Here is a 288,358-nt window from a genome sequence, read left to right on the forward strand (position 1 = left end):
ATTGGGCCCACCTGGATCCAGGAGTCTCTCCCATCTCATATCCTTCACTTAATCACATTTGCAAAGTCCCTTTTGTCACATGAGGTAACGTATTCACAGGTTCTGGAGATTTGGGTAGCCATCTCTTTGGGAGGCCAAGATTCTGTCTACCACAGAAGTGCACAGAAATACATTTGATTTTTGTATATTGATCATGTATCCTGCAACCTTGGTGAACTCATTAATTAGTTCTAAAAGATTTTTAGTGGATGAAGCCTCAGGATTTTCTACATACAAGATCGTGTCATCTATGAATGGAGACAGTTTTACTTTCTCCTTTCCAATCTGAATGCCTTTTATTTCATTTTCTCACCTAATTGGCTAGGACCTCTAGTACAATATTAAATAGAAGTGGCAAGAGTGGACATCCTTATCTTGTTCCTAATCTTGGGAGAAAGCTTTCAGCGTTTCACCATTAAGCATGATGTTAGCTGTGGGGTTTTTGTAGATGCTCTTTATCAGATTGAGGAAGTTTCCCTTCTATTCCTAGAATAGTTTCTTAAGTGTTTTCATCACAAAGAGGTGTTGAATTGTGTCAAATGATTTTCTCTGCAACTATTAGGTGACCATGTGGGTTTTGGCCTTTATTCTATTGATATGAGGTATGACCTTGATTTTCAGATATTAAATTAATGTTACATTCCTGGGATAAATCTCACTTGGTCATGGTGTAAAATTCTGTTTATATGTTGCTGGATTTGGTTTGCTAGTACTTTGTTGAGCACTTTTGCATGTGTATTCACAAGAGATATTGGTCTCTAGTGTTTTTTTTTCCTTACAACATCTGTGTCTGGTTTTGGGATTAGGGTAACGTTGGCCTCATATAATGAGCTGGGAAGTGTTCCCTGCTCTTCTATTTTTTGAAAGAATTTGTGAAGAATTTGCTATTGGTTCTTCTTTAAATGTTTGGTGTTCATTTTTATATAGTTGTATATCTCAATCATTTCCTTTTTGACTTTTGTGTTTGGTTAATATATTTCCTATGTTACTTCCCATTATTTAAAATAGCTTTTTAAAATTATTACATTTAGGGGCCAGCCCCGTGGCCAAGTGGTTAAGTTCGCATACTCCACTTCGGCGGCCCAGGGTTTCGTTGGTTTGGATCCTGGGCACAGACATGGCACCGCTCATTAGGCCACGCTGAGGCACGTCCCACATGCCACAACTAGAAGGACCCACAACTAAAATATACAATTATGTACTGGGGGGCTTTGGGGAGAAAAAGCAGAAAAAATAAAAAGACTGGCAACAGTTGTTAGCTCAGGTGCCAATCTTAAAAAAATAAATAAAATAATTACATTTAGTTCTTCAGTCTAACTGGTATGATGATGTGAAGTATGGATCTCAATGTATATTTTCAAAAATAATTGACACAACACCATTTATTGAGTGAGGCTCCATTCCTAACTACTCTGAAAAGCTTCCTTTATAATCAATTTCATGTACACAGGGGTATGTTTCTGACCTCTCTTTTATTTCATTGATTTATGCATCTATTCCAGGTTCAATACCACATTATTTTAATTTCTACATTTTATAGTGTGTTTTGATAAAAATTTCCTTGGCTCTTCTCGAACATTTTCTCTTCTAGATGAATTTTTAAATCATCTTGTCAAATTCCATAAAACATTCTATTAGGAATTTTTGTTGGCATTGCCTTGAATTTATTGATTCAGTTTGGAAGAATCAACATTTTTACAGTATTGAATCTTTCTATCCAAGGATAAGATATATTTTCCCCCTTATTTTGGCGTCATATGAAACTTTAGAGTTTTCTTCATTTAGATCTTATACGTCTAGTTTGGTTTATTCCTGGCTTTAACAGTTTCTGTTGTGAATGGGATCTTTTCTAATTGGCTATTGATGATACATGGAAAAGTTATTGGTTTCTGTATGTTATCTTTCATCCAGCAATCTTGCTAAACTCAGTTTTTAGTTAGGCTGTCCATTGATTGTCTTGAATTTTCTAGGTACCCTTGCAAATAGTTTTACCAAATTTTCCCCAATATTTTAAATCCATTTCCTTTATCATGCCTCATTGCATTGTCTCTTAAAGAATATTCAACATGTGTGGGGTAATAATTATTCTTTTCATGGTCCTCACTTAGGTGGGAATGCTTCTGACGTTTCTTCATTAAGTACGATGATTGCTGTAGGTTTCTGGGAGATATTCTTTATTGAATGAAGGAAGTTTCCTTCTATTTCTTGTTTGCTTCTAATGTTTTTGTTACTTTTCATAGGAGTAGATGCTAAGTTTCATTGCATACCCTTTTTGGGGAGCATCTACTGAGAAAGATTTTTTTTATTAACTCTCTTAATGAAGAGAACTAAATAGTGGTTTTTTCTAATACTCAACCAATCTTGCATCCCTAGGATAAGCCCTCCTTTGTCACGATCTATTAATATTTTTACTGTATTGCTGCACTCAACCTGCTCAGATTTTCCTTTTTCTTTTTTTTAAATATGTTTTACTTTTCCTTTTTCTCCCCAAAGCCCCCTGGTACACAGCTGTATATTTTCAGTTGTGGATCCTTCTAGTTGTGGCATGTGGGACGCCACCTCAGCATGGCTTGATGCGCGGTGCCGTGTCTGCGCCCAGGATCGGAACCGGCAAAACCCTGGGCCGCCAAAGCGGAGCGTGTGAACTTAACCACTCGGCCACGGGGCGGCCCCTCATGTTTTCTTTGTGAAAGTTGCATCTGTGTTCAGTAAGATTGACTTAGGGTTGTTTCTATTTGTATTGTTCTTAGTCGTTTTGGTCTCAGGGTTATAATAGCTTATATGATGGATTGGGGAGCTTTCTAACGCTGCTCTGGAAGAGTGTTGATTTTGAAGGCTTGATAGAATACACTCCTTCCAAATGGACCTTATGTCTTCTTAAGGGTAGATGTCTGCTGTCTTTTTATTTCCCCCATTATGTGTTTGTTTAGCTGCTTTACTACTTGAATCAATTCCAGTAATTTGTGTTTTCCTTAAAAGTATTCATTTCAATTAGATTTTAATTTTCTTGATAAATTATATGCCAAGTTTTGCTTATAATTTAAAATTTTTCTTATTTGTAGTTTTGTTTCCTTTTTCATTCCTAATGGGATGTACTTAAGTCTTCTCTTTTTTATCTTGATACTAAAGTTCTGACTGCTTTATTCATCTTTTCAAATAACAGGCTTTCAGCAATGAGTTCTACTGGGTTTTGTTGTTAACAACTAGAAATGTATTGATTTGTGTGTGTGTGTGCGCGTTTGTGTGTGGTTTAAAGCTTCTTAAATTGAATGCTTCATTCATTTACTTTTAATCTGTCTTTTTTCCCTGAGAAATGGTTTTGCGGTTATAAAATCTCCTCTGTGCACTGTTGGCTGCGTCCCACAGATTTTGATATGCACTGTTTTCACATTGTCATTAATTTCTGAATAGGCTAAAATTTATATTGTGATTTACTCTTTAACCCAAGTGCTACTTAGAAGGGCATGCATTTGGGGCTGTGGTTTTATCCATCAATTAGATCTCATTTGCCTTTCATCTTTCAAGTGATTCTTCATCATTTTAGGCCCACCAATTGATCCCATCTTGTTTTCCAGGGCTGTTTTGGACTTACGTGTGTGTATGTATCTTTCCTATTATTTCCAGGAGTCAAGAGCAGGAGGGGAAAGCAGGCACATGGGTGCAGTGTACCAGCAGCAAGATCTCATCTCCCTCAGTTGTTTTTTTTTTTAAGGTGAGAGATTCTGGATCATGTTTGTATCTAATGAGAAGGATCCAGAAGAGAGAGAGACTGACACTGTCAGAAAACAGATACCCTAAAATGAAAGTCCTTGAAAAGGAGACAAATAATGCGATGATGAGCCTGAGTGGAGGCAAATGGCCCATGATAAAGAAGGGACGCCTCCTTCATGGTAAGAAAAGAAAGAAGGAAACTGATGGTGGGTCTACATGCACCCTCATTTTCTCTTTTCCAAACCAGACAGTCTCAGCTTTAACAGTTGTTTTTCATAACTTCTTCGTGGATTTTTCCTCTGTTACTTGGGCCTTCCTAAAAAAAAAGGTTACTCTAAAAACATAACGTTGATGAAGTTGAAACAGTTCAGAATAGCAGGACTATTAACTTCCTTGTTCTGGACACTGTGCTCATTTTCAGTCCAAAACTGCTTTACACTTAGTAGCCATTGCCTGTCTGTGGGCTTTGTGTGTGAACTGTTGTGAGCTAGGTCTCCTCTAATTTGTACTTTCACATAGAACAGCACGGGGAAACACAGTCAGCAAGACTCAGTTCAGTTATCCTCCGAGTCCTATTAGTTCTGTCTCTGGAGAGTTTTCTCAAATCAGCTCTGCCAGCCCTCGGTCCGACTTTCATCCCCTGCTGCCAGGGCTGCTGCTGTGACCTCCCTGCTGGCCGCTTTGCTCTTTCTCTCATTTCTGGTCCTTCCTCCCTGTTGCCCTCAGAACTGTCTGTCGACATATACAGACCTAATCATGCCATGATTCCTACACAAGAAATGAATTTCTTGAGGATGAAGTCCAAACTTCTCAACATTCAAGATCCTTTATGACCAGGTCCTCACCTCCATTTCTAGAACCCATCATGTCCATTGAATAAAATGGGCCATGGAGTTTAAATTGACCACAGGCTAAATGAAATGATGTAGTTCCGTGAATTAAATAAGGATATCTTTACCTAAAAAGTCTAATTCTATGGTACTGATTTCATTATGTTCTTAGACTAGTCACTTCTTCCTTGTGTTTCATTTCCTCATTTATAATATAAGGGCTTGTGACTTTGTGCAGATTAACCAATAATTCATTAAGGTATTTAGCTAGTAAGTCATCTCTCTTTCTAAACTTGTCTTCTGCCCCCATCCTAATCATGAAACTCATCATCCCCCTAAACATGCCATGCCATGTACAATCATACTGTGCTACATTTTGCTCATATTCTTTCCTTTGCCTGGGATCCATTTCTGCCCTATCCCCCTCACCCAGCTCCTATTTCTCCTAAGTAATTAGCCCTGGAGAGCCCTTTGAGATCATATACAATGTTTAATACTATACTCCTGGGCAGAGGGGTGAGGATATCATTTGAAAAAGCAGATTCAATATAATAATTCATTTTAAAGACGTGCTTTCCAAATATACTATATATAAAGTAAAATTCCACAAAATTATGACTGCTGGAGATGTTTAAATGGCAGTAATTCCAAAAAGGTCGGGACTTCTCTCTGTTCCTTAAAGAAGCTGAGCTCCTTTCTAATTCAGGGATTACTGTTGTGCCTTTCTCTCTGCAACTGGACGGTCCTTCCCCAATAACCTCCTCCCTAACACCCATTCTTCCTTCTAGATGCCAGGTTAAATGTTGCTTCTTCAGGAAGGCAAGTGTAAAGCTTCCCTTCTCTATGGTCTCATAGCCCCTTACACTTAGCCGACCTCTGACAATCGTAATTACGTGAGTATGTGCGCATTGGGTTGGTTTTCTTTGAGTCGTTCTTCACTGGACTAGACTTTGAGGACGGAGGTTGTGCCTGTTTTGTTCACTACCATGGTGCTTGGCACATGGATGAACTTTAGTTGACAAAAGGGACAAACCACTTAACAAGAGTTAAGAACCATGGCCCTAATAACCCAAAGTGCTCGTTTAACTGACGAGGCAACCGGAGCCAAGAGGTGAAAAGACATTCGCTCAAAGTCTCAGAGGCAATCTGAAGTAGAGACGGGCACCGGACTGCCGGCCTCTGAGTCCGCTTCTTTGCTCCCTCATGGCCCAGGCCTTCGCCAAGTCCTCTAACCTTGCCCTTCAGGCTGCGCCGCTCAAGCGCCCCTACGGAGCCTCTCCCGACCCCACTCCTCCCGGAGGCCCGGTTCAGCCCCTTGATGGACGGCTAGCGACGCCCTTTTCGGCGTCCTCTGTCCTGTCATCAGCCTCACAGGATGCAGGTGACCACTCTCTGCCTTTTGGACACGCGGGCAATGCTTCCAGCGCATGGGTGACTGGGTGGCGCTGGCGCTCTCCTCTGTCGCCGTGCCCCGGGCAGGTGGCCACGGTCCGCAGGTGAGAGGTGCGAGGCGCGAGGCGCGACGCGCGAGGTACAAGGCGCGAGGCCCCGACCTGCACTGGTCTCGGCCGCGGCCCCGCCCCCTCCGGGCCCCCGCGGCGCTGATTGGCCGGCGGGGCGCGGGGGCTGTGGCAGAGGGGCGTTTGCCCGCGCGCCCGCCTCGACTCCGCGGGGGCGCGCCCGTGGCACGCGGCCGGGCGGGGCCGGGGCGAGTGACGGCCGCACGGGCCAATGGGGAGGCCGCGCGCCGCCGCCGCCGCCCGCGCGGCCCCTGACGCCGGCCAAGGCGCCGCGCGCTGCGGCTGCGGGCGGCGACGGCTGCACCATGGGCCGGCTGTTGCGGGCCGCCCTGCTGCCGCCGCTGCTGCCGCCGCTGCTGCTGCTGCTGGCCGGGGGTGAGTGCGGCCGCGCGGGCGGCGGGGGGCCGCGGCGGGGGCGGGCCGCGGCGCTGGACAGCTCCCGGCGCCAACAAAGGGGTCGGCGCGCTGCGCGGGAGCGCGGTCGGGCTGGGCGGCCGCGCGCCCCCACGCGCGCGCTCACGGGGCCTGGGGGCGTGGGGCGCCGCTTGTGCCTCGGTGTGAGCGGTCCCCGGCGCGGGGGCGTGCGTGTGAGCGCGACACACACACCCTGGAGAGTGAGCCCGGAGCATGGCCGTGGCGCCTGCACAACGCTCCTGGGGCTCTGCACGGGGGGCATCGGGGAGGGCAGGAGCGCGGGTGGGAGAGGGACCGACCTGCCCGCCAGCCTCCGTGACAGCACGCAGGGCTGGGGACACAGCTTTTAAAGGTCCCGTGGGGCCACTACGTGAGCGTGGGGCGTCTGCGGCTGCCAGGGGCAAACTGCCAGGGAGCGTCTACACACGGCTGCGGCGGCAGTGGGGGTGTGTTTACGTGTGTGGGGTGCTGCTGGACAGGAGGGGGGTGTGTGTCATTGTGAGTGCGTGTACTAGACTGTGCTGGGCAACTTTATTAGGAGCTGACAAAAAAGAGGTTTGATGGCAACCAAAAGGTCTCTGTGACAGTGACACTGCTGGATAGCTCCTGCCCAGCCGACATGCAGGGATGTGTGTGAGAGACCCTCTGAGATGTGGTTTCCATTCTGCAGCGACACAAGGGCATTGCGATGTGTGTGGATGATGACAGGTTGTGGGGTGGGGAGCATTGTGAAATGGATATGCTTGTGAGAAGAAAGAGACAGACCTGCCGAACAGCTGCCGAGTGGCAGACACAGGATTTAGGTGTGTACGTGGGGGCTGGCGCGAGGTCTGTGACAGCCTGTGAGAGAGGCCACCACCGCAGAATGGGGGTAGGGAGAAGGGCCATTTGCAAGGGTCAAATGAGGACATGACTAAACAGCTTCTTCAGGCGGCCGACACAGTGGAGGAGAGAGGAAGACATGAGTACGTGTGTTAAGGTGTGATTAATGTTGGTGGAGAGGAGTACTGGGACGAGTGTGTGTGTGTGCATGTATACATGTGGGCACATCAGATAACCTTAAGTGACTCTATTTCCAGGGGACACCCAGGAGGATGACGTGTGTGCGTGTGTATGTAGGAGTGTGCATGGGACACTGGCTACCAGGCACTTCCCAGGTGGTTAACCCGCAAAGACGTGGGCACATGGTATGCATATGTTTGTGAGTGAAGGAGAAACTTGTGAAGGGTCCCTACTTGAGGGGAGGAGCAATCTTTGCTTGATGGTGGCAATGAGATGGGCCGTTGCCATGGGGTGACAGTGACAGAATCCCAGGGAAAATGGCTGGGAGGGAAAAGGGGCCACTCACTTGCATGCATTCCCAAGAAGGCTCAGGTCAGTGAGGGTACGTTTTCTCCACCGTCACCAGGAATGGATAAGGACCTAAGTGGTATGCACAGAAAAAATGTCCCTCAGTGCTTATCTGAGACACTCACACACACCTGCCTCTATCCTTGCACACCTTAAACCATCTTTGGGAGAAGGTGGATTAAATTAAATATTGGTGGGGCTGGCCCCATGGCCCAGTGGTTGAGTTCGCGTGCTCCACTTTGGCGGCCCGGGATTTCGCCAGTTTGGATCCTGGGCACGGACATGGCACCACTCGTCGGGCCACGCTGAGGCGGCGTCCCACATGCCACAGCTAGAAGGACCCACAACTAAAATGTGCAACTATGTACTGGGGGGCTTTGGGGAGAAGAAAAAAAAAATTAAATATTGGTTAGTCTGCTATTTCTTTGTGTGACAGCCACACCAGAACTGGCCAGCAGAATCTGTCAGGACCCGTGCGTGGCTGTAACTGCCTATGCCCTTAGGTGGCTAGCAATGGATTACTGTCGGCAGCTTCGTTCCTTCCACTCTCTCCCCCTCCTCCTTCTCCCCACAGGCTCTTCACGGTGCACGTTATCACCCCTGAGCTTGGGTAACTTGTGTGTGTCTAGCACCGTGTCTCTTTTTCACACATCTTTGTATGGAACCTCTACAAGGACCCTTCAGCATTGTTTCTCAGGCAGGCACACAAGCGTAAGTGTGTGTGTGTGGTAGCATGACAGTGCTAGACAGTTTCTGTTGTATCTGACACTCAAGGGTGTGGGGGCTGTGTGACAGATGCTGCTGGCCAGCTCCCGGATTGGTGTCTGGCAAGGGCTTAGGGAGATCTGGACTTCAAAGCTGCTGATGAGGGGAAGGGTGGGGGTGTGGCTGATGGTGGAAATCAGAAAAAGATGTTTGGATCAGGAGCAGATTGCAGGGGAGATAAAACATGGGGATTACTAGGGCCTTGTTTTTTCCAAACCCCTCCCCTGAGATATAAGCCTGCTTCTTTTGCTTCTTTTTCTGAGTTTGTTTGTGTCAGATTTTCAATTCTTTCAGGCTGATCCCTGAATGCTTTTCACGTGGCTTCTTTTTCTCTCCCCTTCTCTGTTGGGAGTGATGAAGTAAATTAGAGGTGCTGGAGAAAAAAAAAGAAAATCAATCACAAAGAGTGTAATTCTGAAATTTTACATCAGGTGGGGTCTCAATTAAGGCAGATTAATTATTAAGTGCAAGAGTAATTATACACAGAATGGCTATGTCTCAGCTACTATTTTGGTGGGCAAGTTTGAAAATAAGTAACCTCTTGTAATTTCTAAATAATTACCCATTGCCAAGGCTTTTGAAAATATCAAGGTCTATATAAAGAAAAAATAATCATCATAGGGAAAAATAATTTCAATAAAATGGAACCGTTTACTGGAGAAGGAATGAAAACCAGGTTCCTTTTTTCACACACAGCTTTTCAGCAAGGTTATCAGGATCTCTGTTAATTCTTTTCAGACTGTTGGGAAAGGAAGACAAGGAGGGAGAGGAGGAGGAGGGAGAATGTGGCTTCTCCACTTGGCTGGTGGAGGAGAGAGGTTCAGAGGATGGAGGAACTCGCCTGAGTCATGGAAATGGCAGGGAATAGACCCTGCGACCTACTCAGACCATGGCGCTCTGCACAGAGAGCTTCACTGACTAACAGGTGTTTTATCCCCGGACGTGGGGCATCGATGGGACTGCTGGTCAGACTTTTCTCCCGAAGGCGGACGTGGTTTTCCCAAGATCCAGGCTGCTCCAGAGATGCTGGACCAAGGCATGGATGGCAGTGACTGCTCTCCCACTGCGCCACAGTTCAGCTCTGACAGGCAGCTCGCAGGTTTTGAAGAGGCAATGCATGTTTGACCGTCCAGTGTTTTTGTGGAGGGTAAAACTCCAAGAATTCTTAAAGAAAATCAGTTTGTACTTTTCTAACAAGGCTGAAGTAACGTCTTTCCCAGCCTACCTGCTGGACTGGAGTATGGAGATAAAGCGTGTCACCTCATGGCCCTCTCAAGGTCGGCTGCTCAGGTGCCCTGGGAAGCTGTAAAATTTTTGTTATTTAATTATTACAAACATTTCTCATCAATTGACTCTTCTTCTTCCTGGACTGCGAGAGTTTTTCCAGATTAGTTTCTCGTGTTTGGTTCCCCCAACCCTGGGGATGCCACTGCTGCAAAGTAGGGCTCTAGTATCGGCTGGTATCTTATTTAAAACTTAGATTACGTTTCCCGATCAAGGGTCGTTTCCTGGAGGGCAGAAGCTGTCTCCTGTTCGTCTTTGCATCTCCAGAGAGGGCCTGGCACAATACATGGCCCAGAACAGGAGCTCCGGGGGCCGTATTCTTGTGTGTGACTGAAAGCCTAATGCGGATTTTACCTCCACGAGGACGCTGCAGCCTGCCTAAAGCCCAAGCTCGATTCTAATTGGCGGCGTAGCTGCTTGGCAGTGCGTATGATATGATTCTGACTAACTTTTTAAAAATTAGGAAATAACTATTAAATGAGTGCAGTTTATAGGTGAAATATTTCTAAATATGGGGTCCATGCAGAAATATGAATAAAGGGGATTCTTGGTGAAAATGTAGGGAGCCACTTTACTGATTGAGGTCTTTTGCAAGAGGAGGAGTCATTTCTGCACTCGAGCTGCCATGTGGTTTGGGTTTGCCCTGGTGGCCCTGAGCAGGGTGCTAGAAGCGAAGGGGTGTCTCTTAGTCTTCAACTCTAGCTTCTTTCCTTGCTCCTTAAATCCCAGGAAGTATTAGGCTATCTTGGATATTCTCCTCCTTTATGTATCCTTTGGGGGAAGGGTACCCAGCCCAGCAAGTAATAGCTTTCCAGTCTTTCTTCACGGAGCATCTGCGAGACCTTTTCGTGGGGAGAAACCAGCTAATTATAGCTCTTCTATTAACGGTCTCTTTGACTGTCATCTCACGAAGCCTTAGTTATTTCATCTGTAAAACAAGAGGGTTATTTATTTGTTCATTAATTTATTCAAACATTTATTGAGCCCCTGTCATATTTCAGAGACTGTCTAGGCAGTGGAATGACAAGGTGGAATCAGACACACGGGACACACTGGCTTCGTGCTCACTGTCCAGTGAGGGAGGTAGTAAGATGGTCTGTTACAGTTCACCAAGAAGAAGGCAGTAATTTGTTCAGAGGCCACAGTCACAGGAGTGGTACCTCACCCAGACTAAGAGCAGCCTGGGGATGCTTCTCAGAGGCTGAGGCTGGAAGCAGGAGTAGGGCTCAGGATGGTGGGTGCAGGTGACCGTGGGCATTACCAGCTTTTGGGTGAGGGCTTTTTGAGGCTCTGATGCCATCCCTTGTTTCCCCCTTTAGGCCTAGTTTTTTCTTTGAAGCCACGTGGAATAACTCTGATCTTTATTATTCATATCAACCTTTTATTTATTTTAATATATTTGAAGATACTGACCATGCTTTCTCTTAAATGTTCTCTTTTCCTGGCTAAGAACGTCCCAGTTCTCTGTTCTTTCTCCAGGACAATGGTACTTACATTTGTAGAATAGTCTGCTCTTCATAGTGTGGTTTACACGCACCACCTGGAGCTTACCTCACCTGATGTCCATGCCTCTGTGAGGGCTGTAGGAAGCATTGTCCTTGCTTAACAGACAAGGAAACCGGGGTCACTGGTGGTGAAGTGGCTTCCCCAGAACCACTCAGCTGCGGAAGCCAGAGCATAAGGCTACTTCCTGGGAGCTGGGTTCTGTCTGTTAGGGCATCCCTCTGGGTCTGATTTCAAGCCTCTTTCTCCCTCTCCTGCACACTTTTTACTTTGTTAGCGCCTTTCGCTCTGCCCCAGGGTACTTTCCTCACAACTAAATCTTTGTACTCATGTCCGACTGGTGCAGTGTGCAGAGACTCCACCACCCTCTGGATGCTCCCTCTGTTTCTGATAGAACTCATTTCTGAGTCTGGAATGCCCCTGTTTTCTTCAGGGGCCGGTCACTGTGCTGGCACTGCCAAGCTGATGGCCTGATACTTCACGAGGTGGTTGTAAGGATTAACATTCATATGATGCTGGCAAAGCATTTAGCACACTGCTCCAATACTGTTAGCTCTTACTTTTATTATAAGCATCACTCAAGGTTTTCATGAACTACTGTCATGCCAGGTCACAGTGCACAGCAGGGTAGAGCAGGAAATAACTCCTGAAATTCCATCTTTCCTGCCTCCCTGAATGTTTGTCTTGGAAAAGAAAATTTGGAGGTCATTTCGTCCACCTTCCTCGTGCTTCAGATGAGGAGACTGAGACCCAGAGGCAACTTTCCAGAGGACATACAGCAAGTTGATAATATTTGTAATTAAGTTAGTAACTAAGTTGTGAAACTGGCAAATAGGGCTGCATTCCTATTCTTAGTGAATGGGAGTGGGAGAGAGGACGAAAAGATGCCCTTTAGTTTATTGTTTTTTTGTTGTTCTTTTGTTTGTTTTGTAAATTAGGAGAGAGGGATCCAAGATTCTAAACAAACATGTTGTTACCAACTCTGGATGAGTTTGACCTGTAACCTCACCTGGTTTTTTAAAGACTGTGTTTAGGATACTGAATTGCTCAAATAGAAAATCACATTCTGCAGTTTGGGGAAATTTTCAGTGTAGGATAGAAGCCTGGGAAACAGTGTCCACACAAGGTCCTTAAAAACAGGGACCTTGTCTTCACTACATTTGTGCCCCCAGCACCTAACATAGTCGTGGGGAAGAAGAGGATACTCAGTAGACGTTACTGAGTGGACAAATGCCCAGCGGATGCTGAGTTAGTCAGTTCCTCCAAAGCTCCCACCCCACCCCTGGGTTCCTTGTTGTAGGAGATGTGTCTTTACTCCGTGCCATTCTGTCCTCTCCAGCTCTCCTAACTGTCTGGCTTTCGTGTCTGTGCAGGAGCATCCCTGGGCACGTGCACAGCTGGGTCTGATGAGCCTGGCCCAGAGGGCCTCACCTCCACCTCCCTGCTGGACCTCCTGCTGCCCACTGGGCTGGAGCCGCTGGACTCAGAGGAGCCCAGTGAGGCCATGGGGCTGGGAGCTGGCCTGGGAGCCCCTGGCTCGGGCTTCCCCAGTGAAGAGAGCGAAGAGTCTCGCATTCTCCAGCCACCACAGTACTTCTGGGAGGAGGAGGAGGAGCTGAATGACTCAAGTCTGGACCTGGGCCCCACTGCAGGTAGCTCTTCTTGCCTGGGAGTAGGTGCTGATCACAGCTGGGTGTCTCGAGTCACGTCTCTCCTCTCTCCCCACTGGCTTTGCCTGTGCCGCTGCCCACGCACAGCAGAGCCAGGTTGCTGGGATTCCCAGTGTCTTATTGGCCAAGGAGGCCCTTTTCTCTTTAGTATTCACTGCTGTTTACTGAGTATTCTGTGCTCATATAGTTCAATATAGTACTAATAGCCTGCGAGATAAATAATATTATCCCCCTCTTAAACATGAGAAAACAGAGCCATGGAAGGTTAAAGGACGCCTAAGGTCCCACAGCTGTTCAGATGTTCAGTCACGATTCAAGCCTGGATCATTCCGAGGCCTAGGGTTTTATTTGGTGGTTTTCCCCGCCTACTGGGCTGTATTGTCTCTGTTGAAGGTTCCCAGAAGTCAGCAGATCCTATGTCCCTCCGTAGGTCTCTCTGACACCCATCAAGGCATTCTAATTACCCTTCCCTCAGTCATACAGCAGAGCTGGTTTCTGGGTTTGCAGAGTGTGGCTCACGAACTTGTGGGGCCCAAAGCCAGCCTGAAGCTGAGGCTCAGCCAGAATGCGGCAGCCACGGGCTGATTACAGATGCGGCAGAGCGCGCTCGCAGCGTTTCTCGCTTCAGCAGCTGTGTCAGTGTTCTTGGCCGGCAGGAGCCCATTTTTAGATGTTGGGCTGTCACATTGTGTGCATGCACATGCACATGGGGAGGGCGTTACAGAATTTAGCCCTAATTTTTCTTTTTAAAATATAGAATGTTTTGTATTTATGTTCTCTGATTATAAAAATAGTACATGAAAATTGTAGAAAATATGAAAAATACAGAAACAATACAAAGAAGAAAATAGAATCCACCCATGATCTCACTACTGAGAGATAATTACTGCTAATAGCTTGGGATACGTCCCTCAGGTCACTTTTATATGCAAAATTGGAATCAGGGGACATAATGTTTTCACTTAAAACATTTCAGAAATATATTTCTGCATCATTAAATGTTCTTTTATAACCTGATTTTTAATGACTACATAGTATCAAACCAGTTCCCTATTGTTGCATATTTAGGTTGTTTCCAGTTTTAATGCTGCTACAAATATCCTTATATATTTTTTGCACTTTTCTGATTGTTTCCTTAGGATAAATTTCTAGAATAAAGTTGCTGGGTCTAAAGATGTGTCTGTCAATATCCCACTCAGAAACAGAAGACAATCAAATTAAGATAATCCAAGGAGGGTTTATTTGTAAAGCTATGGGCGGGGGACAGGCAAACCACAGAGGAATCCAGGGCCAGCGGCAGCAGAGCGTTCAGTGCCCCTACACCCAGAGGGACACAGGGTAGGGTCAGTGAAAGGAGCCTGCAGGGATGGAGTGGTGGAGGGCGGGCGGCCCTGACGAGAGCAGTGACCCCACAGGGAAGAAACCAGGAGCGTAAATCCTCGACCCCCTCTCCTCCCATCTCCTGTGGGAGTCCCTCCCATTCTCCTGCCCCTGCCTCTGCCAAGGAGTCCCGTCAGGAAGCAGGGACGTGACCTCTTGGTGTAATTCACAGGGTTAGTCTCCTGGGGAGGAGGGCAGGGTAGACAAGGGAGAGTGGATCTGGAGGGGTGGAGCATGTCTGAGGCAAAGGGTGTGAATCTTTGCAGAGGCTTTTGTTAAATGTTTCCAAATTAGCACCCGGAAAGGTTGTCCCAGTTTGCATACCCACCACAGGTGGGATAAATGCCAGTTTTTTTGTCACTTCCCACCAGTGAAGTTGTGTCATTTAAAAATCTTTCTCGGTTTGATAGGCAAAATTATGATGATCTTTGATTATTAGTAAATTTTAAGTTATATATGTGCATATACGTGTGTATACTGAGTATATAGACTCTGACCGTTACAGTGCTGCTTTTCCATTTGCAGCAGAGTGTGACTGAGAGCAGTTGTATATGTGCATATACGTGTGTATACTGAGTATACAGACTCTGACCGTTACAGTGCTGCTTTTCCATTTGCAGAGTGTGATTAAGAGCAGGCTTTGGAGTTGGGCAGATTCCAAAGTTCCAGCGCTGCCGTTGAACAGCTGTGGGGTTTTTGGCGAGTGACAGGCTCAGTTTTCTCGTGTAGGAAATGGTATCCTAGGGTCGTGAGGTTTAAATGCAATAGTACATTTAAAGTGCTTAGCACGGTGTTGGTGCATCAGAAGGACTCTGTCAATATTAGCTGTTATTATTACTTTTCCATTTTTTTCTATTGAGGCTTTAATTATTTTTACCATTGCACAAGTCTTCATATAAAAAGGATACTAACCTTTTCTCTGCCATATAGAAAACATTTTTCCAGTTTATCAATTACTTTTATTTTTATAGTAATTTTTGACATAAATAAATTTTTTATGGGCTTGGACAGTCTTTCTTTTGAAATGTTTTTAAGTATTTCTATGTGTTTTTCTTGCTTTATATTTAGAAAAGCCTTCCTTCCCTGAGATATAGACATCTTTATTTTTTTCCACTGTTTTCTGCTTAAATTTTTATGTGTAACTGCTTATTCTCGCTTTGATTTATTTTGGTGTGTGGTGTGAGGTCAGGCTCTGATTCCCTTCCCCAATCCAGATAATCTGTTGCTGCAACAGCGTACATTGAGAAATCTGTCTTCTCATCATTGAAAAGAAATCCGTTTCTACCTTGTGCTGGACAGTTTGAAGTCCTGGGATCTGTCTCTGGGCTTTTCCTTTGCTCAGACTCGAGAGAGTCTAGTATGACAAGCGGGCACGCAGGGAGCCTTGGTCAGAAAGCATCAGGGTCACCTGGGACCCCCTCAGGCCCGGGGGGCATCCTTAGGCTTTGAGAAACTCAGATTTGCTCCCTGCCCACGCCAGTTGTTTCGTTTCCCTTCTCTCATTTCATCTCTTCTTTTCCCATTGGCTTCTCTAGGTCTCTTAATAATAAAAATAGCCATCATTTGTTGAATACAAGCTACATAATGGGCACTTGCATATGTTCTTTCTCCTCACCCAGCCCCACAACACGGCTGTTTCCTCATCTCTGCTTTACACACCTGATGGACTGAGGCGGGACCGAGTGTCCTACAAGGGGAATGGCAAGGGGTGCGGAGGGGGAGGTGGAGGGAGAGCTGCTTCTGTCCAGGCTCCCTCGTTGCTCCTCTTCGGACTGATCTGCTCGCCCACAGCCCTTACCTTCCCTCAGGCCAGTCTGTTCTCCAGCACCCCCACGGTGATTTGTGAAAAAGCAGTACCCACAGAATGAAGGCTAAAGGCCTTAGTATTGCAGAAAATGCTCTTGACAGTCTGGCCCCAGTGTCTCCTCTGGCCTCATCTCCTCCTCTTCTCCAACCTATGTCATTTAATTAGCCTGTCATCCTTCCTGCTTGGCACCCATGGAGCTGATGCACAGGGAAGTTAAGTGCTTTGCCCAAGGTCACACCTGGTGTGGGATGGAGCTGGGTGGAGAATCATGTCTTCTTGACAGTGGCATGGGCTGGTTCCCGAAGCTGTGATGCCCACACTTCTGTCCCGTCTGCTTGGGGTGCTCTTCTGCATCCCAACTGCCTACTCACTTGTAGTCATCCTTCAACACCCAGCTCAAAAGACATAGCCTGTGAGAGGCCCTTTCAGCTCTGCTTGGTGAGCAGGACCACTGCAGACGGTTGTGCTGGTGGTGCCCCGTCCAGGGGTGCCTCGCTGAGCGTGTGAGCTGGGGCTGAAGTCCAGCCTGGGCACCACTCACCAGGCAGTGGGCTGGATGGAAGGAGCACCTTTTTCTGATTCATCTGCCCAGAGGGGACGTCTCTGTGTGCTGACAGTGACCCTGAAGTTAAGCTAGTCGTTCCTGCTTCTGTTTTCTCACAGCATCTTGATAATACGCTCTTAGGACATGACAGAGACAGAAGGTGTTCAGGGTGTCAGGCTGATTTGTGTGGGGAGGCAGCCCAGAGAGGACGGTGTGTGCCGTTCCCCACTGCACTCTTCTGCTCCTGACCCTAAAGTCAGAGACCTCCTTCTAGGAGTTCTCTGGAAGGAAGGAGGGCATCGCCTCTTGGGGTTTTCTCCTCATGTCAGAGGGGACCGAAAGAACCTTCAGAGGGCTCGCCTGGGTGAGGAGTCTGTCCAGAGTTCAGGGTGACCATGCTAAGTGCCATGCTAACGTGGCCCTGGGGACCTGGATGACGCCCTGCAGCAGTGCAGTGACTGCTGAGAGCCATGCTGCAGAGGGGCTGGTCTCTGAGCAGGTGCCCTTTTGGTAACCGTGATATCTGCCCATGTATTGGACACTGGTGTATGCCAGGCGCTGTGTTGGGTGTTTTAGTTTACTGTCTCATTGAATCTTCACAGAAACCTTTAAGTATGTATTGTTATTCCCATTTGACCAGCTGACAAACTGAGGCTTAGAGAGTTTGGGTAGCAGCCCAGCTGATAAGTCTAAGAACCAGGATTCGAACCCAAGTTGTCAGCCTCCAAAGCCGGGGCTCTTTCTGTTCTGTTGCCTCTCAGCTCAGTGACTTTACTAGAGACTAGCAGTAGTGTCTAATGTTTTGTATAGTACTTATCACCATTTGTTATAGGATTTTCTCTTTGGTTAGCTCATTTGAGCTTTACAACCACTCTGTGAGGTCATCAAGGCAGCGGGTATTGTCTTTGCTTCACAAATGATGAAACTGAGGCCAAGAGAGGTTAAGAGCTTGACCCAAGGTCACATGGCTTGTGTGCAGAGAGCTGAGTGAGGAATCAGTGTTTCCTGAGCAGTGGTGCCCTGGGCTCTTGCCATGGGAGCACACAGGTGGACGTGTCAGAGAGGAAGCCAATGCGTTTTATTGTTATCAGTGCCTTGTAATACGTCTCATGTCTGGTTTGTTGGGCCCACAAAAACCAGAGCTGGTGCCTTCCTTCTCCTTCTGTAGCTGTGATCCTCAGGGGTCCGCTGGTAAGAACAGCTGGTGGGCTTTCTGCCTGGCCAGTGACAAGTAGTGTGGCTTGAGTAGATTCCTTTTCTAATCATGGCTTCAGTCTCTTCATCTGTAAGTGAGGCCTTGGGGATGATAGATTGAAGTCTTTTCCAGCTTTAAAATAATATGAGGGGCTGGCCCTGTGGCCAGGTGGTTAAGTTCACACACACTGCTTCGGCGGCCCAGGGTTCACCAGTTTAGATCCTGGGTGCAGACCTAGCACCACTCATCAGCCATGCTGTGGCAGTGTCCCACATTAGAAGAACTAGAAGGACCTGCAACTAGGATGTACAACTGTGTGCTGGGGCTTTGAGAAGGAAAAAAAGAAAAGAGGAAGATTCGCAACAGATGTTACCTCAGGGTGAATCTTTCCCAGCAAATGAAGAAAGAAAAATTTACTGAAAAATAAAAATAAAAAATAGTAATATGATTCTCTGACATTTCGGGTGAAAAGAGTGGTCTCAACAAAGTAGGGAGAAAGAAGTGGAATGTAAATCAATACTCCACCAGCTGGCATCAAGCCAACTTAAAGCCCGGTCAGTTAATTCACGCAAAATTGTTCCTGATTGGGGGCCAGCCCAGTGGTGTAGTGGTTAAGTTTGCAGACTCTGCTTTGGCGGCCTGGGGTTCGTGGGTTCAGATCCTGGGCGGGGACCTACGCACTGCTCATCAAAGCATGCTGTAGCGGCCTCCCACATACAAAACAGAGGAAGGTTGGCACAGATGTTAGCTCAGCAACAATCTTCCTCAAGTAAAAAGAGGAAGATTGGCAACAGATGTTAGCTCAGGGCCAGCCTTCCTAACACACAAAAAAATTGTTAATGGATAAGAATAGTTTCCTGGGTTACCTGTTCATCCCAAGACTGTCCCTGCTGTCACCCTCCTTCCCTTTCATTTTCCAATCTCCTTAATAAAAATCTCTGCATGCAGTTTTAATTTTCCTAGTGAACAAGCTAATTAGTGTTCTACAAGAAAAGGGATAAGTTTTGGGGGTTGGCAAATTGTAGAATCCCAACTCATACAGGCTCACAGGCCTGTGAGGAAAGGGGGCATTTATTGGTTGGTAACCGCAGGGTCCAGGGATAGGTTTCTGGCTCCCGGCAGGTGGGTCCAGGTGTTGAAACCGGGCATCAGAGCCTGCCTTGCTCCACTGTGCCTTGCCTTCCCTCGTTGGCTTCACTCCTGGGCAGGCTGTTCCTATGGGTATGCTTAGAGAGACCCCGGTAAGTCCAGTCTCATTCGTCTTTCACTTCACAACCCCAGCAGAGAGAGAACTCTGCTTCCCCAGCACTTCCGGAAAAGTCTCACGTGGTGGCTCATTAGTCTCGTCTGGGTCCTGAGCCCATCTCTGAATGAATCCTAAGGCCACGGGGATGGTATTCTCTGACTGGGCCAGAGTGGGTCTGGAGCCCCCCAAAGCCAGGGGGCAGGGCCCCACACTCCTGCACCAAGAAGAGGGGAGGAGTTCCCCCCAAAGGAGAATTGGGATGCCATTAACAGAAAGAGGGGATGAAATGATGGTTGGGCATTTCTACTTGAGTAAGGAATGTTCCTAAAGTGCTTGTATTTTATAAATTATTTTCACATGATTTTTTTTTTCTCAAAGCATCCAGTGAAATCTATAAAAGCAGGCATGATTAGTATCTCTGTTTTATAGCTAAGGAAGCTCACTTAGAGAGGTTTAGAAGTGGCACTAAATTACATAGGTAGTAAGTGGCAGAGCTGAATCTCGATTCTGAGTCTGCTTCCAGATCTGCTCCTTCCGTAGAGAGGAGATTTCTAATGAAATCATCCATTAGACTACTTTTATTACTGCGGCCTGTAATGAATTTGGAGAAACCACATCTTCAAAGCAGCTGCCTGCCGGGGCCTGACATGGTTTCCATGCAGTGAATCCTTGTGGAGCTTGCATCTGCTAGCATGATTGGACCTTGTGGGTCTGCTCACATGTTAGGCACGTTTCCTAAGAGGAGGGCCAGCTGACGGAAGCACTTTCACCTAGACACCAAGAAAAAAAAGCCCTGTATTTTTATTTTAAGCTAGTAATAAATGTCATCATAGGAAAATTAGAAAATGAAAACAAGTTAAAAGATGAATATAAAAACCATTTATAATCCCATAACCCAGAGTTAGCAAATGTTAACATTTTGGTGTATAATATCTTTCTGGACTTTTTTCCCATACGGGAAATACATAAAATATGCTTTTATAAAAATGTAATTACAGTATACAGATCTTGCTGTTTCACTCACCAACATCTTTCCAAGCCAGCAGATGCACCTCTTCACCCTCCATTAAGGCTGAAATAGCGTCCCAGGTATGGACCAGCTGCCATTCCTTCAGTCCCTGCTGTGTGAAAGCTGGGTCGTTCCCAGTCTTTCGTTATGTGAACTGTGCTGTGATGGGAATGCTTAAAACCAAATCTTTATGAGCATCCTTAATTGCTTCCTTAGGATGCATTTCCAGAAGTGAAATTGTAGATCCAGAACGTTTGTTTTCAAAGCTTTTCATTCATCCCCTCCCCCCACAATGTGGCCCAATTTCCATTCTCATCAGCACAGATTGAGTGCCTGTTTCCTGCACTGATCCAACACCAGGTTTTATCCTTAAATATAAACATATACTGTCAAGTCGGCAGTCCAAAAAATTTATCATTTTCTTTAATTTGCATTTCTTTGATGACTACTGAGGTTGACCATTAAAAAGTTATTTTAGGGGCTGGCCCAGTGGTGTAGTGGTTAAATTCATTACTCTGCTTCTGTGGCCGGGGGTTCACAGGTTTGGATCTCAGGGTCAGGCCACGCTGTGGGGGCATCCCACATAAAATGGAGGAAGATGGGCACAGATGTTAGCTTGGGGACAGTCTTCCTCACACACACACACACATACACATGTCGTTTTAAATTACACCAAAAGCTTGCCTTGCACCTCTGTTTCATACAGATGTATTATGAATTTAGTGAGTGTTTCGTATTCACTCGGCTGAGTAAGTGTCTGTAGGACAGCACTCAGGGGACAGCTTTCAGTGATTTGACATTAACCTAAAGGGACATTTACAGTGATCTTTCAAGGCCACTGGCCCTGATGCCTGTTTTAATTCCATATCTTAACAGAGGAATCAGTTCATTAATATTTCAGCTGAGGGGCTGGCCCCGTGGCCAAGCGGTTAAATTCACGTGTTCTGCTTCGGTGGCCCAGGGTTTTGCTGGTTCGGATCCTGGGCGCGGACACGGCACTGCTCATCAGGCCACGCTGAGGCAGCGTCCCACATAGCAGAACCAGAAGGACCTGCAACTAGAATATACAACTGTGTACTGTGGGGCTTCGGGGAGAAGGAGAATTAAAACGACGACAGCAGCAAAGATCGGCAACAGATGTTAGCTCAGGGCCAAGCTTAAAAAGAAAAGTTCAGCTGATGCTGAAGGTCATCCACGAGATTATGGCTACCTTGGAAGGCAGAAATAAAGTCCAGTGTGACCTTGATAAATTCGGGGAAGAGACCTAGAAAACTGTGATGAAATATAAGAGGGAAAAAAATGCAACATGATCTATTTAGGGAACAGAGGCCAGCACCACAGTGAGATTAAAAGGAAAAAAAAAGCTTGGCGAATCCAAGTTGTCCAGAGACCTGGGACTTCACAGTGACCCCCAGCTGCCTCTGAGCTGCCACCTCAGGTCACAGGGGCAGAACGCAGCTCAGTGCTGTGACCCATTGAAATGATGTGGCGTGAGTCGAGAAACCTGACTTTGCATTTTGCTTCAGTTAGCCTCTAGTTGGTGAATCTTGCTCAGCTTTCAGCAAATATTTATTGTGTACCTACTCTCTTGATTTTGTAACCACTCTTAAAACTGGCGATCTAGAGTTTTTGCAAGAGAAGAAGAAGAATGACAGTGGGGTTGAGAACAAGGAATAATTATGGTCATTTAGCCCAGAAGAAGAGGCTGAATTGGGACACCTAAGAGAACATGTAGGATTGTTTCCTGAGGGAGCTGCTTTCCAGTGTTCCTCATTTAGTAGATAAAGCAGAAACGGGCTTCAGTTGTAACCAAACCATCACAATTGGGTTTAAGGAAATTAGGGAGAAAAAAAGCCAACAACACAGAAATGCCTTTCTAAGGAGGCCAAGACATGCCCCTGAAGAGGATTGCCAGTCCATCTGTCCAAGACTCACCAGTCACCTGCCAGAGTGCAGAGGCCATCAGGTCACCTCCCAGGTCCCTTTGATCTCAGGACCCTCGACTCCTGGAGTCCTGTTACAGTAACACCTGCCCACAGGTGCTCCTGCTGGGAGCCAGGTTGTGTGGAAAGCTCAAAGGAGTGTGAGACATGTGGTGTGACTTTAAGAGGTTGCCCTGGGGAGAAGAGAGTGCCTCCCTTAGGCGACTGTTTTGCATTCATCTTAGTCTCAGTCTCAGAAGAGTGGGTTTGCCCAGCCTATAGGCCAGTGGCCCTTTGCCAAGGCAAGGGGCACCCAGAGTTCCTTCCCCTGCCTGCAGAACTCTGGAGCTTGGCCCTGGCTCTTTAGTGTCCGCCGGTCTGGTGATTCAAGGCCAGCTTTAAAGAGACTGGGCAGATGGATGGGAGAGGCGAAGCGCCTGCCGTCGGGGTGCTCCTCTCCGCGTCTGAAGCCAAGCCCGGGTGCTGGCCTGACACGTGAGCCTGAGTCTGACAGCTTTACAACTAGGACAAGCCTAGCTTCACAGAGCGAGCATCCTTCCCTCTCCAAGCTTTTGTTTCCTCATCTGTGAAAGGAGGGCAGTGGGCCCTTTGATCTCACAGGGCCCCTGTTTACCAATAAAATACCGCGTCTGGGATTTGGAGACTGGATTTTCCCCGAGGCTCTGAGGAAGGTGTAGTTTCCAATGACAGCCACCAGGGGGCACTGCAACTTCACAGCGCTGTTGCTGGGGGTTTCAGGGAGGAGGGTTGATGAGCCTAAGGGGCAAGGTGCTGGCCAAGGGTGGTCCTCTGGTGTCTCCCGGACAGTCAGGGGACAGCACTACCTGTCTTCTGAGTCCCATTGCACTTCAGCCTCTCCTTGACCTTCCATACTTTGAGACCAAGCTGGAGCCTCCCCCAGAGGGCCTGAGCTGTGGGGGACCCTTCTCATCTCTTTGGTGCCCCAGCTGTTGCTACCCTCCTGGGGACAGGGACGGGCCTGGACCGACTTTGATGCATCTCTAACATGTCTCCTGGGCATCTCTGCTGGTTCACACCTGTGTCCAGGTATGGGGCTTGTGGTAAGTGCTCTGTAGGCTCTTCTTTGCCCTAGACAGGCTTTTGGGCTTTGTGGGACTCTACTGTCGCGACTCCGGATGCCTGAAGTAGAGGAATAGGAGGGCAGGAGCTCGGCACTAAGCAGGACGGCTCCCCCTGTGTGGAGTCGCACCTCTCCGTGGCAGCAGCCTGGGAGCGGGCCTGCCTTACCTAGAGAGGCGACCGTCCCTCCTCCTGCCCCTCGTTGGTGCTGTCCTCTCCTCCCTTTCTTTAGTCTCTCATCTCCACCCGACTCCTTCTCCTGCTCTAGCTCACTTCTTATTTTCTCTTCCTCCGTTGCCAATTTACTCCTTTTTCCCCTCCAAAGTGTGCCGAGACTTCTCCTCCACTCTCCATGTCGCAAGTCCCTTGTGGCCTGGTCTTCCCTCCCAGGACCCCAGAGTGGGAGCAGCACTCTCCTCCCCGTCCACCAGGACTGTTCACTGTGTTCTGGAGCTCTTCGTCTGGGACGGCCTGCCCTGTCCCCGCCTCGACTCTCGGCTCTCCTGGTGGCTCAAGCATGTTCCCTAGGCAGCAGTTAAAGTGATTCTCTCTAACTGCTTGTTGAAAAATAATTCCAAATTGATGGAAAGAATAATTCCCATGTACTCTTCACTCAGTTTCCCCTATTGTTAACATTTTGCCACATTTGCTTTATTATTCTGTGTATGTGTTTCTGAACGTTTAGACATATAATTTTTTTCTAAACTATTTGACAGTAAGTTGCAGACATGATGCTCCTTTACCCATAAATACTTCAGTGTGTATTTCTTAAGAACAAAGACATTCTCTTACAAACCATAGTACAATGATCAAAATCAGGAAATTGACATTGATAGCGATACTATTATATAATTAATTTTTTTTTTTTTTGAGGAAGATTAGCCCTGAGCTAACTGCTGCCAATCCTCCTCTTTTTGCTGAGGGAGACTGGCCCTGAGCTAACATCCATGCCCATCTTCCTCTACTTTATGTGTGGGATGCCTGCCACAGCATGGCTTGCCAAGCAGTGCCATGTCTGCACCAGGAATCCGAACTGGTGAATCCCGGGCCGCCGAAGCGGAACGTGGGAGCTTAACTGCTATGCCACCGGGCCGGCCCCTATGATTAAAAATTTTATTCAAGCTTTGCCAGTTTCCCCAGTACTGTCCTCCATAGCAAAAGAGAAAACATTATTTTTTCCAGTCCAGGATCACGTACTGCATTTAGTTGTCATGTCTCTTTTGTCTTTTTTATTCTGGAAAATTCTCCGGTCTTTCTTTGCCTTTGATGACCTTGACATTTTTGAAGCAGGTGGGTCCGTTATTTTGTAGAGTACCTGTCAATTTCAGTTGTCTGGTGTGTCCCCATGATTAGATTCAGGTTCTGTGCTTTGGCAGGAAGCGTCATAGAAGTGCTGTTGTCTGTCTCAGTCCATCATAGCATGGTTCTGCTCTTGGATAAAACTTGGTTTCTTTACTCATTAGTCTACATTCGTATGTGAGTCCAGTCCCACTACCCACTGCCTGGGACCCCCATTTTCATCCCATTGACTCTGTCCCACAGGTGCTCATGGCCGGGTTCCTGTCACACCTCTGGTTCATAGTCTGTGCCCCCATTGGGTCTTGTTTCTGGCGTTTCTGATGTTCGGATCATGTCTAGACTCGTCAGTAGACGATCAGTGCTTTCCCACCCTGCCCTCTCCTGGATTCTCTCTGACTTATCACTCCTGTGCTTATCCTGCCCCTCGTCCTGGGGAGCCGTCTTCCAGAAGAGTGCTGCTTTTCCTCTTATGGTTTTACAATGTAAAAATTCCTTTAATGACAATAATGGGTGGAGGATTTGGAGGAATATGCTCTGTACCATGGGCTGTGTCCAGGTTTAATCTCATTGCATCCTGACCACAGCCCTGTGTGCCAGGTGCTGTTACTATTTTATGTATAAGGAAAAGGAAACACACAGGGGTTAAGTAACGTGTCCAAGGCCATACGGTTGATAAACTGAGGTCACGCAGAAAAAGGAAAAGGAATAATTTTGGATGCTGAGAGGTGGTAAAGAAGTAGGAAAAACCCTGCTGATTCCAAGCACCAGTGAGCATTGTTTAGTGGCCTGTCCAGTCCCTGGAGATGGGAGGCTGGACAGGGGAGGCTCGGTGGGAGACGGGCGTTCGGGAGCTTTTAGCACGGAGATAGTAGATGGTCTTTGGAATCGGTGAGCTCGTGAAGAAAGAAGTGTCGAAAGGCTGCGTCAAGGGCCTACTCTGGCAGTGATCATACACAGGGGGGCGGGAGAGGCGCTGATGGAGATGATGCAGGAGTCTGCACTGTGATTGGGAGCTTTTCTTTCCCTAGGACAGAAGGAGGCAGAAGATGGGAGGCAGGAGCTCAACACCACGCATTGCTCTCCTTTCTGCTCTGGACCAGGCACTGTGTCAGGTGCTGGGAATATAGACATGAAGAAAATCACCTTACTGTCAAAAGGAGCTTGTAATCTAGTGAATTACATTTAATTCCTATTTAGGACAGTAGAGGAATTGCCATTTTTAATGCCATTAGTGTATAAGATATATAAAGCCTTAGAATATCAGTGCTAGAAAGGACCTTAGAAATCATATGTACCAGCATCCTTTTTGTCATATGAAAAACTGAAGCCCAGGGAAGCCCAGGGACTGACCGTTGCTTAGACGAGTCAGAGGGTGACTAAGTCTTCTGGCTCCCAGATCATGTCACCAAGAGCATGGCTGCTGTTATTGGCCATCTTAGAGGAGGACATACACATTTTAGGGAATTCTGTTGGGAGCCAGGCTCTCTCTGGAGGTATAGAGACTCAGACTTGTGAGAAAACAGCATCGAACTGAGTGGAGGAATTGTCTTGGTCAGCTTGCCCTCTTGGGAACTCCCCGACCCCAGCGGGGTTCTGCCCGTGAGTGCATCACCATCCACCATATTGCTGCCACATTCAGGTCTGTTGGCTATTTCAAGTGCTTGTTGTGGGTTTCCGTGCACGTTTCCTCTAGACTTCACCATTTCTGTTACTGGCATGGCTTTTCTCACAGTCGGCCAGAGTGCTAACGTCTTCCTGTCAGCCAGCTAACTGATGCATTCTGTCAGCTCCCCCTCAGGCCGTCTCTTGAGTCTGCTCTTCTCTTATTGTCCCTAATGTCTTCGCCTTCGTTTCTCTCTCTTCCCCTTCAGCAGGCCCCTCACTGTTTTCTCTGCTTTGGTTCATCGTCTCCTTCATCCCATTCTTGCACATTGCTGTCAGGTTAATCTTCTCGTCCTGAAATCTTATGATTGTAAGAGATTTTATATGTTGTAATTCCCAAGCACCCATCTGACATTCTGTTATGTAGTATTCCTGTCAAGTGGTCATTTAGTCCATTTCAATTATGTTTGAATACATTGCATATTAATTTTAAACAGATCTATCTGTTGTAAAGTTCTGTTGAAGTAAAGTATTTTTATTCTTCTATATATTCTATTCTTCTGTACTTGTTTCATGGGTATAATTTCTTCTTGACTCTCTCTGAAGGTGTTAATAGGACTTTTTCTGAGTTCTCTTTTGTTTGCTAGAGGAACTCTTTTCTGAGGTGGCCCTCCCGCCTCCCCCTCGTGCTTCCTCCTGAGGCTGGCTCTCCTCAGATGTCCTGTGAGTCTTGCTCGTTATTTCACGTTTGTGAAGGTGGTGCTGGATTGCTCAGGGTGAGAGGCCGGTGCGGGTTCCTCACCTGTTCTGCGGTCGCTGTCCTGCCAGCAGGCGTCGCCAGAGCTCACAGGGCTGGCCAGCGTGGGGAACGGTGAGCTTCCCGCGGGCAGGCGTGTGCAGGGGCGGGCAGGCAGGAGCATCCGTTACTAAGTCTCTGCCCCTCAGCAGGAGTCTAGTTAACAACAGGGGGGCGGCTAGAATATTCTGATGGTTCATTCAGATATTAGAGTGGACTTTCAATTATCACTAAGATTATTCAGCTTCTAAAAATCATACTTTTTCTCCTAGGGAATCAGTTTTTCTCTTTGTAATAACTCTTCTCAGAGCCCTCTGCATCCTTGTTCTGATTTGAACTGATTGCTCTCGAGGCTGCTGCACAGCTTCCACCGAGATGTATTTTCATGATGTTGCTCTCATGTTTCTTGATTTCCCATGTCTTCTTTTTTTGGATTTCTTGGAGAACTTCTTTGAGTAATTCTCTCAGAATCTGCAGATAGTAAAACCTTTAAGTCCTTGCATATATGAAAATGTCTTTATCTTGTAATCATACTTGAATGATAGTTTAGTTGGATGTAAAATTCCAGGTTCAAAATAATCTTCCCTCAGAATTTTGAATACATTTTCAGTTTCCTCCCTGCAGTGTACTGTTATTGATTAGAAGCTTGGTGATAATTTGATATACTTTGCGGGTAACCTGCTCTTTCTCTGAGAGCTTTTAGGATCTTCTCTTGCTCCATAGCATGCTGAAATGTCACGGCAATGAGGCTGGGTGTGAGTTTTCTATCATCCGCCTCGATTGTGTACCCTTCCGATATGAAGCCTCGTGTTGCCAGGCCTTGGGGGTTTTCTTCTTTGTGCAGCGGTTTCCTCTCTCCATTTTGTTGGTTCTGTCTTTCTGGAAATCATATTAGCTAGATATGAGGCCTCCTCCTGCTTTGGTCATCTGTATCTTTTAACTTTTCTCTCTTGTCTTTTTGCTTTTGCTCTGGAGACTTTTCCTTGACTTTTTCTTCCCGCCGTTCTACTGAATTTTTACATTTCGACAACTGAATTTCAATTCCAAGAACTTTTTCTTTTTTAAAGATTACTTGATTTTCTTATAACCTGTTCTTATTTAGAGATGCAATAACTTTGAGTCTTTCTGAGGACACTAAGTGCAATTTCAAAAATCATCTTCTAACTAGAATGACTTACAACTAGGATATACAACTATGTACTGGGACTTTGGGGAGAAAAAAAATGAGGAAAATTGGCAATGGGTGTTAGCTCAGGGCCAGTCTTCTAAAAAAACAATTATCTTGTTTTCCCTGAATTTTCTGTTCTATGTCTTTGAACCCCATAGTCGCTCTCTCTCCTCCTCTCTCGGTAAGAGGGCGTCCCTCCTCCACTGCTGTCTTTTCCTATGCTTATATTGGCTGAGGGGTTATCTGCTCCTGTGTTCTCGTCTGCTTTCCATATTCCCAGAAATTTTATGTAAACTTTTAAACTTTCATTTGGCGGTTAAAAAGAAATCTGTCCTTTGAATGAGTTTCTAACAAAACAGGTCTATGATTTTCGTATGTCATTATCCTGAAGAGGCCTAGGGTTCACTGAAAAGCCAGAAAACATCCTGGTCTCCAGGAGTTCTCTAGGTTCTCTCCTTTCAAATGTAATTCCTCAGAATAGCAGGGAGAATAAAAATACCCTCTCCCACTGCCAGCAGGGACCTTGGAAATTCTGGAAGGCTCTGGAAACCTCTGGCCCCAGCCCCTGGCCTCTCTCTAGCTCTCCTTGCATCTTTTTCATTTCCCAGACAGGGTCTAAATTATAGCAAAAGAGCACAGTTTAGGAACAATGGTCATAATCTGTGGGTCTCCTCTGTTCCTGTTGTAAGAGGGTTTGCAGACCTCATCTGGGATTTCTGACCCCGTAACAACCCATTAGAAAAGGGACTAAAGGGTCTTCTTGGTCAAATCTCCAGATGAGGAAACACAATAGGGAAGATAGACATCAAACTAACCATGGCTGCCTTTGAGCGGGGCAGTCATACAGACTTTTACTTTCTACTGGGTGCATTCCTGTATTCATGGAATTTTAGTGGCAGACTTGTGTCATTTTTATTATCATGAAGGAAACGAGGACCAGCCTGACCCATGTTTCCCCCCAGTCTGCTCTCCCTTCTCCAGCCTGCTTCCCACTCCTTTCCAGCACGACCGCCTCACTGTCCCGAGGGTCTCCTGCTTCTGTTATATCATCTTCCCAGTGAATCCTGAGCTAGTAACGAATGAGCGGACTAGTGAACGAGCCTTCTGTCTCTGTCCTTAGATTATGTGTTTCCAGACTTGACTGAGAAGGCAGGTCCCGTCGAAGACTCCAGCCAGGGTCAAGAGGTGCCTCGCCTCGCCTCTCCCTTGCCCAAGATGAACCTGGTGGAGCCACCCTGGCACATGGCTCCTGGAGAGGAGGAGGAAGAGGAGGAGGAGGAGGAGAGGGAGAAGGAGGAGGTAGAGAAGGAGGAGGAGGAGGAGGAGGAAGAGGAGGAGCTGCTGCCTGTGAATGGATCCCAAGAAGAAGCCCGAACCCAGGTCCATGACTTTTCTCCCACCAGCAGGAGCCAGACCCCAGGGTCTGCCAAACACAGGCATGAAGATTCTGGGGACCAGGCCTCCTCGGATGTGGAGGTGGGGAACAGCATGGAGCCCAGCCTGCCACCACCCTCGGTCACCCCAAGTACAGTGACCCTGGGGGGTCAGGACTTCACCAGCCAGGAGGCAGGGAGCACAGTACTGCCAGCCGCAGGGCGTGGGGTAGAGTTTGAGGCCCCGCAGGAGGCAAGTGAGGAGGCCACTGTGGGAGCAGCTGGGTTGGCTGGCAGGCAAGGAGAGGTGCCGTCCTTGGCTTCATTCCCTCAAACAGAAGCTCCCAGCGGGGCTGAGACTGCAGATGAAGACCCCCTTTACCCTGGAGCCTCAGCCTCTTTCCCACTGGCCCCCCAAGATGTGGAACTGACACCTTCCTCTGCGACCTTGGGGCAGGAAGACCTCAGCCAGCAGCCCCAGGAAGGGCAGGCCCTCGAAGCTCAGTCCAGGATGCCCTGGGATTCGACTCAGGTAAAGTGAAGGTGCTCCATCCAGCCGTCCCCGGGCTGCGCGGCACGGTGCAGGGGTCCACCAGGCTGAAGATGGAGGCCCCTCTGTAGCAGTAGAACCCCAGCAGCACTTTTGGGGATGCAGACCTTGTGGCCCAGTAATGGGGTCCTCACCACACTGACATGCAAAACGAAAGCCTCGGAAAAGCTTGGTGCCCTGGCCTGGTTTCCACTAGTCCAGGTGCTACAGCTGCTGCCCTGGGCCTCCCCACGGCTTATGACACTGGCCCAGAGTGGGGACCTGACCTGTGCTCTCCCTGCGCCATCTCCACGCCCCCCACCATGTGTACAGTCGCCCTCTGCTCCCCTCATAAGCCCCTGCTCAGCACAGACACATACACACACACACGTCCAAGTCAGTGCCACACCCCCGACAGCAGGAGGAAAGGAAAGGGGCACCAGGTTATCAGCCTGTGCGTCTGGCCCACAGGCACGTTTCTGTTTAGCCTACAGAACATCACAGACAAGTTTGCCATTGAAAGCCTCCGGCTGGGGCAAGCCCTGTGCAGTCCCACCCCTTTGATACAAGCCCCCACTAGTCGTGTGTCACGCCTGGCTTCCTCCTCTCCCTGAAGACGTCTTCTGCTTGGCCCCTGAAGACATCTGGGTTTGTGAACCTTGGGCTGGATCATGGGCTGTCGTCTTGCCGAGGCTGTCAGCTCCCACCTAGCTCTCACAACCTACCCCTGGCCCTCACCTCCAGCTGCTCAGAGGGTTTCCACCCACCGTCTCTCCCAGTGCCTTTCCCAATGCCTGTGTAACGGCTGCCCTTCTTTTTGTTTCATCCTCCAGGTGATCTGCAAAGACTGGAGCAACCTGGCCGGGAAGAACTACATCGTTCTGAACATGACGGAGAACGTAGACTGTGTGAGTGCCGCGGTAGGCTGGGCCGCGGGGGAGCATGAGGTGGGGGCAGCGTGGGCGCCGAGGGAGTGGGTGGGCTGGAAAGCTTAGACGTTGAGTCAGAGGGGCCAGCCTAACCCAGGGCATGAACCAGCACCACCAATGTCCAAGAAAAGAGTGCTTTCGTATTTTTAAATTTCTAAAGGCTCTTTCATTCTTGGCCCCTCTGTTTTTAATTTAAAGGAATGGTTTTGTTCGTGTGTGCAATGTCTTCTCTCTCTGGGCTTTGAAATAGTTTTTATAGTTGTTTTCTCCCTGGATAGGTTGCTTGCCCCATTCGTTAGTTTCTGTCTCAGTTTTCTCACATGTGTACTTGCCTCACATGTCTGGTGGCATTTGTTCAGAGCTATTTAAGGAGAACCATCAAGAAGCTGGTTGGAAGCTTTGAGCTTTGTTAACGGTAGCTTCTTGGGAAGGTGGTCAGGCTGGGCCATTTCATTTGAAAATTTTTTTTTTTTTAATTTTTATTTGTTTCGGATGTACATCATATTTCAAATTCTGGATACATTACATCATGTTCACCCCCCGAACACTAATTATAGTGCATCCCCTCACATGTCGTGACCCTAATCACCCCTTTTGCCCTCGCCTGTCCCCCCTTCCCCAGTGGTAACCACCAGTCCAATCTCCAATGCTATGTGTTTTTTTTCTTTTTTTGTCGTTTTTGTCTTCTACTTATGAGTGAGATCATACGGTATTTGACTTTCTCCCTCTGACTTATTTCACTCAGCATAATACCCTCAAGGTCCAACCATGTTGTCACAAATGGCCGGATTTTGTCATTTCTTATGGCTGAGTAGTAGTCCATCGTGTATAAATACTACATCTTCTTTATCCATTCGTCCCTTGATGGGCACCTAGGTTGCTTCCATGTCTTGGCTATTGTGTATAATGCTGCAATGAACATAGGGGTGCAAGTATCTTTATGCCTTTGTGTTTTCAAGTTCTTTGGATAAATACCCAGTGGGATAGCTGGATCATATGGTAGACCTATCCTTAATTTTCTGAGGATACTCCAAACTGCTTTCCATAGTGGCTGCACCAGTTTGCACTGCCACCAGCAGTGAACAAGGGTTCCCTTCTCTCCACACCCTCTCCAACATTTGTTGTTTCCTGTCTTGTTAATTATAGCCATTCTGACTGGAGTGAGGTGATACCTCATTGTAGTTTTGATTTGCATTTCCCTGATAGCTAATGATGTTGAGCATCTTTTCATATACCTGTTTGGCCATCTGTATTTCTTCTTTGGAGAAATCTCTGTTCAGATCTTCTGCCCATTTTCTAATTGGATTGTTGGTTTTTTTGTTGTTGAGCTGTATGAGTTCTCTGTATATTTTGGATATTAACCCTTATCTGACATGTGGTTTGCAAATATCTTCTCCCAATTGTTAGGTTGTCTTTTCGTTTTGTTGATGGCTTTCTTTGCTGTGCAGAAACTTTTTAGTTTGATGTAGTCCCATTTGTTCATTTTTTCTTTTGTTTCCCTTGCCCGGTCAGACATGGGACTCGAAAATATGCTGCTCAGACCAATGTCATAGAGCGTACTGCCTGTGTTTTCTAGAAGAGACTTCTGGAAGAAAACATCATTTGAAAATTTTTAATGTCAGCATCTTTAGGTCCTTCCTCCTGGGTGATCAGATTCTTTGAAAAAGGAACTTCTGTCCTGCTGGGAGCATAAATGGCTGGTTGCCCCTGTTCTTGGGGCCAAGGTGTGGAGAGGGCTGGGCGTGTCAGTGTCAGAAATATGTGTGCATAGATCCATTCATTTTCACCCTTCCCCAGCTGTGTCCGGTGTCCAGTAGGTCAGAGACCCTCTATTTTACCCTTGTTAAAGAATAACCTTTCAGTCTTCAGCCAGGGACAAGGCACATTTGTCAGCTGTGCAGTGTTGGGGAGAGGAATGAGGGATCCAGCTGCTTCTTAAACAGACTTTCAAACAGTTTTCCTATTTTTAGCATCATTTCCATCCCCGCTTCCAAAGGTAGCCAGTGCTGTTTATTCCGGAGCATCTTGGGAGGTTGACAGCTTGAGTCTGCTTCTTCTCAACTCTCCCCATTTTGGCGTAGGATCTGGCTCTTTGGGGCTTGCTAAATCAGGAAGTTCTAACTCATCCATCTGCTTCCAGGGTCCAGATTTTCTTGCTTTTGTCTCCTCTTCTGTTTTGTTTTGTTTTTGTCTTTGTGGTTTTAGATCTTAAAAAATTCTTTGCTCTTGTTTCGTGTGTTTGAGGGAAAGTGAAAGTACGTGCATGTATTTAATCCAAAAGTGACCAAGGAGATTTTATGTTTCCCAGCATCATTATACACAGGTAGATTTTAACATGATTGATGTGTTTTCCTTTTTTTAATTGATGCTCATATACCCATCTTTGGCTGGTGAAAGCCTCTTGGAGTTGGCTTCTGAGTCCTTTTGGCCGACCTATTAGTGTTTGATGGTTTCCTCGCTTTCTGGTGCAGTGAGATGTTCCAGGCTCATCTTGTATGTTCCCTCCTCCAGAAACGGAATCAACATTTCTCAAATAAAAGGGTACCAGGGACCCCTCCATGTTTGGCGTGCACACTTGAACCATAAATCTAAAGTAATGTCTCTCTTCTCTTTCCAAACAACACATAGACCTTAAAATGCTGTTATTCTTCTCTCCCTGTTTTGTCTTGTATGTTATTCTCATTTAATATTTGATAGCCACCTAATTAATCATTATTATTTTTTATGGTAGATTTTCTTAGTGTGGAAAAAAACATTTGACATAAAATTTACGATCTTAACCTTTTTTTTTTGGTGAGGAAGATTGGCCCTGAGCTAACACCTATTGCCAGTCCTCCTCTATTTTGTATGTGGGATGCTGCCACAGCTTGGCTTGATGAGTAATATAGGTCTGTGCTCAGGATCCGAACCCACAAATCCCAGGCCGCAGAAGTGGAGCACGGGAACTTAACCACTATGCCACTGGGCTGGCCCCCTTAACCATCTTTAAGTGTATGGTTATGTTAAGTACATTTACATTGTTGTGAAATACCACTTTAGAACTTTTCAACTTGTAAAACTGAAGCCCTGTCCCCATTAGACACTAACTCTCCATTCCCCTATCCTCCAGCCCCTGGCAGCCCCCATTCTGCTTTGTGTCTCTGTGAATTTGACTTCTCTAGGGACCTCATAGAAGTGGAATCATACAGTATTTGTCCTTTTATGCCTGGCTTTTTTCATTTAGCATAATGTTCTCAAAGTTCATCCATGTTGTAGCATATGGCTGAATAATTTCCTTTTAAGGCTGAATAATATTCCATTATATGTATAGACCACATTTTGTTTATCCATTCATCCGTCAGTGGACACTTGAGTTGCTTCCACCTTTTGGCTATTGTGAATAATGCAGCTATTAATGTGGGTGTATAAATATCTCTTTGAAACTCTGCTTTCAGTTCTTTTGGCTCTGTATCCAGAAGTGGAATTGTTGGATCATATGTTAGTTCTATTTTTAATTTTTTGAGGAACTGCCATACTGCTTTCCACAGTGGCTGCCCCATTTTACACTCCCACCAACAGTGGACAAGGGTTCCAGTTTCTGCATATCCTCACCAATGTTTGTTGTTTTCTGGTTTTTCGACAGTGGCCATCCCGATGTGTGTGAGGTGGAATCTCATTATCGATTTGATTTGCATTTCTCTAATGATTAGTGATGGTGAGCACTAGTCATTATTATTCACAGTCAGTGCTTATGTTGTTTTATCAATATTTTTATTAGTTACTTTGCTCACATCCCCACTCCTTTTTCTGCGTTTAACTTCCTCTTCCTGAAATAGATCCTTCAGTAGCTTTTTCTGCAAGGATATCTCAGTCTTTATATATGTAAAAATGTCTTCAATTTTCTCATGTTCTTTCTTGGTAACTTTTTGTTTTGATATAATTTCAAACTTACAGAAAGAATAGTCAAAGAAATCCCATGTATCCTTGATCTAGATTCACGACTTGTTAGCATCTTTTCACACCATTTGAGCGTAAGTTGTAGGCTCCTACCCGTGAATACATTAGTGTGTATCTCCTCAGAACAAGGACATTCTTTTGGATAACCAGAGTACGATGATCGAAATCAGGACATTAACGCTGATGCAAAACTGTAATCTATGGACCTTATTTAGATTTCACCAGTGGTCCAATCATGTCCTTTAGAGCTTTTTTCCTCCTGGTTCAGTATCTAATCCAGGATCATGCATTACATTTAGTTGTCATGTCTCTTTAGTCTCTAAATCTGGAACAGTTCCTCAGTCTTTCTTCGTCTTTAATGACCTTGATATTGTTGAAGAATAATAGGAGTAATGTCTGTAAAAAATGATGGGCTATACAGAGAATGCACCTTCAGAAAAAGGAGAAAGTGCTGACAGCCTCGCAGGGAAAGTCTTGCAAAGTAGATCCAGGAATTCAGTCCTCAAGACCTAGAAAAAGCATTGCAGACTCATTGCTTCTCCTGTTTTGCCCAAGATGTCATGGGTAATACAAGCAGAGGAAATGGGAAATAAGCCAAAGAAGATCCAGGAGAAGAAGCAGAAAGATAAATCAGTGGATCAAAGGTGTTGTCTTTGAGTTCCAGAAGGCAAAAGAAAGTCCTTGTAATAGAGATGCAAGGATCTGATCTCTGCTTGGCACAACAGGGAGAAGCACCACTGCACAAGGACGAGCAGGAGGAACAGGTTGACCTCCTGTAGTGAGGATCCTAGAAGAGTGTTCCAGCACGGAGGACTGGATCACCAAGATCTAGAAACAGAGACAGAGCTGAACAAGCAGTCAGTCCTTCGTCTGAGCCTGCTGAGTTGTCCAGCGCACGTTACACACATACTTACAAGAAGATGTTCCAGGACATCTTGTGCTCTCCCAGCCCTATCCTGGAATTAGCCCTTTCTCCAAGGAGCCCTGGTTCTTTTCCATGTGGAAAGGTGTTTAGAAACCAAGATCTTGGCTCTGGGTGTGCTTGTGGCTGCTGGGGTGTCATTGCTTCCAGACTCTTTTAGAGGAAGAGCTGAGAGATAGGCATGTGTATTTCTTTCATCTATAGACACAGATATACGTGTATAATACATGTGTACCTGTACATATGTTTATATATGCACACACTATACACGTGCACTATACATATATGTACATACGCGTATAATACATATGCATTTATACACATATGTTTATGTATGTACACACATGTGTAAAATGGGGAGTTCAGTACTGCCAATTCCAGCCCATCACTGTTGGACTCTTCCTAGCCTCCTTCTGTACCATATTTGTGTCTTCCTTCACTGACAGAGACCTGACTCTCAACATCCTCAATATATTTACTCATTTCTTCAGTTCTAGAATATACAAGTAGTTGCAGAATTTTTAACCCATAACATTGCAGAAACAAACCTGTTAAATAAACTTCAGTATTTATTTGCAGTTTCTTTTATCTTCTTATCTTTAAATGACTCTGCAGTTACTTGAGTTAGTTCTCTTTTTCCCTTTTAGTGTAGTTGTACATTTGAATATAGTTTATTTGTTTCTGTCTGTGTTCAATTTTAGGGTCTTTTTCTCATCTGTGTTGATTTAATTATATTTTCTGAATGTGTAAGACATTAATGTGGTTCTAAATATATAAATGATGCAAAAATGTATACTTAGAGAAACACCACTCTCTCCACCATCTCTCTCACTCCATTCCCACCCTACTTCGTCTCGGTAGCCAATCTCATTAATTTCTGGGTATCCTTCCTGGGTTTCCTTTTATAGAAATAAGCAGATAGATGTATAATTTCTTCTTCACAAGTAGTGTGCTATTTGTATTTGTGTAGTTTCCTAGGGCTGTCGTAACAGAGTACCACAGGCCGGGCAGTTAGACGGACATTTACCTTCTCACAGTTCTGGAGGCTGGAAGTCCACAATAAGGGTGTGAGAAGGTTTGGTTTTTCTGAGGCCTCTCGTTGGCTGTGTAGACAGCCATTTTCTCCCTGAGTCTTCACGTGATCTGCTCTGTGTGTGTGTCTGTGTCCTGATCGCCTCCTCTTGTAAGAACACCAGTCATATTGGAATAGGGCCCACCCTAAGGACCTCATTTTGACTTAATTACCTCTTTAAAAGTTCTGTCTCCAAGTACAGTCACATTCTGAGGTCCTGGGTGTTAGCACTTCAACATAGGAATTTTGGAGGGACATGACTCAGTCCAGAACAATACTTTTTTGCATTTTGCTTTTTTACCTTAACAGTATATTCTGGAAATCACTTTATATCAGTTTGTGGACATCATTCTCAATCATTTTATTTTTACAACTGAATAATACTCCCTTATGTGTGTGTACCATCGTTATTCATCAGATTTCCTTTGTATGGGCATTTGGGTGGTTTCTCATGTTCTGCGGTTACTTACAGTGCTCCAGTGAAGAATGTTGTGCATGCGTATTTTTGTGTTGTTGGGATGTATCTTCAGAGTAAGTTGCTACAAGTGGGATTGCATATACAGTTTGTTAGATATTGCCAAATTCCCATTTCTGTCTCATTCTTATCAGAGGTTTTTTGGGCCTTATTTTTCTGTCTACAGTGTCTCTTAACAATGCTTTTATGTTTTCTCTCTCTTTAAGATCTCTCTGACACATTCTGAGTGATTTCCTAGCCCTGTCTTCCAAATTAATAACTCTCTTTAGCTGTGTCTAATCTCCTGTTTGACCCTCTTGAGTCTTTAATATAGAGAATAACTGTTTTATATTTTTAGAATTTCTACTTGGTTACAAATCTCTCCCTTATTTTTTCATTTTGTTCTCTTCTTTCATTATTTCTATTTCTTTATCTTTTCAGTTATTTTAAACATACTTATTTTATGATCTCTTTCATATTGTTTTGGTAACACCACATCTTGGGATGTCAGTTCTTCGATTTGTTGCTTTTGTACCTTAGTTCCTCGTATGGCTTATAATTTATTATTGTGATCTCATCATAACTCCAGGTTGTGAGAGAATTCCACCAGAGTGGTTTCAGGGAGCCTTCAGGAGTTCCGAGTGAGCTAGATCAGCTTGAGTCTTAATTTCCTGGCTTAGATTTCTGTACCACAAAGGATTGCCCATTTGGACTCCACACCCAGGTGAAGTGCAAGCCTGGGTGTTTAGGTGATCTTAGGTAACTTTTGTTTTCTCCTGTCCGTGGACATGGGCAGATGGTGTACTGTACCCTGACAGCTCCTCCAGGGGAGGGGGAAGTTTCCTGAGTCCTCATTTCACTTAAAAGGCTGCTCTTCGAGGTTTCAGGCACTATCTTGGATGCTGTACTTCAGTGCTCCACCTTGTGTGGGCTAAGAGCACGTTTACTATCTCCATGTGAGCATTGAAAGCCACGTCTGCAGCTCCTGGATCCTGTATCTGGGTCTTGACCCCCAGGAATTGCTACGGCTTGTGCTTTCTCTTCTGGCTTTAGGTTTCCTCTGTTTCTGTCTCCTTTGAGCTTGAGCTTAGACATGCTTTTAGAACATGTTTATTGTTTTGCTGTATTTTATCCAGTATTTCTATGTGTTTGTAGCAAGCTGGGAACATGGGACTTTCATCAACTCCATCTGCTGTGTTGCCAAAAGTCAGAAGGATCTGCTGGGTAATGACATGTGTCCCTCCCTGTTCACCATAAGGACCACACCCGTAGAGCTGGAGCCCTTGCAGTGGGAGAACCAGGGATGTGCGAGGAGGACCACCTGCCCCGGCCTCAGAGGGGAGACAGTTTACACCCACGAGTGTACTGCACTTGAGGAAAGTCCTACTGACTTACAACATACGTCCAGAAAGGCACACAGATCATAAGTGTACAGCTTGATGGATTGTCACCAGGGACCACACCCACGTAATCAGCACCCACATCAAGATACAGAACATGGTCACACTCGTTGAGCCCTTCTCATTCTCCCTGCCGGACACTGCTCCCACAAGGGGAACCATTTTGTTGACTTTTAACACCATAAATTAATGTTGCATGCTTTTGAACATTATATAAGTAGAATCATTCAGTATGTGATATTTTGTGTCTGGCTTTGCACTCAACATTCTGTTTTGAGATTTCATCTATATTGTTAGGTGCAGTCGAAGTTCGTTCATTCTCATTCTGTATAGCATTTCATTTATTTCTCCATTCTACTGTTGGGGGCACTTGAGTAGTGTCCAGTTTCAGGCTGTTGTGAAGATGCTGCTCTGGAGATTCTTGGACATATATTTTGGTGAGCATATGGATGCGTTTCTAATGGGCACATGCCTTAGAGTGGCCTTGCGGGGTCACAGTATATGCAAATGTCCAACCTTAATAAATACTGTCCGAAGTGGTTGTATAGCAGGTTATACGTCCATCAGCAGTGCCTGAGAGTTCTGATTCTTCTTGTCTTTCCCAACTCTTGGTATTGTCTTTTTCATTTTAGCCATTTTGCCAGATGTATAGTATAGTAGTATTACCTTGTGGTTTTAATGTGCATTTCTCTGGTGATTAATGAAGCTGAGCAACTTCTCAGATGTGTTTTGGCCAATTGGATAGCCTCTTTTTTTGTGAGGGCCCATTTAACTATTGGGTTATCTGCCTTTTTAAATTGATTTCTATCAATTATTTATATATCCTGGATATGAGATCTCTGTCAAGTATATACATTGTAAATATCTTCTATGGAACTTCTTGATTTTTTTTAACTTGATCATAAAATGGTCCCACTTACCCGTTTTTTCCTTCATGGTTAGTGTTTACGGGTCCTACTTAGAAACGTTTGCCTACTCCAAGGTCATGAAGAGAGCCTTCTGTGCTTGCTTCTAAAAGCTTTAGATCTGAAATGCATCTGGAATTGATTTTGGTGTGTGGTGTGAAGTATGAGTCAAGGTATGTTTTTTCTTTTCCATTGGGGTATCCAATTGTCCAGCACCTGTGATTGAATAAGTCCTTTTCTTTTAATCCTCACAGTTAGCCCAGGGTGTTAGGACCAATGCCCACATTTTTAGATGGGGAAACTAAGGCTCAGAGGGGTGCAGTATTTTGCTAAAGATCACAGAGCTGATAAATGTCAGAACCTGGATTGAACCCAGATTTATTTGATTTCAAAGCCAGGGCTTTTCTCCCATGCCACTGACACTCAGTTCCCACCTATAAAATAACTAGTATAAAACATATGGTCATCAGACTCTCCCAGAACTGACATTGTAGGTCTGTGGGCTTAAGCCAGGCAGACATCTGGACCCAGGAAAACGTGGCACGCACACGTGGTGGAGCACAGGGCTGTGGCTTGCAGAGAGGTACTGCCTGAGGCAGGAGGGGTTTCTTTTGCAAGAAGTAGGGCTGCTGGGTCACAGTATATGCACCATGCTTAGGCAGGTGCAGGTGTGCAACCCTTCCCTACACACATGCACACACATACGCACGTGTGTATGCACGCATGCATGTGAAGACGGTAAGAACCATTTCAGGAAGCAGGGCTTTCCTAGCTGCATGTAGCTATCTCCCGGTCCCAGTCTTCCAGATTTAGAACTGAGTTGGCTTTCTGTTAGGCCAGTGAGTGCCAAGGCTTGAGCCTGTGCCTGGCACTTGCCATGGTAACCAGGAACAGAGACTCAGCACTTCAGTCACCCTGGTGGCCTTTAGCTTGGCATGACAACCAGGGAAAGCTCATTAGCTTGGGCTCTAGCAGAAAAGAGACTAGGAGTGTCAGGGATCCCCCTGGGGCAGCCTGGTGATCCTCTGCCTCGCCAGCAGCCCTGGCTTGCAACTCCACAGAGAGAGCTGAGCAGCTGGGAGGGCAGTGTCCAGCTGGGAGCTGTGGAGGCTGGGAGCAGGGCTTTGGTGATTTCCCCGGTACAGGAGGGAGAGGGCTGCTGCAGAGGAGCAGGGGATCAGAGGTGGATGGGATGGGGATCAGCGACAGGGCCAGGGGAGCATCTCTTCCCAGAAGGGGCTAGCTAGGGACAATGGTAGGCTGTGAGCCAGAGGCAGGGTCCTGGCCCCCACCTAGGCTCCTGCCACTCACTGAGCTCCTGTCCAGTGCTAGCTTCTTGTTTTTGTTTTTATATAATTACACATACACAAGGTCACGAAAATCTAACCAGTACAAGAGAGTGTCAGATGAGAAAGACGCCCCCTTCCACCCCTTCTCCTGCTCCCAGCCCTGCTTCCGGGGTCACCATTTTAACCTTCTGTGTTTTAATCTTTCTGGTCACCACTACCACCATTGGAGTATAGGATGTCTTTCTTGCCTCCCCAGCTTTGTGCCGTGTCTCTGCAATGACAGGCAAGAGAGGAGCACGGTTAGACTGCTTCCCACCCCTCCTCCTGGTTTCGCTGGCTATATGGCTGTGTACTTCTTTTGGTCCGTTACCCCCACACACACACGCATTCCTCCCGTGCACTATACACTTGAACACTCAGGCGTGAAGACCAGTCTTCAGTAGTCCTCCACACTCTACATACTCACTTCTTGGACTTGCCATTGTGTATGGGGAGATCCGTCCCCCGGCTCAACTGTGAGGACCCCTGGGCAGGCCCCATGCCCTCCTCATGGTGAGAGGCCAAGCGGGGAGGAGTGCCTGGATGCTCGCAGGGAACAAGTGCGCGTGTATCTTGGCATTCCCACAGCTGCCCAAGGCCACGCTGACAGCCTCTTGAGCGGTCCTCAGAGCTATCAGAGCAGCCCCCCTGGACTAACCAGATGGCCTCGCCCAGCGTTTGGCCGCTGGGCGGAGGTTGAAATGGGGGCTAGGTCTAGAGGCGGGGGTCAGCAGACCTCTCTCCTTCGCTGAGCATGAGGCTCTCTTTCTGCCTTGCAGGAGGTGTTCCGGCAGCACCGGGGGCTGCAGCTGCTAGCCCTGGTGGAGGAGGTGCTGCCCCGCCATGGCAGTGGCCGCCACGGGGACTGGCACATCTCCCTGAGCAAGCCCAGCGAGAAGGAGCAGCACCTTCTCATGACCTTAGTGGGCGAGCAGGGTGAGCAAGGACCACGCACCGGAGGGACAGTGTTGGCGTGTCTGGAGAGAGGGCCCAGGAGGGCAGCAAGTGGGAGGCAGTGCTGAACCAGCAGCTTTCCTGAAGGCCATGGGGAGGCTCCCTCGGAGCCATGGGCAAGGGCACAGACAGGGCTTCGGAACGTGGGGCTCTAGGATGGCAGGGTGAGGTATTGGTCGGAGGCCCTCGTCTAGGGTCAGGGGTTACAGGCAAGCTTGGGTTTTGGAGAAGGGGAGGAGGGTATGAACAGCGGGAACAGGAGGGGGAAGAGGTGTGGTTTCAGCGCAGGTTCTAGAGAACCTGCACACTGTGTGGTGGGATGATGTGGGGGCATTCAGAATGCAGTGGTGTGGGGCTGAGGGAGTGACCACGGGTGTCACACCTGTCACATAGTGGGCATTCACTAAATCCTTTTTAAATAGTCAGTGGGAAGCAGGTCTAGGAGGGAGTGGGAGTTTTTGTAGCACGAGGTCCGTGTGTGGTCAGGAGATGGGGTACAAGGCTCTGGAAGCTCAGGCGGAAGCTGTCTGAGGGGCTGGGGCCTGCAGAGGGAGTGCTTCAGTGGCCAAGGCTTTGCTGACATGGTTCTCCCCCCAGGGGTGGTGCCCACTCAAGATGTCCTTTCCATGCTGGGCGACATCCGCAGGAGTCTGGTGGAGGTAAGAGCACCGGGACATGCTCCCCTCCCGTGCCTTCAAGCTTTGGGAGCAGGGCTGCCTTCCCTGAGGGCAGGAGGCAGCCTGTACCCTGGGCTCATGGAGCAAAAGACAGACTGTTACTCTGGGCAGCTCTTCCTTTCGGGTCTCCTAAGACACAGTACCCGTGGGAGAGACCGAGTGTATGAGCACCAAACTTCCAACTGGACGGTGCACACCACGGCCGGGCCAGAAAGCCGCACAGGGGGCGGTGGTCAGGGGAGGACTTCGGGGAGGGATCTCTGAGGGGGATCTCCATGGGTAGGTGGGAATTTTCTGGGCAGATAATGGGAGAAACACCATGTCTGGCCAAGGAATTGTGCAGAAGCCTGGTGGAATGGGAGAGCGCGATGCAGTTCCAGAAGCCAGAGGAGGAAGCACGCGATGCATGGGCATGCTTTGGGAACCAGCAGATAGATGCTCCTGATGGGGGTGGGTCAGTGTTTGGCCAGCCAGCTGGGGGCCTGCTGCGGGGTGGAAGATGGGACTCAGGGAACAGGAGATAGCCCTGCCATCTTGAGAGGTACCCCTGACCCCGTGCAGTCAGCTGGCTGCCCCACTGGTCCTGGAGACCTGGGCTGAGGACACAGGCTGGCCAGCCTCTCTTCCTGCACAGCCTGCCGTACCTGTGCCCCTTGGTCCTCCCACTCCTCATTCCACCTTCCTGAAGAGGGGCCCCTAGAGTTCCTCACCTCCCTTCTTGAGGACAGCCACCAAAACCACTTTCACTCACTGTGAAACCCAGTGACCTGTCATCAGTCCTCTTCCCTCTCAAGGGCTCTGCGATAGTTGACAGCAGAGATGAGCTGTGCATGACTGTGGGCCCTGCCTCCTTATCTACTACATGCAAGGCGGAGAGGTGGTTTTTGTTTTTGTTTTTTTTGATAAGCACATTGAGGGCCTACTGAGTGCCAGACTGTGCTGGGTTTTCTCCCTGGGCCCTCACTGACACCCGAGGGCTTGTGAGCATAAGAGAAGGCACTCTATTGAGTCCTGTCGGTACCCCATTTAAGATGAGCTGAAGCCTAGAGAAGGGAGGTGACTTGCCTGAGCTTGCACAGCTAGTAGCGGGGGAGCCAGGCTTCAGACTAGGCCTGAGGGGTTCAAGGGCCTGGGCCTTTCACCATGGTGTGGCCGTGACACTGCCCAGATGGCCAGAGGGCCGTTCCACTTGTGGAATTCTGGGTTCATGAACGCGGGGGGACTAGTGGAAACTTGGGCTGGCTATGACCTTTTTTTTAACACATCCTCCTGCCTCTTCTCCTGGCCCTGTGTTCTGATTTTACTGGACACTTCATTCAGACTGACTTGGTGAAAAGGCATGCTGGGCCTTTGGAAGTACATTAGTGGGCAAATTTAGCAAGTTCATTGATGGGTGAACCTAGCAAGAAAAACTGCTCCTTGATAACTTAAAAAGTCAATAGAGAAAGGTATTGGAAACATACAGGCAATATGAAGCCAAGAAGAGCTGTATACCTGGCCTTAGGAAGGGGCCCAAGCCAGGAAGGCGGCTGCCAGGTCTCTGCTCCGGGAGCCAGGAGACAGCACCTTCGCTCTGGCACCTGTCCTCTGATGAGGATGGCACCTCACCTTACTTACTGCCCTCTGCCTGAGATGCTGATTTGTGGGGAGAGCATCTGCCAGGCCCATTAGGGGCACAGCAGCCTCTTGGCCAGAGAAGGCAGACCCACAAGACAGCCTGCAGTGTGGAAGGGTGCTGGGCCGCGAAACACCATTGGTAACCACTCCAGTGGGAAAAGGGAAGAAGCTGGGAGGCTGGGGGTGGCCTATGATGTGGGCTTTCCCCAGCACCCCCTGCACTGTCTCTGGCCCACAATGGCCAGAATGATACCAGAATAATAGCCAGCCCCGGTGGCCTAGTGGTTAAGTTCAGCACACTCCACTTTGGTAGCCTGGGTTTGGATCATGGGCACGGACCTACACCACTACTGGCTGTGATGTGGTGGTGACCCACATACAAAATAGAGGAAGACTGGCAACAGATGTTAGCTCGGGGTGAATCTTCCTCAGCAAAAAAAAAAAAAAAAAAAAGAAAGGAAAAAAAAAGAAAGTGATATCACAATAGCACCACTCCTGAAGTGGAAGCTGTGTTTCCAGAGCCTGATTCAGTGTGATGTGTGGGGGAAGATGTGTGGAGAGGGTATCACAGCTGTCCTTGTCTTCTTTTTTTAACGAGTAGGACTCTATATAGTTGGATTGTGACTGACAGCAGGGGGGCCAGCCTCACTGGGGAGTTAGGGCCACAACCAGGTATATTTAGAGCCAGACTTCTGCCCCAGTAGGGGCAGGGGCAGGGCAGAGCCACAGGAGGGATGTGAGGGGAGGCTGGGAATGGAGGCGTTGCGTGGAGAGGCTTGGAACTGCCCTCAGGTGAACAGGATGATGGTAGGGCAGAGAGAGTCCCTGATGAGCATGGGTCCAGGCCTCTGGGAGAGCTTCAGGTGCCAGGAGAGTGCCAGCTCCTTCTCAAAGCCTGTCCTTGTCCTTGAGCCCCAACCCCATAGGCTCTGTTGGGAGCCATGGCACCCCAGGACCTCAGCTGAGGAGCCTGGCCCCTCCCGCCCCCCTAGATCGGCATCCAGAACTACTCCACAACAAGCAGCTGCCAAGCACGAGCAAGCCAGGTGCGCAGCGACTATGGGACGCTCTTTGTGGTGCTAGTGGTCATCGGCGCCATCTGTGTCATCATCATTGTGCTGGGCCTGCTCTATAACTGCTGGCAGCGCCGGCTGCCCAAGCTCAAACACGTGGTGAGTGTGGGGTAGGCCAGGCAAGGGGTCCTGGGCTGGGGTGCTGCCAATGGAAAAGGCAGTGCCTAGCAAGCTTAGTCATCTGGAGACTCTGTCCTCATCTGCAGGTGGGGTGGCAGTAATTGTCCTGGGATGGGGTACTGCACAGGAAGCCACTTGTCCAGGGCTTGCACAGGATTGCCCATCTCTGCGGGGTGCTGGCCCCATGCTAGGTGCTGGAGGTGGGGGAGTGGGATGCGTGCCCCACCCACAGGGGCCCTCCATGACACTAGCTCCTCCTGGGGCAGGGTGGCCCTGCTATGCCTGGACTCATCTGGATGTCTCACCAGACAGGCCCTGGGTCCATGGTCCCCAGGGGTTAAGGAGAGGCTCCAGCAGCCTGGGGGCTCCTCCCGAAGGAGGGGACAGGGCACAACTCCCACTTTTCCTTGGAGTCTCCTGGAGTCTCTTTATAAGGGGCTGTTGGGAGGGGTCAGATGGTGTCAGCAAGGCCACAGGGTGGTTTAGTGCAAAAGAATCAACAGAAATATTTTAAGAAAGGAGTTGAGGTGTGGGACCAGAACAGAAGGGAACTGCCATCTGTCAAGGGTCCCCTGGGGATTCCCTGTGTAGGGTTTTACAGACTAGGGAAGGAACAATGAAGTGACTCGTTCAAGGTAAAGGTCTCAAGCCCGTCAAGCGGGCGCGTGCCTGCCGCTCTTGGGGCTGGCGGGGGCCGGGCCGGCGGCACTCGCCCAGCAGCCCTCTCCCACCGCTGCAGTCGCACGGCGAGGAGCTGCGCTTCGTGGAGAACGGCTGCCACGACAACCCCACGCTGGACGTGGCCAGCGACAGCCAGTCGGAGATGCAGGAGAAGCAGCCCAGCCTGAACGGAGGCGGGGCCGTCAACGGCCCTGGGGGCTGGAGCGCGCTCATGGGAGGCAAGCGGGACCCCGAGGACTCGGACGTGTTCGAGGAGGACACGCACCTGTGAGGGCGCCCGGCCGCCGCTGCGACCCTGCGGCCTCGCCCTGGCCCCCCGGGGCTGCGCCGGGAGGGGCAGGGCTGGCCCGGAGCGGACTGCCGCCTCCTTCCCGCGCGGCCCCGCCCGCTCCCCCGCAGTCCAGCCCTCGGTGCGGGGTAACCCCGCTTCTCACCGACTCACAGAGCAGTCTGGCACAGCCCTCCCCTGTCCCACCCGAAGCCCCGAGGGGCCAGTGCTCCCGTGCCCCGGGATCCCCATTAAAGCCGCCCGGAGCCACGCCGGGCCCAGCCGGTCCGCCTGCCCGACTCGTTCTTGCTCCGGGGGCGCGGGGCGTGGGGGGTGGGGCGTTGGCCGGCGGGAGGCTGCGCGGCCGCTCGGTCCTCCGGGCGCCAGGCGCCGCTGCCGAGCGGGGCGGGGCCGCGCGTGTTTACATCCGGCACGGGCGCGCCGCCGCCGCCGCTGCCTGGGTCGTTCGGCCCGGGTCCGAGCTGTCCGCGCCATGGACACCAGCGATCTCTTCGCCAGCTGCAGGAAGGGGGATGTGGGCCGAGTGCGGTGAGGACCCCGCAGCTCCGGGAGGGCGCGGACGGGGGTCCCTGGGAGCGCTGCGGCCCCGGGGCGTGCAGTGGACGGCGGCGGGACGCGCGGGCGCCGCGGCCCCGGTGCAGCCCTCGGCCCGGCGCCCGACCCACCGCGGACGCCCGTCTGCAGGCGTCTGGGCGCCGAAGGGGGCGGCCACGACAGCCTTCCGAACGGGGGCGGCGGGGAAGGGATCCTGGCGATGATTTACTCCTGGGGTCCGGAGGGCTTTCTGGAGGAGAGGGCTGCTACGCGGAGGACCCCAGGAGAATGGGGCGGAGAGAAGAGAAAGGTCTTCCTGAGGACTGAGTGCTCAGGGCCGAGAGGCCAGACTCGCGACCTGGCCTCTTTCTGATGCGCTCTGGGGCTAGCTTTGGGAACACTTAGAGCCCAGAATCGTCTCTGGTCCCTGGGGATTCGCAAACTCCTAAATGCAGCTAAAGCAAACCTTGTGCTGAAATCGCCACCTCCGTGGGCCAGACGGGAAGGGAGGGGATGCCCTTTTGGGTTGTGGGGCGCTTTTCTTCCTTGGCCCTTCCTTCCCCATTGCCTGGTCTTGACCCGCCGCTTCGACCTCTCCTGGGCTGGTCCCGGGTTTCCTTACTCCCGCAGCTTCCCTGGTCGTGCCCCACGTCCCACCCCGCCTCCACATCAGGTGCCACCTAGGAGTTAGTTGATAACCGCGGAAGTGGAATGCAACTTAGCACTCCCGGGTCGGACCTGGATGTCTCCCGCAGGCTGCCTCCTCAGTGGTGGCTCCATCGCCATCCATGATGACCCCCCCCCCCGCTCATCAGCTACCGTCTCCTGACTTCCGCTTTCTAGAATCTGTCCACTTCTCTTCATGCTTCCACGCCACCAGGACGTCTGCAGCAGCCTCCTCCTTGGTCTCCCTGCCTCCAGTCTCCCTAGCCAACCTGCTGTCCCAAGCAGCCAGGGGACTCTGGCATAAGCAGAGTCGTTCCCGCCACCCCCCCGCCCCGCCCCAGTGCTGTCAGGCCAGAGTCTCAGCCTCCTCAGCTCAGCTCTGGGCCTGACCTCTGACGCTCACGCCTGCCTTAGGTGCCCCCCCCACACACCCTGTCTGTGCTGTGCCTCTGCGTGGATGCCTTTCCTGCTCTGGGCTGCCTGTCACCTGCCCTCACCTTCTTCAGCCAAAAGGGATGTCTTTTTTCCTTCCCCTTCCACGAGCCTGCTGTCCTAGACCATGACCCTCTCCTGACCCAGGCTCTGACCTCCTCCCTGCTCAGGTACCTGCTGGAGCAGCGAGACGTGGAGGTGAATGTACGGGACAAGTGGGACAGCACCCCCTTGTGAGTGCCAGGTGGGTGGGTGGTCAGGGGGGCTGGGCTGGACCATTCAGTCCTGACCACTGCCTCCCAGTACTCCTTTTCTCCCTCCCTCAGGTACTACGCCTGCCTTTGTGGGCATGAGGAGCTGGTGCTCTACCTTCTGGCCAATGGTGAGAGGAGGGGCGGGGTGTGTACACATGTGTGCAGGCAAAGGCGTGTCCACATTTGCAGATGCCCTTGAGCCCTCTCCTTCCCTCGCCCTGCACCCGATCAGCAGGTGCCGTTAGCTCTGCTTTCAGAACTGGCTCTAGGCTCTGCCCACTGCCCCATCTCCACTGTTGCCCCCCAGCCTAGCTGCAGCGTCTCTCTGGACGCAGTGCCAGGCTCTCCTCTGGGCCCGCAGCTGCCCCTGTGCCCACTGCAGTCTCTTCTCCAATTGCAGCCAGGTGGATCTCACAGCGAGTCTGATCTGCTGAAACTCCTCCACTGACTTCCCACTGCGGGGGGCGTAGAGCTGGAGTGCCTTGCCATGCCTGTGAGCTTCCGCATGACCTGCTCCTCCCCCTCTGGCCTCGCCTCCTTTGGCTGTCCCATGTGCTCAGCCACTCTGGGCTCTTCTCTGGCACTCCAGCACTCCAAGCTTGCTCCTGCCTCAGGGCCTTTGCACTCGCTGTTCTTCCTGCTTAGACTGGCCTCTCCCAGCTCTTTGCTTGGCAGACCCCCTCACTTCATTTAGGTCTTTGCACATTGTCACCGCCACACTGACTTCCTGTGGTCTCCCTGTGTGGCAGCCATGACCATTGTCACTCTGTCTGCTTTGTTCTCCTTCCTACCATCTGACATCGTTTGTTAACCTGTTTATTGTTCCTCTGCCTCCCTGGAGTTTCAGTTCAGTGAGGATAGGGGCTTGTCTCTTTGTTTGTGGCTGTGTTCCCAATACACAGAACAGGGCCTGCCTCCGAGCCTGCTGTTTTGTGTAGTCGGGTCTGTGTGAGTGAGTGTGTGCGTGTGTGAGTGTACACAGATGGGCCTAGTCCCCGGCAGTGAGGACACTGGGGTCAGAGTAGGCACAGGGGCATTTGGGAAGGGGTCTCCAGGGCTTATGGGCCCCGTGTGTGGGGAGGGGGAGGGAGATTAGGGTTTCCACCAGGTCCCTCCTGAGCTGCAGCATCCAGCCCTGTGGCCCTGCTGCCCCCAGGAGCCCGCTGCGAAGCCAACACCTTCGATGGCGAGCGCTGCCTCTATGGGGCTCTGAGTGACGCCATCCGCCGGGCCTTGCGAGACTACAAGCAAGTGACAGCCTCCTGCAGGAGGCGGGACTACTATGATGACTTCCTGCAGCGGTGAGACAAAGCACAGGGTGCCAGGGTTGGGACAGCCTGGTGCCCAGTGGGTCTGTGGTGGGTGTGGTCTGCATGGGACCGAGGCTCTCCTGCGGGATGGGATGGGGGACCAGAGTGGTGAGACTGAGGGGAGGCGCTCTGCTGAGCACTCCCTCCACCTGCCCGTCGCCAGGCTTCTGGAGCAGGGCATCCATAGCGACGTGGTCTTCGTGGTGCACGGAAAGCCCTTCCGGGCACATCGCTGCATCCTAGGTGCACGAAGTGCCTACTTTGCTAACATGCTGGACACCAAGTGGAAGGGCAAGAGCGTCGTGGTCCTCAGGCACCCTCTGGTCTGTCGTTGCCTGGGGGTGGGGGTGGAGGAGCAGCAGGGGCTTGTGCTGGGCCTCTGCCTCTGATCTTCCCTCCCTGCTGTCTCTGCCCACAGATAAACCCCGTGGCCTTTGGGGCCTTGCTGCAGTACCTGTACACAGGTGACCCCCCCAGGCCCAGGTGGGGTGGACAGGGAGGGGCCTGCGGGTCTGTCCATCAGAAGACCTTGCTGTAGCCTTGGGCCTTTCACCTCCTGGTACTTTGTCCCCTGGGCGGTTCCAGCTGCCTCCTAGAGCAGGTTGTGAGACAGTGAACTGGTGTGTCTGCTGAGGAAGAGCTTTCCCCACCCACAGACTGAGGCCCTTCTCTTCTATCCTGGGGCCTGTAGAATTCAGGCGGTGGCTCCTGATGGGGAAACCAAGGCAGCAAGCAGGCCCAGGAGTCCCAGCCCTGCAGCCAAGTGGCTGGGTGGGAAGGACCACCTCCTAGGAAACTCAGCTGTAGAGGACAGCTGAGGTCCCCTCTCAGACCCTGGACCTCCCATGCTGTTCCCAGGCCGTCTGGACATTGGCGTGGAGCACGTTAGTGACTGTGAGCGCCTGGCCAAGCAGTGCCAGCTGGGGGACCTGCTCAGTGACTTGGAGGCCAAGTGTGAGAAGGTGTCCGAGTTCGGTGCGTCCAGGCTTCGGGGTTCAGGGCCTTGGATGGGAACTGGCAGGGCCCACCTGACTCCCTGAAGCTACGTTCTCTCGTTTGCAGTGGCGTCCAAGCCAGGCACATGTGTGAAGGTGCTGACCATCGAGCCCCTGCCGGCAGACCCTCGGCTCCGGGAGGACATGGCCCTGCTGGCCGACTGTGCCCTGCCCCCTGAGCTCCGTGTAAGTGCCCGGCTGCCTGGGGCTGGGCCAGGTGGGCAGGAGGGGTGTCTGGGGATGGACTGTGGTAGGCAAGCCCTGTGCACTTGCATTCAGTTCTTCGTGTGACCTTGAGCCCGTCACCTCTGTTTCCTGAGCTTGGTGGCTTTTGTTGTCTGTCTCGTATTGAAATCTGTAAATGGGGCAGTAGTCCATCCTCCAGGATCAAGCTAGAACTGACTTTTGGTGGGGCCAGCCCCTGTTCCTCTGCTTCCTGCCCTCATGGCCCCTCCTCTCCCATCCCCCAGGGTGACCTCGGGGAGCTGCCCTTCCCTTGCCCCGATGGCTTCAACAGCTGTCCTGACGTCTGCTTCCGGGTGGATGGCTGCAGCTTTCTCTGCCACAAGGTGCCGTCCCCTCCCCTGGTCCCCAGCTCCTCCCGTAAGTCCCAGGCCGGCTCCTCCAGGCACAAGCCCTGGACCTTGCCCTTCCTGAGCCCAGCCTCCCCCAGGCCTTCTTCTGCGGCCGCAGCGACTACTTCCGGGCCCTGCTGGATGACCACTTCCGGGAGAACGAGCAGCTGGAGGCCTCAGGTGGCCTCCCAGCCATCACCCTGCACGGCATCTCGCCCGATGTCTTCACCCACGTGCTCTACTACATATACAGTGACCACACGGAGGTGCGGGACTCAGGCGGGCTGCGTGCACTTGGGGGCGGTGTGGGCACGGCAGTCAGCACAGGTGCGCATGGGTGCTCCTGGAGGTTTAGGGGTGCCAGGTCATGATTGGCTCCGTACACAGGCTTTCCATGAGGCTGAGAGGGAGTATGGCACTCATCTGGATTTTTCTTTCAGGCAGAGGGGGCCTTGGTAGGTTCCAGAGCAGGAATGAGTGACTGATGTCATGAGCACATGACACAGGGACATAGTGTCAGCCACCCTAAGTTCTCCAGCCAGAGGGTGGTTGGGGACAGTAACCCTGAATCCCCACAACAGCGAAGAGCCCTGAGCCTCCCCTCTGGATTGCTGCGGATCGCTGGGGTTCTGGATTCTCCTGTCCCTGTCCTCCCTTTGCCTCCCTCTGTCTCCAGCTGCCCCGAGGCATCCCTAACACGGGGCGCTATGGGCAGCAGCAGGTAGGGCCAAAGGTGCGCTCTGTCGGCGGTGTGTGTGTGCGTAAAGGCCACACTGCTGTAATAGACCCCCAAAATGCAGGGGCTTGAAGAGAGAAGTTAGCTTCTCCTTTGTGTCTGAGGTGAGTGCCCAGGGCAGGTGGCTAGCTGGCACCCAGGTTCTCCTCTCTGTCTTGTCACCCTGGCATGCGCTAGGGTGGGGGTCGGCAAACCTGTTCTCTGAAGGGCTAGGTGGTAAACATTGCATGCCACAGGTTCTCTGTCACAGCTGCTCAGCTCTGCCATTGTGCAAAAGCAGCCATAGATAGTACAGAGATGATGGGTGTGGCTGTGTTCCAGTAAAACTTCATTTACGAAAACAGAGGCCAGATATGGGTCACAGCCCCAAGCTTACCCACCCTCCTTGGGCATTGTTCTCCTCTGCACAGGGAGGTTGGGGTACAGGCTGACTCATGCTTCAGGAGGAAGAGGAAGACAGGGCAAGCAGCTTCCTTTGCATTAGGCCAGGTGGAAATTGCACACACCAGTTCTCAGGTCACGCTGGAGAGAACTTAACGGCCATACTTGCCTAAAAGGCAGGCTGGGAACCATGGTTTCTGATTGGGCCCCTCTTCCTGTGAGAGAAGGCATGGGAGACAAGGGGGCTGGGACATCAGCTCCTTGCTTGCCTCCTGTAGCCCCCGTTCCTAGCAGTCTCCACTGGCCTGCCAGCCGCTCTGCGTGGGCTCCCTCCCCAGGCCTCGCCGCCTGCGGGCTCCTCAGGCCGCCATCCCTCCCGCCTCCTTTCTTCATTTCTCCTGCGACCAGTCCGGCTCTCTGGCCCCTGCCACCTAGTGTCCCCCTTGGCCCATCCTTACCCCTCAGGAAGGAGCTTTGCCACCCTAAGGGCTGTTTCTTAAGGCTCAGAGCGTGGACTTTGGCTCCAAACCTGGTTTTAGACTAGGTTAGCCCCTCTGTGTGATCTTGGGTTAGTTACACAATTGCTCCATGCCTCAGTTTCCTGCTCGAGAAAATGGGATCCATAGTCATTTCCTCGTAAGGTCTCGGGCCGATGACTGTGTGTCGCAGGTGGAGCGCCTGCTGCAAGTCAGTGTGGTGGGTGAACTGTGATGTGCTCCAAAGGTCCTGCCCACTCTGCCTCCAGCCTGTGCCCTGGGGCTGTCCCGAGTCTGGACGCGGCTGCTCATGTGGTCTCTCCCAGCACAGGCGACAGTGTGGGTGTGCCCTGGATCCCACAGCCTCTGTGGGCGGGGAGCAGTAAATAGTGAACTCCCCCTTTGTGGGGTCCCGGCCTTGGTTTTGGATGGCAACTTCAATTCTACTTTCCTGACAGCCTTTCAAGGCAGGTGTGGTTGTGTGCGCCTCACAGAGGGAGCTGGGCCCAGAGGTGGAGTGGCTGGGCAGAGTCCCCCAGCTGGAATTTCAAAGCCCAGGGCGGTGTGCTTAGAGCTCAGGCTCTTTCCTCTGCTGAGGCCCTGCCTGAGGCATGCGAACCCCAGTTTCCCCAGCCCCTCCCGGTCCCATGGACGCCTGCAGGGGCAGGGAGTTCCGCCTGGAGCCTCCACCCTCTCCCAGTGGATCCCAGCCTTGCTGCCAGGTCCCTGAGAGGCCTTGGTGACACACCCTCCCTCACCCCTTCTTTCACTGCAGCTGCCTCCTGAGGCGGCCTACGATGTGCTGAGTGTGGCTGACATGTACCTGCTGCCAGGCCTGAAACGGCTGTGCGGCCGCAGCCTGGCCCAGCTGCTGGACGAGGATAGCGTGGTGGGAGTGTGGCGTGTGGCCAAGCTGTTCCGCCTGGCGCGCCTCGAGGACCAGTGCACTGAGTACATGGCCAAGGTCATTGAGAAGGTGGGCGAGGGGAGCCTCGGTGGGCGGGGGCGAGCTGAGGGCCGGTGACAGGCATGCCCTGAGCCGGCCCGTCCACAGCTGGTGGAGCGAGAGGATTTCGCGGAGGCGGTGAAGGAGGAGGCAGCAGCCGTGGCGGCCCGACAGGAGACAGACTCCATCCCCCTGGTGGATGACATCCGCTTCCACGTGGCCAGCACGGTGCAGACCTACAGTGCCATCGAGGAGGCACAGCAGCGGCTCCGGGCCCTCGAGGACCTGCTGGTGTCCATCGGCCTGGACTGCTGACCACCGCCAGGCCAGGGGCTCCCTGTGGATGGCACATGTGGTCGATTGTGTGCCCAGCTGTTCTCTTTGCTCCTTGTACCCATGAGGAGGGGCTCATGGGGCTCCCCTCCCCTGGTGTGCCTGGGGGCCCTGGGGAGGGTTACCTTGGGGTGAGCCACCTTCCCCAGGGCACAAACCAGCCCCCAAGGCTCTGGGGCTGGGCACCACTCAGGGAAACCTGGGGCAGGGGTCTCTTAGGGCCTCCCTCCCCCAGCACCCCTCCCCACCCTGTCTCCTGGCCCCAGCTTGCCTTGCCTCCCGGAGCTGAGCCGACCAGGAGGGAGCAGGAGGGTCTGCATGTGGCAATAAAGCTTGAGTTTACTGTGGAGCCTGAGCCTGTGTCGGCACAGGAGCAGGAGCTGGGGAGGGGCGGGCAGGGCCTCTGGCCTGGGGCCCCTCGTCCAGGGCGGGGTTGGGTGCCCAGCAGGGCCTCCTTCGGGGTTGGGGAGCCCTGTGACTGTGGGTCTGAGTAGGCAGCTGCTCTCTGTAGGAGCCCTGAAACCTCCCAGCTGGGCTCAGCCCCTCTGATGGCGGTGGTGGGCCTCCCCTTGGGCACAGCTCCCTTCACGGGCTCCTCTGGGTGAAGCCAGACTAACCCACCTGCCCCCTTGGTGGCCCTGGGGGTGTCAGTGGGGTAGGGCTGACTGAGCAACCACAGAAGCTGCTCCCCTCTCACACCAGGGAAGGACTGGCTTCTGAGTCATAAATACTTCTGGCGCGCACTCACTGAGCACCCGCTGTATACCAAAGGCTGTTCATACAGTCGTGGTGTCTAATTCCACCGTCCTGCATTTTGCAGGTGCCAGGACAGGCTGGGCCGTGGGCAGCCTGGCAGCAGCTTGCCCTGCAGCCTCAGGACCAGGACCAGGCCCAGGGAGGAGTGGGTGCAGAGAAGTGGAAGGGCTGGAAAGGGGCCCAGTGACCCCAGCCCCACCCTGGCTCCCTCCACTCCCCACGCCACTGGCTGCTGGCTGTGGTGGGCCTCGTTCCAGGAGGGGACTGACAACTGAACCTCCATCTCCTCTCAGCCCAGGGTCAGCCTCCTCCTGGCCTCTCCTGCAGGGGCTGCGACATTATTAGGGGAGGTCAGAGGTGGCTTTCTCAGGATGCTCTTTAGGCCTGCCGCCACCCTTCTTGGGCACCGAGGCCCTCTTGGCTGCCCTCTGCCCTGGGAGCAGCACTGTTGCAATCAGAGGTGCACACAGCACCGGGGAGGGGGGCTCACTGCCCTTCACAGGCTTTCCTATGGGGGGCTGGGTCTCCCTGCAGCTGTTCCACAGCCCTCCATGCCTTTTTGCTCTTGTCATTTTCCAGAACTTTGGGGACCTACCCCCCACCCCTGTGTGTTTCATCTGCATTGGGCTAGCATGTTGGCCAGGACGGGTGATCTGTTGAGCAGTGGTCCTGCTCAGTGTTGGTCAGGACGAGTGGTCTGTTGAACAAGTTGGTGGCATGCAGGGAGGAGGGGTGGTCGGCATGGGGAGGGGCACAGGGAGAGCCTGCTGGGTGGGGAGCAGGGTCTGTGCAAGGGCCTGGGAGCCTGAAACAGCCTGAGATGAGACTGAAGGGGTCAGCACGCCCAGGGCCCAGGTCTGGGACCAGAGGCCACGGTTCCCACCCTGGCTCTGTGCCCCACTTTGCCCATCTGTAAATTGGGGATGGCTATGGCAGTTCCTCCCCGCCTGAGGTATTGAGGTGGCTCCTGCCTGTGAAGTGCTTTGCCCAGCACCTGTTGGAGGGAGCCTGGTGTCTTTGTGGCATGCTGGGCTCCACCGAGGGAGGGCAGCAGGGAGTGACAGCTGACAGCATCCTCAAGTTCACTCTGGTGGCCCTGGGACCCACAGGCGGGAAGGGCGGGGCTGTCCAGCGGCCTGAGAGCCCAGGTCCCACCTCAGACCTCACACTAAGCCTGCACGTGCTGACGTTTGCAGTGAGGTTTGAACGTTAAAAGAAAGTTTTCATTACCATGCGTTTCTTTTAGTAGGTATTAGGAAAAAATGAGCTGGTGCATCAAACCCATCTTTTTACAGGTATTATTTGAAACCATATAAAGTTTGTTTTATATGTTTAACAGATTTTAAGTAAAAACATAGGGAGTTTAGGGAAAATACTCGGACGGATTTCTTAGTGGTCACTGATAGAGCACGCAGGTGAAGTGCGGCCTAGGAGGTGTGGGAGCCAGGAGAGTCACGGCCCCCAGGACAGTGGTTCCCCTGCTGCCAGGCCCTGGGGGCCCTTGTTTCCATGCTGCTTCCAGCCTGAGGTGGGGAAGCCTTGTGTGCAGAGGTGTTCAGTGCAGAGTTGCAGATGAACGGGAAACAGCACAGGCGGCGCAGAGGGTAGTTGGCGTGAAGGAAATTGTAGTAACTGGATGCAGCAGAGCTGCCTGTGGCCGTGAAGAGGGTCAGCTCAGCTTCTGTCTGCACAGGGGGATGCCGGGTCACTCAGGCTGCCTGCGCCACCCCGCAGGCTCGGCATGCTCCCTGATGGCACAGAAGAGGGCTGCTGAGTGAGAGTTGGGGTCATCTGACTGTGTTTAGTTTTTGTAGTGTGGTTGTACTACTTTTAGAATTAAGAAAGCATCTCTCTGTCACTTACCAACTTTAATTCATTCCTGCCTTCAAGTGAGAAACCGTTGAATGAAAAAATATTTCCAGGGCCGGCACGGTGGCATAGTGGTTAAGTTCATGCACTCAGCTTCGGTGGCCTGGGATTTGCAGGTTCAGATCCCAGGTGGGGACCTACACGCCACTCGTCAAGCCGTGCTGTGGTGGCGACACAAGGACAAAACAGAGGAAGATTGGCACAGATGTTAGCTCAGAGCTAATCTCCCTCACCAAATATATATAGAGAGAGAGTACATTAAAATATTGCTTATCTTGATTACTTAGATTTTTGGTGCCCTCTTAAAGTTTGCATCCTCACTTTCCTCACGCTAGTCCTGGCCACTGAGCCAGTCGTTACATGAAGTAAGTCTATAATGGAAAATACTTTTTCACCCATCCTATGCTATCCTCCCCACCTGCAAAAAAAAAAAAAAAGCCTTCACATCTGCTCTCTCCTCTACCTGAGGAGCTCCTGCGTGGCCTTCAGTGCCCTGTCTCACTGCAGCAGACTGAGTTGCCCAAGGGGGTGAGGCTGCCATCTGGCCACTGGCCTCACAGAGTTTGGAGAGCTCTCACCAGGGCTGGGAGTCCTGCTCTTAGTCCCTGGAGCAGACATTCTGAAGGCGGAACTTAAGCCAGGACGCTGCCCTCAGGTGACACTTGTCCCTTGCATTGGCACTCTGCCCCTGCTGCTTTGTCATCTGCTTTCCTTCTGTGGGAGGCAGCGGGTGTCCTGTGCCTGGGTCCCAGAGACCTGGGCTGGAGCTCAGCATGTCCTGCTGGCTTTGAGCAAATCACTGAGTCCCTCAGAGCCTCAGTTTACTTATCAGTCTAAATGGGAGGAACAATACCAACCCCCCCAAAGCTGGTGTGAAAATGAAATGGGGTGCCTATGAGGAAGCTGCCAGCGGGAGTAGGGACTCAACTAATGTGGATTTCAATTGCCTTTCCATTCTTTCCCTGGAAGGTGTAACTTGAGCAATTTTGGGCACACTTGGTAACTTTTCCTTATCTATGGAGTTTTGGAGATGCCCATGTGTTCATTCTGTTCTCTTCTGATTCCTTGGCCCTCAAACGTAGTTGGTCACCAAACCTCGTTGATTTTGCCTCTTCATTAGCTGCTGGTTCAGTCTCCCCTTGTTGGGCAGGGCCTGCTTACCTCTAGCTCATTCTCACCTGCTTCTTGGCATCTCCCAGGCAGATCCTGAGCCTGTGTCGCCCCTCCTTGCAAGCCTTGGCGTGCACACTTGGCTCCTGGGTGCAGCCTGGTATCTGAGCCACCCTCTAATGCGGGCACCTGGCGCGTTTCCCAGCCTCCCTTGCATTTAGCTTGGCCCAGTGGCCAGGTTCTAGATGTGAGCTGGAACACTAGCTGTGCTCTTTGGTTTATTCCTTGAAAGGTGCACGCCCGCCCCTTTCCTTTCTTTCTTCCCCTCCTGTGGGCTGGAACCAGGATGACACAGTGGCAAGAGCTGGAGCAGCCACCTTGGACCGGGCCCTAAAGACTGCAGGGCAGTGGCAGGGAGGTGGGAGGAGAAAGGGCCGTGGCTGTCCCTCCCTGCTAGCCCCCTTTTGGGTTGGTGTCCTGTGTCTTCTACCTGATGCCACAGCCTGCCAGGCAGCCCCTCCCACAAGGGCAGCTCTGCTCCCCTGACAGCCCTCCAGTCAGGGCTGTCAGCTCCCCCCTGTGGCTGGTCCTGGTGTGGCACCTACCATATGGGCTCCCTTTGTCACACTATCCTTGGACGGATGCGCTGAGGGTGCCCTCGGTTTCCTCCAGCTGTCCTGAAAGTCCAAGTTCTGGAACCAACCTGAGCTCTCTTCACCCCCAAGTCTAGCCTGGAGCCCCCTTGGCTGCAGGCCTGTGCACTCCACTCCTGCTCAAATGACCACTCTCCTGCAGGGCTGCGTCTGGAGAGCCTGCGGGCCCACTGCATGCCCCCATTGTCTCTCTTCCCACCCCACCACTGTTAGGCACTGGCGTGGCAAGTCTGTCTTCCTTCTAGGGGGCAGCCCCAAGGTCAGCATGGCACCTGGCACATTGTGGGCACTCAGTAGGGAGCTTCTGATGGTCTGTGAATGCTCGCAGGAGGCAGGAAAGGCCAGCGAAGGCAGGACGCTGCCCAGGTTTGACTCAGTTAGGCTCAGGTAGACTTGGGTCAGGTACGCAGAACATAGACCTGGGGGGAGTGGACTGGCCTTCAGGGCCCACGTGATCTGAGGGCAGGGCCAGGGCAAGGCCAGCTCCACTCCATGTGTGTGGGGCCCAGTGCAGAATGGATATGTGGGGCCTTGTCCAAAAATGATTGAGAATTTCAAGACAGCAACAGCAGAGCACTAAACCAAATGGGGGCCCTCCTAACGCGGGCCCCTGGGTGACTGCATGGGTTACACGCCCATGAGGTTGACCCAGGGCCAAGCTCGGGGCCTGGCTCAGAGAAGGCGTTCACCCCCCCACCTCCCTCATTCTCCAACAGGTTCTGTCTGTCTCCCCTCCCTCCCTCCCTCCCTCCCTCAAAGGACAGATATTTACCAGGGACTCTCCCCAGAAACCAGACAGGGGTCTAATGCAAGGACACAGCCTCCTGCAGCTGAGTTCCAGTGGGAGGACAGACAGCTGCCTAGTGGTCAAGCAGAACACGGGTCGTGTCAGACGGCAATGAATGTGCTGGAGGAAGGGAAGGCAGCAAAGGGGCAGGGTGGGTGTGGTGACTGAGGAGGGGTGAAGGCAGGGGGCACGCACTTCTCTGAGGAAGAGGGCAGCCACAGGCGGCTCTTGAGAGAAGGATTACAAGGGAAGAAAGGGGACATCCCAGGCTGCTGTCACCAGCCCGGCAGGAGGAGATGTGACAACCTGGGGCCAGAGGGAAATGGTCTGCGTGGCCGCTCTTGGGAGGCAGAGCCCTTAGGACCGCTGCTAGGTCAGGTGCGTTGTTCGGGGGGTGGAGGAGGTTGTCTAGAACTTTGGCCTGAGCAGCAGGAAAGCTGCGACCCCCTAAGCTGAGAGGGGTGAGGCCAAGGCGTTGGCGACGCGTGGGTGCAGCTCAGAGCTTGTTTCAGCACGTGTCAGGCATCCATGTGGGACCGTGGGGGAAGTGGGTAGCCATGGGGTCTGGAGCTGGGGTGGCCAGGCTCCACTGGTACCCAGTGGTGGCTGAGTCTGTAAGAGGATGCGGGCGTGGAGTCTGCTCCCTGGGGTAGCAGTCCCCAGGAGAGAAAATCAAATCCACACACATTGGTTTGTGTCAGATGACTGACTCAGCCCAGACTCTCAAAACTGCCTTGCAAAAGGGCCTGCTGTTCTCTCTGCAGGGAACGTGGTCGTCTCTGGCCAGACAGACAGACAGCACCATTCAGAAAACATCTGGTTTATTAAGATTAGCTGTGGCATACATTGGTTCCTTTAATGGTTCTAAACTGATACATGTGTCCCCACTCACAGTATACATGTAAAGATGTGGCTGAGCTGCAGCGACAATAACAAACTGGTAAATTGCTCAGAAAATCATTGTGATCCTAATGGGTTTGTTAGCAATCGGCAAGAGAAAGAAAAGGCAGTGTGGGGCCTTGCCGCAGGATGCTGAGCAGCGCCAGCATCCTTTACTGCTCTTGCCACGAGCCCCAGTGTCCCCCAGAACCTGAGGGGGACACTGGGGTCGCCGCTGGACAGGAGGGAGGCTGCCCACCCCTGCAAAGGAACGGAGCCTGGTGGGGTTGGGAGTCCCATTAGCTGCAGGTGGTATCTTTTCCTAGAAAGATTTTCAGGCATGAAACCCCTTCCTGTGTGGCCCGGCATGATCCGAGTCATGGGGGAAGGCACTGTGTCCGCATCAGTGCTGGGGCCTAGTGTCCCAATAGTGTGTGGGCCCCCAGGGGTTTGGATCAGCAGCGTCTCCACGGGTCCTCCCGGGCCTTTGCCCTCCTCTCACTTCTCCAGGCCAGACCGCGTGTGACCCAGCTTCCCTTCCAAATCCAACTCTTCTGCGCTGAGGCGATGGCACTTGTTTGAAGCTCCGAATCTCAGCACAGAGCTGTCAACACTGAGGGTGAACTCAAGCCAACACTCGCACAGCCTCCCCAGGACAGGAAGGGCGCGAAGCCCTGGGGCGGCCGCGTGTGGGACTCCAGACACAGGTCAGGTCTGGCTCCTGCACCCGGTCCTGATTCAGCAGGTGGGCACGACATGGAGATGTCCCCTGTCCCCTCTCCCAGGAGACAGTCCTGGTTTCAAATAACTACTTTTTTCTCTTTAATATAGGTGATTCTTTAACCAGATGCGTAAATGCGGAATGTGTCCCTGTAAGACATTCATATAAACAATTTCATGCATCTGAAAGATTCCTGGTCAAACCACGCACCTGGTATTTAATTTGGGAAATGGCATTGCTGTCACATGCTTCTGGGAGAGGCGCGGGGGCGGGAGGGGGGGACTTGGTGTGACCTGTGCTATCACAGCTCCAGGCTCCAGCTTCCAGATCTGGGCCTGCGGCTGGTGGTTTTGAGGAATTGGGGTGGGGTTTCTGCAGCCCCAGCTGAGGAGCAGAAACGCCCACACGGCTGCCCAGCTGAGCAGGCAGGGCTGGCCTTCTTTCTCAGTGCATATTTTACATTTCTCTCCTCCAAAGAGAAGCCAGAGAAACAAGATGGGGTGATGGGAGCCACTCTCCGTGGGGATCTGGGCCCTGTCGCCCTGAGGCGGACGCCTGAGCACTTCGCCCCTCCCGAGGGGCAGGGGCAGGAGAACACAAACCTCAGTGCTGCAAGAGTAACCTTTGGCCGGGCCCAGGCCACCCGCTGGCAGTGACCAGCTCTGGCTCCCCCATGGTGTGGTCAGGGTTCCCAGAGGGAGGGCAGAGGGGCTCCCCTTCCCGGGGACCCAGGACAAGCCCCAGGAGTGCCCACTGCCAGAGGAGGAGGGGTGGGAGCCCCAACTCCCAGCCCCGGGCCAGGGGGCTGGCAGGAGGAGCCATCGCCTTGGCCTGGGCCCCTCACTGCACCTTCCATGGGGTTCTGGGTGCCCGGCGGCCCCCAGGGGCTCCACCCCCGCCACGGCCATATCTGCACTAAGGGGCCTCATGAGGCCACAGTGAGTCCACTTGAAGTGCAAGTACTCCCACGGTGGGTGGTGATCCCCATTTATTGCTGCCGCTAAGTGAGGGCCCAGGGTGGGCAGGGGTGGCACCGAGAGAGGCAGGTCCCGTGGCGGGGACCTTGCTGGGAAAGGGTGGTCCCTCTGGCTTTGGCTTCCAGGGGCTCACAGCTCTGGGCAGGGCCACCGCACTGGGACTCTCTTCTGCCACCAGAGGTAGCTGTGCTGCCAGCACCCAGGCTCCCAGGACGGCTGTGGCCCAGCGGGCGGGGCCCAGGGACAGGCCTGCTGCTGCCCCTGCTGACGCCTGCCCTGCCTCCCAGGGGCTCCTGCGCCTTCAGGCCCCCTTGTCCCACCCACCTACCCACCCACGCAGATAGTCTCTGTTTCAGAATATACATTATATATTAGACATTTCATCTTTAGTACAATTGTCCTCTCGCTGTGGCAGGCAGAATGAGTCAGGGGTGGAAAGGCAGCCCCTGACTACACACGGCACTCGGGGCGGCCTCGGGCTGCCCTGGAGGAGGGAGGGGAGGAAGGCTCTCCCGCCTAGTCCTCCTCTGGGCCAAGCCTCCTGCCGACAGGAACTGCCTTGGGTCAGGGTGGCTACTCATTTTGAGGACATACGGAATTTTCTGGGTCTCAGAGGGCACGGGAGTGTGCCTGGGGGAGCTGAGGCTGGCCACCCCATCCCACGGCCAGAGAAGAGCCACTGGGCAAGGCCCAGAGGAGAGGGGCGCTGGGGTGGGGGCCGGAGGGTGGGCAGGAGGGGAGTATCCCCCAGTTATTGCAGTCAGGCATCCCGGGACCACCAGGAGCTCCTGGGAACCTCCTGGGAGCCGGGAGAGGCGGGCAGAGGCTTCGCTGTGTTCTTGGGACACTCCGCACCTTCCCCCCTCTCTGGAAGACTGCCTGGGACCCTTTCCTGTGTTTGCAGACAGCATCTACCTCTTAAGGTAGACCTGGTGGCAGACAGCCTAACGCCACAAGAAATTTTTTTTTTTTAAGTAAATTATGCTAGGGATTCCTCCAATTATGATTTTTTTTTTTTTGCAAGCCACATCTGAGAAGCCAGCTTCTGCCCTTCCTCTGCCCGCTTCTCTGACCGTGGATGGCCTGGGGCCAGGGCACTCAGGGCGGGGACCCCCTCTCTGTCGCCGCAGTCCTTTGAGAGACCCACATGTTGATTTCACGGAAGACGGAGTTGGTTACTTCAGGAAGCTCTTTGTGGAGAACGTGGTAGGCACCTTCGTAAATCTGCAACGAGGAGACAAGAAGTCAGGGCTTCAGGAAGTGACCGGTGAAGGGAGGGAGGCCATGGGCGGCAGAGGGGGCCCTCCAGACTCTCCCCATGCCCCAGGACTCCCATCTTCCTGGCGCCAACACCTGTTGATCAGATGATGGTTCAAATAAATTAAAGTGTGCCCCATGTCCCAGCGCTGCTTTTCTCACGTCCAGTGCACACCTAGCCTGGGTTCCTCTTCTCCCTGCAGCTGTGGAGGCCGGGCCTCCACCTCACTGGTGACTTCCATTTCCTGTCTCCGTCTCTTTGCCTTCCATCTGGACCTCAGCTTATCCCAATCTGACTTTCACCCCCACCAACCCTGGCGACTGTCTTTGGCACAGGCTCCAACGACCTTCAAGTCACCACAGCCAGGGGACACTTTTGTTCTTGTATGGTTTGGCTTCTCAGCATCACTCAAAAGTTGACCAGTGTTAACCTTCTAGAAATACTTTCCTCTAGTGGTTTCCGAGGCTTTCTACCCTCCTGGTCTTCTTTCTGCTCGCTAGCAGCAGCTTCTCAGTCCAGGCTGGACCTGGAGGCTGACTTCTGCAAGCAGGTGTGGCCTGAGCCTGTGGGCGTGGCCCTCTCCCCCGAGTTATCCTTGAAAACCAGGTGCTGGGGACTTGAAATTTTTGCCTCCAGCCAGACCTCTCTCTGGATGCTAGATGTGTATATCCAACTGTCTATTTGCCATTCCCAGTTGATTTCTATTGGGATCTCCAATTTCTATTTTTTTAAACTGTTGTAAAAAACCACATAAAATTTACCATCTTAACCATTTTTAAGTGTATAGTTCAGTAGTGTTAAGTAGATTCACATGGTTGTCCAACAAACCTCTAGAACTTTATCTCGTAGAACTGAAACTCCACGCCCATTAAATTCTCCCTTCTCCTCCTCCTGGTCCTTGGGAACCACCATTCTACTTTCTACCGCTATGATTTTTGACTGCTTTAGAGATTTCATATGAGTGAAATCATACAGTATTTGCTTTTTTGTATCATTTAGCATAATGCCCTCCAGCTTCATCCGTGTTGTAGCAGGTGTCAGGATTTCCTTCCTTTTCAAGGCTGAGTAACATGGCCTTGTCCGTACAGACCACATTTTGTCTGTCCATTCACCTGTCGATGGGCACTTGGGCTGCTTCCACCTCTTGGCTACTCTGAATGATGCTGCCACAAATGCTGCTGTGCACGTGGGTGTTCGAGACCCTGCTTTCAATGATTTTCCCAAATTTCTTTTTTTTTTTTTTAAGATTTAAAAAAATTTTTTTTCCCTTTTCTCCCCAAAGCCCCCTGGTACATAGTTGTATATTCTTCATTGTGGGTCCTTCTAGTTGTGGCATGTGGGACGCTGCCTCAGCGTGGTTTGATGAGCAGTGCCATGTCCGCGCCCAGGATTCGAACCAACGAAACACTGGGCCGCCTGCAGTGGAGTGCGCGAACTTAACCACTCGGCCACGGGGCCAGCCCCCCAAATTTCTACTGGGAGTTTCTAATAGGTGTCTCAAAATGGAACTCCTGATGCTCCCCACATCTGCTTCTCCCCCACAGTCACCCATCTCAGAATAGGGTGTCACGGTCTCCTCGTTAGCACAAGCCCCAACCCCAGGGTCCATTGCAATCACTTCCATCTCACGCTGTCCCCTGGGCCACCAGGCCTGCCCTGCCTCTGTTGCCCCCCCAGGCCAAGCCCGTCCTCTTGGCCTGGGTGACGGCACAGCCTCCCCCGTCCCCACACGGCAGCTGGAGGATGCTGGAGAACTGAAATCAGCACAAGTCACTCTTGGGCTCAGATGCTCCTGTGGCTTCTTCATCGCTGTAAGATAGAAAGTCGAGGCCTCTTCTGCTGCCAGGCCCTCCCCGCCTCCACGCACTCCCACGCAGTCTTCCGTTGCCTGCACACATGAGAACTATCCTGCCTCAGGCCTTCACATTTGCTCTTCCCTCTGTCTGGAATGTTCTTCCACCACTCTCGCACTGTCAGCTCTCAAGCTGGCCTGCCCCCATCTGAAGTAGGCGCCTCGCCCTTCCTCTGGCCCCTATCCCAACCCCCTGCTTACTGTCCTTCCGGCACTGACCCCGCCACCGTCACCCTGTTCAGCTATGTGTGCCGCTCATCCCAGCAGGACGCAGGCTGTAGGCGAGGCCAGGACCGGGCCTGTCCTGTTCTCAGGGCCCAGCACAAAGCAGGCACCCATTGAATACTGGGATTGAAGAACGAATGAATGGTGAGCAAATGAGTGAATGAGTGCCCTTTGTGGACTCCCTTCGTAGGGCCAACAAGCTTCCACACCGGTGAAGGGCATGACCTGTCTGATGCCTTCACCCAGATTGCAGAGTGTCCCCTTGTGTTCACAGTCTCCAGCATTACTGAGATCCAGCTTTCCTTTTCCCTTTTTCTCCTTCTTTCCGTTCATCCACGAGTCCATATGTGGTAGCTGATGTGGGCCAGGGTCTGCAATTCCTAATGGTGCGAGGGAAGCACTTGACAGTTTGCAAAGAAATGGGAGTCTTTGTCAGTGCAGTGTGGAGGGAGCAGGACAGTGGGCTTGGGTCAGAGGATCTGAGCTCAGATCCCGACCTCACCACTCAGTAGATGAGACCTGCAGCGACTGCCTGGGTAAGAAGGGGCCCTGGGCCCAGAGCCTCTGTATGGCCATGGCACAGGGCAGGTGGCACAGCCCTGAGACAGGTGCGCTCAGGACTGTGCCCTGGGGCTGTGGTCTGCCCGACTGACCACGGAGAGCCACCTTCAGGGTCAGCTGTTGCTGGACGGGTTCGCAGCAGGTACCCGCTCCCTCTCATCCTCTCCCCATCTGGGGCTCTTTCCGGTTCAATCAGACAAACAGGAACTTCTTGACCCCAGAACAACATTTTCCACCTCAAAAGTCACTCTGAGTTAGTCCATTGCGGTCTGTTGTGTCTGACATGCCACGTGGCTAAGCCACAGGTCCTGTCCCCTCTGAGGGACCCGTTCTTATAGATTCCCTTACAGACAAGGCCCAGCAGTGCCTGTGCGCCCAGAGCCCCTGACAGGGCGGCTGCTGGTGCAGGATGCCGACTGAGGGAGGCCGGGTGCCACACATGCCCCTGGACCCTGAGCACGACAAAGCAGAAGACATTCTCCTGGAAAACGTTTTGCTCAATGCCCAGTTCTTTTCTTGACCGTGACATCTGAGCGTTCTCCCTTTCTTCCTTCAAGCTCATTCATGCGAACAATCAGCTAATTACTTGTGTGCTCTCTCAGAATTAATAGATGCCTCATGTTCCCGGTACTTATCCCCAGCGGGGCCAGGCTGGCCCCTAACCCGAGACGCCCCGCTGGGGATGGCCTGTGGGGCTTTGCGCAGTTGTGCCCAAAGGGACGCCACCTCCCTCCGGCCTGGGGAAGCGGGGCGGGGTGGGCGGGGGGGGGCAGCTGCTCACCTTAAGTGTCTTGTCCTGGCTCTTGGAGGACTCCATGAGCAAGTAGGCTCCTTTGCTGTCGCACAGGCGGTCAGCAGAGCCCTGGAGCAGCAGGAAGGGCAACGTCAGCTTGGGGAGGGCCCGCTCTACCCGCGAGACGGCATTGAGAAGCTGGATGCCGAAGCATACCTTCAGCCCTGCCCGGCAGATGAGGGGGTCCGCGTTATAAAGGTCGACCTGGAAGAAAAAAGAGAGAGGGCTCCATCAGTTCATGGGCGGGGGCTCCCCTCCAGAGGCCCAGATCTATCTCCCATTGGCTATTCCTTCTGTTCTGGCCTGAAAAGCTGACTCCGTTCACGGCAGCTGGGTCTGGGGAGTGGGGGCTGCGAGCCAGCAGCATGGTGGCCAGCCCTTCAGCAAAGCCGACCGTGCTACTTTCTCTCCTTCGAGGCTTTGTTCTCGCACTCCACACTCACATGTGTGCTCTGGACAGGTTCAAGTGCCAACTCATGTTTTCTTAAATGCAAGCTCATAGAGTTGTTGGCTCTGACCACTCCACTCAGGGGTGGCTCTGGAGACGTACTGGTGTTAGTCCAAGTGTATTTTGTCTGCTCTATGTCTGTCGCCCCTGACTTAATGTCCACCTTGTTCGCGTGGGTGAGGGGCACACACCCCCACAGGAACAATGAGGGCCACACTGGAATGTGGGGCCAGGATGAGGAGGTCCTGAAGGTGCTTCGGCCAGGGCACTGCCCCGTGGGCTTCAGGGAGAGCAAAGCCCAGGGCAGGTCTGGGCCAGTGGGCTCCAGCTTCCATGCCCTCTGGGCCGCAGAAGGCCGCCTGCCCATCTGACAGGGAGGCCTGCCCCCTGCCATCTGTCTCGTCCCTCCTCTGCCAACAGGCTGGCAGGGACCTAACTCTGACATACTCCCTGCTGTGGCTCAGGACCCACCCCAGCCTTTTGCGGGGCTTTCTGGCACTGTCCTTGGTTTCCAGCTTCATTCCTCTTGCCTTTAAGGAGACAGTGAGTTGCCTGCTTACCATGGCCCGAGATGGGGCATCTGCCCCACAGAATCGGGGTGAGAAGTTTCTACAACTCTCTCAGGCCCAGATGGGTGGGTGTGAGGCCCTGATGCATCTTCACTCACTTCCCTCATCCTTGCCAGTGAGCTCTCGGCTGTTTGGAGATGTGCCACGTGGTGTCGGGACTGGGTAAGGTGTCAGGAGGGGCACCGGGGACAAGGAGCGCAGAGACAGCTGCCATATGAGGCTGCCAGAGAGTCCGCTGTGTTCTGACTCTGAGTCTCCAAGGGTGGGGGCTACATCTCCCCTTCTCCTGCCACCCCTCCAGGGCCTCGGCCAGAATTCTGGATGCATGCTGAGAGGGGACAGGCTGTCCTTGGTCACCCCTGCCAGCCCCGATTCCTCCCATGCTGGGGACCACGCACAGCAAACCAGACCATTTGTGAGAAGCCACACGAGACGGATTAAGCACTTCCTGCAGCTGAGCTGGCGTGAATCCTGCAGGGCCAGGCCATCTGTTTGGGGGGCTGAGAGGACAAGGCGCTGGCAGGGGCAGTGCATGGCTGCAGCAGGGGCTCACTCAGGGTCCACCAGGAGCCCTGTTTAGGAAGAGAGCTGTGGGGCCCCCGAGAGCCCTGAGCCTGGAGTCAGGGGAGAGCTGACGCTAACAAGAGCAATGGCGACTGCAGCACCCCTGAATGGCACAGACCTTGTGCCAGCATGGTGCCATGGCATGACATGCAGGATCTCAGTTAGTAAAGGAAATAAGAATAGCTAATATTTCTGAGCTCTTCCAACACGCTTGGCACTGTGTTCAACATGTTTAGCCTTCATAAGCACCCGGCATGAGGAATGGCTCTCACCATCCCCATTTTACAGGAAGAAACCTGGCTGTGATTAGTTAGCCAGCTCCTGTTCTCCCCCATAGAACCCTGGGTGTCTCCTTTGGAATACAATCACCTGAAGAAAGACTACATCTCCCAGCCTCCCTTGCAGCTAGATGTGGTCACTTGACTGAGCTCTGACCAATAGGAAGTAAACAGCAGTGCTCTGTGTACCTTCTTGTCGAGGTTTTGTCCTGCCCTCACCCCTTTCCCTATTCCCATTGGCCAGAACACAGGCGCAGTAGGGAGAGTTGACGCCACCAGGAGGGGGCTGCACCCCAGAACCAGAGAGCAACAAGATGGGTGTTGTTGTTGCTGACACATTACCATACAGAGAAATAAGGTTCTCTCCTGTTGAAGCCACCGTTGTCTGGGGTCTCCATCTCAGACAGACCCTGGCTCCGGCAGCCCCGTTTGATGCTCCTTGCAGGGGACGTGCCTGGATGAGTGCACGGGGCCAGAGCCCATCAGACCACCTCCTGCCTGAAGCGGCCTCCACTTTGCCCTGCTGACCCATGTGTCCTGCACGTGAGGCCCCTGGGGGAGTCTGCTCCCGGGTTTAATTGCTCTGATGGCCCATGTGGCTTCCTGCTCTTGGCTTCCTTTTCCATGTCTTGATCACGTAGGCCCTGTTTACACAATGGCCTATTTTGGGCCTGGGGAAGGAGCTGCCAGATATGTCGGGGAAAGGGCAGGCCCCTGGTGCAAGCCACCACCAGGGCAGGGGGTGAGCAGCAGAGGGAAATGGACCAGGAGGGAAGAGGAGGGCCATACCATGTGGGGAAATTGAGGCTCAGAGGGTGCAAACCGTCCTCTCAAGAAACCCTTTTGGCCCAATCATGGTGGCCTTTGTTTTTTGAGAGCTTAAGATCTAAGTCCACCAGAAGTCCTCCTTGAAGGAAGGACCCAGACAGGGCTCTCCCTGTTAGACCAGGCCCAAGGCCAGAGCACTGGGCAGCAGGACGAGCCCATTCAAAACCAAAGACCACTCAGTCAGTCCCAAAAGATGACTTACTGTATGACTCCATTTCTACGACATTCTTGAAATGACAGACTTAGAGAAATGGAGACTAGGTTAGTGGTTGTCAGGGCTAAGGAGACGTGAGGGCGGGAGGAAAGTGGGGGTGGCTATAACAGGGCAAGAGGAGGGGTCTTTGTGTGATGGGATAGACTATATCCGTCCTAGCGTTTTGCAAGATGTCACCCACCATTGGGAGGAACAGGATAAAGGGTACATGGGACCCCTCTGGATTATTTCCCATGACAGCATGTGAGTCACAGTTTTCTCTGAATACAAAGTTTAATTAAAAACACATAACAAAGACCCAGTCTTTGGCACTCTCTCTCACACATCCCTCCCCCCATTTTTTGGACCACAACTCTTCCTGCCCGCTGAGAACAGTGTCTGCTGGGGACATCAGCTGGAGGCTGCGGACCTGAGTCCAAGTGGCTGCACCTTTGCTCCAGATTACTGACCTCTGGGGGTGCCTCCACTGGCTGAGACTCGAAGTCTTTTTCTTGGGGGGTTGACTGAATGATGTGGGGAAGACTGGGGGTGTGAGGACCACGCAGCCCTGACGTTTCCCAGCTGTGTGATCCAGGCGAGGCTCTTCTCTCCTAGGCTCAGTCTGCTCATCTGTGGGATGGGGTGATGGTGGGGACGCCTCTGAGGACGTGGGGAGATTCAGTGATGATGCAGCCGCAGTGGTGTCGAGCAGTGTGGGCTGCATCTGATCAGACCCCAGGAGGCAGGGGAGGAGAGCCACTCCCCTGGAGGCCTTTCTGCCCAGACAGGCCAAGCCACGTGACCTTGGGGGAGCCCCACTCCTTCCTGGGCCTCAGTTTCCCCATTGAGGGGACCTCGAAAGTTCCTCTTGGGTGTGAAGTTTCACAAGCTGCTGGCCTCCTGAGGGGTGTTAGTGGTCCTCTGCTACCTTCCCTGTTTTCTGAGGCTCCGAGAGCTTCAGCAAGGGTGACCTTGACAGCCAGGAACATGCCACCTGGGGCTTCTGACTTCTGAACTCTGTCTCCCTTGGGGAGAAACTCTGCCCTGAAGCACGATAAACAAAGCTGCAATCCACAGCCGGGAGCTTGCTTAACCTTTTGGTTGAGCAAAATCTGGGCCCCACCCCTACTGTCAAACCTCTTGACCTGTTTTTAAAAAATCTGTTCCATGATGGATTGCAAAATTACATTTTTAATTAGAACAATATTAAAAACAAATAACACAGCAAGCCCTTCACTCTGTTCCAGGTGCTGTGTTGAGCACTCGCACTTGCTCACAAAGTCTTCGCAGGAACCCTAAGCAGGGATTATTATTGTCATCGCCATCTGACACATGAGGAGATAGAGGCCCAGAGAGGCTACATGACTCACCCAAGGTTACGCAGCAGGTAAGGGGCAGAGCCAAGATGAGAACCTGGGCAGTCAGGCTCCACCAGCAGCACTGTCACCCACCTGCTGTGCTATGCCACCTGCCCAGAGAAGAGAAAGCAAAGCTGGGTCCTCCGGACTCACAGGACAGCCAAGGTGGGGAGGTGGCGTTCCTCAGAAGAGAACGGTGGGGGGTCCCTGGTGAGGACCATAAACCCCTGGGCCTGACAGAGAGTGAAGTGACTTGGTGGGTTCTAGAGGGTGCCACCCTTCACAGACTGCCAGAGGGGATGGGGTGCCCTCTGGGCACAGACAGACATGTGTCCTCCCCACATGACACTGCTTCCCACTTCACAGAGAAGTACAGCCCAGCAGGTCTAATCTCCTGCAGTTCCCCTCAGGGGCCTACAGATATGTCTACAGCTGGGTTTCTTTACCCTCCTTCCCTACAGCCCCCTCCCTTTTCCTGTGGAAGCTTCATACTTCCACCTGTGCTTTAGAGCTTATCCTGGAATTCCCACCTCCTTCCCCTATTGTTTAGATCTCTCTTAATCCATCCATTTTCACAAGGAAATCAGATAGCCTTCTGTGGCATATTGGAGAGAGGGTGCACAGCAACTCAACCCAAGCAATCTCTGTGAAACCTAGAAACCTGTGGGAACCCTAAAATGAACTGGCAGGTTTTTGCAGAGATAATGTCTTCATTTTCCCCTTGCCTTGAATGGCAGGAGATGCAATTTGTTATAGAAAGAGTTGCATGAAAGAAACTCCTCTCCTGAGCCCAGTGACTTCCCTCGCCCACCTCGAGCAGCTTGTCCAGCCCACCGCTCTCGGGCTAATCCTCATTCAGGCCTCCTTCCAGCTTCAGCCCAGACTTCACCCCTTTGGGGAGGCCTTCTGGGCCCTCGTGGGCCCTCGTGGCTGGCAGCCCTGCCGCAGCGCTGCGCTCGCTCGAGCACCCTGCTCCTTGCCTGGGGTTTGTGCATCTGCCCCCTTGGGTGGGGCTCGGCCTGGCCTGCTGGGCGCAGGGGTGAAGGAGCCAGCCTTTCTCCAAGCCGCCCGGCGGCAGCGGCCAAGGGGCTGCCTCGCCGGAAGGACGCCCAGGAGCCGCAGCGGGAAGGCCCCGTATCCCTGCACGACAGAGGTGAGCACTGACAGAGGCAGCGCCCCGAAGCCAGCTCCCCGGGAGCCACTTGGCGCTGCTTTCCCTGAGACTCGCGGGGCTGTGCGCTCCTGCACGCCAGGCTTCTGGAACATTCTAAATGCAGATAGGAATTTACCACTGAAACCGGTCTGAAGACGGATGTACTGAACAGGGTGTGTTCGCGCCCAGCACACGCTCCCTCTCTCCACTCTGCCCTCCTCTAGGGCCGGACCAGCTTGCCCCCAGCTGTCTACAGCATGGCCCCTGCAGGCTGCACCCAGCTTCCCCTGGTCCCCCTGCCCCTGAGAACCCTCCACACTCTCACGGCCGAGCGCCAAGTCCAAACTCCTCCCGTGGCCGGAGAGGGCACGAGTGACGGGGCTCTGGCCAGCCCTCTGCCCTCCCTGCCCTGTGCACCTCTGGGCCCTTGCACAGTCGTCCCCTCAGCCTTGGCTGCCTATAGATAGAGTTCTCTTCCCTTTGACACTCAGTTCAGCTGCCCCTTCCTCCAGGAAGCCCCAGACCCTCCCTGGGACACGTGCGTGCCCATCCCAGCTCCACTCCTTTCTCCATGTGCTCGTCTTCTGCACCTGAGACTGAGGGCTGCCCCTGATGGTTCCTGTTTCCAGACTGCCCCTTTCCCATGCCCTTCCTGTCTGCCGGGAAATCCTTGTCCCCCCTTCCAGGCCCCATTCAAGTGTTTCCTTCATTACCGGGTGCCCAGACACCATTGGTACTGGCACTTCTCTCCCCTGGGCCCCTGTATCTTCACCAGCACTTCTTTAAAAACAGCCGTGATAACAACAGCTCTCATCTACCTGGTGTCCATGCTGTGCCAGGCCACTGTGTGGATCCCTCAAGGGACCTGAAGATCAGCGACACTGAGTGTGGTTTCCAAGGTCACCCTGCGGCACAGAGACAGAGCCGCAGGACTGAGTCCAGACTCAGGCCTTTCCGCGGGGAAGCTCAGGCTCACCCCATCAAGCCCTCTGTCGGCCGCTCTGTCCTCTGTGACAGAGCCGCCAGTGTGCCCTCCCCCGAACACTGGGACCCATCCAGAGTCCCCATCCCCCACCGAGGGCCTGGCCTGAAGCGGGAGCTGCACCAAAGTTAGTTAACTTGGCGTGCCGCCTGCGGGAGGGCAGAGTTTGGGCACTGCCGGACTGAGCAGGAGGGCTCCCCAGCCCGCTGGACCAACAGAGCCCTTCTGCCCAGGGGGCCTGAGAGCCTGAGGGGCTGCCGGAGCAGGCGCCCAGCGCGGTGCTGAAATTGCTGGGCCATGAGGACACCACAGCTCCATTTGGAAGGAAAGAGGATTAATCAGGATTAGCCTACGTGTATGAATTGCCACTTAACCAAGGATATGTCAAGTACCAAATATTTTTTCCCAAGAATTCCTTTTTGCAATTAAAGCTTGAACTCCTGGACAACCTGGTATCTGCTCTTTTGAGTGATGAGCTGGGCCGGCAGGCCATGGCCCTGGGCACATGCGAGCAGGCAGCTTGCACCCACCACAGGGCAACGGGGCCTCCTTCTGGAGGGCCAGGGGTCTTCACAGCCAGAAGTGCTGCAAAAAGTCAACCTCACTTGCTCCTTTGGAGTGGAGGTCCCTGAAGCGTGGCCTTGGGCCCTGACAGAGGTCCTGAGTGGCCCCCCAGGGAAGGGAAAGAGCAGCCACCATGTTCTCCACGCTATGACACTGGCCACGGCCACCTCTTCACAGGTCCAGGGACTGAACAAACCGTAAGAGAAACACGAAGGAATTCCCGGGATCCTGCAGGACCACTTTCACAACTGCCAGCCACAAAGCAGCAAGACCATGTAGTGTCAAGTCTTAAAATCAAAAGTTGGTGGCAACTAAGGAATCAGAATCTGGACCAGAGAGAGAATGACGACAGGGAGCTAATGTTACTTTCCAAAGTGTGATAATGTATAGGATTATGCGTTAATGTCCTTATTCTGGATCTTTCCTCTTGGGCAACACACGCTGAAGTAATCAGGAGTTAGAATTGTGGTGTCTGCAACTTACTTTCAAAAAGTTCAGCCAAGGGGCCGGCCCCGTGGCCGAGTGGTTAAGTTCGCGCGCTCCACTTTGGCGGCCCAGGGTTTCACCAGTTCGGATCCTGGGCGCAGACACGGCACTGCTCATCAGCATGCTGAGATGTCATCCCACATGCCACAACTAGAAGGACCCACAACTAAAATATACAACTATGTACCAGGGGGCTTTGGGGAGGAGAAAAAAAAAAGAAGATTGACAACAGATGTTAGCTCTGGGCCAATCTTAAAAAAAAACACAAAAGTTCAGTCAAAACAACGTATCCACTTCATGACAATGGATTCAGCAATGATTTCTTGAATATGACACCAAAAGCACAGATGACAAATGAAAAAAATAGATAAACCGGATTACATCAAAATGAAAACTTTTTGTGCATCAAAGAACTAGCGTGGCAACCCACAGAATGGGAGAAAATGTTTGCAAATCATATATCTGATAAGGGTTTAATATCCCAAATATATGAAGAGCTCCTACAACTCAACAACAAAAAACCAAACCACCTAACAAATGGACAAAGTACTTGAAGAGACAGTTCTCCAAAGAAGATACACAAATGGCTAGTAAGCACGTGAAAAAATGCTCACCATCACTAATTAGGGAAATGCAAATCCAAACAATGTGGCAATCCCACTTCTGGGTATACACCCAAAAGGATCGAAAGCAGGGTCCTTCAGAGCTGTCTGCAGCCCTGCGTTCACAGCAGCACTAGTCACGACAGGCAAGAGGAGGACGAACCCCAGCATCCAGTGACAGACGAACGGATGAGCAAAGTGTGGGCTGTACACACAATGGACTGTGATTCAGCCTTGAAAAGGAAGGAGAGTCCGACTCCTGCTACGACATGGATGAACTTTGAGGACACTGTACGCAGTGAAATAAGCCAGTCACAAAAGGACAAATACTGTATGCTGCCACTCATGTGAGGTCCCTAGAGCAGGAATCTGAATGCCTAGAGACAGAAAGTGGAATGGGGGTGCCTGGGCCTGGGGAAGGGGGTGGGGAGTTGGTGTTTCACGGGGACAGAGCTGCAGTTTGGGAAGATGGAAGTTCTGTAGATGGTGATGGCTGCGCACAGTGTGAGTGTACTTAATGCCGCTGAGCGGGGCACTTCAAAATTACTAAGATGGCAAATCTTATGTTCTGTATATCTTACCACAATCAATTTAAAAAGGTTTACTATATATCTCCATATTGATAATTTCATATTTAAGCATAGAGAAAGAGTATGGCAGAGTATTTCCAGTTGGTGACTCTTGGGGAGGTGGATGTGGGTGTGCATTGTACTATCATGTCAACTTTTCCGTAGGCTTGAAAACTTCCGTAACTAAAACTGGAGAGAAAGCCTGGTAACTGCCTTTGACTTCTCCTTTCCCCACAATCTCGGTTTTCACGTTCTTTATCTTGGTTCCTTTTGCCAGCAGGAGCCAATCGTGCCTTAGGCAGGCTCGGGGCAGAGTCCCCTGTTTGGGCTGGTATCTGGCTCAGCCACTTATCCCAAACCTCGGCAAGTCCAATCCTCGAGGTTCAGGCCCCAGCTCCCGGGCTGCTGCCGGGTGGCTGGTGGTGTCCTCGAGAGAGCTCTGCCCGGGCCATGCTCCTGTGTGAGCCGGGCCGAGCGAGCAACTTCTTTCTGTGCCAACCCCTCAAAGGCGCTGGAAGAGCTGGCCTGGGGGCAAGGGGCACCTCATTTTGTCTTAGGGCTGGCTGACAACTGAGCCTACCCCCGACAGTCTCCACAGAGTCACTGGCTTTTCTGCTGCCATTACAGCCGCCGACTCCAGGGACCTGCCTCTCGAGTGCTCAGGGCTGCTTCCCCCAGAGTCAGGGGCTGGGGGAGGGCTGGGAGCAGGAAACATCCGGGGGGCAGGTGGAGCAACAGACCCCACGTGTGCAGGGCACGAGAGCAGGTGGGTCCACTGACATGTCCCCCCGCCAGCTGCCCCCATCTGGAGCTATACACGCCAAGAGACATGCGAATGGCTCATCCTTTCCTTTAAGGCATTGCTAAATTATTAGCTGCCTCAAAAAGATGAGTCTTTTGTGGGGACTATAAGATAAGAATGCTGGAGAGTTACAAAATAAAATCAGCTACCTAAACTGGAAAGTTAATAACCGGTGCTCGGAGGGGCCTTCCGTGGGAGGCTGTGTCCTGGGGACAGAGTGGGAGGCCGCGGCCTATCTTTAGCTGTGGTTCCACTCAGTCAAAAGCCTCAGTACGGCTGGGCTTTCCAAGACCTGGCAGGAACCTTCTGAGGGCAATGGGCAGATGTGGCCTCCTGGCAGTGTGGGTCAAAGACATACAGGCAACAGGGGGGCGGGGGGCCTACTTCTTGATGCTGGGCACATCTGAAATACTGGGAGGGGGTCTGGAGCGGTACCCACCCATAGAAATGAAAGGAAGGCGAGCTGGCCACTCCTCACAGCTCTCCGGGTGCCCAGAACCCACCATATGGCCTGCTGGCGTGACTATAAACTAGCCAGGATGTGCTTGGAGGCATCCCAGCGTATTTATAGAGAACAGACACTTGGTTCTAGAAGACAGATTGCCTCAGTATATAAACAGTGGATGTCCCTAATAGAAGGAGCTCTCAGAACGCGGCATGGCTCCCTCCCGGCTTCTGCCCAGACCACAGGGCCGAAGGAGGGGGCCGAGAGCACGTTCTGTCTGTGAGTAATGGGGGTTATCGCTGGGGGAGGTCCTCAGCAACCTCCTCCTCATCTCTTCCCCCTGCATCCTTGGCCGGAGAGCTATTTGGAATATTCAAGACTTTTCTAAGTGGGAGGGCTTCATCACATTCCATTCCGAAAATCCCATTGTTGAGGGTGGAGTGATGAAATGTCAGTGCTCCAGTGTTCTCAGCAGGGCTCTAAATGTGTGGACAAACATTAAAAACCTAAGTAGCATCTTCTTTATCCCCAGGATTTTGGTGCTAAGAGCACTTGGCTCGGAGTAGATAGAGCTGGGCTCAAATCCTTACTCAGGAGCTGTGTGTCCTTGGGTGGGTAACTAGTCTGGGGCCAAGCTTCCATAACTGCAAATACAGGTAGCAAGACGGCCTTCCCGGAGCTGTGGCAAGATGGAAGGGCAAGCGTGTCTGAGACAGAATAAGGGCAAGACAATGGTGCACCGGATGGTGTTGACACAATAGGGGCCACAGTGCACCTCCACGCCTGGGGGCTCCACACATGCCGGGAGAACGTGCCTCTACAGCTGGCAGCTGTGAAGGGTGTCGTGCATACGGTCCTGGGTGGGTTGTACAAACACTTGCCACAGCAAACCCCCAAACATACATCCTGCTTTTGTCACTGGAACGACAAAGCCAGCCTGCTGCCCTAGAGACAGACTTCCCACCCTTCACACGGAGCCTGCGCTCCCGCCCCGCCCTCCCCGCTTTAGGAAGCCAGTTAGCAAACGCTTCTTTCTGAGGCTTTTATAGCTGCGGAGGTCTATGGGAAATAGCTTAGCTAGAGACAGGCCTTCAGACACCCTGAAGTGCCATCAGGCGGGGCCTTTCCTGAGCACAGTTCGCCCTGGGCAATGCTATTTTTAAAGCTCGGCAGAATGTTAAAAGGGAGCAAACGCGACAGGTGAGGGGCTAGCTCTCTCTGCTGAGGGCTGGGAACTCTTGCTCCTTATTCATTGCCACAGGGGTCCAGCCTTCAGGCTGACCAGCCGCCTCCCTTCCTCCGAGTCTTCTCAGCAGGGAAATTCACCAGCGTTTCTAAAGAACCGCCCCCTTTACCTGACCAGCCAGAAACCCGGTACAGGACAGGTGCAGCCATGGGGAGCGGGCGAGGCGCAGCAGAGAAGGGGGGGGGGGGGGCGCTGCACGCTGGATGTCCACGCCAGACTCTGCCATTTTCTATGAAGCCTTCAATGGAATTCTCCATTTTTCCAAAAATGAGAATAAAGCTCTCAATTTTGCAACTTTTAAACAAGGAAGGTTTGGAATCATTTCATTCTCTCTTTTTCTCTTCCTCTTTGCCCACGTATTTTCAGGTGGTAAGATAAACAACTCAGATTTACCCCTGGGTCTTTCGTCTCAAGGATCTCGAAGGGAAGGGAAGTTTCTCTCTCAGCCCATCGCTGTCCTAGCACAGCCGCCGTGAAGATAGCTGGTCTCACTACAGACGGCACATTTAAGCCAGAGCCACTACTGGGGACCGGCCCCTGCCCCACAGTGAGGTCCCCTCGCACAGTGAACCCGCACACAGAGCAGCGGCCGCGCCACGGGCTGCGTGGGCCAGTCACCATGCAGCAGGACAAAGAGCCTACTGATGATAAGTACCAGCTGGCACGTGACACCCAAGCATGGATATTCGAATGCAGTGGGTTCAGATCCCAGCTCTGCCCGTGACCGGTTGTGCAGCCTTGGACCAGTTATTGAACTTCTGAGCCTCCATTCCCTCATCTGTGAACCGGGGTTGATGTCGATCGCACTCACGTCAGGATTAAACCAGACGGCACGCTTGGTCTTTCCGGGTCCTCAAGTTGTGATTTCACCGGACAGGTCTGCCTTTAGGGGGTCAAATTGGGCTCCAAGATGTGGGTTTGGGAGGCACTATGGGTTTTAAAAATTAAATTAAAAGATTTTAATTGAATGTGATGATTTGGGTGGACCGGATACCCTTGGGCTCCCTCAGGCCCCACCATTCCCCAGTCTCTCGCCAGCCTGGTCACAAATAGCTGGCTCTGGGGAGCCGAGGAGTTTTGGTCCCTGATCAAGGATGTCTTCTTCCTACACGTTAGGGATGACTCCTGTTTAGCTGCCCACTCTCTAAGTGACTCAGAGGCCAGGAGGTCACAGTTTATAAAGAAGCTAGAGACCACTGCTCAAGTCCCCAAGAAATCCAGGAAAGCCACTAGAATGCCAGAGCACCCCTCTCCATTTTCCAGGTCCTCTGGGAGCCAACAATTCCGTGATTTCAAATTCCTAAGGCAAGAGGGGAAACTGAGGCAGAAGAGTGGCAAAATGATTTGCTTGATCCTGACGATAATCCAGCATCTTCCAAATACCCAGGGTTGCCTCTCATCCACTGGTCGCAAGCCTGCAGGGGTTCGTCACCCCCACAGACAGGGCAGGGCTGGGGCCACGCCTGCCTGAGCTCTCAGGTTAGCCCCACCAGTGGGTGACCCCAGGCAAGTCCTCTCACCCTGCAGAGCCTCAGTTTGCTTGTCCACAGTATGGGGCTGCTGCCAATGGAGGAGCATACAGCGCCTGGCCCAATCAAAGGGAGGGACAATGCTGGCCTTTCAATGAATGGGAAGTGGGTGGGTTCACTGAGCGGGCTCTGGGGTTTTGGACTCTGCTCAGTCCCAGCGTCCCAGGCACATGAATTCACCTTGACCTTTTTGTCCACACTGATCTTGGTGTCCGGTCCCAAAGGCGGTGATGTCAACTGGATGGCACAACCCCCCAGCTTCTCTCTCCCAAAGCCACCTTGCCTCTTCCTTGTGAGCTTCTTCCAGCCAGTTTGGCTTTTACAGAAGGCAGCAGAGCTCTCCCGGTGGGGCTGCACTGTCTCCCTGGCAGGGCAGTGGGCCCGGGGTCAGGGTTCATGGGGTACCTTATGAAATGACCTCAGATTACCCCTTTCCACTCACCTGCTGCCCTCTATGTTGTGGTCAAACCAAACTATTGGCTGTTCTGCAAATCGGCTGTCCTCTGCATGCCAGGTCTTTAGCAGCACTGTTCCCCGGCCAGGAACCCTCTCCCTCTGAGCCCTCTCCGGCTCTGCACCGGCCCCCGCCAACCCATGGACATATGACTTTTGTCCTGGCCCCAATCCATTCTTCTATTCTCTGCTACCACTATCCCAATTCCCACCCCTCTTCCCGGGAATTGCTCTTTGCTACTCTCAGTCTATGAGGATGGGTGGGGTTGACACTGCCCGTTTTCCTGTAAATCAGCCAATAAGATTCAGCCCTGAGGCTTTTGCTGGAAAGCGGCCCTGTCTTTCCACTGGGGTTGCTCAGGGAAAGCAGCTGGCAGCCAGCTTTGTCACCACTTGGGGAGAGTTTGGCTGGGAATGAAGCTAAACCAGGGGATATGAGGGCTGGCGAGAGTAGATGGTGAAGAAGACTTCTGAGCCCCTGTATCCAACCATGCCTGAAACCCTTAGTTACATTCATCAATAAATCCCTCTTTTTGCTTAAATCACTTTGAGTTGGGTTTCTGTCACTCGGAACCAAGAGACTCAGCTGATATATACACAGCTTCATCTGGTTAGCTCCTTTGCACATTTAGGACACAGCTCAGGCATCACAACCACCCATCCCTTCCCACCCAGTTCTGAAGCCAGATGACGTCTCACACATCTTCTTGTCCCCGTCACTTGCACAGGGCCTTGGTGAAGGGGCGGCACAATGCCACGGACAGAGCTAAAACTTGGACGGTCCCCTAGGGCTGCTGCCTTTACCCTCTCACAGCCCCCAGAGACCTCCAGGTTTTCAGAAAGATTCTTACCTCCGTCTTATTCCGAGAGAGCATGCTGGCGTCAATCGGGCCCAGGGACATGTTTGGCAGGACAAGGTTGAGAACTTTTGCAGCAAGGACCTACCCGGGGAGGGAAAACAAAGGGTGTGAGTGCAGTGGGCCCCGCGCCCAGCTCTGCCCACGGGGCAGTTTACAGTAAATTAAGGAAAGTGATACTCAAGCTGAACATCAGCCAGGCTTGTTTCCAAGGCTGAACACCCAAGAACCCTGCCTGCTCTGATTCAGACAGCCTCTAGCTAGTCTGGCTCGGGTCTGCCGTGGGTGAGCCGGGGCAGGGGTAGGCCTCTGAGGCTGACAGCGGGAAAGCCATGCCTAGGTTTCACCTGCTCCAGATTCTGTGCGGTCGCCCTTCCCGAAATCACTCATCGGTTATAATTTTGAATTATTTGCAAGAGCTGCCCAGCTGACCTTTTGTGAAATTCACAGCAGGAGCAGAATCACCCGGGTCAGCAGAGTGTGAAGCAGGATAGCTCAGCAGGCCCCGAAGGAGTTGCTCTGATCAGAAACAGTCTGTTGATTGTCTTGGTTTCTCTCGGAGGGAAACAGAGACAGTCACCAGCCCGATTAGGAGAGGCGCGGCAGAGGGAAAGACACCGCTTTCATTCTCAGCTCCGCTGCCCCGTGCGCTGAGACAGGAGATCCGAGCCGCACATCACCTCTGATTCCTTAGCCGCCGACGGGGACCTCGGCACCCCCAGGGGACCACGGTGTGCAAAAGTTCCAGACACACAGTAAGTGCTTTGTCCATGCTCCTTGAACTTGAACCTGATGCAGGTACAAGCCTTCCTACTCGACCCCATCTCTCCTGCTGGGCCTGGTCTTCACCCAGGAAAAGCATGAACCTGGACCTCACACTTCTGCCCGCAGAGGGGGCTGGTCTCACTTCTGCCTGTGCACAGACACTTGGGGATGAAAGATGCTATTTCGAAAGTAAGCTGTGAAATGCTGAAATTAGAATCACATGGAAGGTAGCGAGCAGTGAATTCTTAGTCCCTGTTGAGGCCACACATCACAGAGCTAAGAAGCGATGCCCCTCGGTCCCACTGGTGGGGGTCGAGGGCACGCGCATCTGCCAGGTAGCAATCTTTCGGTGTGTCGGGCACACTCCTAGGTGCCCAGTCTGGAATCTGGACACAGATGCCGTGAGCTGGGGGTTTATCCTGACTTAACAGACGAGAGAACAGAGGAGAGCGCCACCCTGCACAGTCAGCTGGAAGGGGTGCGGGCCTCGCTGAGGCTGTGCCCTCCCTTCAGGCCGCAGCCTTCAGAGTCTCTCTCTTACTAATCACCTGAGCAGCCTGGCCGCTGCTGGGGATGATCACAACAGCAGCCGCCGGTACTCGCCATGGGGCGCTACTGCTGTCCTTCCCCCAGCCTCCTGCCCGCTCGGAGCTAGAAAACGCCCTATTTCCCCAGGCCGCACAAGCTTGATGTAACCTCACACAGTTTCTCAGACCACCAGCGATCAGGCAGAGAACAGAAAAGGGCCTTGCTTCTAAAAAGCACACACGTGCAGGAACTTATCCTGAGAACCGCACGGTCACCTCTCCATCTCTCAGGGCCAGGACGGCACCCTCTGCCTCTAAGATGGTCACAGCTCATCACACCCTAAGCTTGGTGTCCGGACAAGCAAACCCCATTCGTGCTGACTCACTGCCATCGATGTGCCGAGGGCTACGCCGAGCCCTGGGCTGGCCTGTGACAGTCTAGCGCAGAAATAAAAAGAAACCCAACTTGGAGCACTACTTTAGAGGCTGGAGTCAGGCCACACAATCTGGAGCCTCACGGGATGGACATGATCTGGGGGGCAGGTTCAAGAGTTAAGGAGGGCTTGTGGGCCAGCTCCATGGACAAGCACAGGACGGGAAGGGCTCAGAATTCTGGGAGATCTACAAAAGGAAAGGATTGGGGTGTTTCCAAACACAGATCAAATGTCTGTGAACTCCAGGAACTGGGGGCTCCTCTGGTAACTTCAGGAGCGGGGACCTGTGCTTTCAAAGGTTAACATTTTAAATGAAGAGAAAGTACAGCAGACAGGAGGCGCACAGCCGGCGCGCAGAGACGTACCGGGCATCGGCCCTGTGGCCTTCCCTGGGCTCCAACTGCATAAGGAGGGCGGACTTTCAGGGACTGCCCTCCTCCAGAAATAGTGGCCTGAGGACAACATTAGGAAACAACAACGTGCACCCCAAAGTCTGTAGAACTGACTTCTAGATATTCTGCTGTTCTCGGTGACTCTTGCCACGGCTCCCTGAATGGACACAGGGGCTGAGATTTGCCTCCGCACATGACCTGCCACACCTAGGAATCACCACGAGGCTGTGTGTGATAGGACCTTGCACAAATGCCAGTCTCTAGACACCACTGCCCCGTGTGGCCTGTCTGCCTGCCTGGTCTGGCACAGCCTCCTCAGGGACATGGCTGTTTTTCTGCAAGCCAGCTTCCTTTTCATTCCCAGATCAGATGGCTGGGAGCCAGGAAAGGGCCCAGGGACATCCTGTCTCGGTACCTGCCCTGCAAGCGAAGGAGAGAGACTACGCGGCGTCCATTCCATTTCTCCTGAGTCCACCACCAGATTTATCATTTGCCAACAATTTATGTTTTGTTGCCCATCACCTGATTCCATGTGGACCTGCACACACCAGTGCTGGCAATTTGTGAAGAAACAACTTACCTTGGTCTTCGAATCTAGGCTTCTGCCATTGGCATTTCTTTTTTCTTTTTTTTTTTTTTGAGGAAGATTAGCCCTGAGTCCTCTTTTTTGCTGAGGAAGCCTGGCCCTGAGCTAACATCGTGCCCATCTTCCTCTACTTTATATGTGGGACGCCTACCACAGCATGGTGTGCCAAGTGGTACCATGTCCACACCCGGGATCCGAACCGGCGAACCCTGGGCCGCCGAGAAGCGGAACGTGTGCACTTAACTGCTGCGCCATCGGGCAGGCCCTCTGCCATTGGCATTTCTTAAACTAAAACATTTATACCCCAAAGTGCCAAGGCCTCTGCTTCCAGGAGAACATGCTGACAGTTTAGGCTCAACAAGGATCAGAGAAGGCCATACTGTGGCCTGAGCCATCCTTGCTCTAGGTTCACAGCGGGGAGCGGAGGGGGACTAGAGAGCCAGGAAGAACTCCATCTCCAGGAGAGAATTACAGAAAAACTTGTTCTGTCCTCTCTGTGAGTGAATGGTCTTCTCTTTCTCCTACCAGGGGAACCTTCTGCAGCTAGAGGAAGCTTTTAGGAAAAGAGTTTCACAGGAAAAATAAAAGAGCAGGGCTACTTCTGGAGAAGTATTTGCTTCACCTCCTAGGTCTGATGGCTAATGGAAGAGGAAAGGGTGGGACGGGGGAGGAAAGAACTGGGCAGGTTGATTGGAGCCACGGAGGAAAACAAAAGGGCTGAGAAGGGGGTCCTAAAGTCACGTGATAAGGAAGCAGAGGGGGACAGAGAGAGCCCGGCAGACCTCACACCTGGAAAGATCAATTTTGTCCAGATGCCCAAGTGGCCGCTGCTGTCTCCCATCACGACCTCCCTTGGCCTCCAGCAGCAACCAGATGAGCCCGGCTGCCTGTTTCCAAGGGAAGACCCAGGAAGCCGGCAGAGGCGTGAGGGGAGGGGGCGGCTCACCCAAGCAGGAACTGGAATCCAAGAGAATACAGTTCTTGTCATGTCCACCAAACTCTTCGGGTAATCCTGCGGGAGTGTGGAGAGAGCCTCGGATCCAACTCAGGAGGGGGCGACCTCAGACGGGCCTCCCTCAAGGGGAGACCCAACCCTTCATCATGACCCCAACAGGCAAAGTCAGGTTTGTGCAACCACAGAGCTCTCAATGATGCCAACTCAACGGGACCCTGGGTCTCGTCATCTGAGGATAACCTAGGGGGCTGAGACTCATGACGAATGGACTTGTGGTTGCTGGACCCCAACTTGGGAAGAGGCAGACAGCGAAGCGGAGGAATCGGACCCAGAGACTCAGAACCAGGCAAGTGTGGATCCAACTCTGGTTCTGAATCCCCGAGAAAGGCTATGATCCTCAGTTCCTTCATCTCTAAAGTGGGGACGATAAAATGACACTTGAAGGGCAGCTGTGAAGGTCAGAGGAGACCCGATTCCTACAGAGCTCCTCCCTACCTGCCTGTTTGTTGAGGCGACGCTCAGCAAATACGGATTGGTTGACTGAATGAGCGAGCACATGCTGACGTCATTCAGAGTGGGGGCTTCAGAAAGGGTGTGACCTACAGCTTTGCAACAAATGTCATGGTCACAGCCAGAACTCCCAATTATTTCACTCACAAAAGAGGACAACTCTCCACCTCAGGAAGAGCAAGAGACCAGAATGTGTCCCATGTCCTTGACATGCCCTTGGGGCATTCCTGGATACTGCAGGGCCCATCGCTTTAAATACTAGTGGCTTGCACAAATGCCTTTATTGATCCAAAAGGTTTTAATGGCTCCCTAAGATCATTTTCAAGCTTCTGCCAGTGAAAGACTTGACACGAAGGAGGTAATTACACTTGCTATCTTCTAAAGTGGCTCCAGCAAGGTGGCCTGTCAGAGGGAGGCTAGAACACCACACCCTCTGTAGGGGCCTCAGCACAAGGGTCACAGGACGGCCTCAGCTTTCTCTTGGGAGGGAAGGGCACCCTCGGACAGACACAGAAGCGAAAGCGCCCCGTGCCTTCTCTGGTCAGCAGGCCGGGAAGGACAGGACACCGGTGCACCCATGGCCTCCAGAGCCTGTTCGACTGACCCCTTCTGATCAACAGTGATGAAGAATCACCTCTCAGAAAATGCGCAGAGTTACGTGGCCAGAGCACGCACACAAGAAATCTTTGCCTGAAATGACTGTGGAACCAAGATCGTCTTCCCCATGGAAGGGAAGACCCGGGACAGTACCGGGGCTGAAAGTCGGGCTCTTATCAGGAGTTAGGGGTCCCACAGTCAGGGAGATCCAGTGTCAGACTTCCTTCCCCACCTCATTGTGACTGTTCAGAGCCCTCATGATGCTTCACACCTCACCACAAATGCTTGAAGCCCCCAAGCAAAGCCTGGCCCACCAGCGTTTCTGCGCGCCAACCTGTTCTCCCTAATGTCTTAAATTTTGCCAGAAATCCTGAATCAGGGAGACAGATCTGAGGGCACACGCCCTGCAGATGGATCTTGCAGAATAAAGCTGATTTCTCCCCGAAAAGCAGATGCCATAATTAATTGGCTGTTTATGCACACTGGGCAAGAGAACCCCAAATGTGTGCAGTAGTGCTTGCTGTTGCATGCCTAGTGCCTGACACATAGCACAGGATCCCCAAAGACGTGTTGGGGAGACGACTCGTTCTTCGAATCCTGAGCGTCTAGAAGTCTGACCCAGCTATTAGAGAGCAGGTGCCTGCAGGACAGGGGCACCTACTCCTAGGGTGCACGGCTGCTGCCAAACAGGCCAGTTCACCATCACAGCTCAGGCCTGCGCTCCTGGGTCTACCTTCATGTGAAGTTTAAGAGTGGCAACTCTCCACGCCCCCACCCATCTCCCCTCCACCCCCATCCCACCCCTACCACCCCAAGGGCCTTCTGATTCTAGTGACTAAAAACAGAGAAGTAATATTCAGAGGAGAAATAGGCTCAAGTCAAAGGAAGGGGACCTTGGGCACATTTCAGGGTGAAGGGATATCCTGCCACGCTCTTCGGCCCGAGCTGTGGCTCAGGCTGACCTTGAGTGAGATAATTGGCCTCATTTCCTTGTTTGTAAATTGGGAATGATTTTCCCTCCTTACAGGGTGTTGACCGAGAGGAAATGAGACAACGTGTGTCACGCCCGCAGTGCTAGGTTCACAGTGGCCACTTGCTTCTCCCGACTTGACAAGTGCCCTCCCTGGTTGACGGGGAGTGGAAGCACCTGGAAGCACTGGGCTGGCTTCTGCATCTCTGACCCCGGACCCCAGGGGACAATCTCCAGGCAACAGGCAGAGAAGGCCATTTAGGAGATTACCCTCCCAGCAGGCTGAGTACCCACCTTGACCACAGGCTCTGCCCACGGGGATTTCCGGTTTTGCCCCCATCCGGCAGCATGTTCCGCATGCTGGCAAGTCCAGGGGAGGAGACCCGGCTTTAGCGCAGACCTACTACCTGGGCAGCTGAGGGGTCCCCTCTGTACCCAGGAATTACTCCAGCCCCGCCTTCCCCAGGGCATGGGACTTTGAGAAAATCTCCATGAAATGACCTCACAGGCAGCTGAAACTTGTTCTGACGCACTGGATTTTTGTTTCTAAATTTCTCCTGTTGTCACTTCCCTTGTGCAGCCACATTCTCAGCACAGACAGTGTTTGGGGGCCAGAAGCCCCTCTCCAACTTGTCTCTTCTCCAGGCTTGTTGAAAATGGAGCATCAAGGTAAGAACCAGATGTAGGCGAGGTGTTGGGGGGATCTGGCCTTCTCACATTTCAGGGAGGGGCTGTCATCTTCCACTCGCCTGTACCTGAAGGCTTCGGTAGCTGCTTGCTCTGATGATTTCAGGAATCTCTCTAGCAGGAAGTTGGTGCCATGAAACAAAGTTGATGGTCGATGAGCTGAGCTCTGGGCGAGGAGTCATGAGGCCAGAACTCGGCTCTCTACGCTCTGCGGCCCCTGACAGTGCGACTCGACCCGGGGGAGGCCCCCCAGCTCAGCCTCAGCTTTCTCAGCTAGCAGTGGACGCTAGGAATCTGTCCATCCTTGGGGTCCGTAAGAGCAACTCACTGGAAACGACCCAAAAGTTGGCCGGCAGGACCTCATCTAATCCAGAACCCATCCCTACGGTGGGACCCTTGGTAGTTCTGATGGGGAAGGATGCCAGGAGGTGTTGCTCAGCAAATGATCAAATGAAATCCCACAAACACAAACAAGCTACCCAGAACAAAACAAACAGAACATGCAGAGAACACGTCCCCGTTGTGTCAAATGCAGGCACAAAGGGAGTGTGTGGGCAGAACCTCTCTGCTGACTGGCCGCCCACCTCCAGCCGGGAGGGGGACTTGCCACCGCATGCCCTCTTTTTATCTTTCGGATTCTGCACCGGATAAATGTATTATTCTACAAACGTTTACATTCAATGGTAAACAAAGGTTCTGTGCGACTCTTCAGGAAGATTTTCAGACGAGATGAGATGCACAGAGGCTAATCAAGTCATCAGGGGGCGGGTAGACAATGAATCATAGACTCAGTCCAAATTGCCCAAGACCCAGGGCCAGCAACAGATTTCATGGTGGGGAGGACGTGTCCTCAGGTCTGGGGGCAACGGGAAATCTAATTTGTCTTGGTTAACAGGAGGAGACCCGCACCCCCAGGGACAGCTGGCTCCTGATTTGACAAGGTGATCTATTAGCGCAAAGCTCTGAAAGGTCATGTTGATGACCTTGTCCAGAAGTTCCACCTCTACCAGAGACTCTGGGAGGGAACCTTCCTGGCTCCACCTCTGGGACCAGCTGCCCTGAACCCTCCCCACCGTGCACTTTATTTGAAAAGCCGCATGGTCGCTGGCTTTTCTCTAAGGGAAAGCATCCACTTTCTTCCATGGGAAACAGCCCACGTTCACATCCATCACACGAGCTGTGTGACCCTTGGGAGTCACTAGCCTGCGGGAGCCTCAGTGTTCCTATCTGTAGAATGCAGGTTGTGACCTCTGCCTAGGGTGGTGACATGAGCCAGGCAGGATAATGCACGTGAACGCACAATGCGTGCTTGGCACTCACCGACCGGAAGAAATCATGAGCCCAAGCAGGCGGAGCGCAGTGGCAAGTTGCCTCCTCTCTGTGATCCTGGTCTTGAGGATTCTACTTGGACAAGAACCTTGACTGACTTGACCTCACGTGATATAGTCACAGTGACAGTGGGAGCTGCCCAGGAGGTCGTGCCTCCTCTTGCACATTGACCAAGGAGTAGCCGGCCTGCGCATTACCTGGCCCTGTGAACATCTGCGATTATCTTTCCGATGTGGAGGCAGGGCGGCGCCCACCTCCCTGTTGTCCATACAGCACTGAAATTTACTGAGGACCGTCGACTTCAATGAGTCAGTGGTCATGTCCTCAAAACGGAGTAAAATTCAAAGGAGCCAGCCATCTCTCTTCTTCAGCAGATTAAATCAATCGCTATTCTCTGATTAACCCATCGGAGAGTTCCAGGTTTCCCTTTTGCTCAGCCTGTCCTCACTTAAAATTGGTGATGTTTTCTGTATCTAACTGGAAGCCCAGACACAGGACCTGCTGCCCATCTCTTAGGGCCAGGATTAAGTCTGCTGCTGTGAGCTAGAAGAAACATTTTGAGGACACTTTTACAAGGTTTTGTCCCCCGTACTGCGTTCCATTGTTTGGGTCCTCAGGAGAACACCCCAGGCATCAGCGCTAAGTCAATTACTTAAACGTGCCCACTGTCATTTGATGGTGAGGCCAGGGAAAGCCGAGTAAGCTGGCGGGCTGGTGGCTGCCCTCTTCCCCGTGGCCCCGTGACCCACCACCTCGCCCCTCACGCTCCTCTGAGAGGCCTGGGAACTAGCTCAGGAGGCAGCAGCTCCCACCCAGCACTGGGGAGGGACCCAACCTCCCTCGGCGAAACACAAGGCTGGGATTTTCCGCTTCCACTGGGTTAATGTGTCTCTCAAACCTCACGCCCCTCGAGGACAGGTCCATAACACATCAACAGCCCACGTCCACAACTAAGCAGCCCGCTGGTCTCCTCTCCTTTCTCAGGGAGAGAAGGCACCTATTCTACTTCTGGGTAGGATTTGTTGGCTCATTTGCCTTGTCGCTGTCGCTCAAAGTACCCCCCCATCTCGCCCCACCCGCAGCATGTGCCATTCAGTGTGCCATTGTTTAACATTATAATGGAAAACAAAACAACGCATCAGTCAGAATCCGGAATGGAGGAGAGCTACTGTGAATGCCACTCTATGTTGCAGTTACAAATTGCCTGCAAGTCCATTCACTATGCTCTTCTGCTGAAGTTGGCAAACAGTCAACGACAATCAGCTCAAGCCTTGCAGGAGACTTGTTAACAAAGGTTACTTTGCTGGATTCCTAATTAGTGCAACCTTTTCTCCTTTTAACATTCACCAACAAAACATGCACAAACAGGAAGTCATTTTTGTTTTGTCTTGGGAAAAACGCACCTGGCTTTAGAAATTATGGAACCCCCGTGGCAACAATGTTTGATATTTGTCCAACCTTAACACAACACCGCATGAACGGATGTTGACCCCTTTGTCCAGACTCTAGCTATAAATGGATGCTCCGAGGCCTGGGGAAGCTATAGGAGTTTCACAGAACTGGAAGTCCATTTACCTTGAAAGTGGTGGCCGACTCAGGATTGGCAAGAACCAAAGGTGAAATGAGAACCATGCCAGAGAAGTGGCCTGGCCTCTCTGCGGCTGTGAGGATGACGATGGCACCTCCCTGCAATGCAAAACAGGCAGAGTTGCTGCATGCGGCTCCCACCAGGGCATGTATTCCTCATGAGCAGCAGCAGTGAACTCTCCCAGGCTGCAGGCCTGGCCAGGAGCCCTGAGGAGGTCCACCTCGCCACAGACACCATGGAATGCTAGATAAACTGAACCTACAATTATCTTATGACACCTGGTTTTTCTCTGGGTTTTTCCAAGAGCAAACATTTCAGAAAGATATAAATAAGTTTCCTGCTTGTGGGCTGCAAGTGAAACAGTAGCTGGCAGACCTCCAACTCACCCATTCCGTCAGGCTTAATAAGGGACTTTGTTTTTCTTCTCATAACCTGATAATAATAAGAGATTGCTACACTTTTTCCCCTGGCTTAGTAAAGGTCCCAGAAATTTAGGTTCCAAGAAAAATAAGGTGGATGGTGCTGAAGGCAGGAGGTGTCAGCTGCTGGAGCTGAGGGTAATTTGAACCCTGCGTTGAAATCACAAATGCTTGAGGGCCAGGCAGGTAAGGGAAGTGTAGGAACAGAGGCGGGCTGTGGTAAAGGGGGCCGAAGGCCCGGCACCGCGTGGAAAGGCCCTGGGTGCTCAAATCCAAGCCATTTGAAGTCCTCAGCAGCCACCCCAGCAGTCTGCCTGTAGGGAGAGTGGGCCTGGGCACTGCCAGTTTGAAGACTCCGATTTAAAGATGATATCTGGTTGATTCTTAAAGGATTTTATAAATGTAAAAGGTGAGAAGGGTTTTGAATGCCCTTGAAGGAGCTGGTTCCACGCGCTTCTCCCCGACCGAGGAGCCCCAGGCTCCGGGCAGTGGCTCTGCAGGGAGCAGAAGCGCCCTTGGGAGCCTCACTATGAGACAGCACTGAAGGGCCAGCGGGCTCTGAAGAAAAGATCCCATTCCCAAAAGGCCCCATCCCTGAGCTCCTCAGTGAGGGCTGGCGGGTGCCTCGGGCCCTGGCGTGCGCTCCCTCGGGGGCTGCCTCCGGGACTCTGAACCTGGCTTGTTTGCTAAGCACGAAACTGCCTGGGATCCCCAAGTGCAGGGCGTGCAGAGGGCAACGTGTCAGCCGGCAGAAAGCGGGTGGCCGGGGGGCAGGGTGGCCCCTGCTCCATCGCAGCTTCTCACCCCTCCCACCCCCCGAGAGGTGGGGGACCGGGCTGATCCGGACCCCGTCTTCTGAGGTTGACTTACCATGGAGTGGCCCAGAAGGAAGACAGGGATCCCGGGATAGTCTTTCTGCATGATATCCACGTGCTGGAGCACATCCCTGACGAAAACGTGGAAGTCAGACACGACCATCCTCTCCCCTTCGCTCTGTCCGTGGCCAACTGGAAGGGAACGGGAGACCGAGTGCTGCCGTTACCAGGAGGGTGACTCCTGCTCAAGCTCAGCGGTTTCTTCACCGCAATCACCAGCTACTCTTTCTGTTTTTTTTTAAAGATTGGCACCTGAGCTAACATCTGTTGCCAATCTTCTTTCCTCCTTCTTCTGCCCAAAGCCCCCCAGCACATAGTTGTATATTCTGGTTGTGAGTGCCTCTGGTTGTGCTTTGTGGGATGCTGTCTCAGCGTGGCCTGATAAGCAGTGCCATGTCCTTGCCCAGCATCGGAAACGGCAAAACCCTGGGCCGCTGAAGCTAAGCACGTGAACTTAACCACTCAGCCACGGGGCTGGCCCCCACCAGCTACTCTTTATTGAGGACCTGAATGTATCATCTCATTAAACCCTTTCCAACCTTGAACTCTTGAACGTGGGAGTTCTTCTCCCCCCATTTCACAGATTAGGAAATTGAAGCACAGAGTGGTTAAGGAACTTGCCCAAGATCACACAGCCAGAAAGTGGTGAACCGGGATGTAAATATGGCAAAGCCTGTCCACACAGTCAGGATGCCTTCCTTGTGGCCATTTCAAGGAAGAAAGAAAGGACAGGTACATGGAAAGTGTCCGCCAGCCTGGTTTTCTGCCCAGTGGGCAGGAGTAAGACAAGAGTGGACTCCTCCTGGGTTTTCCCAGTTCCCTGACCCTCATGGTTATGTTTCAGTGTTAGCCTTTCACCAGGTAAAGTGATGCATCCTGCCGCCTCACTTTACAGCCTTCAGTGACAATAATATGACAAACATCAAATAAAATAGTCAAGTGTGCTTGCCAGAAATCTCAATGGAGCAGCAATAAAGCTAGGTCACAGGCTGCCCTTTCTGGATTTTATTGTCTCTCTGATATCCGTGCTGTTCACTTCCCTTGTTCTTTTCTTGGGGTCTCTGCATGTCCTCTCTCTCTGAAGGACGTCGGTCGCTATAGAAACAACATGCTGGCTTCCTTATTGAGGCCGAGAGCAGCGGGTAGTTTGACAATCGCAAAAGGAAAGAGCTCCCAGAGAGCAGGGCCCACCCAGAGTGTCCGCCCAGACCCTGCCGCCGCCGCTGTGGGAAGCCGGGATGCTGATAACCACGGTGACTCACTTCACAGATGGGAGGGGCGAGGACCCGTCAGCGCCTGGAATGGACCGGCTGCCCAGACTTCAAACTTCGACACCCTCGTCGTGGTCACACCACAAGCTCCTGTTTCCTCCTGTCCTGTCCGCCATGCATCCCCACCCTCCCTGTGCCCGCTCCCACCCGCCTCTCTGGCTATTACACGCAGCCGCCTGCAGCCCACAAGCCTGGCACCCCTCGGTGGCACCCTCGTTTCCGTTCTCCTCTGAGGAGTTTTTCCCTTCTTAAATTTATTTTTATTTTTTACTGTGGTAAAATATAGGTAACACAAAATTGACCATCTTAACCATTTTTTAGTGTGCAGTTCAGAATTATTAGGTACATTCACACTGTTATACACCCATCACCACCATCTGTGTCCAGAACTTTTTCATCTTTCTAAACTGAAACTCCGTCCTCATTGTTTGGGGCTGAACTGAGGCCCACCTTCCTGCAACATCATGGGGTCGACATCCTAAGCCCCATACCTCAGAACGTGACTGTATGTGGAGACAGGGTCTTTAAAGAGATAACTTAGTAAAAATGAGGTCATGTGGGTAGGCCCCAGCCAATCTGACTGGCGTCCTTATAAGAATAAGACAGACACTCACAGAGGGAAGCCCGTGTGAGGACACAGAGGGAAGACGGCCACCTGTGAGCCGAGGAGAGAGGCCACGAAGACACCAACCCTGCCGACGCCTTGATCTTGGACTTCTGGCCTCCAGAACTGGGAGACAATCAACTTCTGCTGTTTAAGCCCCCAGCCTGTGGCTCTTTGTGTGGCGGCCCGAGCAGACTCACGTACCCATTAACCAATCACGTGCCAGGCCCTCTCCCCCAGTCCCAGAATACAGTTCACGAAGGATATGGCCAGAGTACTGTGTTCATAGGTCAAATTACTACAAACATGGAAAAATTATTTTCTCCATATCCCTATCTTACTAATTTAATATACAATCAGTTTCATTAATTTAAAATGAAATTCGTTTTCAATTATAGGTTTAGCTTTTTTGCTTTTTAATTTTCTTTTCTGAAAATGGAAACACTCACCTGGTACGACAGTCCGAAATCTGTAGAAGATTCATCCAGAGAAGTCTTGCTCCTCCTCCGAGCTCCCCACCCCTCTCCTCTTGTTCCCTATAGTTAACCGTTTTAATTATTTTCTGGCTTTTTCTTTGAAGCATTTTAGTTCCCAAAAATGAGAAAATTACCTCCCTCTCTAGCTATCCACCCATTTATCATCTATCTCTCTATCATCTATCTATTCTTATTTTGCCTCGTTTCTTACGTAAAAGGTCGCATGACACATATCCATCCTGCTCTCTATCAGGTTTTCTACACTTTTAACATATTCTGGAGAAGGGTCACTTTGTATCACAAACAGGACACAGCGCCTCTCCGTTCTGTTGCCTACCGCATAGCGCTCCTTTGTGTGGGTGAACTATAGTTATTCAAGCGGTCTCTTACTGAAAAACGTTTGTTTTCTATCCAATCTCTTGTTTCTTAAACATTTGGCTACAATGAATAAGCAGGGGATACTTTATTTCATCTTTGTGAAGGTGTATCTTCAGGATACATGCCTAGATGCAGGGTCACTTGCTTGAAAGGTGTGTGCATATACCATTCCGGCAGATGGTGCTCACTCTCCTTCATGTGGGATATACAGCTTCTATCTGCCAGGCCTGGGAGAGGACCTGTTTCTCTCAGCCTTATCAGTAGCATGTGCTGGTTGATGTTTGGATTTTTGCCCAGATAACAGAAGAGAAAGCGTAGGTTGAGCATCTTCTCCTATTTTAAGAGCCATTTGCATTTCTTTTTTTGTAAACTAAGAATTCATATCTTTGCTTATTTTTTCTATCAGGGTTTTATGTTTCTTCTTGATATTTAAGAACTCTTTGTACATTAGTTGGTCATTTGCTTCTTGACTTTATATTGTCTTTAGCTATGCAGATTTTTATTTTAAAATTGTCAAATATCAATCTTTCTTTTTATGTCCTCTGAATTTTGATTCTTAGTTACAAAGGCCTTCTCCACTCCAGGGTTGTAAAGAAAGTCAGCCATGTTTTCTGTGAGGTCTTTTATGGTTTCATTTCTTTTTCTGAGGTAACATACATATAACATAAAATTTACCTTCGCAACCATTTTTAAGGTACAGCTCAGCGGCATTGAGCACATTCACATTGCCGTGCAGCCATCACCACCATCCATCTGCAGATAAGGTTTCATTTTTACCTGTTAATCTTGATCCGTTTGGAGTTTATCTTGGTATATGGTGTGAGATAGGGATCTCTTTCTCGATGGTTCTCCCTTTTTTGTTTTTAATTTGAAGTGAAATTCATGTAACAAAATTAACCATTGTAAAGTATACCAATTCAGCTGCATTTAGTGTATTCACAATTTTGTTCAATTCCCTCCTCCATCAAGTTCCAAAATGCAGACGAGCCTTAATTCTCTTAACAGAAGAGAAGTCTCTTAACCTAATTGTGATGCCACCCTTATCATACCTTAAAGTTCCTTTTTCGCTGGAGCCTGGTCTATTTCTGGATTTCCGCCCAGCCCTGCTGGTCTGCTTACTCATGAGTCAGCCCCCATTACTAAGGCACCACAGCGTCTGTCTCTCCTGTCTGCATGTTGTGTGCAGGAGGCCCCTGGTCACTCTGCAAGCTCTCTCGAATTCAGGTCCATCACTCCCAAGTGATGACTCTCCTCTTGATGTAGACATCTCCTAACTATGCTTCCTCTGGCTCTGGGCTCTTTCCAGAGCTGCGGATCCACCCTGCCAGCCCCCATCAGAAAGACTCCCCTGGTTGTCGCACGGCTCCTCCAGCTGCTTCCAAACTGGCTCTCCTCCTGGGTTGCACGTGGTGGTTTCTATCCTTCCAAATCATTCAGGCTCAAAACAGGGCTGTCGTCTTTGACTTTAATTGTATTCCTACATCCAGCTGGTGCCCAAATCCTTCTGGATTTCTAGATCCACAGCCTCCTGAATCGTCTCCTCCTTTGCACTCCTGTGTCGCTCACGGGGGTGAGACGCTTGTCGCCGTTTAACTGGCGATAGCTTCCTAACCAGTCTCCCTGCCCGCCCCAAGCCCTCCCTGCTCTGACCCACTCCGCACTGTCCTGCCGCCTCTTCCGGAAGCTGCTCTGATTTTGTGGCGGTCAGACTCCCCCCACTGTTTCAGAACGCGGTCACATGTGCCAGCCCAGCACGGGTCCCCACGAAAGGCTCCTCTTGGTCCCGCCACCTCGCAGAGAGCACACGCACACCCATCTGCCCACTGTTCCTCCAGGCACATCCACACTTCCTGCCTGTGCCTCTCATGGAACAGCCCCTCTGCTGCGGTGCCCTCACCCCTGCACCAGCCTGGGAGTCAAGGCCCTTAAGGCCCGTCTCAAATCCTGTCACTTCATGGAGTCGATGCCCTCCGCACAGGTGTGACTGTTGCCCTCCACACCCACAAGGACAGCACCTCTGTCTCTCACACTCGAGGTGATGGGAGCTCCCCTCTTTCTTTCCTCCAGCACCACCCCTCCCATGGGGACTGGGGGTCCCTAGAGTCAGGGTGACAAACAGCTCTGATTTGCAGCTGGAGGTCCCCACTGCCCTGTGCTGTGGAGGATTCTACAGTGAGTCTGGCTGGACTGGGCAGAAAAGAGTGCTGTGAGCGATCAGTGGTGTCTGCCGTGTGGCCAGTGATGTCTGCCATGCGATTAGTGATGTCTGCCGTGGACTTGGGGAGGAGGGTGGGCATGTACGTGCCCCATATTTGCCAGGGCTTCCCTTGAGAGCAAGGATTGTACTTTATTCACCTGTGGTTCCTCAGGCCCTTGCACAGGCCTGGCAGAGGGAAGATGCTTGACAGACATCTGTTGAAATGAATCGTAGGTGGTATTTCCATAATGGCCACTCACCAAAGAGATTCAGCTTGGTTACTCCAACTATGGCTGACGTGATACATTTCTTTTCCCACCAGAGAAACTGAGTCTACTGAGCAGCAGTTCTGCGTAGGAAATTAAAATTCTTCTTTGCCTTATATTTTTTTAAAAGAAAGAATCCCGTGCCACAGATCTTAATCCAACATATTTTTAGTTTTGTTTACCCTGATTCTGCCATGTACTAACAGCAGTTTTGATTTTCTGTACTTTGATGCTTCAACATCTGGGTAGAGCCGACCCTAGAGGGTTAGCTAATTTCTGGAGATAGGAAAGGACTCACCTGTGAGCTAGCCTTTCAGATGCAACCCAACCAATCCAGTGTCCACACCCTCACCCACCTCCTCTACTGAGCTCTCACACTCTGGGCCACTACCCGGATCACCCAGGGCCGGGTACCAGGCAACTCGGGACAGCCCTACTTTCCAGAGTCCTGAAATTATTCAGACCAGCCAGTCCTAAGCCCGTCCTTCCTTCCCACAGAAACCACAGTAAAGGCTCCTGCCCACATTTTCCCCTCACTCCACCTCCTGACCACCTGGTGCTTCCCCGTGTGGCCCTGCACGTGGCCATGTTTCCTGTTCCTAGGGATTCATGAATATAATAAAGTCTTCCTTCATGACAGTCATTTCTGTGTCTTTTTCTTACCATACCCGATTAAAACAAGCCCCAGGCACCCTTACAACCCTCCAGCACTATATTTGATGCAAATAAGCCCTCAATAGTTCTTTGCTGAATGATTAAACAAGGCCAGTCTCTGTCTCATACAAATGTTTCTACCTGGAAATAGCCTTCCATGCTGTTACTGTGCACAAGGAGAGAGGCCACAGGGAAGTACCCAGGAGGCTGACGATCCCATTAACGCTAGAACAGGAAGAAATGAACATCCCACTTCCCTTTCCCTAGGGAACCGGTCCTACTTAGTATTCATTTTCTTACAGAAGAAAAAGCTGGTCAGACACAGCCCTGAGTAAGGAAAGAGAGATTAAGCATTCAAAAAGCAGGAAAAACAACCCCTGATATTTGCATGGCCGTTTGTAATTTACAAAGACCTGTTCCCAGAGTTTATTTCATTTGATCCTCACAACTCTGTGAGTTAAGGATTCTCTCCCCCATTTTCTAGCTGAGAAAACGGACCCTCAGATAAACTGGATGGAGCTCAGCCTCGCAGTGAATTAGAGGCTGGGCAAGGGGTCAAGTGCAGGTTTCAGACTCCAGATCCAGGGCTTCTACTGTCACAGCTCAGTGCAAAACATGAGCAGGAAGCAGGAGGCTCAGAGACGGATGGAATGAAAAGAAAAGCCCTTTCTAATAGGCTACAGAACCTGCTGTGCAAACACACGGCTGGCGCATTCCCTCCGAGCTGGTGTCGGGAGCCGCTCACACCGGAGGCAATCCTATGCATGATCGGGCGGCCGTCTCATGCAGAGATGGGTCACGCTCGCCACGTGGCTGTGCTCTCTAGCATCTACAGATGTGCAAACACGGAGGCCACCGGGAAGCTACTGGAGCCGTCATAAATATTTGAGAGCGGGGTATGGTGGGAGCACAGGGGCTGGGCAGAGACTGACACTATAATAACCACAGCAAATAGCAACAGATGTTCACAGAAGACCTCTCGTCTACAAGCTCCCCGTGTTCAAAGATGTTCCCCACGGCACGTTCCATGGGCACACGTGCGAGATTTATGGACAAGAAAACCGGTCCCTGGGAGATTCGGCAGCTTCCCAGGCCCGGAGCGTCCTTGAGGAAGTGCTGTCTGAGCCCAGCTGGGAAGAGTGGCCAGGTCCACAGAGGGGCAGGGTGAGCATGTCTCAGACCTGGGGACACAGTGGACGAAGATCCTGGGTGGGAGAAAGTGTGGTACCCTGGGGCCAGGGCTACAGTTGGGGTGTTGGCCTCTACTCAGAAAGATGGGGGTCCGGGGAGGGTTTTAGGCACAAGAGTGACATTTGCATTTTTAAAAAATTGGCCTCATTTTATCACTTTCACCACAAGACCATCACGGAAAGTCTTGTCCAAAGCTTTGTCCATCAACTATATCCACAGCTCCCTGGGTATAAGGGCCCCAAAGCGGCCTCTGCTCTGGCTACTAGGAGCTGGGAGGGGAAAGCGTGGCCTCTGAGTGGAGGGAGGGAGTTTGGGAGCGTGGAGGTGCCACCTGGGGTGAGGCTGGGTGAACACACAGCAAGTCACAGAAGATGTGAAACGAAGAAGGACGTGGCGGCCGAGGAAACCCTCTCTCGTCTTGCCTCCAATGAGAGAGCACCCACACAGAGGGTTACGGCCGTCAACTCAATGGTGGACCCGCAGCATCACACAAGTGGCCCTGTAGGATTTGCTCAGCCTGCCAAAGAAACCAACTCTCTTAAAAGATGAAAGAACTAATCTAGAAAAAGGGCGCTGGTCTTGGCTTTGTCCCAATTCCATGACACCTGGGTAGAGAGATGCACGGGCAATTAGCTCATTAGCAGGCTCCTGTATTTATTCACAGCAGCCCAGCTAGTTTCTCCTTGATTTTCCAGGGGATGTTTCCTCCCGGGAGGAGGGCAGCCATGGGAGGTGCACAGGGCTGAGCAGAGCCGAGCTCTGGAGAGCGGGCTTTGGTTTCCCCAGGGCCATCTGATAGGTAAGAGGACACTCTCCTTCTGCCAGTTAGGGTATCAGCCCTGCACTCCTGGCCAGCCCACGGGAGGTCAGCCAGCTCCAGGAGGGGCACTCCTGCAGCGTATGTGATTCAGCCCTACGAGACAGGCGGTCACTGTGGAGCCTCTGGCTTCCAGGACCACATGACTGGACCAGCAGGAGCCAGACGTGGGAGTCACAGCTACTCAAACCCAAAGGGAAAATGAGAGCCACTTGTGGATGAGTGCCAGAGCAGAACACAGCACCGCTGGGAGCAGGGAGGGGGACCTGATTAAGCCCTCACTTCTCAGCTTACAGGAAGCCACAACCCATCTATGTTGCAGGAGAGAGAAACTGGTACAACCACTTTGGAAAACAATTTGGCCTCTTCTAAGGTTGATCTGCCCTACTTTACAACCCAGCAGATCCACCCCCGGTGTACCTGCAACCAAGAGAGACCCTGTGCACGCACGGGCACCAGGAGAAAGGCAGGAGTGCTCCCGGCGGCCTGTGGTCACAGCTGGAGAACAGATACATTGTAGCAAAAGAGATTATTCTACGGTAGTGAGAAATGAATAAAGCTGCCTGCAGCACCATGGATGAAGCTCAGAAACAAAATATACACTGACCGCATAAGTATGCAGTTTAGCCATTTTATATAAAGATAAAAAACAAGCAAAAGCAAACAATATATTTTTTAAAAAGCCATACCTATGTGATAAAAGCATAAAATAAAAAAGCTGGGGAACGAAACACGATTTGAAGATGGCAGTTACTGCTGCTCATTGACCGTCTGTGACATCTACTCATAAAGTTGGCAGCGGGGTAAATGGAATCCTGTAACACACCCAGCAGGTCGTGGGTCCTCAGCCAAGACTAACTCGCGCCCCTTCCCCTACATGCAGTTTCAGAGGAGAAAGTCATTAGTCACCCAATTAGTTCAGCCTTCTTTCCTGTCAGAGATTCTTCTATGTGTCTAACCTGCATTTCTCGCACTTAAAGGGCTTTCCTCGTATTCAGCTCTCCAAAGAGATGACAGACAGCTGCCCTGCATCCTCGGTACAGTCATGGCTTTCTTTTACATGAAGCACTAGCTTGTCTTTCCCGTCAGTTTCCTTCAAACTAAAAATTCCCAGGTTTCACATGTAACAGACCTTTTGTTCCCCTTCAAAAACATTAAGTTAGATCTGCTCTGTCGTCCGCAGGTTATAGGAGTTCTCAGGTGGCTGTTACGGTTGTTTGGAACTTAGGCTCGGTAAAACAGGATAAAAACATAGAAACCCTGCAACCCAAGTTTAACTTCTGTTGAAACTATAACAAATGCTACTTTTAAAAAAACAAAGGAGACTGGACATGGTAAACTGAATTGCTGCAAAAAGAAGTGCGGAATCATTTCTCCAGGATTTGAACTGCTATATTTTTAATATTTACGAAGTGGAACTTTCTGAAAGCCTTGGTGATACGAGCAACTAAAACCAGCTGGAGTCAGGACCCCAGAGATTTCAGGAAGGGTGGGAGACAGGCCAGCATTTTCTGGACCACAGAGTGTAAATGGATGTGACAGCAGCGCGAACCCGGCCTGAGAACGCTCCTCTGCCTTGGAGAGCTCAGACTCCCTCCAAGCAAGGCCCCAGCTCCCCGCATCTGTGCCCAGGCAGGGCCGGCAGGGTGAGCGCCCTTACACATTCACTCACTGAACCGCGAATGAATAAACACTGTTCCAAGTTCAAATTCAGCTAAGATGCGATGAAGGTGGAGGAACAGACTCACTTGCCGAGCCCTCACTCCGAGGGCCAGCCCCTGGGCCTGGGCGTCCCCTGGTTTGATAACAGCAACCCAAACCTGGAGGGAGGAGTCACCGCTCAATGTGAAGGCGGGAGCCGGAAGCCAGAGAACGAGGGGAAAGGGAGGCCAGGGCCTAGGGTGGGTCTACAGTCTCAGCTCCTCCTGCAAGTGACCTTGCCTTCCGAAGGCTGAGCTTCCTCACAGGCAGGAAGGAGCACTGGCGAGGGCCACTCGGCAGGTGCTGCGAGGACTCAGTGAGGGTGTGAGTGTGAGTTGGTTAGCGGCACGCGTGCGTGGCTCACAGTCAGCGCTCGTGGAGTGAGAACCTGCCGTTCCAGGTTCTTACGGGAGCAGAGCGGCCCTGTCTGCTATGCACTGGAACATCTGCTGGGTCATTTCAATTCCAGGATATCGCCGACGACCTCCAGGAGACAGTGCAATCATCACTGCTCCTTGCAAGTGGCATCATTGCTCACTAACATGGTTAGTACATGAGAGTCATGTCAGAAGTGCTCTTGACTCCTGCAAGTTTGGAAATGGTGGTCTAGACTTTCCTGTTGATTCCTCAAGCGAATGCAGAAGCAAGCCATGCCCCAGGAGGCCTTGTTTCTGAATCAAGTGTCCACTTCATGAGGAGCTGAGTGGGCGTCTGGCATGATGACGGCGGAGAGGTGGAGGCTGGGGGCCTGGAATGTGGCCTCAGGCATTCTCTACCCCTCAGTCTTGTCAGAATAACAGACAAGGCAAACAGAGGCCTTTGGCAGAAACCATGTGCCAGGGCCGTAGGCGTCCTGCTGGCTGGAGCCCTGACCCCTCCAGCCCCGCCTGAGAAGAGGTTAGAGATGGGCCACCGGGCTCCCTGCTCCTCTCCCAGCTCAGAGGGATGGAGCATGGTCCTGTGGCTGCCAGCCCAGCCCCCTGAGGGAGGGAGCACTCCCAAGGAGACCAAGCAGGCCGGGTGGTGCCTGGCTCCTGCCAGCGGGGCACCGAGTCCTTTATCCATCAGGCAGTGTGGCCCAGGAAGGTGCGACAGCAAACTGCACTGTCCAAGATGGCAGCCACCAGCCACGCGGGTCAGTTAGGTTTAAATTAAGTTAAAATTAATTAAATTACGTTTAAATTAATTAAACACAAGTTTAAATTAAGTAAAAGGAAGACTATTAGAAACTCAATTGCTCAGTCTCACCAGCCACATTTCAAGGGCTCCACAGCCTCACACGCGGGGCGGCTGCCGCACTGGGCAGGGCAGGCGTAGAGGATGCCCACCATCGCAGAACATTCTACTAGCAGCACTGAAAACACCTTCTATTCGGGGGACACCATGCGGACTGAAGATAAACCCTCTATCCACTTGCCGCCATTGTAAATAATACACCCTGCATTGTTGCTCCGGTTATAGAAGTGACACACGTTCAAGGGAGATACCTGGGAAAAACGCAAAGCATGGAGGCAGCCACTGGGTGCGGGTTAGGCGGGACTCTGGAATTCGACCTCCCCACACAGTCTGGCTCCACCTGGTGAGGCCCCAGGCAAGCTTCTCCCCTCCTTTGGGCCCCAGTCTCCTCATCTGCAAAGTGAGGACAACGGTAGTCGCTCCTGGGACACGGTCACTAGAGCATCGCAGAAGCCGAGACCCACACAGGGAGAAGGGAATGGGTGTAAGTCAAAAGGCAACAGTTGCTCTAAATGGGAGAGGAGCAGCAGGGAAGGTGGAGAGAGGGCAGGAAGATTCCGTAGAGAAGCCAGCCTGGGGCAGCGGAGTCGCAGGTGAAGCACCCTGGAAAGACACAGCCCCTCCTTTCCTGGACTGTTGGTAAGATTAACAGACAATCTAAGCCAAGTGCTCCATCAGGGCTGGGCACAGAGGACGGGCTCAGTAAATAGCTGTAGAAATGAAAAATTAAAAAACAAGAACAAACCACTCCTGCCCTCGCCAACCAGAAATAAGTATTACTAAAGTTTGGTCTCATTTCAGTGGTTTGCCTATGTGAACTATATGACCTGGGAAGGCCTCAAGGACACATGGCCGAGAGAAAAACTCAAATTGCGGAATGATGCCTGCACAGCTCACCACTTAGGTTTTTAACACCACAAAATCAGACTGTCCATTTCCGGTGGCCCCGGGAGCCGTCTGCCCGCACGGGGCTCTGGATGCCATGTTAGCGGGCTGGGCAGGCTGGCCAGGGTCTCAGGCTCCTCTCGGCCAGTGAGTGTGCGCTTACTCTGCCGGTGCTGGGACGCCATGCCACGGGGCGGTCACGGAGGGGCGGAAGGGTTAGGTGGAGGTGGCCATGGATGTGCCTGCCAGCGAGAACAGCCAGGGGATGTAATTTGACTCCTTGCTCCATCAAAATCTGTTTTCTCAGGGTGGTCCCTCCCGAGGGGCACGTGCTAGGGGTGGGCTGGGGAGAAAGTCAGTCCTCCAATTGGACAAGGCCTCTGTCTCAGGGCTGCTGCCGCAGGAAGATGGCGAAAGCAGCTCCTTTTCAATGGAACAAACTTTCTCTCATACCTGTTGTGTGTCAGGTCTTGGCTAGGTACTGGAGACCCAGAGTTGATTTTGAACTTGACATGTATAGTATATGAACACTTCTCCACATCGGTACATAACTTGCACTTGTGGTTTATAGGACTGCGTGCTGTCCCACCAGGGGGTAACTCAAGACTCGCTTCACTTTTAACAGAGGGATGCTGAGACTCCCTTCAACCTTTGTTATTCTAAATAACACTGGGATGAACATCTTTTTACAGATGTTTATAGAATTGTTAGGATAAACTTGCCAAAATGGGATTTCTAGATCAAAAGATAGGAATATTTTTGTAAGTCTTAATTCATTGAACCAAAAATGGTTTCCACCTTGACAACTTTCGCTGTCCCCAGCAAAGTATGGAAATTGAGTTCCATCATATCCTGGTCAGCACAGGGAGTTAGCGCTCTGTTTATTATTAGGAGGTGGCAGAACCACCTGCTTTCCATTACAGTGTTTGGCTTCCAGATGAAAACCCAGTGGGAAGCTATTGTTTTGGCCTGAAGACACGTAGCTCGAGTCCTATGTTCTTCTCTCCTCTTTTTAAGGCAACCCCCTCCTCTACCTTTGGTAGGGAGAGAGCCATAGAGCCTACATATGTGACCCAAACAACGGGTCCTAAAACAATCCAGGCTTTGGGCTGGCTGATGTGGAAGTCCCCATTGCAGGGAGAGCCTGTGTGACTGCTTGAGCCATGTCAAATGCACTCAAAAGTGATATGACAGCAAACCAGCAGAGTGGCCGCCGGCACATCAAACCCAGGTCTCCCAGTTCCAGCAGACCTGCCCGTGATTGCTTTGCATTTTCTGCTTCCAGCCTTTAACTGCAATGCTTTATTGGAACAAGGATGCCAGCAGCCCCATATTTCCTTCCTGCTTTAGGCTGCAACGTGATTATGCTGTTTAAAATTTAGATATCATGCTTTCTAACGAAGGTCTGGTTAGTTTTCTGTGCTTCTGTGACAACTAATAGCAGAAATCTCATTAGCAAAGGCAGTCTATACCAAAGTGTAAGGACATAAGACCGATGACAAATTAAAAGTAAAGGAAGTGCATCCTTAAGATAAAAGGTCATACATCCATTTGCTGCCACCAAAAAAATATATTGGGCCATCAGCCGACATATTTCACTAATGCTAAAAATGTCCTTGTGGAGAGTGTGGGAACAAAGGGAGACTGACAGTCACGGGGCAAAGGGACCTGATCCAGGTGGACAGGCCTGCATGTGACCACGTGCGGGCAGGGACTGTCACAGGACCAGGGAGGCTCTGCTGCTGTATCTCTCGTTCTCTTAAAAAAACATGCATATGGCAAAAAGTCCAAGATCACAGCTTGTTGGCCTGGAAAACAGTTTGTTTCCCTCAACAAAAGCCATTTCCTCCTCTTCTGTTTGCTGATGGTCCAAATCTCCATCCGTGGACACTTGGAACAACATGTTTTCGTCTCCCCAACTACCACTGCACTGAGTAACCCTCACTGAGAGCGCCTCCCTTCGCAGCTCTCCGCCGCATCCAGGCAGGGGCCCGATTTTACAAAGGACATAAAGACAGAGATTAATTTCTTTACTAATTGACAACAGCTTGAAAAAGGTATAAAGATGCCAGAAATCAGCATATGGGCTATGGAAACACATTTCGGCTCAGATTTTTTTTTTAAGCTGTTACAACATGCTTTATAATGTAACCAGCTAAAAGGCTGTTAAGGGTGCGGCGTTTTAGAAATAATGCATTCTCAGGATTTCATATTTAGAGGGTTTATTTGAAAACATCCTACTCACCACTGTATAAATAAAAGGAAACAGCATGACAGAAAGTGTCATAACTACGGTTCTTGGCGTCTTGCAGGCCGACCTTCCTTTTGTATCGTGCTGCAGGAGGACGATTTGCTTTGGGAGGATGGAGGGAAGCTGGTGCCCCTGTGGGATTAGCGATCATCTTCCCACGTGTCATGCCTGTGGGGACCATTCTGTCTCATGAACTGGTCACACCTGTTCATTTTCTGGCTCATGAACTGGGGGGACTCAGGGTGATTCTGAGTTAGCCAGAATCATCCAGAAATGCCAGACCTTTCATCCAGATCTTTCCAATAAAAGTTGAATATACAGACAGTGCCTCTGGCTGATAAACAGGCAACAGCTGTGGGGTGGGGCGAGGCATTCACCACCAGAAACTTCCAGGATGCGACGAAATCAAGGAATAAAAAGTCTGTGACAAAAATAACAGGATGCTCTGCAAATTCAAAATAATGCCTAGGGCAAATTATAGAACGCCATGAGATCAGCAATCCCCAGGGTTTGAAACTTCAGAAAAATATTTAATATAAAAAAAAATCCTCATGTACTTAGAACCAAATAAAGGGGAAACGTCAAAGGGATGGAAATATACGTGAAACTAGGCAAATTCCCGACCTGACCCGGATTTTACAGAATATTTTTTTAAACCACTGTCTCCTGTCCTTTAGGTCATCTTCATTTTTACTAGAAAATAGCCTATGTCTTGGCATATATTTGCCTCCACACCACAAACCCACTGACTGGCAGAGTTTCTGGAAGACGGAACACGGACTTCGGCACCAGATCTGGGTTCAGATGCTGACTGCTGCTTTTCGGCTCCCTGAGCTTGGGGAGGCTGCCTCCGTGCTATGATCCTGGTTTTCCCATCGGTTAAAATCGCCATCGGTGGCAACTGTATCTAGCTTGCAGGTTGACGAAAGGCTTAAATGAGAAAGCAGGTGAAGGCAGCTGTCACACAGCCGACGCCCCACAAACGAGCATCTTCTTCAGCCGGCCTTCGCCCCGTGGGCAGCACTCCAGGAAGGGGTCCTGCTCCAGGACGCTGCAGTGCACAGCGAGGCGTCTGCCCCCCTCCCCTCCCCGCAGGCCAACAAGGCTCTGCCGTGGGTGGCTGCCCAGAGCAAGTGCCCCTCCGACTGTCGTCCTGAGCTGTCCCTGTGTGTTGGGGGGGGGCAAATGGCCACGAGGACAGGAGAAGGCTGACTGGCCACCAACCCCTTATGGACCGGTGGTGAAATGTCCTTTTCTGCCCACAGTGTTAACAAAAGTGATTTTGATCTTTCTGAAGCAAACCAAGGAAGAGAGTTTGAGTGGAACAGAGACCCAGCGTCCAGAAGGCTTGGAGAGGTGGTGGCCTGACGGGGACACCTCAGGGGAAGGTCTCGAGGGCTCTGTCGCGGAGCTGCCAGCGGAGTCATCTGGCTCGCCTTCAGGGCAAAGGTACCAACACGCTGCAACCACGTGGCCGTTCCCGCATTTCTCTGGGCCTCACCAGGCCGCTCACGTCCCTGTGCAGCGGCGTCAGCACCACCGCCTCCGCTCACGAAACACTATCCCCAGCCCCCTCCCCGCCCTGGGGTCCTCACTCAGACCGGGCACCTGAGTTGCGATGGGGTGATGACCCGGCTGTTTTCCCGTCGTTTGGCTCCCAGGTCCCATCCCCATGTTTCCCACCTGCTTAAAACTAGTTCCCTTGTGTCCCCTCCCAGCCTGGTCCTCACACTGCTGCATTTCCTTATCTTTGCTGGTGGTGGAACCACAGGGTCATTCTCCACGCTCCCTCGCCCTCCTGTGCGCTCGGCTCCCCTAGAGCAGGTCCCCCTCGCGCTCACACGCTGCCACCCTTCTTCCACCTCTCGCTGGCCAGCCCAGCGGTCTCCACACCCTGCAGGCCTGGACACGCTCCTGCCCCTCCCTCCTCATCTTCCCCAGGGAGGGGGGGTCTGCTAATCTGATTGCCCTGTGCTCGATGGCTGGTGGGGCCGCCCTTGCTAGGCAGTAGAATGGCTGTGTGTTGGAAAGTTGTCTGTCCCTCCTGCTCAGCAGGAGTGGGAAGCTCCTTGGCTCCTGCCCTACGATGGCCTGGGGCTCGGAGGAAGGGACAGCACCAAGGCCACCCTCCCAGCCTCCACCGTCTGTCCTCCCCAGGCGCCAGGCATGGCACACTGAACCGCCGCACATCCTGCATGTCCCTGGGCCTTGCACACGCTCTTGCTCCATCGGGAACACTCCCCTCACTCCTTGCGGAGCTCCACTCAGCTTGTCTCTCCCCTAGGAGTCTCCCGTCACTTCTCCCTGTGCACCCGGGGTCCCCAGCTCTGGTGCTGGCACACAGTGGTGTAGTCACGCTCTGCACCATGAGGGCTTCCTTGAGACTGTGCTCCTTGGGACAGGGGCCTTATCTTAGCGTTGTAGCTCCAGCATCCAGGAAGTGCCAGGCCCACAGCAAATTCTCAAGAATGAGAAAACCAATGAGAACCAGAGATTGCCGTTTATTGGGTCACAAACAAAGGTTTGCTCCAGGTCAACTAATAGGCTCACCTGGAATTGGCTGCAGGGCCTCAGGTCCAGCCAGCCCTGACTGGGGAGGGGCCCTGGAGTGTCCAGCAAGATGTGGCTGTCCAGACACTCTGGAATAGGTCTCAGGCTGCCCTGGGATGCAGGCTTCCACCGTAACGCCTATCTGAGCAACTCAAAGACTGTCTTGAAGGAACCACTCAGAAACCGTGATGGGAGCTGGAGCTCAGTCCACACTGGCCCCTGGGGCGGGCTCACAGACTCCTGAGCTTGCCCAACCGAGTGACAGTCCCATCACGGGAAGGGAGGCTCTCCCCACAGGAGCAGGATTCGGCCGCAGCCCTGGTGTTCCAGGACCTGAGGTCGAAAACCGGCCAGGCAGGACCAGATGCCATCTCCTTTCGAGTTGACTTAGGATTTCAGGAGGGACGGGGCCCCAGAGGTGTTATATAGAGTAAAAAATAGTTAGCAAGAAGATTCTGAGTATTCTCCAAAATGATAAGTATTAAAAGTAATTATAAACATCAAACAACTTTCAGCACTACTTTGTGGATCTCACCAGGACAGTATATGGAGGGCGGTTTTAGGTTCCTCCATAAAAGTGAGTCCACCTTCTTGCGTGGCCTCAGAGTGGCATCCCTCTGTACCACGAAGGAGCATCCGGCATTCAAAGCAACATCCAAGTTAAATCTGAGTTCTTCTGAACTCAGAGTTGTACATCGTACTGTCCACTCCTTCCTCCATAACTCGTGGTCGTAGCGCCCAGGGCCTTCCACAGCTCACCTGACTCATTTCCTGACGTGGTGCTAGGGGTGAGTCGTGCCCCCTAAGTTCACATGTTGAAGCCTCACCCCCAGCACCTCAGAACGCAACTATATTCGGAGACAGCGCCTTTCAAGAGCAAGTTAAGTGAAAATGAGGTCCTGTGGGTGGGCCCTAGTCCAACAGGTCTAGTGTCCTTATAAACGAGGAGACGAGGACACAGACACACACAGAGAGAAGACCACGTGAGGACACAGGGAGAAAGCGGCCTCTGGGAGCCTCGGAGACAGGCCTCAGAGAACCAACCCTGCTGACACCTTGATCTTAGACTTGCAGCCTCGGGAACTGTGAGGAGTAAACGTCTGCTGTGTGAGCCGCCAGCCTGTGGTCTCTGCCATGGCCGCCCATGCTGACCGACACGCGTGGCAACCTTTCCCTTATGCTCCAAACGCAAGAGGCCTGCGGTTCCCGCCACACACCTCACCGCCATGGGACTCTGTTCTTGTGCAGATGTAATTCTCTTTGCTAGGAATGCCACCCTTCTCTGCCCACCTCCCAGACTTCTACTCAGCCACTAAAGCTCCCTCTCGACGTCACCTCCTCCATGCACCTCGCCTCGCCCTCCACCCCTTCAGGGAGCTGCTCCCTCGTCTCTGTCTACAGCCCCGATGGTGCTTTGCCACCTGCGAATGGCAGCTTGATGAGATGCCTGTGATGGGGTGCAAAGTCTGAGCCCCCGCCACGGGCTCACAGCCACTCCCTGACTGAACAGGACCCGAGCAAACCTTCTAAGAGCTTTCCTGCCAGGACACCTTCAGAACACATCACTTCAGACAACATCCATCTTAAAAGGAAAAGTGCACACTGCCTCCTCCATTCCCTGATTTCCAGCCCTCCTTCATTTCAAAGTCTACTCACTTTTTATTCAACCAGGTGTTTACTGAGCCCCTCCTCCCCCGCAAACAGACCTTTATCACTCCAGTGGAATCAGATAAGAAACACAAAAAGAGGAGAGCCGGTCTGCTGGTGGTCTGCAGAAAATAGAGCACGGGGCGGTGGAGGGAGTTCACATGTGCGTGTGTGAGTATGCATGTGTGCATGTGTGAGTGCACGTGCGGGGGATCGCAGTTTTAGAGAAGGCCTCATGAGAAGGTGATGTTTCAGTAAAGAGGAGAAGGAAGGGACAGAGGAAGCCGTTCAGCCGTCTGGGGACACATGTTCCCATGGCAGACGGAACAGTAAGTGTGGAGGCTCCAGATGGGGGACTGGTGGGCGGGGAGCAGAAAGGAGGCCTGTGATCTGGAGCCAGGGGTCAGGGAGGGGCAGGGCCTGATCATGCAGGGGGGGATCCGTGTGGGGAACACACTGTGGGAAGGGGGGGCGGGGCTGAGGCTCCCTGCTGAGGAGCCACCACCATGGCCAGTTTGCTTCCTGGTAGAATTCAGGGCCCTTTTTACTTCTGGGTTTCCCGTAGGAAAGGCATATGAGTGACAAGGAGGCCACATAAAGTGGCCTGGGACAATGGGCTAGGAATCAAGAGTCCCCATTTTGCCCCCAACCCACTGGGTGGCGCTGAGCAAGACAGTTGCCCTCTCTGGGCCGTCACTGCTTCATCTGTGCAGTTAAGTAGATGGTCTCCATATCTGGTCCCATCAAGCTTCCAAGTGCTGTGCTCCCATTTTCCAGGTTCAGAAGCAACTTCCAAAAAAGTGGAGGAGGGCACAGAAAATGAGAAAGACCAATACCACCACGAAGGAAACAAGGATGCCCCAAGCAGCAAGAGGAGGCTGGACCCCATGTGACTCAGAAGGGAACATCTGTGGATTCTGTTGGTAAAGCCACTGGTCTCAGTCATTTCCACACCTACACAAACCCACATATGACAGACACACACACATATACACACACAAACACATATACACACAAAGACCACACACACAGACACACACACAGCTGAAAGGCTATACCACAAAACATGTACTAGTTGTCTTTAGGTAACTGGATTAAGGTTATTTTAACTTTTTTGTCCTTTTTTTTTGGTATTTTCCAAAATTTCTACAGTGAATTGGTATTTTGTCATAAGGGTTTTAAGGGTTTGTCATAGAGGTTTTTAGCTTTTTAATCACACATGTACACGTACATGAAGCATGAAAATAAATCCACCCAGCTCTGCAGTCGGCCCACCGTCTGCTCCTGAGAACAACTGTGATGGGGATCAGGGCATTCATACGTCAAACCAATGGGCCCGCGACTCGGCCAGGCGCCGAGAATATGAAAGTGAGTGAGCTGAGCATGGGGGTGGGTGGGAACAGGGACAGTGGAACTGAAGAGCCCTTTGATAGGGCAGTGATGGTTCTGCCAGCCTGGATCAGAGCCATCCAGACAATCCCCTAACCGCCACCATGACATCCTGGGACAGGAAACAGCAATTACCAGAAATAGCCCCAAGAAACACTTCTCACTCTCTTCTCCCATCTTTGCCTTCTTGGAAACACACCTGGGAGCTTATGTGGTCACTTGGTAGGCCGACCGTAAGGCGGCTGCAGTCCTCGCTTCCCACGAGCCCCTGTAGCTCCTCCAGCCAGGCCTGCACCTGGGCTCCGGACTCGTGCTGGTGGAAGCTGTGCAGAGAAGGTGAGGTTTGGCCAGGTCTGAGCCTAGGCTCGAAAGGTCTTGCAGTTTCTGGAAACCCTGCCAACCTGCCGGATGACAGAGACCAGTCCAGTCACCTCCATGGCCTCCGTTACCCCAGCCAACGGCCAGCTGATCCCAGACCAGGGCTGCCTCACCGACCTGCAGCTGAGCCCAGGCGACCTTGCTGGCTCTCAGGATCGTGAGCTACACAAACAGCTGTGTCCTAAGTTGCTCCATTTGGGGCAGTTTGTCGCACAGCAATAACTAACTGATTAACTGACCACTGTCGCCGAGGTCCCTGAGTGAGAAAACCTTGGCTCAGTGTAAACTGGCCCTCAGAGAATTCTGTTTTAGAACAGAAGCCTCTGGCCAAGAGACCCCTTCTCCTGTGGTGGACATCTGGGGCCTCCGGGTCCACAGGGGCCCTTCCAGAGGCCAAGTGCTACGGCAGGGGAAGGGCCACAAATGACACCTTGGTCAACAAGCATTGCATCTACTGATTTTAAAGCTGTCATTTACTTTAAATTACAAAATGCATGACTGTAATCTCCGACTCGCCCGGCCGGCACTTTGGCATGTCTCCTTCTAGACCTTTCTCTACACACTCACTCACGCGTCTGTGCCGCCCTAGAATTTCGTGTTATGATCTTTTTCATTCCATAAACAGCACTCTATTTTTTCCCTTCACAATATGTCTTGGAGACCTTTCCAGAGCCGCAATCATAGCTCTCTCCCTCTTGTAACCACAAGTACGAGCGAGCGGGCCTGCCCTCGTCTGCGTAACTGCTCCTCTGCTGGCGTGCACGTGGGCTGCTCCCGACTTTTCACTGGAACAAAGTTGGTTTCTGCACACACATGCCAGGTCCCTCGAGGGTGGAAACCGACGTGTGGGCTCACTGGTCAAATGAGGATTTTAAAGGGAAGACAGTGGCAGATGGAGGCTTTCCAAAATCCACAGCCCAACGAACCGACCCTTCCTGCCAAACCAGCCAGCGTCCTCTGCCCTGCACTCTCCGGTTTCTGTCACCCCCTCCTCTCTCAGGCTCCCTCCCTTTCCTCTCCTCCTACAGCCTTAAGCTACAGAGCATGGGACTCTCCTCAAATAGAGTTTTCTCTGTCCTGCCTTCATGTAAAAAGCATGTGCGCTGTATTTTTCTAAGAGGGAAAAAAATCGCCCTCCATTTACTCGCTCTGTGCCCTTGATTGATTTTTTTCTGAGTCAATGGTCTTGCATTAAAAAAAAAAAAATTTTCTCCTGTTGCATTATAAAATAAACACGAGATTCTTATGGAAAGATGACTATAAAAGGAGTCACTATGAAAATGGGAGACAATGTTCACAGGAGAAAGTATAAAAGAAACTTAGAAAAGCAGAAGAGAAGTAACAGCAGTGAGGAGGTGCAGAGCATCCCGGCCCTGCGTCTCCAGGAGCCTGGACCACAACAGCTCCTGCTGCCAGGCAGGCGAGGGGTCTGAAGCTGATGATGTTGCTGTGCCCTTTCCCTGGCGATTCTGAGAACCCAGTGACATTCTCCGGGGTTAGGTGTGCAGCTGTTTGCCCCCACCCAAAATGGCCCTAGACCACAGGTTTTCCAGGTTGGCATGGCTCTTTCCTCCCCACAGTCACATTCCATTGATGATCCTGGCATCCACTGAGAATGGAACACGCGCGGCTGCGGAGCCGGGCGCGTCCGCAGCGCTGCTTCCCTGAATCAGCCTCGGACATCCCAGGGCCCGAGTTTTGGCTCTGCCATCGGAGAGCTGTGCACAAACGCTGTAACCTCTCTGACCTTCACTTGCCCCATTGAAAGGTGACAATAATGAAAGCAGCAGAGAGTCTGCGAGGAGGAAAGTTCCTTCTCCAAATAAGAGGGGGCTCAGAAGCAGCCCGATGACTTAGTCAAGGCCACATGTCACAAGATGGCAAAGGCACCTGGTCCAGGGGACATGTAGGTCTCACCACCCCCAGTAGGGCCCCCTGACACCTTGTCCTTGGTGATGGGCTTCCATTTCCACCCCTCATACGTCTCTGCCTCTGACTTGGCATGCTAAGGTGGACCAGCCTGGACCAGCCTGGACCAGCCAGTATCCTGTGAGCCCTGTCGTCCCTTGGTGGCACTTCCTGCCACCAGCCAGATCACAGCCTTCAGGAATCTGGGCACCCCAGCACTTCTCAGCTACGGTCCTTGTTTCTGGAGGCCCCGCCACCCACATGCACATTGTTCTGTTTTGGTCACTTCTGGTCAGTGGCTGTTTGAGCGCGTGGGGCTGACAGTGCACCGTGGAGAGCAGGCCACACTCTCCCGCCTCTCAGGCCCTGGTTTCACTGTGCTTTTCTGAACTTCCTTCTCCTGCTCGTGCTTCCTTCTGTGAACTCAGTCCACAGCCTGCGAGAGGCCCCCAGGGCTGACCTCTGATCCCCATGACCCGCAGGCCGGGCTGCCCACATTCTCACCATGCTCACTGCGAGCTCCTCAGAGCCCCGTGAGAGAAGGAGGTACCTCGACTAAGAGAGAAAATCTCTCCCTTTTAGGGAATCAGTTCACCTGTCACCTCACAACCATAAAAGGCAAAATAAGAAAGAAAAATACATATAAAAAGCTTCGTACCAATATGTTCCAAGATTGCGAGAAATACTTCACTCCCGCTCCGGTTTCCTCAGCCGTCAGAGAGCCCCTCAACCTCCTGCTGAGGGCTCTTGGGAGACTTAGAAACACTGCCCGTCCATCCGGTGCCTCAAGCTCTTGAGTTTATTAAGGGGCCTGCTCCTCAGCACAGCCCCGCCAGGGGGGCATACTACTGCTCTCCATTCACCGCCGAGGAAACCCAGCCTCAGAGGGGCAGTGTGACCCGAGCGCCCAGTCCACAGCTGGCCCGCTCTGCTCTGACCTCCTTAGGCTGTTAGGCCCGGTAGGTGCCTAGCACGGTCAGCCTCCAGGCCGGGGAAGCAAGGAGCCCTGGAGGCCTGGGATGGGAGGCATGGCCGTTCTCGGAGGGCTGGGGCCCAGGCCCGGCCGTGGCCTAGGAGGCCAGGGAAGGCCGTGCTTTGTCGCCCAGCCTGTCCCCTGAGGCTCCCAGCCACCTCCCCACACTCCCTCCCACTCAGCAGCTGAGGAAACCAACCACGGAGAGAGAGGGAATGTCAAAACGCTAGGGGGTTTGGGTGGGCATCTTGTAAGATGCAGTTTGAAATGTGTGTGCTCCTGTTCTCACAGCCCACGCCCTCTGGACAGCAACGTTCCCTCCACCGTCTGCGCTTTCTGATTTAAAAATTCACCTTGAGCCCAAGTGAGCGGACGGTGCAGGAGGATCGCAACGATGGGCAAGACATGGGGTGTTTGTGTTTGTTTTTATAAGTATTTTCTGGCATCCTCAGACTTTTGGGCAATGGCACCTGGTTTGGGTCATCACCCAGCTGTGGTGTCTGGGAGGCCCCTCAGACAGTGGGGCTGCTCTTCCAGCCTACACAGAATCATCCGTGTGGGACTGCCCCAGATGTTGCTCAACTTCGGAAAGAAAAGCAGAACATAAAACCTTAATTCAAACAATTTCACTTCTCACGAGCCACTCTGACCTAGGAACAAGGAGAAAATCGAAGTTAAACTGTGTTCACGTCAGCTATACTCTGTTCTTGTGAAAGAGGGAAGAGGTGGTTTAAAAAAATTCAAAAGGTTCCAATATTTGCTCGCAGCTTTGCAGAGGACAAGGTGCCTCTCGCACTCGGCCCGTCTTCCTGCATCTCAGTCCCCTCCCACCACCCCCACGACGGTCTCCCACACATGGGAGTGACACGGAATGCCAGGCGTACGTCAAAGGACATTTAACGACAAGCGCAAAGAAGGGAAGCGTGGTTCTGAGGGCGTGTGGGTGGGGAGGCACACTGACGCCATGCACGCATGCCTCCTGGGCAGCCACCAGCCAGCAGTGTGACTCAGTGCAGCTGGACACTGGTGGATTTGAATGGACATGTGTCACTGGTGCTCTGAACCCAGAGTGAAGGGTACCCACCGTGGGCCCCAGAAAAGGCATCAAACCTTCTATGGCCCCGAACTTTTTCCATAGGAATCAGAGTCACCAAGTCTTCATCCCAGGGCACCACCTTCACAATTTCGTCCTGGCCACACACTGTCCGTATTATTATCTACCTATTATACTTCTCTATTACCTGGATTCATTTTGTTTCTTACATCAATGCCTTTGTCAAAGACACTTCCTCTCATTCCTGTTAATGGGGAACCAGCGTCCCCGACCCCTAGACGGGGAGTACTCAGCTGAGACAGCCATTTGGCCAACCAGTATCTATTCTCTCCCTTCTCAGAAACTTCAACCTGATTTTATTCAGATTGGCCATGCTCCCAGCAATCAGGTGTGGCCATGTGACTATAAGTTCTAGTTATTAAGATATAAAAGGAAGCTGATAGCTGGAACTTCCAGAAAGCCTTCTTAATAAAAAGCTGGGCATCATTCCTGATGTCTGGAATATAAATGGGATATGCTGGCTGCCATCTTGGACTAAGAGGAAACTTGAGGCTGGATGCTCTAAGGGTGGCAGAGCAGGTGGAAGAAAGCTGTTTTTTTGTTTTTTTGTGAGGAAGATTGGCCCTGAGCTTTCACCTGTTGACAGTCTTCCTCTTTTCCTTGAGGAAGATTGTTGCTGAGCTAACACCTGTGCCAATCTTCCTCCATATTATGTGGCATGCTGCCACAGCATGGCTTGATGAGCAGTGCGTAGGGCCATGCCCAGGATCCGAACCTCGAACCCCAGGCTGCCGAAGCGGAACGTGTGCACTTAACCACTATGCCACTGGCCTGGCCCCAGAAAGCTGGTTTTTTGATAATTCAATGGAGCCATCATCCCAGGGTGTATTCAGTATGTCTTTTTATTCTGGTATTTTGCTCTCTGGGGCCTTACTGACCCTGGGGGAACTGCCCCTCCTGGGGCTAACCGGGTCCTAGAGAAATCACACATCTTGCCTTGGAGGGCACCTTTCACATACAAGCTAACCCACCCAGGGCCCACTCGTGCCCCATCTTCTCCATCAGGCTCTCACACTCAGGCCAATGTCACCCTGCCCGAATCACCCCAGGGTCAGGTGCCAGACAGTCAGGGAGAGTCCCTATGCCCCAGAGCCCGCGAAATTATTCAAACTGGCCAATCCTAACCCTGCTCACCCTGCCTCACCACCCCCCTTCCCATGGGAACCACGATAGAGGCTCCCGTCCACGTTCCCCTCTGCCCCTCACTGACCCCAGGCGGTGGCCATGTGGCCCTGCGTGGTGGGGTGTACTATCTTTTCAATGGCAGGGATCTCCTGATCTCTTGGCCTCACCACATCCGAATAATAATAAACCCTACACTTTAAAACACAGGCCCAGAGTATCTCCAGACTTCTTTTCAGTGTGAGAGAAGCTAACTTTTCTTGTTTAATCTACTGTTATGACCAATGTCTATTCCAGCAGCCAAACTTAATTCCTAACTGATAGAGAAATCATAAAATAAATATACATCTTTTAAAACAAAAAGTGATTGTCTATGTACTATTTAGAATCACCTCGGGTCCCACCCTTGATGGCCAAGGCCTAGGTCAATAGCGGGATGGGCTCTAGGTCTTTTCTGGGGAGATCTCCATCCATGCTCTTTACCACATGTCATTATGGGTCCTCCCACCATGTGAGGAATGCATGTCCCCAACCTGTGAATGTCGGGCTTGGCCATGTGACTTGCTTTTGCCAGTGGAATATGGGCAGAAGTGATGACCGGGCAGTCTGAGCTTAGACTTAAAAAGCATCACAAGATTCCACTATCCTCTTGTGGTCCTGACATCACCCTGGAAATAATATGACTCAGCTAGCTTAACTGGCCCGAGGAGGATGAGAGACCCATGGAGAGAACTGGCGCCAGCCTGAGGCTTGCAGCTAAGGCCAGCCAAGCCCAGCCTAAGTCAGCTGACCTATAGCTACACAAGAAAGACATAGCTAGGGTTGTCTTAGGTCAATGAGTTTTGGTGATGTTGTTATGCACTATTATCGTGGCAAAAAGCAGCAACCTACAAATATTTATTGAGTTCTTACTGTTTGTTAGAAATGGTACTGAGCATATCCCAATGCATAATATATAAAATGTATATAAAATACACAATATTCACACACACACACACACATAAAATTAGTGACATGATTCCTGGCCTCCAGGATTTTATGTCTTAGCTTTGGAACTCTCGACTTTCAAAGACGGTTGAGCCTAGCTCGATGCCACTTGAAGCTCCCGCAGGGACCGCATCATCAGTCCCCAGATGAACTGACTTCTCCAGATAAAGAAACTCTTCACTTACCTCCCTAAAGGAAAAAGCCGCTGAGGAGCCTTGGGACAACTAAGAAGCTGTGACGGTGCCGTAAAGCTGGGGGGACCTGCTAGCGAGAGAGCACTCCTTGATGCCCACCGGGGTGGGTCTGACCCCAGGCCCATCCTGGCGCAGCTGCGTTTAGCCACGTGTCACTGACACCTTGAGAGTAAAGAGCCGACTGACCGCACGTTGGAAGTAGGAACCGCGCGCACACGTGGCTCACCATCACTGGGCGCTTGCTGGGTGTGTAGGTACTTCCGGTACACGTTAATCCCATCAAATCTGCATGATGGCCATGTGAGGTCATTTATTACTAGTTTACAGTGAGAAAACCGGGGTTCACTGTGCCCCCGAGGGCCTGCTCCTTGTCATGTCTGTCTCATCCGCCACTCTCTCCACTCCCTGCACCCGGGTCCCCTGGTCTCCTGACTGCTGGGCTCCTGAGCCAGGCATTCTCCCACTCAGGACCTTTGCACTGGCTTTCCCTCTTCCTCCAACTGCTGCCTGGCTCCTCCCCTCCTTCGGGTCTTTGTCCCACTGCCACTTTCTCAGAGGGGCCCGCCTATGTAGAATGGCACCCCACCCCCCCGTCCTGCCCTCTGCCCTGCCTTTTCCTCTGCAACACCTATCTCCAACTTATGCTCTCTAAAGTCATTCACTTCTGCTTATGGTCTGCCTAGGGCAGGGATTTTTGTCTGCCACGTTCACAGCTGTATTTCCTGTGCTGAGGACCAGGCCTGGCCCATGGCAGGTGCTCAGTAAATTACAGAGTGAAGAATGAATGGATGAAGGACTGAGCGAGGCTCAGAGATGTGAAGGAACTTGCAAAATGTCAATAGGAAGAAGTCTTCTGAGCAAACCGAACCCGGGGCTGCACAGCCCCCTCACACAGCCCAGGCTGCTGTGTATAATGAAAGCCGCAGCCACGCTTCCCTCTGTGGCACATGCCATTGTTGGCTCTGAGAGACAAGGTGTCAATCTCTCAACAGTTCTGTCACGTGGAGCACGGAGCACGGGGAAGTCACTTACAATTTTCTTTCCTCTCTTGCTCTTTAAAAAGCCCTTTAAAAATCAGATCTATTTTATGGGAAAGCCAGTCGATTTATCATGTCAATGACAAGCTACCGCTAAAGGGGAAATGTCCCTCCTGAAGACATGCTGAGATGCATTAGCCCTAAGTTGCAGGTGAGGACAACGCAGGAGGTTCTGGACAGCTGGTTCAAACAGCCGCCGGCGTGGTAAACCAGCTCCCCTACTTTGTGACTGCAGCAGCTGAAACGCGGGCTCAGGCGGGGCTCCCCCACCCATGTCTCAGACCTCTCCAGACCTGTCCTCACCCCTCTCTCCGTCCCTACGCTCTCAGCATGGTGCCTGGCACCCCGTGGGTGTTCAGTGGAGGTCAGTTCACCTCCCTCTTGGGTGTCTTATCCACTGTGACTGCAGAAAGCTTAGCCGCGTGTTCTCATTTCTCACTGCACCTTCTCCCGCTTGGACAGGCTTTAGTTCACAGACACGGTGCCACTTTATCGAGACGCTTCGAGCCCAGGGAGCCCGATGGCCTCAGGGGCTCTCGGTTGGAGGGCCAGCTGGGAGGAAGGACAGCCCGACTCGCCTCAGGTCAGCCCAGCCCCTCCCGCCTGATTCCGCCCGGGCCTTGGAGGCCGGCCCTCTCGCCCTCAGATGAAATACTGCAGATGGTTCCTCTCCTGTTTCGGTAAAAGAGAAATTTTCCACTGAATAAACCCTCTAAGCGATTTTTCCAATCTGGTGACATCTGCACAACAACCCTGGAAAGGAATCATTATTATTGTGGTGCCCAAATGACCCAGCGCTGCTCCCCGGCTTGCACACTGACAGCCTGCTGGCAGGCCCAGCCTGGCTGGCTTGGTTTTCTGCGTTGGAGAAAGGAAGCTCGAGGCGCAGTGGGGAAGCCTGTGCGATGTGAGTGCAGCCTCTCAGACAAAAGCAGAGAGGAGGGAAGGCAGAGAATTCCACGGGAGCCCACAGTTATTGTGTACGAAGTTTGTGCTGGGCTCCATGAGTCACGGTTTCTAGGGGAAGCCTCAGACCCCATTACACAGGTGGGAAAGCTGAGGCTCAGAGAGGTACACTGACTAGTCCCAGGCACACAGTGGGACAGGCCCTGTGCCCCAGTCCCTGGGGCTCCATCCAGGAGAGTCACATAAGAGAGTGTGCTGGGCTGAGCTCAAGCTGCAAACAGGGAGCCGAGCCCTGTGAGATACTCACAGAATGCAGTCAGCACGGGGCACGCGGTGCTGTCTCTGCTGGTGTGGGAGCCAAGGAATCGGGGCGAAAGCATTGTGCTTCCACTCCTGAATTCGGCCCCTGACACTGTGTCCGTCCCTTGGCTGGGCCTGGGTGCCACCTTTGGGAGTCAGAGCATCTCTGAGCAGAGCCTTGGCAGAAGGTGCGTGGTGGGGAGCTGGCACGGCACCCCTGACAGACTGCACGTCACGAGCTATTCCTGGAGTCACTCTGTCACTTCTGTCGGATGGTGCAGAAACCCCAGGGCCACTTGCGGGGGGACCGCACTCCCAGCCAGGTTCCTCAGAGGCACAGCACCGAGAGAGGCATCACTGGTTGGACAGACGCTACGGCCCCCACCCCACAGCAGCTTTCTAAAAGTTAAAATCCTAGTGAGGTGAAAGAGTGTGGGGATTTGAATCCAGCTTTGCCACCCAATGGCTGTGTAGCCTTGGGCAAGTTACTCTACATCTCTGAGCTTGCTTCCTCAACGGGCACATCGCCTGCCTCGCCACATTGCTGCAAGGATTAAATGGGCTGGCCCACAGAAAAAATCCCTAGCACAGAGACGATGAATCTTCCCAGGTGGGAAAGCGCTATTGAATTATCTCTAAACAAGGCCCATCCTCCAGTCCAAATTCATACACATTCATGAGTCTGAACTTGGGCAAACCCAGAAAAACCATCCTTTTTAATCAAATGCCTTGTAATTCAGCAGACGTTCATTGAGCAGCTATCAAGTGCTGGGTACCAGGTGGAAGGTAAAGATCAGCAAGGCCTGTTCGCTGTTCTCAGAGCACTTACAGCTGGGGGGTGTGTTTCGTGGCTGACCGTGCTGAGAGAGGGCCCTGCCGTGTGGGAGGGAGCCCCGGGGAGGCCGACGACCAGACCGCCCTGCTCCCAGAGCTCTCCAGGCACACCGGCTCTTCCACGTGCTGCGTCTCACTAACGCCTCTGCGTTGGAGCTGCTGGTTTGGTTCAGGGTAGGGATGAGATGCTGTGTGTGGGGTGGTGTCTTTGCAGGGCTCCTCCTTCTCCAGCAGCCAGTGTCACCTGCTGCCCAATCACTGTTTCCAGAATCGGACATCCAGAGGAAGCCGCTTCTGCAGCCACACCTACAGGAGTGGCCTGGAGCCGAGACTGCATGCTGCTTTTCCAGCTCCATCCAAGTGCTTTCGCATGTACAAGGGTTCTGATAAGGCACTCGGCCACCACGGTTCATGTCGCAGGTGGTGTTGGTCTCATCTTTTGCAGAGGAGGAATCAGAGGCCCAGGGAGGTCAGCCCACAGCTTGTCTCAGGCAGAGCCTGGCTCAGCTCCAGAACTCACAACACAGCCACTCAGGCCGCCTCGGTTCCCACACGTCCTGCCCACTCACTTCACTGGCCTGGCCCTCAGGAGCCCAGCTCTCCAGGCTCCGACTGGCCCAGCCCTCACATGTGAGCTCTTCCTTCTCGAATGTCCAGGCGAGCACCGAATATGCACAGCACCCCCACGGCGCTTGCCAACTAGATCCAACTGTGTCTCAGTACCCCAGGCAAGGCGGGGCGGGGGGGCCTGCAGTTTTTCCTTTTACCACCAGTAGGAGAAGAATCAAGGCGCTCGAGTGCAGCCTCACAGAGTCTGAGCGGGAATTGTGATCCTGGCCCTCCCGCTCCTGGCTTGTTCCCTCACCTGGAAAACGAAGGCGACGATCCCTCCAGTTGCCATGGAGGTGGCTTGTAGAAATGAAAGGAAGCAAAGTCGATGAGACCTCAGGAAAGGCGTCATGGACGTGCAGCCAGTTACTACGTCCAAGTGGGTAACGCACATTTAAGAACTGCCACCAGAAGCTTATGAAGCACCTCACCTGCCATAACGAGGTTCTTTTTCTGGCTTGAGGGGGACCCTGGGCTGCTCCCCTAGCTGGGTTCTGCCGACGTGCCCTGGCACAGAGCCTCCCAGGTGGCAGCCAGTCCTGCTCGCTGAGCTAACAGAATAGTGCCACCCTGCCCAGGCTGGTTGTCCTCCTCTCCCCTCCCAGAGGCAGGACCCTGGCTCTGACACGATGGAGGGGGGACAGGGAGAGCAACTGGCCACACAGCAGACTCCTCGGACTCTGCGAAGGCGGAGGAGGAAGCAGCTGTGTTGCGCTTGCAGGGGAAGCCGCCCGTGCGGGCCGGAGGAGAGGGCTCTGGGCGGCAGACCTGGAGCAGGAGGAGCGCCTGCCGGCCTCCTGCCACCCGTGTGCCCGTCCTCTGCTGCGCTGTCTGGAGAACGGGCAGACCACGTCCATGCGCTACATCCGCCGTGCGGAACAAATGAGGTGAAGGGTGGGGATGCCCAGGAGAGGCCTGGCCCACAGCGAGTGTGCAGAATGGTCGGTAACTCCCGCTGGGGAAGGGCAGGCACGCGTGGAGGGTGCACGCGAGCTCTCCTGTAACAATAACTGCACCGACTTCAAGGCTGTCAGAGGGGCAAACAAGGCAACGTTCGAAAAGCTTTTTGCATGGACAGTCAGGGGTACAATTTTGTTGTCAGCACCGTGGAGTGGAAGCCGACCCCTAGCGGCCCTGGGTGCAGCTGAGTGAACCTGCCCGGTCCTTCCGCGCCGTCCTCTCACCTTCCAGGGCTGTATCAGACAGTGCTGCCCTGCTATTCACAGTTTTTTGGAAGTGAGTGGCCAGGTCCTTCTTCCTAGTCTGAGCCTGGAAGCTCCGCTGAAACCTGTCCACCATGGGTGACCCTGCTGGTATTTGAAATATTGATGGCACAGCTTTCAGTATCGCAGCAACACGCACCCATCATGTATGACAACCAACAGACAGGTGGTGTGGTCCCTGACCTGGAAAGGAACCCAGGCCACGGGGCTGAGAGTGCCAGATCTTAACCACTAGACCACCAGGCCTGGCCCAGGAGTACGATAAATATTAATAAATATTAATTAAATATAAATATCATCTCCCCCTGTGAGGACTCACAAATACTCCATGAGATAAGTAATATTAACAACTACTTTCAAATTTGGAAACCACACTAGGATGAAGCTGCAATTGGTGTCAAACTCAGGTTTTTCTAAGACCAGTAAGTAGTCACCCATCAGAGCCAATATTTATGGAGTATTTACTGTGAGCCAGGCAGTCCGCATGGATTACCTCATTTAATCCTTCCACTGACCCTATGGGATAGGTAGAGATTTTAATTTTTCTCTTGCTATAGATGAGAAAACTGAGGTTCAGCGAGGTTAGGTAACTTACCCAGGGTCACATAGTAAGTAAGTGGTTGAACTGACTCAAACTGGGTCTTTCAGATGCCAAAGTTAACGTTTTTGCTCTACTTTCAAACCTAGCCTATGAGTATGTTATAATTAGGTACATGTTTTATCAGTTCCTGAAGCACGGCAAAGAGCATCCACGGCACTGAGAAGAATTTCCTTCCTTAGAATTCCTTGGTCTTTCTTTTTAATACAGCCTCACATGTAAGTAATTTGACTTTTTTCCTCCTCCAACAAGTGACTCATTTGAACACTTCAGAAACTGCTCCTTCCAGAAACCCAGAGTGATATCTGTTTTCTCCTTACCAGAAAACCTCAAATATTTCCACCTCGGGGACCATATGAATAATTTCGAATACACAAACCCTCCCTTGGGGTACATTCCTTTTGAAAAATAACCAGGTGGCAAATTATCGGGCAACTCAAGCACGAGAAAAGATGGCGCTGGATTTCCAGAAACATCTACTTGGCTTTCAAAGCCCCTCACACTAACTGGGGATTCAGGATTCAGACCACAAACTCGCCAAGGGCCCTGGAAAGGACTACGCGCTTCATGGCGCCAACAGGGTGCCTGGCTCACGCATGCATGAGTCAGTGCTCTGCGAGCATCTTCCACAGCAATCACTTTCTAAATTTTTCTTAAATGAAATCACCAGTGGGTGAAAGCCCAGCGATGACTACACCAGACGTCATCAGGGGAACCCCCAGATGCTGATAAAGAGGCTGCTTCTGCGACAGTGACGCCGTGCAAGGGCAGTCCCATGGTGGCTAGACTGCTTTCGGATTGAAAAAAAGAGAAGTGTGAGCAACTGGCTGCAGAAAGGATGGAAACTCCATTTAATCCGAGGGAACTGAACAAAAAGTTTCTCTTCTTAAAGGTACTGTCTAACGCGCGGTGGAGAGCAAGCAGTCTGCCGGGGAGGGCGGCACAGCAGTTACCGAGCATCTCTGACGCACCCAGCAGCTCCCACATTCATGTGGTCCTCACCAGGTGAGGACTATGACTCAGTCACAGCTGGGGAAACAGAGGTTCAGTGACTTGTCCGAGGGCCAAAGTGTCACGGCCTTGGGAGACTTTCCCCATGATCACTCCCCAGGGTAGCCTCGGCGCCACCCCCCCCCCCCCCCCATCTGCCCCAGGCTCACTTCCACCAGAGCCCGTAACAGCCCTCCACTCTGCGTTCTTCTAAAGCATGTCTGTCTCCTTTGTTGCACTGGGGTTCGTGGAGGCAGTAACTGGGTCCGTGCCTTTCCACGTTGCCACACCCGGCTCAGACCCAGCACGCAGGAGGTCCTCATACAAGTTCTATGAGACACTGAATCTGTTTATTGCAAATAGGGTGTTTCCAATTTAACCACATCTACACTGCACCTTATTTACACTGCACCTTATTTAAAGTAAACTCGACACAAGAGACAGCTGTGGGGGCCCTGGCTCCCCACTTCTTGGAATTTTCCCAGTTGAATCTGAAAATCGGGGGGGTGCCTAGCCACCCGGGTATCCACAAGCCTTCTGGGACATGGATGCGTCTGGGGTTTGAGAACCCTGCTTTCTCTCATCTTATCCATAACCACAACATAACCCTGTTGTTATTATACCCATCCTCATTTCACAGATGAGCAAACCGAGGCTCCTGGAAGTCTTTGTTTTATTTAAGAAAGAGGCAAGCCACCGAATAAATCCATGCCAGAGATTTACATCCAAGACGGAAGGTTTGTGTCCGCTCAATTATGGGAGTAAAGAAGGACGAGGAGGAAGGGACTGCCAGGCCTCAAAGGCCACGGAGAGCGGCACTTGGACACCTGGGGCCCTCGCGGTGAGCCCGAGACCCGCTGCACGTCAGCCACAGGGGACCCGTGACCTCTCAAAGCCTCAAAGGGCAACCCGCTGTATTATTTTCACCCTCAGTTTTACCAAGGCAAGAAAAATTAACACATTTTTCAAACATTTCAAACAAAGATATATTTCTGTAACTGATGGCAATCTGTTTTAGAGTAGATCCAGCAAGAGACCTTGACTCAAATCTGTCTTCCTGTGTGGAAAACATACACTTCTCATCTTTTTTCCCCTGAATTTCCTAAATACTCCTCTTCTGACTGCGCAGGCCCTGCCCCCACGAGAACCAGCATAACTGCCGCCCACAAACCTTCCTCAGCTTCCTCTTCGCACAAACCCCAGCTGAGCTAAAAAAAAAAACTCCCTTTAACACCTTCCCTCAAATATTTGCAGATAATTAATTCCCTGTTAATCAGTCTCTTGTACTCTGTAAACAAAGAGGGAGCATCTCCGGCCCCAGCAAATATATTTTCAAACGTGTCAGGAAGCAGAGTTAGGAGGCTGCTGCGGGACGGGCCACCTTGCCGCCAGCCTTGTGCCTGGAGCCAGCGATGCCCACAGCCAGGATGGAGCGGGCTTCAGCTCCCACAGCCACCGCCTCCAGCACCTCCAGCCCACCCCCTGCCTCCCACCCCACCCCCACGGCCACACCACTGCTTCTGCCTGCGGAGAAGGCCGAGGGGTTTCCAGTGAGTCACTGCCAGCAGCCGGTGACCGAGGGACCCTCGAGCAGGAGCCCGGTTTTCTCTGTGCTATATTCAGAACAGCACAGAAAGTCCGTCCTCTGGTGTCCCCACCTGCTCGGACGTCCCGGCAGCTCCTCCACTTCTGCCGGCCCGCACCTCCCCTCCCTGCCCCTGCCGTGGACCCTGTCTTCTGACAGCTCCTGGTGACCCTCTCTGCTTCCAACTGCCATCCTGCCACTCCCTGCTCAAAGTCTTCCACGAGCTCCAAGTGTCCGCAGGGACTCATTACAGGGTCCCGAGCCTTGCAAGCCAGAGGCTCACTCTCCTTCTATTCCTGCCGCTAAGCTCCAGGGCCCAGCTAAATCCTTGGGCCAGGATTTCTACCTGAACAGGACATGAGCGTGTGACATCGTGTGTGTGTTTTTTGCCTGTAAGGTCTCCTCTGTCTGGAACGGTGTTTCTCACCCCTGGCCACACATTAGAACCACTCAGGGTGATTTTAGAAGTCTCAATGCCCCGGCCACACCCAGGACCAAAGAACCAGAGCCTCTATGAGAGAGGACCCAGGCATCAGTACTTTTCAAGGCTCCTCAGTAATTTCAATGGGCAGCCAAGGTGAGAACCTCAGCTCTCAATGATCAGTGCCTCTCTCTACACCCTTTCTTCTCCTGGCAAGCTCCTACTCACCCGACAAGACCCAGCCACCTTGCCAGCCCTCCAGACGTTGGGGAAGCCTGTGTATGTCTGAGCACACCTTGGCACACCTGAGTCATAAGCCTTGTGGTTCCTCTGCTTCAGCCTAAATCCACATCACGTTCAAGGTGCACCTGACAGCTGCCCCGGCCGCGACCTTGGCTACCAGCCTCAGAGTTCACGGCCACTGTGCTGGGTCTCTCCATGAGGAGGAGATTCAGCAGCGCCCTGCCAGCGTGGATACGTTCATGTGGCTGCTCTGCTGTGGATATTTAAGACATTTCTGGTCTGATCTATTCTGGATCACAACTCCTTCATTCATTCAACAAACACTAGTGACGCCGCTACTCTCTGCTCAGTCCTGGGCTCTGCACAGCAGATGAGAAGGTTGTGGGGGCAGAGGGAAGAGCTACCCCAGGACACAATAAGACACAGTCTCTGTTTGCCAGGAGCTGACTGCCTCCATCACAGAGGAACAGCTGCCAACAGGAGAATAAACACCATCGTGAGGCTGAGCACAAGGAGGGGCTGCTTAACTTTTCTGGGGGAGAGAGGTTACTGTGCCACTAGGATGACAGTGGCTGTGTCCGCGTTTCTCCCCATAAGACACCTAACGCAGGGCTGGCAGACAATCAGGAACTTTAACCACTACTTACTCATGATGCCAGTCATAGCCTTCACATCAAAAATTATGAAAGAATATAGGGATGGCGGGACAGAAAGGCGACACGGTTATACCCAGAGACTCTATACAGTAGAAACGGTTGCGAAATGCTCTCTCAAATAATAACCCTGGAAGTACGGTGCGGCAGAGGATGAGATGGCCACTAGCACCGTCCATCCTCTGCTTCTTTCTTACGCACAGAACCCTGTTTTGTTGGGATCAGAAAATATGCTGTCAGCAAATCATCTTCCCTGCCTCCCTTGCAGCTGAGGGAGCCACGTGATGCAGTGCTGGCCAACGGGACGCAGCCGGCATCTGCCAGGGAGCTCCAAGAAAGGTCTGCTTTCCTAATAGGAGCCCAGCCCCGTAGTCTGCGCTGCTTCCTGCATCTCCTTCCTGCCTCTGCGTGCAGTCCAACGGCCCCCGCCTGGCACGTGCACTTTGGTGCAATGAGAACGGACTCCCTTGACTGTACACCCTCGGAATCCTTCCCTCTAAAATGGGGAGGTAACGTTAACTGTTATGAGGAATTAGAGATGGTGCACAGAAAGTGCCTACTGCAGGGCCTGGAATGCAGTCAGCGCTCAACAAACGGCAGGAATCATAATTCTCCTTGCTGGCAAGCTGTTCATACCCATGAGGTCATCCTGTAAAATTCTAAGGTTAAAATAGAAAACAAAGTTAAATGAAATACTGAACTGCCCTGTGCACAGTCCCCAGGTGTGCTGAGAGACACAGGCAGGCTGCCACCACTGCACGTGGAGATTCCTGTGTAAACAATGCAACACTGTAAGACAGCTGAGCAACGAGATCAACTTCAAATCAAGTTAGCAGCAGATTTGTAGAAAGCCGTGTTTCTATCAACCGTATTCATGAAACCAGGTCGGGAGGCCTGGTCCTTTGTTAAAGCACTTTCGCATCTATGGCTTCATTCTGTCCTCGCAGCAGCCCTCCAGGCCTGACCAACGACCCGCCTGGGCAGCAACACCCACTTGAGAGCCCAGAGCCCCTGACTCCCGGCCTACTCCTACTCAGAGCCTTGGGGTCCCTGGATCAGGTACCAGCACGCCAGCTGGTCTGCACTGTGGCGGGAGGGGGTCTGGGAGGGGCCAACTGAAGGTAAAGAAGGCCCCCACTCTGTTGGGCCCTCCATGTGCCCCATCTCCCCACAATGCTCACTGCAGCCCAGCCTTTGGAGACGACAGCCCATGTGCAGACGAGAGGACTAGGGCTTGGAGTGAACCGTTACACCAGGTCCCCGAGACCACACAGCTGGGAAGCGCAGTCCCCTGGGGCCTTGGACCCTGGTGTGTTTGAGTCTGAGCGCTTTTGCTGTTGGAGCCGAAGGTCCCAGCAGCAGGCCTCTGACAACACACAAGAGCGCAGGATGACAACGTGACTACGACATGGAAGATTTGGGCCAGGAGTGCACTGAGGCCATGGGCCCTTGAGCAGGTTTTTTAGCCCTGTGCTTTTAATCCTTCATGTACCTCCAGGTGGCACGACAAACGCCCTGACAGTCTCCTGTATATGCTTTATTTAAATTTGAAGCCATGTTGGAAAGGATGACGTCTGCATACGTCTCTGTGTGTATTCTTGCATGGTGTGAACAGAGTGGCAGGCAATAAAGGAGGGCCGGCCGTAGAACCAGCAGGCCGGGTTCAGATCCCTCCTCTCACTCACGCGTTTTTCAGCAAGAAGGAAGCGAAGCACAGATCGCCCCGTGACCGCTTCTGCAGCCCGCACCAGACCCCGCGGGGACAGCCACTCACCCGCTGTGTCCTACTAAGTAAGGTGCGGTCGGCTCCATCTGTGGACAACAAAAGTCACACACGTTTACCTGGGTTCATTGTGGGAATGAAACATGCCCCTCAGACACTTGCCAGAGAGATTTCCAGTGAGTCGCTGGAAGAAACCCACAGACAAAGTAACTTAAAGCAGGTGAACGTGGACAACGGGCTTCAAGTTACACTGAGAACGTCGCGGGGCTGTGCCTCAGCTTTAGCGCGATTCCGGAAACATCAAAGGGGGCTGCTGCTTTTCTCCCTTTACTCTAGAAAAGAAGCCTTTTAAAATTGTTTTTCAAATCTCCACAGTCAGACAAAATGAATAAGGCACAACAGTCACCTGCGCCCACAGATTTGGCCAAGGACATCTGATAAGAAGGGAATCGACGCCAAGATTCAAACCAGAGACTTTTTTCAGGATGTCCCTATTCGTTCAGTTTGAAGATAATGACGAGGATTGCAATGAATTTTAATGGAGACGAATGCAATAGGAGAAAAATAATTCCTATCCTGGGCCTGCAAAGCAAAAAGTGCCCAACTCAATGATGACACAGCCCCCACAGGGAAAATCAGGACAATCCTCGAATGTTATTTCTCAGTCTCACAAATATTACTGGGACCATTCGCAAAGCACTAAAGAACATTACAACCATAATAAGAAAGAATTTAGTCAATATTCTCAATTACGAGGATGCTTGCACATATCTGCTTAAAAAGGGCTTTCCGCATGAAAGGCCCCAGCAAGCTGTTTATGCCCACATCAGCAGCTCTCTGTACCCAGACAGCTTTCCCTCCTGGTTACAAGGCCTCCTGGTCCCATCACTGCTCCCCTCTCCCTCTTTCCAGCAACGTCACTTAATTATCTATTTTAAAATCAGATAAAACAGAAGCAACATTTCTGGATCCAGGCCAGGATGCTAGATTTCTGCACTGAAGCTGTGGGTACCCACCAGGCTGGGTCACAGGGAACTCTTCCTTCTAAAGACTCTTAGGCAAAAAACGGTCTAAGTTGGGAGCCTTCCTAGCCATGGAGAATGTCCCAGAAACAAGGAACCTCGTACTGACTTAGGCAAGGACCACTGCATTTTGATGGTTATTGTGGATCTTGTTATATGACAAAGAATCAAAGACTTGGCCTGTGGTCGTGTATGTACGTGTGTGTGCATATGTGTACATGTGTGCGTGTGCATATTCGAGGTGTGTGTGTTCGGGGCTTTCTTGGGACCAGTATGGCCTCCTGAGGCATGTTCCGTTCTCCTGGTCTGAAATGCTTTGTAAACCCCTCGGGGTCGTGCTGAGGTTTCAACCGCACTTGCACTGAGGACACGCTTCCATCTGGAGTCCCCTGGGAGAAAACCAGGGCCCATTTTGTACAGAAAGCGCTTTGTAAATGGAAGAGAGGATTACTTGGCCTGGGGCAAGTTATTCTGTAAACACATTCCAACTGGTTTTTCAGTTGAGCTTTCTAATCAGCCTGTATTCAACCCCAGACTCAACAGAAACTGCTGCTCAGACATATTTTTTGTTTACATAACCACATTTTTTTTTACTTAGAAACATCCCATGGAGAAAGTCTTTTCCCAGTTCCACTGCAGCAATCAGAAGAGAATAACAGGAGGAAGAAGGATGGAGGTGAAATGGACTAGAAAGGAGGATCCCCAAATTGCCAGGCATCAGCCAGCAGCCCGGGCCCTGCCCGCAGCGGCCCTGGGGGTACTCACCGTGGTCGTGGGCAAACACCAGCAGCCCCAGCCCCACCAGCATCTGAGCCAGCTCATCATAGCGGCCGCAGTGTTCCCCAGCGCCATGGGACACAAAGATGAGGGCCCTGCGGACGAGAGGGCAGCTGGGTTAGGAAGGCAGGAGACCACGAGGCTGCAGCTTAAGCAGTATGGAGCTTTGCGACATCAGCCACGAGTCAGAGACTGAATCACAAACTAATGTGTTAGCGAGAGGGAGCTGGGCTTCAGGGTCACACAAGATGGAGCCCAAATCCTGGCTCTGCTGGGAGCTCTCAGGCAAAGGACCCAGTCCACGAAGCTTCATTTCTTCGCCTGTCAAATAGTAACCATAACAGCATCTCCCTCCAGGGGAGCTGGAGGGTCCCAGCAGCTAATTTATGCTGAGCACCAGGCACAGTGCTGGCAGGTCCTCCATGGGTGATGGTTTCTGCCAAACCAGGCCACCTAGGTGGCCCAGACCTTGCCAATCAGGGCACTCTGTGGCCGAGGCCACAGTGATTGGCTCAGGGACAGGCAAGTGACTCAAGCTAAGCCAACCAGGTCCAATTAGAGCTGACCCGAGTTTTGGTTGGAGTAGCCAGCAGACATTTTCATTTCCCACAAGACTGGAGCCACGGAGGCCGTACGGCTACAGTTGCCCCAACATCTGGCCAAGACTCAGGGTGAGGTGACCCAACAGAAGAGAGCCACGTGAAGGAGGGACACCAAGTCCTAATGGTGTTGTTGAACCCTGAATCCAGCTGGACCTGAAGCCAGCCTTTCCCCCAAAACCTCACCTTTTGTTGTGTTGTTGAGGTCATTGGGTTTTCTGTTACCTGAGAAGAATCCTGACTGACACGCAGCTCTTTGCATCTTTAAGTGCAATAATTTTACTCCTATACTCATTCTTCCACAGGCTACTGGAAATTGTGTTATGTGTGCGCCTTTTATTCTCTTCCCCTCTTTCTCCACCTGGCAAACTCCTCCCCTTCCTTCAAGACCCAGCCTTAAGGTTCCTCTCCTCTGAGAAAGATTTTGTGTGTGTGTGAGGAAGACTGTCACTGAGCTGACATCTGTGTCAATCTTCCTCTATTTTACGTGGGATGCTGCCACAGCATGGCTTGACTAGCAGTGCCACGTCTGCAACCCGAGATCAGAACCTGCGAATCCCGGGCCGCTGAAGGGGAGCACATGAACTCAGCCACTACACCACTGGGCCGGCCCCTAAGAGAGATTTTACAACTTCCGGAAGGTTCTGTGAAGTCTCCTCTCTCCTCTGGGCTTCCGTAGCCCTCTTTAATCCCTCTGCTGCTGCAGGGCTGACAGCTGCTTTCTGCCTACCGCCACCAGGGGCTATAACCTTCCTGAGAACATGACGAGACTGCTCCCTCACTGCGGCTTTAGTGGCCAGTACCATTTTGAACTCATGGTCGGCACTCTGCAAATGCTGTTTGAATGAATGAATGATGCAGGTTGTAAGATTTTAACATAAACAGCTATAATTCACACCCAAGATCTGTGTGGAAGAAGCCTCAGGAGCTGGAAGCAGAGCGTGCTGGGTGCTCGGTCCCAGGAAAGCCTTCCATGGGGCATGCCGCTCTGGGACGCAGACAGGAGTGGCCATCGCGCTGTGCCGCAGCCCAGCTTCTATGCTAGCCAGCAGCCCAGCAGTGGCGGGGCTAATGCGAGGGCACGGGGATTCTTAAATATACAATTGTCAAGACTTGTATTCTTAGCATAAGACCCTGGGGAGCTCCGCTCCCCTTCAGGCAAGGAGTGACTGCTGTGAGCCACACCCATCCACCCTCTGCCAATATGAGGAGGAGGACGACGACACAGCTGCTACTCCCTGAGCATTTGGTATGTGACAGTCCTGTTAAATCCACATCCAAGATTTCTAACCCACATAATCGTTGCATGTTTCATCTTCGTTAGAGCTGAGAGTGAAGATCAGAGCAGTTAACTGCCCATCACAGAGCAGGTTGGCAAAGTGTAGATAAGAGCACATCCCCACCAGCCGTCAGGTCTCCAGCGGGCCACCAGTGGGCTCAGAATACAAGCCATGCTGTCGGGTGCCTGTCTTGCCGCTCCTGGCTATCCTGCTGCTCACCTCCCCGTCCTCACAAGGGGCCTCCAGCACCGCCCTTCCCACCTCGGGCTGTGGGCCTTGTGAGACCCTCTCCTCCGAGCGCTGGCCCCCAGATATCCCACGCTGCTCCTCATGCTCAGGGCTCAGGACAGACAGCACAGCTACCACCAGCCACACTGCGACTCTGTGTTGAGGCACAATTGCGGTGTCAGAAGCCTGTGTTCTCTCTGCAGCTCGTCCCCGGCGGCTGTCAGGACAGCACGGCCCTGGTTTGCTTCACCATGACACGTTCTGTATTCTTTGAGCAGAAAAGCACCAAGTACCAGCATTAACCTCATTTCCCTGTGGCATCTGTCTTCCCTGCCTTCTCCTAAAAATACAGGAGAAGCATTTCCCTCTCCTCACTGCTCCGTGGAATGCCCGGCCACCTCTGCTTGACCGGACATGGGTCTGGGCAGATCATGCCTGCCCACCTGACGCTGCTGGCATCGGCTGCTGGCATCTCTCAGCTACTGGGGAGCGTGGCTGGAACTGCCACATGGTCATCGTCTCCCATCTGCAGAGGGGGCTGCCCTTCCAGATGGGCGGCTCAAGCACTTTAACATCCTTGGGGAATGTGGCAGCTGCTGGATTAATTCAGCCCACAGTAAATGCAGACAGACAAGTGATCAGGCCGACTCATGCAACAGTCAGCCTCTCACTGCCGGCAGGGGCCAACTCGGCAAAGGAGGAGGGCTTCAGGGATTCACTTAGCATCCAAACGAGTGGCACAGGCGTTGTCATCGTGCCTGGAATTGCCAGCACAAGTCCTCGAGGCCACCCCCGAGGCAGTATGTGGAAAAATACTTGGCCTCCTACTCTACAGAAATTTCTTCTAATCCAGTTCTGCCACACCCTGAACTCACCTGGAGAGCTTTCAAAAATGCTGAGGATGGCCCCACTCCCAGAGGAACATCTGGGTTTAACTGGTCTGGGGTGGGAAAAGCTCCCCGGTTGTTCTGGTGTGTAGCAAGGTGGAGAAGCACCTGCTCTCATCACAGTGTGTGGCTCGGGTGACGATGCTGCTCAGATGCCACACGGAACTCACCAGCGGCGAGAAGGCAGCCATTCTGGAGTGGAGGCTTACAGCCACTCTGAGCCGCTTATCCCTGAGCAGCACCCCATGTAAACCGCGGGTGCGTCTGTAGAGATGCAGCAGCTCCTGGAGCTTGCAGCTGCCCTCCATTTGGGAACGAAGCAGACGGGTGTGGCCATCCCATCGCAGGGAGCAGAGGCTCCTGCAGCTCTTCTCTGCTCAGGTGGGGCCCACCTGTAGGCTCAGTCCCCTCCCCCCAGACCCAGGTCGGACATCTCAGCAGACACACCTCTCACAACTGGCCTCACTCTGGTCTTAAGCTGATGCCGCCATCAGTGGCGTTCTCCTGAGTTCCTGGATTCAGGTATTGCCTGGACCCCAATTCTGATCATCCATCCACCTCCTCTTCCCTACACTTACTTGTTCCCTGGACCTGAGTCTGTTTCGTAGAAACTTCATCTGGCAAACTGAAAATCAAATCATGTTACCTCTGCTCTAAACCCTTCGGACACTTCCCGCTGCAACAGAACAAGGCCTGCCCCCGCAGTGGCCTCCAGCCCCTTGCCTGTGCCATAGCCTGGTCCCTGGTGCCCAGATATGCCCATTGGGGCATGCCGGTAAATGTTTAACCCCGGGGGGGAGGTGATCCTGACTTTCACTGTTGCCAGTTTCCACCGTGCAGATATGCTCTCAGCATGGCTGATCCCAAGTTATTAACGCTCAGGTCGCGGGGCACAGACTTGAGAAGAGGTGCGACGATCGCCGGCTCGGCACACGACTGGCCAGCCCGTTCCCACCTTGGCGCCTCTGCACCTACTGAGGCTTCTGCCGGCAACCCTCCCTTCGCATGCTGGCTTTGGCGACCTGCGGCTCTCAGGCCTTTTCTGCCCACTTCAGCTGAAGCGTGTCTTTGGCACTCTCATCATCTGAAATTCGTATCCCTCCGCCATGTTTTCTTTCCTCCCCTCGAAGGTGTTCCACAAGGCAGAGCTCTCATCTGCCCTGCTTACTGCTATACTCTCCACTGAAAAGAATGCTGGTGCATAGTAGGAGCTTTGTAAGGATGTGTGGATGGACTGGATGGCTCCTGGGGCCTGGATCCCTCTGGCCGCTACAGGCCCCACGTTCGGAGCTCAGGCCCAGGAGCAGGGGCCTCGGGAAGCCGCTGGCACTGGGGTTTTCCATTGCTTTATCCTCCCACCTGTCAGGACACCCCACCTCCCCTTGTCAGAGCTCCCTCCCTCCCCCACCACACACTTGCTGTAGGTGAAGCCACCGTCTAAACCCAAGCCGGGCTGTCCCCAGCTCCCAATGCTCCTCAGCACCCGGCCCACCCCCAGCTCCCCCACCCTTTGCCATGAACACACAAGGCAAGTCCTGAGCTGTGTAGTTTATGTCGGCTCTGTCTGGGGAAGGGGAAATCCCCCAGCACGAGGCTTCCTGATGCAACTTCCACAGTCACCCGGGCACCGCCTGGAACTTCTCTTTGGGGTTTCACAGGACACCATGATTCTATTTCTGCTCTGAAAACATGCAGCACTAAGGAACCATGATGTTGAGAACATTGCGTAAACAGCGCCATTGCTGGGAGGCCATGCACAGAGAGCGAGCCCTGAAGCCAGGACCACTTGGTTTGATTCCCAGCACAGCCATGCGTGACCCTGGGCAAGTGGCCTGGCTGCTCTGAGCCTGCACACACAGGATGGCGGCAACAGTGATCCCTCGACTGAGCTCGTCCAGAAATACTGACTCCAGGCTTACCACGTGCCAGGCTCCGGGCACACAGAGAGGGACGAACAACACTGTCCCTCCCCTCACATGTAAGCGTGTACCGTGAGAAGTGCCATGACACAAAGAGAGGGGACCACAGGGAGCTGTGCTTGGACGGAAGGGAGTGGCCGGGGAAGGCTTCTCAGTGTGTTTAAGCTGAGAACTCCAGGCTGAGAGAGACACAATATCATGGGTGCAGATGACAGCCGTCCGGGTGCAGGGTCCCACCCGGGCCAGCACAGGTGTGCCTCTCCCAGGCACAGAAGGCAGGCCTGCGAGGTGAGGCGGCAGGGCCCGTGCTCTCTCTGTACAGAGGGCAGTACGGAGCATGGCAGTGACCTGCGCTGACTTACTGAAGCTTGCCTGGCTGCTGCGCACAACAGAGCAGGGAGACAGGAGATGATGTTTGTCAAGGAACCTGCAGAGACAGGCGCTTAGCAGGTGCCAGGGAAAGCGTTCCCTCCCTCCCTTGGCCTTCTGCCACCTCGACGAGGAACAGCAGCAGAAAATTAGCAGGGCCACTTATGCAGACAGGGCAATCCCCACAGGGCCAGAAATTAGGTTGCAGAAGAGGCTGGCAGAGATCTTTGTCCTGGAACTTCTTTAACGGCTGCAGTCAGTTGGGAGCCAGTCATTCCGGGAGAAGGCCTGGCTGTCAGGGGGAGGCCCAGCCCGGGAGCAGATGGCCTGCCTGGCATCCAGCCCCGGGAGGCGGGGCAGCTCCCAATAAAGCATATGCAGCCCTTGAGATGAACACGCTGCAGAACTTCTCAGAATTTATAAGCCATGTCCATGCCCAGGTTTGATGAAGTGGAATTTCTCCTCCATCAAAAAATTAATTCTCCCTTTATATCCTTTGCTTATTCATTGGGGAAGTGGCTAGCCCCTCTGGGTCTCAGTTTGCTCACCTGTAAAATGGGGATAATCCTAACACCCACGACCTCCGAGGGCATTGTGCGTGACTGAGAAAATGCACGTGGAGCACCGTGGGTCTTGCCGGCACAGAGAAAGCACTCTGTAACTGTCCACTGCGGAGCGGTTCTCTCTGATGCACAGATGGTCCAATGTAGTCTGGGGGCCTGGGCTTACGCTCCAAGCTCCCCATGAGCTAGCTCCTGGATCTGAACAGTCCCAGTGTCCCTGAGACACTGGCACGTCTTCCACGGGGCATTGAGATGAAGTGAGAGAAGGCACATGAAAGTGCTCTGAAGGGCTCTGCAACTCAAGATTGGGGCCTCTGCCTTTCCAGCCATCCACCGCCTCGCTCACCACCTGGATGGCAAGGCCCATTCGTGGACCCACCTTGTGCAGGGACCCCTGGAAGGATGCGCAGGAAACAGGCCAGCAGCCACCACTGTCTTGAAAGACAGACACCAGCGCTGGGATGAAAAGACTTCACTCCACCAAAGAGGCCCTCACTGGTTCCTACAGGACTCTGGGCTCGGCCAGGACCTGCTCCCATCTCCATCTGCACCTCTGTAGAGCGGGGCCCGCGACGCCTCCCTCACAAGGCCTTCGGGAGAATTAAATGAGCTGATATGGCGAAAGCCCTCAGCGCAGCCTGGCACCCAGCAGAAAGCAGTGGCCTCCTTCCTGTGTGCCTCTCCCAGCAGGGCCAGCCTTCATCAGAAGAGGAGCTGAAGGCCCACCTGAAGAATGGCCTGCTCACTTGATTAGGAGACAGTCAGAAAGCTAAGGCTGTGTTGGAGGAAACTACTAGTCAGAGGGATACGGTGGATGTTCCTCCCCGTGGGCAGCAGCTACGGTGGTGAGGGGTGGTGAGGCGGGGTCCTCTGATCCAGACTGGGGAAGGAGCCTGACGACGTCCTCAAATGAAGGGGCGGGAGGGCGCCGCCCACCTCTTCCGGGGCAGTCTGTACTGTTACTTCTCGCTTATTTCCAAGGCATCCCACTCAGGCAGCTGGATGGCTTGCTTCCTCATCCACTTCCACCAGGCTCCTTACTGCCAAATTTTATGACTTGAAAAAATTCACCCGGCACGTCTGTCATCAGGCCTGTGAGTGGGACCATGGGGTTGAGTTGGACCCCTTTCCCATAACTAAAACAGGAGCGTGACGGGCTCTGTTGGAATCCAAATTTAACTGTTTCCCCTCCTCTTTCAGAGTTCCAGGAGGACCTTGCTCCTCTCTCCCTGGCAGGGCTCCGGCAGCACGAATAGCGTGCAGGGGGACGGAAATAGAACGTAAACCTGTGAAGGGGTCTAAAATTTCATAGAAGGAACTAGAAATAGACTTCTCATTTGTACAACAGATCAATAATGCCTATTTCCCAGGGTCTTTGTGAGGACTGATTGAGGGAATTTATGGAAAATAACCCAGCAGGATGCTTGGTGCAGAGTCAGGCAGGCATTACATAATAGCCACCGCTAACAGCCGGTATTTACCGAGGCCAGAGACTGGTCTAAGCGTGTTCTGTGCTAACTCATTCAACCCTCACAACAACCTCACCAGGCGAGGATAGCTATTTTCTCCATTTTACACATGAGAAAAGTGAGAGGCTAACCAGCTTGCCTGAGGTCACACAGCAAAAGGTTTGAACCCAGCAGAATTTGAACCCAGTCAGGCTGGCTCAAAGATGTCTGCACTCCTGACCACGGTGTGATTACATAAGAAGAGGAAGATTCCACGGAATCATGTCACGGTGTGTGGTCAAGTGGTGTCCCAAAGCCCCCTTGCCCTGACCAGCTTATTCCTGTGGTCTCCCGCCCAGCCCACCCCTTCTCCAACCCTGGACCCCAATCCAAGAAGGACATCAACACACCACCTCTGGTTCCTCCACACAGCACCTCTGCCCGTGTCCCGTGATTTGGCACATGTTCCACTCATGCCCTCCATGAGGTCCTTCCCAGCTTCCAGGCTGAGGGAGCTGTTCCCTCCTGGGCCCTGTGACACTGCCTTCACATCTCTTTATCCAGCGCTCATCATAATCTATTGTAAGTAGATCACGTGTCCTTTGAGGACAAGGACCATGTTTTATTTATTCATCCTGGTGTCCCGTGCCTAGCAGCTAGCCCGGCCTCTGTTCCATAAATGCTGAATGAACGAATGAATGAATGAATGAAGTGTCTCAGAGAAGGCAGAGACACCCGTGGGCTGGAACAGTCAAGGGAGCATCCTGGAGGCCTAGAGACCACTCCTGCAGCCCCTCCCACTCTTTTGAAAGCCGCTGATCCCCCTCTTAAACCCGCTTCCACTCTGCCTGGCGACGAGGCTTCTGCCGTCTGCAGCCCAGCAGATACCAACCCCTCAACAGAGGCAGGGACTGCTCTGGGCCCGAGGAAGGGCAGAGTGCAGACAGCTGAGGAGGATCTGAAAGGAGCCACAGGAGGCGGGCGGGGAGCTGTGGCCGACTCAGGAGGCTCCAGGAGAGGAGGAGAGGAATCAGGTGGTTGAGAAGAGGGCGGGGACACACGACAGGAGGGGGAGGGAAGCTCTGCTGAGTGGGCACAGGGAGCGAGAGCACAGAGGACCCAGACTGGGGGGCAGAACCGCTGACTGCATCCCCCAGGCTCGGAGGAGGTGACAAGGCAGAGGGACACAAACTCAAGGTTCAGGAACACGATGGGAATTAGACTAATCGTCTCTAAACCCAACCCAATCTTAGTCTTTTTAAAAGGTGGAGCTTCAATGGAGGCATTTTCCGAGGAGAAAAAATAAAAAATAATTTTTAAAAGGTCACAGTGGAAGTTTCCTCATGCATTCTTTCACTTAACATACCTTTCAAAATGTGCGCAACCCAAAACCCAGAACAACCTTTTTTTTTTAAAGATTGGCACCTGAGCTAACAACTGTTGCCAATCTTCTTTTTGTTTTTTTTCTGCTTTATCTCCCCAAATCCCCCCCATACATAGTTGTATATCTTAGTTGCAGGTCCTTCTAGTTGTGGCATGTGGGACGCCGCCTCAACGCGGCCTGACGAGCGGTGCCATGTCCGCGCCCAGGATCCGAACAAGCAAAACCCTGGGCCACCGCAGTGGAGCATGTGAACTTAACCACTCGGCCACGGGGCCTGGCCCCCAGAACAGCTTTGCATCCAGCATGTTTTACCTCAAATGCTGCTGTCCACCCTCAAATTATTTTTTTTTTATTATTATCATAAAGAACACTATAAAACAGAAGACCTTGGCTAGGCCAAGATAAGACGTTTGGTACAGATCATTAAAAGCAGATAAACCGACCGTGACCCTGATTAGCAACTACCGTGCTAACCGCCGTGGGGCACAGCAGCGCCCTGGGGGCCAGGCTGCACCCACTCTCTGGGCTGGAATCCGGGTCTGCCCCTCACTGGCCACAGGCCTCAGACCAGTGTCTCAGTTTCCTTATCTGTAAAATGGGCACCAGTAACAGCCCCTCCCTCCCCAGTCACGAGGACTGAGTCAGTGATGTGGAGCACTGAGCCTGGCGCCCAGCAGCTAGTGAGCACTCAGTCCACATGAGCTCATGTTATCTCGCCAGGCATGACCTAAGTGTCACCGTTTCATGCCATTTTGAGAATTAAGGACACGGGCACAGAGATGTTAAATATTCAGCCAAAATCACACACATGCCAAACACTGAAGGAGGGAAATTTGATTCAAGGACCCTGTTTTTTAATCAGTAGATTAAATGGGGATGATCTCATGGGAGGGAAATTGGGGGGAGCTTTTCGTGTTCCCGAGGGGCAAGAAGGAGGAGTGATGGATTGTGAATAGCTTCTGTGCAGGATGGGTCTTCACAGAGGGCAGCAGTCACCTCATCAGCTGGAGGTTCCCTATGGAACACCTGATTCTACTCTGCAATCCTGAAATGAAGGCACTGCCTCTTTCACTCATTCATCACTGATTGACTAGACTCAGCACATGTCAAGGCATCTAAGGAGCCCACGAATAACCCACAGCACTGCCTCCCCACCCCACCCCTTCCCGCAGCCTCTTGCCATCCCCCGGATTGAATGCCTGGCCTTCTAGTTAGTGTCCCTAACTCAGCCCTGCACCCGTCTGCCTGCCGGCTTCCTGCAGCACCCCGGTCTAGGAGCCTGGACTCCTCCCATACATGTTGCCCCACTGCCCATTACCCCTGGACCCACCATGGGGACCAGAGCCGCTGCCTCCACTCTGATGTGACCCAGGGCTTATACAGGCCGGCTGGGCGAGGCCCTGGTCCTCCGCGACTCACGCCCACTTCTCTCTTCCCCACTGGAGAGCACGGTTGGGTCCCCAAAGTGCAGGCTTAGGGTGTGGCCAGCCGAATCCCTGGTGAGCCCTTCCCCCAGAGCACAGTGCTCCTAGAAACAGAAGACGCAGAAGACAGGTGCAAATGGAGGTCCCCGAGCTCCTGCCCACATTCCCGTGTTCTGAGATTTGCCTGTCATCACGAGTGCTTCTGGATCACTTGAGAGCTCATCCTGCACACCCTCCTGCCCCAGGCATTAGAGAGCCCTTTCTCTTTTTCTTGTTTGTCTGCGAGCCCCCTATTTTAAAGTACTCTGAGAAGAATCTGCAGCCCCCAGGGTAGCCACGGCCCAGCCACAGTTCAGACTTCATATCCTGATTATTCTGCACACTTGCCGTGGGTTCTTTTTGTGTCTATGTTGGAAGTGTCTGTGCATCTCTTAGCTACCCCACTATGCAAAAAAGGAGACATTCTTATTTGCTGAGGTAGGTGCTTTACATATGCTATGCTGTCGAATGAGCTGCTTGATTACCCCACCCCCAGCCTCCTCCCAGGACCAGGAGCAGGAGACTCAGTGCCAGCATGGGCCATTTATCCCAATACTGAGCTCTTGAGGCCGGGCGTTTCTTCCTCACCTTTTATGGAAATTCTCCGTGATGCAGCCGGCTCCCTTTGCATTTGTTCTGTCCTCATGGGAAGGGGAAGTATGGGTCCCTCTTCTGGAACATGCCCCATGCCAGCCCCTGGAAGCCACTCACTAGGCCAAACCTATGCATCTAGATCTCTCTCCGTGCAGACCTATACCCAGCGATCTGGCTTTCAGATACTTGGTTTAATCAACTCATTCACTTTATTTTTATCTCACAGACCAATGATACAACAGAAAAACATGGCCACTGCCCATAAACGTGTGTCTACAAGATTTGATGGAACGAGATTAGAGAAAACGTAGAGTAATGGAAAGGGGAAGCTTTAAAAACCAGCTCTCCCTGGTTTGAACCCTACCTTTGGTGTGAGAAAGTCGCTCACAGCCTCAGGTGCCTTACCTAATAAAAGAGGAATAAGAACCCCTGGCCTGCAGACGTGTTGGGAAGATTAAACGACAACGTGTTGGGAAGATTAAATGACAACGTTCTCACAAGGCTCAGCATCACACCTGCCCCGTAGTGCGTGGCTTCCTTTTCTCCTTACGTGCCGGACTGTATAAGCCAAGTCATGTGAGAACATGCGAAGGATGCTTGCACTTTGAAAGAATGCTCCAGACAACCATTTAGTTACATGGCAGGTCACCCCCTGGTTTTCTGGTCTGTGCATTTGGGTTTTCAAATACACAGGCCCGGGGTGCCTTCATTTGCACCTGTCTTCTACGTCTTCTGTTTCTGGGAGCATTGTGGCCTGGGGGAGGGGCTGCGTATCTGACTCACAAATGTTGTGTATCTGACTCACAAAAAGCAGGCCCACGTGCCAAAAATGGGTGAGCCTAATTCCACCTGGCGGTCATGACTTGAAATATTTTACCTTGGGAGCAGTGATGATGGTTGTCAGCCTACCTAAATCTGAAGGAATTCTCCATTCGTCTGGCTGCGAGCCAGATGGAACTCTTCGCAGCTCCAACATGCTGACGATGGCTCCTGCCAGAGGAGCAAAGCAACCAGAGTGGAACCAGGTGTTCGGCAGGATGACAGCCACCCTGGACCTCAGCTGGCTCAGCAGCTCTCCGTGCCACACTCGAGTCTCCGTCTGCAGCCCGTGTATGTCCACGGGGAGGGAGAGAAGAAGCTGGCTGGCAGATTTGCACAAACTGCATGGTTTCGAGAACCCCACTTAGCATAACTCCTGATAAACCCAAGTTATCAAAACATTAGAAAAATAGGTAATGTGTGTGTAGCTTATAACACAAATATGATTTTATTTTAAAAATTACAACCACCACCTATTTTGAGCGCCTCTGTGGCACAGGCCAGGCTACGTGGTCTGTAGGCACAGTCTCACCCCCACAACTGGAAGAGCTGCAGACCCCATGGAATCTTCTCAGATGTCAGTCTGGTCCCTCTTCCTAAGTGCCCGTTCTTACTTCACAGAAACCACGTCTGCCTGGATCGTGGTGGAAGTTATCAGAAAGTTTCTAACTTTCTCATAGCAAGACTACCGCATACGAAGATGTTGCTGCGGCTCCTGAGAAGGCTCCTCGGCGGGCCGCGAGGCATCCGCTTGCCCTTGCCGACCAACGTCCAGCGTTAGAATTTGGGAGGTGATTGCGAGGGTGCCTGCCCAGATATTTCAGTCCAGAGGAAGCAAAAGGTTTAGCACTATTTTAAGTAGCTACTAAGAATTATATTAAGAGGGAATAATTAATGTTCCTGGTGAACTTATGAAGTGAAAAAAGCTTGCCATCAAATCTCCATTTTTTACAATATGAAAAAAATGCACAGGCCCGTGACCACATACAGTTTATCTACGTTTGAAAAAGGAATGCCAGTCATTCTGAAAAATGGAAAAATACAGACAAGCATAAAGAAAAAATAAAATCCATCTACAATCTCACCACCCAGCGATAATCATTATGAACATTATGGTAGATTTCCTTCCAGGTTCTTCCTTTCCATATATATTTAAATTTGTTTAGAATAATTATAATTTAACTGTAATCACACTACACGTTGCATTTTGGATCGTGCTTTCGATTCCTTAGCATCTTTCCATGAGCAAGCTCCCCCGGGCAGAGCACCGTCCACTTCGGAGCTGCCATGAGACCGAATGGGGAGATCATCCGAAAAAGCCCCCAGCACCGGGGAGGTGGCTGGGAAATGGTTAGATGACAAACAGGTGGCACTTGAGCCACTACCCCCACTCCTGAACTCAGCAGACATTACTAACCAATCACGGCTCCCTGTTCTGCCGAATCCCAGGAAGCCTCTGAGCCTTTTTTGGCGCCACAGTCTGGACGGCACGTATGATATTCCTGCGCTGGGCCCTGGTTTTGAAAAGGCAGATCTGAGCAGCTTCATTTCCCAGCGTCCGCCTGGGAGGATTTCTCCACTACCTGAGCGTCGAGCCTCCTGCCTTCGATGAATCTGCGGTTGGACCTTTTACAGTTAGCTTGAACCGTCACTAAATAGCATGTGGAGCTAATGCATGTGGGCTGCCATTCTCAGGGTCTGGCTTCACACCTCTGGCCAGGCGTCCAGCAGATGGGCGGCCTCCCTGATGTGTAACTAGTGACAGGGCAGAATTTAGTTCCAGACCAGGCCATCTTCATTCCCAGGCCGTCAAAAGAATGTTATGACACAAGCCTCAGAACAGCAACATACTGAAGCCAAAGTGCCCCAGGACAAGTGTCACCCGTGTCTGGAGTTGTCCAGTCTTCTGAGCACTGAACCAGGGTAAAGCCCTCCCAGGATAAGGATAATTAAATTCCAATGTGGGCCTGCCCTGAAGTTATTCAACTAGAAAGTTACAAGCCACAGCAAAGGTGCATTTCCACCGAAATGTGCAAAAGCAAATCCAGCATCAAGCAGCCTGAAACAGAGGGGAACAGACAGTTTGACACATTTTAACACCTAATTTATCACACCGCTAACATCTCTCTTTGGGCACTGATTGTATCCCCCTGGGCCACCAGCATGCCTGCCTTACCTAGCCTGCTAAGCCAAGAGGTTCTGGAAGGCGATGGCTTACCCACTCTGCAGAACCTCGTGGGAGCCTGCGATCGAGCGGTGTGTCTGCAGGCGGGGCTGGCAGAATAGAAGCATGCGATACCACGCTGTCACCAGGCACAGGAGGACATGTTGTACCACCCACATGCCTGTCACTGTGGGCTTCGTGACCATGTCAACATTCGCCCTCCCCCCCCCCCACACTGTCCTTGTTTCTCTGCAGAGGACATGTCCAGGACTGCTCTCCACTCAGCGCTGGCACGTTCATTCCTCGGTCTCTGCCAGCCTCTCCTTGGCTGGCTCCTCTCACTCCTCCATTCCATGTGGCTGTCCCCAAGAAGACCTGGGCACAGCAAAGCAAGGCCAAGCCCCTCCTCCACCCACAGCCTTGCTTTCTGCAGGCAAAGAAAAATGTTTCCAAGATGCACAAGACAGCACATCTTCTCAACACTGCTCCCCCCGACCCTCCCAGGCTCACTCTAGGCCTGCTCTGCACATCGCCTCTGTGCTGAGCTACGAGACCTCTGCAAGCAGAAACCCAGGGCCAAAACATGGAGATCTAGCATAATCCTTTCACTACGGTTGCCCATAACTCCTTATTTATATGCCTAAGCTTGTATATAGTCTCAATATCACTAATATCCTAAACTATTCCAGATTAGAAAGACAACATAAAATCAAAAACAACATAAAATCAAAATTCTTGCTATAGCACAGGAGAGCATTCCCAATGGGCTCCTAACCCTCATCTCCAGCCTCATCTCAGCATCAACACCAACTACACAAAGGTCAGTGTTGCCAGGTTGGCAAGGTGTGTGTGTTAGCTCACTGTGAATTTGCGCCAGCTAAATAATCATGATAAAGTGAACACCCACGTCAGCACTGTAGAAGCACGTGTGGATCTCCTTCTCCTCCCGAGAAGTCCTGCCTCCTGTGAAAATCATTTCCTGGCTTCTCTTCATAGTTTAACCACCTGCGTATATAGGTCAACAATGATCTGTCTAGTTTAGCCTGTGTTTGAATGTTTATGTAAATAGACTTATCTTAATGGTGTTTCTGAGTCTTATTTCTTTTGTTCAATATGCTTTGGGGACTCATCCACATGGATACGTGTAGCAGGAGTATATTTTTCACTACTGTATAGTATTCCACCGTGAGAATATTCTATAACGTATTTATCCATTCTCCTACAGATGGACATTTGGATTGTTTCCAGTTTGAGTTTGTTACAAGTCATGCTGCTGTGGACATACTTGGGTATGTCTCCTGGTGCTCCTGGGCAAAAGTGTCTCTATGACGTACATCTGGTAGTAGAGTCACTGGATAGGGCATGAAGACAGGCAGCTCTACCAGGTGATGACAAATTGTCTTCCAAAGAGCTTCGTCCAATTCACACTCCTGCCTGTGGCAGATGGGTACTCCTTTGTCCACATCCTCATCAACACTTGGTGATGTGACACTTTGTATTTGCCAGTCAAATGGGTGTGAAATGGAGTCTCACTGTGGTTTTCATTCCCGTTTCCCAGGTTATCAATGAGGTTGCATGCCTCCTGGTACATGAGGAGCCTTTGGGCTGCACTGTCCCATGCTGCCATGACCATATACCCTCTGGAGTACTCTTTCCTCTTTGCCTGGTGAGCTCCTGCTCATTCTGCAACACCCAGTTCAAATGGAACCTTCTAGGGAACAGTGTCCTTCCAGTTTTCCCAGCTAGAATGAGTCATGCTTCCCTCTGGGTTCTCACGCCCCTAGTTCATGACACAGGACTTGTGTCACACTTCTTGCTGTCCCTAGGCTGGAATAATCTGTTTCCTTGCTGGCTCTGCCAGTAAATGACAGTCTCCCTTATTCTCTCTTATTTCTATAACTCAGAACGACGCCTGGCACAGAGCGGCTGCTCGTTATGTTTGTTGACGGATTTCATCAAGTTTAGAGAAAAACCTTTCTAGCAGAGAGTAGTTTGGGTTTAGGTAGAGAAGAAGTTTGGATTTAGACAGACAGACAGACAGACGTGGACTCTTCACAACCCTCTGTGCGTCAGCCCAGCACCTGGGGCTCTGGGGGCGCCGGCCTCTGCCGTTCCGCCTCCACTTTGCCCTGAGCCCTCAGCCCCGGGTCTCCTCCAGCTCCTACATGCCCGGTTTGGACTCCTGTCTTGTTCTTGGCCCTGTGACCACACCTGGGCTCCTGCAGACGGCCTCTGGACACTGAGCGTGGACTGACCTCTCCCCACAGGCCTTCAATGAGGGCTCACCTCTCTCACATTTGTTCTCTCCATTCTCTCTGCCACCACCCTCGACCCTTACTACCTCAGACCTGATGATTATGACAGCCTCCCAACTCGACACCCTGCGCCAGCCTCTCCCATGCAAATCTGTGCTGACACAAAACCCAGCTTTCTATTGTGTTGACAACTAAAAGTTGTCCACGCTCTCCTCCGACATCAGACTCATTCTCAGCCCCAGACCTTTCCTCTGCCCTCTCCCTGCCTGGGGGCGCTGGCCATCCTATCGCCTCCGTGGAAGTTTCCCATCCTAAGAGGCTCTGCTCCAGGGCCTTCCCAGAGTGCTCTGGCCAGTGGGACCCTGGTGAGACTGTGGATAGTCAGGGATCCACAATGAAGTGAGGCCACAGATGCCATGGCCAAGCCAGGGAGCCCCTGAGAGAAATCACGGGTGGAGCAGGCAGGAGGCGGGAGCGGAAGGAGCCCACCGGGGGGGCACAAATAACGAGGGTCAGGATGAGAGAGCAGCGGAATTTCCACAAGGAAGCGAAGACGTGAAGGGATAGGCAAGGCCATGTCCAACATCATCAAACATGCAGGATAAATTGTCAGGGACCAAGAGCTCCGAAGAAGCTGGAGGGAAGGACACACATACCGAGGGAGCGTCCACTCACCCAAAGCCTAATCCATTCTCCCAGGAGATTCTTCCTAGGAGCCCTTTGATGTAAGTAACCTTAGCACAATCTTACAGATGAGGAAACTGAGGGTGAAAGAGGTGAGGTTGTTCGCTGGTCATCAGAAGAGCTGGAACTAGAATTTGGATCCACCTGACTCTGAATCTATGCTTTGCCCATTCCACTACAACCCCGAGGGATCTCGCTCCTCACCCTGGCTCCATCCCTCACCAGTGGTTTCTGGTGCTTATGTAACTTCTCTGAATCTACCCTGCTTCTCAGGGTGGGCAAGAAGATGAACGAGATTATGTGTGTGAACAGCATTTTGTCAACTGTATATTATTACAATTTCACGACCTCAAGTTCTTTCTTAGAATGAGACGTGTAAATAAATGAGTGAACAAATGAATGAAATCATGAATCGACTCTCTCTACTCTTTCCTGTTTCATGGCCAATGTCTCATCTCCCAGCTATGTCACAGGCAGAGACATGAATAGGGTTTCCTGGGGGCCCCCAAACTGCTCACCACAGAGCTCCCTGACAAAGAAAGCCTGAATATCATTTATTAAATGAGTAAATGACCACATGCCTGCATGATAATAATGAATACGTATAGCACTTTACTCGTGAGAGACCAGCATTAAACATTCATGAAAGAGGAGGTGGTCTTCACAGCAGACTGCCAATTGACTGCCCCAAACTCCATTCTCCCTTCTTCCACAGTAATAGAATTTTACCTGGACATGGCTGCCCAGAGAGAGACCACATTCCCCAGCCTTCCTTGTAGCTAGGTGTAACCACATGACTAATTTATGCCAATGCAACATGAAAAGAAGTGAGTTATGCAATTTCCACAACACCCTCTTGAAAACAATTTGCTTGCTTTGCTCTCTTTCTCCACGGTTTGGAACACAGAAATGGCAATGACCCAGCTTTGCTCACTGGACCAACCCTAGGGGGAGGCAGGGCAGAAAGATGGCAGGAACCTGGGCCCCTGAATGACTGTGTGGAGCTGAGCGGCCATGCCAAGCTTGACTCACTCTGGACTGGTAAGGGAGAGAGAAATAGACTTCTGTCTTATATAAGCAACTAAATTTGGGGGTTTCTTTTTTACAGTGCTCAGCCTGAACCTTAACAAATGTAGATTTGTATTAATAAGATTGCCCACATGTGGAGGGACAAGTTGACCTGGGTTCAATCCAGGCTCTGTTACTTCCTAACCTGTGACTTTGGGTAAGTTGCTCAACTTCTGTTTCCTCATCTGTGAAATGGGGATGACAATAGGACCTGGAGTGAGGATTAAATGACACAGAATACACACAGCAAAGCTGGCTATTGTTATTATCATCCTATCAAATGTTTTCCTGCTCGGAGAGCCCCAGCCAGGCCACCCTGTGTCAGTCATCCTGTGCCAGAGGAAGTAGCTTTTATGTTGGTCCCCTGTGTGGTTAGCTGTTGTCTTCGTGCTACAAATGATTTTGCTGTCCTCATACCCATTTTAATGCAAGATCCCTAACAAGCATGGTACTAAGAAGGGCAGAGTAAAGTTCAGATGCATTCAAGGTTTGGGAATATTTTCCAAAGCATCTATTGCCTTTAAATATATACACATATATTTTCATATTTATAGTTATATACATATAAATAAATAATAAACTTTTTATGTTTCAAGAAAAGATGAAGCCCCATGAGAGAGGCCAGAAGGCTGCTATGATGACACCCATAACATGACACCAAGGAGGAGCACAACTGCCTGTCACCAGCCGGATGCCCATGCTGCTCTCAGACCTTCATTTCTTCATCGACAGTCATTGAGTGCTTTGTCTGGGCCAGGCACTGGTTTAGGCTCTGGGGACACATCTGAATTAGATAAAGTGCCCACCCTTACAACGCTTCCGGTGTAGTGCCGGAGGCAGAACGATTAGCAATACACGTATGCCAGGTCGTGTTAAGCACTATGGAGAAAACAGTCAGGGTCAGGGGACAGAAGGATATTCTGCTTGGTCCTTTACAACACAGAACGACTTCCCACAGTCTAGACATACTAGAGCTACAAGGTGCAAGACTTTGGCCAGACAATCTCCAAAGAAGATACATGAATCGCCAACGGGAACGTGAAAAAGTGCTCAACATCACAATCATCAGGGAAACGCAAATCAAACCCACAGTGAGCTAACGCCTCACTCCTGTTAGAACGGCCATCATCAAGACAAGAGATGACAAATGCTGGTGAGGACGCAGAGAAAAGGGAACCCTTGTGCACTGTTGGGGGGATTGCAAACTGGTACAGCCATTATGGAAAACAGCATGGAGGTTCCTCAAAAGATTAAAAATAGAAGCACCACGTGATCCAGCAATTCCACTTCTGGGAACATATCCAAAGGAAGCGAAAACACTACCTTGAAGAGATGTCTGCAGCCCTCTGTTCATCGCAGCATTATTCACAATAGCCAAGACACGGGAACACCCTAAGTGTTCACCGACAGATAAAGAAGTTGTGGGGTATGTATACAATGGAATACTATTCAGCCATAAAAAGGAAGGAAATTCTGCCATTTGCGACAACATGGATGGACTTTGAGGGCATCATGCTAAGTGCAACCTCAGGCAGAGAAAGACAAATACTGTACGATTTGATTTGTATGTGGAATCTGAAAAAAGAGAAAAAAACAAACTCATAGAAAAAGAGATCAGATTTGTGGTTACCAGAGGTGCAGGGTTGGGGGAGGGGGAACTGGAGGAAAGTGGTCAAAAGGAACAAACCTCCAGTTACAAGATAAACAAGTACTAGGGACGTAATGCACAACACGATGACTATAGCTAACGATCCGTGTGATATGTACGAAAGTTGTTAGGAGACTAATGCTGAGTTCTCATCACAAGGAAAAAAAACGTTTTTCTTTTTTTTTCTAACTGTATGAGATGATAGATGTTAACTAAACTTATCTGGGTAATCATTTCACCATATATGTAAGTCAAATCATTATGTTGGACACCTCACACTTACACAAGGCTGTGTGGCAATTAGATCTCAAAACTGAAAATAACAACGACAAGAGTTGGGTCAGAGAGGGCTTCATTAACTTAAGTGCATGCCTTACTGCTGCCAATAAAATGCCAAAACAACCAAATGTGGGGTCCCACCCAGGCACTTAGCAGCCCGGCAGTTCGAGTACCCAAAATGCGGTAATGGACAGCACAGATTCCCTAAGGACACGCCATTAGCCTCTCCCACATATCCTCCTTCCTGCAATCTCCAGGAGGTGCTGGAACTTTGTCAGTTCCAGCGAAGGGAGGTGGCTAATTGCCTCACACAAGCCGAGCTGAAACTTAGATGGAAATTACGATCCCTCCAACATCAGATATGCCCTGCCTCAAAATAATTTCCTACATTTTGTGGGACGCAGCCTCCAGGAATGATTTATTTTTAATTGCAAAGCAGTTTTGTACCGAAAGAGGCGGAGAGATTAAGACCCTTCATGAACACGTGGCCTCTCTTCAGAGGCCTCTTCTGGCAGCGTGGCCTTGGCTAGCTCTGGAAAGGTTTCTTGTGCCAAAGGGCTCTTCAGAGGCCCCATCCAGATCAATATTCGGAAGTGCCTTCTGGGAAATCACCAATGGCCTGTGGAAGGCACATGGCATGACTCTCAGGACGGTCCATTAACGAAGAGCTTCACAGCTGTCCCAAGGTTCCGGAAACCGAAGGCTGAGGGGCCCGATGTTGGACGGGCTGACTTGGCCTCTGTGTGAAAGAGCTCTGGGCTCTGTTTTCCCAGCCGGAGCCTCTTCTTTACTGAGTAGAAGAAGGTCTCTGTTTGCTCTTGTTCCCAACAGTGGGGCGTCCACCTGCGGGCCACCTGAAGTGCTCTGGCCTCTAGCTGTTCCCCTGAATCCTTCCAGCTGCCAACAGGCTCGCAGCAACAGCCGACGCAGACAAGCTCATGCCATCTGGGCTGCTTGTGCTGTGCAGGCAAATTCCAGAGGAAGAGAACAGCACACTCATTTCCAGGGTGACCTTCAAATGCAGATGTGTGTATACACCAGGAGGGGAGAAAATGGAAGAGAGCGAGACCATCAGTCTCTCGGAGGGATGGTACAAATGCTCAACACTGACCATTTGGTAGGATGAATCTTGGGGGTACAGAACTCCCATCTTACAGGCTCTCAGCCTGTAAGATTCCCACAGTGGTGGCTCTCAGGATGAATTACGGAGGTTCTGGGACACAGCATTAGATAACATTACAATGCACAAGGAGACTGTTATTTTTCTCCCTAAGCCGCCTCATTCCGATCTCTGAGCATGTTAAGGGAGGATCTCAGTAAGGTGCTGATCTGTCTTAAAGACCTCTTGAACACTAGCCAATTTGCATTTTCAGGACACGGAGGGAAGCCCCAGGTTCAGGGCTCTCAGCGCAGTGCTGGAATTTAGCAACTTTAGCACTGTGGTTTTGTTTGCTCCTGTGGTCACCTTCTATTGATGGCATCTAACATTGGTTTCCCATTTCCTGAGTTAGAATAACGCTTCCTCTTCAAATAGATGTCAAGTGAACAAGAAAGTGAGTTGAGTCCAAGAAGAGTATGAAGAAATAATACTCAATGCAAACAACTGCAGTAAAAATCACACAGGCGGCATGGGAGCCACGGAGGTGTGGGGACAACAGACCCGATGAGGGCGCACAGTGTCTCCCCCTGGGAACGGCCAAGAAACTCTGACCTGTGCAGGGTCACCAGGCCCCTCTCCCCGCGGGGTGCTCCCTGTGGCCTTTGGGAAGCATTTGAAGACTCACTCGGAAGTAGAGACGGAAGAGCGAGCCATGAGACAGAAATGACCTGAATGAGAGCCAGGCGGTTAGGAGGTGAACCTCCAAAAAGGCCCCGGGGGAACCGGAAAGCCCTGTTGCCAGTAAGACAAGTAGCAGAGCGAGCTGAGCAGCAGAGCGCTGGACGGCAGGCGGACACGGAGCTCAGGCCTGCCTCTGTTGCCGGCCAGCAGGTCCCCGTCCAAACATCACCTGGGCTCAAAGCAGTCCCGACTGCCCTGGCGGAGGCAGCCACCGCCTCTGCTCACTTGTCACCGGTCCCACATGCCCCCACTTGTCACCTATCCCTCAACTATTTTCTTGCTGGCCTGAGGACTTCTGGCTTCCTGGGGATGCGACCCTCAGCTCACGCGGCTCTGACTCCCTGGCTCCTGCCGCTGCTGCTAGATCTCTACCAGGGAAGGAAGGACCCCAACTCCTCTATGCCTCAGTTTCCACATCTGTAGAGATAAGAGAGAAATGGTCAGGCCAGGCCAGCAATCCCAGAGAGGCTCTAGGAGGAAGTGGGCAAGTGTCCACGGGACCCTCAGTCCCCAGAGATGACCCCCGTCCCAAAGGACAAGGAGACCAGCACCGACTGCTGGGAGGAAGGCCACTTGAGTTCTCAGGAGAAACCTCTCCTCACAGAGCCCACAGGAGACTCTGGAGAGAGGGCAGCTCCACGCGGATGTGGCCATAACACTTAGCTTCTTCTTAAAGGCTTTGCAAGGGAAATGTTTACCAGGGTAGCTGCAACGCGATTTTGGACCTGGACGAAACAGGAAACCACCGGCAGAGATGACAGGAAGTTTCTTTAGTCAGAGAAGCAGCTCCCAACATTCCTATAAGAATGTGCCGGGTTCCATCTTATGTAACATTACATTTTTTTTTCCTGGAAGGAGAACAGCCTGAACTTTCCAAGTCTGCAGATGGCTCTGAGTTCTTCTGGGTGGGGAAATGCCAAGCGGATGGCAATAAACCATCAAGAATTTATTGAGAAGGCAGGAGAGGTGAGATGCGCGTAGAGCGATGAATTTAAGGGAAATGGTCACAGTTTTATGGGCACAATGGGGGCTCTGAGCTCTGCTGTGACTCTAACGGGCAGCTGCAGCCAGGCTGGCATAATCAGAGCAGACGCTGGACCTGGACACCTGCGGCGGGTGGACCAGGGGCTCACACCACAGACCTGTCATTCCACCACGGGACCTCAACCAGGCCACTGTGCCTTTCTGAGCCTCAGCCTTCGGGTCTTTAAAATGGAGTTATCATCCCTACCTCCACAGGTTGTCGTGAGCATTAACTAGCACCTGTGCACACAGCTGGGTTATATGACTGACTGTGTGAGCCTTTCATGAGGCAGGGCTGGGAGTTGGGAAGAGAATAGTGCTTTTAAAGCAAACAGACGTGAGTTCAAATCCTGTCATTGCCATTTATCAGACTATGGTTCTCTGAGACTCAGTGTCTATGTCAACAAAATAGCAAGAATGACGCTAACCACGTGATGGCATTGTGAGACTCAGGGAGGTAAAGCCAAAGAAGTATCTAGCAAGGTATCACACTCAGTCTCGGGCCTTGCTGAAGATTTATTCCCTTCCCCTTTCCAAAGATGATACAGGCACGTATTCAAGGAAGCCTGGCTTCTCTGCTGCCCTTTGAGGTTCAGCCACGGAGACCAGCCAGGCTCTCTCCCCAACTCTTGGCTGGTGCCTCAGTGGAGACGGAGTCTGACAATGCTCATCTTTGGTCTGGTGTATGGAATTCTGAATGTACTGAATGGTCAGGCAGGATGGGGAGGGGACAGTCAGTGAAGCTCTCTAGTCTCTCCAGACAACACACCTGGTCTAGACCCCAGGCCCCACTGGACCCTGGCATATGCACAAGTGGCTTGGCCGCCTGCCTTTCTCTCTGCACTGTGAGCCCTCAAAAGGCAGATACCATTTGGTCTCAATGATTTCTCTACCTCCCAAGGCCCAGCACAAGGCCTAGCATAGAGTTGGTGCTCAGTAAATATTTGTTTAATGAAACTAACGGAGGGATGGGATGGGTGGGTGAATGGGTAGATGGATGGATGGATGGATGGACAGATGGGTAGGTAGATTGATGGGTGGGTGGGTGGATGGATGGATAAATGGATGGGTGGATGTGTGCATGGATGGATGGATGGGTAGGTGGATGGATGGGTGGGTGGATAGATGGATGGGTGGATGGATGGATGGATAGATGGGTGGATGGGTAGGTAGATGCATGGATGGGTGGTTATAACTACACATTTGTCTCTTCCCTTGCAGATGCTACAGGACATTCAGGCCCACTCTTCTTGGGGCCTAGAAGCTGGGTCCTGTTGACATCTAACACCCTGCTCTCTTCAGGGGATCCCTAAATTGTTTTGAGAATAACTATATGAAGGAGTGCTGTGATGGAGTCATCCTCTCAGCAATCTCCTACTTTGTAGCTGAGCTCACCCAAGTCAGGGACGGGAGACTCCCAGGCCGGCTGCTTGTCCATAGGAGCTGGCTCTGACAGCCCCACTGCTCCTTCTGTGACCATGTTCTCTTCTGGTGCTCCCTCTGCCCTACCTACTATTTTTGGTCACTCCTTTCCATACTTCCTGATGCTGGACCTGCTGTTGATCTGAGCAATAGGGTCTCTGGTCTTCTCCCTGTACTAACCTGCACAAACTCCCAGCAAAGGAGTCTTGGAGGCCTCCTCACTGGCCACAGGTTAAAGTCCAAACAAGTTACACAAGGCCCTTTCCAGACAGACACCCACCTGGCTGCCCAGCCTCATACCCCAGCGCTGGGGTCATTGGCTCTGTCTCTGCCATGCCTTCTGATGCTATCAAGTCCTTCTGCCCGGAAGGCACGTCCCTTTTTGTTCACATCCCATCATCCTTCAGACCTGGCTCAGGTATAAAATCCTCCAAAGCCTTCCCCCAAACTGGTTCTTTTTAGGAAATGTGGGAAAAACTGAAAAATCTAAAGAATAAAATGAAAGTTACTCATCACAATTACACAATCTGGAATCTTGTATTTCTGGTCTTTTTTCCATCCTTCTACTTTTAATATGATTGAGATGACAGTTTTACATTGCTTTTTCTATGTATCATTATATCCTAAACAACTTTCTGTGTCGTTAGACATTTTTTTGTAAAAAAATTCATTTAAAATGTTTGAATAATATTTCTCAACTCATTTCCCTAGGTATTTGCATTTTTTGGTAACAGCTTCATTGAGATATAATTCACAGACCAGACAATTCTCCCTTTTAAAGTGTCCAATTCAGTGGATTTTAGTATATTCACAGAGTAGAGCAACCATCACCATCATCAGTTTTAGAACACTTTCATCATCCCAAAAAGAAACCCCATACCCTTTAGCTATCACCCCCTAACTTCCCCAACCTCCACCTGGCCCTAGGCAATCACTAATCGACTTTCTATCGCAATAGATTTGCCTATGCTGGACACTTCATGTAAATGGAACCATATAAATATGCAGTCTTCTGTATCTGGCTTCCGTCACTTAGCATAATGGTTTCAGGTTCATCAATGTTGTAGCATCTATCAGTATTTCATTCTTTTGTATGCCCAAATAATATTCCATTGTACAGATATGCCACATTTTATTTATCCATTCATCACCACTGATCACTCATTCATCATCACTGATAGACATCCTCACCAATACTTATTGTCTATCTTTGTGATTAGAGTCATTATAGAGGGTGTGAAGTAGTATCTCATTGTGGTTTTGATTTGTATTTCCCTTATGACAACTGATGTTGAGCATATTCTCATGTGCTCATTGGCCATTTGTGTATCTTCTTTGGAGAAAGGTTATTCAGGTCTTTTGCCATTTTTGGATTGGGCTGTCCTTTTTTCATTGAGCTGTAAGCATCCTTTTTATATGCTAGATACAGTTTACTTATCAGAGAGAGGATTTGCAAATGTTTTCTCCCACTCTATGAATTGTATTTTCACTTTGTTGGTAGTGTACTTTGAAGCATAAAAGTTTTTAATTCTGATGAAGTCCAATTTCTCAACATTTTCGTTTGTTACTTGTGCTTCTGGTGTCATGTCTAAGAAATCATTGTCAAATCCAAGGTCGTGAAGATTTAATCCTAAGTTTTCTTCTAAGAGTGTTATAGTTTTTGCTCTTACATTTAGGATTTTGAGTTTATTTTTGTATATGGTGTGAGGAAGAGGTCCAACCACACTCTTTTGCATGTAGATATCCAATTGTCCCAGCACCATTTGTTGAAAAGACTATTCTTTTCCTATTAAATTATCTTGGCATTCTTGTCAAAAATCAATTGATCATAGATATTTGGGTTTTTCTGGAGTCTCGATTCTTTTCCATCTTTATGCCAGTAGCACACTGTCTTGATTTTTGTTGTTTTGTAGCACATTTTGAAATCAGAACATGTGAGTCCTCAAACTTTGTTCTTCCTTTTTAAGATTGTTTGGCTTTTCTGGGCCCCTTGAGTTTCCACATGAATTTTAGCAACAGCTTGTCTATTTCTAGAAAGAAGCCATCTGTGATTCCGATGGGGATTGCATTAAATCTGTAGATCAACGTGGGGAGTATTGCCATCTTAACAATATTGTCTTCCAATTCATGAACATGAGATGTCTTTCCACTCGTTTGGATTTTCCTTAATTTCTTTCAGCAATGTTTTGCAGTTTTCAGAGTATAAGTTTTGCATTTCTTTTGTTAAATTTATTCCTAAGTATTTCTCTTCTCTTTGATGCTTTTGTAAATGGAATTGCTTCCTTAATTTCATTTCCCGATTGTTCACTGCAAGTATATAGAAATATAATTATTTTTGTATATTCATCTTGTATCTGGCAATCTTCTTGAATTCATTTATCAGTTCTAATAGTTTTTAGTGGGTTCTGTAGGATTTTCTATATGCAAGATTATGTCACGTGCAAATAGAGGTAGTTTTACTTCTTCCTTTCCACTCTGGATGACTTTGATTTCTTTTTATTGTCCAGTTGCCCTGACTAGAACCTCCAGTACAATGTTGAAGAGCAGCGGTGAGATGGACATCCTTGTCTTGTTCCTAATCTTAGGAGAAAAGCATCCAGTTCTTTATCATTAAGTATGACGTCAGCTTGAGTTTTTTGTCATTGCCCTTTCTAAAGTTGAGGAAGATCCCTTCCATTTCTAGTTTGCTGAGTGTTTTTATCATGAAAGTGTGTTGGATTTTGTCAACTCCTTTTTCTGCATATGGATCACTGAGATGATCATGTGTTTGTTTTTTATTCCACCAATATCGTGTGTCGCAGTAATTGATTTTCAGATATTAAACCACCCTTGCATTCCTAGGACAAATCTCACTTGGTGACGATGTATAACTCTTCTCTATCTTGCTGGATTCGGTTTGCTAGTATTTTATTGAGGACTTCGCATCAATGGTTACAGGAAGTATTTGTCTGCAGTTTTCTTTACTCGCATGTCTTTGTTTGAGTTTGGGATCCAGGTAACACTGGTCACTTAGAATGAGTTGGGAAATGTTCCTACTTCTCTTTTTTAGAAAGATTTGTGAAGAATTGGTATTAATTCTTCTTTCCATGTCTGGTAGATTTCAACAGTGAAGCTGCCTGGGCCTGAGCTTTTCTTTGTGGCTTAGTTTTTTCTTACTAATTCAATCTCTTTATTTGTTATAAGTTTATTCAGATTTTTTATTTCTTCTCAAGTCAGTTTTGGTAGTTTGCATCTTTCTAGAAATTTGTCCATTTCATCTAAGTTAGTACTTTATTGGCATACAATTGTTCATAGTATTCCTTTATAATTCTGTTTATTTATGAAATACTGGTAATAATGTTCACTCTTTCATTTACAATTCTAGTAATTTGAGTCTTCTCTCTTTTTTTCTTGATCAATCTAGATTTGTCAATTTTGTTGTTCTTTTTGAACAAGCAACTTTTGGATTCGTTTATTTTCTCTATTGTTTTTCTATTCTCTATTTCATTAATTTCGCCCTAATCTTTATTATTTCATTCCTTATGTTTGCTTTAGGTTTGATTTGCTCTTCTTCTACTGCCTTAAGGTGGAAGACTGGTCCTATAGCCAGACCTAGCTGCAAATGACACTGGGACATGGAATGGAATAGTCACAGCTGATTGAAACCAATCAGGAGTCATAGCCATAAGGACGAAAATCAGTAAGAAAGAAGGGGGAATAGCTACAGAGAAGGCAACTACTAGGCCTGCACAGTGCCCTGAGTGCAAAGACAGAACTTATCCCTGGCGTGCTCCCACTCTTGTGTCTGATGCTTCCCCTGGGCCAGCTGGCCCATGGGATTTGCTGAGACTAGATGGTCTTAGACACAAGGCATCAAGGCAATGATAAATCCACAGCTACTTCAGACAGGCTGGGGCATCCACCATGAAACCCCAAAGAAGCACAAACGTGAGCAGTCAGGATCCTCCTCCAAGTTCAGCCGTGGAAGACTTTCCCAGTTGCTTCGAATATACTAGACCGTAAACAGTCACCTATCCCACCCGACCCTGACTCTGTAAAGGTTCCCACACAGGCCACACAGTAAGGCCCAAATTCCTCAGTGTGTCCCATACGGCTGTGACAAGCTCAACTGTGTCCCCCCAATCCACATCTTTTTTTTTTTTTTTTTTAAAGATTTTTTATTTTTTCCTTTTTCTCCCCAAAGCCCCCTGGTACATAGTTGTGTATTCTTCGTTGTGGGTTCTTTTATTTGTGGCATGTGGGACGCTGCCTCAGCGTGGTCTGATGAGCAGTGCCATGTCCGCGCCCAGGATTCGAACTAACGAAACACTGGGCCGCCTGCTGCGGAGCGCGCGAACTTAACCACTCGGCCACGGGGCCAGCCCCCCCCCCAATCCACATCTTGAAGGCTGACACCCCATGTGACTGCATTTAGAAACGAGGCCTTTAGGAGGCAATTCAGGCTAAGTGGGATCACAAGGATGGGGCCCTGATCCAGAGGACTAGTGACCTTACCAAAAGGGGAAGAGACACGAGGAGTGTGCACATGCAGAGGGAAGGCCAAGTGAGGACCCGGGGAGAAGGCGCCGTCTTCAAGCCAGGAAGAGGCTCTCAGCAGAAATCAACGCTGCTGGCACCCTGGTCCTAGACCTCCAGCCTCCAGGATGGTGAGAAAATAAATTTCTGTCGTTTAAGCCACTAGGTCTGTGGTATTTTCTTATGGAAGCCCTTGCAGACTAACACAATGGCCATTCAAATCCAGGCTCCTGACGCAGCCATTCCCAAACCCAACTTCTGCATGTACTTTAGACTACAGTTTCCGAAAGCGTCTGTCATTTGCAGAACACTCCCCCACGTCTGTGTGAAAGTTCCTCCTGCCTAGAATGACCCTGTTCACCTTCAAGACCCAGCTTAAAGATATCTAAACTTTTCTCTGAAACTCCAACACATGCATTGCCCTCACAAGCCGACGCCCACCATGCTGGGAACTGCCTCCCCCTAAATGTGCGGAGACGTCTTCAAAGGCAGAGACAGAGCCGCCTCATTTCTGTAGCTCCAAACTAGAATGAGGTGTGGTGCACAGAGGCCGTGTAGAAAGAATGTGTGTGGTTGGAGGGCTGCGCTCAATCAGCCCCTGAGTCTCCGGCCGCTCTGTGGACCCTCCACTGCCGTCTCACATGGTGCTGAGTTGACATCTGGAGCTCAGTCAACACCTGTTGCATTATCCCCCAGCATCAAAAAGGAAGCAGACCTCATCTCCAGATTCTTGCGTCTACGCTGACTTCTGTGCTAAAGGGGACGACGCTCTCTGCTGTCCAGCAGTTCCCACTCATAGATGCATTTTCACATATAGAATTTCACTTCAAAGTTAAACTGCCACACAGCCACCCAGTAGCTCCAGGGACTACCTGCGGGGACTGTTCTTATCCCAAGGGTTACCAACGGCTTCAGCGAGACTTCTGGACATGGGTGCTCCAGTTCCTGCATAGACAGTCAGCCCCTTTGACGCACACTCAACGGAAACGCTTCTTTTCTCTCCCTAGGAGACCGTGCCAGAAGGCACTCTGGGGAATCGTCCAGCCCAATCACCTCACTCTAGCGGAAGTTCATTCCCCCATTCCACAAACACGTTCACATCCCTCATTCTGTGCCAGGCACAGAACTCTACTAGAAGCAAGCAATGGAGTAGAAAGAATAAAACTGAACATGAATTCTGCCCTGGAGAAGCTCACAGGTCGTTCTACCACCACGAGATGCAAATCACTCCAGAGTTACATAAAATGCAAACACCTCTGGGAACTTGTTGGAAGGCCAAAGAGACGACACTTTGTCTGAACTTACTCAGAAGTGGAGGCAGAAACAAAACTTCAACACTAGTTTCCCAACTCTTAGCACAAAGATCTTTTCCCCGTGGGGTAGATTTCAAAGTGGCCACAACATCTCGTCTCCCTTCACCCTTGCTCCTCGGGGCGCCCTCACACCGCCTCTGGCTGACTTGCTTTGACAGTGGGACATTGGTAAACTTGACACAAGCAGAGGCTTGAAAAGTACTTGCACATCGGGCTTTGCTCTCTTGTTGCTCTTGAAACGTTGCCACCTAAGAACAAATCTGCGTAGCCTGATAAAGGATGAGAGACTGTGTGGAGGAACTGAGGAACTGGTTCCTGCCAACAGGCCGCCAACGCCAGACAGGTGAGGGAAGCCATCCGAGACCAGCAAGCCCCAAGCTGGCCGGCCAGTGCCTGCAGGGCAGCAGCGGACTGCAGACACGGAGGGAGCCCGCCAAGATCAGCAGAACTGCCCAGCTGAGCCCTGGACGGATTGCTAACCCACAGAACTGTGAGCTAAAGAAATACTGTTACACAACAATATAGTTGCCTGATGCAGCCCAGACTACCTGCCCACTGCAGAGGAAGTAAATGGCAGGTGGCACTTGTCACAATAATCTCATCCTTGCAACACAAACATTTCCACACAACCCTGACACACAGTCAGGATCCAAGGAGAAACGCATGCCAAAGACTGAAATAACTTAAGATACAGACCACTGAAAATGGACCGGCTGCTCTCACCAAGGTTTGTCTGCACGAACGGCCAGCCTCGCTCAGGCGACGGCTGTTTGAGTCTTCTGCCAGTCAAGAGCCAGACTTCAAACGGCCACCACAGAAGTTTTACATGAGATGAAAGAAAAGATCCTATCATACTAACTGTGTGTTATCTCAAAAAGAATTTCATCACCAACCGCTTCCTCACAGCTTTCTTGTTTCCTTTACTTTAACTAAGCACTGCAGAAGTTTATCAGGGAGTTTGAAATTTCATTGAAATGCAACTGAGTTTTAACTGTTAAGAAAAAAAAAAGGCACTGACCCTGACACTTACCTCTCACTCGCACAACCACGGGGGGTGGGGGGGGGTAAGGTGCTATTTCTCTCAGTTTTAAAGTGAGAAACCAACGCAAGACTGGTCAAGTGACAGATCCACAGCCCCACACCTTGTCCTCAGGGACCTGCCTGGTCCTGGTCTGGCGCCAGGCCCCAGTGTTCTCCACCGCGCCATCCTGCTTTGCACCCCAGAGAGAGCAGTTTTCCCCAAAACATGTCTCTTCAAGATCAGCTGAACATGAAAAATGGAGTGGAAGTTCTAAAATGTCAAAAGACAGCAATTTCACCCGGGAGCCTTTCAGCTCTAATCCAGTGGGCTGACAATGACCTGGGGAAACTGACCTGTTTTCACAAGAGCCTACGGCCAGCCAGGCGTGCAATTTTCTCCTGCCTTCAAGCTCCTTCTCTTTCGGTTCTTTTTTCCCTCCTTCCCCCTCTTTATTCGGGGCCCCTTATCTCCTCCGCCACATTCTTCTCTTACTTTCCTAGAGGCCTCCTGGGTTTCTCTTCCTCCTACAATGTGTATCACCTTCCTCCCACCCCATCTCTGGGGTCTTCTTAGTCAGTCTCCTGCCGTCTTTCTGAAGTTCATCCACCCCTCTTACTCAGCCTCCTTGGGCATCACCTGGTGGAAAACGTCTAACCACTGAAAACAGAACCATCAAAATGGAGATGTGGTCAAACAGCTTCTGGGAGGGACCTCTACAAGCCCCGCCCCCAAGTGGACATTTGTGTAAACCCTACCAGCAAAGGCCGACCTGTGGTTTAAACCCTTCTCTCCTTCCTCACTTCCACAATATTGATAGAGCTGTGGCGTCACGACCAGCGGCGCGCTCGAACACATTGGAGGAAGGTGAGGCATGTCCTTTCATCGCCACACACAGGACGGTTTGTTGGATGCCAAGAGCAGAAACGCAGGGTCAGCACCGCGGCGGGGAGAGGCCTGCTAGGAGGTGGCCACGCATGTTAAACCAGGGCCTCTGCGAATGAGTGCTCCTCTCACGGCCTCCTGGCTGCACTGTCCTCTGCCGGAGCCGGCCAGGCCCGCAGAGACAGAGGAGCAACGTCAGCCCCAGTCCCACTCAGTGACCACCGTGAGCATCCCCACCCCCACCCCCAAGGAACCAGGCCGTGTGAAAGGAAAAGAACCTCCTACCCACAAGAACCTTGGATGACCCTAAAATATGGGACAAGGGTCGTCTTGTAATCTCAGCTGTAAAAATTCACACCACTACAGACCACTTCCTCCACACATACAATAACCCATAGTTTGGTTTGCCTTCGTGGACCAAGTGCATCTGGGATTAAGCTCGGAACCTCAAAGCTGCCCATAAATAGACAGTGGTGGACAACGGTCGCTATTCAGGAAGCAGCTTATTTTGCTATTTTTTTCTAAGACTCCACTGCAAAACAAAGCCAGATTTGTATCTGCAGAACATTCTTGTAGCAACTGGAGGAAATTATCCCCTAACGAAGCTGTTGGAAAAATCAGAGGCAGGAATAGCAGCCGGCCTCTCCTCTTGCCATCAAAGGATCTTTGCTATTCGGAGAGTCTTTAAAAAAAAACCCAGAAGAGATGCCCTATTTAAAAATAAGGCAGTTTGCTACGTTATAACAAAGGCAGAAGCATCAAGAGGAGAAATAACAGCTTCATACAAAAGAGAAACTTTTGGTAATTCTTAAAATAGGCAAAAGAGAATTGAGGTGCTGCTAAGAGGCAATAATCTGATTAAAAATAATGTCATTGCTATAAATGCATAGTAAGGTCCATTTTCTCAGAGTTTAAGTATAAATTTCATCAAACAGACATGAGTCAAAGGTGCCTGCTTTTTGATTGCTCATTGTGGGGAGACAATGCAAGGCATGATTCCTCTCTTACCTTCACGAAAATGAACCTGTCCCTGTCATTAATATTGGACTGGCAATTCGGTTTGCTTGGCCATGCTTTCTCTCCTCCATTTCTCCTACTGGTTTGTTCCAAGGCTGCTCCAATGGCCCCACCTGTCCCCGCTGTCAGAGAGCAGCTTGGGCAGCTTTGGAGTGCTGGCAAGGAGCCCCCCGAGCTCCCTGGAAGCCTGTCGCTCAGGGAGACGCCCAGGAGCCTCCTCCTTCTCCCTTCCCTGCCGGTCATCATCAGGCCCCGTTGACTTTAGGCTCTGTTTGCTACTACCACGTGGTGCCACTGCTACGCCACGACTCAGCCCTCTTCCCCTGTCACCTGGATCACTGCCAACACCTCCAACCACTGGCTGTCCAAGTTACAAGTCTGACTTTACCGCGTCCTGGCTTAGAACCCGTTCACGCCTCCCCAACTCGGGCAGGTTCAAGCCCGCCTGTAGTGTGGCCTGCAGGGCTCCCCAGGGCCTGGCCACCTCCTGCCTCTCTAGTTTCACTTGGCTCCTGCCACTTTGCCTTGGGCTTTGTACCCCAGTATAGCACGCTGCTGCAGCTCTGAAACCCGCGCTGCTCGTGCTTGTCTGTCTCAGCTCCCTCCCCTCGCATGCCCTGCCTGCAGGTGCAATACCATTTAAGGGCACTGACTGAAAGGGTGCGTGGGAGTTGAAACCCAGCCCACGCTCTGCTCATCAAGCCACGCACCTGAGAGGCTATGTCTACCTGGTTGGTCTCCTTTTTCTAATTTGCACAAAGGCTCTTCGTGGTTTAGTGGCAGTCCTACCTCTAGGTACTTGTCACATAAAATTACCCATGTGTTCATCTATTCCCACCTCCTCATCAACCAAAGTGGTCTTTGCCACTCCCTCCCCACCCTGGTGCCCAACACAACGTCTGGAACACGCAGACGCCAATAAGCGTCTGCTGCACTGACGCACTGAACGGGAGCAGGACGAGGCCCAGCAGCAAGAGCAGGGGTGCGGCACATGTGAGTCCCGGGGCCTGTCCTGCTGCAGAGGCTCTGGGGAGCCCAAGACCTACCCCAGCTCCTCAACATCCGGGGAGGGTACAGCGGGCGGGCTTGAGGGCAGTTCAGCTATCCTCATAGCCATGGAGACGACAGACTGCAGTTCAAAATGGCTACTCTCGGGGACAAATAAGGGATGCAATTCTGTCGACCCTGGGGATGTAGCAACCAAAGGCAAAGACGGGGGAACACCTAGTCACATAGGTGGCAGGAGATCAGAGGGGAAGAGGTCATGAGGGCTGCAGGAGTCAGCAGGGACCACACGGTGGGGCAGAAACACTCAAAGACGTGAGCAGGACCTGCAGAACATGGCCCAGAACGCTGAGCCAACACCCCAGGCTGGGAAAGCAAGGCACCAGATAGCCACCTTCCAGCCTGACAGAAAGACTCCGGGGAGGGGAGAACAGGGAAAGGCCTGTCCGACTATGAGCACAAAACTTCCGGAAGGCAGTGGGGATTGAAATTACGTTCAGGCAGAGGGTGAAGGTTCTGGATCGAGTTGGCTGGAGGGGCCCCTATCTTCTGGAGCCACAGGTGCCACACCCAAGTGGCTGGTGGCTGATGGGAGGAGGACGCAATGAGGGTGGCAGCAGGGGAGGATGTTTGGTGGCATTTAAATATATCCCAGCTTTGGGGAATCGCTTCTTCTCCAGGTAAATTTGCATAGGTGGGAGGAAGTATCCTAAGACAGCATTGCCCAGAACTGCAGACTGGGAAGGCTTCGTGCAGAAAGCGATCAACGTGACCCAGGAAAGGGCAGGACAGAGGGAGGAGATGTCAGCTGAGCCCCAATCGGGGAATAAGGAAGAAGGAGAGGAGGGGCGGAGGGTCTTGGTTATTGATTCTAGAGCCAATGACAACAGCTCGGCCCTCAGAACTTGGGGAGGCTCCAGAAATTATGCCACATCACCCTTGTTAGTCCATCCCCTGCCATGTGCCCAGCTCCCAGCCCAGACTCCTTGTCTCCAAGAGGAAAATCCTGAAAACCACATGGCCACAGATACCTCAGGGCAGCTTAGACTGCTGGACCTGAGCCTGAGAGGAGGAATCCGCGGTGAGGATGTTGCTGCAGGGTTACTGGAGAGAGAAACCAGGTGACTGAAGCCCGAGGCAAGAAAGGAAAGGAGGGCAAAGTCAGCAAAATCTGGAGAAGGAACTCCAGAGGTTCACGTTCTGAAAGGTCTCTGCAAATGTAGGGGAATTGGAACAAAATGCTAAATGGAACTTTCAAAGATGAGTCACTTGTGAATCCCAGCGATTCTCCAGGCAGGGTGGGAGGGCGCCTCGCAGGGCTCGCACCAGGGCATCTGCCAGTGGAGGGACACCTGCATGTTGAAACGGCTCCCTCAATACACCAGTTGTTATCCAACAGAAGCTACAAAAAGGAAAGCTTGTCAGCTCTTCCAAGCTGAAGGGGCTACCCACAGACCAAGCGCACACAGCACGAGGGAAGCATCAGCTCTAAAGAAAGATGACGAGGCAAAGTATTCATTCCACACGTATCTACTTCATGTCGGCCCTGGCTGATAGAGGAACGTATTCTGGTCCACGCCTGAACTAACCCTCCGGTGGGGCTAGCAGCTGTGTAAACACATAATTACAGTATGCTCTCCAGCCTGCCTGGTCACACGGAATCAAAGGACGACTTTTTTTAGAGTCTAAGCCACCAAACTGAGTATTGTTTCAGACCACCCCCAGCCTCCCCACACAACGCTATGCGGTCAGTCATTCATCACGTGGGGCAGGAGCACCTTCACTGCTCTGAGGAAGGCTAAGTAATAGTCAGAAGCTAATTTAAAGTGGACTTCAAGTGGACTGAGAGCCACTTGGTGGGCTTACTTCAAAGGTGCTAAATATTGCTCCGGGGCACAAGAGCCCACAGGCAACTCAACTCCCATCTAGGGGCCAGTCTCTCTTACTCTGCCAAACCAAGGGTGGAAATCTGCTGAAGAACCAGTATTTTAAAATTCCAAGATACTGCATCTGGATAAGGCAGCCTCCCCCAGGGCATCAGAAGATTTTTTCTTTCAGAATGGATACATATCTTTAATCTATTTCCCACTTTTAATATATTATGGGCATTAGGAAAATTAATTATTCCATTACTCCTTACCAACAAAACCCAAAAATTTAGCAGGAAGACACTCCTACCTATAAAGACAAAAATCTGTCTTTCTTGGCAGTATGTCAACAAGAGCAATTGACTTGGAGGCAGAGGAATCTTAAATAAACCCAGCAACTTCGGGCTGGGTCATCATGGGCCTCTTTTCCCATCTGTAAAATGGGAATAATAATGATAATATTTGTCTCACAGTTGATGTGAAGATAACATGAGCATGTCTGTACAGAGTCTAGTCCAGACGGCAAAACATACCTGATACTCAATTAACATGAGATATTTCTGCTATACCGTAAGCACAACGTTCGTTATTACCGTAAATACTACTAGATGAGCATGAACTTGCCTTGGTACCGCCAAATGTCAGTTTAAAGTTTGTGGTTCATAATGATTAAAGACGGAGCCTCTGGTCTGCTATATTAAAAACAGCACTGTGTTTGGAATGTATTTATTGAAAGGACCCTGCCGAGAAATGCCTTTTTCCTTCTCAGGGTCCAGTCCAAGGAAGATGGCATTGATAGACATAATCTGCCTCCATAAGCAGGTTAAGCCGGTTTCCCAGCTATGGCTGACCCGTGCGACCCAGTGTTGCTCTGAGCCACTGCAGAGCTGGTGTGAGAACCCAACAAATCTTCTGAGGGCAAAACGTTCAGCAGGTGCTCTGGGACGGCCCTAGGAGCTGGACGCAACTTGTTGATCAGAAAACCGACAGTGCCAACTAACAGAGGTAGGCATGGACTCCTCTGGGTAAGACGGCCCCACTGGGTGGTATCTGGGGTCCCAAGGGCCTCTTGAGAAAGATTTAAAAAAAAAATGGAGCAGAGTGGAGAGAAGGAGCCATTTGCTGGTACTTTCCCACAGCTGGTACAGTAAGCAAGACTCCAAACTAAATTAGGCAAAAGGGCCTGGAGGACACTCCCTGGAGGGGACAGACTGAAACTGAGGGTGATCTGAGTTCTTCTCCCCCTTCCTAAAAGCAGCAGGCAGCAGTGCTGAAACACGACAACGGAGATGTCTCAGACCAGGCGAGAAGGCAGGCCCGCCCCTCAGGGAACAGAGCGGATGGTCTCAGTTATGAAGATATGGATATGCTTCTGGACCAGCTGGCATAAACCTCTTCTGCCCTGAAGCCCCCACTGCCTCCCCACCCCTCTGGCTGCTATGATTCCTCCTCCAGGACCCTTTAGGCCTTCGTAAGATGCAGCAACCACCGTGGTAACATCTGTCACTGCAGGGGCCCTCCAGGACTTTCCCATTGGGCAAGGCGGGTTGTGAACTGTCTTAAAGATGGTCCCTGACAGAGGGGGGAGCTCCAACCCCAAGAGGGAATTTATTGATCTGTATCACCTCCAGGGGCTGGAGGCAGAGTGGGTAGGCGGGTGGCCTCCCCACCACATTTCTCTTCCAAAGCCCAGGGCCCTGCCGCCACAGCCATCCACCCTTATTCTGATCCCCGTCAGTACGCACAGCATCAACACTGACTTCCGAGAGAGGCCAGTTTCAGCTCCCGGGGTTGTCATCTCTAACTGGAGCAAACGCAAAGGAGCAGAGAGCTCCCCGCAACACAACGTGAGCAGGGAGACTCTGAAAACTGTCACAGCCCAAGGAGGGGCAGCCGATTCGGCGGCTCCCCCACCGCCCTGCCCCCACGGGAGGACTGCAGGCCCTCTACTTCACCGACCTGGCACCAGGACAACCTCCTCGCTCAGCTCAGCAAGCCCCCGAAGTCCGAGACTCGCACATTCAAACTTCTACTTTGATTTCTTTGTCCTCTTTTTGTATTTTGATCAAATAACACACCATATACCACAAAGTTCTTAGAAATTAAACCAAGAATCTGTAATTCTATGGCCAGTGAAGTCAGAGTGCAGAATAAGTCAGAAGGAGAACTCACGACAATGCTTAACAACACTCTCTCCCCCTGCTCGCTCCATCTGACACAGATGCACAGACAGACAGACACACTCTTCTCTGGAGGAAATCTCTAAGAAAGAGATTGCCAGAACGGTTAGGAACTATTAACAGCTCCTTAAGATAGCCAGTTTGTGTAGCTGCCCTGAAGCTATGATTTTAAGCCAGCTCTTTAAAAGTCTGTATCTCTATTTTTTTTTAATATGCAGCTACCTGGGTTATATGCACCTTGTTGAAAATACAAGAGAAATTTTATCGCTGTGCCAGGGTTGGGTGATTACTGAAACACAAAGGCAGCCATAATCCATGCCACACCACATCCCCAGAGATGAGAGGCCTGAGAGACAGGTGAAATGTCCCCAGAACAGAAAACGTCCACTCCTCACCAGGCCAACTGGTCACCACAAATTATTTCTTTCCCTCAATAACACAAGCAAGCAGGGTTTTCCATGTTTCCGACAAGAGGAGGGGCGCAGCAGGAGGCCAGCTGTCTCATTGTGTCCAACGCCTCTTTCTAATAGCAAGACAGATCCTTGATGGAAAAGGTATAAAGTAATTGAGCTGGCAAGAAATCAGAAGGAAATACCCAGACCTCTCTCCTCCTTGTTACACACGTACAACACCTTCTGAAGCTCATCATCAAACAGGAAAAGAGAACAAAGGTTGCTATACATATATACCATTTTGATTTCCTTATCTGAGTAGGTGGTTTTCTGTAATTGTTGGGTGTGATTTTAAAGGAATGCCTGTACAACAGCAAATCAACTCCAGGACGAAACATAAGGTCATGCGGAATTTTTGAAAACTGCCACACAGTAAACTCTGTATCCTAGTTGTCATAATGAAAATAGAACTCCTGCTTCTTAGTTTTAAAAAAAATGATGAAGTGTAATCTCAGCTTTGTTAGCACTGCTGTGCCTAACGTTAAAAGAGCATGTGAAGTAGGTCACAGAGAAAGTGGCCCTGCAGGAGATGCCCCACGAAGCAGGAGAAAGGCGGGTGGGATGCTCCCGCATCTGGGGCAGCCCTGGGGGGGAGACTTACTTGGGTGTGCCAGTCGGCTTCCAGTACTTGCAGAAGAGGTACAGCCCGTCAGCGTTGACCAGGTGAGGGAGGTCCCGGTACGGAATCTTCTGCGGGGTCTGCCTGAGACAACTTTCCTCCGGCATCGTGAGAGGATCCTCAAGCCCTTGGAAGAAAGGAGGACATATTCCGAAGTCAGAAATATGGCAAAAACACATCGAGATAGGAGAGGACAGCCTTGTTCAGAGTCAGTAACATTTTTTTTTTAAAAGCAGTTAAAAAAAAAAAAAAACCCTCCATTTCAAAGATTTTAAAAAACATATTTCTTGCAATCTCTCCAAGACTGAAAAATCCCATTTGTTCTTAAGAAAATGCTCACTTCATTTTTTAAGTATTTCATTACAGCTTTCCCCCCCTTCCCATCTGTGTTTATTTTAAATCATTTCAGGAAACTTCATCTTAAAGACTATTTTAGCTGTAATCAAGTGCAAATTATAGTCAGCTTTGTGGGCATAAAGAGCCAGCTGCAACAAGACCCATCTCGCTTAAAATCCCCAAGGGAGTTTCAAAGGGGCACAGTAATGAGGTGGTTGATGCTCCGAGTAATGCCTCCTGTCTGAAATTCCAAAGATGCCGTGACAAACCTGGTTCCATCATGTCCTGGCTTTTGCATTCCACAGCCACGACAGCCTCGAGAATCAGGGCCAGGCAAATAACGGCTGCTCCCTCATCTCGGCGGTCACAGGGCGGCATCCACGCAGCTCCCGAGCCCCTGTGCCCGGACCGGCGCGCTGCCCCCGGATCCCGCCTTGCGGGCTTTAACGGTGCTGAGCCCGGGAGCCTGCTTCTGGCTCTCACTGACAAGCTCTCCGGGGCTCCCCCCCTCTCCAGGGCGGGGAACAGGCGCCTGCAATTCTCCGCTACTAGTTCATGTCATCACTTTCCTAACAAATCACCGGAGGGGCTCGGGCGCCTGGCACCCACTGCCCGGGAAACTGGAAACTAGCTCCGCGCACACCGAGGCACAAAAGGGGTCCCCGAGGCAAAGTCACCCCGAGGCTCCCGACAAACTTTGCTTCCTGCCTTTCTCCGACAGTGCAGGGAACGGAGCCCCGCAGCTGTCACTGGAAATGCCACAGGAAAAAACAAGACTTTGCCTGATGTCTCTGCACGGGGACGGGGGGGACTGGGAAGATGGAGTTGATGGGGACAAGTTGGTTTGGGGGCTGGTGCGAGGGAGCAGGGGAGGGCGCGCGCGCACACACACAGCCACGCGCGCGCACAGACTAGTGCACACACACGCGCACAAGGGGGCGCGGGAGCCCACGCCGAGCGTGGCAGGGACCCCCGAGGCTGCTACCCACCCCTGGTGACGGCACTTGCAGGCTGGGGCGGGGACCAGGAGGCAGTTACCGGGGCCACGAGCGCCGCTGTCGCGTTCCCCGAGAGCCGCGGGTCCTCGTCTGCGGCGGGCCAGGGCCGGGCCGAGCTGCGCGCCGCCGGCTCCGCAGCGACAGGGCGCGGCGTCTGCGCCGCCACTTTATCCCCGGGCCGGCTCGGCGGCGGGGGCGGCCCGAGGTGGGTGGGGACGCTCGGGACCGGCGGGCGGGCGGCGCGGGGAGGCGGCGCCCGGGCCCCACGTGTACCCGGCCCGCGGGGAGGAGCAGGGGCGCAGCCCGCGGACCGGCCCCGCGCTCCTCCCTGCCCGGCCTCACGCGGCCTCGCCCCGGGGGTGGCCGCCGGGGACTGTCACCGGGGCCCTGAACAGAGCTGGGCTCTCAGGAGTCTCAGCGGCAGGAGGACACGCCACACCCACGCACGCACGCACACCATGCGCGCACACCGACCCCCACACAGACACACATAGGGACACCCATGCACACAACGCACAAACGGTACACGCACACAGATAACACATGCACTCACACACAGATACCACAGGTACAGACGTAGTCAACACATAGGGACACACGTATACGCACACACTACGTGTACACAGGGACATAGGCACACACAGATATCAAACGCGTGCACACACACACATGCCATTCGGGTATGCACACGGACCTCCCCACAGATACACACACGTGGGCGCTACACACAGACACACAGACACCACACTATATACACAGACACAGACACATACACACTCACACAAAAATAGACACATGACATCCATAGAGCCAGTAAGCCCATGTAGACACACAGAGAAAGGAACACAGACACGCAGACATGCAGACCCAGACACCCCGCACACATACACAGAGACACGTGGACTTATCTAGGCATACGTACCTGACACACATGTGGGCAGACACACTCATATCACACACACACACATACAGACACACTCAAACCCACACAGAGACACAGACATACACATGAAAAGCTGGGGGACAGAGGGCACCTCTGTCTCAGTGTCACTCTGTGTGTGTACAGGGAGGCTTGGGCTTAGCAGAGCCTGTGATCTAACTTAAGAAATAAAACAATAGCCTCTGAGAAGCAGCTGCCCAGCCTGCTCTCTGGCCGCGGCAGGTCCCCAGGCCTGTGACAGAGAATGGGGCTGGCTGACTCCCTGCGGGCAGAGGCAGCTCTGCCATGTCCCTGCAGGCGGCGTCTAGAGGCAGTGGCTCCAGGGCAGGGAGCTGGGGCATGGCCTTCTAGCTGGCCCTGCTGGGCACGCTGGGTTTACTTGCATTGTAATTCATTCGAGGGGGGCTTTTGGGGGTCTGGTGGGTGTTTGGGGGCCCCAAAGCCTACCAAGCCACCTTTTTATACGGCAGTTGTTTCAAATTTTCCCAGCTCCAACATTTCAAATACACGGTGTGAAAGTTTTCGCTGGAGTTGGCAGCGGAACCCTGTGGAAGTGGCAGTTGAGAGCTTGAAAATGTCCCTCGTGTCGTTACCAGTGTAAAGGAGGACGTGGTGGCTGTCAGCAGCCTGGGGACCTGGGAGCTAAGAGACGGGGGTCCTGCTATTCTGTGTCTGACTTTTTTTAAATTAAACTTTTTATTGTGAGATAATTGTGGATTCACACGCAGCTGTCAGAAATAATACAGAGATGGAGTGTACCCTTTACCCCAATGGTAACTTCTTGCAAAGCTGTAGGATGACATCACAGCCGGGATATTGACACTGATCTAGTCAAGATGCAGAGCATTCCATTGCCACAAAGACCCCTCACCTTGCCCTTTTCGGGCCACGTCCACTTCCCTCCCATCCCTATTCACCCCGTAGCCCCTAACAACCACTAATTTGTTCTCCATTCCTACAATTTTGTCATTTCAAGAGTGCTCTATAAAGTGAATCATAGGGTATGTAACATTTTCGGATTCGCTTGTTTCATTCAGCGTGTCCCGGTTGTTGTGTGTTGCACTCCAGGGTATGGCTGGACCACAGTTTGTTTAGTGACTCATCAGGTGAAGGACTTCTGGGTTGTTTCCAGTTCGGGGATATTATGAATCAAACTGCTGTAAACAGTTATGCACAGGTTTCGGTGTGAACGTAAGTCTTCATTTCTTTAGGATATATGCCCAGGAGCGCAATTGCTGGGCCATGTGCAAACTGCATATTTGCATTGTAAGAGACTGCTAAAATGTATTCCAGAGTGGTTGGACTGTTTTACATCCCACCAGAAATGTATGAGAGATCCAGTTTCTTGGCATCCTTGTCAGCATTTAGTGTTGTCACTATTTTTTTTTTTTTTTTGAGGAAGATTAGCCCTGAGCTAACTGCTGCCAATCCTCCGTTTGCTGAGGAAGACTGGCCCTGAGCTAACATCCGTGCCCATCTTCCTCTATATGTGGGACACCACCTCAGCATGGCTTGCCAAGTGGTGCCATGTCTGCACTGGGGATCCGAACCGGCAAACGCCGGGCCGCCAAAGCAGAACGTGTGCACTTAACTGCTGCGCCAGTGGGCTGGCCCCAACTTTTTTTTTTTTTTTAGCTATTCTGTTAGGTATGTAGTGATATCTCTTTGTGGTTTAATTTGCCTAATGACTAATGGTGTTGAATATCTTTTATGTACTTATTTGCCATCTGTACATCCTGTTTGGTGAAATGTCTCTTCATATCTTTTGACCATTTTCTAACTGGATTGTTTGGAGTTTTTTTACTAAGTTCTGAGAGTCCTTTGTTGGAGGTGTGATTTGAAAATATTTTCTCCCATTCTGTAGCTTGTCTTTTCATCCTCTTAATGTGGTTTGTTGCAAAAGAAAAGTTTTTAATTTTGATGAGATACAACTGATCGATTTTTTCCTTTATGGGTTGTGCTTTTGGAGTCAAGTCTAAGAACTCTTTGCCTAGTTCTACATCTAACAATTTTCTCCTCTGTTTTTCTCTTTAGAAGTTATCCAGTTTGTAATTTACATTTAAGTCTGTGATTTATTCCGAGTTAACTTACGTATAAGGTGTGAGATTTAGATCAGGATTCGTTTTGTTTGTCTATAGATGTCCAATTGCTCCAGCACCGTGTGATGAAAAGGCTCCATTGAACTGCTTTTGCCCCTTTGGCAAACTTCAGTTTGTGAAACTTGTTTGATCTATTTCTGAATTCTCTCTTCTGTTCCGTTGATCCGTGTATCTATTTCTTCATCCATACTACACAGTCTCGATTATTGTTACTTCTAATAAATATTGAAATTAGATAGTCTGGTTCCTCCCACTTTATGCTTATTTTACAAAATTCTTTTAGCTCTTCTAGCTCCTGCACCTTTCAATATAAATTTTAGAATAATGTTGTCTATGTCTACAAAAAATCTTACTGGGATTTTTATAGGAATTGTGTTAAACATGTATATCAACTTGCTGAGGGCGGATATTTTTACTTTGTTGAGTCTTCTAATCTAGGAACATGGTATGCCACTTCATTTATTTAGATCTTCTTTGATTTCTTGTACCAGTCTTGTATAGTTTTCAGCATACAAGTTCTGTATGTGTTTTGTCAGATTTACAACTTTCTTTTTTTTAATAATTGTAAATGTTACATATTTGTAATTTCAGCTTGCGTGTGTTCACTTCTAGTGTATGGGAACACAGCTGATTTTTGTATGTTGATCTTCCACCCTTTGACCTTGCTGAACTCACTTATTAGATATAGGAGGGTGTTTTGTTGTTGTTGTTGTTTGGGTTTTGGTTCTTGGTTTTGTAGCTTCCTTGAGATTTTCTATATAGACTTCGTTATACTTGAAGTGAGTTTCTTGTAGACAATATATAGTTGGATTATTTAAAAAAATCCATTCTGCCAATCTCTGTCTTTTAATTGGTGTATTTAACCCATTTGCATTTATTGTAATGATTGGTACGTTAGGGCTTAAGTTCAGCACTTTATTTTTGTTTTCTTTTATGTCTGTTTTTCCTTTTTGTGTTTTCTTTCTCCTGCCTTCCTATGGGTTACTTGAACATGACTTTTTTAGCATTCCATTTTTATTTATCTATACCATGTTTGAGTGTATCTCTTTGTATAGACTTTTTAGTGGTTGCTCTAGGTATTGAATTTTATATATCATAGCTTACTGACCTCATTTTACCAGTTCTAGTGGATTATGGAAACCTAAGATGCCTTTATACCCCTTCACCATACTCCCTTTACACTATAATTGTCTTAAATATTTCCTCTACATACATTGAGAATCACATTAGACTGTGTTGTAATTTTTGCTTTGACTATCAAATATAATTTAGAAAACTCAAGAGGAGAAGGAAAGCCTATTTTATTTGCCCATATTTTTTGCTCACTGTGTTCTTTCTTTTTTCCTGATATTCCATTTTCCTTTTATCATTTCCTTTCTATTTAGATAATGTCCTTTAGCCATTTTTTGAGAATTAGACTGTTTGCAAAAATTCTCTTGATTTTCCTTCATCTGAGAATGTCTTGATTTCCCCTTCCTTCCTGAAGGATATCTTCACTGGATGTGGAATTCTGGTTAGCAGTTCTTTTCTTTCAGCACTTGAAACATTATTTTGCCACTTCCTTCTGGCTTCATGGTATTTGATGAGATATCCACTGTCATTTGACTTATTTTTCTCTTATAGGTGACATGTCATTTCTCTCTCGCTACTTTCAAAATTTTTCCTGGTCTTTAGTTTTCAGAAGTTTGACTGTGATGTGTCTTGGCATGGATTTCTTTGAGTTTACACCATTTGAGGTTTATTCAGCTTCTTGGATCTGCAGATTTATGTCTCTTGCCAAATCTAGGACATTTTCAGCCATTATTTCCTCAAGTACTTTTTCAGCTCAACTATCTTCTTTCCTCTCCCTTTGGGACTCTGATGATACAAATATTAGATCTTCCATTATAGTCCCATAGGTCCTTGAGCTCTGTTCATTTGTTTTCCAGTCTATTTTCTCTCTGTTGTCCAGATTGTGTAATTCTAGTGTCCTATCTTCTACTTCACTGATTCTTTGCTCTTTCCCCTCCATTCTGCCTTTGAACCCATCCACTGAGCTTTTTCTTTCTATTATTGTATTTTTTAGTTCTAAAGTTTCTATTTGGTTCTTCTTTACATCTTCTATTTCTCTGCTAAGACTTTCTATTTTTCATTAGTTTGAGGCGTGTTCATAAGTGCTTGTTGAAGCATTTTTATCATGGCTGTTTTAAAATCTCTTCATTCTGTTGGCATCTATTAATTGTCTTTTTCATTCAATTTTAATTCTCTCTGGTTCTTAGTAGGATGTGTCATTTTCTTTTGAAACTTGGCCGTTTTTGTACTATGTTGTGATACTCTGGATCTTATTTAAGCCTTCTGTTTTAGCTGGCTTTCTCTGAAACTGCTCCAGGTTGGGAGCTGATGGTGGGGAGGTGCTACCTTATTACTTCCCAGTGGAGGTAGAAGCCCAAGTTTCCCGCTCGGCTTTGTGGATGGAGGTGTGAGTGGGGGCCACGTTTTCTTTCTGGGATGTTTGACTGGTGTAGAGAGGTTAATGTCTGAAAGTTTTCTGTCTTGCTCAGCTTTCTGTCTCCTGGTCTTTTGGCTAGAAAGAGCAAGCTTTTGTTGAATATTGTCTGGTCTGTGCCCATGCCATTTCTGGGTTGCTGGCTTCCTCAGCTCCAAGTCTGGAATATTCAAGGCAAAACAAAAACCCAGGGAACTCGCCACCATGTCATTCCTTGGGTCCCGAGGTCCCTAGCCAATCTGCCCTTTGTCTTCACCTTTCCGAGCCTCCTTATGTTGTTTTATGTATAATATCCAGGGGTTCTAGTTGTACTAGTGGGAGGCGTAGGGAAAAGTACATCTCTGCTTTGCAGATGCAGAAGTCCTGTATGTGAATGTTTGCTTCGGTGGTGAAGTCGCCACGTCTCTGCCTGCCTCTATGCCCACAGAGACCTCGGGGCCCCACTTTCTCTGGACAGGATCACTCTAGATACAGTGATCTCCCATAAAAGTGCTAGTTGGCAGGGTCTGCCCCTACAGCCTAGGATGAAAAGACAGGGTAGCAATTCAAGTAAAAGTGGCACCTTTCTGCCCCCACAAGTGTTCTTGTGTGGCCTTCCAGAGATGCTCTGAGGCTTGAGGAGAGTGGAACATGCTGAAATAGCTGTGAGGAGGAACGGAGAATTAGCAATTTTTGGTATGTGTGAAGCAATATCTACAGCGTTTTGCAATCATAAGAATTTTGGTTTTGTAAACTTCAATTATAAATCACTCCTAGTGGGAGAGAAATAGAGGTTGGGAAGAGAAATGACAGGGAAGTAAGACTTTATACAGTCAATCTTAGGGGAAAAGAAAATTGAGCAAAAGTAAGCCTCAGAAATATGCTCCACTGACTAGCTGTGTAACTTCCCAGCAAGCTGCTTCACCTGGCCCACCCACCTCCTCCCCTGGAATGGGGGAATTTGAACACCCCCTCTGGGCCTGGGGCAGGGTCCATTGAGATGGTGTCTATGGAGCAGTCAGCACAGTGCCTGGGGGGCAGCCAGCTTACACTAAATCAGGTGTGACAGCCTGGTGGCCCTGATGTCGAATGTGACCCAAGAAAAAGTACTTTTTCATCTGAAACTTTTAAATAGGAATTTTAGAAATTGGTGATTTTGCATACAAATCCCGATTCCCAGTTTCACATGAATTGCAGGGGAGGATGGTCATTTGGTGCCATGGTGATGGACGTGTTGAGCTCGAGGTGCCTGTAGGGCAGCTGGATATGTGGGCCTGGAACCAAAGAAAGAGGCCAGGCTGGAGATGTAGGAATGGCCTAGAAACAGTGCCTGCGTGCGTGGGAGGAGTGTGCTCACCCAGGAGAGTGAGCAGGCAGAGCTGTGAGTTAGCCCGTGCGCTGCGCCCAGCCAGCAGCAGATTTAGCTTGGCCTACGCAAATATATTTCAAAATATTTGAATTAGTACCCAATATTTAAAAATGAGGACATTTCACATGTTTTCACAGGGTTGTTAAATCCCCTTTGAAAAGCCAAAGCCCTGGTGCCGTGGTGGAAGCTGCCCCGTCAAGCGGTGCGAGCGTCTGCCCTGCCCTATGCTGTGCTGCCTCCGAAAAGCTGGCCCCGAGCTGTCTGATTCGTTTCACTGGGTTGGAATGTGAAGGGGGGATGGGTGTTGATGGTGGTAAGCAAGGTATGACATGTAATTCTAGACTTTTTGAGTTCTCGGGGACATCCAAGTTGAGGCCTGATGGGCATAGCAGGTGCAGTGTGAGACTCAGGATGGAGGCGAAGATTTAGAAGTAATTGGTAATTGATGTCATGGGAATGGATTAGATTGCCCAGAAATTTGGACTAGAGGGAGGAGCAGGCATAGGAGAGATCCTTGTGAGGAGGCAAAGGAGAAGGAGAAGGGAAAAGAGGAGAGGAGGAGGAGGAGGAGGAGAATTTGCAAAGGTGATGGAGACAGAGGGGGATGACGCAGAAGGTGTGATTTCACAGAATCCAAAGGTACAGCATGTTGTAAGAAGAAAGGACCAATGGAGCCTAACACCGTCCAGAAGTCAATCAGGAGGACTGAAAGGTGTCCAGTAGGTTTGATGAGAAGAAGGTCATTTGTGAGGCAGGAGAGTGCAGTGGCGAAATCTGTGGATTTTGGAGCCAGACAGCCTGGACTCAAATCCCAGCTCTGCTGTCTGACTGTACAGTCTTGGGCAGGCGATTTACCCTCTTGATGCCTCTACAAAATGAAGATAATTAAGATTACTGTCTATAGTTCATGGGACTGGCATTTGCTCAATGCCTAACACATGGTAGGTAGGGCACAATAACATTTCACCATTTTTTTTTTTAAAGATTGGCACCTGAGCGGACAACTGTTGCCAATCTTCCTCTTTTTTTTCCCCCTGCTTTTTCTCCCCCAATCCCCCGAGTACATAGTTGTATATTTTTAGCTGTGGGTCCTTCCAGTTGTGGCGTGTGGGATGCTGCCTCAACATATCCTGATGAGCCGTGCCATGTCCACGCCCAGGATCTGAACCCGTGAAACCCTGGGCCGCTGAAGGCGGAGCACGCGAACTTAACCACTAGGGCACGGGGCTGGCCCCTCACCATTATTAAGTTAAGGTAATATATGCATGTGTTAAAAATTCCAGTGAGAAATAAAAATTAAGAGTGAACTATAAGTCTCCTTGCCACTCCTGTGCCCTGGTCCCTGTCCCCAGAGGCAACTACCTCTGCAGGTTCTGGTGTAACCTTCCAGAGATGCTCTAAGGTTTGAGGAGAGTGGGACATGCTGGAAACACCTGTGAGGAGGAAGGGAGACAGTGAGATGCAAGGGCATCAAAGAGGAGTGGGAACAACTGAATTTCTGGTGGCTCCGCCTCACTTTCCTCTGCTGTATCAGCCAGCCTGGCTAGCTTGACGGAGAAGGGCCAAGGTGCATGGAGGGAGCCAAAGCTCTCCGGTGGACAAGCAGCCAGTCCCCAGAAGCAGATGTGCCCTGCTGACCCTCAGCTGCCCGCAGACGCACCAGGGAACCCAGCTGAGACTGAAAGAACCACCCAGCTGAGCCCAGCCCCAAACTGCAGACCCACAGAATTATGAGCTCAATAAATGGTGGTTGTTTTAAGACACTAAGTTTTGGGGCGGCTTGTTACGCAGCAATAGCTAACTGATGGAGCAGGTCAGCTGTTACATTTGCCATCTTACGCATTCAAGTTATCCTTACTCTACAATCGTTGTGGGACCCAGGAGATGGGATTCAACAGTTTTAGTCAAAAAAATTGAAAAATCACTGAAAGTTTGGATGGAGGAAAAATGTGAGATAATAGAAAAAATATATATCTTGGTCTCTAATCCCAGTTCCTGGCACAGAGCTCCTGAAACTCTTGTAAATTCCTCAGTGATAAGAAGACCAGGAGCATCCTTTGTTCTACTGAGGCGAAGCTGAGCTGGCTCCCAGATGGCTCCTGGATGGGGGCAGGTCAGCAAAGGACGACGCCACCATTAGCAGCTTAGAACTTTCAGCCTCCCAGCGACTTCTCCAGAGAGGGGAGAGGGGCTGGAAATGGAGTTAATAATTGATCGTGCCTACATGAGGACGCCTCCACGAAACCCCAATAGTATGGGGTTCGGAGAGCTTCCGGGCAGGTGAACACATCCATGTGCTGGGAGAGTGGCGCACCCCAGCTCCGCGGGGACGGAAGCTCCTGCGCTCGGGGCCCTCCCAGACCTCACCCAATGTGTCTCCTCATCCGGCTGTTCATCTGTGTCCTTATCATATCCTTTAACAAACTGGTGAATGGAAGTGTGTGTTTCCCTGAGTTCTGGGGGCTGTTCTAGCAAATTAACTGAATCCAAGGGTCAGTAGATCATGGGAACCTCCGATCTGTAGTCATGTCGGGCAGAGTTGTGGGTCCCCTGGGGCCCTACCACTTGTGTTGGCATCTGAAGTGGGGGCGGCCTGTGGGACGGAGCCCTGCGCCTGCCGCCCCCGGGAGACAGTGTCAGAGTGGAGTTAAATGGTAGGACATCCAGCTGGTGTCACAGAATTGTTTAGTGTGGGGAAGACCCGCACACACTTGGTGACAGAAGTGTCAGAAGTGAAGTGTTCTGAGCAAAGGTAAAGGAGACACAACAGGAGGGAAGAACTGGGTTTTTCCCTACTCGGCAAGACTACTCAGTTTTCCTAAAACAGAGAGAAAGGAAACAAGAAATACTTTGTACTATATACAATATCTACAAAAGAGAATTTATAAATGGCAGATAGAACAAACAAATCATTAGGATGTACCCAATGCCGTAACTAAGATTTCATAAATATTCTTATGACAGGGTGTATTGATTCTGTTGTTGTATCTTATTGAAGTGCGTATAAAAATTTTCCCAAAATTATTTCTGCCTTGCCCCTTTACCCTGTTTTCCCCATAAAGTCTTAAATTCCCTCTTGATAAATTCTTCTTGCATAAGAGATTTGGGGCCAGTAATGCCCATGGTTGAGAAAGAACTGCTGGGTATGAAATGTAAACAGAAGTTCTTAAATGTGTGTGGGTGCAGAGTAGTTTCTGAGAGTGGCCTCGGACCACCACGCTCCTGTTCCATGAGGAGACAGTTGTAAACGTCACTGGAAGCAATCATACCAGAAGGGCAGGCATGGCGGTCAAAGGCACTTGCCTTGACCACTAAGAGTCATGCAGGAAAGACAAACCAGTGAATTATAAATCCTTTTAGTGTGATTCTTAAGAAGTTGCATCAATTGGAATCAAAATGAGGGAAATTAATAGGTGCCAATGCCAAGGCTGCTACTGTCATCACAGCTGACACCGTGTGTGGTCTCTAAGGCGGAATTTACAGCGGAGGAAACTGCACCTGTCTTTTACTTGCCCAGGGCCGTCCGTGGGGAAGTGGCAGAACCAACCTGGGAACCTGACCTGCTGCCGACGCCTTTCCTTTAGACGGGCGTGTGGACCAAGGCTGCCGGGGAAGACGGATGCACCTGCTCGACATCCAGGGAATTCAGTAACACTTGGCTTCCTTGTGGGAAAGTCCCTCTACAGTTCTCTTATCTTTCTGGTTGGTAAAAAGCAAAGCCTTCCTTAGACTTTTATGTGTCTGTGACACTCTCCAACAGCAGCAGTCAAGCTTGCTGTCTTCCTTCCTAATAAAGACAACCACGTGGCCCTAGAGGTGAACCACTTGGCCTTGTTTTCCTTCATTTTATTTGTAAGGTTACCTTAAACGTGTGGCAAGCATTCATTTTCCATTGGAAGATAACTTTTCAAATAAATGAAGTTTAGAACATGGGTTGATTTAAAGAATGATATTAAGTAAATAACAGGGCATGTGCAACACAGATACGGCAAAGGCATAATGTCAGTGGTGTGGCCATAACTGAGGTTGGGGACACCCAGGGAGGAGACCCAGTGGGAGAGGTAGGTGTCGAGGTGGCCCCTTCCCTCCCCTGCTCGGCCTCTGCCCTGCCCACAACACGTCCCGGTTCAGGCTCGTTCCACACCAGCCTGATGCTTCACTTGGGGCTTCAGCTTCTTGGGATTGGCCCAGGAGAAGGATTGGCCCAGATGGTCTCCAAGGCCCTTTCCAGCTCTCAGAAACAGTCATTCTGTGGATGGCTATTTTTGCCTTGCATTTAAGCACCAGGGCCAGGCCTATTGGGAAAGGCCATTAAGTACAATCAAATCTACAAAGATGAAATTACAGGTTCCCCCCCACCCCCACACACACACGCCACCTTCTTTAAATGCATTTGGCAAGTCCAGAATGTCAGCAATTAGTAACCGGCCCAATCACTGTAATGAGATTTGCACTCAGCGGTAAAGGAGAAATTGTCCTACTGACTAATGTGGTTAATGGAGCAGTTAAAAGTTATACACGCTGAAAAATATTCCACTGAGGTCATTATAAGCGCAAATAAAATGGACTCCGCCAGCAAGTAACAGTGGTGGGTCACACGTGTATCTTTCTACTTTGTGTTTTGAAGAAAATTTTTTTTGACTTCTTTTGAAAAAGATGCCACTGACCTGATGCTCTGTTTCGGCCTTTGAAGGCAAATGAGGCAGAGCTTTGTTTAGGAGGGAAAGTCCAATGACTGGTTGAGTAACTATGCGGAAACTACTACGTGTGGACAGGTATTTCCAGATGTCTAGGCAAGGTTACGAGTGGCGAAAGCACACTACACAGCTTTTCGAAACAATAGCATTCTTTTCCTAGTCTGTTTTTAGTTGGCTGGTTTTTGTCAGAGAGGTTATGTGGCATGGTTGTTAAGGGCACAGATCCTGGGATCTGAATCGGCTCTTTAACTTAGAAGCTGTGTGACCTTGAGCAAGTGACTTAGCCTCTCTGCACCTCAGTTTCCTCCTCAGTAAAATGGAGGTGATAATAGTACCTGCTTGATAGAATTGTTGTGAAGATTCGATGAATTAACACATTAGAGTGCTTAGAACAATGCTTAGCATATAGCAATCGCTTTTTGTGGGAGCTATATTATTATTATTATTATTCGTAAAACAGCATCAACTCTCCCCTCCAAATTGCCTCTGTAAGTACCACGCACCTGAGAAGCTGCGTCTCCTGAAACCATGTCACCTTATGCAGCGTTAACTGTACGTTTCCTGTATAGTAAGCAAGACTGGCAAGCTTTTGGGAGGGTTCTACAGCTGGAAGGTCCTAGATGTCATCTAATCTAAAGCCATCATTTTGTAGATGAAGCAACTGAGACCAGAAAGGTGATGTGAGGTGACTTGCCCAAGGTTGCACAGCAAGTTGGTGATCAAATCTGAATTAGGAAAAGAGTCTGGGCCCCTCCTTTTGCATCTCAGCCACTATTTACATCACCTCCCTTCATTCCCAGTGGATTCTTAGTGTAGCCAGGATGAAAAGCAATTGGAAACCAGGAATGAGGATCCTTGGGGGTCTCTCACGTACACCTGGCCACAGCCTTGTATCAGATTTCCCCTCCTTTCCTTCAAATCCTTCAAATGGACATTCATTTTCTTTGATTTGTTTGTTTGTTTTTTGACCACCAGGCAACACTTGCTCTCTTCTCACAACAGCTCTATTTCCTTTTAAGGAACCCTCCACCACTGTATGGAATCTTGGGGCAACTTTCAATCAAAGTGCCTACATCACTGCAGCCACGGGGTGGGCCCAGGGCCTCAGGAAGGCCCCTGGACTCTAACGAATTCTTGAGCAGAGCGACACAGGATGGCAGGCAGGTGGAGCTCCCTCATGCTCAGGCCCTCTGGACAAGGTGGTGGGGTGCTCCTGCTGCGGGAGGCCTGCTGCACGTCCTGGCTCCTAATGTGTTGTTTCCAAGCGTGGGCTTCCAGTCTCTAGCATGTTCTATGAGCTACCCAACAGACCTCCAGTAAAGTCCCTTTGGGCTTAAGTCAGCCAGATTTGATTTCTGTTGCTTGCCATCAAAGCACCTTGACAGATACAACTTAACTTAGCCTATCAGCACTATTGGGAAAATTCCTAACAGGCAGAGAGACGGTTGGAGACACGGGGAATAGGAAGTGAGGAGCAGGCTCTAGAGGGTCCAGGGAAAAGAGAAAAGAAGAGCTGTGAGCTCAGTAAAAACTAAAGCATCTCTTCAGACCAGCGTTGGGAAGGCTCAGCAGCAGGAAGACAGGAAACAGGAGTTACGTGAAGCTGAGAAGTTGGCATATTTAAGTCCCCAGGAGTGTAGGGGGTGGGGGCACACTGTAGCTGATGACTCAGAAACAGCAAAATGAGAAACCAAGAGAGGAAAACTTCTAAGGGCTCATTCCTTTCTCGGTCAACTCCACCAACGGCCACAGCAAAACAGTGCTTTGCAGGGAGCTCTTAAAAGTGAAACAGAAAAAGTTATTTTAAGGACAGTCTTGAGATTAGAAGTCAGTCGTCATTTGTTCTTTCATTCACTCCACTTGTGTTTACTAGCAGCTGCTACAGGCCAGACATTGGGCTAGAGGCTGGGGTATGGAGCTAACCACCTTTGTCCCGCCGCTCATGTGATTTACAGCCCAACAAGGAAGCGGAACAAGGAAGCAGATAATCACAGCCAGGAGGTGAGCACTCTGAGGAAGGTGCGTGTGTGACAGGAGCAGGCCACCAAGGGTCAAGTCAAGGTTCCTACAAGAAGCCATGTGAAGGGAGCAGCCATCCTCAACAGTCGGAGGAGGACCTGTGCAGACTCGGGGAGAGTTCCAAGGTGTATCTGCAGCTATGTTTCCCTTAACTCAGTCCCTTGTCCCCTTCTGGGCTTTAGCATGGCGGAAATAGCATAGAGAGGCCAAGTCGGGCGTTGCTCTAGTACCCAAAGCCCTGACAGTTTAGTGCCCAGACCGCCTAAGGACTTGCACAAGACCCCCTACTTCCTTACAACAAAAGTATGGTCCACAGACCAGCAGCATCCGCCTCTCCTAGGAGCTTGTTCGAAATAGAGAATTCCAGGTCACATCCCAGAGCCCTGAAGCACAGTCTGCATTTTAACGAGGTTCCCAGTGATTCTTGAGTGTGTTTCCATTGAGAAGCGTTCGTCTAGTTAAACCCTCAGGTGAAGTACCGAGAGATTCATTTAAGGGCGTTTGGAAGGACTCAGGTCAGGAACTGAGCCATGTCAGCCAGGAATAGCGCGTAACAATGTCCTTGTCACTAGTGGGAACAATGGCAGAGCGGTGGGGGAGGGAGCAAAAAGACTCACTCAGGACAAGTCCCTGTGGGCTGGAATTACCACAGAGTTGCCAAATCAGAAGCAGGGTGCCCAGTTACATTTGAATTTCAGATAAATAATGAATAAATTTTCAGCAACAGTATGTTTCATGCAATATTTCTCCCCACAAAAGAGTAAGAACCTGAGGTGACTGAGGGTTTAGTAAATGGTGCTGGAAAAATAAAGTGGAACCTAACACCACATGGATTACAGACCCCAAAGGTGAAAGATAGATTTAAAAAGTTAATAGAAGAAAATGCAGGAGAATATCTTTGTTACCCACGTGAAGGGAAGAATGTCTTAAATTAAAATTTAAAAGCACAAACCATGCAAAATAAAAAAGAATTGATTACATCAAAATCAAAGATTTCCTTTCAACAAAGGACAGCAAGGACAAATAGAGGAAGACAAAGAAAAAAGAAGGCAAATTAAGAGTTAATCTATAAAAGGTGCAAGGAATTCTTGAAAATCAACGAGAAGAAGACAACTATCTTAGTAGGAAAAAAAGGGTGAATGGGTAAAAAATATGAACAGGGAATTTATAGAAACCGAATCTCAATGAGCTAATAAAAGTTTTGACGAGATGCTCAAGATCTTCGGGAATGAGAGAAATTCACAATTAATTAACTTCAACACATCACTTTGTACTAGACCCTGTTAGCCTGGCAACCAGGGAGAGCGGAGCTGTGGGAAGCGGTGGCAGGCACGGATGGGGCCGGGGGAAGCTCTGGCCTCGCTGTGGGAGCGGACAGCCAGTGTCAGTCAGGTGCACGCACCCCCACGGCCAGCACCTCACACCCACACTCTCACACAGGTCCAGAGCAGGCAGCAGAAGCCTTGGCAGAGGACTGTCCAGGCGTCCTGAGCAGCCATCACTGTCTTGGCAAGCCATGCAGAATTCGAAGCAGTGATCGGACGCACCCAAATAGGATGGATCTTACAGAACACTTAATGGACAAAGTGAAAAACAGAATGAAATCTATAACACACTTCCATTTATGTGTATTTAAAAACGTAGGTGCCCCAAACAAAACCTGTTATAAAAACATGAACTATAAACAAAATAGAAAGGTTGCATTGTCTTGGAAGGAGAATTGGGAGAGGGATGCAGAGATACAGAAAATGATAAATGAAAAATAAATAAATAAATAAATTGCAAACAATAAAATAAAAAGTAAAGAAGAAAAATGTAAATAAAAGAAGAAAGAACCAATCACGATAAAGTGGCGTGAAACAAGAGGGATGATGGGCTCAGCCCTCTGCACCTGAAGTTCAAAAAATAAACATGTAAATATATAAACAAGTAGCTACAGGTGTCTGCAGTCACTGTCCTGGTCCCCTGTGGGGCTCACCCTGAGGATCTCACTCCTCCCCATACTTAGGAGTGCCAGCCTCCGGTCCTCATGCTCAGCTCTGCTCAGCCTCCAGGTCTGTTGCCCAAGGTTATTCCCCTTTTCAGTCCTGTCTCTGCAGTTTGCACTTTCGTGCCCTGCTTCCCATGCTGAGATGGGGGTCTTCCCCGGGTCTCATGGGGAAATGCCTTCATGCACAGCGGGGTGGACCCATTGCTCAGCCCAGCTCCACTCTCTCTCACCGGTGGATCTGAGCTGCTCACGTGCAGGTCTTCATCAGTGGGTTCTGACCAGAGAAGCGGAACGCCACCAAATCTCTTCTCCTTCCTAGACATTCTCCTGTGACCTTGGATGGGGAAGGGAGTCTGAGAATCTCTATTTGAAAATATTCCTTGAGTGCTCTTAGGGACTTTGCAGATTGAAAAATACTGATGTTAAAAAAAAAAAAAAGGAAAAGTCCATAAGATAGCAAATTATAAAATTAGCACATAGGGACCGGCCCCGTGGCCGAGTGGTTAAGTCTGCACGTTCCGCTTCAGTGGCCCAGGGTTTTGCCAGCTGCAATCCTGGGCACGGACATGGCACCGCTCATCAGGCCATGCTGAGGCAGCGTCCCACCTACCACTACTAGAAGGACCCACAACTAAAAATGCACAACTATGTACTGGGGGGCTTTGGGGAGAAAAAGGAAAAATAAAATCTTTAAAAAAAAAATTAGCACATAGAAATCAATAGCCTTTAAATATATATATATATAATAATCAGATGATATTAAGGAAAGTCCCTTTTACAATAACAACAAAAAAGATAAAATATTTATAGGCATAAACTTAACAAAAAATATGCAAAACCCATAAAAAACACCTCTGAAAGACACAGGAAAAAGATGTCAATAAATGGAAAGACATTCCTCATTCTTAGACAGAAGGACAACATCATAAAGATGCCAGTCTTCCTTAAATTAATTTATAAAGTTTAAACAATCCCAACAAAAATATCAACCAGCTTCTTTGTGGAGTTAGACAATTGATACTAAAGCTCTTAATTTTAAAAGTGCAAGAATGGCCTTTACTGTCTGAGAGGCAAGGACGCCTTACCTGACATTGAAGGGTACCTTTCGAGACAGAGTGCTACTGGCATGTAGTTAGACCCACAGACCCGTGGAAAAGAACAGACAGTCCAAAAATAGACCCAGGCTCATCTAAGAATTTGGTATTTGATAAAGATGGCATCTCATATCACTGGGCAAAGACAGACTTTTTAACAAATAGCCCTGGCCAAGTGGTTAGTTGTTTGGAAAAAGATACCCTTAAATCCGTAGCTCGTAGCTTACCCAAGAACAAATTCCAAAGGGATCAGGAAGCTCTATGTAAAAAAGGAAACCACACAACTGCTGGAAAGCCATTGGTAGGAAGGAGTTCTCAGATGCTTGCATTTTAGCAATGCTCTGGTGCAGCAGCTTACGGCAGAGTGTGCCCCTGAGAACAAATACATTCTCTATGGATTTCAACCCACCACTGGCTCACCTACCGATGCAGCGTGGGACAAGACTGGGATGTACGTGATGTATTAAAGCCATTTTTGTGGCAGAGGCTCCCAGCACTCCTCCTCCTCCTGGGCATACACTTACACTACATTTCCCAGACGCCCTTGCAGCTCACGGGGCTCACGCAGCTGCATTCTGGCCAAGAGAATGTGGAGGAAAGTGGTTTGTACCACGGCCAGGCCTGATCTATAAAACCTCTCTCCCCCTGTGTGCCAGCCAGGTAAAAAGTGGGGGATTCCTGGAAGACGGTGTGGAGGCACGCAACGGAAGGAGCCTGGGCTCCTGAATCACTGCCCGGAGCAGAAAAATCCCAACACCAACTTGGACTGGGCTGTGAGACAAATGAGAAATAGCCTCTCATTGTGTTAGGCCACTGAGACTGGGTCTTGTACAGCAGCTAACATTGCTTGTTCTGACTAATATGATACTTGAACTGTTGCTATCCCGGTAGGAAACCCTTTTAGCCCTCTAGAATCTTTTAGTTCTTTCCTGCCCCAGCATATATGTGATATGTCAACACAGGGACATGCAAATCTACAGATGAATAGATAGATGTGTACCAACCCACACCTAGGCTACCGCCTCTCTGGGCTCAGGAGACACAAGAAAACAGGGAGGACCTGGGCGTGGGACAAAGGACAACCAAATGCTGGAAGAGACCAAATTCTTTACATTCTGGCCCCTGAAGCAGAGCACGAAGACCCAGTTCGAAATGTTGGAATTAAAGTGTGGTTCTACCTCTAAGCTAAAACTCTCCTACGTTTACTTAGAAATTAACCCAGAACAGTGGGGAGCACGGCTGCCCTCCTGGGATGGGGCAGCCACGTGAGGTCACGAGGAGATGGCAGCCTGGGTAGGAAGGGGGCCGCTAGTCACGAAAAGCTATAATGAGGTAGTAACATTTGGAATCTCCTTTTTTGAGGTTAAAAGAAGTTGTTTTCCTATAGCCCAGCAGCCCCACGCCTGTTGTAATAGGAATCTTGGATCTCCCCTCAGGTAGGGGAGCACAGGGCCCCGTCACATCTTAAACCACCAGAAGAAAAGACACATTTAACCAACGTTTATGAAGCTCCTGTCATCCCCAGCACCGGGCTTGGAACCCTCCAACACTCTCTCACTTCATGAGCGTGATGAGCATGACTTGGCTGATGGCTAGAGGACGGATCAGAAGTTGCTTGGCAGCAGAAAGTGGACATGGTCACACCACACTGACCTCCCAACCCCAGGAGGCCAGAGAGCAAACTTACGGGCTGATGGGGACAGGCACTGCAAGGGAAGGGGCTGGGAAAGGGGAAGGAGGGAGAAGGGATGACAGAGACGCATCTGTAACATATTGAGGCAGTCTGTAGAAAGAAGCAGAAGGGCGTGCTGGTGACTTGTGACCCCCTGCAGGGAGAAATGCCTTTAAGTGGCGTGCGTTGGCCTGTGATGCTCTCCAAGCCCCAGACATGGTATCCACGTGTCTGGAGCACAGTGGATCCATGGCAGTCGCTGTAATGTAGACACTGTTAGGGACACAAAAGAGGTGACATGCTAACAAACCACATTTAAAGTGTGGAGACCCTAAGACGGCGTCAGGGGAAGGCTTTTAGACTTTTTACCCCTCAGCATGGAGAAACTGAAACATCTAGGAAACAGGAGCATGGACTCATGTCCTCTGACGACAGGATACAGGCACAGTAGGCCAAACCCCTTACCTGGCCTGTGAGGTTTCACAGGGCCCGCCCTAGCCCAGATGGCTCCCCCGTTCTCGCCCTTCCATTGCTCCAGCCACGTGCACCATCTTGCCGTGGCTTGACCACTCCACGCTGGGCCCTGACTCAGGGTATTTGCTCTTGCTGGGCCCTTCACCTAGGAAGCGCTTTCTCCAGCCTCAGCATGGCTCCCTCCCCAACTCGCTCCAGCCTCCTGCTCAGGTGTCAGCTTCAGGGGACAGGCCTGGACAGGCCCTATCTGACCACCCTGGCCACATAGCTCCCTTCTCCTCCTTGTCCTGTTTCAGTTTTCTTCATAACGCCCCTACTGTTATGTATGTATCATAATGCATCACAATGCTCAACACTAAAACTATACTTATAAACATATTTATCATATACTACATCTTTGTTTATTTACTTGCTTGTTGTCTAGAAGGCCACTGTCCAACTTGGTGGCCACTAGCACTTGGAGCGTGGCTAGTTTGAATTGAGGTGTGCTGTAAGTGTAAAATACACACCTGATTTTGAAGACTTAGCTTACTTTTTAATAAAAGAATGTGAAGTATCTCATTAATAATTTTTATACTGATTACATGTTGAAACAATAATATTTTGGATCAATCCCATATATTGAGTTAGCCACAATTTATTATTGAAATTATTTTCGTTTGCTTCCTTTTATTTTTTCAATGCGTCTACTAGAAAATTTAAAGTCCCACATGCAGCTTGCATTTGCGATTTCCCTTCTCCTTCCACTGGACAGCGGTGATCTGGGAGGAACGTTCCACGAGAACAGAGGCTTGTCTGCCTTGTCCCAGCGTCTGGGAAAGCACCTGGCGCACGGTACAGGCTGAGTGACCATCTGTTGAATGGGACATTGTGTTTGGTTGGAAACAGAGCAAGGTGCAGTCTCTCCCTCCGCCCTCGACCTCCTCCCCCTGCTTCCCTCCCTCGTCTTTGTCTTTTCTCTCACAATTCCTTGCCCCATTATCATCGATACCATCGTTACATAGAAACTGACAGCATTCCTCATCTGTTTCCTTAAGCCCCTGTCCTGATTTAGCCTAACCCCTTCCTCGTTAGATTTTAAAACATGTTTTTAAAACACTATCTTCTGAAAATAACCTTAATTCTTTCCCAAAATAGTTATTGCATTTCGAATGGCCCACCTATGGACAAATTAGCTGATCTAATTAACCTGAGAGAACACCTGGAGGAAATTGAAAGGAAAAAAACAAACAAGCATGCATCACACATAGCAGCTGAGAGCAAAGGCCTGGGGCTCAGAAGGATGCCACGTGCCTGATAAGGAAAGGACAGGAGTGAAGAGAGCCGGGGACAAGCCCTGACAACAAGTCTCTACTTCCCAGGTTAGTCCAGGTGTGCCCCACTCGGAGCAACCGGCTATGCAACAAACACGTCTACAGAGGAAGAGAGACAATCCACGCAGTGACTCCGCAGGCTGGGTGAGCGCCTCCACGGTGCCAGGTGCTGGGGAGACGGCCAGAGGAAGGCAGACAAGCTGCATCTCATTGGAGCAACTGTTCTGTCTGGGGGAGACAGAAAAGGAGCAGATCAGCATTTAAACATATATGTTTTCCTTTATTATTGCGTGCTCAGAGAAGGGAATCCACGCTCTCAATTTTTAAAATCTACAGCTTGGGGGATGAAGTTGGGCAGTGGAATTATTTTGGGAGAATAATTTAAGGTTTTTACAAATTAGGGGTATTTAAGATAAATGTCTATAAAAATAAAACCCAGGCTAGATATGAGACCACAGAGGCCACCACCTAAAGGAGCATTCAGAATGGGGGTGGATTCAGCCCCAGCAGAGTGCCATCGACGTGGGACAGCTTCACGACTTGTCAGACGTGTTGCAAGTCGAAACGCAGAAAATGCTAAAATTATATTTCTAGAGAGGAAAAAAATAATTTTTAATACCAGTATTAACATTGGCACAAAAGCAGTTCAAAATGCACCTGCGGAGTTGCCAGGGTTGGTATGATATTTGGCACAGAATGAAAGGAAAGCAAACCCTGACAGCCCTGGAAGGGAACGCGCCAGCCTGGAAAGCCCTGGCTCTGCAGCGTTCCAGGCCGGGGAAGCGCGCCCGTCCCTTTGTTAGCTCTGAACCCGCCTGAGCATTTCTGGAAACTGCTGGTACTGCAGCCCAGACCGCCGGCTCTGAGCTCAAAGGGAACGGAAACAGACGGAGCAGAGGCATTGATTTACAAGATTTATAATTCTGCAGTTGCTGCAGTCCCACGGCGGGGGCCATCGACAGAGCTGTTGAGCTTAGGAGGCCTGACAAATCTAGAATGCAAGTGTTCAGGCAACGTGTAATCAGTCCCTGGCTGACAAATTATAGAAGAGCCAACTTGTGCTCATTGAGTTTCTGTAGGAGGAATGGGTGTGCTATTCACAAGTGGTGTCTCAGTAAAGAAGGAAACACTTTCTTAAAGAATGAGGATTTGTATGGGTATACATGTAATTATATCATCTGTGTTCATTCACCCATTCACCAAAGATCTATTAGTGCCTTTTACAAATTCAGTGTTGGGGATGCAAAAATGAGCAAAATAGGGTCCCTGACTTTAAGAAAACTACAGTCTAGTTTGAGAGATCAACCTGTGAGCAAAGAATTGTGGTCCCACATATTGGTAAGTGCTAATAGAGGTTTGGACGCATTATTGTGGGCCCAAAGGAGAGAAAAGAGAGGGAGGGGAGTCAAGGAAGGCTCCTGGAGGAGGCGATATTTGAGTGGAGTGTCAGAGGGTGAGGAGGAGTTTACCAGGCAGAGGAGGGGAGAGGGTACTCAGGCAGAGGAAGCAGCAGACAGAAAACTCACATGCAAAAGCGAGCATTGGGAAGTGCAGGGTATCCTCAGAGTGCTGCCACAGGAAGGGAGGAAGGGAAGCAGAGGTGGAGACGAAGTGGATTGGGGCCCTGAGTGTTAGTTTGGATGTGGGTTCAGCTGTCCTCAAAAAAAGGAAGACCCAAATAAAAGTGGCTTTAAAAATAAAGATGTTTCTTTTCCTTTCACATAATAGTGTGGGCATGAGAGGCACAGGCCTGGAGGGAAGGCTTCCCAGCGTCGGAGAACCAGGCACCTTCTAGCTTGGTGCCCCACCATGCCCCAGGCTTGGCCCTTGGTCCAACAAGGCTCAGCCTGCACATCTCCATTATACCCTTACACCTCTGAAGTCTACCCTCAACATGGCTACAGTCACGGCATGCTCTCCATCCACCCTCCAGCTTCCACAGTCACGGCACACTCTCCATCCACCCTCCAGCTTCCACAGTCACAGGACGCTCTCCATCCACCCTCCAGCTTCCACAGTCACGGCACGCTCTCCATCCACCCTCCAGCTTCCACAGTCACAGGACGCTCTCCATCCACCCTCCAGCTTCCACAGTCACAGGACACTCTCCATCCACCTTCCAGCTTCCACAGTCACAGGACGCTCTCCATCCACCCTCCAGCTTCCACAGTCACAGGACGCTCTCCATCCACCCTCCAGCTTCCACAGTCACGGCACGCTCTCCATCCACCCTCTAGCTTCCACAGTCACAGGACGCTCTCCATCCACCCTCCAGCTTCCACAGTCACAGGACACTCTCCATCCACCCTCCAGCTTCCACAGTCACAGGACACTCTCCATCCACCCTCCAGCTTCCACAGTCACGGCACGCTCTCCATCCACCCTCCAGCTTCCACAGTCACGGCACGCTCTCCATCCACCCTCCAGCTTCCACAGTCACAGGACACTCTCCATCCACCCTCCAGCTTCCACAGTCACGGCACGCTCTCCATCCACCCTCCAGCTTCCACAGTCACGGTGCGTTCTCCATTCATCCCCACTTTTACATACTCATACTCTGTATTCTGGCTGGAAGGGTGAAGCGGAGGACCAATCTCTTCCCTCTAAGGGTACAACTTGGAATTTGTACCTATTACTCATGTGGCATTCTGAAATCACAGAACTTAGGTACAATGAAGCCTGGGAACTGTAGTTATTGTTCTGGGCAGCTATATGGCCAGCCATCTGCCAAGTCTAAACCTTGAGGTCCTACTTCCATGAGAAAGAAGGGGAGAGTGGAGACTGGGAGCCCTTGGCAGCCTCTGCCTTTGCAGGCTGTACAGCGATCTCTCGAATGCCATTGGGAAGAAGTGATGTAACAGGCTTGCATTTTCTGCTTGATTTATTCTGACATGCTGACTTGATAGTGAGTGTCTGACTTCTCAAAATTAGAATTGTCAGGATGTGAGAGGTTCCTCATTGCCAGCAAATAGTAACAAGTGCTGACTCCATCACATGTGCTTGTAAGGACAAATTCACAGTGCCTTCCAGGACTCTTCTAACATCTCTAGCCTGCAGAAGTTTTAAGAGCTCCACTGCCTCTGTTGCCCAAGTTTACAGAAGTAAGTCATGAGCACACTTCTACTGCCCCCACTAAGGAGACAGAACAGACTTCTAGGCAGTGGGGTTGGAGGAAGGGAAATGAGGCAGATGTCAACTTTACACCTTCTTGAGTCTTAATCCCAGTATATTGCTTAGGGTGCTACTTGGAACATATCACTTATCTTTTTTTTTTTTTTTTTCCTGAGGAAGATTAGCCCTGAGCTAACATCTGTGCCAATCTTGCTCCACTTTATATGTGGGTCACCGCCACAGTATGGCTGACAAGGGGTGTAGGTCTGTGCCAGGGATCCAAACCTGCAAACCTGGGCCACCAAACCAGAGCATGACGAACTTAACCACTATGCCACAGGGCCAGCCCCACACTTATCTTTCTTAGTTTAACTATCTCTTCTGTAAAACAGGGATAAAGATGATTCTTGTTGGTGGAATTAAATGAGATACTATATTTGACCTACAGAAGGAGCTCAGCACATGTTTGCTTTCCTTCTAATTCAGGACATCGACTGTCAGTTACTGTGCGCACAGCACTTGGATAGAAATAACACCTCAAGAAGGGATTTAAAAACCTGGGTTCTTGTAAAGAGATGAGAGCATCTTTACAGTGGTACCTTAACCAAGTGATCAATTCTAACACGAGTAATAAAGGGACAAAGTGACATCATGTGCCACCTATTGTGTGGCACTGGGGACAGACCGTTACGTCTATGATATTCCTTCCAAAAAACGCAAGACCTGAATTTAGTCACAAAGAAACATCAGAGAAATTCAAATCAAGAAACATTCTGGAAAACAACTGGCCTGGAGTTTAGAAATGTCAGTGTCATGAAATACACACACACACACACACACACACACATGCACATGCACATGCGCACACAAAGGAGGAGGAACTAATCTGTCACAAAGGAGATGAAGAAGCATAAGAAATGAATGAAAATATTTGATTAAATATTCTAGCAAAGAAACCTGTAAAGGGTAGCACAAGATGTTATGAAGGGTGAGAATTTGAGTTATATATAAAAGGATTATCTGAAGGCAATATATTCAAGAGAGCTTCTGGATCCTGCTGACCTGTTGTTTTTTCCCAGTAACAATGTAGAAAATAAATAAAAATATTTACAGGAAAAAAAGAAAAAAGCAAGGTGTCTTGGTCCATTTGGGTATAACAAAGTACCATAAGCTGGGTGGCTTTTAAACAACAGAAATTTATTTCTCACAGTTCTGGAGGCCGGAAGTCCAAGATCAGGGTGCCAGCACGGTTGGGTTCTGGTGAGGGCCCTCTTTGGGTTGCAGATGGCTAACTTCTCATTGTGTCCTCACATGGAAAGAGAGAGTGAGCTCACTCTCTGGGATCCTTTTATAAGGGCTCTAATCTCATTCAAGGGGCTCCACCCTCATCACCTAACCATCTCCCAAAGACCCACCTCCTAAAACCATCACGTTGGAAATTAGATTTCAGTATATGAATTTTGGGCACACAGACATTCAGTCGGTAATGCAAAGGTCCCTTGCTCACAGTGGACCCAGCACTGTCAGTGGGCAATGGATGGAGCAGGACGAAAAGAAGGGATGTCAGTTTCCGCCCTCCCTCAGGGATACTGTCAGGTTTGTCACTGATAACAGCACCTAAGACAGAGTTCAGAAGCAGAGGCAGAAAAGTAACAGGACAGCTGTCTTAGAAAATATTTTCACATAAACATGAATTTCCACCAGTGAGATCAAAAGCCATCAAGAGGCTGATGACAAGGCTGAGCCTGAGGACAGAGGCTCATGATTAACAAGTGGGCATTCTGGCTGCTGGAGAGGGGAGGCATTGGGAGAACCAACGAATGCAAGGCTTCTAGGGGGATTGGAAATCCTCCCTCTATTCTTCCACTTGTTTGAAGAAATCGTTTACTCTCATGCAGCTGGATGATGGAGTAACCCACAATTCAACTTCACTAGAGAGGATTTTCCATTTTGGGGATTAACTGCAGGCACAGGTGACATGGAATTGCTTAATCTAGTAGCCGTGAACATTGATTGCCAAAATTATCCAAAGAAGACTCAAATAAAATATATATATATATTAGGAAAACACAGATGAAAGCTCTCAGCTTTCCAACCAGCAATATCTGGAGTATAGTAGGTAGCCAACAAATTTCACATTAAAAATAATTTAAGAAACTTCTAGAATGTGATGTATGTCAATGCAGACGCTATATATATTTCTTTCTTTCTTTTTTTCCTATATAGAAGTTAATTTGGAGAACTTCCTGTTACACAGTTGTCCCCAACACAGGCGGGTCCAGCTGCATTCGTTCACTGAAGCTCGGAATCATTGACACTGTCTTTAGGCTTCTGTCTGCAGCCCGTCTGTGGCATGGGTACCACATGCCCCCGCTTTTAAACAGTAGATTCAAAATAAACAATGCTGGCGCAGCGATTTCACAGAAGAAGAAAGGGAACTTGAGTGACTTCAGTTCTGTTATTCTTTTATGTGATGACTTGGAGTTTTATTTCTGTTTAAAATTTAAAACCCTGAAATTGAGTGTGACTGCAGTACAAATTCCCCCTTTAAAATTAAAGTAATTAAAAATAGTCACCATTGCTCTTGCTGTTTTCGTATGTCTATGTGTTGACATGATTGTATATACAAAGGTAATAAAAGAAAATTTCCACTGTCTGCAGCATTTCTCTTCAGATCTTCTTCTTCTTCGTTATTATTATTCTTTCACGATTACTGTTGAGAAGCATTTTGTCGTATAAAGAGAGAGATGTTAGACAAGGTATTCTCTGGAAGGCCACAGCTGTGAGGTACACTGAGCAGAGGCGGCAGACTGAGCACAGGCGTCTCCTTTCTTCCTTCCAAAACCCCTTTTAGATGGCAATAAAAGGGTTGCTTTAAAGTCTCAGATTGCAGGGAGAGGAGACAGAAAAGGGGACAACTGAAACATGACTTTGGAAGCTGGGGCACAGACGGTAGAAATTAACCAGATTTACCCTGCAGAACCCCGGACTGCCCAGGACGGAGAGGCACCCGACACCTCTGGAAGTAGTGGTGATGATGATGGTGACGAGAAAGGTTTGAGGGAAGTGAGATGCTCAGACCGCCTCCCTACTCTGTGTGGTGATTGCCCTTCTCCTCACCCAGCAGAGACTTATTTGTAGGGGAGGATAAAAAAGCGAGTCTTCTGGACTTGGGGACAGCAGGCACAGTTGAGATCACTGTTGTCATACCAAAAAAATGAAAAGATTGTGTGTCTTGTGGACGCTGAAATACCCAGCCTCCCTCCCGACTCAGTTTCCAGAAGTCTTCCCCTGGAGGCAGGAGAGTGGAGGATCTTTCTGGATGACATGTGAGGGAGACACTGAGACGACCCTGACTAAACGAGCCAGCCGTACTGCCTGCAGTGAAGCTCAAAGGCCAGAAACCCTGCCACACCCATGGCTTCCAAACAGCAGTTTAGTGCTTCATTCCTGAATATGAAGAGAACAGCATCAGAGGAAAAGCTCTAACACGAAAGACTGAGACGAAAATGCAGATGGAGGTGGACCGAGATGGAGAGAAACAGAGAATGGCCATTTGGAGAAAACAGAGATTTTTATAAGGAGAAGAATGCTTAAAAAATAAAGATCAGGGGCTGGCCTGGTGGTGTAGAGGTTAAGTTCGCACACTCTGCTTCAGCAGCCCAGGGTTTGTAGGTTTGGATCCTGGGTTCGGACCTACATACCACTCACCAAGCCATGCTGTGGTGGTGTGCCACATACAAGATAGAGGAAGATCAGCACAGATGTTAGCTCAGGGACAATCTTCCTCAAGCAAAAGGAGGAAGATTGTCAACAGATGTTAGCTCAGGGCCAATCTTCCTCACCAAAATAAATAAATAAATAAAATAAAGGTCAGTAATATCCTCAGAAAGATAAAAGAAGATATCGCAACTGTGAAACAGACAGGATGTAATAAAAAAACATTCACAGAACAAAAAAGAATTCTTGGAAATTAAAATCATGATTGCTGGAATGAAAAGCTCAGTAGAAGGGTTAGAAGATAAAAATAAGAACAGAAAGACAAAAAGGCACTTGGAAAATAAAGGAGAAAAGTTAAGAAAATTATAGTACTGGTCCATGAGGCTAAGTATTCAAATAATAGGAGTTCGGGAAAAAGAGAGCAGAGGAAGCAGAGGGTGGCTAGGGACAGATGGGGGAGGGGTCTAAGAAACTCTCCAGAAGATGAGTTTTCACATTAAAAGGACGCACCAAGTGCCCACCAAGCCACACCATCCTGAAACCTTAGGATGCTGGAGACAGAAAAGATCCTACAATCTTCTAGAGACAGAGGAAGACTGAGAAGAAAAGATCAAGAATCAGACTGAGAGAATGGCATTTGTATTAGTTTCCCATCGCTGCTATAAAAAATAACCTCAAATTTAATGACTTACAACAACACACATTTCCTATGTTACAGTGCCGGAGGTCAGAAATCCCCAATGGATCTTATTGGGCTGAAGTCAAGGCATAGGCTGGGCTGCATTCCTTCTGGAGACTCTGAGGGGAGAATCTGTTTCTCTGCCTTTTCCAGCTTCTAGAGGTCACCTGCATTCCTTGGCTTGTGGCCCCTCCATCTTCAAAGCCCGCAGTGTAGCATTTTCAAGTCTCTCTCTCTGCCTCTCTTCCACCTTCACATCTCCTTCTCTAACCCTGACTCTCCTGCCTCCCTCTTATAAGAACCTTTGTGATTACATTGAACCCACCAGGATAATCGCCTTATTTCAAAATCCTCAATTTAATCAAGCCTGCAAAGTCTCCTTTGTCATGTAAAGTAACAGGTTCACAGTTTCCAGGGAGTATGGCCTGGGTGTCTATGGCCCAGGGCCGTTATTCTGCCCCCACAGCGCTGGACGTCTAGAGGGCCACACTGGATCCCAGCGTGGGGAGCAGCCCTTTCCATCCTGCATGAAACCATTTCCTGCCTGGAAGATTTCTCTCCTCAGACAAACTACCAATCATGTGCAAGGGTAAAGTAAAGACATTTTCAGATGTGAGTTCTCAAAAAATTTACCTCCCACACATCCTCTCTCAAGAAGCTCCTGGAGGATGTTCTCAAAGAAACGACCCGACTGAGAAAGAGAAGGCATTGAGGACACAGGAAATAGCAGATCCAATCTGAGGACAAAGGAAGGGTATCAGCAGGATGATGTAGAGACATTCCAGAAGGCCGGATGTGAAGTAGTCCAGATAGCAGCAGTTCAGAAGATTCCAGAAAAGACGTCCTTGGGAAGGTGAACTGACAGGATGTCTGACGCATGTGACCTTATTGTGAGGATATACAGACAATAGGTAACGAGTTTGAGATGGAATTAACAATAAGTTCATGGAAAATCAGGCACATGAAAATAGAAGATAATTATTAACTACAAGGAAAACAAAAATTGTGCAGGAAAAGAAAAGTTAATCATAGTTTACCATGTTTGGCAGTTTCACAGCTGCAAATGGTATTCCCACGGCCATGATAATGTGAACACTGATTACCGGCTTAACCAAAATCAAGCTAAAACAACAATGGGACAGAGAGGGAGGGGCCAGAGTAGGAAGCAGGGCCAACCTCAAGTTTCAGAGTGGGGATCCCTAGATATGGAGAAAAACTGAAAAAACAAGAAAGAGCAATATGAGAATGTTATTTAGGGACCTGGAGGCACACACCAAAATAATCATCCAGAAGAGGGGAAGGCGAGGGGAAATCTGGATGGAGAAAGAGAAATGGGGGCTTTTTTAGCATGAGGTCAGCAAACTTTTTCTGCAAAGAGCCAGATAGTAAATATCTATAATACAAAACATATCTGGATTCATTTTCTAGGCCGCAAAACAAATGATCACAAATGTAGTGACTTGAAACAACAGCTGTTTATCAGTTCTCAGCTCTGTAGGTCAGAAGACTGGCACAGCGTGGCTGGACTCTCTGTTCACAGCTCACGCACCCAAAATCAAGGTGTGGGCTGGCCGGCCTCTAATCTGGAGTCTCTGGGGAAGAACCTGCTTCCATTCGTCTGGGATGCTGGCAGAATCCAGTTCCTTAAGGTCGTAGGACTGAAGGCCCCATTTCCTGCCACATGTCCCCCTCTGTCTTCAAGCCCTTTGGTGCTTCCAATCTCTCTACTGCTTTTAAGGCCCATGTGCTTACACTGGGCCCACCCAGATAATCCAGGACAACTTCCTTATTTTAAGGTCAACTGATTAGTAACTTTAATTACACCTGCAAAGCCCCTTTGCCAAACAAAGTAGTATATTCACAGGCGTTACTCTAGGTGGTGAAGATCATATGGCTTTGGGTGCTATACTGTCTCTGTCCCACGTACTCAATTCTGCCTCTCTAGTGCAAAGCAGCCATCAACAATATGTAGAAATATGTACATACCTATATAAAGGCTTGGGGAGTGAACTGAAAGAAATTCAGCTCTTAAAATCCCTAACTGTCATCACCTCTGAGGAAGGGGCGGGGCTGAGGCGGGGCGTTTGGGGGCTATTCACGGTCTATTCCGCATACGCACCTCTCTTCTGATCACTTCATGACGTACTAAGTAATAAAAATTAAAAATTGTGTGTGTATAAAAATATACAAGTATTAATATATGTATAAAAAATTCAACCAATGATGATTACAGCTGAGGAAATGATGTGAGGAACTTTCTCTTTCCAAATTACGTATTCCCGTCATCTTTAATTTTTTTGTTACAGTGAGCTTCCATTGCTGTGGTGAGCAGGAAAATAGGTATACTTTTAATTTTACTGATGTTTATGAAGAGTTTGAGTAAAGAGTTAGATAGTAAATATCTACAATATTTATGCATAAAGGACAAATGCTTATGTTTCGACTTTAAGTTCAAAGTGCAAGATAAAAGAGTGTGCCCAGAAAATGGATGCAGCTATATAAATATTCATAGAAAATGACTGAAAGAAAATCCACTAAAATGTTAACTGTAGGTGTTCTATGCAGTGAAATCATGGATAATTATTTCTTCCTTTCCAGTTTTTAATGCTTCCCAATTTTCTATTATAAGCATGTATTATTTTTATAATTGAAAAAATAAGCACTATTTTTTTTAAACTAATGGTAATTGCCAAGTATACTGCAGTATTCATGTCAGTGGGTTGTCAAATTTTCTTCCCAGCAGAGAAGCTTGCTTGGAAAACAGTAGAAATCAGAGGAGATCTCGGTGAATCTGGTTCTAAAGAAAAGGAGGCTGAGGATGCTTGGGCGAGAAGGCAGAGATCCTGCCTTTTCACAGTTGTGGGTGGAGGGACGGCTGCCAGTGACCAGAACCCTTGGGGTATTGAAAAGCTCACCCCTCCCCCAGTCCACACTTCACACATGCTAATGAGCTGCTATCTTCCATATGGGCCAGATTTCTGATTCCCATATTCCTAACAACACCTACCTTTTCAACACCCCTGTTCCCTGTGATATTCTCAGCAGGTGGCTTTCTGCATGTTCCTGAGGTGGCTTCCTCTGTAGGTTGACGATATGCTTCATTAGTGGATGTGCTTACAGCTCAGAACAGGCGTGTGCCTGAAATGCAGCTCTCACCAGCTCTACTGATCAGGACCTTCCCCAGAGACACACACTTGTGACCCCTCCGCCTTCCCGCATGTACCTTCACCCCTGCCCTGACACCTTGCAGCTCCTGCCTCCTGCAAGGTGCTGTGGGAGAGCAGGGGATGCAAAGTGTAGGGCACCTGCCCTCGCAGGAGCTCTGGACACAAAACGTGTCCAGAAAAGGAGACCACACGAGGAGAATGGAAAGTGCCTGAGAAAGGACAGGATGGAGTGCCTTGTGTGCGGGGAGAAATCAAGTCAGTTTTAATGGACAGAGTGACAGCTGAGCTATGCCGTAAAGGTTGTGGAGGGTTTGTTCATGGTGAGATGGGAAGAAAAAGCAAAAGTATTCCAGTCCACTCCCACAGAGGCAGCAGAGAAAAACCATAATCTTCTATGATTCTCCAGGATCCAAAATGTTCAAGTATTACTCCCCTGGAGGCTGGACGGCAGAGCCCCACCTGCAAGCCATTAGGCCAAGCTGCCACCCTGTTGGAGTAAAGAAAAATTCCTATCTGCAAATCTAAAGTGCTCCAAAAATAAGGTTCCGAGATCTCAACCTTGCTATATGATATGAGAGGTGCAAATTAAAACCACATTGGAAAACCAATGTATTCCGTAGGTGAGGCTGTGGGGAGACAGGCTTTCTCATATATTGCTGGTGTGAGTGCAAAATGCTACTACCCCATGGAGGGAATCTGGCAATAGCTAGGAAAATCATATCGCTTTGACCAGTGTTACCACTTCTCGGAGTCTCTACTGAAGACGCATTGCATCCAATGAGGCATGTGCACAGGCTGCCCTTGGCAGCTCTATTTGTAATACAAAAACCGGAAACAACCCAAAAGCTCATGAACCGGAACTGGTTGAACAAACGAGGTTAGACCCACACAATTGGGTGCTATGCAACTGTAAACAGGAATGACAATCATCTCTGCTTCTGCAACAGAGCCATCTCTAGGATATTATGTTAACTGAAAAGAATAAGAAACAGAACACTACACACAGCAGATCAGATGCCCTTTATCTGAGAAAGGGGGAAAATAAATACGTACTTGTATTACATGTATTTTAAAAAAACAATGGGAGGATAACCCAAAAGCTAATAGGCTGCCTATGAAGTAGAGACAGCATGAGTTGCAGGGGACAGGAAGGGAAATTATACATCTGCTTTTGAAATTTGACTTTGGTGAAACAGTAATTTGCACCCCCAGTGGGAGGTGCTCTAAGGACAAAACAAGTGCAAAGAGATCTTAAAAGTGTTTTCAATAACCACATAGTTGGTAATAATATTGGTAGTGTAATTCTGAAACACATACACACATATATATATACTATATGTACAGATATAGTAAATAAGTGTGCAATAAACATAACTAGAAACCCAGCCTTTTTGTTAAAAAATACAACATCTAACAATTTAAGGAAAAACTCCATAATCCTTAACTTGAATGGAAAATATCATTATAAACTCATAGCATATTTACTCTTATAAAAAATAAAGTAGGGGCCGGTGAAGTTCACGCACTCCACTTCGGCGGCCCAGGGTTTCGCCGGTTTGAATCCTGGGTGCGGACATGTCAGCGCTCATCAGGCCACACTGAGGCGGTGTCCCACATGCCACAACTAGAAGGACCCACAACTAAAATATGCAACTGTGTACTGGGGGGATTTGGGGAGAAAAAGCAGAAAAAAAAGGAAAGAAAAAAGAAGATTGGCAACAATTGTTAGCTCAGGTGACAATCTTAAAAAAAATTTTTTTAATTAATAAAAATATAAAGTAATTCCTAGCAACATCTAGAAAGAATGATCAGGCTTGTAACTATGAATAATACCCCTAGTACCCACGCTGAGGTTTCTACATGCCATTTCCTACTAGGAGGTGACCAAGGATTTTTGGAAATCAGCCAATTTCAGATCTGTGACAGGAAATATACAAGATGAACCTGCAACATCTTGTCATACTTAAGGTCATGTCAAAAGGACTCAGGATCCAGCCTGAAGAGGCTCACACTAGTCAAAAATGGGGCAATTTGATCATCAGAAAGAAATAGGAGAAATCATCAGAAAGAATGAGTGGATGGAGCTAATCAAACATGTTTTAAAATCTATGGGTTAAAAATGAAACTGATATAAAAATTCTCTTTTGTCATCTTTGGAGAATATTTGGGAATTAATGCATTATTTTGAAAACTGGTAAATAGAAAAAACATCAGACATGGTGAACTCTGCCTTGGGATAATCATGTAGCTAATAAAAATCTTGTGGAAAAAGTCCAGCACATAAATAAAGAAGGAAGGAGAGAATTAGAACCTCACCGTCTTGCCACTCCTTATCACATGACGGATCCGGGGAAAGATCATCGTGGCTACTAAGACGAGAAGGCCACACAACAGTGGTGAACTTCATGGCTCAGGCTGACAATCTGAATCCTCTTGATTGAACTACCAGCTGACCAGAAATGAAGGCGATAGAAGAAGTCAGGTGTGCGTAATCAACAAAATACGGGACGTGAGAAACTATGGGACAAGAGATCTGATTTCTTCCATTGCAAAAAATTGCAATAAGATCATAATCTGGCCTCTGTTCTCCAACCCTTCTCCTCATCCACCCCTCCCCCACCTCCCAAACTTCCTGTTTTGGCCATTAAGGCAACCCCTAAGGACCATTTCTTAATGTCCTCTGGATCCCCATTGCAACAAATCAATTGCAAGAAAAAAACGAAAAAGGCAGAGGCAGAATCCATAAATTAAAAGACATCTAAGAGGCATATCAACCAAATGCACTGTGTGAATATATGGATCCTGATTCACATAAACTAAATGTAAAAAATATTTATTAGCCCATGAGGGTAATATGAACATGAGATATCTGATGATGTTGATGGGCTAAATGATAGAATATTTGAGACTTAGTTTAAAATAATCTATCCCAAGATGGGGGGGAGGTACAGGTAAATTGCAATAGATCATTAATTTATAATTGGTGAAGATATTAATTATTTATTCTCTCTTCTTTTACATATGTTCAAAAATTTCCAAAATAAAAGTTTCTAAAACATTTGAAGGTTTTCTAGTCACAGCACTCCGCCTGGATTCAGGAGGAGCTATTGAAACAAACTACATAAAGATGACATGTTTTTGGACATCTGCTTTAGATGACAAGAATCAACTTTTGAGCAAAAAAGATGCTAATGTCAAAGATGCATATGGAAAGTTTGAATAAAGTTGTTTTCATAAAATGAGAGAGTAGAAAAATACAACTATTTCAAAATTAATATATCATATATGTGATTTTTAAATGTGGGTGTAACTGAATTAACAAATTACATAAGTAGGCTGTTGACTAAGTAATATCTCTAAAAGCTTATATTTTCAAATTAGCAAAAATGAACCTTCTTATTTTTATCCTGTCACTGGGAAAATAGAGGATTGCCTGATTCTTGGGTTGTCTGTTGGTAAGTCAAGTCCATGCCAACTGGCAAATTTAAGGTAAAAAATTGTAAATCAGGTCCTTTCTCCCATGAAATCAACAGTATACTTCTTAGTCTTTGCTTCTAATAAAATTTTAAGAGAGTCCAGATTTGCAACTTGAATGAAATATGAAGCCCTGGTACCCAAAATTTACATTAAATAGTATTTCCATTGAATATTTTGGTCAGATTAAAACTCGATCTACCCGGGGCACTCTCAAACTCCCCATGAAGTCTGGGCCAGGGACTTTGGAGTGCATTCTCCCCAGGAGCTCCTCACTCAGGAAGCCTGTACCCCACAACCACTGAGTTCTTCTGGTTACGGGATAACTATTCAATTTAAAAGCAGATGAGAACCTTGGAAATCATCTATTTCCACGTCTTCACATGTCAGAAAGGACAACTGGGGTTCAACCACAGGAAAGTCTCAAGGTCACACCCCAAGTTAGTGAAAGGGCAAGGATAGAAATCTGTGGTTGTTCAGCTCCAGACAGAGCCGATGTTTAGCTGGGATGAGGTCCACCCGTATGATCATTTCATGGTTGTGAGAAGATCCACTCCTTCTGTGTTAGGTAGTAAATAGCTGTTCTCCCTGAGGCCTCCAAGGGCCCACCTCCTATCCAAGCTGCCCTGTCTCCTCTTCTAGAACTTTCCAGACATTGTCAAGACCCAATGTCTACAGGCCTATCCACAGAAATGGCTGAAATTTAAAAGACCGACAGCACCTAATGCTAGTCAGGGTATAGGATGACTGGAATTCTCACACATTGTTGGTCAGAGTGTAAAATGGCACAACTAGTTTGAAAACATGTCTGACAATGTTTTATAAACAATGTCTTATAGCCCAAACACCTGGGCGTTTGCCCAAGAGAAATGAAAACATATGTCCACACAAAGACTTGTGCAACAATGTTCGTAGCAGCTCTATTCATAATAGCTCCAAACCAGAAACAACCCAGTGTCCCTCAATGGTGCCTGGATACACCAGCTGTGGCGCACCCGTACAACAGAACTCTGCCGGCAGAAAAAAGGAACAGACTACATGCAGCAGCGTGGATGACTCTCACACGATTATGCTGAAGGAAACAAGCCTTAGACAAAAGTACAGACCACACAATTCCCAGAACAGGCAAAACTAATTGAAGGTGGAAAAATTAGGACAGTTGTTGCCTCTGGAAGGTGAAGGTGAGGGTAAAGCTTGACTGGGAACAGCAAGGAGGAATTTCCAGGGTGACAGTATCTTGATAAGGGTCTTGGTTACATAGGTATGTACGTCTGTCAGAACTCCTCAATCTTATGCCTGGAATTGAGGTGTTTCATTGTATGTTAACTTACCTCAAAAGAAAAAGGTACACAAATATGGAACTCGAGCTAATGACGTTCCTGCTGAAGTGCTTAGGGGTGAAGCCCTGATTTCTGCAACCTACTCTCAAATGCATCATCGTAAGCTGGATTTGACGATGTTTGGAGGTATGGATAGATGGATAGATCAGTGATAAAACAAGTGTAGAGTAAAGATTGAAGAATACAGGCGATAGATATATGGGAGTTCGCTGTAAAACTCTTTGAACTTTCCTGTATATTTAAACATTTTCCTAATAAAATGCTGGGGGAAAATCTATAGGTTAACACCCAAAGGAGATGTGAACAGGGGCTCCCAGGACCCTGCTCAAGTGTCCCTGCTGTGCCAGTTGTGGACGAGGTGTTAAATACTTGTGCAATGACAGCTGTTCCCAATCCGATGCGCTTTCTTCTGCCCAATAGGTAAGGCTGCCGCCTCCTCCTCGGAGCCTGGAGCACCTGGAGGGTAACAAATACATTGTACCCTGAAGAATTCTTATCCTTTAAAGTTACCTGCCAGTCCTGGCAATAATACGTCTCCAGAAGCCCTCTTGCCTGTGAACTCACCAATGTCTTTGGAACATGGATTTATCTTTTGAATTTAGGTGGAAGCAAAATTGAGATGTCCAACTAACAAACATTGGTCAAGCGTTTGCTATGTGCTAGACAACAGGGATCCAGAGGATACTAAGAAACGGTCCTTAGGGGTTGCTTTAATGGCCGGAATGGGAAGATTTGGAAGTGGGGGAGGGGTGGATGAGGAGAAGGGATGGAGAACAGGCCAGATCACGACCTTATGTTTTGTGTTATGCTAAGACGTGTGAATTCTATTCTCCAAGCGGCAGAGCTCTCTCAGCCCTCCTGAAAAACGGCGTGTGAATCATTCCATGTTTCAAACACTTTGCAAAAATTTCCAGGAGATTTTGAAATTTAAAAAGACATATGGGAGATCTTTTTGGAAATAAAACATTATTTTATATTGGAAATCATTCATTTTTACTTTTTTTCGTTTCAAATTTGAAGATATATCCTGCACTTTGCCCTTTTAAAGTAAAGCGTACTACTTACGAAATTAGCCCTGTTCACAGACAGTTCTCAGCAGCTGAGCCTCTCAGGTCAGGAGAAGATGTGGCACACAGCACAGGGGACGACTAGCCGGTAACATTTGTGCTGTTAGTGACTTTGAGACTCCAATCAAGACCCCTTGCCCTCAAATGGTCTTTATTTCCTCGGTAGGCAACTTGATTACACATATGTATGGGCTTGTATCTCTTGGTTGAATCAATTAGATCTCAACGTATAATCGTCCAACAATCTCAACCTAACAGTGCTGGGAGAGCTGTAGGAACCACCTGGTCCAAGTCGCCCCTCACTTTACGGTGAAAGAAGATAAAACTAGGCAACACTTAAGCGACTTAAAGTTACACAGCCAGAAAAGGCAAGCCGGAGACAGATCCAAGTTTTCTAAAACCTTTCTCTTTTTCTTAATCCATAGTATTTTGCAATTCTTAAGAGAAGGAGATAGGTAAAAATTAATTTTAAATTTTTTAACATTTCTATTATTTTAAGAGTTTTTGTCAGAAAAAATGTTTGAGCAAGAATAATTCTCAAAACGGTTAAAGCCCAAGGTCTATGGTCTAATTCAGTCAGACACGTCACATCTCTTGGCTCTCTGTTCAGAGAAACTTCCCAGGAGGTTATGGATTTGGACAATATGAGCTACTTCACTGAAGGGTATTAAAATATCCTTCTATAAAATCAAATTCCACCAAATGAGCAAAGAAAGATTTTTAAATGGGATCACGTCTCTGAATGCCCTATTGTCCACAAAGCAACCAAAAGAATGAATGTTCCAGGCACTGTTCTAAGGACCACACATGCGTTAACTCATTTATCCTTACAACCACCCTATGATTGTTGCTCTTATCACTGCTCAGGGGAAACTGAGGCACAGTGATCCCTGCGCTGCTAAGAGGCAGAGATTGAACCAGGCAGTGCAACTTCTGAGCTGTTTGCTAAACCCCCAATGAAATCCGCTCAATAATGTCTTGTTATCAATTCCACATGCAACTTAGTCTGTCCTTTTTCGTTTTTCAACTTGATCCTTTCTTTTTCTCCCTTACACTGTAGGGGTGGAAGCAAGAAACCCAGTGTCCAGATGTCCCTGACGGCAGGGGTTCAGCTGTATCTTTCCAGTAGGAGACGCTCATGCAACTCAGACACCAAAGGCAGGTGCCAGCCATTTGTAGCAGCAAAAGGACCCTCCGCTCCTACAGAGGCAACCAGCAGGCACCCGCAGACACCATAGTGACCTCACGATGGACATCGACAGGGGCGGCAGCATCTTCATTCACTCCCTGGTCTCTGGGTACCAACAGATACTCCCTTTATGCCCCTCCAGCCCTTCCTTAGTTGAAAACCAATTTCCTTCATTCAGTCCTTCTCTGCTTGCAATACATAGGTCAATTTTTTTTCCTTGAATACTGATAGATTCTGACACCTTACTTAAATATATTACATTTCCCTGTCTTTTCAAATGAATATAATGGACGTCTCTCCTTGACAAGTGAAATAATCATGTTGCTGTGACAGTGATGTCCTCGGGACCTATTTAAGGAGCACAGACATCTGTCATCCCTGCTTCTCAGGATCACTTCGTAATGATGGGAGAAAAAAATATTTTTTAATTTATGAGCTATAATAGCGTTAGAAAGCAACAAAGGGTGCCCCCTGCAGACCAGAAATGTAGAGGAATTCTAGGAAGAGAGAAAGCAGTTGGAGTCCAATGGATAGAAAAATCTGGACAGAGGTTTAAAGGTATTCTTCCCAAGGGAGCCCGAGAGAACCCCTTGGATGGATATCAGCAGGTGCAGACGGCAGGACTGAGCCACTCGTGGGCATCTGAGCTGCATCCAGAACTGGAGGGAAGATCAGAGTCCCTGCCTCTCCCCTCTGTAAACACAGTTGGGGCAGTATGGGAGCTCCAAAGAAAGGCAAAGGGCTTCAGGTGAGGCCCTGAGAGAGAGAAGAGCAGAACATAGACAGACACAGGGGAAGGATGCAGGAAGGAAAAAGGGAGTCAGTTCAGCCAAGGACTGGGATACACCAGAACACAGCCCTTCTTGCCGTGGCACCTGTAGGGGTCTCCAGTCAGCCAGCAGCGCCAGGACCTGTACCATGCCGAGGGCCTCTGCCTGCCCTGCGCTCCCGCTCCTTGTTCACACAAGACATGCTTTCAACGGATCTGGCACTGGGGGAAAGAGGCCCACAGCAGAGGAAGCAACGCTGACCGGGATCGTCCTTGCTTAATAAACACACATGGCAACTAATGGTCACCAGACCTTTGAGGAAAACCACCAAGTAAGAGAAAGATGGAGAGAAACTTGAAACAAATAACTGACGCTGAAGGAATCAGAGATGATTCAGGATGCTAAAGAAAAACATAATATAAAGCTTAAATTTATTTTAATTTTTAAGTTTTACAATATATTTTAATTTTTAAAAAATCTATACTATACTTGCATGATTCAAAAATCAAAGAAAAATAAAAAGAGATATCTGTTCGTCCAGGCATCTAACCTTTTTTTTTTTCCCTTCGTTCATGAAAAATATTGTACATTCCTTCCTTCAATGGAAGTACTAAAATCATTAAAAATACTGAAGATATCAAACACATAAAAAAATAAAAATAAAAAGAGATATATTGAGAAGTATTCCTCCCCACCCCATAGGTAGTCACTTTTATTAGTTTCTTGTGCAAATGCAAGCAAATATGAAAACATGTACTGATTTTCCTTCCTGGTTTACACAAAACATAGCATACTATCTGCATTAGTTTGCTAGGGCTGTGTAACAAAGTACCACAAACTGAGTGGCATAAACAACAGAAATCTATTGTCTAGCAGTTCTGGGGGCTCGAAGTCCCAGAGTAGAGTTGGCAGGGTTGGCTCCTTCTAAGGGCCGTGAGGGAGGGATCTCTTCCAGCCTCTCTCCTTGACTTGCAAATGGCTGTCTTCATGTTCACGTGGCGTTCTCCCTGTGTGCAACTCTGTCTCCAAATTTCCCCTTTTTATAAGGATACCAGTTACAGTGGATTAGGGGCCACCCTAATGACCTCATTTTCACTTGGTTACCCCTTTAAAGATTCTATTTCCAAATAAGATCACATATGCAGTAGCAGGGGTTAGGCCTTCAACATGTGAATTTCGAGAGGACACGATTCAACCTGTTTCACTATAATACCGTTCTCCTGTTTTGTGCTTAGTAATATACCCCTGGAGCTCTTCCCATCGATACACAGAGAGTTTTTCATTCTTTTATGGCTGTACACCACTTCATTCAGAGGATGTGCTGTGGTGCATTTGAGCATCCTCTATAAATGAACACTTGGGTTGCTTTTTCAATCTATTGCTATTATAAACAAGCTTCATTTCATAGGTGTGTCAGGCATATCAGTTAGATATGGGATACATATGGGATTGCCTGGTCAAACGGTAAATGCATTTGTAATTCTGATAGATATTGCCAGATTGCTCTTCTTGCGGGCTGTGCCATTTTGCACTTCCCCTAGCATTGTATGCGAGAGCTTGTTCCCCCACAGACCCCACAGTTCCCCCACAACAATGGAGTATATTGTTAATATTTTGGATTTTTGCCAGTCTGATAGGTGAGAAAGGCTTTCTTCCTACAGTTTAATGTTCATTTCTCTTATGTGAGGTCAAACATAGTTCATATATTTTAGGGCCATTTGTATTTCTTTTTCTGTTAACTGGCAATTTTTAAAATCGAGTTGTTACCTCTTTTTGTTCTAGATTTCTAGGTACTACATACATTAACCAGGTTAGCCCTTTGTCTATGATATGCAATGCAAGTATTTTCCCAGATTGATCAATTGTCTTTTGATTTTGCTTTCTAACTTTTCATTTTGGAAAATTTCAAACATTGACGTAAGTAGAGAGATTATATAATGAACTCATATACCCATCACTCAACTTCAACAGTTAGTAACACATGGCCAATCTTACTCTCTCAATAATCCCACTCACTCCCACCCCAGATTATTTTAAAGCACATGCCAGTCATCATAGCTTTCATCCATAAGTAGTCCAGTAGGATCTGTAAAAGATTCTGTTTGTGTCTCTCTTTTAAAAAAACTGAATCACAATACCATTATCACATATGCAAAATTAACAATACTTCCTTAATTTCACCAAATAATCAGTGTTCAAATTTTCCTGAACACCCATTGTGATTAGTTATGTCTCTTAAATCCCTTTTAATCTATAGGTTCAGCCTCTGTCACTCTTTCTTCTTTCCCTTTAAATTATTATTATTTTTAAAAATTTTGGTGAGGAGAGATTGGCCCTGAGCTAACATCTGTTGCCAATCTTCCTCTCTTTTTTTTTTTGTCCCCTAAGCCCCAGTCCATTGTTGTGTATCCTAACTGTGAGTCATTCTAGTTCTTCTATGTGGGATGCCACCATAGCATGGCTTGATGAGCAGTGCACCGGTCTGCACCCAGGATCCAAACCAGCAAACCTCGGGCTGCAGAAGTGGAGCACATCAACTTAACCACTCGGCCATGGGGCTGGCCCCTGAAATTAACTTCTGAAGAATTAATTGGGTTGTTGGTTTGGCAGAATTTCCCACAGTCTTGATTTTCTGAGTGCATCCCCATGGTGTCTTTTAACATGTTCCTCTGTCCTCTGTATTTTTTGTAAATTGGTAACTAGATTTAGAGGCATTATCAGATCTGGATTTGATTTGGGGTGGGGGCAACATGACTTCATAGGGAGTGTTGTGTATGTCCTTCAATAGGCACATCATGTCTTGTTTCTCTCTTTTTGTGATGTTGGCAGCTATGATGATCATTGATTAAGTCCATTGATATGTTAGATGTTGCAAAATGATGCCTTTCAAATTCTGTCATCCTTCTTCATTTATTTGCTGGAATATATCTATAATGGGAAACTTCCCCTGATCACTATTCAGTTAACTGGAAGTGCAGTTTGTATAGCAAAGGTAAGGTAAATGTTTGGTTCTTTCCCTCTACTGACACTTTAAAAATAATGATTAGGGGGCCTGCCCAGTGGCATAGTGGTTAAGTTGGCTGGTTTGGATCCTGGGCACTGACCTACACATCGCTCATCAAGCCGTGCTGTGGTGGCATCCCACGTACCAAATGGAGGAAGACTGGCACAACTGTTAGCTCAGCAACAATCTTCCTCATCAAAAATAAAGATAAAAATAATGATTGGTTCCCTAGGATACTGCAAAGGGACATGTTATATTCTTACTACTATGAACTCATTTCTTTTAGCATATTTTGTGTTTCAGTCCACCCTAGTTATCATCCCTCTTCATGCTCCAATATTCCCATCTTTGGTCAGCGAGAGCTCTCTAGGTTGGCTCCTGAGCCCTTTGGATGTAACCTCCGTCATCATTGTAACTGTCCTTGCTGTTTGGTCTGATGAGCTGTTGTAGGTTCATCTTGTATATTTCCTGCTCCAGACCTGGAATCAGCCTTTCCTCCAAGGAGCCTTGCTTCCCTTTTGTGTGAAATGGAATTTAGAGACCACAATATGGACATACTTGTGATATAATCCATTCTAATTAGCGTGTACAACATTATTTACTGCTGTGTAAAAGGAATAATCCAAACCCAAAAGTTCTTAGCAATTAGAACATGTTTACTGAAATAAGACATTCAGTGGGCACAGAGAACATAAAGGGCATGGAGGAAGACCAAGTTAGTGATCTGGAAAATATAATCAAATAAATCTCCCTAGATGTAGAGCAAAAAGAGACAGAAAAGATGAAAGAAAAAATTAAGAGGCATAGAAGATAGATTCAAGGTTAAATATTCAACAGTTAGGATTTCCAGAAGTAAGAGAAAGGAACAATGACATACAGAAAATAATTTTCAAAATAATAAACGTATATACTGTTTAGCCCATGGGTACCATCTTGGAAATGGGAGTGCTGAGTCAACTTCATCACTAAAATATAGACTCTGTAGAAATGTGTTTCCGATATAGTAATTTATTAGGTAGGATCAGCAGACAGTTAGATCTTTATCTTCTTCTGTTCATTATAATTGTTTGTCTAATTCTGTAAAATGGGAGTGTGTAGGCCTACCTGGGTTCGATACATATTCATTAAAGCTCCTCCCTTGGAGTTACCAAAATAACCCATATGCAATCTCAACCTTCGTTATCCTTTGAAAGACAATCTATTTTCTGAGAACTGAAGGACCTCTGGTTAGGAAAGAGGATGTTAATGGCAGAAAAAAGGACGTGCAAAACAAATACATCGAAGAGAGCCTCTCAAACTGGGAAAAATGCTATATTGTGCTTTCTCTGTTGGCCTAGAGCAGGAGCGACAAAATAAGGTCTGTGGACCTAATCCTACTCTGCCTGGAATCCTACTCTCTGCCTTGTACAGCCTGCAAGCAATGAATGGCTCTTTCGTGGTTGGAAAAAATCAAAATAATATTGTGACATGAAAATATACTAAATTCACATTTCAGTGCCCATAGGTAACGTTTTCTCGGGACACAGCGATGCTCCTTCATTTCCCTTCTACATGGGCGCTTTCATGCTACAACAGGAGGGTTGAATGGCTGCAGCAGAGATCCTCTAGCCAGCAACGTGGCTGGCAAAGCCTAAAATGCTCACTATCAAAAATATTCACCTTTTCAGAAAAAGTTTGCCAGCCTTTGGTCCAGAGGGTGTGATCCAAGACAGCTTTCCCTTTGGCCCTGCACTCTAATGCGGAAGGTCTTCAAACTAAGGAGAGCAGAGGGCCAAGCAGGATTGTGTGTGTGTGTGTGTGTGTGTGTGTGTGTGGAAACTCACATGCAGACATACGCTGGTGAAACTTTAGAACCAAAAGATAAACAGAAGATCTTAAAAACCTCAGAGAGATAGAACAGGCTTTCTAGAAGGTAATGGAATTATATTTTCCCACCAACTTTTCACAGGCAATAATAGACACAAGACAACAATGGAGCCTTGTTTCAAAGTTCTTGAGTGAAGAATTTGTAACCTAGAATTCTAGTCTCACCTACACCTTATATCAATGTGAAAGTAAGAGAAAGACATCTAAAAAGACAAGAACTCAGAGTTTATTCCCCATATGAAAGAAAAATCTGCTTGAGGTAGTCTAGCAAAACAAACAAAAATACTCTTTAAAAAGACCACATAAGGGGCCGGCCTGGTGGCGTCATCGTTAAGTTCGTGTGCTCCACTTAGGTGGCGTGGGGTTCGCGGGTTCGGATCCCCAGCGTGGACATGACATGGCTCATTGGGCCACGCTGTGGAGGCATCCCACATAAAAGAGAGGAAGACTGACACAGATGTCAGCTCAGCGACAATCCTCCTCACACACACACGAAGACCACATGGAATATAACAAAGTGTGGCAGCTGCATGCAACCCAGAAGACATGAATGAGGCCAGAATGAAAATAAAAGGATCCAGCAGAATGATGCTGCTCAATCTTTAACGTGTGGGAGAATCACAGAGCAGGTTAAAAATGCAAATTCCCGTTTTCTGGTGCAGAGCCTCTGGTGGAGCAGTGCAGGGAGGAAGCACACTTTACACGAGCTTCAGGTCATTCTCTAACTTCACTTAGAGGGACCTCACTAGATTCTGACAACTCTCCAGGAGCAATTTTTTTTTTAACTTTTTATTGAGATTATGATAGTTTACAACCTTGTGAAATTTCAGTTGTACATTATTGTTTGTCAGTCATGCTGTTGGTGCACCACTTCACCCTTTGTGCCCACCCCCACCCCACCTTTCTCCTGGTAGCCATTAATCTGTTCTCTTTGTTTACATGTTTAACTTCCATATATGAGTGGAGTCATGCAGAGATTGTCTTTCTCTATCTGGCTTATTTCACTTAACATAATTCCCTCAAGGTCCATCCATGTTGTTGTGAATGGGACGATTTTATCCTTTTTTATGGCTGAGTAGTATTCCATTGTATATCTATACCACATCTTCTTTATCCAGTCATCAGTTGATGGGCACTAGGTTGCTTCCACGTCTTGGCTATTGTACACAATGCTGCAATGAATATAGGGGTGCATGGGACTTTGGAAATTGCTGATTTCAAGTTCTTTGGCTAGATACCCAATAGTGGGATGGCTGGGTCATATGGTATTTCTATTTTTAATTTTTTGAGAACTCTTCTAAGAGCAATTTTGATGACAAAGAATTACATTTTCTTTTCTATGAGTCCAACGATACCACTTAGTTTTTTCTTTTTTCTTTTTTTACCTAATAAATCATTTCAAGAAATTACTGATTTTTTTCTTTATTGTAGTAACATTAGTTTATAACACTACAAATTTCAGGTGTACATCGTTATTTATTTTGATTTCTGTGTAGATTACATCATGTTCACCACTCAATGACAATTACCATCCATCACCACACACATGTGCCCAGTCACCCGTTTTGCCCTCCTCCCTCCCCCTTTCCCCTCTGGTAACCACCAACCCAATCTCTGTCTCTATGTGATTGTTTGTCATCGTTTTTATCTGCTACTTATGAGTGAGATCATACCGTTATTTGACTTTCTCCCTCTGACTTATTTCATTTAGCATAATACCCTCAAGGTCCACCCATGTTGTCACAAATGGCCGGATTTCATCATTTCTTAAGGCTGAGTAGTATTCCATTGTGTATATATACCACATCTTCTTATACATTCATCCCTTCATGGGCACCTGTGTTGCTTCCAAGTCTTGGCTATAGTGAATAATGCTGCAGTGAATAGAGGTGCATGTATCTGTATGCATTTGTGTTTTCAAGTTCTTTGGATAAATAACCAGCAATGGAATAGCTAGATCTATAAGAATATGGTAGATCTATTCTTAATTTTTTGAGGAATCTCCATACTGTTTTCCATAGTGACTGCACCAGTTTGCACTCCCACCAGCAGTATATGACGGTTCCCTTCTCTCCACATCCTCTCCAACACATTGTTTCCTGTCTTTTTAATTATAGCCATTCTGACAGGAGTGAGGTGATATCTCATTGTAGTTTTGATCTGCATTTCCCTGATAGTTAATGACGTTAAACATCTTTTCATGTGCCTGTTGGCCATCCATATATCTTCTTTGGAAAAATGTCTGTTCAGATCTTTTGCCCATTTTTTAATTGGGTTGTTAGTTTTTTTGTTGTTGAGATGTATGGGTTCTTTGTACATTTGGGCTATTAACCCCTTATCTGATATGTGGATTGCAAATATCTTCTCCCAATTGTTAGGTTGCCTTTTTTGTTTTGTTGATGGTTGTCTTTGCTGTGCAGAAGCTTTTTAGTTTGATGTAGTCCCATTTGTTTCTTTTTTGTTTTGTTTCCCTTGCCCAGTCAGACATGGGACTTGAAAATACGCTGCTAAGACCCATGTCAAAGAGCGTACTGCCCATATTTTCTTCTAAAAGTTGAATGGTTTCAGGTCTTATATTAAAGGCTTTAATCCATTTTGAGTCAATTTTTGTGTATGGTATAAGATAATGGTCTAATTTCATCCTTTTGCATGTGGCTGTCCAGTTTTCCTAACACCATTTGTTGAAGAAATTTTCCTTTCTCCATTGTATGCTCTGGGCTCCCTTGTCAAAAATTAGCTGTCCATAGATGTGTGGGTTTATTTCTGGGCTCTCGATTCTGTTGCATTGATCTGTGTGTCTGTTTTTGTGTCAGTACCATGCTGTTTTGGTTACTATAGCTTTGTAGTATATTTTGAAATAAGTGAGTGTGATATCTCCAGCTTTGTTCTTTTTTTCTCAGGATTCTTTTGGCTATTGGGGTCTTTTGTTGTTTCATACACATTTTAGGATTCTTTGCTCTATTTCTGTGAAAAATTGTTGTTGGAACTTTGATAGGGGTTGCATTGAATCTGTAGTTTGCTTTAGGCAGTATGGACATTTTAACTATGTTAATTCTTCCAACCCAAGAGCACAGAATATCTTTCCATTTCTTTGTGTCTTCTTCCATTTCTTTCAACAATGTTTTATAGTTTTCAGTGTACAGATCTTTCACCTCTTTGGTTAAGTTTGTTCCTAGATATTTTGCTCTTTTTGTTGCAACTGTAAACAGGATTGTATTTCTTTTTCTGTTACTTGATTGTTAGTGTATAAAAACGCAACTGATTTTTGTATGTTGATTTTGTATCCTGCAACTTGACCATACTCATTTATTATTTCTAAAAGTTTTTTGGTGGATTCTTTAGGGTTTTCTAAGCATAAAATCATGTCATCTGAAAATGGTGACAGTCCCACTTCTTCCTTTCCAATTTGAATCCCTTTTATTTCTTTTTCCTGCCTGATTGCTCGGGCTAAGACTTCCCATGCTATGTTAAACAAGAGTGGTGACAGTGGGCATCCTTGTCTGGTTCCTGTTCTTAGAGGGATAGCTTTCAGTTTTTCTCCACTGAGAATGATTTTAGCTGTGGGTTTGTCATATATGGCCTTTATTATGTTGAGGTACTTTCCTTCTATACCCATTGTATTCACGGTTTTTATCATAATGGATGCTGTCTCTTGTCAAATGCTTTCTTGGCCCCATTGAGATGATCATGTGATTTTTATTCTTCATGTTCTTAATGTGGTGTATCATGTTGATGGATTTGCAGATGTTGAACCATTGCTGCATCTCTGGAATGAATCCCACTTGATCACGGTGTATGATCTTTTTAATGTATTGTGGCATTCGATTTGATAGTATTTTGTTGAGGATTTTTACATCAATGTTCATCAGTGATATTGGCCTGTAATTTTCTTTTTTTGTGTTGTCCTTGTCTGGTTTTGGTATCAGGATAATGTTGGCTTCATAGAATGAGTTAGGAAGCTTTCCCTCCTCTTCAATTTTTTGGAAGAGTTTGAGAAGGATAGGTATTAAGTCTTGTTTGAATGTTTGGTAGAATTCACCAGGGAAGCCATCTGGTCCTGGACTTTTATTTTCTGGGAGGTTTTTGATTACTGTTTTGATCTCCTTACTGGTGATTGGTCTATTCAAATTCTCTATTTCTTCTTGATTCAGTTTTGGAAGGTTGTGTGTTTCAAAGAATTTATCCATTTCTTCTAGATTATCCAATTTGTTGGCATTTAGCTTTTCGTAGTATTCTATTATAATCTTTTGTATTTCTGAGGTGTCCATTGTAGTTTCTCCTGTTTCATTTGTGATTTTTTTATTTGAGCCTTCTCTCTTCTTTTCTTGGTGAGTCTAGCTAAAGGTTTGTCAATTTTGTTTATCTTTTCAAAGAACCAGCCCATGGTTACATTGATTTTTTCCTATTTTTTTCAGTCTCAATTTCATTTATTTCTGCTCTGATTTTTATTATTTCCTTCCTTCAGTAGAAGGAAGATTTTGGGCTTTGTTTGTTCTTCTTTTTACAGTTCCTTTTGGTGCACTTTTAGATTCTTTATTTTGGCTTTTTCTTGTTTGTTGAGGTAGGCCTGTATTGTTATAAACTTCTCTCTTAGAACCCCGTTTGCTATATCCCATAGATTGTGGCATGTCATATTTTCATTTTCATTTGTCTCCAGGTAATTTTTGACTTTTCCATTGACCCAATTGCCGTTCAGTAGTATTTTATTTAATCTCCACATATTTGTGGCTTTTCTGATTTTCTTCCTGTAGTTGATTTCTAGTTTCATAACTTTGGGGTCAGAAAAGACAGTTGGTATTATTTCAATCTTCTTAAATTTGTTGAGACTTGTTTTGTGGCCTAATATGTGATTAATCCTGGAGAATGTTCCATGGGCATTGGAAAAGGACGTGCATTCTGCAGTTTTTGGATGGAATGTTCTACCTATCCAGTAAGTCCATCTGGTCTAATGTGTTGTTTAAGGCCAATACTTCCTTATTGATCTTCTGTTTGGATGGTCTATCCATTGGTGTAAGTGGAGTGTTAAAGTCCCCTACTATTATTGTGTTACTATTTCTCCTTTCATGTCTGTTAATAATTGCTTTACATATTTAGGTGCTCCTATGTTGGGTGCATAGATGTTTACAAGTGTTATAGCCTCTTGTTGCATTGTTCCCTTCATTATTATGTAGTGCCCTTCGTTGTCTCTTGTTACAGTTTTTGCTTTAAAGTCTATTTTTCCTGATATAAGTATTGCTACCCCAGCTTTCTTTTCTTTGCCATTTGCATGGTGCATCTTTTTCCATCCCTTTACTTCCAGTTTGTGAGTCTAAAGTTAGGTCTAAAGTGTGTCTCTTGTAGGCAGCATATATGTGGGTCTTGTTTTTTTTTTTTTTATCTAATCAGCCACTGTATGTCTTTTGAATGGAACATTTAGTCCATAGATATTTAAAGTAGCTATTGATAAATATGTACTTATTGCCATTTTGTTACTTTCTTTCTGGGTGTTTTAGTAGTTCTTCTCTGTTCTTTTCTTCTCTTGCTCTCTTCCCTTGTAGTTTGATGGCATTCTTTAGTATTATGTTTGGGTGTCTTTCTCTTAATTATTTGTGTGTTTATTATAGGTTTCTGGATTGTGATTACCATAAGGTCGATATATAATAATCTACGTATATGGCAATCTATATTGAATTGATGATATCTTTAGTTTGACCTCTTTCTTAAAGCTCTACTCTTTTGCTCCCCTCCTCCCACATTTTATGTTTTTGATATCATATCTAACCTCGTTTTGTGTGTGTACATCCATTACCTTCTTATCATTGAAATAGATAATTTTAGTACTTTTGTCTTTTGACCTCCATATTTTCTTCATGGGTGGTTGATCTGCTACCTTTACTATATTTTTGCCTTTACTAGTGATATTACTGCCCCTTTTTTTGGATAATTTTCTTATTCTTGTTTAAGTATGCTCTTTCCCACTTAAATAAGTCCCTTTAGCATTTCCTGTAAAACTGGTTTCTTGTTGAGCAACACCATTAATTTTTGCTTGTTTGGGAAACTCTTTATCTCTCCTTCCATTCTGAATGATAACCTTGCTGGGTAGAGTATTCTTGGCTGTAGGTTTTTTCCTTTCAGCTCTTTAAATATATCGTGCCACTCCTTTCTAGCCTGTAAGGTTTTGGCTGAGAAGTCAGCTGATAGCCTTATGGGGTTTCCTTTGTATGTTACTTGTTGCCTTTCTCTTGCAGCTTTTAGGAGTCTCTCTTTATCTTTAATTTTGGACATTTTAATTACAGTGTGTCTTTGTGTGGGCCTCTTTGGGTTTATCTTGTTTGGTGCTCTCTCTATGCTTCCTGTACTTGGATGTCTGTTTCCTTCCTTAGGTTAGGTAAGTTTTCAGCTATTATTTCTTCAAATAGGTTCTCTGTGCCTTTATCTTTCTATTCTCCTTCTGGGACACCTATAATATGAATGTTAGTGCGCTTGATGTTGTCCCAGAGTTCCCTGAGACAATTCTTGTTCTTTTTAGTTCTTTTTTCTTTTATCTGTTCAGCTTGGGTGATTTCTCTAGTCTTTCATCCAGCTGGTGGATGTGCTCTGTTCTTCTGTGTCATCTACTCTGCTATTGAGTCCCTCTAGTGAATTTTTCATTTCCAGTACTGTGTTCTTCATTGCTGCTGGTTCTTTTTTATATTTTCCAACTCTTTGTTGAGGTTCTCACTGAGTTCATCCAGTCTTCTCCCAAGATCACTGAGCATCCTTATGACTTTTTGTTTAAACTCTTTGTCAGGTAGATTGTTTATTTCTGTTTCACTTAGTTCTTTTTCTGGGGTTTTGTCCTGTTTTCTTGCTTGGAATGTATACCTCTGCCTCCTCCTTTTGCCTCTTTCTCTGTGCTTATATCTACGTATTAGGTGGGTCAACTATTTCTCTGGATCTTGGAGAAGTGACCTTACGTAAGAGGTGCCTTTTGAGGCCCAGCAATGTGCTTCCCTCTCGTCACTAGTTCCAAATGTTCTAGGAATGTCCCCTGTGTGAGCTACGTGTGCCCGTCTGTTGTGGCAGAGTTGTTCTGGCTGCAGGTGTCCTGGGAGTCTAGGCTGTCCCTCTGGCTGGCAGGTTGTAATTCCCAGCTGTGTGTGGCTGCTATGGACTACTCAGCCACTTTTTGGGTTTGGGGAGCCCCAGCACAGTTGGCTGCAAGGTCTAATAGCACATTCCTGGTGCAGTTTTTCTGTTAAGTGAGTAGCCCTGAAGATCTCGTCAAGATGGCGCTGTGAGCAGACGTTGAACTCGCCTCCTCCCACGAACACAACCAGGTTACGACAATTTTGGGAAGAATCACCCTGGATTGAAAACTGAAAACTGGATAAAAAGAACCCCCAAGACAAGGGACAGTCCTGACGAAAGCAGAAGAGGCAGTAACTCCAGCAGGAGAGGAAAAAAGCCACCTTTGGGAGCAGCAGAGCTTCTCAGCTGGCCAGGCGGGAGCCACCCTAAGGTATGCAGCCCTCCCTGGAGGAGTGAGGTCCGGAGTAGGGGCAATACTGCTATAACCATCCTTCAGACTCAGCCCAACTGAGATGGTGGTCTTACTGTCTGACTTTGCTGGCTATTAACTGCAGCAAGGACACCCCAGAAAAGCTATCAGGCGAAAGCTGAAAAGATCCGGGTCTTAAAGGGCCCACGCACAAACCCACTCATTGCAGCAACCTAAAATCACCAGAGAGAAGGCTGACTGTCCTTTGGTGAAACAAGACTCACCTGGTGGGCTCTGGGGGCATCTTGGTGAGAGGAGGATCCTCTCCAGAGACTGAGACATTGGTGGGGGCCATTGAGGTGCATCCCTTGGCCTGTTAGCCCAGGGGTCTGGCACACCCACTAGAGCACAGATTTAATCCAGTTCAGCCAGGGTAGGCAACCCACCCTAAGGACTGGCCCCACCTAACAGCAAGCCCTCAGGCTACTTTTCAGCCTGCATTGACTGAGCACCTTGATCCTCTACAGGCAGGCAAGGGTGTCTGCCTCTGTGGGGCAGGGCTTGTGTGAGGACCAGGGGAACTGTGGGGGGCATTGGGGCAGAGGTGGGGGCCTCTGCAGTGTGGCACTGGGGTACGCTCCAGGGGGTTGAGAAGTGTGCATGGACCAGAACTGTGTTGACAGTGTACGTGGTCCAGTGGGGGGGGGGGGGTGAGGCTTATCAGCGGCAGAAGACTTGTGCTTCACAAATAGCCATAAAAAGGATCAGCCCCACCTTCAAAAGCCTGAAACACCTGAGTGCCTCCATGCCAAGGGCTAGCCCCACTCAGCTGCACTCCTAAGAGAACTGACAACAGCCTTGCTGGCCTCAGGCCTATCACAACTGTATGCCCCTGAGCCTAGCAACCAGCTACACTGGGTACCAACCCAATTAAGAGGACAATTGCAATAAGAGTATGCTAATAGACTTTGTAGCCAACAGTGCTGAGGCCCCTCCAAACCGGACTTACAAACAGCTGGCCAGGGAAGGAAAGATCAGACTCCCTGGGTACCTGCAGTGGGAGCAACCCTGCCACAGCAGAAGGACACAAGTAGCCCACAAAGGGGTCACTCCTGGTTCTTATGGTCTGGTGACAAGAGGCAAGCACACTGCTGGGCCTCATAAGGCATCTCATACACAAGGCCACTTCTCCAAGATCAGGAGACATAGCCGACTCACCTAGTACAAAGAAAATAGCACAGAGAAAGAGGCATAATGAGGAGGCAAAGGAATACTTTCCAAGCAAGGGAACATTACAAAACACCAGAAAAATAACTAAGTGAAACAGAAACTAGCGACCTCCTTGACAAAGAATTCAAACAAAATATAATGAGGATGCTCACAGATATGCAGAGAAGAACGGATGAACACAGTGAGCACATCAGCAAAGAACTGGAAAAAGAACCAATCAGAAATGAAGAATACAATACTCGAAATGAGAAATTCACTAGAGGGTCTCAATAGCAGAGTAGAGGAAGCAGAAGAACAGATCAGTGAGCTAGACGAAAGATTAGAGAAAATCACCCAAGCAGAAAAGAAAAGAGAAAAAAGAATTATACAGAATGAGAACAGTGTAAGGGAACTCTGGGGCAATATCAAGTGTGCTAACATTCGGATTATAGGGGTCCCAGAAGGAGAAGAGAGAGACAAAGGGGCAGAAAATTTGTCAAAATAATAGAGGAAAATTTTCCTCACCTGAGGAAGGAAACAGACATCCAAGTTCAAGAGAGCTCCAAACAAGAGTAGCCCAAAGAGGCCCACACCAAGACATATTATAATCCAAATGTCTAAAATTAAAGACAAAGAGAGAATCCTAAAAGCAGCAAGAGAAAGGCCACAAGTGACATATAAAGGGAAGCCCATCAGGCTGTCAGCAGACTTCTCACTTGAGACCCTACAGGCGAGAAGAGAATGGCACAACATATTTGAAATGCTAAAAGGAAAAAATCTACAACCAAGAATACTCTATCCATTAAGACTGTCATTCAGAATGGAAGGAGAGATAAAGAGCTTCCCAGACAAGCAAAAATTAAAGGAGTTTATCACCAAGAAACCAGTTCTACAAGAAATGCTGAAGGGACTTATTTAAGTGGGAAAGCAATGACCACAAATAGAGATAAAAGAAAAAAATTATCAAAAAACCCCAAAACAACAACAAGAAAAAACAGGTAATAAAATCACTTGTAAGGTAAAAGTATAGTAAAGGCAGCAGATCAACTACCTATGAAGACAATATGAAGGTTAAAAGACAAATGTACTAAAATTACCTATTTCAATGATAAGAGGGTAATGGATAGACACACACTAAACAAAAGACTATATATGATGTGAAAAACATATAATGTGGGGGGAGGGAAGTGAAAAAGTAGAGCTTTTAGAAAGAGGTCAAGCTAAAGAGTCTATCTACTCAATATAGACTGTTATATGCATAGTATATTAAATAGGATCCTCATGGTAACCACAAACCAGAAACCTATAACAAGCAGGAAAAAAAGTAAGACAAAAGAAATCAAACATATTGCTAAAGAGAACCATCAAACCACAAGGGAAGAGAGCAAGAGAAAAAGAAAGGAACTGAGAAGAACTACTAAAACACCCCCCCAAAAAGGAAAAAGTGACAAAATGGCAATAAACACATATTTATCAATAGCTACTTTAAATGTCAATGGACTAAATACGCCAATCAAATGCCATAGGGTGGCCAATTGGATAAAAAAACAAGATCCATGTATATGCTGCATACAAGAGACACACTTCAGACCTACAGACACTCACAAACTGAAAGTGAAAGGATGGAAAAAGATATTCCATGCAAACGGCAAAGAAAAGAAAGCGGGGGTAGCAATACTTACATCAGACAAAATAGACTTTAAATCAAAAACTGTAATAAGAGACAAAGACGGGCACTACATAATGATAAAGGGAACAATCCAACAAGAAAATATAACACTTGTAAATATCTACGCACCCAACATAGGAGCACCTAAATATATAAAGCAATTATTAACAGACATAAGAGGAGAAATAGACAGTAACACAGTAATAGCACTCCACTTACACCAATGGATAGATTATCCAAACAGAAGATGAATAAGGAAACACTTGCCTTAAAGGACACATTAGACCAGATGGACTTAGTAGATATACACAGAACATTCCATTCAAAAACCACAGAATACACATTCTTTTCAAATGCCCATGGAACATTCTCCAGGATTGATCACATATTAGGCCACAAAACAAGTCTCAATAAATTTAAGAAGATCGAAATAATACCATGCACCTTTTCTGACCACAAAGGTATGAAACTGGAAATCAACTTCAGAAAGAATACCAGAAAAGCCACAAAAATGTGGAGATTGAACAAAATGCTACTGAACAATGATTGGGTCAATGAAGAAATCAAAGAAGAAATAAAAAAATTCCTGGAGAGAAACGAAAATGAAAACACAACATGCCAAAATCTGTGGGACACAGCAAAAGCGGTTCTATGAGGGAAGTTTATAGCAATTCAGGCCTACCTCAACAAAGAAGAAAAATCGCAAATAGACAATCTAAAAGTGCACCTAAAGGTACTGGAAAAAGAACAACAAACAAAGCCCCAAATCAGCAGAAGGAAAGAAGTAATAAAAATCAGAGCAGAAATAAATGAAATAGAGACTAAAAAACAATAGAAAAAATTAGTGAAACCAAGAGCTGGTTCTTCGAAAAGATAAACAAAATTGACAAACCTTTAGCTAGACTCACCAAGAAAAAAAGAGAGAAGCCTCAAATAAATAAAATCAGAAATGAAAGAGGAGAGATTACAACGGACACCTCAGAAATACAAAAGATAATAAGAGAATACTATGAAAAGCTATAAGCCAACAAATTGGATAATCTAGAAGAAATGGATAAATTCTTAGAAACATACAACCTTCCAAAACTGGACCAAGAAGATGTAGAAAATTTGAATAGACCGATCACCAGTAAGGACATCGAAACAGCAATTAAAAACCTCCCCAAAAATAAAAGTCCAGGACTAGATGGCTTCCTTGGTGAATTCTACCAAACATTCAAACAAGACTTAATACCTATCCTTCTCAAACTCTTCCAAAAAACTGAAGAGGAGGGGAGGCTTCCTAACTCCTTCTACGAAGCCAACATTATCCTGATACCAAAACCAGACAAGGACAGCACAAAAAAAGAAAATTACAAGCCAATATCACTGATGAACATCGATGCAAAAATCCTCAACAAAATACTAGCAAATCGAATACAACAATACATTTAAAAAGATCATACATCATGATCAACTGGGTTTCATTCCGGGGATGTAGGGATGGTTCAACATCCGCAAATCTATCAACGTGATACACCACATTAAGAAAATGAAGAATAAAAATCACATGATCATCTCAACAGATGCAGAGAAAGCATTTGACAAGATACAGCATGCATTTATGATAAAAAAAGAACTCTAAATAAAATGGGTATAGAAGGAAAATACCTCAACATAATAAAGGCCATATATGACAAACCCACAGCAAATATCATTCTCAATGGAGAAAAACTGAAAGCTATCCCTCTAAGAACAGGAACCAGACAAGGATGCCCGCTGTCACCACTCTTATTTAACATAGTATTGGAAGTCCTAGCCAGAGCAATCAGGCAAGAAAAAGAAATAAAAGGGATCCACATTGGAAAAGAAGAAGTGAAACTGTCACTCTTTGCAGACGACATGATTTTATATCTAGAAAACCCTAAAGAGTCCACTAAAAAACTTTTAGAAATAATAAAGGAATACAGTCAAGTTGCGGGATACAAAACCAATGTACAAAAATCGGTTGCATTTCTATACACTAACAACGAAGTAGCAGAAAGAGAAATTAAGAATACAATCCTATTTACAATTACAACAAAAAGAATAAAATACCTAGGAATAAACGTAACGAAAGAGGTGAAAGATCTGTACACCGAAAACTATAAAACATTGTTGAAAGAAATTGAAGAAGACACAAAGAAATGGAAAGATATTCTGTGCTCTTGGATTGGAAGAATTAACGTAGTTAAAATGTCCATACTTCCTAAAGCAATCTATAGATTCAATGCAATCCCTATCAAAGTTCCAACAACATTTTTCACAGAAATAGAACAAAGAATCCTAAAATTTATATGGAACAACAAAAGATCCCGAATAGCCAAAGGATTCCTGAGAAAAAAGAACAAAGCTGGAGGTATCACACTCCCCGATTTCAAATTATACTACAAAGCCATAGTAACCAGAACAGCATGGTATTGGCACAAAAACAGACACACAGATCAATGGAACAAAACTGAGAGCCCAGAAGTAAACCCACACGTTTATGGACAGCTAATATTCGACAAGGGAGCCAAGAGCATATGATGGAGAAAGGAGAGTCTCTTCAATAAATGGTGTTGGGAAAACTGGACAGCCACATGCAAAAGAATGAAAGTAGACCATTCCCTTATACCATGCATAAAAATCAACTCAAAATGGATTAAAGACTTGAATGTAAGACCGGAAACCATGAGACTTCTAGAAGAAAACATAGGCAGTATGCTCTATGACATTGGTCTGAGCAGCATATTTTCAAGTCCCATGTCTGACTGGGCAAGGGAAACAAAAGAAAAAATGAACAAATGGGACTACATCAAACTAAAAAGTTTCTGCACAGCAAAGGAAGCCATCAACAAAACGAAAAGACAACCTAACAATTTGAAGAAGATCTTTGCAAACCACATATCAGATAAGGGGTTAATATCCAAAATATACAAAGAACTCATACAGCCCAACAACAAAAAACCCAACAATCCAATTAGAAAATGGGCAAAAGATCTGAACAGAGATTTCTCCAAAGAAGAAATACAGATGGCCAACAGGCATATGAAAAGATGCTCAACATCATTAGCTATCAGGGAAATGCAAATCAAAACTACAATGAGGTATCACCTCACTCCAGTCAGAATAGCTATAATTAACAAGACAGGAAACAACAAATGTTGGAGAGGGTGTGGAGAGAAGGGAACCCTTGTTCACTGCTGGTGGCAGTGCAAACTGGTGCAGCCACTATGCAATGCAGTTTGGAGTATTCTCAGAAAATTAAGGATAGATCTACCATATGATCCAGCTATTCCACTGCTGGGTATTTATCCAAAGAACTTGAAAACACAAAGGCATAAAGCTACTTGCACCCCTATGTTCATTGCGGCATTATGCACAATAGCCAAGACATGGAAGCAACCTAGGTGCCCATCAAGGGACGAATGGATAAAGAAGACGTGGTATTTATACACGAGGGACTACTACTCAGCCATAAGAAATGCCGAAATCCGGCCATTTGTGACAACATGGATGGACCTCGAGGGTATTATGCTGAGTGAAATAAGTCAGAGGGAGAAAGTCAAATACCATATGATCTCACTCAGAAGTAGAAGATAAAAACGACATTGAGGAAGGAGGGAGGGGGGAGGGCAAAAGGGGTGATTAGGGTCACATGTGAGGGGATGCACTATAATTAGTGTTCAGGTGGTGAACATGATGTAATGTATACAGAATTCAAAATATGATGTACATCCGAAAAAAATAAAAATTTTAAAAAAGTAATAATAATTTTTAATCCTAGGAGTCACTGATCAGAGTAGCCACGAGAAAATCCTCTTCCTCCATTCTAGTTTATCCTGATTTAAAATAAATCATCTTTAACTTTTGGGGGGAAAAAAAGTGAGTAGCCCCTCAGCATGTCTGGTTGCTAGTCTAAGGGGCTTATAATTTCTCTGGGCCCCTGGCCTGCAAGGCTTTTGTCAGCCCTCTCATGATTGCAGCTAAGTGGGGTTAGCTCCAGTCATGGGAGCTCCCAATTGTTTCAGGCTCTGGGAGGTGGGGCTGATCCCCTATGTGACTGTTGGTGAAGCACAGGTCTTCTGTTGCTGATAAGCCCCACAGGCCACAGGCCTGCACACACCATCAACACAGCCCTGGCCTGTGCACATGTCCCAAACCCCTGGAGTGTACCCAGTCTCCCCATTGCAGAGGCCCCTACATGTTCCACCAATGCCCCACCTACTCCACTGCTCCTCACACACACCCTACCCTGCCCTGCAGAGGCAGACCCACTCTCCTGCCTGCAGAGAATCCAGGCACCCAATCTATGCAGGTCAAAAAGTTGCCTGAGGGCTTGCTCTTGGGTGGGGCCAGTCCCTAGGGCATGCTGTCTTCCCTGGCTGAGCTGGATTCAATCTGTGCTCTAGTGGGCAGGGAAGATCCTAGGCTAACAGGCCAGGGGAAGAATTCCAATGGCATCTGCCAGTGTCTGTGTCAGCATGCCTGTACTACGCCACAACAGCAGCTGCCACCAATGTCTCAGTCCCTGGAGAGGTCTCACCTCTCACCAAGATGCACCCAGAGCCTATCAGGTGAGTCTCTTTTCACCAAAGGACTGTGAACCTTTCTTTCTGGTGATTTTCGGTTGCTTTCTGAAACCAGTGAATTTCTGCATGGGCCCTTTAAGAGCGACTTTTGTCTCCTTATGTTGGATAGCTTTTCTAGGGGTAATCCCTGTTGTCGTTAATAGCCAGCAAAGCCAGGTATTATGAGACTCATCTCAGTTGTGCTGAGTCTGAAGGATGCTTATAGTGGTAATGCTCCCCTTCTCAGGTACCCTGCTCCTCCAGGGAAGGCTTCATACCTTAGGGTTGCTCCCAGCCAGCTTGAAGCACCACGGCTTGGGGAAGTGGGTTTTTTCCCTCCAGAAGGAATTTCTGCTTCTTCTGCCTCAGTCAGGACTGTGCCTTATTGTGGCAGTTCTTTTTATCCAGTTTTCAGTTGTCTCTCATGTGTAATTGTTCCAAGAGTAGTTGTAGCTTGGTTGTGTTCATGAGAGGAGGTGAGTTCAGAGTCCACCTACGCTGCCATCTTGACACCAACTCCCACTTAGTATTTCCATTTATTCAACAAATATTTATTGGATGCCTACTATGTACAAAGGAAGTGCTCTCTTCTAGGCTTTTGGGTTATATCCATGTCAAAACAGATGAAGATTTCTGCCCATGGAGCTTATTCTTAATTCTAGAAGGAATATTTACATAATCATCATGTGGCAAATGATGTTTATTAGTTTTCAGTTTTTATAATCAGAGTATGGAAGACTTACAGTTATAAAACAGATGTAAATAATATAAACCTTAGCAATCTAAAAATAATAGGACTTACACAAAATTATATGATAAGAGATAAATGGAAAATAATAAGTATGTAAATTTCCTCATCTCTCATAGTGGGAAGTCAGTTGGGTTAGGTCGAGGAATTTTTATGAAATAGTTGTGGATAAATTCTCAATTATCATGAACAATCCTGCAACATTTTTTTTGCACAATATTAAATAATTTCTTTAGAATAAATCCCTAAAAGTAAAATTGTCTGTATATTTTTAAGGTTTTGATACAATATACTGCCAAGTTGCCCTAAGAAAAAATATAGTGTACTTTATAGTTTCACTAAGTGTAGAAAAGTGCTTATTACCTGAAACTTTATCTATCTTGAGTTTTATCCAATTTAAAAAATTTCCCACTTGATACATGAAAAAAAATCCCACAGTTTTAAAGTTGCATTTATTTGTCTACGAGGACAATGAAATACTTGCTTCATTTTTTACTTTTTTGGTTTCTTCTTTTTGTGACTGATCTGTTTATGCCATTCATTCATTTTCTTATTGAATTGTAGAAGTCCTTTATATATTAAAGATATTAATTAGTTGCCTATTATATATATATCGTATATTTCATATATATATATGATGCAAAATTTTTCCCCAGTTCACATTTGATTTCAATCATTTGTGTGTGGTTCTTCAGATACAAACATTTAAAATTTCAAGTGGTCAATCTTAGTACCATTTTTGTTTGTTTGTTCTTCTTTAGGTATCATAATGATAAAGTCCTTCGCTACCCAGAAATCACCTACAATGTATTCTTCTTTTTTTCTATTATTTTTCCTCTTTCAAACTCTTAAAATTTTAAAATATTAACGACTTATTGTGTTATATGTTATGAGATGGTGTTTTAACTTATTCTTCAAATAGCTAGAATTTTTTTTCTAACAGAATTTATTAAGTAATTCTATTGATTTAATACGCCACATCTAACAGACACCAAGCTCCCATGTGAGTCAGTTTATGGACTCTATTCTATTCCAGTGAAATAGCTACCTCTTCTTTCTTCTGTACCACATTGTTTTAATTTCTGTAGTGGTATTACCATGTTACAATATTTGATAAGGCAAGCCACTTCCCTTTGCTGTTACCTTTTCTAAATTGCATTGACCATTCCCATATGTATTTCAAAATATTATTAAAGTTTTCATAAAATGAAAAACAAAAATTAAGTAATTAAAGAAATATAGAAAATACTTTAAAATAAAGCAAAAAAACCCCAAAACCCCACCAAAAACCCAAAACCAAAAAACTGCCCTAAATCCCACCAAGCAGAAAAAGAAAACAGTGTTAAATATGGAGGAATATCATTCCAGACATATGTCTAAAGACGTATTGAAGGATTTGTAGTTAATATTTGACTTTAACAAAAGAATGAAGATTTGTGTGAAATTGAAGGAAGTGCTGAACTTCAGAAAAAATTTTTTATAAGATGTGCCTAGAAGATTTCTTTACGGTTACAAAGCAATTAGAAAGTTTGATTTATTATACGTCTTTATCCACATGTCTCAATTTTGGATAAAAACTATTGGTTGCCTGCTATGAAACATGAGAAGATTTGTATTCTTACACTTCTTCTCCACCAGCATTTTTTTAGGTATATTTTCATTTTATTTGGTCGAGTGTTATAACATTTATATTTAGTTCAGTAAACATTTCTCCAGTTGCTTAGTTTTAGTCTGTGTTTATATGAATTTAACGCATAACGCTGACCTTTTCCTTTTCACTACATAAAGTTAAAAAATTTTAAAAAAATCTCATCATTGGTTCTATTTATTGTCAGGTCATTTTTTTTCAGTAAGTGCCACATACAACAGTTCTTGGATTCTTTCATGTTTGAGTATGACTTCCTGTTTCCGTTCTACTTGAAGAACTCTGGCTGGCTATGATTATCTGGGCCCCCACTTTCTTCCCCTCAGAACATTACCAGTATCGCTCCACTGCAATGCTTACTGGCAACACTGCTGTGGAGAAATCCACAGGCTGATCTCCTCCCTTATAAATGACTTGTTTATCCATCCAGAGGCCTGAAGAATTGTATCTTTAGTCTTGAATTCAGTAATTTAACAAAGTCTAAGGTGTTGATCTGTATAAATTTTCCCCTAAACACTATGTGCCCCCATAAGAAGATTTTATTGTTCCTCTATTACAAGGTTCTTTTACTCTATTGTATTTATGAATATTCTTTCTATTCAATGTCCTGGGTTCTGCATTTGAGAGATTCTCATTATCCTCATGTTGGTCCATTTTGTCATTCCTTCAAATCTATCACCTTCTTCTTATTTGCTTTAGTCTCTTTGTATTTTTCCTCTGAAATTACTGTGATTATTTCAAATCTTTTTTCTATATCAGGAATTTGATTTCCAGACATGTCTATTCAATTTCTTGCTCTATCTAAATTATTAAATCTGTAATGGTGTTTGGAGTTTCCTTTGTTTCCTTAACTCTTTCCTTTTCATCTCTGTTAGTTATTTTATTACCTCAGCACTGAGGTAGTTTTATTAGGTTCATGCCCTTTTTTTAGTTATTCCATATCATGAAACACAGCTGGAAGGTTTTCTTCTGTTCTTTAAGTTACGTTTCCCTCCAGATTGGGTTCTTCAACTGTTATCTCTATGCAACATTTTGTGCATTTTTCCTGTTACAAACTTGCATAGCTGCATATCATTTCTTTTCATCTTGCACAAGCTTATGATGGTACTCATCTGGCCAGGTCTTCTATTTGCTCTGCTATCATGTGTATAAGTTTTCCTTGATGTTCTCCCACCTGATCTGACACTCATTTTTCTCTCCCTCTGAGTCACAATCTGTAGCCTAAGAGTTGTTTCATATTAAATTTTGTGTGACTTGAAGGCATGTGGGGTGTGTGTTGGGGACAATGTTGAGCCAGCTGGAGTTGCTTGAAGGCCTTACCGGGGCACTGAACGCTGCTCTTTCTTCTGAGCACTCATGCAGTGTCTTGTTTCTGGGACACGCACCCTCACAGAGATGTGTCCCACTCCTATGGGCCTTGAGTCATTTTCTCCACACAGCAAAGAATCCTAGAAAATGCCCCTTCTGGCCTCCTCTATAATCTGGTGGTGATAGGTAAGATTTCTCACTCTCAAGGGTTTTCCTTTTCTCTTCCTTGGGCTGCATAGTCACACTCTCCATCTACCTTTCTTCACATTGGAGAATATTTGTGAGAATTTTCTGGATTTCCTTGTGTAGAGGTAGATGAAGGGGAGGATATTCATTAGTTTAAAATCCCTCTCAGGGATCTCAGTAAAACACTGTAGTGGACCATTTGACACAACAGAAGTTAGACAGAGTCTTGTCTAGATTGGTGAGGAGAGAAAGGACAGAATGAGAAGGAGTGCCGAGGATTACAGCGAGCTCAGGAGGAGATGAGAAAATACTAGAAGCATAGAGGACAGAGCCCAGTATATGGCCAGATACTGGATGTCAAATGTGAAAAATGACTGAGAAAAGATCCACTGAAGCATACTTATCATTTGATGTGCTAAACTGCTCCACAACTTGAAAATTTCAGTCAAATAGGGTCTACACACAGCCCTGAATCAGTAGTATTGGGGGAGTGGAAACATGGTGCTGATTTTATGGATGTTGTCCCAAGAAGAGAAGCAGTGCACAAAGAGCCATGGAAGCAAAATCCAGAGCACAGATTACAAAATCAGTGGGAGCAGAGACTTAAAGTCAGGAGTATCAAGAGAATTACAATTCCTCTCCTCTTACTAAACCGTGGTAACATTGCCTGGAGAAAGCAGGCTTTCAGGGTTCCTTGCCAGAAAATTAGAGGATGGGGTGACTCCAAGATATTGACATATGGTTACAAATGTTTAATAATAAAATTTATAAACTGAAACACTTTTGATATAGTCCATGTTTCTTAGTTCTTATATGTGGGATTGTAGTTATTAGTGCTTCCTAAATCATTAATGTGAAATCTACATCAGAAGAATTCTAAATATGTAAATATTAGATAGAACCATTATTCTCTGGGGATTTTTGCATTTTTTATTGAGGTAAAATTTACATACAGTGAAATACATAGATCTTAGTGTACAATTGAAAAATATCTACTCTCATGTAAACCAACACTCAAACACTCAATCAAGATATCATCTCTATCACCCCAGAAAGATCCCTTGTACCCATTTCTAGTCAACCCTCCCCACTCCAAGCAACCACTGCTCTGACTTTTTTCCTCTTTTTTTTTTTAAATTAGTTTATTGAAGCCATATTGGCTTATAACATTGCATAAATTTCAGGTGTACATTATCATAGTTCAGTTTCTGTATAGACTGCATCATGTTCATTTCCAATAGCCTAGTTTTTATCTGTCACCATACATATATGCCCCTTTACTCCTTTCACCCTCCACCCACCTCCTTCTCCTCTGATAACCACCAATCTGTTCTCCTTATCTATGTGTTTGTTTATCTTCCACATATGAGGGAAATCATACGGTGTTTGTCTTTCTAGGTTTGACTTATTTCACTTAACATAATACCCTCAAGGTCCATCCGTGTTGTCGCAAATGGCATAATTTTGTCTTTTTATGGCTGAGTAGTATTCCATTGTATATACAGACCACATCTTCTTTATCCATTCACCTGTTGATGGGCACTTGGGTTACTTCCACATCTCAGCTATTGTGAATAAGGCTGCAATGAACATACGGGTGCATAAATCTTTTTGAATTAGTGATTTCATGTTCTTTGGATAAATACCCAGTAGTGGAATAGCTGGATCATATGGTATTTCTATTTTTAATTTTTAATAAATCTTCATACTGTTTTCCATAGCAGTTGCACAGTTTTATCATTGTATAATGCCCATCTTTGTCTCTTGTTATTGTTTCTGTCTTGAAGTCTGTTTTGTCTTATATAAGTATAGCTACACCTGCTTTCTTTCAGTTGCCATTTGCTTGGAGTATCATCTTCCATCCCTTCATTCTGAGCCTATGTTTGTCTTTAGAGCTGAGATGGGCCTCTTGGAGGCAGCATATTGTTGGGTCTTGTTTTTTAATCCATCCAGCCACTCTGTGTCTTTTGATTGGTGAATTCAATACATTTACATTTAGAGTCGTTATTGATATATGAGGGCTTAGTACTGCTATTTTTTCTCTTGCTTTCTGGTTGTTCTATATTTCCCTTGGTTCTTTTTCCTTGTATTTCTGTCTGCCATTTCAGTTTGGTAGTTTTCTGTGATGTTTTTCTCAGTTTTCTCCTTGTTTATGCTTTGTGACTCTGCTCTGATTTTTTGTTTTGTGGCTACCAGAACGTTTGTATAAAAGTCCTCACAGATGAGCTAGTCCTTTTTCTGATATCCTCTTAGCTCCATTAGTCTATGCAGGTTCCCTCCTTTTCTGCTTCCCCTTCTATACTTTTGTTGTCACAAATTATTCTTTTTTGTATTGTGAGTTTGTGACCAAATTGATGTGGTTAAAGTTATTTTTTATGCTTTCTTTCTCTTTATTCTTTATGTTATAATTAAGTGTTTACTAACCTCTTCTGATATAGAGCTGCAATTTTCTGATTCTATCTGTCTATTTATCTCTTCACTCCAAGCTTGGTAACCCTTTGCCTCTTTGCTTCAGGTAGGAGGGCTCCCTTCAACATTTCTTGTAAAGCAGTTCTAGTGGCAATGAACTCCCTCAGCTTTTGTTCATCTGGGAAAGCTTTAATTTCTCCATCATATTTGAAGGATAATTTTGCTGGATAGAGTATTCTTGGCTGACAGTTTTTGTCTTTTGGTATTTGGAATGTATCATTCCACTTTCTCCTAGCCTACAGTTTCTGCTGAGAAATCTGCTGAAAGCCTAATGGGTGTTCCTTTGTAGATTATTTTCTTCTCTCTGGTCTCCCTTAATATTCTTTCTTTGTCATTTACTTTTGATAGTATATGCCTTGGAGAAGGTCTTTCTGCACTGAGGTAATTAGAGTTCTATTGACTTCATGAATTTGCATGTCCTGTTCTTTCCCCAGGTTTGGGAACCTCTCAGCTATTATTTCCTTAAATAATCTCTCCTCTCCTTTCTCCACCTCCGCTCCTCCTGGAATACCTATTATCATTATATTGCTTTTCCTAATTGAGTCAGATATTTCTCAAAGAATTTCTTCATTTTTTAAAAATCTTAGTTCTCTCTCCTCTTCCACCTGGGTCATTTTTAGATTTCTATCTTCAAGCTCATTAATTCTCTCTTCCATATGCTCTGCCCTATTTTTAATGCTTTCTATTTTATTTTTCATCTCATTGTGTTCTTCATCTCCAGAATTTCTGGGGTTTTTTGGTTTGTTTTTTTTTAGAGTTTCAATCTCTTTGGTGAAGTACTCCTTATGTTCATTAATTTTATTCCTGAGCTCATTGAACTGTGCTTCTGAGTTTTCTTATACCTCATTGGGTTTCTTCATGATGGCTACTTTGAATCCACTGTCAGTTAGATTGTAATCTTCTGTGACTTCCAGTTTGGTTTCTGGAGAGCTGTCACTCTCCTTCTGTCCTGCAGTGTTACTGTAGTTCTTCATGGTACTTGATGAACTGATCCTCTGCTGGTGCATTTGTGGTAGTAATCACCTTTCTATTTGGGTACAGCTTTGGTTGCTTTGGTTACTTTGGTTCTGAGCTGCTTCTGGTTGTATTTGAGGGCCTGCACTTTCCACCCTCCACTGCCTCTGCTCGATCCATCATCAGTGTCCTCCTTGTCCACCTGTACATCTGAGGTTGCTGGTGCCTTGCTGCTTACGACGTCACTGCAGTCTCAGGTGTCGCCACCAGGGTCACCAGGCTGTCAGCACCTCTGCTTCTTCCAGTGTCACCCGGGTCTCTTGTTCCCCTACTGGTTCTCCAAGGGCTCTCCACAGGCTCAGGTGCTGCTGCCAGTTTACTACCTGTGCTGCTGCTCCTGGCTTATCTGGGAGTGCTGGCAGCAGCGCTGCCAGGGGCACTGGGTTCATGGGTGTCACTGTTGCTGCAGGGGTCCTGAGTTCTTGTATGCAGCCCCCACTGCTGGTAGAGCCAGTGTTGGGGGTGCCACCACTGGGGGCTGGGTCATGAGTTCTGCTGCAGTTCCTGAAGCCTCAAGTCACAGGTGCCACCTGCCACTACTGGGGGAGGGACGGGGCTAAGCCACAATTGTTGTTGCTGGTCCTGCAACCTCTGGTCACTGGCATGCACCCGTGTGCTTTTTGAGACCTCAGGTCATGGTACCCTGCTCCTATCAGGGCAATCGCATTTTGGTTGTTGTCCCCACTGCTGGAAAGACTGGTGTCACTGCCAGGGGAGGAGGAGGGAGCTGTCTTGCCGGCTCTGCTCTGTGTCCTTAAGCCTCAGGACACATGCACCACCCACCACCACTGGTGTAGGGGGCAGGAGTCAAGCCATGACTGCTGTGTTTGCCTTTGCAGCCTGTGGTCACTGGTGCACGCCCTGGTGTGAGCATCTGCATTTTGGATTGCTGCCATGGAGGAGGGGGAGGGGCATACTCCCCCAGTTCCCCTGTCTCCCACAGGTCCAGTCCACCCACCTTCAGATGTACAGGTGCACAGATTGCTTAGGGATTCTGGTGTGCTGTGCAGGGAATTCTTTGTTGGTCAATAGAAATCCAACTGGTTGTAACCTAGAGGAGAGAGACAAAGGGAACAACTCACTCTGCTATGATGCTGACATCCCTCTCCACCACTGCTCTGATTTTTGTTACTATTTTGGCTGTTCTAGAACTTCATATAAATGGAATCATACAGCGTGTACTCTTGTATCTGGCTTCTTTTGTTCATCATAATATTTTTGAGATTCATTCATGCTGTTGTACATACAGTAGTTTGTCCCTCTTTATTATTGATTAGTATTCCATGGTATGGCTGTGCTGCAAATTGTTTATTCTCCTAGTGCAAGGCATTTGTGTTGTTTCCAGGGTTTTACTATTTTTTTCTGTGTGTCTTCTTGTGAACATATATTTCTGTTTCACTTGGGCAAAAACCTAGAAGTGGAATTTCTGCACAGGTGTATACTTAACTTTATAGGAAAACAGCAATTTCCAAAGTGGTTGTACCATTTTATACTCCCACAAATAACATATGAGAGTTCTAGTTGCTCCACATCCTTGCCAATAGTTGATATTGTCAGTCTTTTTAATATTAGCCATTCTGTTTGGCATATAATGGGGCCTCATTTTGGTTTCGAGTTGCATTTCTCTGACTAAGATGTGAGCATCTCTTCATGTGCTTGTTGGCTATTTGTATTTCTTCTTTTGAAGTGTCTGTTTAAGTCTTTTGCCCATTTTAAAAACTGGGTTCCAGTGCCATTTGCTGAAAAATCTATTGACTGTGTGTGAATCTATTTCTGTCTCTCTGTTTTATTCCTCTGATCCATTGGTCCATTCTTGCACCAATACCATGCTGTCTCTTGATTACTTGAGCTTTATAGTAAGTCCTGAAACCAGACTGTGTGAATCCTTCAGCTTTGCTGTACTTGTTCAAGATTGTTTTGGCTCCTCTATGTTCTTCGCACTTCATGTAAGTATTAGAATTCATTTATCACTTTTTGCCAAGAGTCCGCTGAGCTTTTGATTGGGATCATATTAAATCTATAGATCAATTTGGGGAGATTTTACATTTTAACTAAATCGAGTCTTCCAGTTTATAATCATGGTATATTTCTCCACTTATTTAGGTCTTTAATTTCTCCCACCAATGTTTTGTATGCAAATATATTTTATACACAACATAAAATGTGAATGATTTATATGCCATTAGTCAACAAAACTATGATTATGTGATTTTTAAAAAAATTATGGAGCTCTAGACGACCTGATCAAAGACCTAGCACACAGGGAGGAAAAGCACTCATAAACACTGTATTAATAAAGGCCACTGGACACTTAGAATCTTTAAGTCCTATAATAGCAGTGATTTGATTTTTAAGCACATAGCAACTCTCAGTGAAGAAAAATGATATTGGAAACAAGATTTTAGCTGTCTTGTGTAAAAGAGCGTATCCGATCTTATATTCCATGACTTGTTCCAGCGTTCATCATCCGCTCCACTCAGAGGTCTCTCCTCTTTGTCCACCAGGCTGCCCCATTGCTTCCAAGTGACTGCCACTGCCTGGGGCCAGGTGCTCCTCGCCTCCTTCCTGGACGGTTGAAATAATGTCCTAACTGGTCTCTGGGCTCCAGTTTTTCAGCTGCCAATTCACCCCACATACTGGACTCCAAAGGTACTTCTTAAAACATACACCTGCACATTTAATATATGTTTGTTATTTCTGTTAAACAAAATGGTTCAGATAGATTAGTTCTTTTTCTCTAATATGCCATGGCAAATATATTCTCCATATATCCATGGTTATTCTGTTAAATTAGAAATTATTAATTTCCCTGTAAGTAAATTTTAAAAATAAACTTTGAATAATTTAGTTGAGCTAAAATACCTGAATCATCACTTATTTTTTTATTTAGTTATAAAATTATTAATCTGAAAACATATGAAATTAAAATACTGCATTAAAACGCACCTTCTACCTCTGTGAGAAACATTAACTTACCACCCAACCAAACCACCAGACTGCACCCTTTGCAGAAAAAACAAATGGTATATTGAGTCGCCTTGATTAATGATTTGAGTAGGATCTGCCTGACTGTTACATAAATCATGATTTAAATGTGATTGGCACTGTCTCGATGTAGATAAAATCCACACTACCTGGAAGCCAGGTATTCAAAGACAGATAGTTTGCCATCATGTATATGACCCTAAGAGAAGACTGCCACGTAATTTTCAAAATATAAATAAGCAGCAGGAGACTTCTACTCAACAGAATTACAGCTTTGTGCCTCACAGTGGTATATGTGCTTTATTTTCATTATCGTTGACTCTACAATCCATTCTACCAACCTGACATAATTTTGTAGAGAAAAAATACAAAACAAAAAGATGTGGAATGCTGCTGCATTTCTGCCTGTCAAATTGGAAGAGAAGAAAAAGAGTGATTATGCTGCTTCACTCTTCTGCTGCATTCCAGCACTTCCAACTGACAAGCAGCGTCCGTCATGCTTTGCATTACAATTTTTCTTTGCCATTTTCTCCTAGCTCTTCATAACATAATTATGTTCCACTTTTTCTAGCCAGGGGCCTGTATTTTCTTTCATACAGGACAACAGCTGCAAAGCTGAACCTTGATATTTCCTCAAAATGGTGAAGTGCTTTTGCTCTTTGTTTCAGTCTTGGCAATTCCAATTTTCACACTCCTGCTTGACACATTTTCTTGCTGCCAAAAAACGCATTCAGCCCCAAAACTTTCAGAGGGCCGTGCAAAGGAGCTTCCAGGGTACTTAGTACTTGTCTGTACTGTAATTTCTCCTTGAGCCAAGTTGTTTTGGAAATGTGTTGAGAAGACTAATGCTGCTTTCATTCTTTTTATAGTTTCATAATTGCTAAAGGAGAATTGTCTTTGTGTCAAAACCATCTGAACATTTTTATTCTTCTTTCTATTTATGTCTACTCATGTATACGTGCATCAACATTTTCCGAGAGTTGGGGACATCAGGCCAAAATCTCGTCAATAAAGATCGGGTGTCTCATTGCAAAAGTTCTAAGATCGTATATGAATGGTAATAATAGCTAACCGGTTTTTGAACATTACTCTGTGATAGACGTCGTTCCACGTGCTTGGTTAAATATCTAATCTATTCCTCACAGGTAGGTGCTACTATGATCCTCATCTCTCAGAGGAGGAGAAGGAGGCTGAGAAGGATTTGAGAAACTTGCTTGAGAGCCCACAGCGAATGTGGTTGAGCTGGGAGTTAAATTCAGGCAGCCGGAGCCCGAATCACACTATCTTGCCCTCCTGCCTCCTATTGCGGCCGCTGGCAGCTCCCAAATACTAAGAAGGCCCAGATTTCCCTTCTTTTAGCCCTTAGAGGACAACTCCTTGGCTCAGTCCTCAGGAAGTAAAGTATCAATATCAAAAGCTTGATAGACAATCAAAGACTGGTTGCATCTTATATACTAGATGCCTCCTTGAAAATTCTCTTCCTAATTATACATATTTTAGACTGCTGCGGTCTTGATTACACACTATCTATCTGAGTATTAGCAGTTTTCCTTCATTCCTGAGTGATGATATTGAATAGGAAATGCAGAGATTCATAAGGCACCAGTGAATGGAGGCCTCAGTAGCCATATAAGAAGTCTGGCTACAGTGAGACTGCCATGCCGGAGAGATCACTTAAGGAAAGACGAGAGGGAGACAGAGACAGAGAGATGCCTGAGAAGCCCCTGTCGTTCAATCTTCCCAGCCCAGGTGCCACACGTGTGACTAGAGAGGCTTTCAAGACAACTCCAGCCCAGCCACCAACTACCTACCACCACATAAGAGACACCAAGCAAAGACGAGCCAGTGGATCCAGTCAATACTGGATCCCAGACTCATGGGTAAAATAGATGGTGGCTACGTTTTAGACCACTGTTTTGGGTTTGTTACACAGCCATAGATAACTGAAACACCATATGATACAACAGGGGAGAACACCGGCGAGAATAAACCCCGCGGGTCCATGTTTCTACTAGATGTTCGCAGAAGGACTCACCACTGTGATATAACATCTATTGTGTGGATGCTGTGGGTGGCACATGGGTGGGTATCGTTATCTGTTGGACTTTTATCCTGTGGACTGAGTCTTACTTGAAGAGCGAGATAACTCATTGTGTCAGTTATTGAAGTTCTGCGTATCATCTAAGGACTGAGAAAAGTCTGTCAAGCCAGAAACAAGAGCACGTGGGGAGGCCTCAGGGAACAGAAAGCAGGATCACTCCTCGAGCAGGCACTGAGTGACCCAACATGCCTGAGAAGCTGAGCTGTGGGCTGCTAGTGATGACTTCTGCGTGAACATGGGCCAGGAGCAGGGAAATAGGAACCTGTGTCAAGAGTCCGTCTGGTCATGCCAGCCTTTGAGGGCTGAGGAAGAAAGAAGTGAATGGCACAGGGCCTGTGTCCCAAGCAAGTCTGCTAAACTAAGGTCTTTTGTAAACTGAACTCTTTTTATGCTTCCTGTATGGTAATGTTTTTCTCTTTTGTTCTCCTTAATATTTAATAAGGGTTTATTTGAAAACTCCATCCTACTTTGGTCATGCTATGGGAAATCACACTTGGGCCATAGCTTTAAGTGGGGAGTAATAAACCTTGAAGAGACATCTGCACCCTCTGTGCATTTCAGCGTTACTCACCATAGCGAAGACATGGAAACAACCTAAGTGTCTGTCAACAGATGAATGGATACAGATGAGGATAAAGAAGATGTGGTATATATATACGCTGGAACATTATTCAGCCATGAGAAAGAAGGAAATCCTGTCGTTTGTGACAGCTTGGACGGACCCTGAGGGAGGTGTGCTAAGTGAGATGAGTCAGACAGGGAGAGAAAAATACTGGATGATCTCACTTATATATGGAATCTAGAAAACTCAAACTCAGAGAAACAGGGTAGAGGGGGGCTACCGGGAAATGGGGAGATGTTGGCCAAAGGGTGTAAACTTCCAGCTATAAGATGAACGAATTGTGGGGAGCTAAGGGACGGCATGGTGATGATAGCCAATAACGCTGTATTACATACTTGAAGGTTGCTAAGAGAGTGGCTCCTGACTGTTCTCACCACAAAAGGAAGTGGTCATTATGTGATGGGGTGGAAGCGTTAGCTAAAGCTATGCTGGTAATTATTTTGCAATGTATAAATGTATCAAATCAACACGTTGTACCCTTAAACTTACACAATGTTATATTTCAATTACATCTCAATAAATCTGGGGAAAAAAGGATTGCTTTACGACCTGCTGTATATTTTTTATGAGGCAAAATGTACTTTCAAAAGGATTAGCATATGTAAAACTTTTTAATATTTAACAAAAAGTATAGTATTGAAAATAAAAGGTGAACAATACGTGTCTCAGGAGTGTGGAAGCAGCACGATAAAAAAGAGAAGCACCCGTGCACACCCTTTAGGAAGGCTATTATCGACAGAAAAGGAAAACAGCAAGTGTTGGTGAGGATGTGGAGAAACCAAAATCCTTGCACAGTGTTGGCAGGAATGGAAAATGGTGCAGCCGCTGGAGAAAATAGTTTGTCAGTTCCTCCTAAACTTAAGCATAGAATTGCCATAAAATCTAGCATCCACTGGGGGTATACAGCCCAAAGAATGGAAATCAGAGACTCAAACGGATAGGTAAACACTCATGTTCATAGCAGCATTATTCACAATAGTCAAAACGTAGAAACAACGCAAGTGTCCATCAACAGACGAATGGATAAACAAAATGTAGTGCATACATACAGTGTAATTTGAATGCACTCACCTCGGCCTTAAAACGGAATGAAATTCAGACACGTGGTACAACATAGATGAACCTTGTAAACATTATGCTAAGCGAAATTAGCCAGAAGCAAAAGCACAAATATTGTATGACTGCACTTATATGGGACACACAGACTGACAGTGGGCTAGAGGCTGCCAGGGGCTGGGGAGGGGGTGGGGAGTTGGTGTTTAATGGGGATGAGCTTCAGTTTGGGAAGATGGAAGAGTTCTGCAGATGGACGGCGGTGATGGCTGCACAACATTGTCAGTGTACGCAATGCCACTGAGCTGTACACTTAAAAATGGTTAAAAGGGTAAATTCTATGTTATGTATGTTTTACCACAATAAAAGAGAGAAAGAGAGAGAGAGAAACATACACATCCCCGTCCAGCAAGAAGACGAACATTATGGGAGGCAGAACGAGAGCCGCTTGGCCCAGCCACCCTGCTCTGGATGACAGTTCTTCTCCCAGTGCTAAAACCAGAGATTTTGCTTGGTCTCATTGAATAATTCATTCATTGATAATGATAAAATAATAATAATTATAACACCAACAAAACCCAATCACATTTAATGAGCACTTACTAAATGTCACACACTGTTCCAAACACATTTATTAACATGTTTAGTCACAACAACAACCTTACGAAGAAGGTTCTAATATTATTTTTAGTGTGTGTGTATATATATACACAATAAGAGAAACAAACAACAGACAGGTCAAGTAACATGCCTAGAGTCACACAGCTGGTAAGTAGTACGTAAATCAGCACCTAGGCAACTGGATCTTAACTGATCAAGGTCCACCATAGCTCAGAGCCTCCTACAGACAGAGGGGCTGCTCATGCAGGAAGCTGGTGCTACTGCTCTGCACATGTCCCATGGAAGCAAGGATCCTGCTGACTTGAGTGTAGGCTCCTGGATGGCAGGAACCACATCTTGCTCGTCTCTGTGTCCTCAGTGACCAGCACAATCACAGTCAATATAATGCGTGGATTATATGATACAATGATCGGATGTTGGAGAAGGTAGTCAAGAGGACGTCACTGCCGGTTGACCCTCGAGCAGGACCTGGGCAATCGAGAGCTCCTCACCCCCTCCCTGTCCTTGGGACATATGCTCTGCCTACCGTTCCCACAGTGGGAGGACACAGCCTTGAGAGAGAAAGGTGGTGTTGAGACCATCTGGACTGTGTGCATGACTGAACCCAGTTAAGGCCTATATTAAACTTTTAGGATGCTGGCAGGTGGATGCAGGATCTACTCATCTTGTGGCCGCCCAAGACCAGCCTTGTAAGTATGTTCCCTGACTTATTAAACCTGCCACCCACCAATCTGGAGTGGGCTACCTCTTTCCTTGGTCTCTCCCTCCCCTCTGTGAGTCTGGGGGCCAATTTACAAACCAACATCAGATTCAATTAAAAATAGGTTCTAGAGGCGGGCCTGTGGCCAAGTGGTTAAATTCGGATGTCCATTTCAGCAGCCTGGGTTCAACAGTTCGGATCCTGGGTGCGGACCTACGCTGCTCATCAAGCTATGCTGGGGTGGTTCCCACATAGAAGAACTAAAAGGACATATGACTAGGATATACAACTATGTACTGGGGGACCTTGGGGAGAAAAAAAAAAGAGGACAATTGGCAACAGATGTTAGCTCAGGGCCAGTCTTAAAAAAAAAAATGTTCTAAAACTTTCTCAAGATTTGTTCTTTAATGTTGTTTTTGTCGCAATTCAAAAAAGGACACATTAGCCATTTACCAAATGGCTTGAAATAGAGAGCATCCCCAGGCCCTCTCCGCAGGCATCTACCTTCCACTGGAATCCACGACTGGGGATGACGGTTGGTGTGCAGTGTGCTGAGCATACACCCTCTCTCATTGCTGCCTTGCAGCACCTGATCTTCTTTCAGAAGCCTCCCCTCCAGGTTCAGCCTGTCTATACCACAGGAGAGGCTGACTCAGGGAGGCATCATCGGCTAATGCTGTCCCCTTTGCCTGAGCTAATTAGTGCATGGCATTCGCTGGCCACAGCAATGGGTCAAGAAGGGCCACATGACTGGTCAGTCCCCTCCTCTTCCACCCTCTCCATGCTGGGCTGTGGTGAACTGGCTGTGACAGAGCCAGACCCAAGGGCACAGAGGAGGTTTGCTGTGTATCTACAGGGAAATGCAAAAGAGACAGTCTCTCTTCCTTTGGATGTTGATTGAAACCAATACACAAAACGGCACAGCTGAGAACCAAAAGAGCCATGAAGCTGGAAGCCCTGGGTTAACCCACTCACTCTGGAGTCAACTACAAGTCTAGACTGCCGGTTACTTGAACATTCCCACATTTCTTTTTTGTTTGTACAAATCCAGATTAGGTTTTCTGTTAACTGCAGCCGATAGCATCTAACTGATTTATGTTTCAGACATATATATACATAAAGCTTTATGCACACAAAATGCAGTTTCTCTTGATATCTCACCCTAAGCATATACAAATTCAGTCTTGGTGGTTTTACATATGGTGTTTCAAGTAAACCTGCAGACATTAATATAAACACTTCACTCAGTAACTATTCATTATAGTCGTCACCGAATAAATTCCAGTTGTTGCGATGTTATTACAGGTGTAGAATGTTAATGCACCCCCAGGCAGGCATAGCCAAACACTCTATGTGAAGACCACGGGCTTGAGGGTGACACATCCAGAGTCCCAGTCACACCTCTCCAGTGTGACCTAGGGCAACTTGCTTAACCTCCCTGAGCCTCAGTTAAGTTAAATTATCTGCAGAAGGTAATAAAGTCATTGAATTGAAAAAACAAGACTTGAACCAAGACTTGAACATTCCGGCTTCAAAAGCCATGTTCTTTCCACTATCCCACACTTAACATTTAAGGGAGTGTCCCACAGAACCACTAATGAAATGGACCCGTGTGACAAATCAACGTCCTGCTAAACTGTCTTGGCTGTTTGCCACTCATGTGCTGCTCCTCAACTTCCTTGTTTCCTCTTAATTCATCCTTAATGAGCATGAACTTCCTTTAAAACCAATTCCCAGCTCTTTGGGCTAGGTGTTTGGGATGAAAGTGCCCTCAAACTTATGTTTCTCCTGCCTTCTTGGTGTTCTCGTACTGTCTGTCTCGGACTACCCTTTTCTTCCTAGAGCTCATGGAACTCATTGCTTCGCTTCCTCCTCCCAAGGAAAGAGTCATTTCCACAGATCTTTTGCACTTGGGCCCTTATGACTCTAAAATGGACAGAGAGGGAGAAACTGCGGGGGAAAGTCCCTTCCCTAACAAGAGGGTGCCTGGACCACTGGGAACTGCGTGTTTAAGTAAAATAACTCAGAGATGAGGACCACTGTCTAGCTTACAATGTATTTATTATGACCTATCACTCTAGTCCGTGCCCCAAACAATTTCTCTCTTCTAAGAGCCAGATGAGCTGGAATCATGGGGTCCAGCAACCCCTTCATTTTGCACCTGGGAAACCAAGGTACAGAAGGGTTGCCCAGTTTATAAGCAAACTCAAGACAAGAAGCCCCAGCTCCCGGTCCAGTAAACTGCCCGCTGGCTTGTGTCGTCTAACTTAACACGGCTATCTCAGACATGTTCTCCTTGTGTCTTCATGCTCCAGAGCTCACTGTTCTGGAGCTATATGGGCCGAAGATGTCCAAGGTACATTAAATAGAAAAGCAAGTGAATCCATACATTGCACAAGTCCACTCATATGAATGATTTGGGGGTTGCCACCGTGGCCAGTCCAACCTGAGTGAATCTCAAGGCTTCTTCTGGAAAAGCTGGACAAGAAAGTGCTCTCTCTTTCCTGCTGGACATGAGGAAGGAGTCATATGGCCTTAGGGGCAGCTAAACAAGATGAGATGACAACCCCCTCGAAAGCAGAGCAGAAAGAGAGAGAGAAAGCAGGTCTTGGTGAGAGTCCTGAGCTCCCGGATCAGGCCTCACACAAACCAGCCCTGCCTCTGGGCTTCTTGACCACCCGAGCCAGTGCACTGCTTTCCTGTGCGTGGTGGGGCTCATCCGAACTGCCTGCAGCAGGAGGAATCGTCCTGACACAGCTCATGCTCTAGGAAGGGTTTGGACAGACGCAAAAGGAACCGTTATGTTAGTGGTTATCCTTTGGGTACGGAAATGGTAGAAATCAGGGGGCTTTCACTTTCTACCTTTCAGTCCTTTGCACAGGTTGAATTTTTATTGTGTTAACATTGGTTTATAACATTATATAAATTTCAGGTGTACATCATTATATTTTGATTTCCGTGTTCACCACCCAAAGACTAATTACCATGCATCACCACACACAGGTGCCTAATCACCCTTTTGCCCTGCTTCCTCCTCACTTCCCCTCTGGTAACCACCAATCCAATCTCTGACTCTATGTGTTTGTTGTTGTTTTTATCTTATACTTATAAGTGAGATCATATGGTATTTGACATTCTCTGACTGACTTATTTTACTCAGCATAACGCCCTCAAGGTCCATCCATGTTGTCACAAACGGCAAGATTTCATCTTTTTTTATAGCTGAGTAGTATACCATTGTGTATTCCAAGAAGTAAACCACATCTTCTTTATCCATTTGTCCGTCGATGGGAATTTAGGTTGTTTTCAAGTCTTGGCTATTGTGAACAACGCTGCAATGAACATAGGGGTGCACATGTCTTTACACATTCGTGCTTTCATGTTCATTGGATAAATACCCAGCAGTGGAATAGCTGGATCATATGGTAGTTCTAGTCTTAATTTTTTGAGGAAGCTTCATACTGTTTTCCATAGTGGCTGCACCAATTTACATTCCCACCAGCACTGTATGAGGGCTCCCTTTTCTCCACACCCTCTCCAACACCTGCTATCTCTTGTCTCGTTAATTGTAGCCATTCTGACGGCTGTGAGGTGATATCTCACTGTAGTTTTGATTTGCGTTTCCCTAATAATTAGTGATGTCGAACATCTTTTCATGTGCCTGTTGGCCATCTGTATATCTTCTTGGGAAAAATATCTGTTCAGATCTTTTGTCCATTTTTTAATTGGGTTGTTAGTTTTATTGTTGTTGAGATGTATGAGTTCTTTACATATTTCGGATATTAACCCCTTATCAGATATGTAGTTTTAAAATATCTTCTCCCAATTATTAGGTTGTCTTTTCGTTTTGTTTGTTTCCTTTGCTGCACAGAAGTTTTTAGTTTGATGTAGTTCCATCTTATTTATTTTTTCTTTTGTTTCCCTTGCCTGGTCAGACATGGTATTTGAAAATATCCTGCTAAGACCAATGTCAAAGAGTGTACTGCCTATGTTTTTCTCTAGAAGTTTCATGGTTTCGGGTCTTAGATTCAAGTCTTTAATCTGTTTTGAATTAATTTTTGTGTATGGTGTAAGATAATGGTCTACTTTCATTCTTCTGCATCTGGCTGTCCAGTTTTCCCAGTGTCATTTATTCAAGAGACTTCCCTTTCTCCATTGTATGTTCTTGGCTCCCTGGTTGAAAATTAGCTGTCATAGATGTGTGGATTTATTTTGGGGTTCTCAATTCTGTTGCATTGATCTGCGTGTCTGTTTTTGTGCCAGTATCATGCTGTTTTGGTTACTATAGCCTTGTAGTATATTTTGAAATCAGTGATTGTGATATCTCCAGCTTTGTTCTTTTTCCTCAAGATTCCTTTGGCTATTTGGGGTCTTTTGTTGTTCTATATAAATTTTAGGATTCTTTGTTCTATTTCTGTGAAAAATGTTGTTGCAACTTTGATAGGGGTTGCACTGAATCTGTAGATCGCTTTAGGAAGTATGGACATTTTAACTATGTTAATTCTTCCAATCCAAGAGCACAGAATATCTTTCCATTTCTTTGTGTAGTCCTCAATTTCTTTCAACAATGTTTTATAGTTTTCAGTGTACAGGTCTTTCACTTCTTTGGTTAAATTTATTCCTAAGTATTTTATTCTTTTTGTTGCAATTGTAAATGGGATTGTATTCTTAATTTCTCTTTCTGCTACTTCGTTTTTAGTGTATAGAAATGCAACTGATTTTTGCATGTTGATTTTGTACCCTGCAACTTTACTGTATTCTCATTTATCATTATTATTATTTTAAAGATTTTATTTTTCCTTTTTCTCCCAAAGCCCCCGGGTACATAGTTGTGTATTTTTAATTGTGAGTCCTTCTAGTTGTGGCATGTGGGATGCCGCTTCAGCATGGCTTGATGAGCGGTGTCATGTCCGTGCCCAGGATTTGAACCAGTGAAACCCTGGGCCACCGAAGTGGAGCGTGAGAACTTAACTGCTTGGCCACGGGGCCGGCCACTGTATTCATTTGTTATTTCTAATAGTTTTTTGATGGATTCTTTAGAGTTTGCTATAAATAAAATCAGGTCATCTGCAAATAGTGACAATTTCATTCTTTCTTGCCAATTTGGATCTCCTTTATTTCTTTTTCTTGCCTGACTCCTCTGGCTAGGACTCCCAATCCTACATTAAATAAGACTGGCAAAAGTGGGCATCCTTGTCTGGTTCCTGTTCTTAAAGGTATAGCATTCAGTTTTTCTCCATTGTGTATGATATTAGCTGTGGGAATGTCATGAATGGTCTTTATTATGTTGAGGTACTTCCCTTCTATACTCATTTTATTCAGAGTTTTTATCATAAATGGATGCCATCTCTTGTCAAATGCTTTCTTGGTATCTACTGAGATGATCACATGATTTTTATTCTTCATTTTGTTAATGTGGTGTATCATATTGATTGATTTGTGGATGTTGAACCATCACTGCAATCCTACAATAAATCCTACTTAGTCATAATGTATCATCTTTTTAATGCATTGTTGTATTTGACTTGCTAGTATTCTGTTGAGGATTTTTGCACTGATGTTGAGCAGTGATATTGGCCTGTAATTTTCTTTTTTTGTGTTGTCCTTGTCTGGTTTTGGTATCAGGGTAATATAGCCTTGTAGAATGATTTAGGAAGCCTTCCCTCCTTTTCAATTTTTTGGGAAGAGTTTGAGAAGGATAGGTATTAAGTCTCCTTTGAATGTTTGATAGAATTCACCAGGGAAGCCATCTGGTACTCGACTTTTATTTTCCGGGAGGTTTTTGATTACTGTTTCAATCTCGTTACTGGTGATTGGTCTATTCAAATTCTCTATCTCTTCTTGATTCAGTTTTGGAAGGTTGTGTGATTCTAAGAATTTATCCATTTCTTCTAGATTATCCAACTTTTTGGCATATAGCTTTTCATAGTATTCTCTTATAATCTTTTGTATTTCTGAGGTGTCCATTGTAATTTCTCCTCTTTTGTTTCTGATGTTATTTACTTGAGCCTACTCTCTTCTTTTCTTGGTGAATCTAGCTAAAGGTTGGTCGATTTTGTATATTTTTTTCAAAGAACCAGCTTTTAGTTTCATTAATTTTTCTATTTTGTTTTAGTCGTATTTCATTTCTATTTCACACTCTGATTTCTATTATTTCCTTCTTTCTACTGATTTGGGGCTTTGTTTGTTCCTTTTTTTCTAGTTCCTTTAGGGACACTGTTAGATTGTCTATTTGAGATTTTTCTTATTTGTTGATGTAGGACTGTATTGCTATAAACTTTCCTCTTAGTGCTGCTTTTGCTGTATCTCATAAATTTTGGCATGGTGTATTTTCATTTTCTTTCATCTCCAGGTATTTTTTGATTTCTCTTTTGATTTCTTTGTTGACCCAATAGTTGTTCAGTAGCACTTTGTTTAATCTCCACATATTTGTGGCTTTTCTGATTTTCTTCTTGCTGTTGATTTCTAGTTTCATACTGTCATGGTCAGAAAACATGCTTGGTATTATTTCAATCTTTTTAAATTTATTGAGACTTGTTTTGTGGCCTAACATGTGATCTATCTTGGAGAATGTTCCATGTGCATTCGAAAAGAATGTGTATTCTGCTGTTTGGGGATGGAAAGTTCTGTACATATCAACTAAGTCCACCTGGTCTAATGTGTCATTTAAGGCCAATGTTTCCATATCCATCTTCTGTTTGGATTATCTATTCATTTACGTAAGTGGAGTGTTAAAGTCTCCTACTATTATTGTGTTACTGTCTATTTCTCCTTTTATGTGTTAATAATTGCTTTATATATTTAGGTGTTCCAATGTTGGCTGCATAGATATTTATAAGTGTTACATCCTCTTGTTGGATTGTTCTCTTTATCGTTACAAAGTACCCATCTTTGTCTTTGTTATAGTTTTTGTTTTAAAGTGTATTTTATCTGATATAAGTATTGCTACCCCAGTTTTCTTTTCATCTCCATTTGCATGGAGTATCTTTTCCATCCCTTGACTTTCAGTTTGTGAGTGTCTTTAGTTCTGAAGTGTGTCTCTTCTATGCAGTACATATATGGACCTTGTTTTTTAATCCAATCAGCCACCTTATGTCTTTTGTTTGGAGCATTTAGTCCATTGACATTTAAAGTAGCTATTGATAAGTATGTACTTATTGCTATTTTGTTACTTTTTTTCTGGATGTTTTAGTAGTTCTTCTTCTCTTGCTCTCTTCCTTTGTGGTTTGATGGCTTTCTTTAGTATTATGTTCAGGTTCATTTCTCTCAATTTTTTGTATATTTATTATAAGTTTCTGGTTTGTGGTTACCATGAAGTTTATATATATTAACATACAAATATAGCAATCTATATTAAGTTGATAGTCTCTTAAGTTTGACCTCTTGCTAAAAGCTCTACTCTTTTTCTCCCCTCCCACACATTTTATGTTTTTGATATCATATTTAACCTTTTGTTTGTGTGTGTATATCTGTTAACCTCTTATCATGGAAATAGATAATTTTAGTACTTTTGTCTTTTGACCTTCAAATTAGTCATAGGTGGTTGATCTGCTACCTATACTGTATATTTCCCTCTACCAGTGATTTTATTTATTTTTTGATAATTTTCTTATTCCTATTTGTGGTCTTTTCTTTTCCATTTAAATAAGTCCCTTTAACATTTCTTGTAAGGCCTGGATTTTAATTTCTATAATAATGAGTAAATAAATAAATGTTTATGAATGGATGGAAAAAATACTGCCACTGAAAATTCACATTTGAGAGTATCAGGTCCCCTATGATCACTATGATAATGGTAAGTACTGACTGGAGGGGAGAGTGTGCTCCTTTCTGATATCTAGTTGGATCTTTCCTGTTTTTTTGGTGAGGAAGGTTCACCTGGAGCTAACATCTGTTGCCAATCTTCCTCTATTTTTTGTATATAGGATGCCTCTACAGCATGGCTGATGAGTTGTGTAGGTCCACACCTGGGATCCAAACCCACAAACCTGGGCTGCCAAAGTGTTATGTGCAGAACATTAACCACTCAGCCACAGGGCTGGCCCCCTCCTGGGTTTTTAAAATATGTTTAGAATGATATTATCATAAAAGTTATTTGAGGAAGATGTCTTGCATTCATAATTCATAATTTAATGTCATTGACTACTCAAAATATATTTGTGGACAAATTACAGAAACACAGGATGAACGACAATTCCTTGGTTGATTTGAAACTGCTTGAATACAGAAAAAGGCTTTAATGGGCTAATTCAAACTACAAGGGAGATACTGGAAGTTCTGTACTTGACCCTCAGTTATAACACTCATGAAAAGATCAAATTACATTAATGAAACATGCATAAAACAAATGATAAGCAAATTTCCACATGACACTGAACTGTGAAAAATAATATTTTACAAATGCAATCTATGAAAGACCTAAGGAGTTTGGTAGGCTAGTCAAATAGAAGAAATTGAGATTGAAATAAAGATAAGATTCTGAATTCACATAGAAAAAGTGACTGAGAAAACCACGGGATTGTGAGGGACTTTGCTTCACAGCAGCATAAATTTTGACTTCTCACTTGAATATGCAAATCACTGTGGAAGGAAGCTGCCCCCAAATGAAACTATGTGGAATCCAGGATCTGGAGCTGCTTTGCACATGTGAACTAGAGTTAACTCCCAGAGGCGGCTTTGGGATTTTAAGATGAAACATTCTTTGAAAGCTCTGGTATCCTTAGGGACTTCCACCTGGAGGAAAACCAGCCTCACTGTTGCACCAGGTATGACAATTCGTGAGTGCTATGTCCTGGCAGTTAGGACAATCCCCCGAATCCACAAACATCCTTAACCATACAATTTCTCCCATAAAGGAATAATAACCGGGAAATTTCCAATTTAATGGTCTTTATAGTTTTAATATGTAACGTTTGAGACCTACGCAGAACGTGTAACATAGGAAAGCATAACACTACTATGAACATCCATAAACCCATCACCTAGCTTCAGAACAAGTGTTTCTGACTCTCTTGCCATGTACTTATTTTCTTTCTTCACTTCTAGAAGTAAACTCTGAATTTTGTGGTTATCATTCCTTGCTTTTTTAAATTTGTGAAATGATTATAGATTCACAGCAAGTTGCAAATATAATGCAGAGAGGTCTCATGTGCCCTTCACCCATTTCCCCCCACGGCTACATATGTTGCATATGTATATATTGTCCTATAATCTCTTCCACTGTAGTACAGGATCAACACCAGGACACTGACACGGCACAATGTGTGTGTCTAGTTCTATCACATGTGTAGATTTGTGTAAAAGCAACTGTAATCAAGATATAAAACTATTCCTTCACCACGAAGATCTTCCTCGTGCTGCCCCATTATAGTCAGACCCACCCCCTGTCCCTACCACATTCCTAACCCCTGGTAACCACTAATTTGTTCTCCATCTCTATGATTTCATCATTTTGAGAATGTTATGCAAATGAAATCATTCACTTTCTTTTCCACTCAGCATAATGCCCTTGAGATTCACCCAAGTTGTTGTGTGTATCAATAAATCATTCCTTTTTTTTTTTTTTAAGAAGATTAGCCCTGAGCTAACTGCTGCCAATCCTCCTCTTTTTGCTGAGGAAGACTGGCCCTGAGCTAACATCTGTGCCCATCTTCCTCCACTTTATATGGGATGCCTACCACAGCACGGCGTGCCAAGCAGTGCCGTGTCCACACCCAGGATCAGAACCGGCAAACCCTGGGCCCCCAAAGCGGAACGTGCGCACTTAACCGCTGCACCACTAGGCCGGCCCCAAGATTATTCCTTTTTATTGGCTGAGTAGTAATCTACAGTGTAGATGTATCACAGTTTGTCTAACTATCATCCATTAAAGGGAATTTTGATTGTTTACAAGTTTGGGGCTATTATAAATGAAGCTGCTATGAGCATTCATGTAGAGGAGTTTGTGTGCACATAAATTTTCATTTCTCTGTGATAAATGCCCAGGAGTGCAATTGCTGGATAGTATGGTAAGTGTATCTTCAGCTTTTAAAGAAACTACCAAACTATTTTCCAGAGTGGCTGTACCATTTTAATCCCACATGTGATGTAAGGGAGATCCAGTTTCTCTACACTCTTGCCAGTATTTGGTGTTGTCATTTTTTATTTTAGCTTTTGTAATAGGTGTACACTGATATCTCATTATGGCCTTCATTTGCATTTCCTTCAAGATAATGATGTTGAACATCTTTCATGGGCTTATTTACCATCCCTATATCCTCTTCCATAAAATGTTTCTTCATGCTTTTGCCTATTTTCTAGTTAGATTGTGTTTTATTTTACTGTTGAGATTTGTTTTTTTAAAACTGAGATATAATTCACAAACCATAAGATTCACTCTTCAAAGTGTACAATTCGGTATCTTTTAGTATAGTTACAAAGTTGTGCAACCATCACCACCGATTCTAGAATATATTCATCAACCCAAAAAGAAATCCCTGTGCCCATTAGCAGTCACTCTCCCTTCCCTCAGGCCATGATAATCACTAATCTACTCTTTGTCTCTATGGATTTGCCTATTCTGGACATTTCATATAAATAGAATTATATAATAGGTGGCTTTTTGTGACTGACTTTTTTTAAATCCATATTGTAGCATGTATCAGTACTTCATTCCTTTTTACTCTGTTATACAGATATACCACATGTTATTTATGCACTTATTAATTGGTAGATATTTGCATTCCACTTTTTGGCCATAATGAATAATGCCTCTATGAACATCAATGGCTTTTTTGTGTGGACATAAATTTTCGGTTCCCTTGGGTATATGCCGAGGAGTGGAATTGGTGGGTCATATGGTAACTCTATGTTTGATCTTTTGAGGAAAGGTCAGACTGTTTTCTACAGTGGCTACACTATTTTACATTCCCATCAGCAATGCATGAGGGTTCCAATTTCTCCACATCCCGGCCAACATTTGTTAATTTCTGTCTTTTTGATTATAGCCATCCTAGTGGGTGAGAAGTAGGATCTTATTGTGGTTTTGATTTGCATTTCTCTGATGCATAATGATGTTGAGCATCTTTTCAAGTGCTTACTGGTCACTGGTATATCTTCTTTGGAGAAACGTCTGTTCACATCCTTTGCCCATTTTTAAATTGGTTTTTTAATTATTATTGAGTTGTAAGAGTTCTTTATATATTATAGATACAAGTCCCTTATCAGATATATGCTTTGCAAATATCTTCTATCCTGTGGGTTGTCTTTTCACTTTCTTGATAGTGTACTTTGAAGCACAAAGGTTTTTAATTTTGATGACATACAATTTATCTGTTTTTTTCTTTTCTTATTTGTGCTTTTGGTATTGTATCTAAGAAGCCTTTGCCTAATGCAAGGTCATGAAGATTTACTCCTGTTTTTTCTCCTAACAGTTTTGTCGTTTTGTAGCTCTTACATTTAGGTTATGATCCATTTGGAGTTAATTTTTATGTATGGTGTAAGAAAGAAGTTCAACTTCACTTTTGCATATGAAAATCCAGTTGTCATAGCACTATTTGTTGAGAAGATTGTCCTTTCTCCCACTGAATTGTCTTGGCACTCGTCAAAAATCAATTGACTGTAAATGTGTGAGCTTAATTCTGGACTCTCAGTTCTATTCTTGAGTTTTGAAAGTTCTTTACATATTCTGTACCTCACAAGTCCTTTGCCAGATATGTGGTTTGCAAATCTCTTCTCCCTGGCTATAGTTTGGAGTTTTTTTTAACAGAGTAAAGGTTTTTAATTTTGATGAAGTCCAACATGTCATTTTTTTCTTTTATAAATCATGATTTTTTGTGTCATGTCTAAGAAATCTTCACCAAGCCCTAGATCCCAAAGATTTTTTTCCTACATTTTATCCTAAAAGTTTTATACTTACATTTTACATCTAAAGCTATGGCTATGATACCTTAGACTTGATTTTTGTTTAAGGTGTGAAATTTAAGCTTAGGCTTGTTCCCCCCCCCCCCCCCCGATGCATATCCAATTGTTCTGGTACAATTTGTTGAAAAGACTCTTCTTTCTACTTGTATGTTGCTCTTTCACCTCTGTGAAAAAATTCATTTGGCTGTACTTGCATGAGCATAATTCGGGTTCTCTATTCTGTTCCACTGGTCTATGTGTAGTATCTCTGTGCCAGTACTAGGGTTTTGATTACTGTAGCTACTTTACAGGAATTAAAATCCTCCCACTTTATGATTTAAAAAAATTGTTTTAGCTATTCTAGTTTCTTTGCCTTTATATATAAATTTTAGAACAATATTGCCTATATCCAGAAAAAATATGGCTAGGATGTTGATAGGAATTGCATTAAACTTGTATACCAGTTTGGGAAGAATTGACATCTTTAACATGCTGAATCTTCCAATCCATGAACATGGTATATCACTTTATTTACTTAGATTTCTTTCATCAGTATTTGTTAGTATTCAGTATACAAGTTTTCTATGTGTTTTGTTATCTTCATATCTAAGTATTTCATGTTTTTAATGATTATAAATAGTACTGTATTTTAAATTTTGATTTCTTTAAATTTTGGTATCCATTACTAGCATAGAAATACAAGTGATTTTTTTGTTTGTTGTTCTTGAATCTTTCAACTCTGATGAACTCATTTATTACATCCAAAAGTTTCTTTTATAGATTTTTTGGAATTTTATACATAGACCATCATGCCATCTTCATATAGGGACAGCTTTACTTCTGTAAACTTTCTGATGTGTATTCCTTTTATTTCCTTTTCTTACCTCATTGCACTGATTAGAATGCCAATACTATGTCGAATAACAGTGGTGAGAGTGGACCTCTTTGCCTTGTCCCTAACCTTAGGAGAAAGTATTCAGTTTTTCATCATTAAGTCTAATGTTTGCTGTAGGATATCATAAATATTCTTACTAAAGTTGAGGAAGTTCTCAATTCCTATTTTCCTGAGAGTTTTTATCAAGAGTGAGTGGTGAATTTTGTCAAATGCTTTTTCAGCATCAATTGATTTGATCATGTGATTTTTCTCCTGTAGTCTGATAATATGATGGATTACATTGATTGATTTTTGAATATTAAACCAGCCTTGTATTCCTGAAATAAGATCCACTTGATGATGGTATATAATTCTTTTTATATGTTGCTAAATTCTATTTGATAATTTTTTGAAAGGATTTTTGTGTCTATAGTAATGAGGGATATTGATCTGCAGTTTTCTTTTTTGTACTATCTTTGTCTGGTTTTCCTATCAGAATAATACTGACCTCAAAATGAATTGTGAAGTATTCATTCCTCTTCTATTTCTGGAAGACATTGTGTAGAATTGATGTTAATTCTTCAAACATTTGGTAGAATTCTTCAGTGAAGCCATCTTGGATTGAAGATTTATTTGGGAGGACTTTTAAAATTACAAATTCTATTTCTTTGCTAGCTATATGGCTATCCAAATTATTTATTTCATATTGGATGCCTTGTGGTAGTTCAGGCTTTTTTGATGAATTGGTACATTTCATCTAAATTGTCAAATTTATCTGTGTGGAACTGTTCACAGTATTCCTTTATTATCCTTTTGATGTCTGCAGGGCCTGTAGTGATATCTTTGTTTCATTCCTGATATTGATAATTTGTGTCTTCTCCCTCTTTTCTTTCTTTCTTTCTTTTTTTGTTGGTCTTACTAGAGTATATCAATTTTATTGATCTTCTAAAAGCCACCTTTTTTCCCCACTTCCTTTTTCCATTACTTTTCTGTTTTCAACTTCATTGATTACTGTTTTCATCTTTATTTCCTTCTTTCTGCTTATTTTGCTCTTCTTTCCCTAAGTTTTTAAGGTGTGAGCTTAGATGATTGAGATTTTTTCTCTTTTCTAATATAAGCAAATAGTGCTATGAGTTTTTCTCTCAGTACTACTTTAGCTGCATCTCACAATTTTTGATATCTTGTTTTCATTTTCACTGGTTCAATATATTATTAGCTCAATATATATTTTTATTTCTCTTGAGACTTCATCTTTCACCCATGGAATATTTAGAAATATTGTTTAGTTTCTAAGTATTTGGATTTGATCTTTTTTCCCTCCTGTTATCTTTCTGTTATTTGTTTCTGGTTTGATTTCATTAGGGTCAGAGAACATACTCTGTATAATTTCAATTCTTTTAATTTACTGAGTTTAGTTTTATTATCCACGGATATGATCATTCTACAAACATTTGAAAAGAATATGTATTCTGCTGATGGTGGAGTGTCCTATAATGTCAATTGGGTCCTGTTGGCAGATGGTATTGTTGAGTTCTTCTATATTCTTGCTGAGTTTTTCTCTCAGTTGTTGAGAAAAGGGTGTTGCAGTCTCTAACTATAATTATGGATTTGCCTACTTTCAGTTCTATCATTGTTTTTGCCTCAAGTATTTTGCAGCTCTGTTTTTTGGTGCATACACATTTAGGATTGCTAGTTCTTCTTGGTGCATTATGTAATGTCCCTCTCCATCTCTGGTAATTTTTTTTTTGCTCTGAAGTCTACCTCATCTGATATTAATTTAGCCACTCCTGCTTTCTTTTTATTAATGCTTACGTGGATTGCTTTTCTCAACCCCTTTACTTTTAACCTACCTACAACTTTACATTTGAAGTGAGTTTCCTGTAAACCACATATAGTTGGGTAATTTTTATCACTCTGTCAATCTCTTTTAATTGGTGTATTTAGACCATTTCCATTTAATGTAATTATCGATATGTTAGGGACTAAGTCTGGAACTTGGAGTTTTGGTTTTATTTGTTTCATCTCTTTTTCATTTCTCTGTTTTCTTTTTCCTGACTTCTATGGGTTACTTAAACATTTTTCAGAATTCCATTTAAATTTATCTGAACTCTTTTTAAGTGTGTTGCTTTACATAGCTTTTTTAGGGGTTGTATTAAATTCTATCATAACTTATCACAGTCTACTGCTATTGACATTTTACCCATTCAAGTGAAATGCAGAAACGTAACCTTGCTTGTATCTCTTAACCCTCCTCCATTTATGATTGTTTCATATACTTCCTCTACGTACTTTGAAAACCACATCAGACATGGTTATAATTTTCACTTCAGCCGTCAAACATAATTTAGGAAACTAAAGAGGAGAAGGAAATTCTATGGTATTTACCCTTATTTTCACCCTTTCTTTTGTTTTTTCTTCCTTCCTGATGTTCCAACATTCCTTTTTTTTAAATCATTTCCTTTCTGTTTCAAAAACACTCTCTAGCTATTCTTTTAGCTGGCAACATGCTCTCTTAGTTTTCCTTCATCTGAAAATGTCTTCACATCCCTGAACGGTGTTTGCTGTGTATAGAATTCAGTGGTGATAGTTTTTGTTGGCTTCCATGGTTTCTGATGAGAAATCCACTGTCATTCTAATTTTTTTCCCACATAGATAACGTATCGTTTCTCTCTCATTGCTTTCAAGATTTTTAATTTGTCTTTAGTTTTCAGAGTTTTATTTCAGACAGACACAAACTGTGCCTTGGCATGGATTTCTTTGGGTTTATTCTGTTGAGGTTTTCTTAGCTTCTCGAATCTGTAGGTTTATGTCTTTTGCCAAATTTGGGAAATTTTGAGCCATTATTCTTTGAGTACTTTTTCAGCCCATTTTGTTTCTCTTCTTCTGGAACTCCAATGACACAACAGTTAGATCTTTTATTACAGTCCTACAACTGTTCCAGAGCTCTGTTCAGTTTTTCAGTCTATTCTCTCTGCTTTGCAGATTGAGTAGTTTCTTTTGTTTTATCTCCAAGTGCACAGATTCTTTTCTCTGTCTTCTCCATTCTTATTTAGTTCATGCACTGATTTTTTTATTATTGTATTTTTCAGTTCTAAAATTTTCATTTAGTTCTTTATATCTGCTATTTCTTTGCTGAGATTTTCTATGTTTTCATATGTTTCAAGTGCATTTTCAATTGTTGATTGAAGCATTTTTATGATAGCTACTCCTAATCCATGTCAGATATTCCAACATCTGTTATTTTGGTTTTAGTGCCTGTTGATTACCTTCTCATTCAAGTTGACACTTTCCTGGTTCTTGGCATGATGAGTGATCTTTTATTGTGTCCTGGACATTTTTGGTCTTACTTTTGAACTCTGAATCTTACTTAACTCATCTATTTTAGCAGACCTGCTCTGTTGCCGTGGGGGAAGGAGGATGCTGCCTTGTTACCACAAGTTCTCCATTTAGCCTCTACTGATACCTAAAATGTTGGGGGACACCTCATTACTGCCAAGCAGGGGTGGGAGTTTAGGCTCCGACTAGACCTCCGTGGATGCCTCCCTGGCTGGGAGAGAGAGAGAGACACCTTCTTACTGATTCTCATGTGGCCTCTGTTAATGCTGCAGGGAGAGGGGCTTGTCATTAATGGCTAGTGGTAAAAGTCCTGGCTCCCCACTTGGCCTTCTCTGACACCACCCTAGTTGGGAAGAAGACCATCTCATTACAACTGGCTGAGGGAGAAAGTCTAGGCTCCCCAATAGGGCTTTGTTATGGGATAGAATTGGAGCCACTCTTTTTTCTGGGGTGTTTGGCAAGAGTAGGGTAGTTATTATCTAAAAGTTTTCTATCTAGCTAAGCTGTCCCTTTCTTGGTCCTTTGGCTAAAGAGAAGACGATTTTGTTGAGGTTTTTGGTCTGTTCCCACTGGTATTTTCAGATTTTCATCTTCTCCATCACCCATTCCAGGATATATGAGGCAAAAGGAAAACCCATGGAACTCACTGCCATTCATTCCTCAGATCCCAAGGTCCCTAGATGGTCTGTCTTCTCTTCTCCACCTTTAAGAGTCTTCTCATCTTTGTTTTATATATAATGTCCAGGGTTTTTAGCATACTTAGCAGGAGAAATAGGGAAAAGTATAACTATTCCATTTTCCAGATCCACTACTCATTTTCTTGCTTAAAAAAAAAAAAAACTTTTATCATTTATGTATATTTCCCTAAACAGTAAATCATTTAATCTTCTTTGCTTTATATAAGTTATCATACTGTGACTTGCCTTTTCAATTCAATATTATGATTCTAAGATTCATCCTTATTGTTGTGTTTGTGGTAGTCCCCCAATTTCCACTGTTGTGTAATATTCCATCATATGAGTAGAACACAACTTACTTATGAATTTTCCCATTGATGGACATTGAGCTACTTCTGGGTTTTCTGCTATTGTGAACAATGTCACCATATACTTTCTTACACAAGGTTCTTGTTACACAGAGGAAAGAATGTCTTAGGAGTGGAATTGCTGTGAATGATTAATGAATTTTACATACTGAAATTAAAATCATGTATAAAGAAAACATTAAATCTTTCCTGGGACCATAAAGTATCACTTTCTTGGACTTCTTCATCTGCTTCTACAGCTCTTTCCACCTCTATGCTCTGTCTTCTGTGGTATTAACTATACCTTAAGGCAGACACCTTGCATGACCCAAAGATGACTGCCGAAAGGTCCTGAGTGCTAAATGGACTTCCTCATTCTGCTCCACAAGAAAGACAGAAGTTTTGCTCCAACATTCCCAGTAGAAGTGCTGATCTCACTAACATTTAACCTTAACAAATCACCAGATTTAATGGATTTTGGACAAGGATCAGGGGAGAACAAGGCTGCAATGAGAATGTGGAGGGTAGGCAGTCATCTGGATCCACTCCACTTAGGGGAGTCTCCCCTCTGGCCACATAACCCAAACTATTCAAATTCACCCTCAGTCAAAACCACAGGCTGCGTCATGGACATTCCATCTATTCCACTAGCATGAATTGAGCACCCTCAGTGCACCAGGTACCGTCCTCCATGTTGCAAGGGTGAACAGGACACATCAAGGCTCTTGCTGTTTGCTGCAGGCTGGGGAAAAAAAAATGAAGACAATTTGTTCCTTTGCCTTCAAAGATCTCACAGCCTGCTAAAGGAAATAATCAAATATATGACTAGACATTGTGATAATCCATTTTACAGATGGAAGAACTAAGTCTTAGAGAAGTTGAGTGACACACAGCTAGTTATGGAAGAGCTAGAAGGAGTCAAGCTCCAATCTCAGACTCCAAAACTCACAATCCAACTATACTGCGTTGTTACCATAAACAGCAGTTAAAGTAAGTTTTCCCTACAATTTGGAAATAAATTTACCCTCTGTGAGGGAAACTAATAGAAATCAGTAGATACTACAAGAGGCCAGCTACATGTAGAAATGCCCTCTTAAGAGGTGGTCTGAAATGTGGAGGAGGCTGAGGGGAGACAGGGAACCATCTGCTGCTCCCCGGAAGGACCAGGGTGGAGTCACAGCATGGAATGAAGTAGTGGAGTGAACAGAGGCTTGAGATCAACCAGACCTGATTTCTACCTCAGCTCTGCCACTCTTGCGTGAACATCAATGTGTCATCAGTGCTCTGAGACTCACTTTGTTCGCCTGGAAAAACACAAGGCTTACATCACAGGGTGGTGTTGAGGATTCAACAGGATAACGTGGTGATGGATCAAAGGCACTTGGCCCACGGTGGACACTCAAGCAGTGCTAGGCTTTAGACACGACAAAATGTAAGACAGCACATCTAAGGAGCGATAGCATCAACTAGAGGAGCTAACAGATCCCTCAGAAGGGGAAGCGAGGGTAGGAATCCAACAGCATTCAGCACTGTCTCTAGGAGAGAAGACATGGGCACCAGGGGATGAACACTGCCATTTCTCAGGCTCACCTGAGCTGCACTTACGGGAATCACCTGGGCTGCCAGCTAAAAATGCAGGTTCTTGGGTGTGGTGGTCACACGAGTGTCCCTTCATGTGTCTTTTCTTCTTTTCTCGTTGAAATACAAACTCCACCTTAGCTAGGCACAAGACCATTCAGGACAGAGAATGCATTTTCCCCATCTTTTAGGCAGCAAAATATGGCTATGTGAGCACATTTTGGCCAGTCGGATGTAAGTGGAGGTTCCATATACAGCTTCCAGAAAGGTTCCCCATATATAGCTGGTGTTTGCCCTTTGCCTCCTCCTCCCTTCCTCCCTCTTACTGGCTGGAATGCAAACATAATGGCTGGGGCTCTAGCAGTCATCTGGGGCCATGAGGTGACCTTGAGAATGGAAGCCCATCATAGTAGAACAAGATAGAAGAAACCTGGGCCCCTGGTAGTGTGGAATATCCTCCCAGCTCTCCACTACCCACCTCCAGACTTCTTGCATGTGAGAGAGAAATAAATTTTATTATGTGTAAAACACTGTTACTTCTACTTACTACCAAACCTAATCCTAATACACCAGAAGTTTACTGAACCTGTATCTCTTGGTGGGGCCCAGGAATTAGCATTTTAAGCTGCACGCTGCTAGCTTAGATGAAATGTCATTATTGTTCCTGATCCTCCTTTCATCCATTTGTTTAAAAATATTGGATGAGTGCCTATTATGTGCCAGGCACTGTTCTAGTCTTTGAGGATATAAAACAAACCCAAGTCTCTGCCCTCGTGAGATAATTCACCTCTTACTACTCTGACTCTAAGCTTGCTAGACAACTCCGGATCCCTAATTCAGTTTCCTCACGCTTGTTAAGACCAGAAACAGAGTGTCACTCACTGGGAAGGCATGGATCCCATTGGAGACTATTGACTTACGAAAAAGTCTCCAGGGAACTTGATTTATGCAGGTGGGCCCAGGCAACTGTGAGTGCCTTGACAACGTGGAATCACCAAGCCTTCAGAGCTGAAGAACAGCCCTGCCACCCTCTGAGGCCAGAACAATGAAACACCTCCATCCCATCTTGACTTCAATCCAACTTTAGCGGGAATTATTACGAAAACTCAAATTGCAGGGAAAATTGACCGACATAGGGACCCTGGTTTAGAAAGTGTGTTTACTGATGCTTACATACATGGTTCAGATTATTACTTTCACTATCTCATTTCAGAACTGGCCTAGAGTTAGACACTGTAAGAACAGTCAGAGGGAAACAGTCTAAAAGGAAATAGTTCTAATTGTGCTTTCTTTGGGAGTAACAGTAATAAGAAGTAACTCTTCTGTAGCTCTTAACAGGTGCTAGGGCCTGTTCTAAGAGCTTTTAATACATTCCCCTCCTAACAGCCCTTAGAGATGGGAAATATTACTATCTCATTTAGCAGATGAGGAGACAGATAAAGTGATAGATAAAGCGAATTGCCCAAGATTATATGTTGGTAGTCCTTGGTCTTTTTCTATTTCTTACAAAACCATTTATATCACACTTCAAGAAGAAATGCTATGTTAGCAACTAGCCTTTAATTTTTGAATTGTAGACTATTGTGTAGAATGCTTTTGTGAAAAAATTATTGTGGGCTGAATCAGTTAGGAATTACGCCCAGCTGTTTTAAGTACAGAGGCTGGAAAAGAGTGGCTTGTCGGAGGCAGGGGTGCATCTTCTCCCTGCCTGCCAGAAGCAGCCCAGGGCTGGCATGACAGCTCTGCCATGCCATCAGCTCTTTGCTCAGTCATCTCTTATTCTTCTTCTTCCAAGATAGTTGCTAGGAGTGACAGCAAGGAGGAAGAGGAAAAGAGCAAAAGGAGCACAGTCTGGCTGAGTCATCTCATTTTTAAGGGGCTTCCCTTTCAAGCCCCATCCAACAACTTCCACCTGGACCAGATCTTAGTTGCATGGCCACCCTTAATTTCTGCTTCATGTATGTGGAAATCGTTATAGAGTGATACACTTTAGGAGAGTTATAACTTCCTGATGAATTAAGCCTTTATGATTACGAAAAGTACCTCTTTCTCCTTGGAAATATTAACGTAGCCACAGCAGCTTTATTAATATAGCAATGATATTAATATGGCTGAATCGGCTTTCCTATAATTCCACTATTTCTTTTTCCATTCTTTTACTTTCACCTTCCCTGTATTTATATTTATATCCGTATTTATATTTAAAGAGTCTTTTGTAAACATCGTAGAGTCGAGTTCTTTTTCCTATCTAACCTAACAATCTCTGCCTTTTCTTTGATGATTCACTCCATCTACATTTGGTTACCCATACGGTCAGGTTTAGGTCCACCTCTTGCTATTTGTTCTCCATTTGTTTCTTCTGATCCCTTACTCCTCCTTTCCAGACTTCTTCCGAATTACTCAAGCTTTTTTTTCGTATTTCTTTGTATCTCCTCCCCTGCATTTCAGTTATCACTCCTCACATTATGGTTCAGTGGTCGCTCTAGGGATTGCAACACGCCTTCTTCACTTCTCATACTTCACCTGGATTGATATTATCATATATTTTACTCCTACATATGATAGAAATCCTTCCTTATACTTATTATTTTGCTTTAAATGGTCAGTAGGCTTTTAAATCTATTTTTTAAACTAGTCTTTTATATTTACCTACCCATTTATGTTTCTAGTGGCCCTCATTTCCTCCTGAATATATGGACTTACAACCAGGATCTTTTCTCTTCATCCTGAAGAACACCCATTAGTACTTCTTGTAGTGCAGGCCTACTAGCAACAAATTATTTCAGCTTTTTGTTTTTGAAAGTGTTTTGATTTCACCTTCACTTTTGAAAGACATTTCACTAGATTTAGAATTCTACGTTGACAGTCTTTTTTCTTTTAACACTTTACAGACGTCATTCTCTGTCCTGTGGCCTCCATTACTTTTGATGGACAGCCATCATTCTTTTCATTTTTCCCCTGAATGTACTGTTTACTGTTCTTCTGAATGTGATGTCTTTGTTTTTCTGCCTGCTTTTACGATTTCTCTCTTTATTTTTGGTTTTCATCTCTGATGTGCTTGGATGTGCCTCGGTCTTCTTTGTGATTCTTCTTGGAGTTCACTGGGCTCTTCGGATCTATGGGCTGACAACTTTCATCAATTTTAGCAAATATTTGGCCAGTATTTCTTCAAATGTTTCTTTTGCTCCATTCTTTCTCTTTCCTCCTTCTGGAACTTCAGTTGTACACATATTAGATAATTTGATATTGTCTCATAGGTATTCAGCCATCTCTTCTTTCTTTTTAAATTATTTTTCCTCTCTGTGCTCCCACTGGGTAGTTTCTATAATCTGTTTCTGTCTTAACTTATTCTTTCTTCTCCTGTGTCTCATCTGTTGTTAAGCACCTCTGATGAGTTCTTCATTTCAGATATTTTTCAGTTCTAGAATTTCTAATTGGTTCTTTTTTAGAGTTTACATTTCTCTGCTAAAATTTTTCACCTGTTCATCCATTTTTTCAACTTTCTCCATTAAATTCTTTAACATATTTGTAACAGCTATTTAAAAGCTCTTATCTGCCAATTCCAACATCTGGCTCATCTGTAGTTTGCCTGTCTCGACTATTTTTTACTCTTTCTTGATTATGGATCACATTTTCCTCCTTTTTCACATAGGTGAGTGATTTTTTACTGCATGCTGGGCATGGTGTAAATCCTAGCAGAGATTCTGGATTTTGTCATCTTCCTCTAAGGGGTAACGAGTTTTGTTTAGGGAGACTACTGGATCACCTCCATTTGGTTGAGGCTTTGTTTCCAGTCAGGTCCATTTCAATTTTCTCTTAGTCACAGGGCACAGCCCTTATTCCTATGGCATGATTCTTACTCTTAATGAATGGCCTTTCTGGGGTTTTAATGGGATGTCAGGGACGTTCACCAAGGTTTCTGGCTTGGTTGGTTGAAATTCTTCAATACTGAGTGACCTCTGAAATCTCTGCTTTCTGTTAGGCCTCATGGTGTTTTGAAATAAATATGCTCAGTTTAGGATTTGGTAAGTACCTGAGGGAAAACCTTATATAGCATTAAGGGATTCCTTCTCAGCTGCTCTCTCCCATCTGGTAACCTGATTCACAAGTTGTAGCCGCCTTTGCCGCCATGATCTCTGTTCTCTGTTTCCTCTGCCCAAGAGACTCAGGCTCTTCACTTGACTAAATTTTCCTGCACTGTAGTTTGCAAATGACCCCAAATAAAAAGCCAGGGTATACACGGAGGTCATCTTGAGGGCTTCCCTTGGCTCAAGGATCATAACTAAAAACTAAATCACTGCCCGTCTCCCTCTTGATGTGGACTAAGGCTGCCCCAGGTAGAGAAGCCCAAGGTGACCTGGCCTACATGCCGAACTGTATGACCCGGTGGATTTTTATGGTATGAATTAGGGCTGCCCCAGGGAGAGAAGCCCAGGGCATCCTCACCTACATGCCGATCTATATGACCAGATTCGTATCTAAAGTTATATGACCGCACAACAACCAGACCCCATCTTCACTGAAATCATTTAATGACTTTTTACATCATCTTTTCTTTTTCCAGTAAAAATAAGTCACGTACCCACGCCTTATAAATTTAGCCCTAACCCTCAACTCAGGGCAGCAGCAGGAGCTCTGACTGCCCATGGGTCCTGTCCCCATGCCTGCAGCTCTTCACTGCCCATGGGTCCTGTCCCCATGCTATTCTGTACTATTCTCTAAGTAAAAGAGCACCACTGCCAGACCTTGAGAGTCCAAGAAATCTTTCTTTTGACTCCTCAGCTTACCGACCCCGCATCACCTCTGGGCCTCTCCCACAGCTGAGTTGGTGCCCTCAGCACAGGTCCCAGCTTCTTCCTCTTTCCCATGAGCCAGTGTCTTACAGCCAGCCCAATTCAAGTTGATACTTTATCCATTTCCCCTACTCCTTTCAACCTGAGCCCTTCCAAAGACACAAGAATTACAAAATGGCCATTATTTGAAGGAAAGGGAAATTTACCAAAAAGATCAAAAGTGCCTCAAAATATAAAGATTATCTAATATAACAAAAAACAGTACAATGCCTTCTAAACATAGGAATGTATTCTATTGAAGGCCAAATACACATGAGAAATTAGAAACCCCTGAATCGCTGTTGGCTAGTATTGTATTCTAATAAGGCAGAAAATCCTCTGGACAATATCACAAAGAAGCTATAAAATGGAAAGCAACATATAGACCATTAACATTAATAGTCGATTATATGCAATACTGGGCACACTATAGGTGCTTTAAGATGTTTTTGAATAAATGTACACGTATATAACCCAAATCTTTGAGCATTCATTATAGCAGACTTTCCCTTTGTAGACTTAGATTCTTCCCTGGTTCCCTTTGTTGACCTGAGATCTTATCTAGCCACTGTGTTTACTGTTTTTGCAAATTTGGTTAACTTGGAAAATGCTGTTGTATCGTGCCACAGCATATTATCCTCACATCTGGCTTTGGGGACCATCAGCTTACCAAGTCCATGCACGCCTGCTAATGTTTCCACAAGCTTTCTTTTGGAAACTTGGTGCACTTTGGCTTTGAAACACGTGTATAGAAGATTTTTAACATAAGAAGCCCTGCACACATGGTTATTTTTAAATAAATGTATGCAACTGTTAAATTTTATGCTTCTGAGGTTTTGTTTTCTGCAGCTGACTGGGCACACTCCCAGTCAGGAAACAAGCTCAGCAAAACAGCTGTGATGCGGGGTCAGTGAGCCGAGGAGTCGAAAGAAAGATTTCTTGGACTCTCAAGGTCTGGCAGTAGTGCTTTTTTTATTTAGAGAATAGTGTGGAATAGCATGGGGACAGGACCCATGGGCAGTCAGAGCTCCTGCCACTGCCCTGAGTTGAGGGTTAGTGCTAAATTTATAAGGCATGGGTACGTGACTTATTTTTAATGGAAAAAGAAAAGATGATGTAAAAAGTCATTAAATGATTTCAGTGCAGATGGGGTCTGGTTATTGTGCGGTCATATAACTTTAGATACGAATCTGGCCATATAGATCGGCATGTAGGTGAGGATGCCCTGGGCTTCTCTCCCTGGGGCAGCCCTAATTCATACCATAAAAAAAATCCACCAGGTCATATCGTTTGGCATGTAGGCCAGGTCACCTTGGGCTTCTCTAACTGGGGCAGCCTTAATCCACATCAGTTGCAATAGTGAAAAAGGGACCAGTGGCCATGAGAGAGAACCAATGAAACAGGCTGCTACTGCATGAATGTGATGTGATCGACTCAAAGATATGAAAAGCTAAGGTGTGAGACTTTCACACAGTGCTTCTTAAGGGTTCAGAAAATTATAACTATGTGGGCAACACTCCATGGATATATTAATATACATGAAATGTGACATCTACCCTAAACTATGATTGGTTCTAAGTCTAATGAATATATAATGGAGCTGAAAGACATTTAACATTTTTCATCCTGGAAAGCAGTAACTTTGTTCTATCTCACAACTGCTTCCATCTAGTTGTGTGACCACAGGTAAGCCATTTAAATAATCTGAGTTGTCTTAGTTTCCTTGTTTAAAACTAAATGATTTCTCAGAATTCCATTATTTTATCCTCCACAGCCCCCTACCTGTGCCCCAGAAATCTGTAATTCTCTGGTTGATGCGGGGTCGGTGAGACGAGGAGTCAAAAGAAAGATTTCTTAGACTCTTAAGATCTGGCAGTAGTGCTCTTTTATTTAGAGAATAGTATAGAATAGCATGGGGACAGGACCCATGGGCAGTCAGAGCTTCTGCTGCCCCAAGTTGAGGGTTAGAGCTAAATTTAAGGCATAGGTATGTGAGTTATCTCTTTATAAGACAAAGGAAAGAATATGTAAAAAAGTTAAAATGGTATCAGTGCCCTTAGGGTCCGGCCATTTGGCGGTCCCACAACTTTTAGATAAGAATCAAACCGGATTGAGTAAATGGCAGAAGTCACCGCTCAAATATCATCCTCAGCTAAAGACAAAGGAGGATTGGTTGGGGGGGGGGGGGTCAGTTACATGAGGTTGCCAGACAGTAAACAACTTAAGTCCTTGCCTCTGGCATTGATTAAGAGTTTCTAGAGATAAGGCCATCCTCCTTTTTCCTGGCACAGAGAGGGAGGCATCTTCACAGATAGAGGTTTCCCTTAGAAATGTAAATGTTTCCCAACAGAGGGACAAGCAAATTCCACTCCTCGGAGCCTGCTTCTCATCTGTAGTTTTAAAATTAATCAGCCTAAAAATCCTCATCATAAACCATTTTAAAATTAACCAGCCTAAAAATCCTCATCATGGTGACTTAAGGTATTTGTTTCAGATAATTACATTCTTTTAGCTCAGTGCTAAAGATTGCAAGGAAAGAATGGTTGGTGGGAAATATTTCTCCCATGTCAAGGCTAAAATGTTTACAGCATAGGAAACAGGCAGGCAACGTCTGACTCAGTGTCCCGGCCACACTCTCATTGTCAGGCCTAATCTTTTAAATTTTGTTTTAGGTCTGATGCTCTGAGGTTAGTCATATGATAAATTAACTCATCAATGACCATTTCATGAGAGATGTCCCTCCATGGACCCTCACATGGGCAAGTATTGCCTTAGCTGTTTTCTATGATGAACATACAGATTTATGCTAAAGAATTAACGTTTTCTTTAAAATGCTTAAATCATCAAATTTGCTAAAATCTATAGATTCACAACTCTTTTCGCTTAAACAACTAATTACACTTCCTGTGGTGCCAGGAGCCATCAGCCTACAAGTTAAGCCTCTGCCTTGTGACACGGTCCGGGAGAGAGATGAGGGGACGCACGGCGACCCTCAAGGGAATCTACCAGGCTGCCCCTGCAACGAGTCTCCCTGGTACTTTTGACTTTCCTGCTTCTGCTCACTCTGTTCTGCACCTGGGGTTATTTCAGGGGAAGTCAGCCCGGCCCTGGGAATGAGAATGATACAATGCAATATTCTAGGGAAAGTTCTGGGGAAAAACATCTTCTAGGGAAAGAACATTCTGACCCGTCCTTTAGGCGGGTAAAGCGGTGGGAGTGGAGAGGGAACAAAGAAATCTGTGGCCCCCACAGATCTCTCTGGGAGGACGGTGGTTGCCACGGCCCATTGAGTCAGGAGGCCGCTGGGGGTAGCCTCCTTGAAGTAAAGAATTACAGAAGCTTGACTCCCCCCGGGCCTACACACAATCAATTGCTCTTAGGACTATTGTCTACCTTGCAAAAACCCGCTTACGTGAGCCAAAAATATGTACTGGGACTGTTTCATGAAATCATCCTTGCATATCCTGAGCCCTATATAAATCATACATACACAAAATAAAGTTAGACTTGGACACCAAACTCCTTGTCTCACTGCCTCCTTCGCTGACGCCGTCCATCCCTCAGGAGACCCTGTTCCGGCTGCGGCTGGACCCCGGCACTATGGCTCTTCCAATCTTTATGCCCTCCTAAACATCAATTTGCAAGTTATAATGAGATACGCACTCACACAAGTGCATGACCTGTTTTTTCTCATGTACACTTTTTCCTTAGAACTATATAATCTTCATTTATAATGGCTACAAAATATTTAGTGGAGTTGCTATAACAATTTTCTGTCAACTTTGTCTTAAACTAAAGTAAGTGAATTAAGATCTATTATTAGTGTGGAGTTTTTTCATTTATTTCTCCTTGTATCTCCTTAACTTATGCTTAATGAAAGATGTTATTATTTAATGCACAGATATTTACAGCTGCTATATTTTTATGGTAGTTTGTATCCATTAGCATCATAAGGTGCCAGTTTTTGTCTTATTTAGTACTCTTTGGCTGAATTTTACCTTCTTTATATTAGGATCATGACCCCTCCATACATACACTTTGGTTTGTTGCTGGTGTCTTTTTGCCCATGCTTTTCTTGTCACTTTTTCTAGTTTGTGTTGTGATTCAATCTGAAAATCTTTTTCTTCTAATGGGAGAATTACATTTATATTTATTAGTATAACATGTCCTTGGTCTTAGTTCTGTCATATTTTACACGATGTCGTCTGTTTTCAGACACTGCATATGACAATTCCTGATGCACTTTTTTCACATTTTACCATCTTTGAAAGAGGGGTGTGTCTTACAATTGATGGTGCGTCATGGCTTAATTGGCCACATTGTTTCCTTATAGAGTGATAATTAAAATAATAGTGATCTTACAACTGATACAATCTCAAGAGTCAATGAAATGTGGCATCTATTTTAATATGTATGTGGTGTATTTTCTCTATATTTATTGTAGCTCTTCATCTATTAAGGAAGATTTGCATTCTGTTTTAGCAGTTATCTTTATGTTTACATGTTTATACAATACTTGTAATCTCCTCTTTCTTTTATCTAAAAAGTGAACAGTAGAATTAGCTTTTGTCTTTTCCTTTCTCACCTCTTCCTGTCTTTCACAACCCAATTTTAGTCAATAACACATTTTTCTTAATGTTTACTTTTTCCTTCTTGAATATTCTTAAATTTGGACAACGCAATTTGTCAGCAGGGCAATCCACAAATTTACTCTAACCTATTTATACACAGCCAGGGCATACAACATTTACATGATGTATCATTAGCTTTCTCTGTTTAACAAAACATCCCAAAATGTAGTGGCTTAAAACAATGAACATTCAGTATTTGTCACTGTCCTGCGGGTTGGCTGAGCAGCTCCTCTGGGCCAGCTTGGCTACACCGTCTAGTTATGGGATTGGCAATGGGGTTTGACCTAAGAGGACTCACTCACAGGTCTGGCAGTTGGCTTGTGTCAGCTGAGGCAATGGCCACGTGCCTCTAATCATCCAGCAGGCTAGCCCGAACTTGTTCAGATGGAGGCAGAAGGGTTTCCTGTAGCAAGAGAGGGCAAGCCCCAATACACAAGCACTTTTCCAGTCTTAGCTTGCCTTACATCAGCTATTGTTCCATTGACCAAACAAGTCACATGGCTAAGCCCAGAGGCAGTGTGGGAAAAGGGTCATTTTGTAAAGAGTCTACCCCACACTCTATTCCATTTATCTTGTCCCCTTCTTTGGTTTTGCCTTACATCGTTAGCCAAATGTATTCAACATTCAATCCTTTTCTGAAGTTTCCTCTGTCATATCTTGGTTGGTTGAAGTTCATCCTCTAATGGTTCCCTCAAGAGGGAGCTATGAGGGTAGGGTTGGGGAGGCATCTTCCTCTGCTTTTCACAAAGGCCCTGTGTATGCTAGATGCAGCCCTGACCTTCAGCTGCATTGGAGACAGGGCCTGAGTCTGAGAACGAGGAGGATGTGGTTAGAATACTCAGGCTGGGGATCGGCTTGCTCGTTTGGTCAAACTTCCATCCCTGGACAGCTATAATTTTACTCAAAGTCAGCTGCCAGCCCTCAGGTCTCACTGGATACAGACAGAACTTTCTCATATCCAAGAGCTAGTGCTGAGGTCTCAGATGCCCTGAGTGGAACCGACATTCCTGAAGGGCAGCCAGCATCATTGCCCCATGGTTCCTGGAGGGGGTCCTTCACACACCGCAGCAGACTGGATTACTGTTCCAACTATTCACTGGTTTCCCAGTCGTAGAAGTAAACATCTATACTCCTTGCTGTGTAACTTCCACCCAGCAGGGAGGGGTATACTTTCCTATTGTGAGGGAAACTGGGACCCCTCTCCATGGTCTGACAGGCGAATCTAGGAAGCAAGCTACACAGTCTTAAAGTGAGTTCAATAAAAGTCCATGCTGTATTGTGCAGCAGCTGTGCAGGCCTCCTAAGCCTGTGTCAGAGTGACCTTGCAACCCCTCGTCTCGTGACTGAGGATGCCAGCCGGACAGATCCACAACAGGAAAAGAAAGACGGGACCTCGCTCCCACATTTCGCAGCCACATTTCTTAGAGATGGAGGGAAAACGTAACGACCCTGGTCCTTGCCTCCCTCCACAGAGAGGTAACACCAACATTACAAGGCTTGTTTGATGGATAACCAAAGAGCTCTTGTTCACGTTATTTTTGAAGTATATGAAGATTAGATGTGTAAGCCCTTTCCTGCACATACACTGCTTTGTTAAAAAAGTACAAAAACGGCACTCAGATCTGTAGACCTCGGAGAAGTTCCTCAGAACACTCTGTTGGACTGTTTCCTGGGACTCAAGTTCCTCACTTTGATTATTTGAATAAACTCCTTCATTTAATAATCCTTACCTGGGCCCCTTACTTCAGTTGACACTATCCTTTGACATGCTTTGTCTGATGAGATGTTAGCAGATGAGATGCAAGCAGAAGCTTGAAAGTGCTCGCACGGTTGGGCTTGCCATCTCTGCCTCTGCCATTTTCATAAGAACATTCCTGGTGAGTCCACTGTCCAAGAAGGATGAGAGACATGTGAGCAGAGATGTCCCAGCTGACTCACAGACCTGAAGTAAGCAGCAGAGCTGACCCCTTGAGCCTAACTCAGATCAACCCAAGCCAACCTGCAGTAATGAGTATTGTTTGAAGCAACTGAGTTTTGAGGTAGATTTTTACACAGCAGTGCTGTTGCCACTGTCACTGATACATGTCAGAATTCAGTTTGGGAGTGCCAGTGTCCCTGGCAAAACCCTCAAGGGCCCCAACGAAAAGAGGACCTACTTTCTGGCTTGAGCCACCTCCCCTCTCAGGCTCAGGCCAGAGCTGCTCCTTCCTTAGCCATCCAAAGATGAACACAGAATTCTGCCCAGTGAGCGGCCCACAGGCTTCTTGTATTTGCCCAGTTTTCTTAGGCCACACCACTCCCAGACTCTCAGTTATCTCCAGCTTTTTCACCCTGCAAGACTTAGAAGATTCGGGAGGTCCTTAACACCTATTATTTGAACAAATTAATCACTGAACTCATTAGAAGATCATTTTCTGAAAGTGTCAAGTGAGTTAAAAGGTCCACCATTTTTGGTAACTAATGCATTTAAATACATCACTGATATTATGAACAAATAAGCACAATTCTGTTTCAGTGGCATTTGATTTTGATTGCATTTCATTTAAAATGTAGTTCTGGTATTCCAACACTGACACACATTTTAATGGGCTGCTGGGACCTCATGACAAGAGGATGTAAAATTCCATTAAACCTCCTCCAGCCATTCCAAAACTGGTGTTAAGGGAAACCTGTTTGGCCTAAAAGAAACTTGTCCCTTGCACTAATATACTTGCTTAATCACTCCCCAGCAAAATTAAAACTGGATTCTTTACTGCTGTACTTCTCAGAACTTTTAATATGCTAATGCACATTGTAAAGCTCTGAGAGGGGGCATTAGTATGCAGCATTTCCTAAGCCAACTTGGCCCTGGAGCCCTGAGAACTTTTTGTGCTTAGGGCATTTGTATGATTAATATCAGCCCATGGAACACAGTTTGAGAAATTCTGCTTTCTTCCAATGACCTACAAAGTAATGAATCATTCTGTCAGTTACACAGTTATATTTAAATCCCACCTTTCTGGCCCTAAATTGACTACTCTCATGTTGGTAACATTTTTATGGTTTCATTGCACTTGAAGGGAATAAAAGTATCAAGAGGGGTGGGAGGTAGGAAGCCACTAAACAGGTCAGAAATCGTTACAATGAAAATGCTCCTTCAGTGGAACAGTCTCACAGGTCCATGAAAGAGTCCACGGTTATCTCACTATTCACCCTACAACACTGGGTCTTTGACTAGAACTTGTGACTGGACCTGCACTAATAAGGCAAAGCTTTGAAGCGTTCCAGGGAACACTGGGTGGTTGTTTTTCTTTGGCACCGGCTGACGTTACAGGACGCTCCTTAACTCTTTTTGGTAATAAGCTGTATCTTGCATCTTGCAACCTGGTCATTGCTGTGGCTGCGTGTAGACTCACTTGAATTAAGACAAATTTATGCAGTTTCAAAATTTAATAGCACGTCTGTCCTCAGAAGTCATAATAACTCAGTGAGCCCCTGCAAACCAGTGGGGAACACTGAGCCAACCGTGGCAAATTACACAGCACCAGAAACACCTAAACACCAGAGATGACGTGATATCCAAAGAGATCACTGTTTTCCTCAATTGTACTCTGCTTAATTTAGAGTCATTTCAAAATAAACACAAAAATAAAAACAAGAATTAGGGGCCAGCCCAGTGGCAGCAGTTAAGTTTGCGTGTTCTGCTTCCGTGGCCCAGGGTTTGCTGATTCGGATCCCGAGTGTGGACATGGCACTGCTTGTCAAGCCACGCTGTGGCAGGCATCCCACATAGAAAGTAGAGGAAGACGGGCACAGATGTTACCTCAGGGCCAGTCTTCCTCAGCAACAAGAGGAGGATTGGCAGCAGATGTTAGCTCAGGGCTAATCTTCCTCAAGATAAATAAATAAATAAATAAAATAAAAATAAAAACAAGAATTAAAAACACCTGTAACCCACCTGGTCCTCCAGAGGTCATTGAAATAGCACTCATGATTTTGTACCCACATGGGTGGGTTCTAAAGTCTGCAAATACAGAAAAAGATTCCAACGATGGAAAGGCTTGTCTGGGTCTGGGACAGTATACTCAATATTGTAAAATTATTTAGTTTCCCCAAACAAATATAGTGAGTTTTTTTGCAATTCTAAATAAAATTACAAAGTGATTTTTCTTGGAAATTTGACAAAATGGTTCTAAAATTGAAGTAGAAAATAGATGCGTAAGGACAGTCAAAAAATTTTTGAAAAAGAAGAGAAATTTACCCTAGCATGAGTTATAGAATATTATACAGCTATACGAATTAAAATAAGATGTTACTGAGGCAGGATAAACAGACAGCCTAGCAGGAAAAAAGAGTGCAGAAATGGACAGAAGTAAGTAAGGAAATTTGGTGTAGGAAAAAGTTAGAATTTCAATCAGAACACTCCAAATGGAGCTATTGGAACAACTAACTCAACACAGGGGGAAAAAACAAAACAAACCTGGCTCCCACATCACTCTTGACGCCAAAATAAACCCCAAATGGGTTAAAATTGTAAAGATTTTAAATAGACAAAGCCATAAACACACTAGGAATAAAACGGTGCATTTTTAAAAATAATCTTGGGATGGGAAAACATTCCTAACCATACTGCAAAACCCAGAAAACAACAAAAGAACTTTAAAAAATTCCATAAAGTTGAAAGATAGAGGTGGCAGGGGAGAATATTTATAACGCATTATAGGAAAAAAGTTCATGATTAATGTCATTTATATCTGAAATCTTGAATAAACCAATAAAAAAATAAAGCAAACCTATAAAAGGAAGATGGGCAGACAAGTTGGACAAGAAAAATTACAGACTTTAAACGGACAATAATTATATGAAAAGATATTCAACTTTATTAACAATGAAAAGTGAAAATAAAAACAGGACATTTCTTGCCTAACAATAGCATAGATGAAAAGACAGCAAAGGCCAGTGCAGAACATGGAAAACCTCTGAGGATAAAGTAGGCACACCTTTGTCCAGGAAATTTCCTTTCTAAGAATCTATCAGGAGAGGAAAAGCTGTATGCACAATGATATCCATTGCAGTATTCACAACTACTAAAAAAAAAAAAAAGTCAGAAAGACTGAAATGACCATCAGTGAAAAACAATTAAGTAAATTCTGGTACGCCCTGTGTAGTATACCATGCAGACGCCAAACTTTATGATCTATGCTTGTTGATGTGAAAAGCTGTCTATAAACTGTCAAAGCGTCAAACTAAGTTACAGAAGAAGAAGTGCAATTCCCTTCAGGAAACAGTGTGTGCATTTATCTAAACGAGCATGTGAGATTATTTTCTAGAACAAGGCTTATCAAAAGGGTTTTGTTGTCGTTATTCTTTTGGGTATAGTGTGAATTAGTCTACTATGCTTCCACAAAATTTTCTATGAACAATGTTTTCAAAAGAGAAAAAACTTACATACAAATGGCAAGAAAAGCCAAGAATTTTTTTTTTAATGTAATAAAGGGGCATTTGCCCTTGCTGGTAGCCAAGCATATGCTAAAGATATAACCGTTAGAACAGAGCGGTGCTGATAGAGTGCAAGCAGGAATTTAAAATGAAGGGAGTGAACAGGGAATCCAGAAAGTGATCCCACTGCATACGGGAGTTTAGTTTATTATTAACGGGGCATTTCAGGCCAGTAGGAAAAGGAGAAATTATTTAATAAAGGGTGATAGAAAAAAATACCGCAGTATTAGGGGAAAAGATGGATGCTCTCCTGTCACCATAATTGATCCCCGATGGATTAAAATTTAAATACAAAAAATAAAGACAAAAGAGCACTAAAAATCACAAGAGGAGAATGTTTTATGATCTTTGGGGTGTGTGTTGGGGAAGGGATCTTCTAAGTATGTGAATCCCAGAAGCCTTAAAAAGAAAAGATTGATCAATTTGATTATATAACAAATGTAAAGTTCTATATTAAAAGTACCATAAACAAAATTAAAATACAAATCTCCACACAAGGAAAAGTATGGTATTTATTATCACCATAACAAAGCCTGCCTGGAAACATGTAACCAAAACCATCATTATCTCTGGGGGATCTTTATTTTCTCCTTCACAATATTTTGTATTTCCTTAATTTTTGTCATTGAGTATAAACTTTCATAAATAAACAAAAAAAAACTTTTAAAAATTGAAACCAAATAAATTTAGAAGAATATAAAATTATTCATAAAAATTTTCGAAATAGGGGAAGGTGAGTAGGATTTTCTACGCTTAGAGGTGAGAGAAGGAAAGAAAGCCCTTTCCAGACTTACATATCCAAAAGCATCTTGAAATCTCCACCCGGTGTCTCACAGACATCTCAAACTTAATCTGACCACAGTGCAACTTCCTGGCGCTCACACATACAGGGGGCGTGAGAGATCTAAATATCAACTACCAAAACATGAAGTCAACACATAACTTTCAAAATGAATAAATCAAGAAATAACAGGATATGCTATTTTTTACTAAAAGCCTTCCATTACTGTCATCAGTGGGAAGGGAAAAAGGGGCAAGGGGAGTGTATATCCCCTTCTCATTGAGGACACTACCCAGAAGTTGCCCACACCACTTCCCCTCATATGCCATTGGCCAGAAGTAAGTCACATGGCCATACACAGCTGCCAGGAAGGCTGGGAGATGTGGTCTTTATTCTAAAAGTCATGTGCATAAATAATATTACTAAGGGAGTAGGAGAGAATGGACATTGAGTTCTTTATTCTTTACCACGACTACAACACAGCATGTAGCACATAATCTTCTTTGTATAAAATACAGCCCACCCCCACTCACACATGCATGCACCTTGTTGGTTGAGAGGACACTTACAAAAATATTGGGACTTTGGATGAGTTTTATTTACTTCCTTGAACCTTTCTGCATTAATTTTTTATAATGGATGTATTTTCCAGTATAGCTTCCCCCGCCCCCCAAAATGAATGACATAAATCAAATCTAGGGTCAGAGAGCCAGCCCTGGTGGTCTGGTGATCAAGATTTGGTGCTCTCATTGCATGGCTCGGATTCACTTCCAGTCAGGGAATCACACCACACACTGGTCGGTTGTCATACTGTGGTGGCATATTGCTGTGATGCTGAAAACTATGCCACCGGTATTTCAAATACCAGCAGGGTCACCCACAGTGGACAGGTTTCATCAGAACTTCCAGACAAAGACAGACTAGGAAGAAGGAACTGACCACCCACTTCCAAAAAAATGGGCCATGAAAACCCTATGAATAGCATCGCAGCATTGTCTGATCCAGTGCTGGAAGATGAGAGGATGGCGCAAACAGATGGGGCAGTGTTCTGCTCTGCTGTACACAGGGTCACTAGGAGACGGAATTGACTCCATGGCACTAACAACAACGGGGTCAGAGGCTTCTTGATGAAAGACATGTAAGCAGGTATCACAGGTCAGCTTCCCAGGAAACAGTCAGTGAGATTCCAAGATGTGTGTGCAGGAGGCCTATTGGGGAGTACACCTGGGATCAACCCCTGTAAGGGGGAAAGGAAGCAGACTGGGCAGAGACAAGGTGCGCTGCAATGCAGTTGCAACCTAGGACTTGGCTAACCCTACAGGGCCTCTGGATCTGGGATGGCCCTTCAGAGTTAACCCAAATTGAGGGCCTTTGTACCCCCTCAACCATCAGTCATTGGAAGCACACTCCCTTCAGGGAGGGGATGAAACTTTGGGGCCAGAGCAATTCCAGGAAGAGACTGAGCTATGAGCTCTCAGCAGCTAACACTCAGCTGGTGGAATGAATTGGTGGAATATATCTCTGTGCTGAAGGGGGTATCTGGGCGGTGTGCCATGGTATCTACTACACCAGGGACAGACACAAAGGCATGGCCTGGAGACAGAAGACAGAAGGGAACGAAAATCAGAAATATAATTTTACACATACAATATGCTACTATGTGCCACATGTTTGTCACTGTGCATGTTATCTTCTTCCATTCAATAGTCTTGCAAGCTGAGTAGTTAATTTCACCATTTTTATATGTATGGAAAGTGAAATTCTATGTGCAATATTGTATTTATAAGAAATACATATATATTTGATCATTCAGATGACCAAAATATATTTCTCAGGTATATTTGGTCCTCATTCACAGTTTCTTGCTCACAGCTCCCAAAACTCTTGGATTTTCCTGAGCGATAAGAGCAATGGGAGCATATTTTGTTATGATATTTGGTCTCTTGTCCTCAGTTCCTGAAAATGCTTCAGAGCCACAAAGCCAAAATGAAAAATATTCATGACAAGACCTTTTGCATCACAACTGGGTTTATGTTAATGAGGTGACTTTTGCAAAGCACCTAAGGGTGAGGGCTAGGTGCCAGAAGAACCAACCATGAAGAGACAGTTGGAACTTTCAGTCCCACCCCCTGATTTCCAGGGAGGGAGAGGAGCCAATCACCAACAGCCAATGAGTTACTCAACCATGCCCATGTAACGAAATCTCCACAAAACCCCAAAAGGACGGGGTTGAAAGGGCTTCCAGGTTGGGGAACCAGAATGCTTTCACGTACAACTGGGTCAGGCCTCAAACTCCACGAGGACAGAAGCTCCCTTGTTGGGGACCTCAACCTGTGCATCTCTTCACCTGGCTATTGATTCATACCCTTTAACATCCTTTGAAATAAATCGGTAACCCAGTGATTAAATGGGTTTTCCTGAGTTTTGTGAGCTGTTCTAGCCAATTAATCTAACTCCAAGGAGTGTGTTGTGGGGACCAGTTGGTCGGAAGTACAGGTAACAACCTGGACTTGCGACAGGCATCCTGAGTTGGATGGGGTCAGTGGAACCTCCAATTTGTAGCTGGTCTGTCAGAAGCACAGGTGACCTGGGCTTGAAATTGGCATCTGAAGTGCAGGGTGGTCTTGTGGCACCGAGCCCTTTACCTGTGGAATCTGATTCCATCTCCAGAGAGATAGTATGAGAATTGAGTTGAATTCTTGGACACTCCGCTGGGGTCCGAGAACTGCTTGTTGGTGTGGGGAAGTCTCTACGTACACATTCACTAGAATTAGGCCCAGGAATCCCTTTAAATGTTATTAGGAAAACTTGTCCAAGAAGAGGCAGTAGGTAAATAACAGAACCAGGATTCAAATGCAGACAGAGACATCTTATTCCAAAACCTCTTTCTACCTGCAACATTAAGTCAAGAAAATTGAGACCTTTGGATTGACTAGGAAGAAAATTGCTAAAGGCATCAAAAAAACCTTTTTAAACCGTGTTGGCAACAAGAACAAAGAAGAGAAAGTTCTGCTGTAAGGGAAAGGTAGTGCAAATAGATTAATAATATTTTCTTCAATAAAATTTTCTTCAAATCTTCCTCAGGAAAGAGAATGGCCTTAAAACTAACCCTATGTATGGTAAAGTGCATAACCTGACTAAGCAGGAGAAAACGTTGGATAGCCCCAAATCAAATGACTCTACAAAATAAATGAACTTTTCAAAAATGTCAAGGTCATGAAAGGCAAAAGAAAGCTGAGGAACTGTTCCAGATTAAAGGAGACCGAAGAGACACAACAAGTAAACACAGTAAGTGACCCTGGATTAGGGAAAACTGTAGAAAGGACAGTATTAGAACTTACGCAGAATTTTAATATAGATTCTAGGTATGATAATAGTTTTGTTATTGGTGTTAAATTTCCCGATTTTGATAATTACGCCATGGATATATAAAATAATATTCTCATTCTTAGGATTACATGAATGTTGAGGGGTAAAGGGTCATGATTTCCGGAGTTTATTCACAAATATTCAGAAAAAAATAGATTGTATATGAAATTCAAAAATTATATACAAAATTATATATGTATAATATATATTTATGTATACATATCAAGATACATATATCTCTCAAGATATATATAAATCTCGAGAGAGAGAAAGTAAATACAGCAAAAAGTTAATAATTGGTGAACCTAGGTGAAAGGTATATGAGAGTTCATTGCAATATTCTTGCAACAATTTTATATGTTTGAAATTCCTTCAAAATAAAAGAGGAGAAATATCCCCAAAATAGGAGAGCCAAAGGGATGAGAGTATCCGCCATGCTACAGGAATTGAGATCTGATAACACCGATCCTGACGGGCAAATGTTGCAATTGATAAAAGTGGATTATGATCATTATAGGTTGGTAAACTTGAAATAGATCCTTGGAAAAATTCTGGGATGTATTTTCAAATGGATGGATTATAAGCATTTGTAAAAGATTGTGAGGATCTCTAGTAGTCAATACGAACTCCCCCCAAAAATAAATAAATATATGTCAATTGGGTCAAACTAACCTCATTTTCTTTTCTAAAATAATTTAAAGAAGTGATCATCAGTACGGTATATCTTGATTTTGGCAAAATTTTTTTACTAAGTTGTGCATAACATCCTCATGGATAAAAACACAATTCAACACTTGAGGGCATTTTTAGTAGTGAACAGCACTACTCAGAAAACTGACTGAATCTGTTGGGAACAACGGGAGTGTGTTAGTTTCCCAGGGCTGCTGTAACAGAGCTCCACAGGTCGGTAGCTTAAACAACAGTCACATATTGTCTCACAGTTCTGGAGACTGAAAGTCTGAGATGAAGATGTTGGCTGGGTTAGTTCCTTCTGAGGGCTATGAGGGAAGCATCTGTTCCAGGTCTCTCTCCTTGGCTTGCCTTCATGTTGACATGGCGTTCTCCCTGCACGCAAGTCTGTCTCCAAATTTCCCCTTTTTATAAGGACACCAGTCCCATTGGATTAGGGCCCACCTAAATGACCACATTTTCACTTGGTCACCTCTATACAGATCCTATCTCAAATAGGGTCACATTCTGAGTTACTGGGAGTTAGGACTACAACATATGAATCTGGGGGACACAATTCAACCCATAATAGTGGAGGTAAGGGGAGATCACTAGCAGAGTACCACAAAGACTTCCTCTGTTAAACTCCATCAAGAGAGGATAATAGAAGACCCATTTATCACATTTGGGGACTATCTAAATATGCAAAGAGAAAATAATCAGTAGGATGATGGGGCAGCTGGTATAACAGATAGGAAATTAGAGGGCAAGAGTTCCCTGGCCAGCTCCCTGATGTGCTCACTGTATGACCCCGTCATTCACCATTTGCCATCCTCAGACTCAGCATGCTCCTGGGTGGCGTGAGGATTAAATGAGAAAACGAGCTACAGGCATTATGCAAACCGCAAGCCCCATGTAACCCACTAATCACAGGCACGACTGCCTGCTGGGAAACAATCAGAGCTCCAGCAGCATGAGCACTGGGCAGGTGCAATGGAGACAGCATCGACATTCACGAACGAGATCAGTCTGTCATTTCTTTTACAGCCGTCTTAATCAAGTTTGGGAGGCAGGGATCTACTCATTTAAAAATCTAATGGTGTGCTAATTTATAAAACATATTTTGGAGATTTCCATCTATTTCCTATTCTTTGGAAGAGTTGAGATATTCAGACCATTAAGAGACTTTCCACAGCTTCATTCTAGACACCTTCTGCTCAGACCAACTGTATCTCACCCCCTTGATCAACCAAAGGGGTCATCACAAAATCCCTTGATTTCTTTCAATCTCATGCTTCCTTACAGGAAAAGAATCAATTTCTCTGCATCTTGGTAAAGACTGCTGGCGTTTCTGATTCCACATTGGTTTCCATTCCTTCCTACTTCTCTAGCCTTGATCCCACAATCTTCACTCCCCTCTAATGTTTGAGATCTCCCCCTTTCCAAGGGTACCTTGGTTTTTGCCTTTATACAGACTTCAAGCTTCTACCTTAACATACCCTTAACTCACCCTGAGGTCCTCTTTTGCCCAATCAGTGTTTCCCAAGTGTGTCCCAGAGAGTCTCAGTATGCATCAGACCCAGACTCATATTCACATCATAGATCCAGAGATCCCAAAGTCAAGAATGTTTAGGAAATGCTTTGTCTCTTTACTGCAGGGTTCATCAGAACCTTTAATACTGCATTTTGACTCTCCAAAAAGGGATACGGAACACAACATTTCCAAACTGTTCTAACTTAGAACTCCATATTCCAGAACATCTTCAGGGACTAATGTCCAAAGCACAAATACTGGTCTACATTCAGTGTCTCTGCTTCCTGTCTGTGACAGAGACAGCTAACTGTCCACGAAAATCCTTTTTCCCTTCCTCTTAGACACAGAGTGAGACTCCACTTCCCAACCTTCCTTGCAGCTAAGTGTGACCATGTGACCTTGTTCTTTCCAATGGGAAGAGAGCAGACATGAGATTTGGCTCTCCCAGGCCTGACCCACACAAACCTGCTATGCAGTTTTTTCCACTCTTTCCCTTCTGGCTGACTAAGAGATCAAGAGCCAGGGGACCTTGGCAGAGCCATCATCTTCAGGGTCTCTGAACAGCTAAATCAAGGAGGAAAGCTACCTTGATGATCTAAATACCTGCCTAGGACTGTTGCACAAGCAAAAGGTACACTTCTGTGATGTGAAGGCATGAGATGCTGAGCTGGTTCTTTACTGCAGCCTAACACTTACACTGCCCACTTTCTCCTTCTCTCTCCGTAGTTTAGCCTCTGCTGCTCACCTTGCTGCTGAAACGGTCCATGAACATTGTCAGTGACATTTTAGCCAAATCCTGAGGTCTTGTCTCAGTTCATAACTTCTTCACATAATCTGACCTTCTTCACCATCACCTTCTCTTCACTGGGTATCTGAAACCATGTTCTGTTTCTATTGCTTTTATGTCATGGAATATTCTTTTTATCTCCACTATCTTCTTTTCCTCCACTTCCATCTCCAGCTTTGGGTATGCCTTCAATCACTGTCTTTGGTCTCCTTGCTTCTCTCTCTAACGTAGTTTCATCTCTGATCTCATGGCTTCTACCATCTCATCCATTCAGTGACCCAGGCTGTTGGCAGCTCATCTGTTGACATATACCTCACAGCTGTGCCCAAGTGTCACTATGGGATTTCCTCCTTTATTTCCAAGTTACTATGGGATCTCTTCACTTAGAATCACAGACCATAGAGTGGAAGTGACCATAGAGATATGCCGGGGTCCCGCCCCGGCGGAGTCCAGGTTCCTGAGGGATGGACGGCGTCGGCGCGATGAGGGAGGGGGAAAATAAAGGGGACGTGAGACTTGGGTTGGTGTTAGCAAGTCCGCCTTTACTGTGCACAAGTGTCGTTTATATATTTTTCAGGATTAGTACAGAAATAGTTCTACAAATATTCTCAGAGAGATAAGGAAGTAAAAAACGAGCACAAGAATATTTATTAGCATTCCATTCTATAGAGCATAAGGTTAATGATAGTCTCCTCCGCAATTAACTAGTGTTTGTTGTCTCTAAGCTAAAGGAGATAGGTACCTAGGCGTCTGTTGTAATTCATGGTAAAGTTAAATCAAAGAGAGAAGGTCCAGGCCTCCGGACAGGACAGCAGTCCGTCTAGTTACATCCTGGTGGAGCCATCCCTGCCTCCCTCAATCATTTACACCATTAGTGTAGATGGTTAATGGGAACAAAAGGCGACTCCAGGGTGCCTTATCCCCAGGGCTATCTGCATTCTCAGCGGGCAGTTAAACATCTTTACTTTTTCGCGCCCTTTAGGGGGTGGAAGCATTCCTTTGTCTTTTAGATCGTAGAGCTAACAGTCCCTTAAGTACACTGCCGGAGAAAGTATCACTTTGTTAGTAAAGTAAAGGGCTGAAAAGCTAAGCTAAACTATATATCTTCAAGAATAAAAAAGAGAAATAAGTATACACATAACCTTGATAGAAAGCATGCATATAATTCAGAAAATATCGGGGGTGTCGGCCGGCCATCCTTCACCGAGGGGCATTCTTGCACCCCTCGGCCCTTCTACTCACCAATTATTTATTATTTATTGCTTTTAGGAGAAAACCTCTATAAGATTTTAACAGAAAGCAGAAGGTCAAGAATAATATATAGATACTTCTTGATCATCCAATTAACCAGCAAACTTAGAAGGACGATGCATATGTATATTTAGACAAAGAACTGGAGGGAGAAGGAAACATTAACCAGATGGAGGCCATAAACCTAATTCGACATCTTATCTGGGCAGGATTCCTTTCTGATTGTCTCACATGGGACTGTGTGCTCCTCCATTAATTAACTGAAAAATATCTTGAAAGTTACCTGCAGGTGGTCACATTCTCTTACTATATCTAATTTTCCCAGGAGGTAGTGCCTCCCAAGCAGCCATCCAAAGGAGTGAAAACTGGAGGTTAAGAAGGGAAAAGGAATGAAGGGCAATTAGAAGCAGCACAGGTTTCAGAACTATGTGAGGGACCGGCCGGTTATTCTTCACCAAGGGGCGACCCTGCACCCCTCGGCGTTAATCGGCTGGACCCTGTCAAACAGCCGATCAAATGATGTAGCCACGGCTCCCAGCAGAGATAAGCCCATTGGAATCCCCCTGAAGCTCCCTCATGTCCTTCAGGTCACCTCCTCAGAGAGGCCATCTCTGATTGCCTTATATGTGGTATCATCCCCCTCCACCCCTTTCTCTCCCTTACCCTGCTTTATTTCTCTTCACAGTACATATCACAAACTATCTTCTAATCTTGTCTGTGGTCTGTCACTGCCACTAGAATGTAAGCTCCATAAGGTAGGGGCTTTCTTTTGGCTGTATAATTACTCTTAGTACCTAGGATGGTGCCTGACACATAGCAGGTGTCCAACAATTCTTTGTTGAAGAAACTAAGACCCAATGGCTCATCTGCTCAAAGCCATATAGTTAGTGGTAGAGTTCAGACTTCAGTCAGGTCTTCTGACCCCTTACCCCAGGCTCTTTCCACCGCCTGATAATGTTAAACCCTTGGTTAAAGCCTGTTAACCCTGTAGTTATCTTTGACTGTTCACCCTCTTCTCTCCTCTAGATCTAAACTGTCTGATGTCTTATTTCTCTCTTTAAAATCTTTCTTTGCCCATCTTTACCTCTATTCCAACACTTCAGCGTAGACTTCCAAAATAAGTTTTTGTTAATCTTCCTGCTTCAATTCTCAACCTCAAACAAAGCATCTTGGTGCCCCTAAGTCTTGAGTTCATATAATATTTCTAGAAGGACACCCAAGAAACTGATGATAGTTCCTCCGGAGAGGAGGGACAGGGAGTCTGAGGATTTGGGGTACACTGTTAATTGTATACACTTTTGAGCGGTATGAATTTTTACCGGTAATATGATTTATTTTGCAATAAAAAAGTTCTAAAATACTGTATTTTATGTTCAGACTTCTTTTGCAGGCTTAACTTTTTTTGAGGCGAGAATAAATCTCTTAAGTTGTCCAGGCTAAAGCTATAAAGTGAAATCACTGTCAGATAAAGAATATAATAGTTCCATGAAGGTAACCGTCATTAATGAGCTTGAGAAAAGGGCATTGGTTTCAACTGGGTCATTTGTGACCACCAAGACGCAAGTCTAGCAGAGGGGTAATGAGTAGTGAGGAAATAGGTATGTACACATATCACCACGAGCACAGGTCACAGATTTTAAGCTTCCAGCAGTGAAAAGAAGGAGATATGAGAGAAAGTTGCTAGGAAGGGCAGCAAGGGTAACAACGATTTTTTCTAAGATTACAAAAATGGTTTTACGTTTGAAGGCAAAAGAGAGAGGATGAAAATGGTAGAGATTATATTCTCCAAGGGGTCATGCCTGTTTTATTCACAGCTGTATTCGTTAGCATCTAGTTATACCTGGCACAGAATAGATGCTCAATAAATATTTGATAAATGACCAGACAAATGGATAGACAGAGAGGGAGGCATTACTCTTCCAATGTCAATGCCAGGTTTCCCTGATAACGGGAAAGGACAAAATCCAGAATGTAGCTGGAAGTTCAGAGAGAAGCTGGGATCTTTCAGGTCTCACTGGTGAGTCATATACTGCATGATCCCAACCTTTCTTATGCAATATGGTGCAAGGTTCTCTGCTCCCCCTGAGTGTTAGCAGGTAGAAGGAAAGGGCAATTCAACCCAAGGTTGTTGAGGGTCTCCAGTGTGCCAGC

At 47.4% G+C, this 288,358-nt stretch overlaps 3 protein-coding genes and 1 long non-coding RNA gene across 20 annotated transcripts; 3 read left to right on the plus strand and 1 right to left on the minus strand.

Moving 5' to 3' along the window:
- Positions 1-6,318: 6,318 nt before the first annotated feature.
- Positions 6,319-46,681, plus strand: PODXL2 (podocalyxin like 2). 2 transcript variants are annotated; one of them, XM_070237131.1, is made up of 8 exons: positions 6,319-6,475; positions 12,790-13,068; positions 29,276-30,060; positions 30,891-30,977; positions 41,783-41,939; positions 42,555-42,616; positions 45,244-45,423; positions 46,184-46,681. In XM_070237131.1, the coding sequence occupies exons 1-8, from the start codon at positions 6,406-6,408 to the stop codon at positions 46,394-46,396; spliced, it is 1,833 nt and encodes a 610-aa protein (XP_070093232.1). In that variant the 5' UTR covers positions 6,319-6,405; the 3' UTR covers positions 46,397-46,681. The 2 variants fall into 2 exon arrangements, with proteins under 2 accessions (XP_070093232.1, XP_023475623.2); XM_023619855.2 differs by having other exon boundaries at positions 30,891-30,965.
- Positions 46,682-46,776: 95 nt separating this feature from the next.
- Positions 46,777-54,401, plus strand: ABTB1 (ankyrin repeat and BTB domain containing 1). 6 transcript variants are annotated; one of them, XM_001487887.7, is made up of 12 exons: positions 46,777-46,942; positions 48,217-48,279; positions 48,373-48,428; positions 49,457-49,601; positions 49,774-49,933; positions 50,029-50,074; positions 50,469-50,585; positions 50,673-50,791; positions 51,076-51,174; positions 51,279-51,446; positions 53,549-53,749; positions 53,828-54,401. In XM_001487887.7, exons 1-12 carry the CDS (start codon positions 46,887-46,889, stop codon positions 54,032-54,034), a joined length of 1,437 nt encoding a protein of 478 aa, XP_001487937.1. In that variant the 5' UTR covers positions 46,777-46,886; the 3' UTR covers positions 54,035-54,401. The 6 variants fall into 6 exon arrangements, with proteins under 6 accessions (XP_001487937.1, XP_005600388.1, XP_070093234.1 ...); XM_070237133.1 differs by having other exon boundaries at positions 46,802-46,942; positions 48,217-48,290; XM_070237134.1 differs by having other exon boundaries at positions 46,802-46,942; positions 48,350-48,428.
- Positions 54,402-60,031: 5,630 nt separating this feature from the next.
- MGLL (monoglyceride lipase) lies at positions 60,032-170,570 on the minus strand. 11 transcript variants are annotated; one of them, XM_070237138.1, is made up of 9 exons: positions 170,346-170,496; positions 168,954-169,098; positions 130,152-130,258; positions 91,049-91,185; positions 89,747-89,857; positions 80,414-80,503; positions 66,650-66,697; positions 66,482-66,562; positions 60,032-63,028 (listed from the first exon to the last, which is right to left on the minus strand). In XM_070237138.1, the coding sequence occupies exons 2-9, from the start codon at positions 169,076-169,078 to the stop codon at positions 62,903-62,905; spliced, it is 825 nt and encodes a 274-aa protein (XP_070093239.1). In that variant the 5' UTR covers positions 169,079-169,098; positions 170,346-170,496; the 3' UTR covers positions 60,032-62,902. The 11 variants fall into 11 exon arrangements, with proteins under 11 accessions (XP_070093239.1, XP_070093237.1, XP_070093240.1 ...); XM_070237136.1 differs by having other exon boundaries at positions 169,577-170,496; XM_070237139.1 differs by having other exon boundaries at positions 170,297-170,493.
- LOC138918000 (uncharacterized) lies at positions 70,621-78,545 on the plus strand. Its single transcript, XR_011426751.1, has 2 exons — positions 70,621-70,760; positions 77,947-78,545. It is a non-coding gene; the product is annotated as an uncharacterized lncRNA (long non-coding RNA).
- Positions 170,571-288,358: the final 117,788 nt, after the last annotated feature.

This window comes from Equus caballus, chromosome 16 (assembly GCF_041296265.1).
Source record: "Equus caballus isolate H_3958 breed thoroughbred chromosome 16, TB-T2T, whole genome shotgun sequence".
Taxonomy (NCBI): Eukaryota; Metazoa; Chordata; class Mammalia; order Perissodactyla; family Equidae; genus Equus; species Equus caballus.

Coding starts and splice junctions, on each gene's coding strand:
- PODXL2 (XM_070237131.1), top strand. CDS start 6,406: ATGGGCCGGCTGTTGCGGGCCGCCCTGCTGCCGCCGCTGCTGCCGCCG. Junction 30,061..30,890: donor TGCCCTGGGATTCGACTCAG/GTAAAGTGAAGG, acceptor TTCATCCTCCAG/GTGATCTGCAAAGACTGGAG. Junction 30,978..41,782: donor TAGACTGTGTGAGTGCCGCG/GTAGGCTGGGCC, acceptor TCTGCCTTGCAG/GAGGTGTTCCGGCAGCACCG.
- ABTB1 (XM_001487887.7), top strand. CDS start 46,887: ATGGACACCAGCGATCTCTTCGCCAGCTGCAGGAAGGGGGATGTGGGC. Junction 46,943..48,216: donor GGGGATGTGGGCCGAGTGCG/GTGAGGACCCCG, acceptor CTCCCTGCTCAG/GTACCTGCTGGAGCAGCGAG. Junction 48,429..49,456: donor GCTCTACCTTCTGGCCAATG/GTGAGAGGAGGG, acceptor TGCTGCCCCCAG/GAGCCCGCTGCGAAGCCAAC.
- MGLL (XM_023619857.2), bottom strand. CDS start 142,087: ATGCTAAGTGGGGTTCTCGAAACCATGCAGTTTGTGCAAATCTGCCAG. Junction 89,858..91,048: donor TCCTTCTGGGCCACTCCATG/GTAAGTCAACCT, acceptor TTTGCATTGCAG/GGAGGTGCCATCGTCATCCT. Junction 66,698..80,413: donor TCTCTCGGAATAAGACGGAG/GTAAGAATCTTT, acceptor TTTTTCTTCCAG/GTCGACCTTTATAACGCGGA.